A 247,897-nucleotide genomic window follows, 5' to 3' on the forward strand; every position below is an offset into this window, starting at 1 on the left:
TTTACATAAAATATATTCACCATTTAAAAATGGTAAGCTGAATGAGTTCTGACAAACTTGATTCAGTCATGAAACCACCACTACCATTAACATATTAACATTTCCGTCACTCCAAAAGTTCGCTCATGCCCTTGTGTAGCCAATTTCCTCCCTCTGTCCTGAATCCCTGAACCTGCTTTCTATTCCTATAATTTTGTCTTTTCTAGAATATCATATAAACTGAATCATAGAGTAAATAGCCTTTTTTCCTCTTTAATGTAACTTTATTGAGATATATTCACACCGCATATAATCCATCCAAAGTATACAATCAGTGGCTCACAGTGTCAACACATAGTTGTGTGCTCATCACCACCATCATAAATTGTTTTTTTTTTCCTCACATGGGCAGGCATCAGGAATCGAACCCAGGTGTCCGGCATGGCAGGCAACAACTCTACCTGCTAAGCCACCATGGCTCAGCCATAAATTGCTTTTTGTGTCTGATTTCTTTCACTTAATATAATGCTTTTGACATTTGTCACTTTTGTTGCATGCATCAGTGGGTCATTCCTTTATTGCTGGATAATATTCCATTGTATGGGTGTATGGTAGTTTGTTGATCCATTTGCCTGCTGATGTTTGTTTGGATTGTTCCCTCTTGTCGGTGATTATGAATAAGATTATTCCAAACATTTGCATAGATCTTGGGTAGGCACAAGTTTTTATTCTCTTGGGTAAATATCCAAATGTAGAATTGCTGGATTGTATGATAAGTTTGTGCTTAACTTTATAAGAAACTGCCAAATGGTTTTCCAATGTGGCTGTTCTATTTTGCACTACCATCAGAAATATAGGAGAATTTTAATTGTTCTACATCCCCATCAATATTTCATTTTTCAGATTTTTTTCATTTTAACCAGTCAAATGGCTATGCAGTAATATCTCACTGAGGTTTAAAATGTGCATTTCCCTAATAGCTAATGATATAGAGCATCTTTTTATGTGCTTCTTTGTCTGTGTATCTTCTTTGGTGAAAGGTCTATGTAAATTTTTCACCCAGTTTTATGGGATGTTCTAGACACAAGTCCTATATGATCATGTGTTTTGCTGTATTTTCATCCAGTCTGTGGTGTGTTTTTTCATTTTCTAAACAGTGAAATGAGGAGCAGAGTTTTTAATTTTTTTTTTTTTTCACATGGGCAGGCACTGAGAATCAAACCCAGGTCTCCGGCATGGCAGGTGAGAACTCTGCCACTAAGGCACTGTGGCCTGCCGAGAAGTTTTTAATTTTGAAGAAGTCCAATTTGTTAACATTTTTTATTGTTTGTGATTTTTGTGTCATAACTAAGAAATCTTTGCTTTACTGAAAGTCACAAGGCTTTTCTTTTATGTTTCCTTCTAATAGTTTTATCATGGTAGTTCTTATATTTAGATTTATGGTCAATTTTAACATTAATGTATTGTATATGATGCAAAGGTAAAGGTAAGCATTTGTTTTTTGTATGTGGATAACCAATTGTTTCAAAACTATTTGGTGAGAAGAATGTCATTCCTCCATTGAATTGCTTCTGTGCCTTTATTTTAAAAATCAATTGACTACATATGTGTGAGTATTTTTGGTCTCTATTCTATTCCATGTATTTTATTATTTTTTGGAGGGGGTGCATGGGCAAGCAATGGAAATCGAACCTGGATCCCCAATGTGGCAGGCGAGAACTCTGCCTGCTGAACCACCATTGCCTGCCATATAATTATTTTTAAGCAATACTAATTGTGGTTACTGTAATTTTAAAGTAACTCATGGAATTATATAGTATGAATCCTTCACCTTTGTTCTTTTTCAAACTTAGTTTGGCTATGCCAAGTTCTTTTGCATTTCTGTATAAATTTTAGAATCAGTTTATCAATTTTTATGAAAAAAATGTAAGGATTTTGGTTGGAATTGCATTGAATCTATAGACTAATTTTTTTTTGTGAGTAGCTCGTGGGCTTTTTTTTTTCTTTATTAATTAACGGAAAAAAAGAAATTAACACAACATTTAGAAATCATACCATTCTACATATGCAATCAGTAATTCTTAACATCATCACATAGATGCATAATCATCGTTTCTTAGTACATTTGCATCGATTTAGAAGAACTAGCAACACAACAGAAAAAGATATAGAATGTTAATATAGAGAAAAAAATAAAAGTAATAATAATAGTAAAAAAAACAAAAAACAAAAAAAACCTATAGCTCAGATGCAGCTTCATTCAGTGTTTTAACATGATTACTTTACAATTAGGTATTATTGTGCTGTCCATTTTTCAGTTTTTGTATCTAGTCCTGTTGCACAGTCTGTATCCCTTCAACTCCAATTACCCATTATCTTACCCTGTTTCTACCTCCTGCTGGACTTTGTTACCAATGACATATTCCAAGTTTATTCTTGAATGTCGGTTCACATCAGTGGGACCATACAGTATTTGTCCTTTAGTTTTTGGCTAGACTCACTCAGCATAATGTTCTCTAGGTCCATCCATGTTATTACATGCTTCATAAGTTTATCCTGTCTTAAAGCTGCATAATATTCCATCGTATGTATATACCACAGTTTGTTTAGCCACTTGTCTGTTGATGGACATTTTGGCTGTTTCCATCTCTTTGCAATTGTAAATAACGCTGCTATAAACATTGGTGTGCAAATGTCCGTTTGAGTTTTTGCCCTTAATTCCTTTGAGTAGATACCCAGCAATGGTATTGCTGGGTCGTATGGCAATTTTATATTCAGCTTTTTGAGGAACTGCCAAATTGCCTTCCACAGTGGTTGCACCATTTGACATTCCCACCAACAGTGGATAAGTGTGCCTCTTTCTCCGCATCCTCTCCAGCACTTGTTATTTTCTGTTTTGTTGATAATGGCCATTCTGGTGGGTGTGAGATGATATCTCATTGTGGTTTTGATTTGCATTTCTCTAATGGCCAGGGACATTGAGCATCTCTTCATGTGCCTCTTGGCCATCCATATTTCCTCTTCTGGTAGGTGTCTGTTCAAGTCTTTTTCCCATTTTGTAATTGGGTTGGCTGTCTTTTTGTTGTTGAGTTGAACAATCTCTTTATAAATTCTGGATACTAGAACTTTATCTGATATGTCATTTCCAAATATTGTCTCCCATTGTGTAGCCTCTCTTTCTACTTTCTTGATGAAGTTCTTTGATGCACAAAAGTGTTTAATTTTGAGGAGCTCCCGTTTGTTTACGTCCTTCTTCAGTGCTCTTGCTTTAGGTTTAAGGTCCATAAAACCGCCTCCAATTGTAAGTTTCCCTACATTATCCTCTAACTGTTTTATGGTCTTAGACCTAATGTTTAGATCTTTGATCCATTTTGAGTTAACTTTTGTATAGGGTGTGAGATACGGGTCCTCTTTCATTCTTTTGCATATGGATATCCAGTTCTCTAGGCACCATTTATTGAAGAGACTGTTCTGTCCCAGGTGAATTGGCTTGACTGCCTTATCAAAGATCAAATGTCCATAGATGAGAGGGTCTATATCTGAGCACTCTATTCGATTCCATTGGTCGATATATCTATCTTTATGCCAATACCATGCTGTTTTGACCACTGTGGCTTCATAATATGCCTTAAAGTCAGGCAGCGCGAGACCTCCAGCTTCGTTTTTTTTTCCTCAAGATGTTTTTAGCAATTCGGGGCACCCTGCCCTTCCAGATAAATTTGCTTATTGGTTTTTCTATTTCTGAAAAATAAGTTGTTGGGATTTTGATTGGTATTGCATTGAATCTGTAAATCAATTTAGGTAGGATTGACATCTTAACTATATTTAGTCTTCCAATCCATGAACACGGTATGCCCTTCCATCTATTTAGGTCTTCTGTGATTTCTTTTAACAGTTTTTTGTAGTGTTCTTTGTATAGGTCTTTTGTCTCTGTAGTTAAATTTATTCCTAAGTATTTTATTCTTTTAGTTGCAATTGTAAATGGAATTCGTTTCTTGATTTCCCCCTCAGCTTGTTCATTGCTAGTGTATAGAAACGCTACAGATTTTTGAATGTTGATCTTGTAACCTGCTACTTTGCTGTACTTATTTATTAGCTCTAGTAGTTTTGTTGTGGATTTTTGCGGGTTTTCGACGTATAGTATCATATCATCTGCAAACAGTGATAGTTTTACTTCTTCCAATCCAATTTTGATGCCTTGTATTTGTTTTTCTTGTCTAATTGCTCTGGCTAGAACCTCCAACATGATGTTGAATAATAGTGGTGATAATGGACATCCTTGTCTTGTTCCTGATCTTAGGGGGAAAGTTTTCAATTTTTCCCCATTGAGGATGATATTAGCTGTGGGTTTTTCATATATTCCCTTTATCATTTTAAAGAAGTTCCCTTGTATTCCTATCCTTTGAAGTGTTTTCAACAGGAAAGGATGTTGAATCTTGTCAAATGCCTTCTCTGCATCAATTGAGATGATCATGTGATTTTTCTGCTTTGATTTGTTGATATGGTGTATTACATTAATTGATTTTCTTATGTTGAACCATCCTTGCATACCTGGGATGAATCCTACTTGGGCATGATGTATAATTCTTTTAATGTGTTGCTGGATTCGATTTGCTAGAATTTTTTTAAGGATTTTTGCATCTATATTCATTAGAGAGATTGGTCTGTAGTTTTCTTTTTTGTAATATCTTTGCCTGGTTTTGGTATGAGGGTGATGTTGGCTTCATAGAATGAATTAGGTAACTTTCCCTCCACTTCGATTTTTTTGAAGAGTTTGAGCAGAGTTGGTACTAATTCTTTCTGGAATGTTTGGTAGAATTCACATGTGAAGCCGTCTGGTCCTGGACTTTTCTTTTTGGGAAGCTTTTATGACTAATTCAATTTCTTTACTTGTGATTGGTTTGTTGAGGTCATCTATTTCTTCTTGAGTCAAAGTTGGTTGTTCATGCCTTTCCAGGAACCCGTCCATTTCTTCTAAATTGTTGTATTTATTAGTGTAAAGTTGTTCATAGTATCCTGTTATTACCTCCTTTATTTCTGTGAGGTCAGTAGTTATGTCTCCTCTTCCATTTCTGATCTTATTTATTTGCATCCTCTCTCTTCCTCTTTTTGTCAATCTTGCTAAGGGCCATCAATCTTATTGATTTTCTCATAGAACCAACTTCTGGTCTTATTGATTTTCTCTATTGTTTTCATGTTCTCAATTTCATTTATTCTGCTGTAATCTTTGTTATTTCTTTCCTTTTGCTTGCTTTGGGGTTAGTTTGCTGTTCTTTCTCCAGTTCTTCCAAGTGGACAGTTAATTCCAATGTTTGCCTTTTCTTCTTTTCTGATATAGGCATTTAGGGCAATAAATTTCCCTCTTAGCACTGCCTTTGCTGCATCCCATAGGTTTTGATATGTTGTGTTTTCATTTTCATTCACCTCGAGATATTTACTAATTTCTCTTGTAATTTCTTCCTTGACCCACTCATTGTTTAAGAGTGTGTTGTTGAACCTCCACATATTTGTGAATTTTCTGGCACTCCACCTGTTATTGATTTCCAACTTCATTCCTTTATGATCTGAGAAAGTGTTGTGTATGATTTCAGTCTTTTTAAATTTGTTGAGACTTGCTTTGTGACCCAGCATATGGTCTATCTTTGAGAATGATCCATGAGCACTTGAGAAAAAGGTGTATCCTGCTGTTGTGGGGTGTAGTGTCCTATAAATGTCTGTTAAGTCTAGCTCATTTATTGTAATATTCAAATTCTCTGTTTCTTTATTGATCCTCTGTCTAGATGTTCTGTCCATTGATGAGAGTGGCGAATTGAAGTCTCCAACTATTATGGTAGATGTGTCTATTTCCCTTTTCAGTGATTGCAGTGTATTCCTCACGTATTTTGGGGCATTCTGATTCGGTGCATAAATATTTATGATTGTTATGTCTTCTTGTTTAATTGTTCCTTTTATTAGTATATAGTGTCCTTCTTTGTCTCTTTTAACTGTTTTACATTTGAAGTCTAATTTGTTGGATATTAGTATAGCTACTCCTGCTTTTTTCTGGTTGTTATTTGCATGAAATATCTTTTCCCAACCTTTCACTTTCAACCTATGTTTATCTTTGGGTCTAAGATGTGTTTCCTGTAGACAGCATATAGAAGGATCCTGTTTTTTAATCCATTCTGCCAGTCTATGTCTTTTGATTGGGAAATTAAGTCCATTAACATTTAGTGTTATTACTGTTTGGGTAATACTTTCCTCTACCATTTTGCCTTTTGTATTATATATATCATATCTGATTTTCCTTCTTTCTACACTCTTCTCCATACCTCTCTCTTCTGTCTTTTTGTATCTGACTCTAGTGCTCCCTTTAGTATTTCTTGCAGAGCTGGTCTCTTGGTCACAAATTCTCTCAGTGACTTTTTGTCTGAAAATGTTTTAATTTCTTCCTCATTTTTGAAGGACAATTTTGCTGGATATAGAAGTCTTGGTTGATAGTTTTTCTCTTTTAGTAATTTAAATATATCATCTCACTGTCTTCTTGTCTCTGTGGTTTCTGCTGAGAAATCTACACATAGTCTTATTGGGTTTCCCTTGTATGTGATGGATTGTTTTTCTCTTGCTGCTTTCAAGATTCTCTCTTTCTCTTTGACCTCTGACATTTTAACTAGTAAGTGTCTTGGAGAACGCCTATTTGGATCTATTCTCTTTGGGGTGCACTGCACTTCTTGGATCTGTAATTTTAGATCTTTCATAAGAGTTGGGAAATTTTCAGTGATAATTTCTTCCATTAGTTTTTCTCCTCCTTTTCCCTTCTCTTCTCCTTCTGGGACACCCACAACACGTATATTTGTGTGCTTCATATTATCATTCAATTCCCTGAGCCCCTGCTCAAATTTTTCCATTCTTTTCGCTATAGTTTCTGTTTCTTTTTGCATTTCAGATGTTCCATCCTTCAGTTCACTAATTCTATCCTCTGTCTCTTTAAATCTACCATTGTAGGTTTCCATTGTTTTTTTCATCTCTTCTACTGTGTCTTTCAATCCCATAAGTTCTGTGATTTGTTTTTTCAGACTTTCCATTTCTTCTTTTTGTTCATCCCATGTCTTCTCATGTCCTCCCTCAGTTTATTGATTTGGTTTTTGAAGAGGTTTTCCATTTCTGTTCATATATTCAGCATTAGTTGTCTCAGCTCCTGTATCTCATTTGAGCTATTGGTTTGTTCCTTTGACTGGACCATATCTTCAATTTTCCTGGTGTGATTTGCTATTTTTTGCTGGCGTCTGGGCATTTAATCAGATTTCCCTGAGTGTGGGACCCAACAGTTTGAAAGACTTTTCTGTGAAGTCTCTGGGCTCTGTTTTTCTTATCCTGCCCAGTATGTGGTGCTTGTCTGTCTGTGGGTCCCACCAGCAAAAGATGTTGTGGCTCCTTTAACTTTGGAAGACTCTCGCTGCTGGGTGTGTGGTGGAGACAGAGGAAAGGTTGTAGGTTGGTTTTAATGGCTTCAAATTGTGAAGTCCTGGGATCTGAATTCCTTGAGAGAGGGATTCCACCTGAGTTGCGTTTCACCCCTCCTGCGGGGAAGGTTCAGTTTGTAGAGAGCCCTGAAAGCAGCCTGTTTCTGTGTTCGGGGCAGTTGCAACCTGTGTAATCCCAGCGCTGAGCCCAGAGGCAACGAAGCCTCTGTAGGAACAGCCGCAGAAGGCTCTGTTTCTCCCCCTTTCCTCTTTTTCAGTTAGCCCAGTCGGCGACTTCCGCCTTGATCATTTTCGCCTGAGCTGAGGGCCTATTTTTAATAGTCAGAAGTTGTTCATTAATGCCACTATTGTTGTTAGGTTGGGCTCAGTCTCTACTACTGTTGGAGACTCTTTCCTTTCCCTCCAGGAAGTCGCCTGTGGGGGAGGATCGCTGGCCACCGCGGCTTGGGGAACCGCTGTTCTGAGGCTCCCAGCCAGCCCGGGAAGCCGCGTGTGTGGAAGGGGCTCCGGTCGCCGGCCACCGTGTCTTGGGGAACCGCCGATAGAAAGCTCCCATCTGGCCCGGGAAGGAGGGAGGGGCTCCAGCCGCCGCGGCCCGGGGAAGCACGCGCCCCTCGGGGACCTCAGCGCAGCGGAGTCTCTTAGCCGGTCCAGCCGGTCCATAATGGGGTACGCTGTGTGTTTCGTTTCTGTCGTGGCTCTGGGAGCTGTTCTCTACTGTTTCTAGTTCTTTAGTAGTTGTTATGGAGGAGGAACTAAGACCCGCGCGCCTTACTAAGCCGCCATCTTCTCCGGAAGTCTGTGCCTTATTCTTTTTTTTTTTTAATTTTTTTTTATTAATCAAGAAAAAGAAAAGAAATTAACACAACATTTAGAAATCATTCCATTCTACACATGCACTCAGTAATTCTTAGTATCATCACATAGATGTATGATCATCATTTCTTAGTACATTTGCATCGATTTAGGAAAAGAACTAGCAAAACAGCAGAAAAAGATATAGAATGTTAATATAGAGAAGAGAATTAAAATAATAATACTAATTAAAATATATATATATATAAAAAGGAAAAAGAAAAAAACAAAAACAAAAGATACAAACAAACAAACAAACAAAAAACTGTATTTCAGGTGCAGCTTCATTCAGTGTTCCAACATAGTTACATTACACTTAGGTATTATTGTGCTGTCCATTTTTCAGTTTTTGTTCCTAGTCCTGTTGCACAGTCTGTATCCCCTCAGCTCCAATTACCCATTATCTTACCCTGTTTCTAACTCCTGCTGGTCTCTGTTACCAATGATATATTCCAAGCTGATTCTCGAATGTCGGTTCACATCAGTGGGACCATACAGTATTTGTCCTTTAGTTTTTGGCTAGACTCACTCAGCATAATGTTCTCTAGGTCCATCCATGTTATTACATGCTTCATAAGTTTATCCTGTCTTAAAGCTGCATAATATTCCATCGTATGTATATACCACAGTTTGTTTAGCCACTCGTCTGTTGATGGACATTTTGGCTGTTTCCATCTCTTTGCAATTGTAGATAATGCTGCTATAAACACTGGTGTGCAAATGTCCGTCTGTGTCTTTGCCCTTAAGTACTTTGAGTAGATACCTAGCAGTGGTATTGCTGGGTCGTAATCCATTCTGCCATTCTATGTCTTTTGATTGGGAAATTCAGTCCATTAACTTTTAGTGTTATTACTGTTTGGATAATATTTTCCTCTACCATTTTGGCTTTTGTATTATATATATCATATCTGATTTTCCTTCTTTCTACACTCTTCTCCATACCTCTCTCTTCTGTCTTTTCATATCTGACTCTAGTGCTCCGTTTAGTATTTCTTGCAGAGCTGGTCTCTTGGTCACAAATTCTCTCAGTGACTTTTTGTCTATAAATGTTTTAATTTCTCCTTCATTTCTGAAGGATAATTTTGCTGGATATAGAAGTCTTGGTTGGCAGTTTTTCTCTTTTAGTAATTTAAATATATCATCCCACTGTCTTCTAGCTTCCATGGTTTCTGCTGAGAAATCTACACATAGTCTTATTGGGTTTCCCTTGTATGTGACAGATTGTTTTTCTCTTGCTGCTTTCAAGATCCTCTCTTTCTCTTTGACCTCTGACATTCTAACTAGTAAGTGTCTTGGAGAATGCCTATTTGGGTCTAGTCTCTTTGGGGTGCGCTGCACTTCTTGGATCTGTAAATTTAGGTCTTTCATAAGAGTTGGGAAATTTTCAGTGATAATTTCTTCCATTAGTTTTTCTCCTCCTTTTCCCTTCTCTTCTCCTTCTGGGACACCCACAACATGTATATTTGTGCGGTTCATATTGTCCTTGAGTTCCCTGATACCCTGTTCGAATTTTTCCATTCTTTTCCCGATAGATTCTGTTTCTTTTTGGAATTCAGATGTTCCATCCTCCAGTTCACTAATTGTAGCTTCTGTCTCTTTAGATCTATCATTGTAGGTATCCATTGTTTTTCCCATTTTTTCTTCTTTGTCCTTCACTCCCATAAGTTCTGTGATTTGTTTTTTCAGATTTTCTATTTCTTCTTTTTGTTCAGCCCATGTCTTCTTCATGTCCTCCCTCAATTTATTGATTTGGTTTTTGAAGAGTTTTTCCATTTCTGTTCGTATATTCAACATTAGTTTTCTCAGCTCCTGTATCTCATTTGAACTATTGGTTTGTTCCTTTGACTGGGCCATATCTTCAATTTTCCGAGCGTCATCCATTATTTTCTGCTGGTGTCTGGGCATTTGATCAGATTTCCCTGGGTGTGGGACCCAGCTGGTTGAAAGGTTTTTCTGTGAAATCTCTGGGCTCTGTTTTTCTTTTCCTGCCCAGTAGGTGGCGCTCGTGGCGCTTGTCTGTCTGCGGGGCCCACCAGTAAAAGATGCTGTGGCTCCTTTAACTTGCCAATCCGAATCTCGCAGTCGGCTCAGGAAACCGCGCATGGAGGGGGGGGGTCGCCGGCCGCCGCAGCTTGGGGGACTGCCGGTCCAAATTGCCCAGCTGGCCCGAGATGCCAAGCGTGGCGGGAGGGCCCCGCTATCCAACGTTCCCAGTCAGACCGGGGAGCCACGTGCGTGGAGGGGACCCCAGTCGCCAGCCGCCCCGGCCGGGAAAACGCGCACCCCTCGGGTATCTCACCGCATCGGATTCTCCCTGCCCATTCAGCCGTTCCAGAATGGGGTACGCTGTCTTTTTGGTCTCTGTCGTGGCCCCGGGAGCTGTTTCGTATTGTTTCTGTTTCTTTAGTTGCTTTTCTGGAGGAGGAACTAAGACCCGCGCATCTTACTAAGCCGCCATCTTCTCTGGAAGCCTGTGCCTTATTCTTGAGCTTAGGCTTTTAACATTAACTTTGATGTTAAGCCTAATGTACTTAGGCTTTTAACATTAAGTTTGATGTTAGCTATAGGTTTTTCATAGATATATGCTATCAGATTAAGGGTGTTCTCTGCTATTTCCAGTTTGCTGAGACATTTTAATCATGATTGGATCTCGAATTTGTCACATGCTTTTTCTTCATCCATGGAGATGGTCATGTTTTTTTTCTATTGTCTATTGATAAGGTGAACTATATTGATTGATTTTCTAATATTGAAACATACTTGCATTTTTGGGAAAAAAAAACCCCACCTATCATGAAGTGCTATTCTTTTTTGAGTTGCTAAAAATTGTTAAAGATTTTTGCTAATGCATCCATGAGGGATATTGGTCTATGTATTTCTTCTCTTGTAAGGTTTTTGTCTTGGTTTGGCATCAAGATAATGCTAGTCTCAAAAAAGCAATTGAAAAGAATTGCTTCCAATTCTATTTTCTGGAAAACTTTATGTAAAATTATTATTATTTCTTAAATGTCTGGTGAAATTTTTAAAATTTTGGTAGAAATTACCAATGAAACCTTGTAGGCATGGAGTACTCTCTGAGGAAAGGCTTTTAACCATGAGTTCATTTTACTTAATAAATATAGGTCTAATCAGGTTATCTGTTTCTTCTTGAATTAAATTTAGTAATTTATGTCTTTTAAGTAATTTGCACATTTCATCTAAGTTAGGAAATTTATTGGCATAAAATTATTCATAATATTCTCCTTCTTTTAATAACTGAGAATCTGTAGTGATGTCTCCTCTCGCGTTTCTGATACTGGTGATTTATGTCTTCTCTCTTTTGCTGATCAGTCTTGCTAGGAGCTTTATCAATTTTATTGATCTTGAAAAGTCAACTTCTGGATTTATTGATTTCCTCTATTATTTTTGTTTCTTATGTCATTGATTTCTGTTCTGTCTCTCATTATTTCCATTCTTCTGCTTGCTTTGGTTATAATTTACTTTTCTTTTCCTAGTTTTTAAGGTGAAAACTTAATTCATCTATTTAAGATCCCTTTTTTTCCTAATATAGTCATTTGATAATATAAATTTCCCTCTAATCATTGCTATCTAAGTTGCATCCCATAATTTTAATATGTGATACTTTCATTTTCATTGGTTCAAAATACTCAATTTCCTTTTGATTTCTTTTCTGAATCTTAGATTATTTAGAAACGTGTTATTTAAGTTTCAAATATTTGGTAATTTTCCAAATATATTTCTGTTACTGATTTCTAAATTAATTCCATTGTGGTCAGAGAAAATAGTTTGTGTGACCTGAATCCTTTATAGTTTATTGAGATTTGTTTTGTGTCCAGAATATAGTGTATTTTGGTACATGTTTTGCGTGCACTTGAAAAGATTGTGTAGTCTGTCAAACTTGGAAGGAGTGTTTTATAAATGTCAGTTTCAAGATCAATGTTAAAGTGTTATTCAAGCCTTCTATAGTCTCACTGATTTTTTAAAAATCTTTTTATTGTAAACAACAAACATACAATCATTCTTGACATACAAACATTCTATACATGGTGTACAATCAATGGCTCACAATATCATCACATAGTTGTGTATTTATCACCATGATCATTTTTATGAACAGTTGCATCTCTCCAGCAAAGAAATAAAAAAGAAAAAATTCATACATGCCATACCCCTTCCCCCTCCCTCTCATTGACCACTAGTATTTCAATCTACTCAATTTATTTTAACCTTTGTTACTCCTATTATTTGTTTATTTTTTATCCATTTGTTTATTAATTAAAAAAAGAATTAACTAACACAACATTTAGAAATCATTCCATTGTACATATGCAATCAGTAATTCTTAATATCATCACATAGATGTATGATCATCATTTCTTAGTACATTTGCATCGATTTAGAAAAAGAAATAGGAAGACAACAGAAAAAGAAATAAAATGTTTTATCCATATTTTTAACTCATCTGACCATATTGTAGATAGGACAAGCATCATACACAAGGTTTTCACAATCACACAATCACATTACAAAAGTTATATCATTATACAATCATCTTCAAGAAACATGGCAATGAGAAATGAGACAAAATAAAGTGTCAGTGGCTGAGAGATTGCAAACAGAGTTGAGAGGTTATCCTGGAGGTTATTGTCATGCATTCTATAGATATCCCCTTTTTAGTTTATGGTGTATTAGAGTGGCTAGAGGGAAGTACCTGAAACTGTAGAGCTGTGTTCCACTGATTTTTTCGCTCTCTATCCATTAGAGGGGAGTATTGGAGTTTCCAACTGTAATTGTGAATTTGTATATTTCTTCTCTCAATTCTATCAATATTTTTCTTATGTGTTTTGAAGCTGTGTTAATAGTTGTATATATATTTAAGATGATCATGCTTTCTTGAATTTACTCCTTTTTAATTATCTAATATTCTGCTTTATTTATGGTAACATTTCTCTTCTGAATGTACTTCATCCAGTGTGAATATAGACCCTCTCTTTTTCTTTCGATTAGTGTTTGTATGGTGGATATTTTTGCATGCCTTTACTTTTCACCTATTTGTGTATCTTTATATTTAAAGCAGATTTCTTGTTTTTTTGTCCTATCTTTGGAGTGGTAAGGACATTGACTTTTTTTATTGACAAACCAAAACAACATACAAACATGAACATTCTTAACATACAAACATTCCATATATGGTGTGTAATCAGTGGCTCACAATATCATCACATAGCAGCATATTCATCCCCATGGTACATTCGTATCACTCCAGAAAAAGAAATAAAAAAGAAAAAAGAAAAAAACTCATACACACCATACCCTTTTCCCCTTCCTCTCATTGACCACTGGTATTTCAATCTACCCAATATATTTTCACCTTTGTTCCCTATTTTTTTCTTTTTTCCCCCTATTTTTTTCTATACCCCTTACCACTCCCTTTCATTGATCACTAGTATTTCAATCTACTCAATCTATTTTAACATTGTTCCCCCTATTATTTATTTACTTTTAATCCATAGTTTTTACCCATCTGTCCACACCATAGATAAAAGGAGCATCTGACATAAGGTTTTCACTACATTGCGAAGCTGTATCATTATACAATCATCTTCAAGAAACATGGCTGCCAGAACACAGCTTTACACTTTCAGGCTCTTCCTTCTAACTTCTCTAATACACCTTAAATTAAAAAGGGGATGTCTATATAATGCATAAGAATAACCTCCAGGATAACCACTCGACTGTTTGAAATCTCTCAGCCACTGACATTTTATTTTGTCTCATTTCTCTCTCCCTCTTTTTGGTCGAGAAGGTTTTCTCAATCCCTTGATGCCGAGTCCCAGCTCATTCTAGGATTTCTGTCCTACTTTGCCAGGGAAGTCTATATCCCTTGGAGTCATGTCCCATGTAAAGAGGGGGAGGGCAGTGAGTTTGCTTGCCATGTTGACTGAGAGAGAAAGGCCACATCTGAGCAACAGAAGAGGTTCTCTGGGGATGACCCAGAGGCGTAATTTTAAGTAGGCTTAGCCTATCCTTTGCTTTGTTCTTCCTCATGCAAAAACATTTTTTAATGTGTACATTTAGTCACTATCATTGTATACTCTAGGCATTCCTAGATTATACCATCTCAGTCTTTATTATCTATCTTTCCTTCTGGTTTCATAGGGACATTGACATTTAATGTAATAGTTAATAAAATTGGTCTTGCTATCATGATAGATGATTGATCTATTATCTTGCTATTTGTTTTTATGCCCATTGTGGTTCTCCATGAAGGTTGCTGCTTTCCTGGCTATATCTAGAAATTACAGTTCTGATTCCCTCTATGTCCAGATTCCCTGTTCTACATGAGGGTCGGTGATGCTTTATCCCTCCCTCACCAGTCTGGAAGGGGATCTGGGCCAGTCTGGAGGTGGGGATCTGGGGCCTCTTACTGACATAGGAATTACTCAGCTCCATATTTTCCCTTCTGTTTTCTTCCAAGGTGTGTTGTGTTTGCTCATTTTATTTTTATTTTGTTTTGTTTTTGTTTTTTTTTCCTGAGGCAGGAAAATGATTCTAACTGATCATTTAGTCTTATAAAACTATTGTTTATGACAATAAATGATGTGCCTATTTACAGTTCAGAATTTTTATATACTCAAAACCCGATTTTGGGGAAATTTTTTCTCTCTCCTTCCAATGAGTTCAAAAACCTTATTTTGGAGTCATCAGCCAAGACTTGACTCTTCTCTTCCCCTCTGACTCTACCATGTAAACCATCCCTTTGCAATGGGTGCTGAGTTTAAATAGACAAACCTTAGAATCAAGAGTAATTATTGAAAATTTAAAATTGTGGAGAATAGTTTAATACATCAAGATATTATCCAGGTACATGTACATAAAAGTTGTACAAATATGAGTTAGTCATAGTTTAACATTTTATTTAGCATTGCTCCACTAAAGTATTTACAATCAATGCTGTTAAACCTTAATTCATATATTTTCAAAATCCTTAAAACTTATTTTTTTGTTTCCTTTGTTTTTTTGACATATCTCGCTTTCCATTTTTAGCAAGTTCATTCCCTCTATCCTCTTTGTCTCTTAGATATCTGCCTTATACATTAAGCTCCTCCAGAACAGAGATTATATTTTTCTAAATCCTATATCCATTTCCAGATAAATTGGTTCTGATAGCTCTACCATCTTACCTCATCAGTCACGCAAGACTTAGGGATCACTTCCCCACTATCTTCAAATACAGTTTTCAAATCAGTCTAATACTCCAGCCAAAACAGTCTACTTACAGTTCCTTCATTCACAAATATCTGTTGAGAACAACCATACGACAATCACATGTCATATGCTGTTGGGTAGAAATGTAACAATATCCAGTGTTTGTTGAACACTACATACCATGCACTTTTCTAAGTATTTTACATGTGTTAATTTCACCAAATCATCACAACTGAGATATGTACTGTTATCTCCATGTCGCAGCAGAGGAATCCAAGTCTCTGAGAGGTTATGCATCTTACTGAAGTTTCCCCAGATAACAGATGGTAAATTTAACTAAGATTGAAACTCAGGCAGCCCAGCTTCTAAATCCACACTCTTGACCACCATGCCACCTCTAGAATCCAGGATGCTTGTTACATTTCCACTAAAACGTAAGGGATGGTTATTAGGTAGAAATAAGTCAAATATTTTGATGTTAAGAGACTATAGCCCACTTAAATGTGTAGTGACTTGCTGTCATAAAGGAATGCTTTTGGCTACTGAATTGGATAGTGACATGTTTTTGAGTCATCTCTGGCTCTTTGTCATGGAGAGAATACCCTGCCTGGTGGCCTAGGTTCCTTTCCCCTTGGTAGGTATATTGTTCTAGGGGAAATAAGTGAATAAAGTGCCCTCAGAGTCTGAAAATGCTGCCATGTAATATTTTACAACTTTTGCTCTGATCTCTCTTATTCCCACCAAGAAATTTACTGATAGTACTTTGTTATCCCATGCATAGTGCCTTACAGTTTATTAACATTTGAGGTTTGCTCTGTTTTAATAAGGGAGGCTGCTGGACTTATAGGCATTACCAAATATATTCTAACATTCCATTGATTTTCTGCCTAGCAGAATATTGAGTGGAGAGAACTGGGACATCATGGGGCCATGGCGTCTACTGTGGTCAGGCAGAGGAAGTGGAAAGCACAACAAAGTGATGTAAATGGTCCATTAGAGTTGGTGGTTAGGGTGATAGCAAAAGGGAGGTGAAGCTTAACAGGCTGAGCAGGTCAAGCTATAGGCAAAAGACAGTATCCAAGAATGAAAGCACAAAGTCAACAAATAGTTAAGGTCAGAATCCAATTGAGACAGGTTGATAAACAGAAAAAATGTCAACAACCAAACAAATGATTAAAGTACTCAACTAAGCAAGGAGGTCACCTTAATTGTTTTAATAGACAGATGGGTCAACCCAATGTTATCTTTCCATAAAAACCTTAATCTCTAGTTTTAAGAAAGAGAGAGAGAGAGGAAGAAAGGAAGAAAGGAAGGAGGGAGGGAGGGAGGGGGAGAAGAGGGGAGGGGAACAGAGGGGAGGGGAGAGGACCCAAAGGCATGCAAGATGGTGGGACCTTCAGGAGGCCCTCTCTGCTCTCTGTCTTTGTATTTCTGCTTTATTCTTGTCTCTGCTTCTTCTTCTTCTTTTTTTTTTTTTCAAGGACCACAACTGTTCTTTAACTTCTGTCTTATAGGTTCTGAGTTCCAATACCACATTTCAGGAAGAAAAGATTCTGATTGGCTGTGCCTGATCAGATGCCTACCCTGGACTAAATTATTGTGCTAGTTGTATTAGCATGACTGGTGGGAACCGACCTTGAAGACTGAGGTCCATCCTTCAGTTTTACCATCTCCTGGTTGTGTATCCTCAGGCTAGTCTGTGCTGCTATGAAGATCAAATTTGATAATATATGTGAAAGAGTGTCATCAAAATGTAAGGTACTCATACAATTTTCATGGTTGAAATTTGTAACACGGGGAAGTACCTCGAAGTCCAAATTGCTCTGGGGCAATATTATTTTCATGCATTTAAAATATACCCTGCGTAAGGCAGTACAACAGTGGCTCAGTGGCAGAATTCTCTGTGTATATAAAGAATCTTGTAAATTGGAATCAATTTGCTTCATCTGAGATTTGATTCTAAAGACTTTTGTTCACAAAAGATGCAGTAAGAGAAGGGCAGGCTTTCCAAGATGAGCTCTGGATCTGCAGAGAAGGTGGGACTCAGAATTGGACAGAGAGGGCAGTCATTATTTAGTTTCAAAAAAATTAAAACAGAAGGTTATTGAACACCAATCAAGGACATTTGAAGGGAAAAATAGCTAGATTTTAATCTATAGAATCTGTCTTCTAGAAAAGAACCTAATTGTACATCCTGGAGAGGGTGCTTTGTGTTGCTAATGATAATTGTTCCTCATTAACTTTGCCACAAAGAAGCTTTGGTGTACTGCTGAGCACAAGGGTAGATGTGGCTGCTTGCTTTGCATTAAATGCAAACTACTTTAGACCATATGGTTCCTGAGCTGTAGATTTATATTAAATTCATTGAATCTGCATATATTATAAGCAGCAACAACAAACTAAACTAAAAAATAATTAGAAGCCTTTGTTTAAGAATTGTTTTATTTTTAATTTATTTTTATTATTTATTTTATTTTTAGCTGATAAAGCCTTAAATTCCATTCTTCTTGACACTTGAAATTCAAAGCGTTCTGAAGCAAAGCAGATTGATTGTTTTACTGCCAACTTATGTTAGCTGCATTACATTATTTAACGTATTTATGCTTTTGTTGGAGGAAAGGTAATGTTAGCCTGATTCTCGAGGGTTCCTGGATCATTTACTCATAAAACCATCCCAGAGTTCATTACCCAAACTAAGTCATGGCAGAATTGTTTTTCCCTGCCTTGATTACAGAGCATTGTGGAATTTTAATTATTCCAAATAGGAATAATGAAGTTAAACACAGGAACAAAAGGAGATAAAGGGAGGTAAGAGTAAAATGCACACACAAACTCATACACATGCGTGTGTACATGTGCACAAAGCAAAGAGCAAAAACAAAACAGCCTATTTGAACCTGATTATTAGAAGAAGAAAATTTCTGTGGGGCTCCACAAGAAAAAAACAAAATTATTCCCGTCAAAGCTATACATTTCAGGGTAGTTATGGGGATGGATATTTTTGAGCCAGTTGGTTGACAAAGTTGGATAATTCACCATGACCCAGATAAACAGTGGTGGAAACACAACAGGAGAACAAGATGACACTATCCCAATCTTTGAGGAGCTTCTTATCTAGAAAAGAGAAAGATAGATTGTTGTAGTTTGCTAGTTGCCGGAACGCAATAAACCAGAAACGGAATGGCTTTTAAAAGGGGAATTTAATAAGTTGCTAGTTTACAGTTCTAAGGCGGAGAAAATGTCCCAATTAAACAAGTCTATAGAAATGTCCAATCACAGGCATCCAGGGAAAGATACCTTGATTCAAGAAGGTCGATGAAGTTCAGGGTTTCTCTCTCAAGTGAGAAGGCACATGGCGAACACAGTCAGGGCTTCTCTGTCAGCTGGAAGGGCACATGGCGAGCAAGGCATCATCTGCTAGCTTTCTCTCCTGGCTTCCTGCTTCATGAACCTCCCCGGGAGGCGGTTTCCTTCTTCATCTCCAAAGGTTGCTGACTCATGGACTCTCTGCTTCGTGGTGCTGCAGCATTCTCTGCTCTCTCCAAATCTCTTTCATTCTCCATAATGTTTTCTCTTTCATAGGACTCCAGAAGCTTGTCAAGACCCACCCAAATGGGTGGAGACATGTCATCATCTAATCCAGTTTAACAACCACTCTTGATTAAATCACATCTCCAGGGAGATGATCTGATTACAGTTTCAAACATACAGTATTGAATAGGGATTATTCTGCCTTTATGAAATGAGATTTATATTAAAACATGGCTTTTCTAGGGGACATACATCCTTTCAGATAAGCACATAGATTAAACAAATAGGACTGGTATTAATAAAGGCTATAGCAGAGTGATATAGAGTGCTTCCAGGTGCACCTAATCTGGAAGGCGGGCGTGATCTGGGAAAATGAAAGGAATCACATGACCAAATGTCCTGTGGTCCTCATCCCAGCAAATGCGCTTTCCTAAGCTCCTTATACTACTCATCAGTAACTTAAAGCCAGGAGGGAAAGCCCCACTGACAACTGTGACTTAAAGGAAAATTTTTTGAACTTAAAGTCTCACCTATTTTAGGTCTGCCATTACAAGTTGCAAGACCTTGAGTTTCCTTATCTTAATTTCCTTGTCTGTAAAAATGGAAATAATAAAATTTCCATAATTTTATAATAGAAAAACCTAAGGACCAGAGAAATAAAATGACTTCTCTATATCATGTGGCTCATGACACAGTTGGGCATAAAAAGGATTTTTTTTTTGGTATGCTGTATGACGGGGTCACGTTTCATTATTTTTCCATGTGAGTATCCCATTATTGCTACTACTGAACTACCCTTGCACCCGCAGAAAGAGGACTTTTTATAGATGACATTGACCATTGTTAGTACACATATGATTATATACGCTGAAATATTAGTGTTAATTATATAACCTTAGCTTATTCAAAGCGCCTGTTGGATGCCAACCTCCTAAATCAGTGTATTAGCTAGACTTCTCTAGAGAAACAGAATCAGCAGGAGATATCTGTAAATATAAAATTTATAAAAGTGTCTCACATCACTGTGGGGATATAAGAGTCCAAGATCTGTAGGGCAGGCCACAAGCTGGCAGCTCTGATAAAGGTCCTCACCGAATTCTCAGGAGAAGCTGGCTAGCTGAAGCACGAAGCATGATCGTCTCTTCTGAGTCCTCCTTAAAAACCTACTGGTGATTAGATTAAGATTCACTCATTGCAGAAGACACTTAGCATGCAATCAGTTGTGGATGCCACCAACATGGTCATGCTTTAAGTCCATGAAATGTCCTTATAATAACAGACAGGCCAGCACTTGCCCGAACAGACAACCGGCCACCACCACCATGGCCAAGCTGACACATGAACCTGACCATGACAATCAGCAATGTCTTGCCAACACTACCCTCAAAGCTAAACTGATTTAGGTCCTGGGATTGAGGTACTGGGGATAGATGGCATATGTGAAATGCATAAGTGTAGAATTCTCATGTTATCAGAAGAGTTTCCTTCCCATGAGAAATCACCCTGTAACAGAATTGCTAGAATTTTAAGACCTTAAAATGACAGGGAAATGATATGTATGCCCCTCCAGGGGGCCGCCCGCCACAGGCAGTATATAACTGTATAAGCAGACTGGGTCTCAGACATGTCTGCTGGTGAGCAGGAGGTTCACAGTAAAACCATAAGAAGTTGTGACTTTTCTTGTGGTCATCAGGCTGGGATGGGGTGACAATGCCAGAATCACAAGAAACACACCTTTAAGTGCAAACAATTAAAGAATTACCTACACACTTATCATACCATTTCTGCCGTGATACTGAACATTTCAAAGCAACTTTCTTGCAGGCTTATCAAAGCATTGCAGGTAGGCTCCAGTATATTGTGGCTTTATCTATAGAAGGCAGATTAGGACAGGAGTTGTCTCCATCTCCCAGCTGGAGAAACTGCTGCCTGGTAAAATAATTGCTCTAAGCTTCCTGTAGCTGAGAGGAATAGAGTCAGGTCTTTTAACTTTGAGTGAAGCTCTGTCTGGCACTGGATTGACCTGCTCTTCAAACTTTGAGGCTGAGGGTGTTAGAGAAACTGAAAGCAAGCTGTTCAACAATGAGCAAAGCTAAGTTTGATTGACAGGATTGTAAAGCAGGAAGTAGGAAATGTAATCTGTGTTTATAAGTACCTCTAACACATATGGGTTAAGTATTATTGTAACACTCATTTAACCATATGTGGGATTCGAGACTAGGAAAGTGTAAGCAACTTGCTCAAGGTAGAGTTACTAATCAGTAAAGGAGCCAAAATACCCACTCCCAAGGTTCTAGGCCATATGGCCTGCTTCAGAAGTTCATCCTCCGCCTTGACTCTTTGTGTGCATCTGTAGGCCTTCCCTCTACTTTAGGCACCAGAGTCATTGCAGTAGCAGCCACAGCTTCCTCCTGCTGCTGATTGTACCCAGCCGGTGCGGCTCCCTCACACGGTGATTGGCAGACGCTGAGGATCCCCGCCTGGCGTTTCGGCGCCTATCTTTAGTCTTTGTTTGGAGTGCTGGAGAACCTGGGAACGAGGGGGAGGCGTGACTTCAATATCCATATAGTTTTTAAACAAACGATTTCCTAATTTGTGTGTCTCATGCCAGCGTGAAACTTCCGTAGGCAGAGCCGACTGCGCTGTGAGCCCTTCCCTTCTGCCTATCCCCACCCACCTATCCCTCTGCCTCCTCCCACCTATCCTTCCCTCCGCAGCAGCCAGAGGACAGCTGAGCAGACCAAACAGCTAGAGCCGCCAGCTGGGAGGTTGTTTCCGCTGCTCGTGGCTCGCATTTGAGAATGTGAAGATTTTTCCATTGATAAAATTTACATCCTAGATCGCTGATTTCCCGCCCACCCCACACCGCCGCAACACCAACCCCTGGTCGGGTTAGGTCCCAGGTGCTAGGTTCGGAGGGTGGAGGGACCTAAGGTGGCCTGTTCTCGCGTTTCGTTAGGGCGCTCCATTTTATAAACCTCAGCTGGCGACCTCTTTTAGTCTGTGTAAAATACTGACATCGATCGCGGATGAGCACCCTTGCTTGAAATGGAAAGACAAAATGGCTTGTGGTTCAATCCATACATAAAACCTCATCCGATGACTTCAGGCTGTCCGACATTTTGTGACTTGCATTTTTTTCACTCCATCATAGATTTCGGAAGCGGGTGCCAAACCATGCTGCCTGTTCATTTCTATATTTCTGGTCCCATTTTCTACCCTTTCATAGTGAGAGGGGGGTGGAGGACGGGAGCGGGCAAGGGAGATGATGGGAGGGGCGGGGAGGGCAGGGCGTTGTACTTATTCAAAATTCGATCTCCGGCCAAGTAATTATTATTATTAACAATGATCCTCTCTGAAAAACCCTTAAAATTGCCCCTCGACTTCCCCAGCAGCAAAAGGCTAGCCCTTATTTGCTGAGCTGACGTCTCCTCCCACCTCCTCCCTATTACTCTCTGCTCTGGAAATTACAACTCTTCAGCTGGCTACACTGGGAGGCGGCGGCAGCAGGAGCGAAGCGGGGAGAGGATTCCCGAGCCAGCCAGGCGCTCGTCCTCCGCCCGCCGGCCGCATCGTCGCGCGGCCAAGGTCAGAGGCGCTGCAGAAACAGCAGTTGCAAACCAGGGGAACAGGTTAATTTCCGCCGCCGGGAGAAAGCCCCAGCGCGCAGTCGGCCCCCCATCAGCAACAGCCGTGGACAGAAGCCTGCCGCGCTGTCTGCACCCGCAGGTTCCCCGCGGAGGTGCCAGAGGCCTTAGCAGCTGGGCAGGTCGCTGCACCGGCTGGAACTTGGCGCTGTCCACCGCCTCGTGGTGCTGAATAGAGCCCCGCAGTCGAACGGTTTGAGCACCTGTCTGCCCACCTAGTAGAGATCGCCCCGATTGGGGGCGGGCAGGGAGAGGGGGAAAGGAGGTGGAAGGGACTCCTGGGCAGCTGCCCACTGGAGCTGAGGGGTTGAAACAAGAGAGCTGGCAAACGGCAGCCCGACCGCTGGTACTGCTGTGGAGAGGAGGAGCGCGCTGCAGTCGGCGGCGGCGCTAGTGCTGATTCATCACATAGAGCGCTTCGGCAGGCCACCGCGAGGGCAGTGAGGTGGGAACCGCTCCGGACTCCGGCCTCAGGCTGAAGCCTGTGGGTGCAGGAACCTCACGGGCAGGAGGTGAGGAACCCCCTCCATTCTCTTGCCTCCAGTCATCTTAGGGCGGTGGCCACAGGACAGTGAGAGGGGCGTGCCCTCCGGTTGTAAAGCAGTCATGCCTATGTGATGCCCATGGTCTCCAGGCTCACCGGTGCTAACCACGCTCGTCCTCCTCAGAAGGTCTCCAGAGCTTCGGCCATTCCCACCCGCTTCTGAGCAGCTCCGGCTGCCCGCGTCGCGATGGAGGAGGAGTTGAAGTGCCCAGTGTGCGGCTCCCTGTTTCGGGAACCCATCATCCTGCCCTGTTCTCACAACGTCTGCCTGCCTTGCGCTCGCACCATAGCGGTTCAGACCCCAGACAGCGAGCAGCACCTGCCTCAGCCGCTTCTGCACTCCCGGGGCTCCGGGCTGCCGGCTGGCGCCGCCGCCGCCGCCGCCGCCGCGCCCCCTTCGGACTACGACGCGACCGCTGGCTCTGCTTGTAGCGGCGGAGGCGCGAGCGCTGCTGGCGGCCTTAGCGGCAGTGGCACTGGTGGCGGTGCCGGAGGTGGCGGGGATCATGCGGACAAGCTGAGTTTGTACAGCGAGACAGACAGCGGCTATGGCTCTTACACCCCAAGCCTCAAGTCCCCCAACGGGGTTCGCGTGCTGCCCATGGTGCCTGCGCCACCCGGCTCCTCGGCCGCCGCGGCCCGGGGCGCCGCCTGCTCTTCTCTGTCCTCGTCCTCAAGCTCCATCACGTGTCCGCAGTGCCACCGCAGCGCTTCCCTGGACCACCGCGGCCTGCGCGGCTTCCAGCGCAACCGGCTGCTCGAGGCCATCGTGCAGCGGTACCAGCAGGGTCGCGGAGCCGCGGCGGGGGCGTCCGCAACCGCGGCAGTGGCCATCTGCCAGTTGTGCGACCGCACCCCGCCCGAGCCGGCCGCCACGTTGTGCGAGCAATGCGATGTGCTGTACTGCGCTGCCTGCCAGCTCAAATGCCATCCATCCCGGGGACCCTTCGCTAAACATCGTCTGGTGCAGCCGCCGCCGCCGCCGCCGCCGGCGTCCGCGGAGGCTGCCTCTGTGCCCCCCAGCGCGGCCCAGAGCGCCTCCAGCGGCGGCGGCGGCAGCAAAAGCCCTGGAGGCGCCGGGGCGGGAGCCGCAGGGGGCAGTGCCGCACGCAAGTTCCCTACATGCCCGGAACACGAAATGGAGAACTACAGCATGTACTGTGTGAGCTGCCGAACTCCTGTATGCTACCAGTGCCTGGATGAGGGTCGGCACGGAAAGCACGAGGTGAAGCCACTGGGAGCCATGTGGAAACAGCACAAGGTGAGCGCCGGGCTAGCCAGGGTAGGGGAAGTCTGGCATGCAAAGGGAAGAGGGCACGAGGGAGAAGGGTCCTTGGCCACTTATTTGGAGAGTTTGGAGAGGACCAGCCAGAAAATCAAGCAGGAATTCATTCATTCATTCACTCGTTCATGTCAGTCGTCTTACACACACTTAATGAATGCCAGGTACTCTGAGATGGGTACAGGGGATAGTAGGGGGATGGGAAGATAATTTACTATGTCTCCTCCCAATTAAGATTTTATGACAGTACACAATGGGCGCCCAAAATGCAGAAGCAGGACCCATTCAAGTCCTAAACTCTGACTAATAAGTTACCCTGATAGCTCTTCCTGACTCAAAACATCCAGGACCTCCTTCTTCCCTCTAAAAAGATTTTCTTTAAAGGCAAATGTTAACACCTGCCTGTACTTTCTGCTCATGGTTAACCCTCTCTGGAGGAGGGAAGGTCTGTTGAGAACTGGAGTGTGTGCCTTTTAAGAAGGAAGCATCATCTTCCCAAAGACCTCTCACCTGGTGACTCTGCCACTTAGGGCAGTGTAATGGAGTGTGCAGAGTAAGCGCTTAGCCAGACAGTCTCACACACACCTACATCTACAGGCTGCCTACATGCCTTTTTCCTTAGGCACCTGCCTGAGGCAGGATGTGCCACCTCCGGATGTGGAAATGCAACAGTCCCTAAAAGGCAACTTTCACGAACTTGTAGCTGATAGTGTTGTGCTCAGTATCTGAAACTGGGAGAAAAAGAGAAGCCATCAAAATCTGGCTAGGTCCTTGCTTGAGTCCCTTGAAAGAGTAGGGTGAGTTCTAACATTCTGTCTTTAATTTCCCATCCAGAAGCCTAAGCTTCTGAACTCGCTGCCATCAGAGATCAATGAGCCAGGCCTGAAAGAGTTCCTTGTTCAAACTGCATTTTTAAATTTGGACACCTATCATTCAGATTTTACTCTTTCTAGTAAAATCCCACTCTCCAAAGAGACAAGAGTTATCCAAATTGCCCAAACAGGAATGTGTATTATGATTGAAGACAAAAGACACAGAAAAATGAATCAATTTGGCCAAGGCAACCTTATATCATCAACTGGACGACAGATGGTCAAAAAGGGGGACATATATTTACAAATATACAATTTAGCAGCTACCGTGAGCATATGTGATTGTTGCAATTTAACATTTTAAAATAAAACACTGGAAAAGAAAACAAATGAGGTACACTTTAGGAGTCCATCTCGTAGAAGGACATTTGCATAATTGTTCTGATGAAGGTCCAGCTGGAGTCTACTCCCTAGGGCTACCGCTGTGGTTCTCAACTGGGCTGGGTTTTGTTTTCCTCCCTCCCCACCCTTCCCCCCCACGGGGACATTTGGAAATGTCTGGAGACATATTGGTTGTCATCTCGTAGTCTAGGGGTGCTACTGGCATCTGTCAATCTCTAGTTGTGGGGTGCTACTGACTTCTAGTGGGTAGAGGCCAGGGATGCTGCTAAATATCCTGTGATGCACAGGATAGCCCCCCAAACAATTATCCAGTCCCAAGTGCCAATAGTGCCTCATTGAGAACCCCTGCATTGTAGTTACCCAGACCTGAATCGAAACCTCAGGGTTTGCTGAGGTAACTTAGTAACTCTGTGTGTTTAGGCACAGATTTTGAACCCACTGAATAATAGTATTTCTCTCAGATCATTGTTATAAGGACCATGTACAATACTACTATGTGTAGCTTCTAGCTAGTACTTGATCCACAATGAACAATAAATGCTACTTATTATTTTTAGACTCCTAATACTTAAAACTGCTAGACATAGGCGGGCCACGGTGGCTCAGCAGGCAGAGTTCTCGCCTGCCATACCGGAGATCCAGGTTCAATTCCTGATACCTGCCCATGTGGAAAAAAAAAAACAAAAATAAAAAAAGCTGCTAGACATGCAGATGGCTACAGGGCAGCAGTAAAGAGCACTTATTTGATTTCAACGGCTTGATTGTCTGGAGAAACTATAAGCTAGTAACTTTTGATATTGTTTATGCAGATCCTAAAATAGCTTTGAGCTAAATGTGAAAATCTGCCTTGAATTACTTATTCATGTGGTATTTTGTTGCATATTGCTTCATATAAATAGTGGCTGCTTTATATGTTCCATCTTTCAAGTGACGAGGCATCGTTTTACAGATAAGGAAACCATTTGCAAAGAGCCTGTGATCAATTGCTGAAACAAAAAGTACGTGTTCTAAATCTAACATTCAGATTTCATGAGCTGTTAACTTTTCACAGCCTGTAGGACTAGAATTAATTCTGAGTATTGCCATCCAAATCCCCATCATTAGTGAAGACTGGAAACCAAAGTGTTGAGATGACAGTTTGCAATCTTTAGAGAAATGAAGCCTCTTATTCGGAAAGATGAGTTGGCTAATGGGCCGTGTTTCAGTAAATCACTGATCAACTTTGGTATTGACAGCAGCCTGATAAAATTTCTATCCTCAACCAAAATTGCAGAGCCATGAAGAAATACCTGTTCAAAAGAGTGGGGCATTGTAACCAATTATAACTTATGTGAAACATGGCTATGCAGAATGTAGTGTCTCAATTTTATATCTAGTACCACTGTGTCATGAAACTAGGGCATCCCCTAAATCAGGAAGGCATGTTAAGAGACACTTTCATGAAAACCTGTTTTCAGGAATGAACAGAAAGCTCTCTTGTTCTCTTTCGGCAAATGCTGTTATTTTTCTACAGGAAGGGAAATTATTGAGTGCTTATTATGAGTATCTCAACTAGGGCCTGGGGATCAAAAGAAAAGGCAACCGTGGGACCCCTGGTGGAGCACAAGGTCTTGCTTTGTGAACAGAGGGCCAGACCACCATTGTGAGCTCTGAGGAAGGCAACTTTTGAAAGATCAATGAGAAACTGAATTTCAGACTCCCACTGTGGCAATTTAAGTGCTTTGGTAAATCTTAAAAGTCTCTCTCTCTCTCTCTCTCTCTTTTTTTTTTATCATCTAACAATCCCAGAAGCCATGACAAAGCCTCATTGTGCTATCAGAACTAGAACTGGGGCATGAACATATTCTTAACATTTCCCTGATTGGAGAAGCCTTCATCAAAGCCTTGCTTTAATTCTCTCTGGTGTGACTGGGGCCTGCCATCTGATCAGTGATTCTTAGATAAAGAGGCCTATGTATGACACTTAAATCTATTTTAAAACGAGATTGATTATCACCTTTTAAAAACAGTGTAAAAACCTTAAGAACTTGGCTAAAGCATATTCTTATCTGATTCTCCTGGGAGAGACTTAACCATTTCAAAGAACTTCTCATGTGAAGAAACTATATGCTATGAAATGTAAGACAGGGAAGGCACAGGGCAGCTTTCCATGAGAGCTTTTGGCTTTTTGCCTGTTGATTATGAAGCTCTATTTTTCTTGAATTCAAGGGTAAGGGTTACTGTGTGTCCTGTCTCTTCTCTAGTGTGACATGCCACAAATGTCCACAATCTCCTGTAAGTCCTGCTCCAGGGAGGACTCTAACCTGCTCGGTGCAAATGATTGACCCTGAATTAAATGGGGACACGCTGATTGCTGAACTAAGGTTACAAAAGACTGGATAAACCCTTCTCCAGTAGTTCTTTGAAAGTTATTCAGCATAGAAGAATATTGAGGAAAGAAATTTCCTTGGTACCCCAGGCTTACTGTTCTGAGTAAATGAATGATCTCTCTGAAGGAGACTTTAGACATGGCCTGGAAAACTCAGGAAAGACAGAACTTCAGATCACCCCCTCGTCTTGAGGTTCTGTCAAAGGGCTCTTGACCTGGCATTCTTCCTGTTTTCTTGCAAAAGAAATCAGGAAAATGTTCTCGCCCTCAAAGCCTCAGAGGAAAGACGTTGCCCACTAAAAAAGATACCCACATAGGGACAAATGAGAACATGTTATCAAAGCTACACTGTAGCCATAAGTATACCTATTTTAATATTTGTGGCTCTTTATTGCACTCATAATAAATATTAATTGCTGAAAATTATAGATTACAGATGTAGAAATTAAAAATATTATCCCCAAATTCTAATTTACAAAGGAAAACATTTTTAAGATTTTGGAGGGATTTTTGCTACTAGAATTATATTGTACCTTTATTTTGCAACTGCCTTTTTTTTTTTAACAGTACAGTATAACAAACTTTCCTGTCATTTCTGACGGCTGCATGTCATTCCAGCATAAGGGTTTATTATTTTGTTTAATCGACACCCTAATTGTGGAATTTAGGTTGCTGTGAATCTTTTGCTGTTTAAACATTTTTCTAGTTACATCTATGTCTAAACTTAATTATTACTAGACATGGAATTGCTGTATCAAGGAATACTTGGCTTTAAGACATCTGGTTAATATTGCCAAATTTCTTTCCTTAAAATTTACACCTATTTATTCTCCAGCAGTAAAATTACATAAACAATAAAAATTCATGTAGACAGGAACTATAAGAGGAAACAATAGGTAAACTGTTTGCTACTCTCATTTTATTATTGTTAGGGCAAATTTTAAAAAGAAGGTCAAAAGATTTTTATATCTTCAACTACTAGTTAGGACCCTGCCTTCCCTAAAGTATTAGTTTCACATGCTCACCACCCCCCACCCCATTTCCCTGATATCCTTTCTTAGATTTTAAGGCCCTTGAAAAGATAAAACCTTCAAGGTCCACCTAAGGAATTCTGGGGTGGGACTGAATGAGGAAAAAAAAGAGTTAGGGTAGAGAGAAGTACTTGGCAAAAATCTTCCTAGAGTTCTGAAGTCTACAACTCTGTGGCTGATTGCTGTATACTATCTGCCAATTCTAAGTAGAGTGTTACTGAACAAATTTGTCAGGGCCCTCAGAGTTTGTGGCATGGTAATTGCATATGCTGAGTGAAAGCCTGGCTATTTGAGAAGTTGAATCTTTCACCAACACTGAAGTTCTGGGAAGCAGAGTGTCTGACTGGCTTCTGTTCTATCTGCTCCAGATTGGCTAGGAACCAATGGGAAATCTGCACAGACTCCTGGGAAGATGAGCCAAGTCTGATAACTAGAGGCTCTGGAGCATTCCCAAAACACCCTCCATAATGTTGCCACTGTCTACAAAGCCACCTTGCCTGTAGCCCTGCTCCATGCTTGGATCTATAGCCAAGCAAGTTGGTAATTCAGTGTTCTAGTTTGCTAGCTGTTGGAATGCAATATGCCAGGACCAGAATGGCTTTTTAAAAGGGGAATTTGATAAGGTCTGGCTTACAGTTCTAAGGCCAATTAAAACAAGTCTATAGAAATGTCCAATCAAAGGCATTCAGAGAAAGATACCTTGGTTCAAGAAGGCCAATAAAGTTCAGGGTTTCTCTCTCAGCTGGAAGGGCACATGGTGAACACGGTGTCATCTGCTAGCTTTCTCTCCTGGCTTCCTGTTTCATGAAGCTCCCCGGGAGGCGTTTTCCTTCTTCATCTCTAAAGGACGCTGGCTGGTAGACTGTCTGCTTCATGGTGCTGCAGCATTCTCTGCTGTCTCCGAATCTCCTTCATTCTGCAAAATGTTTCCTCTTTTATAGGATTCTAATAAAGTAATCAAGACCCACCCAAATGGGTGGAGATAGGCCTCTACCTAATCCAGTTTAATAACCACTTTTGATTAAATCACATCTCCAGGGAGATGATCTAATTACAGTTTCAAACATGCAGTACTGAATAGGGATTGGAGAAATGGCTGTTTTTACAAAATGGGATTAGGATTAAAACATGGCTTTTCTAGGGTTCATACATCATTTCAAACCAGCACATTCAGTAATGGCTATTAGAACTCTTATGCTCCATCTTCTGAAATATATGCTTTCTTTATCACTCCACAGTTCTGAACAACAGAAAAAGGGGATTTGGGAAGAGAAGTCAAGGATCTGTATGCTTGGATTTCATTTATCTTTCTCTTTAAAGACTGTTTATAGAGATATAGGAGTTTAGCTTTGAAGAGGACAGTAACGATTGTGAAAACACAAAATTCCTCATATTATTTATGAATTTATTTCATAATGTATGCTGTGAGAGTCACTGTATGGCTAAGGTTTTGTTATGTTTTTAGCCTGCAGTGGGAGGGCTTCTATGTGGGTAGACATTCCCGGTGATGGGGTCTTACCTGTGGATGTCAACAGCATAGAGTGTTCTAGAGGGAAGGGTAGACTAGGCCAAGGGTCAGCAAACTGTGGCCCACTATGTGTAATCATAAATAAAAATTTATCGAAACACAATCATCTCCTTCCTTTACATATTGCCTATGGCTGCTTTTAGCCACAACTACTTTTAGGAGAGTTGAGTAGCTGCAACTGAGGATGGATTGCCCACATTGTTCTTTACAGGAAAAAATGTGCTGACCAGGATCTTGCAACTCAAACTGTGGTTTGCTAACCACTTGCATCAGCAGCATTTGGGAGCTTGTTGAAACAGCAGACTCTTGAAACTCATCACAGTCCTATTGAATCAGAAACTGCATTTTGTCAAAAATCCTTAGGTGACTCGTACGCCCACTAAAGTTTGATAAACTCTGATGAGACTGTTTGGGGGACCCATCACTCTCACTGTGAGAATCAGCTGAGAAGTAGGCATGTCCCCTTAGCTCTGAAATGGATATTGAATATGTAGACTCAAGGGGGTCTGAGAAGTCTGAGCCAGAAAGTCTTATTTGATGACTCTGGGCTTAACCTTTAGATTACACGTCTAGGCACTGGAGACATTGATGTGGTGCTCACAGACCATCTGATCCAGAGGTTGGCAGGAATCTCTAAAGACAGGAAGTGTCTGCAAAGCTCTACCAGACCTTGTGAGGCTAGAGCTTAGGAGCTTCACCACAAGGGAAATTTGGAAAAAGCTCTTTGCAGTTTTCCTGGAAGTAAAAATAAATATATTTTTTGTTTGTATCTCTGGACTTTCTTTTACTTTGAGTCTTAGCTGTTCTATTAAGAAACAAAGAGAGTGCTTTATCTACTCTGTAGCCAGTTTTAAAGGGCCTGTTCGAGTATTTGTAGACGTTGGGGACAGTCAAACCTGGAGAAACTAAAGGGGTAGGAAAGAATCCAGGCAGACACTGGGTGAGCTGGCTCTTGTAAATTTACCCCTCCCCATTTGGAATTTCCTTTTGAAGAGCCCCTTACAGAAAATAAATTTTTTTTTTTAATTTCTTAGGATTTTAAATTTTTATTTTCATTTCAATTTTTTTTTCCTTAGAATTTTTATTTCCTAAGGTAGCCTGTTCTGTTAGGCTAATATATTAATTAGTACATTAATATTCAATCTTATTGATAAATGCCAGCCTCCTCATTTTGCAGATGGGAAAATGAGGTGGAAGGGCTAGTTAAAGTTACACAGCAGATTTATACAATGATTTTGTAACACATGACCCTTTATCTTCCCTCAGTGTACATTTTGAGTAATTAAAAGTAATTTAACAAAAAGAGGTAAAAAAATAATGTAACAGACTACTAGATGTGTATCTGAAGAAAAACAGAAGCATAGCGCATCACCAGAAGAGTACTGATGACTTGAAAAAATAAAGGGTTAGCCGACACCTCTTCTAGAAAGTAGGAGAAAGGGGCACAACCACTCTTTCATCAGCTGGAATGGGGCAGCAGGGAAGAAAACAAAAGGAGGGAAAACAAATCACACTGTTTACAACAAATAGGACAGAATACTTTGAGGGCTAAAGGGGACCTAATAGACTAGAGAGCACTGTCTCTTTATTTTACACAGAAGCTATTACAGAGGGGGAGTAGTTTGAAGGGAAGAGGGAGTAAGGAAGGATCTGCAAAGACAGGGCAAGGTGAAGTGGGGCCATGGAGTTCAGGAGTCTGGATGGGACCCAAATGTCAAGCATATCAGACAGGAAAGTTGGCACCTATCAGCACGTGCTCCAGAAGGAGGGATTGGACCCTGGCTATCCGTCTAAAAATCTCTGTCCAGACAGTTGCACAATTGAAAAAAAAGGTCATGGTTGTGTTAGGTATTCTAGGTAAATACTTGTATTTACCCAGTCTCCCAGTACTTGTTTATTGTTTGATTTTGGATGATAACCATTAAACCAGGAAACCATTGAAATATGAAAAAATCAGAAAGGACAAACGTCTAACAGAGAATTGTAGCTTACCATCACAAAATAAAGTATCTGTTGCTTCATGGTTGGCTTTACTTATCAGTTGAGCTGTAAATACACATAACTAAATGTAATTTTTAGCACTTACTATAGACAACCTAAAAACTCTAGATGCCTCTTGACCACTAAGTCCTTTTTCTAAGCTTACATCTCCAGTGAGAACTTGTTCTTTAGTTCACTTAATTATTCCTTCAATCAGCAAGTAAGTCTTTAATGTCTGTACCATTTTAAGCAGTAAGGCAATGGATGGATGTGTTCTCTGCCCTCAAAAAGCATCAATTTAATCACAGTAGAAAAAATAAACAAGTAAACAAAAACTGTATTGGATAATTTCTACTCATGATAGGTACTAAGAAGGAAGTAAAAATAATGTGATAAAAATACTTGAGTGAGCTTTCTTGGATGGGAAAGCTGGAAAAAAGCATCTCTGAGGAAGACATGTTTTGAGTCAAGTCTTAAAGACTGGATGAGAAAGGACCAGCCCTGCACAGTTCAGAAGGCAGCATATTTCAGGGGGAAAGCAAGGAGAGGTGCACCGTAGCTTGAAGTATTTGAAGGACAGAAAAAGGCCATGTTTTGGGAGTGCAACGAAAAAGTGGCATGAGATGAGAGCAGAGCTATAGGCAAGGGCCAGTGGACTTAGGACTTGGCAGACCACAATGAATAGGTTGGATTTTATGGTGAATACATAGGGAAGCCATTGGAGGGCTTGAGGCAGGGGAGTGGAATTTATTTTTAAAAGATCACTCCTCATGATGATGAATATGCAACTATGTGATGATATTGTGAATTACTGATTATATATGTAGAACAGAATGATCAAAATAGGAATGTTGGTGTTTGGTTACGTGTTTTTTTGGTATTTAAAAAAATAAAATTAAAAATTAAAAAAAAAACAAAGAAATGAAAGATAGAGACACATGAGGAAAAGTCTTTTTGGAAGTCAGAGCTTACCTGGGATCTCCTCTAAACTGCAGCTGTATTTCAGTCATTGTCCTGCCCTGTATTTTTGAACCTTCTAAAGCTCCTGCCTTGGATTTTGTGGCTCTTACTGACTCCCAAGGCACCCGACGATGAGGTCCAGCCATGAAAGAAGAGCAGGGGCTGCCATGTGGAGCATGTTGACAGAAGAAAAAAAAGAATAGGATGAGAATGAAGACTTTCTCCATTGCAATGAATACGTACTCTGGGCTCATAACCAGAATGATATCCACAATCTGAACGTTGGTTTACTAAGGCTTAAGTATGGCATGAACATTAATGCCAAAAAAAGACTTTCCTTCAGTATAGCACTCAACCTGCTCTCAAATTCCCTGTCCCTATAAATGTTGGCTAATTCTTCTGGTCAAACTGTCTTATATGCCAACAGAATGAAATGTACTTCATAGTTATTAAGCAATGAGCATTGGATTGCTTAATGTGGGTGGTGATTTATTTTGGCATTGAGCTTAACTCCATAGTTCATCAATCGACAAGCGTTTTGTTTTGTGGAAGGAATGTGGGAAGGTATACAAATATATATAACCAAACTCAACTTTCCTCATAGACTTTACATTTAATTGAGAAGAAAGAGTTATAAACATGTGCTCGTTTGAAGCTGTTATGTACCCCATCAAAGGCCGTGCTCTTTTAATCCATCCTTGTGAGGCAGACCTATTGTTGGGTGGGACCCTTTGATTAGGTTGTTTCCATGGAGATGTGACCCAGCCCATTCAAGGTGAGCCTTAACACCCTGCTGGCATCCTTTATGAGAGGATAAAAGACAGATGACACTCAGAGAGCTCAGAGAAGCTAAGAGATAAAATCCAGAGTTTGCCCTGGAGAAGCTAAGAGAGAATTCACAATAAAAAATAAGCAAATAATGGGGGGACACAGGTTAAAATAAATTGAGTAGATTGAAATACTAGTGGTCAGTGAGAGGGAAGGGTACGGGGCATGGCATGTGTGAGTTTTTTCTTTTTTATTTCATATGTTGTAGTGATGCAGATGTTCAAAAAAATGATCATGGTGATGAATACACAGCTATGTGATGATGTTGTGAGCCACTGATGGCCCACCACATATAGATTGTCTGTATGTGAAGAATGTTCGTAGGTTTGTTTGCTGTATACAATAAAAATATTTAAAAAAGAAAGAGAGAGACAAAGAGGGAGGATCCATGGATGCACAGAGAGAGAGAAACACCCAGAGACATTTAGAGGCAGCCATTGAAACCAAAAACAGGAGAGAAGGACCAGCAGACAGTGCCATGTGCCTTCCCATGGGACAGAGGAGCACTGAATGCCAGCAGCCTCTCCTCAGAGAAGGTGTCTTCCCCTTGATGCCTTAATTTGGACATTTCCATGACTTTATAACTGTAAATTTATAAACTTATAAATCCCCTTTGAAAAAGCCAAACTGTTTCTGGTATATTGCGTTCTGGCATCTTCAGCAAATTGAAACTGCACATAAGCATTACCAATTATATATGATTTTAAAATCCTCATATGCTTCTTTGTGGTAGTTAGATTCAGTTGCCAACTTGGCCAGGTGAAGGCATCTAGTTCTGTTGCTGTGGATATGAGCCAATGGTACAGGAACCTCATCTGTTGCCGATTAATTCTGCAGTCAGCTAGGAGGTGTGCCTACTGCAATGAATGATGTTTGGCTTAATTGGCTGGTGCCTAAATGAGAGAGCGCAATGTAGCATAGCCCAAGCAGCTCAGCATACCTCATCTCAGCACTTGCAGCTCAGCCCAGGCCTTTGGAGATGTGGAAAGGAATCACCCTGGGGAAAGTTGTTGGAACCCAGAGGCCTGGAGAGAAGGCCATGTAAGAAAACCTCAGTTGAGTTAGCTGCCTTTCCTCTGAAGAACCATATGTTAACTAAATAAATCCCCTTTTATTGAAAGCCAGTCCATCTCTGGTGTGTTGCATTCTTGCAGCTAGCAAACTAGAACAGATTTGGTACTGGAGAGTGGGGTGCTGCTGTGGTTTGCAAATACCAGATATGCTGGAATGGTGTTTTGGATGGCTAAGGGGAAGATTTTGGAGGAACTGTGAAGAGAATGATGGAGAAGTCCTGGAGTGCTTGAAGAGACTGTTGATGCAAACAGAACCACTGCCAGTCTGGACAAGGGGGGACACAAAGGGACAAAGTGGAGTTTGCAGAGTGAGAACCATGGACGCTCAGGTCTGAAGCCAAGAAACCTCGGCCAGGAGAGTGGACCCACCCATATACATGGAGAGGGTGAGTTTGCCCTGAGGGTAGAGGATGAGTCTCCCATTTTGTTTCAGTGGAAGAGTTGTGTCGCCTCAGGCCTTGGAAAAGTTATAGCACGCTCCTTGGGGACTGGGGAGAGCTTGGCTGCACCACATGGAAGGGTTGAGCTTGTGCCCCGGAAATGGCAAAGAGCCCAGGGGTGGCCCTCATGCCTGGAGAGAGTGGAGCCAAGAAAAAGGTGGTCTCCTCAATGTTCCCCGAGGTTGATTTGGAAAGAGGCGGGCCACTGCATAGGCGCTTGGAAAGGGTGGGACTGCCACTTTCTAAAGCTGAAGGATAAATGACTTTCAGACTTTGAAATCCAATGGTGTTTGCCCTGCAGGTTTTCCTTCCAATTTCTCCCTATGGAAATGAAACTCTGTATTCTGTGAATGCCCTCCTTTGCATATTGGCACCAGATAACTCGTTTTGAGATTCATAGGTCCACAGCTAGAAGGGAATTTTTTGCACCTTACCACTGTTTAACGTGATGCATGTAGTTGCCAAGTTGCCAAGGGGTGGACATGTGGTAGTTAGATTCAGGTGTCAACTTGGCCAGGTAAAGGCACCTAGTTCTGTTGCTGTGGACATGAGCCAATGGTACATGAACCTCATCTGTTGCTAATTACATCCGCAGTCGGCTAGGAGGCGTGTCTGCTGCAATGAGTGACGTTTGACTTAATTGGTTGGTGCTTAAATGAGAGAGCGCAACGTAGCACAGCCCAAGCAGCTCAGTATACCTCATCTCAGCACTCGCAGCTCAGCCCAGGCCTTTAGAGGTACAGAAAGAAATCAACCCGGGGAAAATTGTTGGAACCTAGAGGCCTGGAGAGAAGGCCGGCAGAGACCACCCTGTGTCTTCCCACATAAGAAAACCTCAGTTGAAAGTTAGCTGCCTTTCCTCTGAAGAACTATACATTAACTTAATAAATCCCCTTTTATTGAAAGCCAAAAAAAAAAAAAAAAGATCATTCCAATGTTTAGAAAACAGATGTAGGGAGATAGGAGTGGTGGCACAAAGATCAAGTAGGGGCTATTTTAGTAGTCTGAGCTAGAAATATGAGAATTGGAAAAGCAGTAGAAATGGAGAGAAATTTATACATTCATATCCTGCTTCAGGTTCTCTGTGTTTTTTTTGACTCGGTGTGATAGCTTTTATCCTTTTTGAAAAATTCTTGTGTATTATCTCTCCAGATTATTATGTCCTGTTCTCTTTCCATCCTCTGGAATTCCAACTATATGTTATGTTAGATTATTTGATATTGTCCCACAGTTCTCAGATGCTCTGTTGTTGCTGCTTTTTTTTTTTTTTTTAAATCAATCTTTCTATCTCTCTGTGTTGTACTTTGGGTAATTTCTATTGACTTTTCTTCAAGTTCACTGATTCTTTCCTCTGCTGTGTGAGATCTACTGAGGAGACTCTCTTCATCTTCTCTCAGAATTTTCTCCGTTATCCTGACCATCTCCCAGCAGTAAGAAACCTCTCATGGAACTGCTTTTGGCATCTTCCCCAGGGAGAAACAGTTTTTGTTTTGTTTTGTTTTTTCCTTCCCCCAGAAATAAGGAGTCTTCATCTTGCTCTGGTGTGATAGGATTTGCTGCTTGTCCCAGAACCTAAGGCTTTTGTTCTGCAAAGAAGAAGTGTCCCAGCAAGACTTTGTGTTTTCCTGCAGTGACTACCACTTCCCTCTTCCAAGCCAATACCTGGGATGCAAATATTTTCCTTTTAAACTTAGTGAACACTTTAGGTTGTATAACTGATCTGGTTTCACTTTTTACTTTGGCTGCTGAAACATTTAGAACCAAATACATGAACTAATCATAATAGGTGTTATGTTATAAATAATGACACCCTTATTTTTCTTTCTTTTAAGTTATGCTATCTTGAATTTTATATATTCTTGAAAGCTACCATAAATCCATTTTGAAATAAATAGATGAGTAAACAAACAAGTGTGCTGCATGTATGAAACAAAAGAGAACTAGAATCCTCTAGAAAACTGCATTGAAATAGTCCCCTCCTCTCAGCAATGCTCCAATGAAAGTTACAAAAAGAGGTAATGAATGGTGCTTAGAAATGTTCAGATCAAGGTACAGGATCTTCCTAGCTATTGGGACATGCTACTGCCACCTGCCAGTCTGCACAATAAAGACACACCAACACAACAAGGCCTTATCTGAACAGCAGGAAATATTTCATATTTTTCATTTGAACATGATTGTGTTAGTTTGTAAGCTGCCAGAATGTGATATGCCAGAAACAGAACGGCTTTTAAAAAGGGAAATTTATTAAGTTGCAAGTTTACAGTTCTAAGGCTGTGAAAATGTCCAGATTAAGGCAAGGCTATGAAAATGTCCAAATTAAGACACCATCAAGATTCTTTCTTTCTTCACTCAAGAAAGACTGATGAAGTTCAGGGTTTCTCTCTCAGCTGGAAGTGCACGTGATGAACTCTGCTAGCTTTCTTTCCCGGCTTCTTGTTTCATGAAACTCCCCCAGGGGTGTTTTCTTTCTTCATCTCCAAAGTTTTTGGCTGCATGGGCTCTGTTGGTTCTGTTGGCTCTGTCGTTTCTGGTTACTCTCTTGGCTCTTGAGCTTTTTCCAAAATGGTTCCCTCTTAAAGGGCTCCAGTAAGTAACCCCACCTTGAATGGATGGAGACACATCTCCATTGAAACCATCTAATCAAAAGTTACCATCCTCAATTGGGAACATTAAAAAATATTCCACCCAGCAATACTGAATGAGGATTAAAAGACATGGCTTTTCTGGGGTATGCAATAGCTTCAAACCAGCACAATCACCATATACCATTAGTTTGTTTGAAGGATATGTTTATTACCTCTCAAATTGGTTTCCTTTACAAATCAGATATCACTGATTTGTCCTCCACACCATCCTTCCTACCCAGCAAGATTTTACACCTATAGATTATTTTCAGTATGGAGCGCACATAGGAGACAGTCAAAACACAGTGAAGGCAAGAATATCCTGATGGGGAGGCTTCAGAAACTGTGAGGACTGTAAGAGTTTACCCTGCTTACAAACTGACAAGTTAGCCTGCCACCATTTCATGGGGGCTGGTAGAAGACATGAAACTCCTGGGTCAGAAATGAAGGACAGTGTATTACTCTCAGCAATTGACAACTTTTTAGCAGAGCTCTGACAATTTTCTGCCAGTTTCTCTCAGCCCCAGTATCTACAGTGTGAATGAAAAGAACTGTATACGCAGTGAGTTTCTTCATTGGAAAGAAACCTTGAGCTTTAGGTAATCCAAATATTTTGTAAAGGGCATGGCTTCCCCTTGCTTTGGTGGGAGACATGGACTTTATTATAGGGATAGTAAGCATGGAGCACTTTGCACAAGAAGGAAACCCCATTTCTATATCCAAGATTGTTGTCTATACAGGCATTCTTGGAAAGATAGTTCAGAACGAAGAGCAATCAGTGCCTCACTTACAAGACATGCAGAAATGGGAGAAAGCCATGGAGAATTAACTTCCAATAGAGGGATTAAAACAAAGTTCAAATAGTTGCTCAAATGACACCTGTCATTTGAGTCTCATGTACGTCACGGGTAATTTCGTGGGGCTAACTCTGGATCTTAAAACTTCTTGTTTTAAGTGGGGTGCCGTAGGCTTCAGGGCTACGCGTAGAATAGAGTGGGTAGGATTGGCATTACTGTCTGAGGTTTCTTCCTCCTTTGGAGTTTTCTGGGTGTCATAAGATGATGGGATGCCTGTGGTTGGTCCCAAGTAAGGTTTATCAATTAAAGTCTGTACAATTAAGGTGGCTTTCACTTTTGAATCATATCTCTCATCATCAGCATATGATGGAGATATATCATCTCATGAATTTTTGTATCATTCAACCAAAATATTCAATTGAATATACATTTTTTGAACACGTACTGCAGTCCAAGGACTATGCTAAGTGCTGTGAATACAAATAAAACAGGCCACAGTAGAGGCCACTGGAGGAGAGGGATAATTTTACAACCAACCTAATATGTGTAACACTAATATAAATAAGTAGAATAAGTGCCATTTGTAGTATGATTAAACTGATGAGAGAACAGACAGAAAAACAGTTTATTCTCCCTGGAGATTTGGAAGAACATGGGGAAAATGGTAATGAGGTGTTTGAAGAGAAGGTACTGCTTGAGCTTCGCTTTACCTGAAGCAAAAAGACATTGAGAAACCTGACAACATTTCCATAACACATTAAGTGAATTGGGTTAAAGCTTTGTCTTTGGTTGGGGTCCTAGTTTGCTAAGGTTGCTATGACAAATACCACACAATGGGCTGGCTTAAACAAATGGAATGTATTGTTTCATGGTTTTGGAGGCTAGAGACCAATGTCAAGATATTGGCATGTCTTACTTTCTCTTGCATGGGTAGCTTCCTGGCAATCCTCCATTATATGGCCACATCCCTCTCCTTGTGCCTGCACCTCTGATTTCCTCTTCTGGCTTCTACTGACTTCTGGCTTCTACTAACTATGTCCAAGTTTTCTTTGCTTATATAGATCTGCTTTTGGATATTTTGTTTTGTTTTACATATATATATACACACACACACAGACACATATCTATCTCTGTCCATACTACACTGCCTTAGTTAATCTAGCTCTACTGTAAATCTTAATTGAGTAGAATGCAATACTAGTAGTCAATAAGAGGAAGGGGTAAGAGGTATGGGATGTTTGGGGTTTTCTTTTAATTTCATTTTCTGGGCTAATGCAAATGTTCTAAAAATGATCATGGTGATGAATACACAACTATGTGATGATGCTGTGAACCACTGATTGTGTACTTTGGATGGATTGTAAGGGGTGTGAAAATTTCTCAATTAAAATGTAAAAAAAAAGAGAGAACACGCAAGTAGGAGACAGAAATGACCGGAACTGACTGAGAGGCCATGTTTAACACATCTTAGAGGCTGGGGCATTTACCCCTAGACTCTCAGCGTCCCACAAGTTGAAGGTATCCCCAGTGTTAACTACTGGGTACTGGCAGGGAGCCTGCCTGAGGCACAGGGAGCCTGCCTGAGGCACAGGGAGCCCCCATTAAGCCATAGAAAGTCCTGAGGCAGAGAAAAGAGGGAGACTTATGAGCTGAGAAACTGTTATGTGTGAAGTGGTGGGAAGAGGGGATATGAGAGGGAAAGGGCATCAACAGTGACAGCGATAACTGTCATGCCTCCTACAACAGACAAGTATGGATCTTTTAATGAGTGCTAGGCCCTGTGGACACAAAGATGAATAGAACAAGGAACCTGCTCGTCAGGAACTTAGTCTACTAGAGTAATCAAGTACATAGGTATTTAACAGCCATATGTTGTAAGTACTATTTAATGGTGACATGAGTCAGGCTGTGTGAGAGTCCCGAGAAGGAAGAGCTTAATTGTTTGGAAAAAAAATGAAAGAAAAATTTCCAGAGGAAATAGATGCTCCTAGAAAGGCAAAGGGAAAGGGGGATTCTAGACAGAAGGAACAGCATATTCAAAAGAAAGGAGAGGCTGGAGAGAGGGACTCCTGGCGAGACTTGCAGGTTCTCAGGCCTGGCTGGAGTGGATGGTGGTGAAGGGAGGTAGATGAAGGTGGAGACGTAGCAGAGGCCTCATCGTGAAGGTTATATGACTCCTTGTGTCATTTGAATCTTAAATAATAAGCAAGACCAATTCGCTGGTGGACTTTTTTTTTTTTTTTACCTTTTTTGTTGTGTAATATAATATATAGTCAAGGCAAAGAAAGAAAGAAAGAAGCAATAGTTTTCAAAGCACTCTTCAACAAGTAGTTACAGGACAGATCCTAGAGTTTGTCATGGGCTACCATATCATCCTCTCAGGTTTTTCCTTCTAGCTACTCCAGAACATTAGAGGCTAGAAGGAATAAATTTTTTTTTCATCATCGCAATTGACTTTGTTTCTTTTTTTTGTGAAAAATAACATATATACAAAAAATCAATAAATTTCAAAGCACATCACAACAATTAGTTGTAGAACAGATTTAAGAGTTTGGTATGGGTTACAATTCCTCAATTTTAAGTTTTTACTTCTAGCTGCTCTAAGATACTGGAGACTAAAACAAATATCAATAGAATGATTCAGCAATTCAGCAATCATACTTATTTGTTAAGCCCGACCGTCTCTGTATAACTCCACAATCAGCTTTGATCTTTCTCCCGCTCTTTAGGGGCATTTGGGCTATGCCCATTCTGACTTTTTCATGTTGGAAGGGAATGTCAATAATATGGGGTAGGAAGATGGAGCTAGCTGATGTTCTAGAGAGGCTGGGCCCTCTATGTTTCAGGACTTACCTTGTAAGTCCTGGAGTTTATAGGTTTCTGGAAAGTTACCCTAGTACATGGAACCATTGTAGAATCTTATATATTGTCTTAGGTGTTCTTTAGGATTGGCTGGAATGGTTTTAGCTGGGGTTTGGCATCGCTGATGGATTTGTTTTTTAAAAATATGAATGGCCATCTATTTTCAACACCCTGCAATATTGACATTCCTTTGTTCTTCCTCATGCAAAAACATTTTTTAATTTATAGATTTAGTAACTATCATTGTACACTCTAGGCATTCATAGATTATACTATCTCAGTCTTTATCAGCTGATGGATTTTTAAACGGAGAAGACACAAGGTCGTTATTGTTTTTAGAAAGATCAAAGCAGTTACTAGGTGGAGCATAGATTGAGAAGTCCAGGCTGGAGGTGGGGAGATTGATGAGAAAACAAATGAAATGGTGCCAGTGAGGGATTGTGAAGCTCAGAACCATGCAGTAATTGAAGGAAGGGAGAAGGAAGAGCAGTTATAAGGGATATTGAAGGAGAAGTGGTCAGATGTAATCATTTATTTAATATGGTAGATGAGAAGAGTTTGAAATAACTCTTAGATCTCTGGAAAACTGGGTAAAATGTTGATGGCATTATTGGAAATGACATTAATAAAAATGAGGGAACTTGAATTACCCATCCTTTAGTGTCTGAACCTACAGAAAATATACTGGATCTGGAAACAACAGTAAGAGGATGGTTATATAAATGGACTCCAGAAGCCACATTTAAGGGGAAATCTAACTTGAGCCGCTAAGAAAGATTAAACCTTAGCCTAATTTAAATTTTAATGAAGAACAGAAACATCTTCGCTATAATCCTTTTGAAGATTCCTAGAAATTTTTATCATTTTCCCATTTTGTTATATTGGCCCTGTCTGCCAGTAAACCCTTTGAACATCTCAGTTTGCTTTGTTAAGTTAAAGGGATAAAGGTGAGGAGAGTAGAGACAAAAAATAAATGAAAAAACTGGATGAGAAAAGAGACCCTAGGAGGAAATTGCAGTGAAAGGGTCTTAAAGAAGTTTAAGAAGCATACTTTTGATTGGTGATTAGCTCTAGAACTTTAGGTGGTTAGGAGAGTTCACCTCTCCACTTATGCACAAGAAATAAAGAACAGTACCAGAGCACAAGTAATTGGTACTAAAAGAAAATGGAACCACCCCGAAGTATAAATGAGTGCAGAGGAGAGTCATGCCAACAATAGCTATTAGGGAAGACTTCATAGAAAAGTGAGAGCTGAGTTGGGTTTCACACAAGTGGAAGGTGAAAAAGAAAGAGGAAGGAGGTATCTGAATAACATCTATTTTTTTTAATAACATCTATTTTAAAACAAGATTGATTATCACCTTTTAAAAACAGTGTAAAAACCTTAAGAACTTGGCTACAGCATATTCTTATATGATTCTCCTGGGAGAAATTTAACCATTTCAAAGAACCTGGCAAATGCTCTCTTCTTTCTTTTTTTCTTTTTGGATAAATTCTCATCAGACATGATTTTCACAAAAATAATTCATGCTTACGAATGTCTGGAATCGGCCTGATCCTGATGAAGAAATAGGCTTGGTTACTGGGTGATGAAGAACCTCATCTGGCTTTGTCCCTTGGATGGCCTTTGTGTATTGGCAACGTCAGCGTCCTGGTCACATACCACACAGCCGATGCCAGGCTTGCTCTTGGTACTACTGGAGTAATCTGAATTATTCTGTGTCTCTAGCTGTTCTTCATGCAAGCATAATCTTGTGATGCCCAGTTTTACTTTTCTGTCAACTGAGTATTCTAATCTCGAGACAAGTTTAAAAATGAATTATCATCATGAGATTTTCCATATTTATACCCACCACTGGTGTGTCTTAGCTAACAGATACCTACAGGATCTCTTTCTTAATTTAACCAATTTTGTACATCCCATGCGTAATACTGTACTTTGAAGGTCTTGAGAGCAAGGACTGTGTCTTTTTCATCTTGCTCACTCAATACCTAGTACAGTAGCCAGCATCCATTAGGCCACAATTAAACATTTATTAATAAATGTATAAAAGTTTGAACACCAAGTTGTATTCTAATATCAGTGCCATAAACTATTATCCTAGTGTAGTCTCTATTAACTTGATGGTGAACTGTGGAACAGTGTTTCATAAAGAAGGGGCATTCTAGGGGTATAGAGGGAAGGAGGTTATTATGCATTTTTTCTGGACCCCATATTGAAAAGAATCATCATATTCATTAGCATGGCCCTCCCCTCACTTACTATATAGGGGTATCAGAAACAATCAGCTTATCTCATAGGATGGTAGAAGCTACCCAGGAAATGCTGATGTGACTTTTCCTGGATATTAGCTCTCCAACGCCTTGTCCAGAGAAAATGTAGAACATGAGTTTATTTGACGCTAGTGCAGTATTTAGTACTATAGGGCAATAGAATGCAGGGAATAGAAAAACAATTGATTTTAGCAATCTGCCTTCAACCCTAAAACTCTACCACTCACTCTCACATGACATTGTATTAGACGACATAGTACAGTTTAAGGACTTAACACAGTGTGTATCGTGTATTAAGTGTGCAGCCTTAATTATTATCATTACCATGATTATTATCAGCGTCCAAGCCGAGAATGGCATCACAGAAGAGGGAATTGTTTCTGGGTCCAAAGTTCACCTCGACCTGGAATCACTGTGTCCTCATAGAGTGGAAAGTGTATTTGAATTGAAATAAGGAGATCTGAGTTCAGTTTTGAGCAATATGTCTTTGGATAATTTCCTAATCTCTCTGAATTTAGTTCCCTCACTTGTAAAAAAGCAAATATGAAAACCCACTTCTCAAAGCTGTTGTTCGGATAAAGTGAGGTGAAGTGAGTAAAAGTATTATGAGGCACTCAATTCATTTTCATCCCTAACTTCTTTCTTGAGGTACTACCAAGAACCTGCCCTGCTCCCCCTCTTCTCTAGAGAGTCCATACCGATTTTTATGATCTGTGGTCCTCTGTGTAGGAGCTGATGCTAAAATGTGATGGAGCTTTTCAACAACCCCCTTTTTTTCTGTCTTGTCCCCCATAAATGTATTTTCTTTCTCAGATATATCATTAATCATTAAGGCAATAATATGTCAGGGTAATAACAGTTATAAAAGTTCTACAGGTTCCAGAAATACTACAATGTTCTCTTTATTGTTGTCTCTTGTCTATAGCAAATGACTTTCTTTCTTGAATGCTCAAGAACTAGAATCTACTCCTGTTTTCATTCTTTGATTCCTGAAGATGTTCATCCATTATCCTAGCTCCTTCTTGTTAAGATTAAGAAGTGCATTACTCTTGTTGGAGAGTTTATCATGCCCCACCCCCCCACACAAAAGACACGTTCAAGTCCTAATCCCTGGTCCTGCAGAATGAACCTATTTGTAAATAGAAACTTTGGAGATGTTGTTCATCAAGGTGTAGCCAAACCGAATAAGGATGGGCCTTAATCCAATAGGGCTGAAGACCTTATAAGCAAAGGAACTTGGACTAGAAGTAGAAGCCATTAGTGAAACCAGAGAAGGAGAACGAAAGAGACAGATCACCAGGTGATGGAGGTAGAGATTGAACCACCAGCAGAATGCAGAGACAATATGACCTGCTGATATCTTGATGTTGAATTTCTGGCCTCCAAAACCACATGACAATACATTCCTGTTGTTTAAGCCACCCCATTGTGTGGTATTTGTCATAGCAGTCTTGGCAAACTAAGACCACTCTTGTCTCTCCTCTCTCGCTGCTTCTCCCTCAACTCTTTTTCTTTCTCCCTGCCACCAGTGTCTACAAATGTTACACTGGGGTGCATAGGGTCAAGTTCTCTGGTGCAAGGATCAAGTGGCATTCCACATCGCAGGGACATTCTAGAAGGGGGGCGGTTCTCATCTGTGTGTTTCTCCAGCTTTCCACAGGAATGATTATGCAAGTCATTCCTTCACAAGGTAGCTCCTCATCCTTTACTCCCACTCTTTGATACGCAAAGAGAGGATGGATTCCCTAACTGCACATGCTTAAAGTTATCCCTGAAGAGCTCAGCTCCCCTGAATCCCAAGACCTTTCTGAGATACTCCATCCTCTTGATGTTTATTCTCATCATGCTGTCAGTGGCAGAACAGATGGAGAGGGAGGGTGTAGGACCCCTTCAGTTCTATAGTGTCAAGGAAGGAAAGTGTTTATCACTTTTGCTTTTCACGTATTGGTGAGATTTTCTGTCTTACATGTTTCTCTTCAACAAGATTTACAATAAGATCTTTGAGGGGAAGCTTGTTTACATGCCCTTCATACAGAACCTGGGATGAAGAAGACATTTGATATCTATCGGGAACAAGGGAGGGATGTGGTCACCACTCCCTAATGCTACCAAGAAGCATTTTGTCACTATTATTCCCAATGTAAAGATTCCACAAGAGATTAATGGACTTTCCCAAGAGCACGTGGCTAGTGGGTAAAGCCAAATTCTAGACCAAAGTTTGCCTGACTCCAGAGACCATTGTGCTAGGTTGTATTATTTGTTCTAAATACTTCCTGTTCTCTCTGTGAGAGAATTATATTTCTTGCCTCATTTATATAAGCCTGAGCATATAACTTGTTTGGGCCAATGAGATGTGAGTGGAGTGAAATGTGCCCTTCAGGGAGATGCTTTAAGAGCCTGGGTGTGATTTGACTGTAGCCCATTTTCCTTCTGCTGTGAGGTCAAGCTATCTCAGTTGGGGCTTATGCCTTCAGACTGGATCCTAAAATGACAAGGACATCAAACAGAGCTGCAAGTGACCTGCAGTGGACATGCAATGTGAGCGAGAAGTTTTAACCTTTGCTGTTGGAAGCTTCTGAGTTTGGGGGTTTATTTGTTACTGCAGCGTAACTAGCTTAAGTTCACTGATACCAGCATACTTTTTCCATTTCACAATCTTACCCATCACTGTTCTAAGCCTTACCCCGATTGTTTGGTCAAAACGTGTCTATCTTTTGCTTTGTTACAGAGGAATGAGGGAATACATTTTAAAAAGCTAGCTGTATCTTTGATCAGGTCCATATTTAGAGTTCTTTTTAGACTTCAAATTTTTTTTTGGCTTTTTATTTCCATGATCCCCCTGAAATATAGAGAGACCGATGTTCCCTGTCACACACAACTCCTGGAATAGGGGCATTCTGTCCAAAAGTGAATAAAGACTCTCTTTTTGATGACCTGGGTTTCCTTTGAACTTCTTTTCACTATCTTGAACATTTTTCTATACAGTTTGATATTTTTATAATTCAAAATCGTAGAAGCATAAAGCTAACACTTCCTGGGCAAGTTTACAAGTGAAAATTTGAGAAACTGAGTAGATTGCATAAGCATGTTTTCCTTATAATTTCTCCAAGTGGTTGGTGACAAATGAAGGCCTAATAATTCCCTTTTTATAGTAAACCACCACTAAGTATAAGAAGTAAAATTGCATGATGGTTCTAATATTATATTGCATGTCAGATGCAAAGCTGAATTAGAGCTCTAGTGCTTGCCTCTGATCCATGTTTTATTTTATAAACTTCCCTTTCCTATTGTCCAATAAATAAAGAGCTAACTCATTTACTTAACAAATATTTATTGGCCATAGCCTAGCAGCTAATACCTAGATGAAGCAAATTGGGTCTCCATTCTCCAAAACCACACAATTTAGTGAAAGAAAAAGTAAATACCCAATGATGGTAGAATGTAATGAGGTGTGGGATATTATAGGAGCCATGAAAAGGAGCATCCCAGCCAGACTTAGGGAGGGACATTTGAGCTGAGTTTTGGACAGTGGCTGGAGGAAGGTGGCAAAGCAATGGGGGGTAGGGGTGGGGAGAACACGTCAGGCAGAACAGCAGGCGTGATGACTTACAGGCATGGGGCGGCCTGGCAGGTTGTGCTAAGTTGGGTTGTATTTTGATGGCAGGTTCCAGCTGCTTCCATCACCTGTTCACTTCAACAGGCACTGACAAGCCTAAGTACCAGGGAGAGCATGGACTGCCCAATTATTCTAGATCTGGTATCTGCACGTGTGAGCTCTCGAGAGTCATTTGGTGCTCCCTGCCCTCCTCCACTGTGTCAGAATGAGAAGCACCTGAGTGCCCTCAGGTGTCTCGAACGACAGGAAGCTGGTTGCTGGTGATGTCGCCCATTAGCCCTGCCTCTTCTTATTTTTGACTTCAGCATTAAGTCTTATCCGAGGACATTGGGTTGGAAGCTCTGGCATATCAATATTGGCAGGCTGAAAATCACTGTTGGCAGCTGGTCTGCTCTCCCCTGAATGCCAGCGGCAGGAGCTCACTGGGAACTCCTAACAAGGGAGCATTTTGGGAGTCAGGGTCAGAAACTGAGGGGTGGTTACAACAGTCAAGACGCCTCTCCCTATCACTATCTCCACAGGGATTTAATTTATTAAGGTTCAGCATGAATCACTAATTATAGCCTAGCTACCTTTGTGTTTATTTAGCCTCCTAACAGCTAAATCAGTTAGAGTTCTTTGTTGCAAACAAAAGGAGCCAACTCAGTCTCGCTTGTCATGCCGGAGACCTGGGTTCAATTCCTGGTGCCTGCTCATGTGAAAAAAAAAAGAAGCCAACTCTGGTTATCATGAACCAAAGAGAATTTATTGGAAAATTAATACTTTTTCTAAGCACTCATCAAATCAGTGGGAGCTCTGAAAGCCAGGTTTGAAATCACACTGCCAGTGGACGCATATAAAGCATTGACATGACAAGCCTGGGGTCATGTCATATTAACTTAATCCTCACAACAGCCCCATAAGATGCATGCTATTATTTGTTCCCTTTTTATGGTTGAGGACCATGAGGTGGGGAGAAATTAGGTGCTTCACCTGAGGTTACAAAGACAATGTGTGAAACAGACCTGACCCCCAACTGGCTGCACCAGCTTTCCCTAAGGGCAAAGAGGCAGGATCTATAAGAATGGATAAAGGTCTTGAAAGCTGGGCTGAGGAGTTCAAAGTTTGTATTGCATGAGCCATAGAGGGGAGATCTTAAGGCCCAAGGGGAAGAGAAGGAGGCAGGAGTACATTTGGGCAAAGACAGAATTTTTTAATGAAGAACACATTTCTGGGTAGAAGAGAATAGATCAGGATTCCCCCTGGTTTTAGATTTAAATGGGACATCTGTGAACCTTCTACCTTAACTCCTCCTCCTAAGGCTGCTCACGGTGCAGGCTTGAGCTGAGAAGCATCTCTGGCTGTAAGACAATTTCGAACACCCTTTCTCAGCTCAGTGCACCAGAAGCGTAAATGAAAGCATGGATGATGGAAAGTAATTGCTGAGGCTCTCTGAATTGCTCCTCTCCTCCAGCAAGAGGCCTATTTTATCAACATATTTCTATCACATCTATGGCTGCTGAAGCAGTAGTGCTGATGAGGATGCTGATATTAACAGGAATAAAAATCTTGAACAGGGCAGGCCACGGTGGCTCAGTGGCAGAGTTCTCGCCTGCCATGTTGGAGACCCAGGTTTGATTCCTGCCTATGCAAAAAAAAGAAAAAAACATTCTTGAACAGAAGGTAAATCTATGACCAAAAGTGCCGAAGCCAACCAGACAAGTGGTGAGTGGCAAGGGGACAAGCTGTGTCCTCACCTCTCACCTGGCAGGAGGGAGCACGGAAGAAGATGCGATGAACTAGCTCCTCCCTTGGCGCCAGCTTGTGGGAGGGTTTTTCCGATGGAAGGATGTGGAGGGCGTCTGCTTTGGTGGAAGGTGTGCGCGCGCCTCAGTCATGCCCAAGCCTCTCTCAGGCAGGTGCTGGGAGCAAATTCTCCACTTACTCTGGAGCCACTGCCTTTTCATTTAAAAAAGCGCATCCTCTGCTTTTCTCTTATTACTCCCAGTCTGCCAGCAGATAGGGCCTTTTAACTCTTTTAGGGATTATCATCAGGCACAAATTTTAAAAACCAGCATCTTATTATTGGGCAGCAGGTGAAAAGGTGAGAGGAACTCCTGGGGGTCCAGATAACCCCATTTGACAGCCTACGCCTCTGTGCTTAAAGAGTGTACAAAATGTTTGAGGAATATTCCACACCCCCTTTAATGTATGCCCGCCTCTGTTGTCTCCCGAGGGGTTTGCAAAGCTGCAGGAGGCAGTGTAGGAAAGTCAGGTCAGGAGGAAGCAAGGTGCTGGAGAAGCCGCAGGAACACGATGGCCGGAGCTGAACGGGGCTGTGAGCAGAGGCAACTGAGACATGGTAGAGGTGGGGTCATGGTTAGGCTGAGAGGCAGGGAGCCTGGTTTTATACTGCAAGTAGAGTGAATTGCTGGCTGTGTCCCTTATAGATTAAAACACATCTTTTTTTTTTTTCCACTAGGTAATAGCCCCCTACTTCTCCCTCTCTCACCTCTCCATTCTGATCGCCATGCCCTCTCCCAGTCTAAGAGAACAGTCTTTCCTGAGAGGCGTATTTTGTTACTGTGTTCCACATAATCACTGCCACCCCTCCATTGCATTTCGACTCGTCTTAAATGGAAGGTCTTACATAGGAAGGTGAGGGATGGCATGTGTCTCTATCATCTCCCTGTCTCAGGCATTCTGGATTCTCCTCCTTCCCTCAATAAGTGCCTGCTGGTGCACACGACTGCAGCAGGAAGCAAGTTTCTGCAGCATTTCCCCCCCCCCCCCCGGATGGGGGCTGGGGCTGCTAGGTTTTCTTGCTGTGCAAGCACATATTCCTTGTGCAAGCTGAAGGAAAAGTTGCTTTGAAAACATTTTGGGGGTTGCTATGGAAGTTCCCTTGGCAGGTGGACATTTGAAGTGTTAATAGAGTGAAGAGAATTCAACTCAGTTCCGAAGAAGTAACCGCTGGCAGATAGTAAGCCCTGGCTGAGAATGAACACAGGGCTCTGCTCCAGAGAAGAAATTCAGCCAAGACCTGGGTGAACTGTCCCATCCCATCAGCCCTGCCTCTGACTCACTTTGATGGAAAAATCTGTTCTTTTCCATCTTCCTCCTTGAGTGAGTATCCAAACGGCAGTCGAATGTAGTGGGAAGCCTGGCCTTTGGAGTCAGGAAAAACCTGGGATCAAGTCCTGGCTGCACCACTTATTAGAGTCATCTTGAGCAAATCACCTCACCTCTCGAAGCCTCGGGTCCCTCCCCTATACCATGGAGATAATAATCGTATCTTCCTGAGAAGCTGTGAGGATTCAATTAAATTTTGCATGTAAAGAGCTAACCACTTACTAGGGGCTGTGCATGGTTATTGCTGTTTCACTTCTTGATTGGGCATCACCATTGTCAGAGAGCGGCCGCACTGCACCAAGGTAGAGAAGCCAACACCATGTGGTGGCTGGGTCAGGCAGCCACCGTTTGACCCTGTGGCACAAGAATTTCACTGTTCTCATCAAGTTCCACCATTCCGGCTTCAGGTGGATATTTGTGGGGCAGATGTTAGTGACACGGCTGGGTCTGGTTTAATCACTGCCATTCACCCTCGAAAAGGAGCTGATGATTCAGATACAAACAGACCTTCCGCCATTGTTTACGGCGACTGCTCGCTGCTCAGAGCTGGGAGTGTAGCTTTGACTAAACCAGACACGCCTCCAGTTCTGTTGGAGCGTGTCATCCACCCGGGTAGCTTAGTCATCGATCCGTTTGAGCAAGTTGCACGTGAAGTAAGGGGTAGCAAGGCCATGTTCAGTGGCCAGCTGTTGTCCGCCGAATAATGACCACCCAAAGGGGTTCACATCTTAACCCCTGGAACCTGGGAGTGTGCTGCCTTTCATGGTGACAGGGATTTTACAGCTGTGATGAAGTGCAGGACCCTGCAATGGGGAGATTCTCCTGGATTGTCTGGGTGGTGGGCCCAATGTAATCCCAAGGCTCCTTATAAGAGGGAGACCGGGGGGTCAGAGTAGAAGCTGGAGACTTGAGGGTGAAGCAAGAGCTTAAGAATATTGGGGGGGGGGGAGGTCACAAGCCAAGGAATGCAGGTGGCCTCAAGAAGCTGGAACAGGTGAGGGAACAGATTCTCCCCTAGAGCCTCCAGAAGACCTCCTAGCACCTGCCAACACCTTGACCTTAGCCCACAAGACTGATTTTAGTCTTCTGACCTCTAGAACTGTCTGATAATCCATTTGTGTTAAGCCATCCAGTGTGTGGTAATTTGTTCCAGGAGGCCAGTAGGAAACAAATATACCATAGGAGCCCCTGCCAGGGGGACCTGGGTGAGTCTGGGGAATCAAGGACTTCCCCCACCCCCAGGGTATTTTTTCATTTTGTATCTTAACCCTCGATGGGGGAGGGGACGGGAAGAGGTCTCAACGATAACTAATTCTCTTGCCTTGACAGGGGTTCTGGGCGTTGGAGGCAGCTTTGAGGCCCAGAGAAGAGCATAGTGAGAGTGTAGAGGGCACTGTTCAGACCCCACCTCTTCTCACTGGCTCCTTGGCCTGGGCATGTGTCTTAACCAGAAACACAGGGAGGCAGTGGGGCCGGAGCTGATGCTCTGAGCAGCTTTGCCTTGGGAGAACCCCCAGCTCTGGGCCACATCCAGTAGAGGGCGAGACTGCCTGAGTCACCCTCCGTTCCTCTTAGTTCTCCTGCCAAAGACACCTCTGCTTCTGGGGGTCCCCTGGGCTGGTGACCCCAGCCTTGCATGGCAGGGTTCTGCAGACTTGCAGGGTGCTTGCTCCCTTTATAGCAAATGTTGGTCAGGTGTTTCCCTTAGGTAGACTTCCATCCCAGCAGCACCCCTCTCCTACTGCCCCTTCGCACCCAATCTTTCCTACCCCATAAAGCAGAGTCTCTACTACCTGGGTCCTTGGGGGTTAGGGACTCGGAGTGGGGAGTCCTGTGGAGTTGGGGAATCAGGGAGGTCTGGCTGCCACTACTTCATGGAATGGGGGATATCCCAAGATCCCCTTCTTTGACTTCTGCTCGGGTTCTACCCTTCCCCCATGAACTCGCCTCATCCTTCTCCCGTTTCTCTCCCGTTATGCTTTGGAGTACTACTTTGTTTTTCAGCCTCCAGGTCTGTTGCTACATCTGCTTCAATAGTAAGGCAACTAAAGGCTCACTGCCATATTCCCAAACCTAAATTTAGGCTGCTCACTAACACAGTTACATTTATTTTGGTTACTGGGTTCTCGGAACCTCTGGCTGGCAGTTCAGAGAAGACTAGAAAACAAAGCCGATCTGTGTTGCCTAGGAAAGGGAGGCTGCTGTGGGGTCAGGGATTTTCCAGCTGTGAGCAGGTTCAAGAAAAAGAAAGACTTCTGTTAGCTGAGAGTGGGGCAGTGCTGGGTGGGGAATCCTCTGGTCTTACAGAAACAGGGAGTGAGAGGGCATCAGAAGTTCCAGCTAGTGTGACTAAATTTAGGCCAGATCAGTGGTGGTGGTTAACCTAGAAATAGCTAATACCCAGCAGTCATGAAAAGCCTCTCAGTGTGCAGGGTAGATCGGATCTCCCAGGGCTCAGTACCAGAAGGAGCTCTGTGCCCTAGAAACGTTGGATTCCAACTGGCCACATGGCCATTTTAATTATGCCCAGCGTGTGAGAGTATTGAGATGTGAATAGCTCAGGGGAGCTAGCCAGACAAAATCTAGAGCAAAACCAATCCACTGACACAGATATATATTGAGCACATTCCATGTGTAAAGTGCTGTTCTGTCTACTGTGTAGCAAACAAAGATGCACGAGACACCAACCTTCCTCCTTAAGCCTGCAGCTAGATGGGGCCACTGTGGGGTGGGAGTGGGGGAACAATGGGGCACGAAAGCTCAGACACCTCCCTGGGCCACTTATCCTGCCGGTCATGTCCTGTTACATCCTCTTAGCCAGGTCCTATTCTAGGAGTTCAAAGGACACACTCCATTTCGTGAGGGTAGCAAAAGCTCCAGGTGAAGGTGGAGTCTGGGAACGGCCTTCCCAGATGGGTGGGATTTTGACATGCAAAACAGACAAAGCAAGAGAGGAAGAGCAAACAGGCAGAGGGGATTGCAAGAGCTAAGAAGGCAGGAGGAAAGCAAAGAATTGAAACTGATGAACCCAGTTTGACTGAAGGGTAGAAACCACATTGGGAAGTGCTGGGAGGTCAGGCTGGAGAGGGTGAATACATGGAGAACTTTGGATACTAAGCTGACATTGGTGAAAGGGGGAAATGGCATCAGAGTAGTGTTAGAGAGAGAAGAGGCTGGAGGCTATTTGGATATGCTGAATTTAAATTTCAGGAGTGACCTTTAAGTGGTGCTCTTTGTCAAGTAGTTGGGCATTGCCTCCACCAATGCACAGGGATAGCACTGAACCCAAAGACTCCACCCTACACTCTAGTTGCTGATGGCTGATCAGTCTTTGGGGGGCTTTCCCTTTATCATTTAGGAGCAGGATTGACAGAGCCAAAAGGAGGATTCATCAGCTCATGTGAAAAATGTTCCTCCAAATACTAGTAGGTGTGGCAACTACATTCAAATAGAAATTGCAATCAATGGGTACCTTCCTTCACCCCCTTCAAGCCTGAGGACAATAGTTAGGATGTCCCCCTTGAGAGGGACATCCAGTTTCTAAATCTTTAAATTCAAGTAAGCACAACCTCTAGTTAGCTATATGATCTTGAGCAAGTGCACAGAAAAGAAGTAAAGGCTACAGAAACATTTAATGAGTGTCTACCACATGTCAGGCACTTTTATATGTTATGCCATTTAATGGTGTATTATTTTTGTATACTTTTTTACAGCTTTTGATCTTTACTGGAAGCTTAGTATATTAGTTTGCTAAAGTTGCTAGAATGCAATGTACCAGAAATGGAACGGCTTTTATAAAAGGGGAATTGATTAAGTTGCAAGTTTACAGTTCTAAAGTCATAAAAATATCCAGACTAAGGCATCCAGAGAAAGATACCTTGGCTCAAGGAAGACTGATCTAAGAAGGCACATGGCTGGCATCTGCTGGTCCTTGTTCCAGGTTCCATTGCTTCCAGCTTCTGATGCCAGTGGTTTCCTCTCTAAGCATCCGTGGGCCTTCACTTAGCTCCTCCAGGACACAACTCTGAGTTCTGGCTAGCTTAGCATCTCATGGGAAGGCAATTGGGATGTCTGCTGGGATCTAGGCATCTGCTCTCTCTGTCAGCATTCCAGACATTTCCAAATATCCGTGTCTCTGTCAGCTCTGAAACAACTGTTCTCCATGTGTCTGCATCTGAGGTTTCTCCACAATATTTCCCCTTTTAAAGGACTCTAGTAAACTAATCAAAATCCACATTGAATGGGTGGAGTCACATCTTCATCTAATCAAAAGATTACACCCACAATTGGGCATGCCACATCGCTGTGGAGATAATCTAATCAAAAGTCTCTGCCCTACAATATTGATTCAGGATTTTAAAAATCGGCTGCTCCCACAAGATTGGATCTGGGAAAAGACATGGCTTTCCTGGAGTACATAATAATTTCAAACCAGCACACTCAGTTTCTTCACATGTAAAATGAAAAGTTAGACTAGGCCATTTCCAAGATCCTTTTATGTTTAACATTACATACTTCTACTGGGTAATCCTAATGTTGGAGAACAGAAACCAAGGTTTAAAAGGAGGTGACTAAAGGGGCTTCTCTGCAGAAAGTATTGCAAACATATGAAAATTATCTACAAGGCTGTATGAACTGAAAATATAATTGGATCCTAGTTGGGTAGTATAGATAAATTCATGTATGATAGTTCCAGATTGAACAATTACAAGAACCCATGAAATTAATAGAACCCATAGAATTACTAGAACCCAGAGTTATATTGCTTGGGTTATATAACTAAGTATACTAATAAGAACCCCTGTGAAGCAGAGATTGTTATCATTCCCATTTTACAGGGGAGGATACTATAGAACAGAGGGATTAAGCTAAGCAGTGCCAGATTCATGCTAATTCCACTATCACACATGTAACACCATCTGAAATATGAGTATAAGGCTTTGGAGGAAAACTGCCACATGTACCTAGAAGCTATTCCTTAGGGCTGCTGATAAAGACATGATAATGGACCTGTCAGGCAATTGGTTTGGTCAAACAGAAATTCTCATATTTTTCAGCTGTCTGTCTAAATGCAGAGATTCTATAGGAATGTAATTCTAACTTTAATGAAGTAGGAATAGATCAAATGCGGCCTTTTGGTTCAGGTCAAAATCCATTTAACCATAAAAAAAGATTTCATCTTCTGCCTGGGTATTTCCTTTCTTTCCAAGAGTTTAGTGTAATCAGCATCCACCAAGACAAAAATGATACATCTCACTTCTCAGATTGTAGACTCGTCTTTCAGACAATTTTAAGTGTCCTCTGCCAGCACTCCAAATAGTCCCTATGAAATAAAAGAATCACAGGTCTCAAAAAACTGAAACAAAATACAATATGCTCTAAATTCCTAAAATATTGCCAAAAAAAGAAATCATCTGTGCCTTGAGAAATGATGTGCAGCTTTACCTCCAAAAACCTTTGCTCCTTTCCCTCTAGGAAAATCAGGTTCAATTTCACGATGCTGTACCTGGGCAAGGAGAAGTGACTTATGGTCATTTCACACATAAAGAAACTGGGGGTCAAGGAAGGTAAAAGTGTGTGCTTGTGGGGAGACCAGGCCCTTACTCTGCCCATTTGGGGCTCTCCCACCTGGGAGACTAGATGACCAAGGCATAGGGGTCATCCCCCAACTGGGCACTCTGCTTCGCTTGGATGGTGTGCTGGTTTGAAAGGATGTATGTCCCCTAGAAAAGCCATGTTTTAATCAAAATCCCATTTCATAAAGGTAGAATAATCCCTATTCAATACTGTATGTTTGAAACTGTAATCAGATCATCTCCCTGGAGATGTGATTTAATCATGAGCGGTTGTTAAACTGGATTAGGTGACATGTCTCCACTCATTTGGGTGGGTCTTGATTGGTTTGTTGGAGTCCCATAAAAGAGGAAACATTTTGGAGGATGGGAGATTCAGAGATAGCAGAGAATGCTGCAGCACCATGAAGTAGAGAGTCCACCAGCCAGAGGTCTTTGGAGATGAAGAAGGAAAACGCCTCCCGGGGTGCTTCATGAAACAGGAAGCCAGGAGACAAGGCTAGCAGATGACGCTGTATTCACCATGTGCCCTTCCAGTCGAGAGAGAAGCCCTGACTGTGTTCACCATGTGCCGTCTCACTTGAGAGAGAGACCCTGAACCTCATCGGTCTTCTTGAACCAAGGTATCTTTCCCTGGATGCCTTAGATTGGACACTTCTATAGACTTGTTTTAATTGGGGCATTTTCTCAGCCTTAGAACTGTAAACTTGCAACTTATTAAATTCCCCTTTTTAAAAACCATTCCGTTTCTGGTATATTGCATTCCGGCAGCCAGCAAACTAGAACAGATGGCCTCTCCAAACTGGCGTTAAGAAGCAGAAGGAGAAATCAAGCCCAGGCGTCAAGTCTGGTGGACCTGGAAGTGGTATCCCCTGAGCTGTGGACTTTCTCCCCTTTCTGTTGGCCAGGCATTTGCTTTTAGTCACCGGTCTTGGGCAAAATGGCCTGTTTCAGGCTTCCTTGCTTTGCTAGGGTTTCTTGCCAAGTTGGAAGCCAGTGAGTGGGATTTGGTGAAGACTCAGCTGTCGATAGGCTTTTGGCTGTCTGGGGAGGAACTGTGTTGCTTCTGGTGCTGGGTCAACATTATATGTATCCTCATGTAACAACCTTCCCCGCAGAAGTAGGATTTCTGGGCTTCTCTCCATAGGAAGTGTGCTTTATGCTTTATCTTGTGCAACGGTGATGGATCCATCACCGTTGTGATTCAACCCACTCTAAACATGAGCCTTCCGTTAGGCAATCTTTTGTTTTGCATTCAACCGGTGAGCCTTTTCTGCGTCTCTACGTTGTGCCAGCACTGACACGTGGAAATACAAACCTAAAAGACCAAATCTTTGCCATCAAAGACTTTCATTGCTAGTGGACAGGGGGCCCATCCTTGGCCAGGGAACCTGGTACAGCCTCATTGGGCTCCATGCTCTGGGTGGGTGTGGCAGGGAAGGGATTGCTCTTCTTTTCTGAATGATAAACTTCAATTTACAAATCTCTGTCATTAGAGATACCCTATAGTGCCCATGAATGATGCTGACATCTGTCTCCTTTCAAGGAGAACCCTTTGGGGTTGGGTTGAATTGTCCTGGGTCTTGTACCTTTCTCAGGATGCCCCTTTGGAGGTAGATATTCACGGATTCAGACCACTAGCTATATATGGCAATTTAGATGCAATCTAAGGAAATTTAAAATTCAGTTTCTCCACCATGCTAGCCACATTTCAAATCCTCAATAACTGCATGTGGGCAGCAGCTGCTGTTCTGGATCGTGCAGATTATAGAACATGTCTGTCATCACCAGAAGTTCTAAGGGATAGTCTTACTGATCAGACAATAGACAATAGAGTGCTAACACCATGGGTGAGCTCTGGAAGGGAGGGCCATAAACCCGCTGATGAAGGGTAGGGATGGAGAAGTGAGAGGGGCAAGGAAAGGGTTCTCAGAGGATGCCACAGCTTAGCTGAGAGGCTCCCACTCTCTGCAAGCAGGACAGAGCCCAAAACTTGAGCTTGTCTTGCAGGTTGGTGTTCCAGAGGCTCCCAGGCATTTTCCTTCCCGTTCCCTATATCTCACAGGGTTTTCCTGTCCACTGGGTGGCTCCATTTCCTTTCTTTGTCAGAGATTTTCAGCGGAAGCTGGTTTGGAACAGTCCAGTGGATCTCAAACTACATCAGAATTCCCTGGAAGGCTGTTAAAACCAATACGTGGGTCCCACCCCCAGAGTTTCTGATTAGTTAGTCTAGGGTGGGGCCAGAATATTTGCATATATAACAAGTTCCCAGGTTATGCCTATGCTGCTGATCTAGGGACCACACTTTGAAAAGTTCTGAGGTGGTCAAAAGAGCCACATTGATTCAGCAAATTTTATTTAGTGGCTACCATGTGCCAGGTATTCTTTTAGCACTGGGATATAGCTAAGAATAAACCAGAAAATGTCCCTGTCCTAAATAGCTTGCATTCTAGGAAGGGGAGACAGACAATAAATAAACCATGGATGTCAGGTGGTGATAAGTGTTGTGAAGAGGAATGAAGCAGGTTGAAGGGAGAGGCTATTTTATACAGGTCATCAGAAAAGGCCTCACTGGCAAGGTGTCCCTGGTGCAGAGACCAGCATGGGAGGGACTTTTGACCCTGTTTTTCTCCATCCTCAGCATCTTAATTTGAAAGATGAGAGTTATATTAAAAATCAAGGTTTAGTCTGGAATGGGGATTATCATTTCTAGATTTTCAGAGGCCACACAACTCTTTGAGACCAAAGGAAGAAAGATTTATTTTGTCTGGAACCTAAATTTTCTGTAGCACATAATCTAACTCAACCTACCTGTATAGCTTATTTAAACAACTGGAACACATGGAGCCCAGAATAAGAAAAAGGCCCTTTAATCCTTTATAGCTTAATGTAATGTCTGGATATATCCTAGAATATATTAAGCAGATAATCAAAAAGTATTGGCAAAGTCCCTTGAGGGATGGGAGAAAAAGTATGGGACTATGAAACCTTACTATCAGGGAATCCCCTGATACAGTGTCAAACTTTAGGGACACTCAAATCAATAGGCCAAGCCCTTGATTTGAAGCTTACTCTCGTGAAGCTGATGTAGGTAGTGGAGAAGCTTAGCTTACCTATAGGCATGCCTAAGAGTTATTTCAGGAGGACCTCTGTTGTTGTTCAGATGTGGCCTCAGTCTCTGTAAGCCCAACTCTGCAAGTGAAAGCATTGCCCTCCCTACTATGTGGGACATGACATCCAAGGGTGAAAGTCTCCTTGGCAGTGTGGGAGATGACTTCCAGGGATGAGTCTGGCCCTAGCACTGTGGGATCAACAATTCCATCCAATTCCCACCAAAAGGGGGAAAAGAAGTGTAATTAATAAAGTATCAGTGGTAGAGAGAATTCAGATAGTGTCGAGAGGCTACTCTGGAGGTTGCTCTTATGCAAGCTTCAGTTAGACTTTGCTACCTATCATAACTTGCCAACCCCAACCAAAACCATTCCAGCCAATCCTAAAGAACACCAGGGACAATATATAAGATTCTACAAAAGTTCCATGCACTAGAGTAACTTTCCAGAAACCTACAACCTCCAGATGGGTCCCTGGACCAGATAAGTGCTGAAACCTAGAGGGTCCAGCCTCTCCAGAACATCAGAAAAAGTGGCTTTTTCATGACAGCCACTTCCAACATGAAAAAAAGCTAGAATGGCCATAGCCCAATATCCCTAAAGAGAGGGATAGAAAGATAAAAAGGTGATGGTGGAGTTGTACAGAGAAGATAGGATTTAACAAATGAATATGATTGCTGAATCATCATATTGATATCTCTTTTAGTCTCCAGTATCTTAGTGCAGCTAGAAGTAAAAACCTAAAATTGTGGAATTGTAACCCATACCAAACTCTGAAATCTGTTCTACAATGAATTGTGGTGGTGTGCTTTGAAATTTATTGCTTTCATATTTATTTTATTTTAAATAAAAATTTAAAAATATATTTTATTTTTCACAAAAAAATAAAAGTTGATTGTGATGATAAAAAAATATTTAAGCTTCCGGGCCAAGATGGTGGCTTAGCAATGTGCGCGTTTTATTTCGTCCTCCAGAACAACTACTAAATAACCAGAAACAGTACAGAACAGCTCCTGGGGCCATGTCAGTGACCAGACACAGAACCGTGAGTTCCCCAAGCTGCGGCAGGTGGTGCTCCCACAGGCTGCTTCCCAGAGGGGAAAGGAAAGAGACTTGACCAGCAACAGGGGCTGAGCCCAACCAAACGCCAATTGTGGAATTAATTAACAAATTCTGACTATTAAAAATAGGCCTCCGGCTCAGGTGAACCTGGTCAAAGAGGAGGTTGCTCATTTTTGCCCTTGCACCAAGGGGGCAGGGCTGACAGAAAAAAAAAAAAGAGGAAACAGAGGTTTTTGTGGCTGTGTTTCTATGAAGCCTTAACTGCCTTTGGATACAGCGGCAGGGATTCTCAGGCTGCAACTGCCCCAGCCATAGGCAGAAACAAGCTACTTTGAGGGCTTGTCTGGAGACTGTACCTTCCCTGGGGGAGAGGTGAAGCCCAACTCAGGTGGAATCCCTCCCTCAAGGAATTCAGACCCCAGGGCTTGGTAATTTGAAGCCATTAAAACCAGCCTACAACCTCTCCTCTGTCTCCACCATGCCCCCAGCAGGGAGAGTCTGACAAAGTTAAAGGTACTGCATCATCTTATGCTGGTGGGACCTGCAGTCAGACAAGTGCCACATACTGGGCAGGATAAGAAAAACAGAGCCCAGAGACTTCACAGGAAAGTCTTTCAACCTGCTGGGTCTCACCCTCAGGGAAAACTGAGGCACGTGACTCTTTCCTCCTGATAGGAGGCCAATTTGGTCTGGGAAAATCTGGCTGGGGTCTATAATACCTAAGTAGACCCTCCTAAGGTTTGGGGGGAAGGGAAAGGTACCATACAAGCAGGGCAAGAAACAAGAAAACAAGAACCAAAAATTTCTCCTCTGTTAAACAAAACCTAAGCTAGAGGTCCAGAGAAAGCTGAACTGAATGTCAAAGAACAAATAGACAACAAATTCCTCTAGCAAGAAAACCCTAGGTAAAAGAAGTGAAAGCAATCTCCAGAATAAACTAATTAAGGTAATTAAATGCCTAGATGCCAGCAAAAAATAACAAAGCACACTAGGAAAATTGAAGATATGACCCAGTCAAAGGAACAAACCAACAATTCAAATGAGATACAGGAGCTGAAACAATTAATTCAGAATATATAAACAGACATGGAAAACCTCATCAAAAACCAAATCAGTGAATTGAGGGAAGATATAAAGAAGGCAAGGAATGAACAAAAAGAAGAAATTGAAAGTCTGAAAAAACAAATCACAGAACTTATGGGAATTAAAGTCACGGTAGAAGAGATGAAAAAAACAATGGAAACCTACAATGGTAGATTTCGAGAGGCAGAACATAGGATTAGTGAACTGGAGGACAGAACATCTGAAATCCGACAAGAAAAAGAAAATATAGGGAAAAAATGGAAAAATATGAGCAGGGACTCAAGGAATTGAATGAGAATATGAAGTGCACGAATATACATGTTGTAGGTGTCCCAGAAGGAGAAGAGAAGGGAAAAGAAGGAGAAAAACTAATGGAGGAAATTATCACTGAAAATTTCCCAACTCTTATGAAAGGTTTAAAATTACAGATCCAAGAAGTGCAGCGTACCCCAAACAGGATAGATCCAAATAGACGTACTCCAAGACATTTACTAATCAGAATGTCAGAGGTCAAAGAGAAAGAGAGAATCTTGAAAGCAGCAAGAGAAAAGCAATCCACCACATACAAGGGAAGCCCAATAAGACTATGCGTAGATTTCTCAGCAGAAACCATGGAGGCAAGAAGACAGAGGGATGATTTATTTGAAAAATATTTAAGCCTTCTAGCCTCCAGTGTTCTGGAGCAGCTAGAAGGAAAAATATGAGAGGATCTTATGATAGCCCATGACAAACTCTGGGATCTATCCTGTAACTACTTGTTGAAGACTGCTTTGAAAACTATTGCTTTTTTCTTTCTTTGCTTTGTACATATATTATACAATAAAAAAAGTTAAAAAAAAAATCAAGGTTATCAGTCTGCTCAATAGTTAGGGTTTGAAGACAAATGAGATTGAGTGTATATGTAGATAGTTAAAAAGAAGCATGATGCTGGTGGGGATATAAAATGATGCGCTGCTGTGGAAGACAGTTCGACAGCTCCTTAAGAAGTTAAACATAGAGTTACATATAACCTGGCATTTCTACTCCTCTTAGGCGCATACTCTCAACAGAATTGTGAGCAGGGACTCCAACTGATATTTGTACACTGATGTTCATAGCAACATTGTTCACAAAGTCAAAAGGTACAACAACCCAGCGTCCATCAGTAGATGCACGGATAAACAAAACGTGGTCTGTGCACTCAGCGGAGTACTATTTAGCTGTAAAGAAAAGAATAAAGTTCTGATACATGTTACAACATAGATGACTCTTGAAAACATTACGTTAAGTGAAATAAGCTGTACCCAAAAGGATAAATATTGTATGATTCCACTTATATGAAATATCTAGAATCGGAAAATTCATAGAGATGGAAAATGGATTTGAGATTTCCAGGGGCCAAGGGTCGGGGAGAATGGGGAGTATTGCTTAATAGATAATGGAGTTTCTTGTTTTAGATGATGATAAAATTTTGGAAATAGATAATGGTGATGGTTGAAGAACATTGCGAACCTAATTAATGACCCATTAAAATGACAAATTTTATATTATATATATTTTATCACAATAGATTAAAAAAAGCAAACATAAACCTATTTATAAGATGCCAAATGTTAGAAAGGTCAATTAGAGCTGATTTTAAAAATGGCAATACTGTGATAAAACATAGTTGCGATAAAAGCATATAATTAGGGTGCACGGGTAGTTCAGTGGTTAGAATGCCCACCTTTCATGTGGGAGACCCAGGTTCACTTCCTGGACCATGTACCCCCAAAAAACATATAATTAAAATTGTTAAAAAGTTGAAAATAAAGAAGCCTGATGCTAAGTGCCTTAAGATTTTATTTTAACTTGCAGTTCAACCCTTGAATCTCAATGACTGATCCTTGTGTTTTAGAGGGCCCCCTGGGGCTCCTCTGGCCAGACGTCTGCCTGAAGTGTCCCTAGGTCTAAGGGCACTGCCCACCAGTACCCTGTGCGCCCCTTCTAGTTGGTACTTAGAGATTCCCCAGGCATAGACGCCAGGCCCCACAGGCCATCTTTCCATCCATCCCTCCTAGGGCAGACTGTGCCATGGGATGTATTCTCCTTAGGGGCGGAGTGGATGGAGCATGGCCTGCAGTCTGGGATGTCACCCCTACTGCCTCCAATAGAAAGAGAGGGGGAACCCCACTTGTAATTCTTGTCCTGGGTTCTGCAAACATCAGGGCCAGGCCTGTTGGCTTGACCCAATTAGCTAAGAGCTCCCCTTACTCTGTCCAGCTTTGGGGTCCACCAGATAGAAGAGTATGTACTAATTAACACTTATTAACAAATGCTGAGAAAATACGCATAGGTTGTTATTGTGCCTCAGTGGTGCTGTCTTCATAAATGAGGACGCATATATGTGGAAACAGTCTATCCTCTCTTAAAAATGTAAGTCTTTATGATTAAGTGCAAATTGTGTGCCATTAACACCTCATTTTTCTTTTCAACATGTGAACTTTTTAATTTTTTTTTTTTTTTAGGCACAACTATCTCAGGCCTTAAATGGAGTTTCCGACAAGGCAAAGGAGGCTAAGGAGTTTCTGGTTCAGCTCAAGAATATACTGCAGCAGATCCAGGTGAGCCTATCTCTGGCACTGGCAGGGGCACTCAGTATATAAAGTTTGCGAAATGCAAAAAGTATGAAGAGAAGAGGAAAAGTCTTATGGTAAGTATGCATTTCAGTGGTGAACATTAGAAAAGTTTAACTGTCCTGCTGTATAGCCTTGGATGCTGACTCCATCACCCAGTCAATTCACTGACGCTCATGACATCTCATAAGGAAAAGGAAGTCCCTCGGTCTGAAAACAACCCCAGGAATTTTGTATGAAGTCAGTTAGAGCAAATCACAGACTAAAGAGTGAGGAAGATGCAATCCAACGCTCTACATGGCCATGTAGGTCCCGTGTGGTATCTGTACTTGGTGTTTCTGTACCAAATATGTCCATTAGTCAATAAATAAAAATATAAATGTACCATTTACTAAACAAAGGTCTTTAGTGAGCACACAAGCTCTGTCCCTTAGTGAGCCTGACCCAGAGGCTGCAAAGATCAAAGATCAATAAGGCCTCAGGGCTCTCTGCCTGTGGGAACACATGCACAGTCCTGTATAAATGTACACACACCATAGAGGAACTGTTCATACCGATGATGAATCCCAAAAAGCATTTGCATATCTGGATGGAGAAAAGGGACTGAGAGCTGCTGAATCTTTGATCAGCCATTAAAAGCTGTCATTCTTAACAAGTTAAAGTGTGGAATCCAGCCATGAGGTCACAGTGTTAAGGTTTACATCCACGTGAGTTTTGGAGACTCAGAAGGCTTCTTTTTAGAACTGAGGAAGAGCCTACAGCTAAAACACTCATTTTGTTTTACTTTTTTCTGGTTACAAAATCAAAAGGGTGTTGTAAAGATTTTGGACAGTAGAGAAAAATGGAAAATGGAAAGAAAGAAAAAATTTCCCAATATCCCACCACCTGAGTTGGCCACTCTTACCATTTTGACATATGTTGTTGCATTACTTTAGACACACACACACGTGCACATACACATACACAATATGCATGTGATTATGGGATTATGCTTTACACAACTCTGTATCCTGTATTTTCCTTTAAAAGTCTCTCATGAACATCTCCCATGGCATTAAAAACTCTCTATGAACACGGTTTGAATGGCTATGGAGTATTCTATCATATCAATGTACCATGATTTATGTACCGCTCTCCAGTTCATCTTGTTATAAAGCTATAACAATACAAATAAGTTTTATAAAATTATAAGTAGCTCTGGGAGGCACTTCTCTGAAATACATCTCTGTCTAGAGCCTTTGCCAAATGTTAGCTTCTCTTCCCTAAATCTCTTCTGCTTTCCCCTAGGAAAATGGATTGGACTATGAAGCCTGCCTGGTGGCTCAGTGTGATGCCCTGGTTGATGCTTTAACTCGGCAGAAAGCCAAACTGCTCACCAAGGTTACTAAAGAGAGGGAGCACAAATTGAAGGTAGGTGCCTAGGTGACGGGGGCACTTGATCTTTGTTGCATTGTCTGCACCCAGCATGGGGTAAAGCGTGTAGTAGGCACTGGATAAATACTTGAACTAATGAAGCAAGGGAGGGGTGACAAAACTGGTTCCTGGGCTGAGATACACTAATGTGACTGATACAGGCCCCGTCTTTCCCTGAAGTCAGTCAACACTCACGCTTTCTCTCCAAAGCTGGAATCAGATTCCCCGTACCCTGCTGTTTTAAAGTCAGAAGATCCCCTCGCCCACCATCTTCTACTAAGGTCCTGTTTTCTGTCTAAGGGACACCTCCCATTCTCATCGTGCAGAACAGAGGTGACCAATGATAAAATGACCTTGCTCTGCTCAGGTCTCAAGCTCTGTCCCTTCTTCAGGTTCTTTCTGATGTCTCATGCACTCAATGATCAGTAATAACAACATAGCCAATTTCTACCAAGGGCTGGTGAGGGGCTTCCCCTCATATGACACTCAATTCTGGTGTAGAATTGAGTGAATGCTCTACATGGGGCACCTGTAGAGCATTCACAGGTGCCCCATGAATGCTCTACATTGATGAAGAGCTAGTTCCTTATCTAGGGAGCTTAATATATTTTATAGACATTTCCTATAGAATCAGAACTATTGCTTTCAAGGAAATATGGAGCAGGTATAGGGGATGGTCCGTTGTTTATAGACTGAAGCAACTGAAGTCCACTGAATTGTCTGTGATGACTCAACGAGTCAGAAGCAAGACAAGAAGTTGGTCACAGTCCTATGGAGAGCTTCAGATTATGCACTTTCTCTCTCTTACCATCCAGAGTTCAGAAACTTTGTCCTTTCTGATATGGTAGCCTTGCACTGTGAGAAGTGGGTCCATTTCTTTCCCTGTAATGAATGCATATAACGCTCTGGGGCAGAAAGAGAAGGTGCAGTGCAGTGCAGATCAGCAGTCCCTCTTCCATACGCTTTTCTGTGCTATTTCTAGAATGCTCACTGCAGCCTGGCTGCAGAGATAGTTTCTAAGAGGACTTCTCCTTGCAGATGGTGTGGGACCAGATCAATCACTGCACTTTGAAGCTGCGCCAGTCAACAGGGCTGATGGAGTACTGCCTAGAGGTGATCAAGGAGAACGACCCCTCTGGGTTTCTCCAGGTGAGCCTCCTCTGGAGGATCCTAGGCAGGCCTGGCTTCCTTCCTCCCACTGCACCAACATTCCCCAAACTAGCCTTAGTTTCAGGCAAGATCCCTTCCGATGGGTGGTCATTAAGCAGACTCTCTTTGCTTAGTGATTCCAGTCCTCGGTTCTCGTCTTGGCTCTGTCTCTTACTAGCTGTGACCTTGGGTCTGCTTTGTTCATTAAACAAGGAGGTCAAATATCATCCTGTCTAAGGTTGAAATACTTTCATGCTTTGATTTCCAGAGACCCCAGTTCAACGTTTTCCCCAACTCCTTTTCCCCAAATGGTAAAGGACAATGTTTGGTCCTTTTCAAACCAACTGGACAGATTGCAATGGAGAAATGAGTTAGCAGAATCCGTCTGGCCCGTTCTGTGTCTTTCTTTCCTATTGGGTGGGTGAGGGGCCCTCAATGTACTGAGTCCTGCAGGCCTGGACAGATGACCTGTTGCTTACAGAAAGCAGTGCAGCCTCATTGGGGTCACCTCTCCAGCACTCCAGATTGACTCAGGGTCTTAAGTTTCTTTCTGAAACATGGCAGTGATTCAGACGAGAGTTCACTCATTCGTCTGCAAGGAAAACAACAAATCCCCTTAGTTATTCCCCAAGAAGGTACATCAGGATCATAGCTCCACAGGGACAAGTGAAAATTTCTGAGTAAACAAGAATTTCCAGCAGAGGAGAGCAGAGTAATGCGTGTTGTGCTACTGGGAATTTAGAAGCAGAGATTCCAGAACAACTTGGAAGAAACATACCAGGGAGAGTGGGTTTCAAAATTCTGTGGATATGGGATATGATTTCTTCAGACCCTAGGAAAACATATTTATTAGGTTTCATTATGCAAAATAGTAGCTCTAACTAACAGATATAATGAAGACTGCTTTTGTATATTTTAAAAAGCACTATTTGCTTTACAAAAGAAATTTGTTTAAATAGCAAGTGCTTCCTTCCAGTTGATCTCATTAAGTTTTTAACATGTGATTTAAGGAATCCTGTGCATTGTAATAAGCCTGGTGTCATACGGGGAGGGAGAGCATTTAATTTCTGACGTGGGCTTGAAAGTGTAGCCCCTTCTTGGCTCTGAGCCCATACAGATGAAAACCTTACCACCTGCTGCACAATCTTTTCTTTGCCATCTAAACCCTAACCTCTGTGCTCCCCTTTAAGATCTCAGACGCTCTGATCAAGCGTGTCCAGGTGTCTCAGGAACAGTGGGTCAAAGGTGCCCTGGAGCCGAAGGTGTCAGCGGAGTTTGAACTGACTTTGGACAGTGAGCCCCTGCTGCAGGCCATTCACCAGCTGGACTTCATTCAGATGAAATGTAGGGGTGAGCCGTGGTTAGCCCCAGTTCAGTGCTTCTTTTGGAAGAGGCATCCAGTCTGAGGGGGCAGTTGAGTGCTGTGGAAGACTTGTGACACATGTAGTGTGGTAGAGTGTAAGCATGGAGACGTGGAGATCTCAGGCCCAGGCTCCAATCCCAGCTCAGCCGCCCACTAGCTGGGTGCTCTAGGACAGGTAACACTCCAGTCTGTGCCCGAGTTTCCCCATTTGCTGAATGAGGGTCATTCTTTCATTCAGAAGCTTTTAATGAGTGACTCCCTTGTGCCAAGCACTCTTCTAGGGGCTTGGGATATCACGGTGCCCAAGTCCACAGATTCTCTCACAAAGTTGCACTTAGAGTCTAGTGAAGGCCAAATGAGTGTATAATATAATGTGTAATAGTAATAAGTGCTATGAAAAAAGGGCAGGAGGGCGGGCCACGGTGGTTCAGCAGGCAAGAACGCTTGCCTGCCATGACAGAGGACCCGGGTTCGATTCCCGGTGCCTGCCCATGTAAAAAAAATAATAATAAAGGGCAGGAGAAGGGGCAGTAGTAGCAGCATGGAAGAGTATTTTGAGGAGCGGAAGGGAAAGAGAAACAGAGGAAAAGAGGAGGCAACCTAGGGAGGAACATTCCAGGTGGCAGAGGGCTGGTAAAAGCAAAAGTCTCGAAGCAGGAAGAAGTTTACTATGTTCTAAGAATAGCAAGGTCAGAGGCCAGAGAAGAATGTACAAGGTGCAGAGTTGTAAGAGCTGAGTTCCAACATCTAAGGGTAAGGATTAAGTAATGTTTGCATAATTTGTCCAGGTCACAAAGTTAGCAAATGCTAGCAAGTGCCAGAAACAGAGTCCTGTTCTATATAGCACCTCTTCAGAGACACATTTTTGAGAGAAAATAAAGTGGTTTGTGTTTTTTTTTTTTCAAACCAAGATTTCAAAGGATGGAGAGTCACATCTGCAGAATGTGTAACTCAGGAGTCCTTTCCTGCAAAATACTTGGCCATTTTTTTTTGTGTGTGTGTGTTCTGATAAAACTTTATTTACAACAAGCAGCAAAATTGGATTTGGTCTAGGTATAAATTCCTGAGATTCTTGTTTAGAAACAAAACAGCCTTGTCAAAATATGCATGTGGAGAATTGTGTTTTGGAATCTAGAAACATCTATACATGCTTGGAAATGTATTTTTAAAACAGAAAACCTTTACCTTTTTCACCAGATGCCAAGAGCACCTTGATTCAGTTTCTTGATGAGATGAATGAACTACCTGTGGTGAAGTGCCTTTATTTTGAGAGAGGTGTCCAGGATTATTTCTTTCTAACAAATGAAGCAGTTCCATCTGCCGTCTTACTTTTTTTTTCTTCTCTCTGCTTCTGAAGTTGTTTAGGATACTTTTCTGATGCTGGAACATACCTTTTGAGTGGCTTATTTATATTCCAATCTGGCCTCTTAAGACATTTCTTCATATATTTTGTTGGTTTCTCTATTCTTATGAAATGATTGCAGTGGTCATTATACCAACTGTCTTTTTCTACATTGGCTCCTTTATCCTGACTTAGCTGTTCATTTTTCTTAAGAGGTTCATTAAATTCTGCAGAAATCTCAGGGGATGGATCATCTATCACTTCCTTCTCCATTACTGATCCACAGCATGATTCTGCATTGGTGAATATTCCTGTTTTAAGTCATCTGTTTGCACACTAGCGTCCTTCTTGGGAGAGGTCGTAGAATTAATACATGTATTCATTTTACTACTGACTTCATCATCAGTTCTTGAATTTGAAATGGTATTAGTGGATGCATTATCTTCAGTTTGTATTGTATCAATGCCAAGATTTTTAATCAATCTAGAGGTATCATGTCCCTTTTGAGTCAATTCTCGGATTCTCTGTTCTTGTTTCAGTCTCTGTGCCAGCTCCTGTGCTCTCTGCATCACCTGGAACAGCTCATTTGTCTTCAAAGTCATGATTTCTTCCTTTTGCTTTTGCCTAAGCATGTCTTGTTCATACTGTTTCTGCATCTCTTCTCGTTCCCGTGCTAAGCGCCGCTCTTCTTCCTGTTCTTCCTTTTTCCTTTGTTCTTCTTTTAGTTGCTTCTTCCTGCGCTTCTCTTCTACCTGTGCGGTGATGGCTTTCTGATGTTCTAACTGTTTTTGTCGCCGTCTGTCTCGTTCCTCAATCTGAGCTGGGTCCAAGAGAGCAGTCATAGAACGGAGAAAGTTTGTTTTTTCACTGTTTGCCACAGCCACATCCCTAACAGGTTTTGCCATATGCTCCTTCTTTGAAGGTTCAATTTGGCTTCCAGTTGTACGTATATATACATTGCTGATGTCAGCTAGCTCCTGAGTGTCAGGAGAGACACAGAAGTACTCTGGTTGTTTGTGTGTTGACCGAGAGGACAGGTGAGACTGAGAGCCAGGATAGAAGGAATCAAAATGCATAGCCCATCTGTCATCTTCCTCACCCATACCCCTTACCCCTCACTATCTGCTGGCTTTCTTCTCCTGGCCTCCTGTTTCATGAAGCTCCCCGGGAGGCATTTTCCTTCTTCATCTCCAAAGGTCGCTGGCTGGTGGACTCTGTTTCTTGTGGCTATGTTGTTTTGCTCTGCTCTCTCTCTGAATCCTACTTGGCCATTTTTAACCTAAAGGAAAAACAAGTCTCATGTACAATTCCATGCTCACTCCCACACACAGTTTGCACCTTGGGCGGTGTCTGGAAATGCCACCTCCTCTAGGTGTGACTAAGACATGGCACAGGGAGCAGGAGGAGCTTGGCCGAGTGGGGGGTGAAGGTGTAGTTGAAAGGAAGGGCCTTTCTGACTTTCCAACGTGGGGTGCAGAAGGAAGACGTTTGGAGCTGCTTCAGATGCTGCTTCTGCCTGGATGGATAGTGGAATTGAGAGATAAAGCAGGAGAGCAGAAAAAAGGAAATAAAGGAATAGCATAGCCATGGAGACAGAGAATTCTTACACACTTGTTAAATAAGGGCGTCAGGGAATCAGGCTATGCTCAGCTGTCCCTGAGACCAAGTCTGTATTCAAGAAAGGGATTTCACAGAACCAACTGGCAAGTTAAAACCTGGAAGATATTGCTGTATATTTTGGAGCCAATTTTAAACTGGTGTTGCTATTTTTCCAAATAAAAGAGTGGGATACACACATACACATGTTATATATATAATACGTAATATATAATCTAAAATCTCTTGACTCTGAACACAGACAATACAAATATTTTCCCAATCTCACCATATTAGGAGTTGTAACATTTTAGTCAAATCCCTAATTCCATGGGTTGAGTGTCCAGTAGTCTTAAATTGCTTCCCTTTCCTGGATCTAGTTCCCTTGACCTTTCAAATGCTTTCTGCCAAAGGTTTAAACGCACCTGCACTGTCGCCCCATCCCTCCCTGTCCCAGGTGTGAGCAATACGTTCACCTGCACCCAAGGCCCTGCAGAGAGGAGGCAGTGTAGGCTTGTGCCGCATCTGGGAAGTACAGGGAATGTGGTCTTTGCTGGAAGTTCTGATAAGCAACTCACGGTTCTAAGAGTCAGAACCAGTGAGAGGGTGGGAGGTCGTCTCCTTTCCTCCAGGGCATCTGCCAGTGCCCCATCCCTGAGATTCCAAACACCCGCCACACACCCTCCACGCACCCTCCGAGGTGGAAGTCCGCAGTCTACTATGCTTGTCCGCAACGCCAGCCCCACCTTGAGCCTGTGCCTCTGCATATGAGTGGCCGGGAGGTGAAAGAGGGACTGGGAGTGACCACAGGGTGACCAGACAGAGAACTGGGCCACGTTTCCCCACTGGGAGCCAGAAGCCCCTGGAAGGGAGGAGGGTAGGAGCAGCGGGCAGGGCGCGGTCTACGTCGGGTGGAGGGGTGGCGCGCTGACCGGTGCGGTCCCCGTCACAGTGCCACCCGGCCCCCTGCTGCAGCTGGAGAAGTGCTGCACCCGCAACAACAGCGTCACGCTGGCCTGGAGGATGCCGCCCTTCACCCACAGCCCCGTGGAGGGCTACATCCTGGAGCTGGACGACGGCGACGGGGGGCAGTTCCGGGTGAGACCTTGCGCACGCGCGTCTTTGGGGGTCCAAATAGCGGAGGCTTCTTCATGAATTTGGGGGGCTAGCCTTCGATGCCATTCAGAAAGTGATCCTTGCATCAGGTGCAAGAACAGAGAGGGTTGGTTGGGCTGGGGTCCTGGTTTCTGGTCTGGCTGGACGGGCAGGTAGGGGTGCTTTTCATGGAGAGTGTTCAGGGTGTTTGTCCTGCTAGGATTGCCACAGGTACGGTGCTGAGGATGGTTCTGCCTGGGGCTGGAGCAGTACTCAGAAAAGGTGTCACCTGCATGGACCTGCTTCCCAATTGACTCCATGGGCTCAAATCATTTCTATGGGTCAACACTCCTGGCAAATTAAACCACCCACCTCATGCAGCTTCCCCAGCCCACTGCTTGCCTTGGGTTGGTCTTGTTTCTCTGAGGATGTCAGTTTCTGTAGAGTAGAAAGCACTATCTGGCCACTCCTTCTGTTGCCTTCGATACTTAGCAGGGCGCTGGCTATGGAGAAGATACTTAAATAGATGGTCATTGAATTGGGGTGGCCTTCTACATTCAAAGACCCATTGATGAAATACTGTGGGGTCAAGAAAGTTTCCTTGTGAGCTGCAAATGCATGCTCCACTAGTACAAATCCCAGGGAAAACCCTGCACCTCGCCAGGTCCCCAGTAGACCTCTGCATACCAAGGAGTACCAATTCTGTCTTCTCAGATCTCCTTCATTATAGTCGGGAGAAAACTAAATAAAGACTCATTCTAGCAAAGCATGCCAATCATAACAATTCTCACTTTTCTTCTCCAAGGGCCAATACATTTGTTTCTCTCAACTGGATTCATAAATACGTCATTTTATTTTATGCTTAAAAGAATGTGGGAGCTGGGGATACAATTGCAGCACTTCCTTTGGAATTACTGAGTCCCATATGAAATGGCAATTTAGGGAAGTGAGATGATGAGGTAATTTAAACCAAAAACAGTGTGATCATTCACAAGGTCCAGAACCTCTGTCACTGCAAATGAGCTGAGAACTGAAAGAGCTCCTCACCCAAACCAGGAAGAGAGCCTGTGCTTTTGAAATGAGAAGAAAGAAAAGACTTCCTGAGTTACTTAAAGGAGCAGGAATAGAGTTCAAGTAAAGATGGCTTCTCCCCTTGGAGATGTGACCAAAAATGAAAGCTACATCCAAGGGCTAAAACGTATGAGAAACAGGATGTTATGGTGGGAAAAGAGTGAGCTTTGAAATGCAGGCAGACATGAGTTTGAATTCTGGCTCCGAAACAAATCTCCCATGATCTTGGGCAAGATTCTTACCTGCTCAGGTTTCATTGTTCTTGAGTATAAAATATGAATAATAATAACAATGTCATCGGGTTGTTGTGAGGATTAAAATACCTTATACAATGCCTGGTATATAGCTACTGTTATTAAATAACTTAGACTAATAAATGAAGAATAAATATCCTAAAGAACCAGGCAGGAAAGATGTTTTAGACAAATTAAATAGAATTCAAGAATATGAATTTGGGGGACTTAATAAGACAGGGACTTTCAAATTAAATGAGAAACAAAATAAATCCCTAGAAATCCCTAGTAAATCCCCTTGATGATTTCTGAAGCAGAAATGTCTCGTGTCTGAAGTTGAAATGTCTCGTCCTCTTGGGGGAGCAAAGGAAAAGCAATTCCAGGAGGGCCAAGGAGTGGGAGGTGCCAGTCTCAGGGCTGGAAGAAGATTTAGGGTGAGGGAAGAACCCTCTAACTCCAGAAGATGCTACAACCCACATCAACCTCAAACCAACCTGTGCTTGATCACAACCTTCCTTCTAGTGTCTACTGTCTCCTACCAGGTGTGATGATGCTTTAATATATATATATATGTTTCTTTTGTTTATTGGATTGCGAAGTTCTTGTTTTCTAGCTTAACCTCTTCTGTTTGTTCTACTAGAGAAGGAAGGGAGGAGGGTTTCCATACTTCAGTCCACGCGGAGGTGGATTGAGACTCCCAGTGTTCCAGAGTCTGGTCTGGCAGGAGCTGACATTGCCAGAGGCAGAAACTTTCTTGTGCAAAATCCTATCTAGCTGCAGACCTGTGCCCCTGCTTCCTAGGACTTCTGTCACACCTCACAGCCTCACAGACAGGAGCCAGGTCACCACCAATCCACAGGGGTTGGTGTCCACTTGGGACATGGTCTGTGTGCGGGGCCATAGCTGCGTGAAATTTTGCTTATTCAGTAACTTTGAGGTGATGGCACTTTAATGTCAAACTCTTGCCTAGCAATTTCCTAAGAGAAATTTTCCCAGAGAATAGACAAGCTTAATGGTCTTGGCTTTCTTTTAGGAAGTATATGTTGGCAAGGAGACCCTGTGCACCATTGATGGGCTTCATTTCAACAGTACCTACAATGCCAGAGTCAAGGCCTTCAACTCCTCTGGCGTCGGGACTTATAGCAAAACTGTGGTTCTGCAGACATCTGATGGTGGGTACTGTGGCCCTCTTCATTGGAGAAACAGATTTTGGGACTGTGGGTGACCTTGTTTTCCAAAAAGGGGAAAAAGGAGACTCCCAGACCCAATCTGCATGCCACCCCCATGGACTGTGAAGAAATAACTGCTTAAGTTGGTAGAGGTAGGAAGTGGAGGAAATGAATTGCCAGCTAAGATACAAGTCCCCCCAGCACTGTCCCTGCTCTGTGCGCGTGCACACACACACACACACACACACACACACACAGCTCCATGCAATGAGGAAACATTCCTTTGCCCATTTTGCTGGATATGCAGAAATGAGACCAAGTTGAGTGGCCCTGGGAGGCTAAACTTCAACCACTTCTGCAGGGGTAGGACTGTCCTGGGGAAAAGGAGGCCACGCTACTGGGATATCCCTCCTGTGGACACACACACACCAGGCCCTAGATGCAAGCCTTTCTCACGACGGTAACACTCCTCAGATACTCAGTGCAAGAGCTCTGACATGATGGTTCAGATATTTTGCTGTGTTTTTTGAGGATTTTAGGCATCAAGAGTACTAGTCATACTCAGCTGGATTTTGATCATCCGAGTCCTTTGTGAGGAGCAGTACTGAAATAAAGAACCACATGCCAAAGATTGCCCTGTTTAAAGGGGGCAAGGCCCAGCCCAGATCCTTGCAATAGAGCTTGCCACTCTCCACTAGTTCCAAGGACACTGCCAGCCCTGTATTTATTGTCCTTATTTATTCCAGCATATCCTCCGATTGCCCTGAGAAAAATAGGAGACACCTGGATGTGGAGGAGTAACAGCAGACATGTGGTCAAGGACACAGCTGGGGAATGCTTTGCTGAAAATCGAGTCATCCTACAAAGTCATTTTATAAACCATAAAGTGATCACTAGTTTTCTGCACCAAGGGGACCCCCTGGGCTGTAGATGGACAGTTCCTGCCTTGGGGGTTGGAGTCATCATTTTAAGATAAGAGCCTCACTTGCCCACAGCCTGAGGGCTTTGAAGAACAGAAGCCCCCATAACCTACTTGGCTGTGAAACAAGAGCATTGAGCTTTGTGACCTTGGCCAAATCACATCATATATCTGTATCTCAAATCTCCCACCCAGTGGGGCCTCAATACAATATCTACTTCCTCCTTACCTCATAATAGTGTATGAAGGATTTGGAGGGGTGGTAGAAACCAAGACTCCATGGAAAGCGTTTTGATTTAGGACTTTGAGGACTAAATGTTAATGTTCCTTGGGCAAGGTTTGGGTTCATGGGTTTGGGAGTCTGAATGAACACAGAGCAGGAAAGAAAGGAAGTATGTGTGTGTATGTGTTTGCATGTGTGTGTGCATGTGTTGTGGTCTCATGCGGGGAAGGATGTTGGATGCGGAGAGCTGACTTTCTGTTGATAGTAGCTAAGAGCCCAGCTTAGAGGACTGCTAGTGAATTCCATCACATGACCCTCTTGTTCCTTCCTCTCCAGTGGCCTGGTTTACATTTGACCCCAACTCTGGCCACCGGGACATCATTTTATCCAATGATAACCAGACCGCCACCTGTAGTAGCTATGATGACCGTGTCGTATTGGGCACAGCTGCGTTCTCCAAGGGCGTGCACTACTGGGAGCTACATGTAGACCGGTATGACAACCACCCAGACCCAGCCTTTGGGGTCGCCAGGGTCAACGTGGCCAAGGACATGATGCTGGGCAAGGATGACAAGGCCTGGGCCATGTACGTGGATAACAACCGCAGCTGGTTCATGCACTGCAACTCCCATACCAACAGGTGCGCCACCTCTGCCCCTTGCCTCACTCTACCCCTTCTGGGACATGGAGGTCTTTGGAAATGGGAGCTCTTATGGGACCAATGTCCGTTCTGCTGTTTCTCAGGGAGTGTGTGATGGCAGGGTTTTCAGACCCTTTGATTTCCAGTTTCTAGGTGGCTTTGGCAAGGAAAAAGTGACCATTTGCCACCAGCCAAATGAGAGTATGAAATGGAGACTAGAGTAGCATCAGCCCACATAGCCAGTGAGATGCATGATGAGAGCCTTGCTGTGATGCTTTACTAGGCCTCTTTCAAATAAAACCTTGCTTTTCTTCTTGGTTCTGCTACCCTTTCCTTTACATAATCAACCAAAGCTTTGGGCATTGCCATGCATTAGCAGGTGCTGTTTTTCAGGTGTGACCAGCTTTCCAATGGAGGGAGCAGCTATTATTGCTCTTGTGGGGTTGTTTATCAGGAGTGACCCCAGAACCCTGCATCCCTCCCAATTCTGGGGTCTCAGAGGGCTGTGTGTCTAGGAAGGGCCCTCCGATGGCCAGGACTGGGAGGGAGGGTGGATCGTTCAGGGGGTTCACTGTGTATGGCTCTGTCAGGGACCCCACAGCTGCTGCTTCACTCTGAGGCCAGGCCCTGGGAGTGATGTTATCAGAGTGGACATAGAAGACACAGGTCCTGGGAGAGACTGGCCCCTGTCATTGATAGAGCCTCCTGAGGGCAGGAAGGTCAGATTCCTGCAGAGGGGGATGGACCCTCCATGGTTGCACTGGAAAGATGCACCCAGATGCTTGGCCTCCCCTGGTACTTGGAGATTCTTTAGTCTCTCTCCTCAGACACAAACAAGGCAGTGCTGCCCGCCCCCTGCCCCCCTGCCCCCCACCAGTGTTCTCTTTCTCCACCCCCCACCCCCCATAAGGGATTCTCCCAGAAAGGGAGAGTTGTTGATTGGGGAGCCACCTCCTTGCCGGAGGGCCTCCTTCCTAGGCTGCTAAGGTGTGGGCTCCTCAGCTAGGAGGAGAGAGGTGCTTTGAGGAAGCCAACCTCATTGGGCCCCAAGTCAGGGCAAAGTCAGCTCTGGAGGCTCTTGGTTTTGATTCAGTCTCCAGCTTTTGCTTTGAAGTTCCTAAAAAATGGACACCAGGGTGCCCTCCCCAGTCAGCAGGAAGTCCCCACTTCTCCCACAGGGTCTGGGGCAGGGACTTAACTACAGGAGCCTGAGGATCCCTGGGGGAGGTGGAAGAAGGCCATCCCCCACCTACTCTGCCTTTCCACTGGACAGTGCTCCCTTTCTGCAGAGGCCTGGGGGAGAAGGTGGTCTGTTCTGTCCCTCTGCACTGGCCTTGCAGGCTGACCAGACACTGGATCTGCCTGGAGCCACACTCCCATAGCCCCCTAAAGGGTCCCTCTCTGCCCAGCTAAGTCCAGTCCCATCTAGCTCCATCTCTGCTTTCATAAGCCAAATCAGCCACCCAAACTGATGATAGAAATAATAACAGCAGGCATTGATCGAGTGCTTGCTTTGTGCCCTACAAGTAACGAATATTATATCACATTTAACCTTCATCCAGTACTATTATTATGCTGCTTTGTAGATTATGAAACTGGTGCATAGAAAAAATAAATACTTAGTCACACAGCTAATGAGTGACTCTGGAAGGATTTGATTCAGGATCTCTGACTCCACCGCCCACTCTGCTAACCTTTAGGTTCTTCTGTGCAGAAAAGACACCTGAAAGCTCATGGGTGTTGGTCACAACACCCCTCCTACATGGCTGGCAAGCATTGCTTCACCTCCCTCTGCCCTTTCCAACCCCTTGTGCTTCAGTGAAAAGCAAGGCAAGCAAAAGGAAATTGGGGACAAGGAGGAAGTGGGCAGGAAGAATCTGTGTCACTATTTGCATGCACTTGCCCATGCCTTAGGTGTAGAGCAGATGCAGGCGAGTGCTGGGCTGGAGGATGCCTGAGCACGGAGTGGATGCTTGGTGCTGTGGGAAGCAGAAAAGCTGGAGGTGTGGGCCACCCAGGGCTGACCTTGGGCAAGAGCCTGTAGTTGGTGGAGAATCACATTTCTACACTCAAGTTGTCCACCTGTCAATAACAGGACAGCACCGATGGGGTCTTTTGTAGTTCTCTTTTCCTTCCCACCTGCAGTAACTTATGTAGGAAAACCTTCCCACCCAAGAAATACCCACCATTACCTCCTTCCAGAGTCAGCCCTTAGGAGAACTCGAAATCTCTGTCTTCCTTTCAATATTTTTCCTGCTGTGAATTCCAGAGCTCACTTTCTCCCTCCTGTACCATCAGCCTTCAGCTGATCAACTCATCCCTACTCAGGAAAGGACAGAAAAAAGTTCAGCTGAATAGGGGTGGGGCCCTTCCAAAATTAAATCCTCATTGTTTATATCTTCACTGATCCCAATATCTTCCTAGCACCACTGGCCTAGCTTGGTTCAAATGGAACAGGGCATGGTTAATCCTTTCCCTTGACAAATAAGGGGGTCTTCCCCACCCACAGTCCATGTTCTGTGTTTTACAATGGAAGCCTGTTCCAACAACTTAATTCCCTGGGGATCCAGGTCTCAGAAAGCTGCCAGGAAAAGGGGGATTGAGTAACCTTATTTCTACAGAGTGCGAATGATGAATAAGGTCTTCACATATCACCTTTTAAAGAGGTGAGTGCACTTCTAGAAAGGGCTCATAAACCCAAAAGTGTAGCTCTTTGTCACCACCTTGGGGCCTTCTTTTTTAGTAAATGATGCTACTGAATTATCATTGTCTTAGTTTGCTAGCACTGCTGTAACAAAATACCACAATCTAGTTGGCTTAAAGAACAGAAATTTATTATCCCACAGTTCTTGAGGCTAGAGGTGCAAAATCAAGGTGCTGGCAAAACTGTACTTGCTCTGAAATCTGTATAGTGTTCTGGCAATGGTTTGCTGGCAATTAATAACTCCATCTCTGTTTCTGCCATATGGCCAACTCTGTCTCAGCACCAGTCATGCTTGTCCATGTTTGCTTTCCTTGTATATACTCTAGCCGTACTGGATTAGGGCCCACCTCAATCTAGTTTAACCTCATCTTAACCAATAACATCTTCAGAGACCCTATTTACACATCTACAGAACTGGGTTTAGGACTTAAACTTGTCTTTTTGGAGGGAAATGATGCAACCTTCACCCACATCATCTACATCCAGAGCTAGGTGTGATGATGGGTCTTCCCTGGCTTCTCTTTCCAGGACGGAAGGCGGTGTGTGCAAAGGAGCCACTGTTGGCGTGCTGCTGGACCTGAATAAGCATACTCTGACCTTCTTCATCAATGGGCAGCAGCAGGGACCCACGGCCTTCAGCCATGTGGATGGGGTCTTCATGCCAGCCCTCAGCCTCAACCGCAATGTGCAGGTATTGTGAACCCCTCCAGGCCACAGCCGGTCCGGATGCTCAGCCCCTGCTAGCCCTGGGCCTCCTCGGTGCACTCGGACAAAGTGGACTGCAAGTCAGCCTACCAAAATACCAGCCCAGGGAGGGATCTTACCAAGCAGCACAGCCTGGGGATTCCCTGGAGTCTGTGCTTTCTACCGTGATAAATTCTCATTTGTCCACTTGATACAAGCAAGGATTCTAAGGCTAGCAGCCTGTGAAAAAGCAGTGAAAAGGAGAGGGGGAGAGAAAATAGAGTAAGGAAGCAAATAGTGATTCATCTTAAGACGACTTTGTTTTCTGGAATAGCTGCAATAGCGAAATTGCAGCAAGAAGGAAGGAGAACAAGTGCTTCTCTGCCCACCTTGGGTGCTGGCGGTCAGGTATGTGCTGGGACCACCAGATGACTCAGGCGGCTGTCCCCTGAGAGGAAAAAAATCACAAAGGAGACATGGAAGAAGCTAATTCTATTAAGCCTTCTATTGTTCCCGCTCACTCTTCCCCGCCCCATCTTTTCTATGGCACTCACATGCAGCAGGCAGGAAACGTGGCCTCTTAGATCTCGCGGCTGGATCCTAATCCTAGGTGAATGCTGATGGTTGAGGGGTCAGAAACTGACAGAGACAGAATGAGAGCCTAGGGAGGGGAGGAGAGAGGTAGAGATGCATAGAGGAGCCACCTTTTGTTTCTGGTCTTCTTCCTCTTAGGGGCAGGCAGGGACCCTGACTGGTGGTGCCCACTAATCTAGTATATGGATGGGTCAACATTAATACACTCATCTTATTTGTGTATTCCTCTATTCATTTGCCAAAGGAGTGTGAGATGCCTGAATATGGATTCTGAGTCTCTGAGGTTAATAAAATAGGCACATGAATGCAAAAAGAGCATAGAAAGAAAGTGGAAACCAATACAAACTGTAGGAGCTAGTACAACTAACGGGATAGAGCATCAAATGTGCCTGAGCTTCTGGCAGCTAGGACAAAATGGGAAGTGCAGTCAGCTGTGTAATTATTATTACTAGGAAGTAGGGGCAAACCAGTGTCCTCAAGAGGAAACACCTGGATTTAATATAAGTGATATTAAGCAATGTGATGAACAGCACACTCAACCACATGAAGAAGCCTGCTGGCTGTCACGTGTGGTGACCCTCAAAGAGGACGTTACCTCTGGCTGCTGTGCTGTGGGAGAGCTCAGGGTGTGGGCGCAGCTCTTCCCACCCACAGTTCTCCACTCTTCTTTTCCAGGTCACCCTGCACACAGGATTGGAAGTGCCAACAAACCTGGGGCGACCGAAGCTGTTGGGCAACTAACCTCCCAGTGCCAGCTCTCTGCAAGTGTCAGAGACCATGCCATTCACAGGACACATGCTTCACCAACCTGACTCAATTCAAAGGTCCCTCAAGGGCAGGAGGACCAAGTGATGGGTGCAACCTAATGGCCATTGAGTAACTTAGACACACATTTTCTTTGGGGGACAGAAAATGGGTCTGCAGGCCTTATTTGTTTATTCCATCGTCAATTGTAAACATGGGCTATATTTCATATTCATTCCACCTAGATATTACAGCAGAGGTTACCAAGATTGATGAAGAAGGACCTTTTTCAAGGGAGTAGAGAACATTCCGCATTTTACGTTTATGATTCCTGTTATTGTTTTCAGAGCTTGTCTTTGTTGGGGCAGGGGGTTAGGGGGATGAGTGGAACAGACTTTGAGGCTGGCATTATTAGAACAGGGTGCTGGGAGGCACCACTTAATTTCTTGCCCCAAGTGTTAATCCTTTGCTGGAAAACCATTCCTTCTTTAGAGTCCAAAGATGGCAAGTTCTCATCTTTGCTAGGAAACGTTATCTTATAACTTTTGGTCTTGGAGTCTTCAGGATGAAATTTCAGTTGCAGACCTAATCTAGGACTGATAGAAAGGGACATTAGTTCTTGATTTCTGCCCCCTTCATTGAACTGTTGGGAATCTTTTAAGATGGCTTTTTTAGGTCCTTTATCAATCAACCAATTTCTCTCTTTACTCTTCAGACACAGACCTCTGACAGTCTGCTTAAATTCATTCACTCAGCTCTTAGTTCTTTAACACAAATGAAAACATTGGAAAATTTGCTTGATGGGGACTCCTCTCTGGAACTAGCCTCCCAAGAAATTAGCTGAACATGTATTTGAGCTGTTCTTCTGAGCAGTGCCACACACAGACTCATACAAATATGAGATGGGAGACCCTGGGGAAGCCTCCTTCAGTTGTCTGAGACCAGCCCTACCACTGTCATGACAGCACGTGCCCAGTGACGGGTGGCTCCATCATGATGGAGGTGGGCAGGGTCTCTGAGGAAGGCAGGAATTGGTGAGCAATAACGTGCTTTTGTCAATAAGGTGGAATGTGACAAACCTGGTGTGCTGTCAGTTTGGCCAGGGTTAGACTCTGAGGCTGACTCCTCCCCTCCTGGCTTGGGAGGACTCACCTTTTCCCTTGAGATAAATCTTGATTTGGTCTCACCTCAATGAGAGCTCTCCAGGAACCTCGAAGTTAGAGCCTGTCCCGTCCCTCTTCCCAGAGTATTTTTTCTTTTCCAACCTCCTTTTTTCTTACCTCTCATTACATTGTCACTTGCCACCTCCATCTCCATCTGGTAGTAAAACTTCTCACTCTCCTTTTTAAAATAATGTATTTTATCAAGCATTTTATTTTTGAGGTTGAGAAGTAGCTTGTCTATTTACTGGATTTTGTGAGTTTTTTTGTTTTGTTTTTCTTTTTATAAAATTTGACCCGTAAACCGAAACCAACTGTGTTCACTAGGTTCTATATTCTTGTTTAGATACTGTACATGCTTTCTGAGTAAACACCGGCCAATGCTGTGCAGATTTTTACCCCTTTAAATCAGCGGATCCAACAATCCTACCTCAAAGTTCATGCTCTTGGATTGCAAAGCTGCCCTGTCCAGCTTTCTCCACTGATGTGACAAGTGTCTCCAGGAGCTGCTTGGTACTACTGTGTTTTAAGCCACCGCTGACAAGGTCCAGGGGATCATCTGCTTAATGGAAATCAAGGTCTCGCCTCTTTTTTTGTTGCACCAAGTGGCTCCAGGGAACACAGAGAGACTTGGCCCTCTGTCCCAGAGCTCCTTCCTGAACCTACAAGGTCCTGCAGAGGCTCTGGGCTGTTGGATGTCCTGTTTGTGCAGTTCTCTCTCTCTGTTTCCATTTTCCTTTGGCCTTGCTCCTTAGCCATAGCTCTGGATGGACTAAGCTTACAGAGAAGATTCCTAAAGACTGGAGGAGACAGAGGGGCACACCTTTCTGGGGCCCAGGAGGCTTTGGCCAACAGGTCCAGGTGCCACCCACTTTGAGAAATGTTTCCTTCTTTGGAAATGATGAGACCAGCTCACTTCAAGGTGAACATCTGACTGGAAAGGCTGGGCTAGACAGGGCCTTGATGGGGGAAGCTTTTTACAGTGAAGCCCAGAAGGAAAGACTACAGAGCACCCAGAATCATCAAAAAACGATCACCTGGCAGTCTTGGTGATCTGCAGGAGAATCATCTACGTTTGGAGAGCACGCTGGCTCAGGGCCAGCCTGGACTTAATTAACTCACTGGGTAGAGCCACCATCTATGTCAGGGGAAGAAGTAGGATGCCCAGAAGATGGGGACAATTCAGTGAGAAGCGAAATACCTATAATTCCAGGTGATCTCTTTAAGAAGAACCAGAAGCTCAGAGAAAAGCTGCCTGGACTCCCTCCTCTCAACCTTGCAGGAGTCATTGGAGGCCCTGTGAGTGCTGGGACCAGGGAGAGAATTCTACCTTTTTCAATTCCTCCAAGATACCAGAAGCAATACTGCTGATACCAGGACACTCTCAGGCCATCTTTCTACAGCTCTCTTGTCTTCAGCACAACACACCTTTCAGGGACAAGAAGGGACCTAAGAGAGAAGGGCAGGCCTGTACCACCCACTTTCGATTTTGAAAGATCAGAAAACAAGGAACTCATCAACTCCTTGCAGCCTTATATAGCCGTCCCGGGAAGACCCTGGGTCCAGAGTAGAACCAACAGGTCATTCTCATCTGCCATCGAATTTTGTTACTGTACAACATGGTGACATTTTTGTACATAAACATTGTATCAAGATGCTTTTGTTGGGTTGGCTGAGGAATAACTTTATGTAAATCTATCAAGCAGTTTCAGTGAGAAAGAGATTCAAAGTAGTTTAAAATGTGAAGTTCCAGTGTTGTAAATAATGCCCTTGTAAAGTAGTTCTGCAGTTTGTTCTTTGCTAGTGAGCAGATTTGATCAAAATGTATGCCTTTCTGTTAAAAATTAATCTCTTTTTAAAATATCCAATAGCATCTCATTGCATAGCACCCCAGCTGCTAATTCAAAGCAAGGTAATGCATTACATACAGCACAGAGTTTCCTTCCTCTCTCTTCTGTTTGGGAAAATGGTAATTATAATTAAAGAGGACATCTGTAGTAAGCAACCCACAAGGTAACTGACCTAAAAACTATAAAACTGTATATAATTGTAGACTGAATCTGCCGGCCCTGTGTGCACTTAGTAGTTGTGAAAGTACCCCCAGGCACCCTTCCCTAGAGCTCACTAAGGTTGGAAAGATCAGAACAAGCCCGGGCAAAAGTGTGGCATTCACAAAGGGAGAGGGGGTAGACCTGTCCTCCCTTTTGGAGCCCTTTCTCTCACTCCTGGTGCCCCACCCCCTGCTAGTGCCCTGCCCCCTGGTGCCCTGTCCTCTGCCCTAACAGAGCACTCAGGAAAAGATCAGGATGCAGGATCTAGAAATACTTCTTCCAGGGATATTTGCTTTTAAGCCTTAATTCTAATTGGAAGTGAAAGGCTTTGCATTTTTCAGCATCTGTGAGCCAGTGGCTTCCATAGATGAGGCTCTGTTGGTCTCATGGCCCCATCTGCTGGCTGTAAGATAGTGAGGGTAGAGAAAATCCTTTTGGGGACTCAATATATGAAGGCTCAAAAACACGATTCCAAGGCCTGTGGTTTCTCAACCTCAGGACTGTTGACATTTTTGGGCCAGGTAATTCTTTGCAGTGGTGAGCTGAACTGTACGTTGTAGGATATTTATCAGCAGCCCTGGCCTCTATCCACTAGATGACAGTGGCAACCCCAAGTTCTGACAACCAAAAACATCTACTAGCATTGCCAAATAGCCCCTGGGGGACAGAATTGCCCCCAGTTGAGAACCACTGGGCTATGCTGAGGGGTCATCATGCTTTGACACATGCAAAGTGCTTGTGTAGGCATCTGCTTCAGTGTCAACACAGAAAGCCTGTATTTCAGGGCCGTGTGGCTTATCTTAATACTCCAAGAGCAGTACTCTCAGAGGTGTCCTACATATCCGTGCTCTGCCCGCCGGAGTAGGGAGGAAATTGGGATGGGCCACAAACAGAAGCCGGTCTATCAGGTCTCACGTTTTTACCATTGAAGAGGTCCCCAACCTGCCACCACATAATGCCATCCCTAGAAAGCAATACTCCTTACTTTCATTTTCCTTGGTCACTGTTTACTGGAAACCATAGGAACTTCTTAATAGGTTTGTGGCCTTCAACTGTTTAAAAATAAATAGAAAATATAATCAGATATAGTTGAAGATATTCAAGGTCTATGGTGATCCTGGGAAATCTAGGAACTTTTCTCTTTCAAGTTAATCCATAGCAATTTTCATTGATTCCATCATCTGGTAGGGCCTCCTTGAAGATAAAGGGATCATAGCAGTGCTAGCAGTAAATGGACTATAAAGTAGGTAAGAGTGGGTTTGGGGCAAGATGAAGTGATCAGACCCCAAGTTCAGGCATCAGGAACTCATCTCTTTTCACCTGGCCTTGATAGTGGTTCACAATGTGGTAGGAGAAAATCTCTTAATGTTTCTGTACCTCTGTATCCCTGCCTGAAAATGGAGCTAGTCGTACTAACCTACCTCCTCTGGTGTATTATGAGGATTACAGAATGACACTTTTTAAAGGAAAAAGTGCAGTCTTTTATTGAATAAGACTAGGCCAGTGGTTCATGTTCCGTGAACCAAACCTTTGTGGTCAATTTCCAAAGAGTTCTCTGACCACGGTGTCTTTCATTCAACTTCCTGTGACCAGGAGCATGTTTTTATTATGCAGCTACCTGGCCTTGAGGTGAGAGAGACAAAAAAGCAGGCTTCATGTGATCATAGACAGTAACATCCCAAATGTTCCCCTTTCCAGCAAGGCCTGCTTTAGTAGTACCCTTTTACAAAGTGCTTCTGAACATGCCAGATCTCAGCATTCTCACTGTTACTCGTAAAGGCATCTGTGTGCAGGAGCCCCCTTAAATCACAGAAAAGAGATTACCCGGCTTTCTGCCTCCTTGACTATGTAAGTTCTGGTTTCTAAGAAATCAATGAGTGGCATGTCTCCTTCATTTCCAAAGGGCCTCTGCTGAGGGAGCGGCTTTAGAAATCGGTGGCTAAGAGTATGATGAGATGCAACCAAGCTGGAGTCTAGAAGGCGGGTTGGGCATCGTGGCACTTTCAGATAACTGATAAATTCTGGGACTTCCTACTTGCACAATCTATTAAGGGGGTTTTCTGGCTTTTTAAATGAATAAAGTTTATTCATTTAAGGAATGAATATAGAAGGCATTGCCAGTTGAGGCGTTCTGGGAATTCTTCTGAGGTGACGTTATTCTCTCAAAGGGTACAGCTCACTAAGGGTGCAGGCTGTCCAACCTTGTCCTGGAGAAGGGCCCAGGGGGCTCATCGGTAAGCAAGGTGGACAGTGCTTGCCAGGTCAAGTCCGCATTTAGGACTCAGATTCCAAAAACGGGTTTGAAAAAGTGCAGCTGTGGAAGCAGGAAAATGGGCAGGCGCTCCCTCGGTGAGCACTTAGCCTGGAGAACACCAATCTAACTCCTCTCATCTCGTGACTGAATGTTCCAAGCCCCAGGCTTTCACAGCCCCAAAAGGGAGTGGAGAGTGAGCAGTGCAGAAAATGTTAGATGCATGGTATAGAATTGCTGCCTTTGCACTAAGCTGTTGTATTAAGCATGAAACATATCTGTTTAAACATTGGGCAAAGGATTTAAAAAGTCACAAAAAGCTTTGTGTCCTTGTTTTAGCTGTAGACAAAACCTCCATTTTCCTGCCTTCCTTTCCCCTTGTTTTTCTTCTCCCTTCCTCTCCCCCATCTTGTCCACTTTCTGTCACTGGTTGTTGGTATTTGGCAGCAGCTCATGATCTTGCTGATGTTCATGTTTCACTGGAAACACACCAGGGGGCGGGGGGGGGGGGGAAGGAAAGCAACTTTTTTCTAATTTTTGTATTGGTATCCACAAGCGTTTGTATGTTTTGAATTGGAAACACTGTGTCTTTTGGGGTTGATTGAACTTTGTGTATGATCTTTTGGAAAACCTGAGTTTTACCACAGTCTTAAACAGATTTGAAATAAATTCTTTTGACACTGCCAGCAGCTAAAAGACAAGGTATGGTCTGAAATATCTGCTCACCTTCAAGGTCTGCCTTTCCCCACACTGGCTGTGACTGCAGGGGCTGCAGGAGAGGGAGGCCATACCTTTCTCTGGCCCAGAGAGGCCGGGGGTGGGTGTGGGTTTAGGTGTCAAGGTCATTGTCGTCCCTCTTCATGTGCCCAGGACATTCTGATGTGCTCACATACTATGCTAATTCATAAGGCACCGCTGCAAACAGCGGAGAGTTCATGGAACTGTTTTTGCAAGAGGTAACACAGGCTGGAAATGCATACCGTTTTTTAAATGGCTAAGATAAATTCATGAATGAAAAACTGATAATAAGTTACTAGTGGAAACTAGAATTTGGGTAAAACACCCTAACTGAGCATCAAGACTAACCAGCCCCTTCCATGGTACAGACTGTAGGGTGCATCTGACCTGAAAACCCTTTCCCTTGTTGGCTTCCTCAAAAGCAGTTGTCTCACGTGGCCTCTGACAACACCTAAGACCTTGGCATTGCCCTTTGTTTACCAGATTATTGAATGGGCTTGGCTGAGAAGGTTGAGAAGCTTCAAAACCTCAGCTGAGGTTTTGCAGGTTGGGTATCTGGGAAACAGACTCTGAAATTAACGTGCAGGAATTTTGTTAAGGGTATCCTTGGGATCAACATCTGCGAAAGCAAAGGAAAGGAAGTAGGATTGGCAGAAGAAGAAATCAGGCTGCAGTGCAGATCCAATAAAGGCCTCAGCCAACTCAGCTCTGGAGCTGGGATGACTGTTCAGTCCTGAGTTGGTGTGAGAGGCCTGGGCTTATAAACCCTCAAATAATCCTTCATGGGCTGTAGGCCACCACAGGAAGGAGGCATGGCTTTGGGTGAAATGGTTTTCTTCAGCCCAGGCAATCCCTGAAGAGGGCTAATAGATGAGGGTTGTCTGCTGGTGGGTCTCTCAATAAGCTGAGGGAATAAGTCCTTTATTCCTGAGAGGGAATCTGAGTGGTACCTCTTAGCATCCACTAGCATCCACCCCTTACACCACTCAGAGCTATTGCACCACATAAGTTTGGGGAGAAGTCTTCCAGAATCCCAGTGACCTTCTCTTCCTGAGGGACCTTCACTTTCGTTTTGCTGTAAAATGGGTCCCCTGCTTTAAAGCAATGTTGTTCTGTGGGATCCCATTCCAGTGGATCTAATACACAGTAAGCCCTTGAAATAGTGGTGCTGGATGAGGCCCTGCAGGCAGTAAAGGAAAAACTTTCCTGATAACTATTCCTGTCTGAATGATTACTGTCTCTTCCAGGGTAGAAAGGGTCCAAGGTAGCAGACTTACCACCAGGTGGCTGGTCGGTCTCCAGGACTCAGCTTTGGCCTCTTTGCTGACAGGCTGAACATTCCAGCAGCAGCAATAGTAAGAGCAGCCCTGAATGGGACTATAGTGGAGCTGCCAGCCATTTTCAGCTTGATCCTGGGTACCAAGGGGAGCCATCCATGAATGAAGCTGGACTCAGGAGGAGGGGTTGGTGTGCTAGCATTAAATGTCATGGAGGTCGAAGTCTTTGGTCATGCCACCTGCCTGGGCTTCATCCTGGATGCACCACTACCAACTTACAATGAATTGCCACTGAGCCTGCTCTCTGAATCAGTGCATCTGACAATACCCAGCTCATCTTGGACTGTTTTGGCTGCAGGTCACTTGGTGTCCCCAGTTAGGTGCTCCATCTCTACCAGAGCCCAGCAGCATGCCAGGAGCTGCTTTATGAAAGGTAGATGATTATCTGCTGCAGATGATATGACCCCCCCCCACCCCGAGATTTCAGGTTAAGCATTCCAGCTCTGATCATTCCTCCTTCCTCCGTGACAGTGTTAGTGACCTTTTAAAAATTTTAATCTGATCATGTCACTCTGACTTATCTCCCCCCTAGTGGCTCCTCACTGCCCATAATATTCAGTGAAATTCCCTAGAGTGACTTCAAAAACCATATTCTGACCTTTGCTTACCTCTCCCTTTCTCAAGATATTCTCCTTTCATATAAACAGTGTATTTCCAGTTTCCTAAATTTGCCCAGTTCTCCCTGTTCTCTGCATCTGCTTCTCTCCCAGGCTGACACACTCTTTGCCTCTTCCTTCTGGCTTGTATCCATGCATCCTTTTCTGACATCCCAGGTCAGGACTAGGTGCCCCTCCAGTGTGCTCCCTCGGCACATTTTACCAAACGTCTTAGCAGGCATCCCACTGGATTACAACTGCCTATTGTTTGTCTGTATCCTCACCACTCTCTCAGGAGCAGTCTGTCTTGCTGACTTCTGAATTACGGTGCCCAGTGCTGAGCCTGAGCACACAGCATTACAGTTGGATTAATAAATGAATAAATCAGTAAATTGGTCAAACATTCAAGACCCAGCTCAGAGTTCCCTCTTTCAGAAAACCTGTCCTGACCCTCTTAGATAAAATCAAACTGTTTCAGGGTTACTGAATTCCTTTATGGATATTTCCATGTTATCACACGTAATTCAATTTTCACGGCTGATTCCCCCATTCCTGGAGTGGAGGGACTCTGTGCTTTAACCATCTCTTTACCTCCTCACATGAGCACAATTTCTGATTTATAATTGGTGCTCGATATTTGTTTGGGTACAAATATATTCATCAAGTACTTGGTGTACTGAGTTCAAAGAATAGGTAGATCTGGCCATATAGTGAAAAGAAGAAGTTATCCCAGATAAGAAAATCCATAAAATTATGCTGGTGCAATTGCAGTGCTGAAAGCAGCCAGGCCACAATTAGCCTGAATAGAGTTGGTAGAAGGTTGGGGAGCACTAGGTGTGTGATATAAGCATTATGGGGTGGTGTCATGGTCAGGTTCATGTGTCAACTTGGCCAAGTGGTGGTACCTGTTTGTCTGGTTGGGCAAGTTCCAGGCTGTCTTTTGCTATGAGGACATTTCATAGAATTAAATCATGATCACATCAGCTACATCCACAGCTGATTCTGTTTGTAATCAGGGGAGTGTCTTCTGCAATAAGTGATGCTCAATCTAATCACTGGAAGCCTTTTTAAGGAGGATTCAGAAGAGACCAGCTCTTCTTGCTTTGGCCGGCAAGTCTCTCCAGTGGAGTTCGTCCAAACCCTCCATCGGAATGATCAGCTTCACAGCCTGCCCTACAGATTTTGGACTCTATGTTCCCACGGTTACGTGAGACACTTTTATAAATTTTATATTTACGGATATTTCCTGTTGATTCTGTTTCTCTAGAGAACCCTAACTAATAGAGGTGAGATGTTTGTTTCTTTCTCCCTTAGACCGAGAACATGGTAACAAGCAAATGCTTACTTTCAAAGTTAGACCAAATGAGGCAATAAATTATTAAGGTCAGAGTTTTTACACTTAAAGTATTATAACAATGCTTATAATTGCACACTTGTATTAGTCAAGGTTCTCTAGAGAAACAGAATCAACAGGAAACATTCACAAATATAAAATTTATAAAAGCATCTCACGTAACCGTGGGAATGGAGTCCAAAATCTGCAGGGCAGGCTGTGAAGTCGATGATTCCGATGGAGGGTCTGGACAAACCCCACAAGAGAGGCTCACCAGCCAAAGCAGGAAGAAGCCTGTCTCTTCTGAATCCTCCTTAAAAGGCTTCCAGTGATCAGATTGAGCATCACTCATTGCAGAAGACACTTCCCTTGGCTGATTACAAATGGAATCAGCTGTGGATGTAGCTGATGTGATCATGATTTAATCTATGAAAGGTCCTCATCACAACAGACAAGTCAGCACTTGCCCAACCAGACAAACAGACACCACCACTTGGCCAAGTTGATACATGAACCTGAGCATGACACTCATTTTCTATTTTCTGGTTACTCCACAACTAGAATCATCAGGCTCTGGAGGCCTTCTCAGGCAAGTTCTGCTTTCTGGTGTCATCCCTGTTAGAGCCACTGAGCTCAGCCATAGCCAACCACACTGCTAACGTGTACTTGTAGTTGTGGTGTGGAGAAAGACTGATCCATGCAAATCTGTGCACCAGACTGTAAAGAAATCCCTGAGAAGGGAAAATGGTGAAGTAAAAACTGAGGAAATACTTACCTATTGCATTTTAAGCCCAGACTCTTTATGTATTGGCAAATGCCAGAATCTTTGGTCATTGTCCTATCTTCCTTTGGATTACTGTTTTTCATTGTCATGTCTCTCTGCTGCTAGACTTGCTAGGAGAAACCTTATCAATGAGGAAATAAATAAAGAGCACAATCTTAGACTTGGTCTTCAGTCCTTAAAGTACAGGTTGCTTTGTTTTAGCCCTAAAAATCAGTGTTCCAGAGGACCCAGTGGTCACAAAACTGCTCATTAAATATTTATGCAGTGAATTAAAAAGTGAAAACAAAAGCATGTTTAGTCAGAGTCGAGAGATTATCTTGGAAGTTATTCTTACGCATAATACAGATATCACCTTCTTAGTTAAGGTGTAACGGAGAGGCTGGAGGGAACTGCCTGAAAATGTAGAGCTGTGTTCCAGTAGCCATATTTCTGGAAGATGATTGTATAATGATATAGCTTTCACAATGTGACTGAAAACCTTTTATCTGATGCTCTTTTACCTACCTTACCTACGACAGATGAGTAAAACATATGGATTAAAAATACATGAATAATAGGGGGAACAAATGTTAAAATAAATTTAGTAGATTGAAATGCTAGTGAGCAATGAAAGGGTGAGTAAGGAGTATGGAATATATATTTTTTTCTGTTTTCTTTTTCTGAATTGATGCAAATGTTCTAAGAAATGATCATGATGATGAATATACAACTATGTGATGATATTGTGAGTTATTGATTATATATCAAGAATGGAACAATCATATGGTAAGAACATTTGTGATTGCATGTTGGTATGTTTAATAATAATAATAATAATAATAAACAAGTCACCTGGGGCGGGGGGGAAACATGTTTAGTAATTTATTCTTGGAATTTGCATGCTTTCTCAAAGTTGACTAGCCAGTGGGTCTGGTCCAGAGTTCTGGCAAAGCCCTCCATTGTCTGAGCCATAATGACCCATGGAGATGGAGCTAAGATGGGGGGTTCCCAGGCTCTGTTGAAGAAAGGGGTTTAACCTATTCCAGCACCTGCTAAAATAGGTCATTTTTAGCTATTGAGATGTTTCTAGTGTTTTCTGTCATGTTTAGGATCTTCTACACTTTTAAAAGAAATTACTATTAAAACTTGCCAAATACAGATAGATATCCTAATGAACACTGACTTTCAAAATAAACTGGGAAAACAAAACACTCATTCCAATTTTTGCTCACACTATTCAAAACATGTTTGAGTTTTTCAATTGGCTATGCCTTCAGAATCAATTTATTGTCACATATGAAAGTCATTTATAACCCTCTGATTTTTTGGCACAAGACCTTATTATTTACTCTGCTTGGATTTGAATTTCTTGGCAATAAAAAAAAAAAAGAAAGACAAAATTAATTATCATTATTGAAGACTTTTTGTTAATATGCCACAGCTTTGAGAAGTAACAGATACTTTGAGCAAGGACAGTATCTTTAAAAAATACATGTATACCTTCTAAAGATGACTACTTTAAAGAAGACGACATTTGCTTGAATGTAGGTCCTGTTGATGACTTAAAATCATCTGTTGTGGTATTTAATAGTCATATATACTAGAAAAGTTGTATTTTATTTAAATAACTTCTTACAAAGTAGATTTTATACACTTGATAGACTAAAAATTAAAACTGCTTTTTCCACAAAACTGACAAAATGCCATATTTTAGTTCTTTAAAGTAACATTAAATCATTAAAAAAATTAAAAGGAAATTTTATATTAGCATTTATAAAACAGCAAAATTACAAAAAAGTATAAGAAACACAAAATACTAGTGAAAATGAAACTTGCTAAAGAATATTAAAAATTATTTTCAGAATGTTTGCCCATACCCAACACTATAAAACAAATACTTGAGTAACCAGAATTTTATTGTTTGTTTTTATGTTTTCCTAAAATAAAAACATAGTCTATGAAGGATGAAATAATTAGAAATATCTAGAAGTCTTGTAGCATAATGGCACTTTTCCATTCCTCCTTTTATTTTATAAAGTAATTCATTTAGCCACTCTGGAAGAATTTATTTTCTTGATATCAAATGGACTCAGAATCAATGTCCCATTTTTAAATTTTCCAACTTGTCCAATCTGTCCACTTGACAAAATACTGGGAGCTGATTTCTTCTTTTTGGATTTCCTATATTAAAAGTGAGAGAAATGAAATGCAGGTAAAGCTTATAAAACAGGGTCACAGTACCACCGACAAGCCACCAGGACCTGCCCCTGTCCAACTCCCAGGCTCCTCCCACACACCCTGCCTTGTTCTCCATGCTGTAGCCCCACTGGCCTGTCTGCAGCCCCCTCCACAACAGCAAAAGCCTTCCTGTCTTAGGACCTTTGCACTTGTTCTTCTGCATGGAACGTTCTTGTACAAGATCTTTCCAGGTTGCCTCCTCCGCTTTGCCCACGTCTCAACTTAGATATCACTCCCATAGAATGACTTCCTAGCATGCTGTTTCTCTCACAGTGCTCCATTTCAGCCTCTTCACAGTTCTTGCTGCTCCCTGACATCTTATTTATTTGTTTATGTTTTGGTCTGTTCCTCTTCAATAACTGTAAGCTCCTCGAGGGTAGGATACCATCAGTTTGATCACAGCTTTATCTCAACCCCTAAAATACTGAAGTGCCTGGCACCTAGTAAGCCCTCAGTGAATAGATATATGGGTCAGAATACATGACCACCTTTTAGCATGTACAAGCTCATTAGGAGATCAAGAAAAAAGGTGAAGACAAAGCAGTCAATTTTGAACATGAATTTGAGGAGAGAATGGCCCTTGAATAATGCTAAGAAACAGCATAAACTCAGAAAATCAATGTTCCATTATTCAAAATTATGTTATGTCACATTATATGGTAAATCAAAGAACAGACAACCAATACAGACTCAGACCGGAGTATCGTAACAGGCTTCTATCTGAAAATTTCTACCTTCATTTTTCCACTAGTCACATAAGATGTCTGATTTTTGAACTGGTAGAATGGAGTAGGTTCCTAATTTAGTTCTAACATAGTGGTTTGATTTGGTCAGTGAGAGAAAGTGAAGCATTCTGAGAGGCTAAAAACACTGTATAAATTCAAGGTACTATTTTCAGAACTAATTAATAGATTTCTCTACATCATTCAATCCTAGTATCTGATGGTTATCACTCACTTGTCTTCTTGCCCTTTCCTCTTCTTTTTCTTGAAAACATCTGTGTCCTGGGCCTGATCCAGAATTTAAGATAATGTATGTGTCAGTAATGGATAAAAGAGATTCAAAAAATAAAATCAAGATGTTTTGTGACTAAGGGCAACCAAAATACCATTACTTAATTAATAAAATGGGTATATTAAACCTAACAGACCCAAAGTTTCACCCTGAAACCTTTTCAAGAATATGAAGGGTCATTTCACATAATACTGACAAAAGAAATGGCAAATCCTCCATTTTAGGTCAAAGCAAGGGAGCATAATATCTATTTCCTTTGGGGTTTTTCAAAGACCCTTATGTTCTGTACAACATAAAATGCAAACAGTGACTATGTAAAGGGAAAAAATCAAAGTAGCTTACTTTATTTGAATAAGAATTTGCTATTTCAAAGCAACCCTTTAATATAAATATGCCAAATTACTTGGCTAGTATTACAGATAATAATAAGAGTATAGCAGATTCAAAGAAATGGAGAGAATTTGATCGTTTTACTCTGTTATCTAGGTTGCTTTTCAAGCAGCAGGATCCAGCCTTTCTGGGTTTTCTTACAGAGTTAGGCGAGCAAATTATGGTGAATAGCCTTCTTTCTGTCCTAGATGTTACAAAGTAAGGACATTATCCCTACCATTTTCTTTTCTTCTTCCTTTGCTGCCTTTTTTTCTTTGATTTGCTCCTGCAAAACCTTGTAATTCACATAACTCTTTTTGGGGGGCTGAAAGGGAAATAAATGGACACACATCACCAATTTTTGTTTTGCAAAAGCCTCCCAGTGTTAGATTTCCAGTGCCTGCCCATGCAAAAAAAAAAAGCCTCCTAGTGTCCCTCCCCTGCCCTGCCCTTGCTCTCCCCTTTTCTGCATTAGTGTCTGATATTGGAAGGCAGAGGCAGCAGCCCCTCACCTTAGCACCCAGCATAATGGCACGTTCCTGTTCCAGGACCCTTTCCTTTCCTTTTCCATAACCTGTGATCCCAAACCGGTGTACTTCCAAACGAGCCTGTAACACAAAACAGAATTAGACCCAAGTACATTCCAACAATCCTACAGATAAAACACATCCCCAGAAAAAATGCATCTCAGATGTGCTGTTCCTCAAATACTTGTTATGTAATGACCTGCAATAACTATAGTTAACAATGTAAGGGTGTGGTTTAATCAGTGCTATAGAGGTTGAATAACTTTCTGCTGCAACATTACTATTTTTCACAACATCTTTTTTCCCGTTTAATTTGGAAAGTTGAAATAAAGAATTATCTCCACATAAATTAATGATAGAACTAGAAACAAAATGCAGAGCTCTGCAGTACTTTAGGATGCTCTCTAAAACAAAGTTATTAACCGTAGAGGCAATAACTGCAACTTAAAAGTGCGTCTTCAGGCCATGGTGGCTCAGCAGACAGAGTTCTCGCCTGCTATGCTGGAGACTCGGGTTCATTTCCTGGTGCCTGCCCATGTGGAAAAAAAACCAAAAAAAAAGGACCTCTCCAAACATACACCACACACTTAGAAACCAATTATCGTAGCAGCTTCAAACACAGATTCAGTTTTTCCTTAAAAAGATACTGTAGAAAAAGCCACCAATATACACTTTTACCAACTGAGTTACTACCTCCTGATCTTTTTCTTCTTATGCATTTGTTAAAACCTAGTTACAATCTCAGAATACGCATATCCTGCTTTTTTGACTTACCACCGTACCACTGGCATTGTGGTCACATCATCTTCAAAACCACTGTTTTAAAATGATTGCATAATAGCCAATGAAGTGAATGTGTATAACTTTAGCATTTCTCCAGCTGGTGAACATTTTAACAGATTAGATTTTTTTTTTGTATTATAAATAATGCTACGTACTCGATTTCAAAATGCATACCTTTTCGAAGTTAAATTCTTGTATATTCACATCTTTCTCAAGGACACTAGTTTTGGTCTGAAAAGCAAAAAAAAAAAAGAAAGCTTTCTAAGACCACTTGTTACTATATTCCTAAAGTATTTATCACCAACAGACTAGAAATTTTTCAAAACCTTGAAACTTGCCTTGATGCCTAAATACCTCATAAAATAATATAAGCATACTGTGCAAAAACCTAATTAACACCCAACAAATGACAAATGGAGAATATGTATATTTTTTAAGGTTTCAAAGCTTAAGAAAGGACAGATGAGAAAATAAGACAAAAGAAGAGCAGACAGACGTCAATGTCTCTGTCTCATGGGCCACAAAGAAAATTCTCTGTTGGGTTTAGAAAAGGATGACTGTTTGAGCAGGGATTTTAGAGGATAAATAATGTTGTATTTTCTGTCTTTTTTTCCCCTTCATTATTCTTTTGGAATACTGGTTAACAAAACTCTAGTGAGTTGCAAGTTTCTTCCAGGAACACCAGATTTCTAGAATAATGGAGATTTGGTTTATAATTTCTAATGGAAAATAATAATGCTGCAACTGCCTTCAAAATAATGTGACTTTATCTATCAACATACTCTCTGGCTGTGGTTACCAAGCCAGACTTGACAAGAAGCCTGAGATCTTAAGAGAATGCTATTGTCAAAGATACGTCATGCCTGGCCAACATTAAGGTGTAATGATTTAACCACAGTCCCCAAATTTGCACCAACAGGAAGTAGTCTGCAAAGACTGTGCCATCTGCAGAAAAGGCATCCTCTCCCTTGGAGGACAATGAGGAAGGGAGATGACCAGCCCCTGGAAGCTTCATTCCTATACAGCAGGGGTGATCTGTGCTGTGAATCAGAGATCCTGCAGCACTACTGCACTATACAATGCCCAAGGGCGATCTGTTTTTTTGTACTCCAGGTGTCTTCTAGTTTCTCCTCCAAGCAGGTGTACTTATGCTTATCTACCATTGTATTTTTGGTATGTGGGTTAGTTAAGCAGTGGATGTCTTCATGTATGATGACTTCTGTCTCCCTATGAAATGACTAGTTCTATAAAAATGATCCCTGTACTTACCTCATAGGGGAGTTATGATTAAATACCATAAAGTATGTCAAGCACAGGGTCCAGTGAACAGGAAGATTTAGATGATGCTATTATTAGATAATGTATGGACTATGCAATCAGCAGCATATCAGTAATACTTGGCACCATTTCACTCTTGCTGTCACACTCAGAATGAGTAACTCTTTCCATGAACTGAGGCACTGAAGATTTCAGAGGACAATACTAGTAAAGGATGATTTGCTACGGTCTAAGCATATGGCCCAGCACAAAACTGGGCCATCTTACTTTATTGAGACTCTCTGCTTTTATTATACTTACAATTTCATGGACACACATGGAGGATGCTGTTTGGGGGCTCTTTCCTTTTAAACCATCTTAGAATCTTATTTCCTAATCCATTATTGGAAAAAAATCCTACATTTATTTTGAAGTTAGGACCTTTTCCATGGGCATGCACATCTAGACTATGTTGTAAGCTAAACAGCAATAATACTACTTTCCAAAAATGGATTAAATCCTGATGATTTCAGGAACTTACTCAAACCCTCCAACAGAAACTGTGCATACAAAATAAACCATAATACAGTTCATAGATCTCCCAAATGCCATGGATATTTACCTCCTTTTCTGGCTCCTAAATAATTCCTCTTTCTTTTCTTCCCTCCTATCCATCTAATAAAGTAAGGGCTAAACACTTTCTTTTTGTAACTGAGATATAATATATATTCACATACCATATAATTTTCCAAAGTATACAGTCAGTGGCTCACAGTATCATGATATAGCTATGCATTAGTCATCATAATCAATTTCTGAACATTCTCATTACTCCAAAAACAAAAAAAGTTAAAAAATACTCAAAACATCCCATCCTCCCATTGTTTACTTATTTTTTGTTTTCTTTTTATTACTTTTCTGTCCATACACTGGACTAAGAGTGTCAGTCATAAGGTTTTCGCAATCACCTGGACACACCTGTGCTGGTTTGAAAGGACGTATGTCCCCTAAAAAGCCATGTTCTAATCAAAATCCCATTTCCTAAAGGTAGAATAATCCCTATTCAATACTGTATGTTTGAAACTGTGATCAGATCATCTCCCTGGAGATGTGATTTAATCAAGAGTGATTGTTAAACTGGATTAGGTGAAGGTGTATCTCTACCCATTTGGGTGGTTCTTGATTAGTTTCTGAAATCCTATGAAAGAGGAAACATTTTGGAGAATGAGAGAGATTCTGAGAGAGCAGAACAATGCAGCCATGAGAGGTAGAGTCCACCAGCCAGCAACCTTTGGAGATGAAGAAGGAAAATGCCTCCCAGGGAGCTTCATGAAACAGGAAGCCAGGAGAGGAAGCTAGCAGATGACGCCATGTTCACCATATGCCCTTCCAGATGAGAGAGAAACTTTTACTGTGTTTGCCATGTGCCCTTCCACTTGAGAGAGAAACTCTGAACTTCAATGGCCTTCTTTTTTATTAATTATTTTTTGATTTTTAAAAAAATAATACAACAAACTCAAACATTCTTAACAGATGATCATTCCACTCTACATATACAATCACTAATTCACAATATCATCACATAGTTGTATATTCATCATCATGATCATTTTTAAGAACATTTGCCTCAATTCAGAAAAATAAATAAAAAGACAACAGAAAAAAATTCATACATACCATACCCCTTACCCCTCCCTTTCACTGATCACTAGCATTTCAGTCTACTAAATTTATTTAAAAATTTGTTCTCCCTATTATTTATTTTTATGCTGTATGTTTTACTCATCTGTTGATAAGGTAAATAAAAGGAGCATCAGACACAAGGTTTTCACAATCACAAAGTCACACTGTGAAGGCTGTATCATTACACAATCATCTTCAACAAACATGGCTACAGGAACACAGCTCTACATTTTCAGGCAGTTCCCTCCAGCCTTTCCATTACATCTTTTTTTTTAAATAATTAAAAAAATTTTTTTTAAATACCAAAAACAACCACCAAATAAATGCAAACATTCCTATTGTGATCATTCTGTTCTACATATATAATCAGTAATTCACAGTATCATCACATAGTTGCATATTCATCACCATGATAATTTCTTGGAACATTTGCATCTATTCAGAAAAAGAAATAAAATGAAAACAGAAAAAAAAAATTATACATACCATACCCCTTACCCCTCCTCATTACACCTCAACTAATAAGGTGATATCTATTTAATGTGTAAGAATAACCTTCAGGATAACCTCTGGAATCTGTTTGGAATCTCTCAGCCATTGACACGTTCTCTCATTTCGCTCTTCCCCCATTTGTTAGAGGAAGGTTTTCTCAATCCCTTGATGCTCAGCCCCAGCTCATTCTAGGATTTCTGTCCCACGTTGCCAGAAAGGTCCACACCCCTGGGAAACATGTCCCACATAGACAGGGGGAGGGCGGTGAGTTTGCTTATTGTGTTGGCTGGAGAGAGAGGTCGCATCTGAACAACAAAAGAGGTTCTCTTGTGGGTGACTCTTAGGCCTAATTTTAAGTAGGCTTGACCTATCTGTTGTGGGGTCAAGCTTCACATGAGGAAACCCCAAGACTGGGGACTCAGCCTATTGCTTTGGTTGTCCCCACTACTTGTAAGAAAATCAAGAATTCTTCACTTGGGGAACCTGAATTCTTCCCCTTTTTCACCATTCCCTGAAGGGGACTTTGTAAATACTTTTTTTTTTTATTAATTGAAAAAAAATTAACAAAACATTTAGAAATCATTCCATTCTACATGTAGAATCAGTAATTCTTAATATCATCACATAGCTGCATATTCATCATTTCTTAGTACTTTGCATCGATTTAGAAAAAGAAATAAAAAGACAACAGAATAAGAATTAAAACGATAATAGAGAGAGAGAAAAAAACCTATACCTCACATGCAGCTTCATTCAATGTTTTAACATAATTGCATTACAATTAGGTAGTATTGTGCTGTCCATTTCTGAGTTTTTATATCCAGTCCTGTTGCACAGTCTGTATCCCTTCAGCTCCAATTACCCCTTCTCTCTCTCTCTCTTTTTTTTTTTAATTAACGGAAAAAAGAAATTAACCCAACATTTAGAATTCATACCATTCTACCTATGCAATCAGTAATTCTTAACATCATCACATAGATGCATGATCATCGTTTCTTAATACATTTGCATCGGTTTAGAAGAACTAGCAACACAACCGAAAAAGATATAGAATGTTAATATAGAGAAAAAAATAAAAGTAATAATAGTCTAAACAAAACAAAAAAAAAACAAAACAAAAACCTATAGCTCAGATGCAGTTTCATTCAGTGTTTTAACATGATTACTTTACAATTAGGTATTATTGTGCTGTCCATTTTTGAGTTTTTGTATCTAGTTCTGTTGCACAGTCTGTATCCCTTCAGCTCCAATTGCCCATTATCTTACCCTGTTTCTACCTCCTGCTGGACTCTGTTACCAATGACATATTCCAAATTTATTCACAAATGTCCGTTCACATCAGTGGAACCATACAGTATTTGTCCTTTAGTTTTTGGCTAGACTCACTCAGCATAATGTTCTCTAGGTCCATCCATGTTATTACATGCTTCATAAGTTTATCCTGTCTTAAAGCTGCATAGTATTCCATCGTATGTATATACCACAGTTTGTTTAGCCACTCTTCTGTTGATGGAGATTTTGGCTGTTTCCATCTCTTTGCAATTGTAAATAACGCTGCTATAAACACTGGTGTGCAAATGTCCGTTTGTGTCTTTGCCCTTAAGTCCTTTGAGTAGATTCCCAGCAATACCATTGCTGGGTCGTATGGCAATTCTATATTCAGCTTTTTGAGGAACCGCCAAACTGCCTTCCACAGTGGTTGCACCATTTGACATTCCCACCAACAGTGGATAAGTGTGCCTCTTTCTCCGCATCCTCTCCAGCACTTGTCATTTTCTGTTTTGTTGATAATGGCCATTCTGGTGGGTGTGAGATGATATCTCATTGTGGTTTTGATTTGCATTTCTCTAATGGCCAGGGACATTGAGCATCTCTTCATGTGCCTTTTGGCCATCCGTATTTCCTCTTCTGAGAGGTGTCTGTTCAAGTCTTTTTCCCATTTTGTAATTGGGTTGGCTGTCTTTTTGTTGTTGAGTTGAGCAATCTCTTTATAAATTCTGGATACTGGACCTTTATCTGATATGTCATTTCCAAATATTGTCTCCCATTGTGTAGGCTGTCTTTCTACTTTCTTGATGAAGTTCTTTGATGCACAAAAGTGTTTAATTTTGAGGAGCTCCCATTTATTTATTTCCTTCTTCAGTGTTCTTGCTTTAGGTTTAAGGTCCATAAAATCGCCTCCAGTTGTAAGATTCATAAGATATCTCCCAACATTTTCCTCTGTTTTATGGTCTTAGATCTAATGTTTAGATCTTTGATCCATTTTGAGTTAAATTTTGTATAGGGTGTGAGACATGGGTCTTCTTTCATTCTTTTGCATATGGATATTCAGTTCTCTAGGCACCATTTATTGAAGAGACTGTTCTGTCCCAGGTGAGTTGGCTTGACTGCCTTATCAAAGATCAAATGTCCATAGATGAGAGGGTCTATATCTGAGCACTCTATTCGATTCCATTGGTCGATATATCTATCTTTATGCCAATACCATGCTGTTTTGACCACTGTGGCTTCATAATATGCCTTAAAGTCAGGCAGCATGAGACCTCCAGCTTCGTTTTTTTTCCTCAAGATGTTTTTAGCAATTCGGGGCACCCTGCTCTTCCAGATAAATTTGCTTATTGGTTTTTCTATTTCTGAAAAATAAGTTGTTGGGATTTTGATTGGTATTGCATTGAATCTGTAAATCAATTTAGGTAGGATTGACATCTTAACTATATTTAGTCTTCCAATCCATGAACACAGTATGCCCTTCCATCTATTTAGGTCTTCTGTGATTTCTTTTAACAGTTTCTTGTAGTTTTCTTTGTATAGATCTTTTGTCTCTTTAGTTAAATTTATTCCTAGGTATTTTATTCTTTTAGTTGCAATTGTAAATGGGATTCGTTTCTTGATTTCCGCCTCAGCTTGTTCATTACTAGTGTATAGAAATGCTACAGATTTTTGAATGTTGATCTTGTAACCTGCTACTTTGCTGTACTCATTTATTAGCTCTAGTAGTTTGTTGTGGATTTTTCCAGGTTTTCGACGTCTAGTATCATATCGTCTGCAAACAGTGATAGTTTTACTTCTTCCTTTCCAATTTTGATGCCTTGTATTTCTTTTTCTTGTCTAATTGCTCTGGCTAGAACCTCCAACATAATGTTGAATAATAGTGGTGATAGTGGACGTCCTTGTCTTGTTCCTGATCTTAGGGGGAAAGTTTTCAATTTTTCCCCATTGAGGATGATATTAGCTGTGGGTTTTTCATATATTCCCTCTATCATTTTAAGGAAGTTCCCTTGTATTCCTATCTTTTGAAGTGTTTTCAACAGGAAAGGATGTTGAATCTTGTCAAATGCCTTCTCTGCATCAACTGAGATGATCATGTGATTTTTCTGGTTTGATTTGTTGATATGGTGTATTACATTAACTGATTTTCTTATGTTGAACCATCCTTGCATACCTGGGATGAATCCTACTTGGTCATGAGGTATAATTCTTTTAATGTGTTGTTGGATACGATTTGCTAGAATTTTATTGAGGATTTTTGCATCTATATTCATTAGAGAGATTGGTCTGTAGTTTTCTTTTTTTGTAATATCTTTGCCTGGTTTTGGTATGAGGGTGATGTTGGCTTCATAGAATGAATTAGGTAGTTTTCCCTCCCCTTCGATTTTTTTGAAGAGTTTGAGGAGAGTTGGTACTAATTCTTTCTGGAATGTTTGGTAGAATTCACATGTGAAGCCATCTGGTCCTGGACTTTTCTTTTTAGGAAGCTTTTGAATGACTAATTCAATTTCTTTACTTGTGATTGGTTTGTTGAGGTCATCTATTTCTTCTTGAGTCAAAGTTGGTTGTTCATGCCTTTCCAGGAACCCGTCCATTTCATCTAAATTGTTGCATTTATTAGCGTAAAGTTGTTCATAGTATCCTGTTATTACCTCCTTTATTTCTGTGAGGTCAGTAGTTATGTCTCCTCTTTCATTTCTGATCTTATTTATTTGCATCCTCTCTCTTCTTCTTTTTGTCAATCTTGATAAGGGCCCATCAATCTTATTGATTTTCTCATAGAACCAACTTCTGGTCTTATTGATTTTCTCTATTGTTTTCATGTTTTCAATTTCATTTATTTCTGCTCTGATCTTTGTTATTTCTTTCCTTTTGCTTGCTTTGGGATTAGTTTGCTGTTCTTTCTCCAGTTTTTCCAAGTGAACAGTTAATTCCTGCATTTTTGCCTTTTCTTCTTTTCTGATATAGGCATTTAGGGCAATAAATTTCCCTCTTAGCACTGCCTTTGCTGCATCCCATAAGTTTTGATATGTTGTGTTTTCATTTTCATTCGCCTCGAGGTATTTACTAATTTCTCTTGCAATCTCTTCTTTGACCCACTCGTTGTTTAAGAGTGTGTTGTTGAGCCTCCACGTATTTGTGAATTTTCTGGCACTCCGCCTATTGTTGATTTCCAACTTCATTCCTTTATGATCCGAGAAAGTGTTGTGTAAGATTTCAATCTTTTTAAATTTGTTAAGACTTGCTTTGTGACCCAGCATATGGTCTCTCTTTGAGAATGATCCATGAGCACTTGAGAAAAAGGTGTATCCTGCTGTTGTGGGATGTAATGTCCTATAAATGTCTGTTAAGTCTAGCTCATTTATAGTAATATTCAGATTCTCTATTTCTTTATTGATCCTCTGTCTAGATGTTCTGTCCATTGATGAGAGTGGGGTATTGAAGTCTCCAACTATTATGGTATTTGTGTCTATTTCCCTTTTCAGTGTTTGCAGTGTATTCCTCATGTATTTTGGGGCATTCTGGTTCGGTGCATAAATATTTATGATTGTTATGTCTTCTTGTTTAATTGTTCCTTTTATTAGTAGATAGTGTCCTTCTTTGTCTCTTTTAACTGTTTTACATTTGAAGTCTAACTTGTTGGATATTACTATAGCCACTCCTGCTATTTTCTGGTTGTTATTTGCATGAAATATCTTTTCCCAACCTTTCACTTTCAACCTATGTTTATCTTTGGGTCTAAGATGTGTTTCCTGTAGACAGCATATAGAAGGATCCTGTTTTTAAATCCATTCTGCCAGTCTATGTCTTTTGATTGGGGAATTCAGTCCATTAACATTTAGTGTTATTACTGTTTGGATAATATTTTCCTCTACCATTTTGCCTTTTGTATTATATATATCATATCTGACTTTCCTTCTTTCTACACTCTTCTCCATACCTCTCTCTTCTGTCTTTTTGTTTCTGACTCTAGTGCTCCCTTTAGTATTTCTTGCAGAGTTGGTCTCTTGGTCACAAATTCTCTCAGTGACGTTTTGTCTGAGAATGTTTTAATTTCTCCCTCATTTTTGAAGGATAATTTTGCTGGATATAGGAGTCTTGGTTGGCAGTTTTTCTCTTTTAGTAATTTAAATATATCTTCCCACTGTCTTCTAGCCTCCATGGTTTCTGCTGAGAAATCTACACATAGTCTTATTGGGTTTCCCTTGTATGTGATGGATTGTTTTTCTCTTGCTGCTTTCAAGATCCTCTCTTTCTCTTTGACCTCTGACATTCTAACTAGTAAGTGTCTTGGAGAACGCCTATTTGGGTCTAATCTCTTTGGGGTGCGCTGCACTTCTTGGATCTGTAATTTTAGGTCTTTCATAAGAGTTGGGAAATTTTCAGTGATAATTTCTTCCATTAGTTTTTCTCCTCCTTTTCCCTTCTCTTCTCCTTCTGGGACACCCACAACACGTATATTTGTGTGGTTCATATTGTCCTTGAGTTCCCTGATACCCTGTTCAAATTTTTCCATTCTTTTCCCGATAGTTTCTGTTTCTTTTTGGAATTCAGATGTTCCATCCTCCAAATCACTGATTCTATCTTCTGTCTCTTTGAATCTATGATTGTAGGTATGCATTGTTTTTTCCATCTTTTCTACTTTGTCCTTCAGTTCCATAAGTTCTGTGATTTGTTTTTTCAGTTTTTCTATTTCTTCTTTATGTTCAGCCCATGTCTTCTTCATGTCCTCCCTCAATTTATCGATTTCATTTTTGAAGAGGTTTTCCATTTCTGTTCGTATATTCAGCATTAGTTATCTCAGTTCCTGTGTCTCATTTGAACTATTGGTTTGTTCCTTTGACTGGGCCATATTTTCAATTTTTTGAGCGTGATCCGTTATCTTCTGCTGGCGTCTGCGCATTTAGACAGATTTCCCTGGGTGTTGGATCCAAAAGTTTGGAAGATTTTTCTGTGAAATCTCTGGGTTCTGTTTTTCTTATCCTGCCCAGTAGGTGGCGCTCGTGGCACACGTTTGTCTGCGGGTCCCACCAGTAAAAGGTGCTGTGGGTCCTTTAACTTTGGAAAACTCTCGCCGTCCGGGAGGTTCGCTAGCCGATGCGGCTTGTAAGAGTGCCAGCCGGCCTGGGGTCCAAACGCGGGGAGGGTCGCTGGCCGCCGCAGCCCCGGAAAGCGCCCGTCTGAATTTCCTAGTCGGCCCGGGGCGCCAAGCGTGGCGGGAGGGCGCCAGCCACAGCGGCCCGCCTGGGAGAGTGCACCGTTCCCGGGGAGTCACGGGTTTGGAAGGGGACCCCCGTCACCGTTCTCCGCGGCCTGGAGATTTCCGATCCAATTCTCTCAGTTGGTCCGGGGGGCTGTGCGTGGTGTGGGTGCCAGCCGCTGCGGTTTGAGGGGACCGCCTGTCCAATTCTCCTAGTCGGCCCGGGAAGGGGGAAGGGAGTGACTCCCGCCGCTTGCCGCCCCGCCCGGTGAAGCCCGCGCCCCTCGGCGATCTCACCAGAGTGTGTTCTCTCAGCCAGCCAGCCGTTCCAGGATGGGGTACGCTGTCTTTTTTATCTCTGTTGTGGCTTTGGGAGCTGTTCTGTATCGTTTCTACTCCCCTAGTAGCTGTTCTGGAGGAGAAACTAAGATCCGTGCGTCTTACTAAGCCGCCATCTTCTCCGGAAGTATGTAAATACTTTTTTACTCACTGTTCAAATCACTCTGGGATTTATCGGGGCATTACTCTGGACAAACCTACAAAATCTTATGCCCTACTCAAGGTTCCATGCACTTATGGTGTTCAATTAAGCTGTCCATATAAGTTATACTCAAAACTGCACTAGTCAAAATATAAATTTTTTACCAAATAAACATTTTTTGCTTTAGTCTCACACATAAGTTAAAATTTTAAAATATTAATTACCATCTATTTGCAACATCCTGCAGTAATGACATTCCTTTGTTCTTCTTCATGCAAAAACATTTTTAAATTTGTACATTTAGTCACTATCATTATACACTCTAGGCATTCCTAGATTATATCATCTCAGTCTTTATTGTCTATCTTTCTTTCTGTTCATCGGCCTTTGTAGGTATCTTTATCTGGATGCCTTAGATTGGACATTTCTATAGACTTGTTTTAATTGGGACATTTTCTCGGCCTTAGAATTGTAAACTAGCAACTTATTAAATTCCACTTTTTAAAAGCCATTCTATTTCTGGTATATTGCATTCCAGCAGCTAGCAAACTAGAACACACACCTTAAAAGCTCTATAGTTTAATCAAGACTACATGATTACATTGCGACAGTTTCAGGTATTTCCTTCTACCTACTTCAATATAACAAAAACTGAAAAGGGGTATCTATATACTGCATAAGAATAATGTTCTAGTTTGCTAGCTGCCAGAATGCAATATACCAGAAATGGAATGGCTTTTAAAAAGTGGAATTTATAAGTTGCTAGTTTATAGTTCTAAGGCCAAGAAAATGTCCCAATTAGAACAAATCTAAATACATGGACAATCTAAGGCATCTAAGGGAAGATACCTTGGTTCAAGAAGGCCAATGAAGTTCAGGGTTTCTCTCTCAAGTGGAAGGGCACATGGTGAGCACAGTCAAGAGTTTTTCTCTCATCTATAACGGCACATGGTGAACACGGTCAGGGTTCCTCTCTCATCTGGAAGGGCATATGGCGAACAGGGCATCATCTGCTACTTCTTCTCCTGGTTTCCTGTTTCATGAAGCGCCCCAGGAGGTATTTTCCTTCTTCATCTCCAAAGGTCGCTGGCTGGTGGACTCTGCTTCTTGCAGCTATGTCATTCTCTGCTATCTCAGAAATCTCTCTCATTCTCCAAAATGTTTCCCCTTTTACAGGACTTCAGAAACTAATCAAGACCCACCCAAATGGGTGGAGACACGCCTCCAGCTAATCCAGTTTAACAACTATCTTGATTAAATCACATCTCCAGGGAGATGATTTAATTAAAGTTCCAAACATTCAATATTGAATAGAGATTAGAAGAAATGGCTGCCTTTACAAAATAGGATTAGGATTAAAATATGGCTTTTCTAGGGTACATACATCATTTCAAATCAGCACATTCCACCCTCTGGACACTAAAAAAGACATGTTTTTCCCATATACAAAATATATTCATTCTATAACAATATCAGAGAAATTAAACCATTTCAGTAACATTATAAATAGAAGGTTAAAACAAGTACAAAATCTCAAAGTTAGTTACAAGCATGGTCTGTTCTAAGGCAAATTCTCCTTGTCTCTGGACCTTTGAAAACTCATAACAAGTTATCTGCTGCCAACATACAAAGGAGCAACAGTCATGGACACATATATGCATTTCCATAGGGAGGAAGGAACACAGTGGTCACTGGACCTATACAGTTTTGAAAACCTGCAAGTTTTGAAATCACTAGATTTCAAAGTCTGAAAGTCATTCATCTTTGGGGCTTTAGAAAGCAGCAGTCCCACCCTTTCCAAAGCATTAAGCAGTGGCTTGCCTGTCTCTGAATACAACCTTGGGGGACACTGGGGAGACCACCTTTTTCTCAGCTCCACCTTCTCCAAGCATGGGGGCTGCACCCAGGCTCTCTGCCATCTCCAGGGCACATGCTCAACCCCTCCATGTGGTGGCAGCCAGGCTTTCTCCAAACCCCAAGGAATGTGCTTCACCTTCTCCAAGGCCTGAGGGGCATGACTCTTTCACTGCAACCAGGTGGAAGGCCCATCCTCTGCCTTTGGGCAAACTCACCCTCTCCATGGGTTTTGCCTCTGACGTTATTTTTCCTCCAATGTGTCCGTTCTCTGAACCCCCGAGTCCAGACTGGCAGCGGATCTGTTTATACAGGTCCCACAGCACTCTCATTGGCTTTCTATGCAGTAGCCTTGGATTGTGCCCATCAGACATAAGGAGTTTCCACAAATCCTTTCTGGATAACTCCATGTCTGATCCTGGCTTTCTCTGAAATGGTTGACTGGTTTCACATTTGGCCAAGACCTCATGTGGGATACTATTCTCTGGGGTCGCTCTTCCTGGAAGTCCAGAATTTTCCAGAATATCAATTTCTAGTTTCTTTGTACCCAAGAGTTCAGTTCTCAGCTTATCTTTTTCTTGTTGCATTTCACCATAAGCTGCGAGGAGAAACGAGGCTTCACTTTCGACATTTAATTTGGAGATCCCTTCTGATAAATATCCAAGCTCATGGCTTTTAAACTCTGCCTTCCAGCCAAAGCCACTAGTCAACTTTGCCAGATTAACTGCAATTTTAAAACAAGGTTTGCTTTCGTTCCAGTCTACAATAACACGTGCCTCATCTCTGTCTAAAGCCTGGTCAGAGGTATTTTTAGAGTCCACATTTCTATCAACAGTCTCTTCAAAGCATTCTAGGTCTTCTCTATCAAGCTCCTCACAACTCCTCCAAAATCTTCCCCTTATCCTTTTAAAAAGCCATTCCAGCATGTTTGATATGCAGCAGCACCCCACTCCTGGTACCAAAATCTGTTCTACTTTGCTAGCTGCCAGAATTCAATACACCAGAAACAGAATGGCTTTTAAAAGGGAAATTTAATAAGTCGCTAGCTTACAGTTCTAAGGCCAAGAAAATGTCCCGAGTCTATAGAAATAGCCAATCTAAGGCATCCAAGGAAAGATACGTTGGTTCAAGAAGGCCAATGAAGTTCAGAGTTTCTCTCTCAAGTGGAATGCACATGGCGAGCACAGTCCTTTCAAACTAGCACAAATAACCTCCAAAATGAACTCTCAACTCCATTTGAAATCTCTCAGCCACTGAAACTTTATTTTCATTACTCTTCCCCCTTTTGGTCAGGAAGGGTTTCTCATTCCCATAATGCCAGGGCCAGGATCATCCCCGGGAAATAATGTCCCATTTTGACAGGGAGACTTATACACCTGGGAGTCATTTCCCATGTAGGGGAAGGGCAGTGAGCTCACCTGCCTAGTTGGTTTAGAGAGAGATGTCAAATCTGGGCAACAAAAGAGGTTCTCTAGGGATGACTCTTAGCCATAATCATAGGTTTAGCTTCTCCTCTGCAGGAATAAGTTTCATTAGGACAAACCCCAAGATTGAGGGCCTGACTCATCAAATTGGCAGTCCCCAGTGCTTGCAAACATATCAGGTCTTTCCCAGGTGGGGAAGTTTAATATTTCCACCTTTTTCCCCAGTCCCTCAGGGGACTTTGCAAATACTTTTTAAACTTCTGCTCAGATTACTCTGGGATATTTTGGGGTATCACACCAATCTGTACAAACCAACAAGATTTCACTCCCTATTAAAGGTTCCATGTAATTATGATGCTTGAATAAGGTGACCATACAAGTTAAATTATATAGTGTGATGCCAAAAATATAAATTTTGTATCAAATAAACATCTCTTCCTTTGGTTTCATATAGAAGTTGAAGTTTCAAAATACAGTCATTGTCACCTTTTATTCTTTAGTCTGATTTACCTTAGTCCTAACCAGATCAGTTTCATTCATATCTCTAACTAAAATCTGACCACTTTTTCAGTGTTTATAACAGTTGCTGTATGGGGTAATGCTGACCTTCATAGCTGCAGAACTCTAACTCTGGGTCTCAGGTATCACACAAATAACCAAAGACCACATTATACACATTATACACAAAGAGCTCAGCATTTCAGAATTTAGAAATAGAGTAGATGTGGCTGCTGTAAGAACTTACAATCTAGGAACCTTTACTATAGGCCTTCACCTGATAACTTAAGCTCTTGAATTTAATTCTTAGAGTTTTCACATTATAGTTAATCCATACGAATGAAGTACGATAATATTTGTCTTTTTGTTTCTGACATTTTATTCAACATACTGTCCTTAAGGTTCATTCACCTAGGTGCATGCCTCACAACTTCATTCCTTCTTGTAGCCGCTCAATAGTCTAATCTTCTTCCATTCCTCAACTGACATACTTTTAGGCCACCTCCATCCATTGCAAATCACGAACAGTGCCGCAATAAGCATCAGTGTGCAAATATCCATTCCTGTTTCCGCTCTCAGTTCCTCCAGTTATACACCTAACTACGGGCTTGCAGGATCATATGGCAACCCCACCCTCAGCTTCCTGTGGAGCCACCACACTGCCCTCAAGAGGGACAGCAGGACTTCCTGGAAGATGGTGGCTTAGTAAGACGCGCGGATCTTAGTTTCTTCTCCAGGACACCTACTAGGGGAGTAGAAACGATACAGAAAGCGCCCAAAGCCACAACAGAGATAAAAAAAGACAGCGTACCCCATCCTGGAACGGCTGGCTGGCTGAGAGAAGCAGCTCGGGTGAGATCGCCGAGGCGCGCGGGCCTTACCGGGCAGGGTGGCAAGCGGCCGGAGTTACTCCCATCCCCCTTCCCGGGCCGGCTGGGAGAATTGGAGAGGCGGTCCCCTGAAACCAAGGCGGCTGGCGCCCACACCACGCGCAGCCCCCCGGACCAACTGAGAGAATTGGATCGGAAACCCCCAGGCGGCGGAGAACGGTGACGGGTGGGGGAGGCCTCTTCCAAACCCGTGACTCCCGGGGAACGTGCACTTTCTCAGGCGGGCCGCTGCCGCTGGCGCCCTCCCGCCACGCTTGTTGCCCAGGGCCAACTAGGAAATTCGGACGGGCTCTTTCCCTGGCTGCAGCGACCAGCAACCCTCCCTGCGTTCGGACCGCGGGCCGGCTCAAGCCGCTTTGGCTAGCGAACCCCCAGGACGGAGAGAGTTTTCCAAAGTTTAAGGTCCCACAGCACCTTTTACTGGTGGGACCCGCAGACAAACGTGTGCCACGAGTGCCACCTACTGGGCAGGATAAGAAAAACAGAACCCAGAGATTTCACAGAAAAATCTTCCAAACTTTTGGATCCAATACCCAGGGAAATCTGTCTAAATGCGCAGACGCCAACAGAAGATAACGGATCACGCTCAAATAATTGAAAATATGGCCCAGTCAAAGGAACAAATCAATAGTTCAAATGAGATACAGGAGCTGAGACAACTAATGCTGAATATACGAACAGAAATGGAAAACCTCTTCAAAAACGAAATCGATAAATTGAGGGAGGACATGAAGAAGACATGGGCTGAACATAAAGAAGAAATAGAAAAACTGAAAAAGCAAATCACAGAACTTATGGAAGTGAAGGACAAAGTAGAAAAGATAGAAAAAACAATGGATACCTACAATGATAGATTCAAAGAGACAGAAGATAGAATTAGTGATTTGGAGGATGGAACATCTGAATTCCAAAAAGAAACAGAAACTATCGGGAAAAGAATGGAAAAATTTGAACAGGGTATCAGGGAACTCAAGGACAATATGAACCGCACAAATATACGTGTTGTGGGTGTCCCAGAAGGAGAAGAGAAGGGAAAAGGAGGAGAAAAACTAATGGAAGAAATTATCACTGAAAATTTCCCAACTCTTATGAAAGACCTAAAATTACAGATCCAAGAAGTGCAGCGCACCCCAAAGAGATTAGACCCAAATAGGCGTTCTCCAAGACACTTACTAGTTAGAATGTCAGAGGTCAAAGAGAAAGAGAGGATCTTGAAAGCAGCAAGAGAAAAACAATCCATCACATACAAGGGAAACCCAATAAGACTATGTGTAGATTTCTCAGCAGAAACCATGGAGGCTAGAAGACAGTGGGATGATATATTTAAATTACTAAAAGAGAAAAACTGCCAACCAAGACTCCTATATCCAGCAAAATTATCCTTCAAAAATGAGGGAGAAATTAAAACATTCTCAGACAAAACGTCACTGAGAGAATTTGTGACCAAGAGACCAGCTCTGCAAGAAATACTAAAGGGAGCACTAGAGTCAGAAACAAAAAGACAGAAGAGAGAGGTATGGAGAAGAGTGTAGAAGGAAGGAAAGTCAGATATGATATATATAATACAAAAGGCAAAATGGCAGAGGAAAATATTATCCAAACAGTAATAACACTAAATGTTAATGGACTGAATTCCCCAATCAAAAGACATAGACTGGCAGAATGGATTAAAAAACAGGATCCTTCTATATGCTGTCTACAGGAAACACATCTTAGACCCAAAGATAAACATAGGTTGAAAGTGAAAGGTTGGGAAAAGATATTTCATGCAAATAACAACCAGAAAATAGCAGGAGTGGCTATACTAATATCCAACAAGTTAGACTTCAAATGTAAAACAGTTAAAAGAGACAAAGAAGGACACTATCTACTAATAAAAGGAACAATTAAACAAGAAGACATAACAATCATAAATATTTACGCACCGAACCAGAATGCCCCAAAATACGTGAGGAATACACTGCAAACACTGAAAAGGGAAATAGACACAAATACCATAATAGTTGGAGACTTCAATTCCCCACTCTCATCAATGGACAGAACATCTAGACAGAGGATCAATAAAGAAATAGAGAATCTGAATATTACTATAAATGAGCTAGACTTAACAGACATTTATAGGACATTACATCCCACAACAGCAGGATACACCTTTTTCTCAAGTGCTCATGGATCATTCTCAAAGATAGACCATATGCTGGGTCACAAAGCAAGTCTTAACAAATTTAAAAAGATTGAAATCATACACAACACTTTCTCGGATCATAAAGGAATGAAGTTGGAAATTAATAATAGGCAGAATGCCAGAAATTTCACAAAAACCTGGAGGCTCAACAACACACTCTTAAACAACAAGTGGGTCAAGGAAGAGATTGCAAGAGAAATTAGTAAATACCTCGAGGAGAATGAAAATGAAAACACAACATATCAAAACTTATGGGATGCAGCAAAGGCAGTGCTAAGAGGGAAATTTATTGCCCTAAATGCCTATATCAGAAAAGAAGAAAAGGCAAAAATTCAGGAATTAACTGTTCAATTGGAAAAACTGGAGAAAGAATAGCAAACTAATCCCAAAGCAAGCAAAAGGAAAGAAATAACAAAGATCAGAGCAGAAATAAATGAAATTGAATATATGAAAACAGTAGAGAAAATCAATAAGACCAGAAGTTGGTTCTATGAGAAAATCAATAAGATTGATGGGCCCTTATCAAGATTGACAAAAAGAAGAAGAGAGAGGATGCAAATAAATAAGATCAGAAATGGAAGAGGAGACATAACTACTGACCTCACAGAAATAAAGGAGGTAATAACAGGATACTATGAACAACTTTATGCTAATAAATACAACAATTTAGACAAAATGGACGGGTTCCTGGAAAGACATGAACAACCAACTTTGACTCAAGAAGACATAGATGACCTCAACAAACCAATCACAAGTAAAGAAATTGAATTAGTCATTCAAAAGCTTCCTAAAAAGAAAAGTCCAGGACCAGATGGCTTCACATGTGAATTCTACCAAACGTTCCAGAAAGAATTAGTACCAATTCTCTTCAAACTCTTCAAAAAAATCGAAGTGGAGGGAAAACTACCTAATTCATTCTATGAAGCCAACATCACCCTCATACCAAACCAGGCAAAGATATTACAAAAAAAGAAAACTACAGACCAATCTCTCTAATGAATACAGATGCAAAAATCCTCAATAAAATTCTAGCAAATCGTATCCAACAACACATTAAAAGAATTATACATCATGACCAAGTAGGATTCATCCCAGGTATGCAAGGATGGTTCAACATAAGAAAATCAATTAATGTAATACACCATATCAACAAATCAAACCAGAAAAATCACATGATCATCTCAATTGATGCAGAGAAGGCATTCGACAAGATTCAACATCCTTTCCTGTTGAAAACACTTCAAAAGATAGGAATACAAGGGAACTTCCTTAAAATGATAGAGGGAATATATGAAAAACCCACAGCTAATATCATCCTCAATGGGGAAAAATTGAAAACTTTCCCCCTAAGATCAGGAACAAGACAAGGATGTCCACTATCACCACTATTATTCAACATTGTGTTGGAGGTTCTAGCCAGAGCAATTAGGCAAGAAAAAGAAATACAAGGCATCAAAATTGGAAAGGAAGAAGTAAAACTATCACTGTTTGCAGACGATATGATACTAGACGTCGAAAACCCGGAAAAATCCACAACAAAACTACTAGAGCTAATAAATGAGTACAGCAAAGTAGCAGGTTACAAGATCAACATTCAAAAATCTGTAGCATTTCTATACACTAGTAATGAACAAGCTGAGGGGGAAATCAAGAAACGAATCCCATTTACAATTGCAACTAAAAGAATAAAATACCTAGGAATAAATTTAACTAAAGAGACAAAAAACCTATATAAAGAAAACTACAAAAAACTGTTAAAAGAAATCACAGAAGACCTAAATAGATGGAAGGGCATACCGTGTTCATGGATTGGAAGACTAAATATAGTTAAGATGTCAATCCTACCTAAATTGATTTACAGATTCAATGCAATACCAATCAAAATCCCAACAACTTATTTTTCAGAAATAGAAAAACCAATAAGCAAATTTATCTGGAAGAGCAGGGTGCCCCGAATTGCTAAAAACATCTTGAGGAAAAAAAACGAAGCTGGAGGTCTCGCGCTGCCTGACTTTAAGGCATATTATGAAGCCACAGTGGTCAAAACAGCATGGTATTGGCATAAAGATAGATATATCGACCAATGGAATCGAATAGAGTGCTCAGATATAGACCCTCTCATCTATGCACATTTGATCTTTGATAAGGCAGTCAAGCCAACTCACCTGGAACAGAGCAGTCTCTTCAATAAATGGTGCCTAGAGAACTGGATATCCATATGCAAAAGAATGAAAGAAGACCCATCTCTCACACCCTATACAAAAGTTAACTCAAAATGGATCAAAGATCTAAACATTAGGTCTAAGACCATAAAACAGTTAGAGGAAAATGTTGGGAGATATCTTATGGATCTTACAACTGGAGGCGGTTTTATGGACCTCAAACCTAAAGCAAGAGCCCTGAAGAAGGAAATAAATAAATGGGAACTCCTCAAAATTAAACACTTTTGTGCATCAAAGAACTTCATCAAGAAAGTAGAAAGACAGCCTTCACAATGGGAGACAATATTTGGAAATGATATATCAGATAAAGGTCTAGTATCCAGAATTTATAAAGAGATTGTTCATCTCAACAACAAAAAGACAGCCAACCCAATTACAAAATGGGAAAAAGACTTGAACAGACACCTCTCAGAAGAGGAAATACGGATGGCCAAGAGGCACATGAAGAGATGCTCAATGTCCCTGGCCATTAGAGAAATGCAAATCAAAACCACAATGAGATATCATCTCACACCCACCAGAATGGCCATTATCAACAAAACAGATAATGACAAGTGCTGGAGAGGATGCGGAGAAAGAGGCACACTTATCCACTGTTGGTGGGAATGTTAAAGGGTGCAACCACTGTGGAAGGCAGTTTGGCGGTTCCTCAAAAAGCTGAATATAGAATTGCCATACGACCCAGCAATACCATTGCTAGGTATCTACTCAAAGGACTTAAGGGCAAAGATACAAACAGACATTTGCACACCAATGTTTATAGCAGCATTATTTACAATTGCAAAGAGATGGAAACAGCCAAAATCTCCATCAACAGAAGAGTGGCTAAACAAACTGTGGTATATACATACGATGGAATATTATGCAGCTTTAAGACAAGATAAACTTATGAACCATGTAATAACATGGATGGACCTAGAGAATATTATGCTGAGTGAATCCAGCCAAAAACTAAAGGACAAATACTGTATGGTCCCACTGATGTGAACGGACATTCGAGAATAAACTTGAAATATATCATTGGTAACAGAGTTCAGCAGGAGTTAGAAACAGGGTAAGACAATGGGTAATTGAAGCTGAAGGGATACAGACTGTGCAACAGGACTAGATACAAAAACTCAAAAATGGACAGCACAATAATACCTAATTGTAAAGTAATCATGTTAAAACACTGAATGAAGCTGCATCTGAGCTATAGGTTTTTGTTTTGTTTTGTTTTGTTTTGTTTTGACTATTATTACTTTTATTTTTTTCTCTATATTAACATTCTATATCTTTTTCGGTTATGTTGCTAGTTCTTCTAAACCAATGCAAATGTACTAAGAAATGATGACCATGCATCTATGTGATGATGTTAAGAATTAATGATTGCATATGTAGAATGGTATGATCTCTAAATGTTGGATTAATTTCTTTTTTTCCGTTAATTAAAAAAAAAAAAAAGAGAAGGGATAATTGGAGCTGAAGGGATATAGACTGTACAACGGGACTGGATATAAAAACTCAGAAATGGACAGCACAATACTACCCAATTGTAATGCAATTATGTTAAAACACTGAATGAAGCTGCATGTGAGGTATAGGTTTTTTGTTTTTTTTGTTTTTTTTTCTTTCTATTATTGTTTTAATTCTTATTCTGTTGTCTTTTTATTTCTTTTTCTAAATCGATGCAAATGTACTAAGAAATGATGAATATGCAACTATGTGATGTTATTAAGAATTACTGATTGTACATGTAGATTGGAATGATTTCTAATTGTTTTGTTAATTCTGTTTTTAATAAAAAAAAAAAAAAAAAAAAAAAGAGGGACTGCACCACACTACTTCCCTACCAAAAGTGACTAGGTACATCTCTCTTTCTCTCTCCACATTTTCTCCAACACTTGTATCTCTCTGTTCTTTTTTTTTGTAGAAACAATTACCTTAATTCACATTTTCTAGACTCTTGTGGCTGTACAACAGCAAATTATTTGGAATTCTGTTCAAAGTCAAAGCTGCACCTAAAGATATTACTTAAAATGAAGTGCATATGAATTTGTGTTTTGTTTTGACAGACAATTTCCATTATATCATAAACCTAATCCGTGTATTTTGGTGAATAGCTAAGGTTTCTGCAGGTACTTCAGTTTGCAAACTGCTGAGAGGTTTACTGTGAACTGTTTCCAAATTTCCAGCTGAAGACAATGCTGATGAAGGTAAAAATAGTTGTCCTTCCTTAGATACAATGGCACCTAGCCAAAGTTGTAAAAAATGTCACAGTGTTTCACATACATATAAAATTCAGTAAATGATAATGTTAGAATTGGCAAAATAAAACATTCTGACTTGTCAAACTTCAAAATTGAAATCTATTATTCTTCTAAGAATCAAAACAGGTGAAACATTAAAAATTTATCAATTTTAATATATAGTTTTTCTAATGTACTTGCTACTTACAAAAAAATAAACTCATGCCATTGAAGGAAAAAATGTTTTTCTTTTCTTCATTTTCCTTACTTCATCAGCTGGTACAATCATTTCTGTCAGTTATAATATTAAGTGCTGGATTTTTAAATTAGGTGATGAGATAAAGACAAAATGCCAAGAGATATTTACCAGTCAAACATTACACAATACAATTAGTACACGATTTTTACTTCACAACAAAAAGTATGTGAATTTGAAAAACAGTTTCAATCACAAGGACCATAAAATATCACCAGGCTCACAAAACAAAGATTCCTACAGTGTACAGAATCATTTAAGAAATACACACACACACACACACACACACACACACACACAGTTTTTCCTAAGCTTGAAACAAATCATAATTAAAAAAAAAGCAATAAATGGAAATGTCCAAGAATTGTCGCAGATAAAAAAGTTTAAATAATAGTCTTTAACTTTAACAGAGGGAATGATGAAGTAACACTACCAAAAAGGTATTAAAACTTACATAATAATAGTAGACAAAGTGCAAAACTTTCACATTTTCTTAACCTCTGAACACTAGATTAAGAATAACTCATTAAATTTACCAACAAGATTATACAAACATCCACTTTTCAGAGAAGTTTGCCTTAAGGGCCTCCTCCACACTATACAATATTTGCAAACCTTAAAAAGAAAGGGGGAGGGGTTGCAATCAAGTCAGCGTTTTTTATTCAACAGTTAAAAAACACCACCCACTCTATGTTCATTTTTTTTTTTTTTTTAAAGACAGAGAGAAGGAAGGAAGGATAGAAGGAAGGAAGGAAGGAAGAAAGGGAAACATCTTTAAACATTTTCTTGTTTTATTGTATTCTGTTTCTCCGTTTTTGTTACATGGGCTGGGGCCGGGAATCGAACCGAGGTCCTCCGGCATAGCAGGCAAGCACTTTGCCCGCTGAGCCACCGCGGCCCGCCCCTCTATGTTCATTTTTAAACAGTTTTATTCACACATCATGCAATCCAACCTAAGTAAAAAACCAATGGTTCCAGGTATAATTACATAGCCATGACTTTACCACCACAATCTATATGAGGACATTTCCATTTCTCCCGCAAAGAATTCCATACCCTCTTGCATATACCCTGCTTACTGACATTTAGCTTTGACAATAGACATTGTTACATTTGATGGGAGCATATTACAATGTCACTTTTAACTGTAGATCCTAGTCTACATTGATTGTATTCCCTCACCCACATAGTATCCTATTTTCAACATCTTGGAATGCTGACATCATTTGTTCCCCGTCATGCAAAACCATTCCTATATTTGTACATTTAATCACCATCATTGTTCACTCTAGGCATAGCTAAGTTATACCATCTCAGTCTTTATCCTTTATCTCTTCTTTTTGTTGTCATACATGCCTGCAGTGCTCCTCCCTCAACCATACTCACACTCAGCTTGCTTCAGTGTACTTATAATAGTGCTACCATCAGATTGTATTGTGTTTTCCATTTCTGGCTCTTTACAATCAGTCCTGTTGAACACTCTGTATGCCTTCAGCATCAAATACCCAATGTCTATCCTCTTTCATCTCCTGTTAACCTGTTCTCAACCTTAACTCTCAAAGTTTGCTTATTAATTTTAGTTCATATTAGACTACACAGTGTTTGTCCATTCATTTCTGGCTCATTTTACTCAGCATAATGTCCTCAAGGTTAATCCATGTTGTTACGTGCGTCATGGCTTTATTCTGTCTTACAGTTAACGTAATATTCCATAGTATGTACATACCAGTTTGTTTAGCCACTCATCCACTGATGGACATTTGGGCTGTTTCCATCTCTTGGAAATTTCATTGCCTTTGAACAGTAAACTTGTAACTTAATAAATTCCCTTTATAAAAGCCAACCCATTTATGGTATATTGCATTTCTGGCAGCATAAACAAACTAGAACACCTAGTAATGGGATTGCTAGATCATATGGCAATTCTATACTTAGCTTCCTAAGGAACTGCCAAACTGCCTTCCAGGTCAGTTGCACTATTCTACATTCCCACCAACAGTGAATAAGCATGTCTCTTTCTACACATCCTCTCCAATACCTGTAGTTTTCCGTATTTTTGATAATGGCCATTCTAGTAGGTGTAAGATATCTCACTGTGATTTTTTTGTTTGTTCGTTTGTTTTTTTTTTAACTTTTTTACTGTATAGTATAACACACTGTTCTAGTTTGCTAGCTGCCAGAACGCAATATACCAGAAATAGAATGGCTTTTAAAAAGGGGAATTTAATAAGTTGCTAGTTTATAGCTCTAAGGTCGAGAAAATGTCCTAATTAGAACAAGTCAATAGAAATGTCCAATCAAAGATATCCAGGGAAAAGTTACCTTGGTTCATGAAGGCCGATGAGGTTCAGGGTTTCTCTCTCAAGTGCGAAGGCACATGGTGAACAAAGTCACAGTTTCTCTCTCAGCTGGAAGGGCACATGGCGAGTACTCTGTCATCTGCTAGCTTTCTCTCCTGGCTCCCTGCTTCATGAAGCTCCCTGGGAGGCATCTTCCTTCTTCATCATGAAAGGTTGCCGGCTGTGGACTCTGCTTCGTGGTGCTGCAGCATTCTCTGCTCTCTCTGAATCTCCTTCATTCTCCAAAATGTCTCCTATTTTATAGGACTCCAGAAACTTCTCAAGATCCACCCAAATGGGTGGAGACATGTCATCACCTAATCCAGCTTAACAATCACTTTTGATTAAATCATATCTCCAAGGAGATGATCTGGTCACAGTTTCACACACACAATATTGAATAGGGATTATTCTACCTTTATAAATGGGATTTTGATTAAAACACGGCTTTTCTACAGTACATACATCCTTTCAAACTAGCACACATATATACAAGGCAAAGAAATAAAAAAGCAATAGTTTTCAAAGGACTCTTCAAGAGGTGGTTACGGGACAGATCCAAGAGTTTCTCATGGGCTACCATACGATCCTCTCATATTTTTCCTTCCAGCTGCTCCAGAATATAGGAAGCTTAAATATTTTTTGATCATCACAATTGATTTTTTTCTTCTTTTTTTGTGAAAAATAACATATATACAAAAAAGCTGTAAATTTCATAGCACAGCACCACAATTAGTTGTAGAACCTATTTCAGAGTTTGATATGGGTTACATTTCACAATTTTAGGTTTCTACTCTTAGCTGCTCTAAAATACGGGAGAGTAAAAGATATCAATTTAATGATTCAGTAATCATATCCATTATTAAATCCTATCTTCTCTGTATGATTCCACCATCACCTTTTATCTTTCCATCCCTCTCTTTAGGGGTGTTTGGGTTATGGCAACTCTAAATTTTTTTATATTGGAAGGGTCTGTCACTAATATGGGGTAGGAAGATGGAACTATCTGATTCTGGAGAGGCTGGGATAGGTTTCAGGACATATCTGGTTCAGGGACCCATCTGGAGGTTGTAGGTTTCTGGAAAGTTACCCTAGTGCATGGAACCCTTGTGGAATCTTATAAATTGCCCTAGGATTGGCTGGAATGGTTCTGGTTGGGGGTTGGCAGGTTATGATAGGTAGCAAGGTCTACCTGAAGCTTGCTTAAGAGCAACCTCCAGAGTAGCCTCTCGACTCTATTTGAGCTCTCTCTGCCACTGATACTTAATAAATTACACTTCTTTTCCCCCATTTGGTCAGGATGGAATTGTTGATCCCATGGTGTCAGGTTTGGATTCATCACTAGGAGTCATTTCCCATGTCACCAGGGAGACTTTCACCCCTGGATGTCTTGTCCCACGTCGGGGGGAGGGCAATGATTTCACTTGCAGAGTTGGGCTTAGAGAGATTGAGGCCACATCTGAACAACAGAGGTCCTCCAGAAGTAACTCTTAAGAATGCCTAAAAGTAGTCTAAGCTTCTGTCATTGTAACTTTTTAAAAATATTTTTATTGACAAATCTTCACACACATACGGACCACACAATCAGTGGCTCACCATATCATCACATAGTTGTGTATTCATCACTATGATCATTTTTAGAACATTTGCATCACTCTAGGAAAAGAAATAAAAGGAAAAAAGAAAAAACACATACATCTCACACCCCTTACTCCTCCCTCTCATTGACCACTAGTATTTGGGTAGATTGACATACTAGTGGTCTCATTGTGATTTTCATTTGCATTTCCCTAATAGGCAGTGAGATTGAGTATCTTTTCATATGTTTTTGAGCCAATCATATTTCCTCTTCTGGAAAGTGTCTGTGCATGACTTTTGCCCATTTTCAGTTGGGCTGTCTTTTTGCTGTTGCTTTAGAATTTCTTTATATATTCTGAATATTAAACCCTTATGCGATATGTGATTTCCAAGTATTATCTCCCATTGCACTGGCTGCCTCTTTACTTTCCTGAAAAAGTCTTTTGATACACAAACGTGTTCAATTTTGAGGAGATTCCATCTACCTATTTTTTTCTCATTGCTTGTGCTTTGGGTGTAAGGTCTAGGAAACCACCTTGTATCACAAGATTTATAAGATATCCCCCTAAATTATCTTTTAAAAGTTTTATAAAGCTCTAATGTTTAGGTTTTTGATCCATTTTGAGTTAATTTTTGTATAAGGTGTGAGATATAGCTCCTTATTCTTTTAGGTATGGATGTCCAGTTGTCCAAACATCATTTGTTGAAGAAGCTGCTCTGCCACAGCTGAGTTGGCTTGACTGTCTTATCAAACATCAATTGTCCATAAATGAGAAGGTCTATTTCTGAACACTCAGTGTGATTCCATTTGTCCGTATATCCATCTTTATGCCAGTACCATGTTGTTTTGACATGCTTTGTAATATGCCTTAAAGACCTGCTAGTTCATTTCTCTTTCTCAAGGTACTCTTAGCTATTAGGGGCACCCTGCCTTTCCAAATAATTTGCCTATTGGTTTTTCTATTCCTTCAAAGTATAAGTTGTTAGATTTTAATTCATATTGCATTGAATCCATAAATCAACTTCGGCAGAATCAACATCTTAACTATACTGAGTCTTCTAATTCAGGAGCACGGTATGTTTTTCCATTTATTTAGGTCTTATTTTATTTCTTTTAGCATATTCTTACAGTTTTCTGTGTATAGGTCCTTTGTGGCCTTGGTTAAATTTATTTCTAAATATGTGATTCTTTTGGTTGCTATTACAAACAGAATTTTTTTCTTGATTTCTTCCTCAGAATGCTTACGACTGCTCTATAAAGACACTAGTGATTTTTGGGTATTGTTCTTGAACTGTCATTTTGCTGTACTCATTTATTAGCTCTAGTAGCTTTGCTGAAGATTTTTCTGGATTTTCTACATATAGTATCAGGTCATCTGCAAACAGTGAAAGTTTTACTTCTTCCTTGCCAAACTGGATGCTTGTTATTTCTTTGTCTTGTCCTACTGCTCTAGCTAGAACTTGTAGCTAGAACTTGAATAAAAATGGTGACAGTGGGCATCCTTGTCTTGCTCCTGATCTCAGTGGTAAAGCTTTCAGTCATTCCCCACTGAGGATGATGTTAGCTGTGAGTCTTTCATATATTCCTTTCATCATGTTGAGGAAATTTACTTTTATTTCTATCCTTTGAAGAGTTTCCATCAAGAAATGATGTTGAACAGAAACAGGGTAAGATATTGGGTAACTGGGGCTGAAGGGATAGATTGTGCAACAGGACTGACTGCAAAAACTCAGAAATGGACAGCACAATACTACCTAACTGTAATACAATTATGTTAAAACATTGAATGAAGCCGAATGTGAGAATGATAGAGGGAGGGCTGGGGGCACAAATGAAATCAGAAAAAAAGATAGACAATAAAGACTGAGATGGTATAATCTAGGAATGCCTTGAGTATATAATGATAGTGACTAAATGTACAAATTAAAAAAACACTTTTGCACGAGGAAGAACAAAGAAATGTCGTTACTGCAGGGTATTGAAAATATATGGTAATTAATATTTTAAAATTTTAACTTATGTGTGAGACTAAAGCAAAAAATGTTTATTTGGTACAAAATTTGTATTTTGACTAGTGCATTTCCTAATATAAGTTATGTAGACCCCTTAATTGAATACCATAAGTACATGGAACCTTGAGTAGGGCATGAGATTTGAACAGTCAATAAAAAAGTATTTGCAAAGTCCCCTTGGGGGAATGGTAAGAAAGGGGGGAAATTCAACTTCCCCAAGTTGAATTCTTGATATTCTCACAAGCAGTGGGGACAACCAAAGCTACAGGCTGAGCCCCCAATCTTGGGGTCTGTTCATATGAAACTTAACCCCAGAAAGGGATAAGTCAGGTCTACTTAAAATTAGGCCTAAGAGTCATCCCCAAGAGAACCTCTTTTGTTGCTCAGATGTGGACTCTCTCTCAAGCCAACACAACAAGCAAACTTACCACCTTCCTCCTGTCTATGTGGGACATGCCTCCCAGGGGTGTGGACCTTCCTGGCAACATGGGACAGAAATCCTGGAATGAGCGGAGACTCAGCATCAAGGGACTGAGAAAAACCCTAGAATGAGCTGAGACTCAGCAACAAGGGATTGAGAAAACCTTCTCAACCAAAAGGAGGAAGAGTGAAATTAGATAAAATAAAGTGTCAATGGCTGAGAGATTCCAAACAGAGTCGAGAGGTTATCCTGGAGGTTCTTCTTACTCATTAAAGAGATAGCACGTTGTTAGTCAAGATGTTATGGACAGGCTGGAGGGAACTGCCTGAAAATGTAGAGCTGTGTTCCAGTAGCCATGTTTCTTGAAGATGATTATATAATGATATAGCTTTCACAATGTGACTGTGTGATTGTGAAAACCTTGTGTCTGATGCTCCTTTTATCTACCTTGTCAAAAGACAAGTAAAACATATGGAATAAAAATAAGTAATGGGGGAACAAATGTTAAAATAAATTTAGATTGAAATGCTAGTGATCAATGAAAGGGAGGGGTAAGGGGTATGGTATGTATGAATTTTTTTCTGTTGTCCTTTTATTTCTTTTTCTGAATTAATACAAATGTTCTAAGAAATGATCATGATGATGAATATGCAACTATGTAATGATATTGTAAATTACTGATTATATATGTAGAATGGAATGATCATAAGTTAAGAATGTTTGCGTTTGTTGTTATATTTTTAAAAATTTAAAAATTAAAAAAAAAGAAATGATGTTGAATTTTGTCAGGTGCCTTTTCTGCATCAATTGAGAATGATCCTGTGGTTTTTCCACTTTGCTTTACTGATATTATTATTACATTAATTGACTTTTTTGTGTTGATCCAGATTTGCATATTTAGAATAAATCCCATTTGATCCTGCTGCATAATTCTTTTAATACGATGCTGGATTCGATCTGTGAGTATTTTGTTGAGGATTTCTATATCTATATTCATTAAAGATACTGGGTCTGTAGTTTTCTTTTCCTGTAATACCTTTGCCTGGATTTGGTATTAGAGTGATGTTGGCTTCATAGAATAAATTAGGTAGCTTTCTCACCTCTTCAATTTTTTGAAGAGTTTGAACAGGACTGGTACTAATTCTTTCTTGAATGCTTGGTAGAATTCACATATGAAGCCATCTGGTCCGGTGTAGGAGCCAAAGGGTTAAAACAAGACCTGCAGAATTTGTTGGGAGCAGCTGGCATCCCTGGACTGAGGAAATTGTTACTTGCTTTGTCTGGAACAGTCTGGGAGGAACAGAATAGAATGTTTGTTTACCCCCAAATGGCTACCTTAAGTATGAAGAAAGTTAAGTACTTTATTTCCTCAGGAAAAGCAGGCACGCCTTTTGTTACCCTGCAGTATATAATCAGGATCTGGTTCAGAATAAAGTTGTCTGTGGCTTGCTAAAGTTAAGTTTCAGACCCTCTGATCCCGTCTGTTTGTCTCTTTCTTTCTTTCAGTCTCTCTCTCTCTTTCTTATCATTCCTTAATATTCTTCGAGCTCTGTTTCATAGGAAGCAACATCTGGTGCCCAACGTAGGGCTCGAAGAAGAAGACTCCAAAACAGTATTAAGGAACCAAGGAAAAGTCTCCATTAGAGGGACATGTGTCCAGATGATAGAAGAGGACTCGAGTCATATTGGTAAGTAAGCATTTTCCTAGGAGCATCAGGGTAATGGGTAATCACAATAAGCGGCTGGAGGAGTATGTACGTATGTATGTTTGTATGTTGAAAACATTGTTAGGGTGCCATTACAAAAATAAGGTTCTGATAAAGTTTAAGAGCTATTTGTATTTTAAAGAAAAAGACTTTGTGGATGAAACAGAGAAGAGCCTAAAGCAGACTCCCCATAGTGAAATGGGAGACATTGAGGGAAAAGGAATGAAGAAAGTTCTGAGTTGAAAACATTTTTCCATAACAATACAGTGAGGCCACATGGGGCAATAACAGAAGGGAGTTTAGGAAAAATAAAAAAACTAGGTTCTTGTTGTTAGGAAGAAAATAGTAAAGGGAAATGGTTAATAGCCTAAGGATGACACAGCCAGGAAATATAGCCAGAGACAAGGTAACTCTAGTTGGGAAAAAGAGGCTAAAAAAGCTTCTTCAAAAAAGGAGCTATTTCTAAAAAAATAAGATAGAAAAATTGAGAGAATATATGGAGTAATTAAAGGAGAGAAAGGACAAATAAAATGAGGATATGGAGACTAAGATGGAAGATCCAAAGAAATCTTCAAAATAGAAATACAGAAGTGCAAACCTGAGGCAAGGGAAGAGGATAGTAAATAAATAACTTAAGATGGGATACATAATTATAAAAATTTTACATCAACATCAGCTGCCTTTATATAAAATCACATTTTCTTGGACTCTTAGCCTGTTGTAATGAAAAGATATAAAATTTTTTTCTAGATAATCAGTGTAAAAAAGCAAAGAATCTGTTTTATCAAAAGAACCTATGTTAACTTTTACCATGTCATTATCTGTATAAAAAATACTTATTTTCTCCTGGGTATCACTACACTGGCAAAAAACTGTTTCTTTTCTTGCCCCAAACCAGGTGGCTTAATCTATTAATCTAAGGAATATTGCTGTAAATGAATCTATTATTGGCTAAATTATATTCAAATCATATAAATACCTAAATTCCTTTAAGCCAAAATATCTTACTGCTTTGTCTAGTGATTATATAAACTACATATGTATAAACTAAATTTATCCCAAAATAACGATGGCTTATGTTGGGAGATCAGATTTGATGGCTTGACGGCTGAATGCAAGGAAAAAATATACTTGTGGAGTCTGTTTTGTTCACCTGATGTTGCCATTACATGCAACTGATGTTGCTGTCACATGACCTTGGTAAGAAACAGTTAAAATGTGCACTCTAGCTGGGAGGACTGGTATCCTCCCAGAAGGAGGTGTGCTTTAATAAAGATATCTAGGTCCCAGGAAGCTCCTCTTGGTCCCTAGCCAGTTCCCAGAGGACCCAACTGGGCCCGGTCATGTAAGCAAATCGGAATTTGGCCACTTTTGTGGGAAAATACCATAAAAACTGCATGCAATAAATTTAAAATCACCAAAAATGCACAACCAATTATAAAGAATCCACATTCCTGCATTCCTTTTCAATCATTTAAAAAAATCTGGTCATTTACTGTCACTATTGACACTCTGCTTTCATTTTTGCTACTTGTCACTTTAGGGATTTCTAATTATATGTTACAGAACTTGTTTGATATTTTACAAGGAGATTCTGATTTATTAAGCAAAAGGCAGTTAACAGCTGTGGCTGAACAAGAGTTACAATTAATTGGACAATGTATTCAAGAAGGATAGTTTGTTCAAATAGATCTAGAAAAGCCTGTTGATTATATTATTTTCTTTACCTTACAATCTCCCACAGGCCTATTTTGGCAAGATAGTTTTTAGAACACATCTTTTTACCAAATGATCGACAAAAATGCTTAAATACATATCTGCAAGGACACTAAAGTCTATGTTCCTGAAACAAAAAGGGGGAGATGATGATCAGGAAGATGATGTTGTGAAAATAAGTACACCTAAAGATCAATTAGCAAAAGCACTGTTTACTTTAAATTTTTTAAACGTTCATGATAATTTATCACAGATTCCTGCAGAAGAACATTTTAGTAATTTGGAAAAGAAAAATGATACAACCCAAACAGAACTGCAGGTGCAGCCGATCTATTGGAAAGATGTTAAAGATGAGTTGTGGAAACCAGGAATGGTAAAGGTGTGGGGTAGGGGATTTGCTCTTGTCATTGCAGATCATGGAACCTCGGTTTGGATTCCCTCGAAGAGACTAAAACCCAGACATGTTGACCAGGACGAAATAACTAAATGGCATTTATGTTGTAGGAAAATGAGATGATTATAGCAGCAAGAAAAAGAAGAGGTATTTGGCTGCCAGTACAGATGTCAAGATCCTAGCAATCCTCTCCAGAAACACAAGTCCTGATCTGCTTGGCAAAAGAATATCTGAAAAGGACTAAGAGACTAATTGGACTCATTATTACAGCTGTCATTGGAATCATTGGAATTATCACAGTGGCTGCGGTCGCTGGAACTGCATTGTTAAGTTTGGGGCTGTTTATACTTTTCCTCTTCCTCCTCAGCTGTGTTAAACAACAAATAATCAAAGTCAGAGAGCTTGACTGGTAGCCAATGATGGGTAAGACCCTTCCTTCAGAGCTTAAGGGCAACCTAAGACAGGCACAGTCACCTCGGCTAATAAAATAAAAAGGGGGAAATGTAGGAGCCAAAGGGTTAAAACAAGACCTGCAGAATTTGTTGGGAGCAGCTGGTGTCCCTGGGTGGGCAAGAAACAGAGGAGATTGTTACTTGCTTTGTTTGAAACAGTCTGGGAGGAACAGAATGTTTGTTTATACCCAAATGGTTACATTAAGTACTAAGAAAGTTAAGTACTTTGTTTCCTCAGGAAAAGCAGGCATGCTTTTTGTTACCCTGCAGTATATAATCGGGATCTGGTTCAGAATAAAGTTGTCTGTTGTTTGCTAAAGTTAAGTTTCAGACCCCCTGATCCTGTCTCTCTCTCTCTTTCTTTCAATCTCTCTCTCTCTTTCTCATCATTCCTTAATATCCTTCGAGCTCTATTTCATAGGAAGCAATAGTCCTGGACTTTTCTTTTTTGGGAGCTTCTTGATGACTTATACATTGTCTTTACTTATGACTGGTTTGTTGAGGTCATCTATTTCTTCTTGAGTTAATGTTAATTGTTCATGCTTTTCTAGGAAGTTGTCCATTTCACCCACTTTGTCTAGTTTATTAGCATATAGTTAGTCATTGTATCCTCTCATTATCTCCTTTATTTCTGTGACATCAGTAGCTATGTCCCCTCTCCTGTTTCTGGCTTTATTTATTTGTATCCTCTCTCTCTCTCTTTTTTTTTGTCAGCCTAGCTAAGGGTCCATCAATTTTATTGATTTTCTCAAATACCACTGCCTTCTCACCTCCATGATTTCAGCTGTGACATTCACACATATTCTTATTGAGCTTCCCTGGTATGTGATGGATCTTTTTCTCTTACTGCTTTTGGAATTCTCTCTTTGTTTTTGATATTTGACAATCTGATTAGTGTCTTGGAGTAGGTCTATTCGGATCTATTCTCTTTGGTGTATGTTGCACTTCTTAGATGTGTAATTTTATATCTTTCACAAGAGATGGGAAATTTTCAGTGATTTCCTCCATTATTCTTTCTGTCCCTTACCCTTCTCTTCTTCTTTTCCTGAGACACCCATAACACATATATTCATGCACTTCATGTTGCCATCCAACTCCCTGAGACCCTTCTTGTATTTTTCTGTTCTTGCCCCTATCTGTTCTCTTATGTATAGGACTTCAGATGCCTTGTCCTCTAGTCCACCAATGAATGCTTTCTTCTGCCTCTTCAAATCTTCTGTTGTAAGTCTCCATTGTGTTTTTCATCTCTTCATTTGTGCCTTTCATTCACGAAAGTTCTGTCATTTGTATTTTCAAGCTTTCAGGTTCTCCTTTATGGTCACCTAATATCTTCTTTATATCCTTCATCTCTTGGGCCATACCTTCCCTCAACTTATTGATGTGACTTTTCGACTTGATTTAGCATGTTTGAAGGAACATTAATGAACTGCTTCAACTCCTATATCTCATTTGAAATGTTAGTTTGTTGCTATGGGCCATATCTATCTTCTTCTTAGTATGATTAATAATATTGGGGGGTGTCTTGGCATCTGATTTCCTTGATTAGTTTATTCTGGAGATTTTTTTTTCACTCTTTTACCTAGGTTTTCTTGTTGGTTCCTTCGTTCTCTGTTTTTTTTTTTTGGCATTCAGTTCAACTTATTCTACACCTCTAACATAACTTCTATTTAACTGTTTGGAATTTCTCGGCTCCTGTTTTTCTGGTTCTTGCCCTGCTTTTCTTGAGGAGTGTGTCCTCAGATGTGACTGACCACCAATCAGGTCTTTCCAGACAAGGGAGGCCCAGATCTCAGGAGAGTGTGATTAGTTTCAATTTCCCTTAAGATGAGACCCAGCGGGTTTTCTTTTCCATTTTTCTCTCCACAATATCATCCATAGCTGTGTATTCATCACCATGATCATTTTTTAGAATATGTGCAGCGCTCCAGGAAAAAAAAAACAACAACAAATTCACACATCCCTTACCCACTACCCTTCCCTCTCACTGACTACCAGTATTTCAATCTACCCAATTATTTACCCTTTATCTCCCCCCATTATTCATTTAATTTTTATTCTTATTTTTTTCTACTCATCTGTCCATACCGTGGATAAAAGGAGCCCCATACACAAGGTTTTCACAATCACACAGTCACTTTGTAACAGCTATATAGCAATACAGTTGTCTTCAAGAATCAAGGCTATAGGAACACAGTTCAAAAGTCTCAGGTACATCCCTCTAGGTAGTCCAATACACAATAAACTAAAAAGGGATATCTATATAATGCGTAAGAATAACCTCTGGGATAACCTCTTGACTCTGTTTCAAATCTCTCAGCCACTGAGACTCTGTCTCATTTTTCTCTTTCTCCTTTTGGTCAATAAGACCTTCTCAATCCCATGATGCCAGGTATCGGCTTATCCCCAGGATTCAGGTACCACATTACCAGGGAGATTTACACCCCTGGAAGTCATGTTCCATGTACTCAGCAGGTTTTCTTTCTGTGGAACCTCCAGACACTGTGAGTTTCCTCTCCTGCCCAGGTTGCATTTATCCTTCTGGAGCTCCACACCAGTGTAAAGTGCTGTGGAGCCTTTAATTCTCAGCCTTCCAGGGGAGTGGCTGAGACAGAGACTGAGGTTAAAGGCTGTTTCTGATTCCCAGCCCCTGGGATCCGAATTCTCTAAGGATTGTTTCTCAAATTCTCTGAATGACCCATTTGAGCTGGGTCCCACACAACCCCCTTTTCTTGAGGAAGATATGCCCTTTAGGGAATTATCTCCTTCTCTTGACTTGTTATTCTGTCTCTCGGACCTATCTTAACTCCACCCTTGCCTGGGTCAGCACTAACAATTGAAAATGCTTGAGGTTTTCTCTAATGAGCAACTCACAGTACTTTCAAAAAAGGAAAAAAAAAAAAAAGACAGAGAAATAAAATAAAATAAAATCACTTTTTAGAGCCAGTCTCCAGCCCCCAAGGCTCACCAATCAAGAGGTGGAGTTGGTACCTGGCTCTATAAAGGAGCACAGCCCGTTTCCAGTATTCTGAGTTTGGCTGACTCCAGAAGCCTCCATTTTTTTCGTTTGTTTTTTACCCCCTCATCAGCCCTCTCCTTTCTGCCAGGAGAGAGAGAGAGATGTCAGAGTTACTTTACAGCTTTCTCTAGGTTTATCTGTGCTTGGAACTTGTATCCAGCAGTCAAAATTTGTTAATTAAAACTGCAATTGTACAGGATATATGAAGTTTTTCTTCTTTTTCTGGAGTGCTGCAAATGTTCTAAAAATGATCATGGTGATGAATACAGACCTAGGTGAGGACACTGTGGACCACTGATTGCATAACATGTATGGACTGTGTGTGAGTGAAGATTTCTCAGAAAAAACACACAAAAACAAAAACAAAAAAGCTGTCATTGGAACTTGGTTGATCTGTCTTCTCTTGCTCCTAGTAGAGTCTGCTACTTTTTTCCCACTGGGAAGTGTCTCCTGCAGCCCTGTCTTGCCAAGGAGGTGAGGCACCAGCTTCTACAGTTTGAGGCCTGACTCATAGTTCTGTGATGTGATCTTTGTTTGGCATTCCACCCATTGCAGACTGCTGTAGAGTGTACGTTTAGTCACAGATGTCCCCCAAACAGTTGTTCCAGACAGTTCCTAGATATTTACTAACTGTTCTACAGGACTAACTAAATTCCACATCTCCCTACATTGTCATCTTCGACTAAACTCTTCTTAACTAAAAATTTCTTTTAGGCATGTCAACATCAATAATTTCTAGCAATGTTGGAGATGTCACATGTTCTAGATTGACCTATTACTGGTGGATCAGCATGAGAATGGAGCAATTGAAAGAGGACACAAGCACTGTAATAAAAGTCTTGGTTAGTTGTATAATAGTTACTATATTAGTTTGCTAATGCTGTCAGAAAGCAATATATCAGAAATGGAATGGCTTTTAGAAAGGGAATGTAATAAGTTACAAGTTTACAGTTCTAAAGCCATACATATGTCCTAACTAAAGCATGCAAAGAAAGATACCTTGGTTTAAGGAAGGCTGATCTGGGAAGCACATGGCTGATGTCTGTTGGTCCTTGTTTCCAATTCCATTGCTTTCAGCTTCTGATGCCACTGGTTTCCTCTCTAAGCATCTGTGGGCCTTCACTTAGAGACTCCAGGACATAACTCTGGGTTCTAGCTTGCTTAGCATTTCATAGGAAGGCACATGGCAGCATCTGCTGGGCTCTGCCCGAGTCTAAGCATCTGTTCTGTTGGCATTCCAAACATCTCCAAACGTCAGTGTCGCTGTCAGCTCTGAAGCAACTATACTTCAAGTGTCTGTATCTGAGGTTTCTCCAAAATGTTCCCCCTTTTAAAGGACTCTGCTAAATTAATCAAGACCCATCTTGAATGGGTTGAGTCACATCTCCATCTAATCAAAAGGTCACACCCACAAATGGGTGTGTTCCATCTTCATGGACATAATCTAATCAAAAGTTTCCACCCTACTCTGTTGATTCAGGATGAAAAGAAACGGCTGCCCCATAAGACTGGGTCAGGGAAAAGACGTGGCTTTTCCAGCATAGTTACCAAGAGGCTGAAACCCTCTGCTTTCCCCAATACCAGCCCCCCAAATATCCAGCTCTTTGCCCTCAGGACACATTTGGATCCTGGTTGTGGGTATACCTGGGCCAAGTGACTGTCTAGACCAAGGTAGGGTGTGACCATTTGGTGGCAGCTCTGGGCCAAACATTTACCTTGGTGCTTCCCATCTCTCTGTTAACATTTCACCAGAAATGTCTCAGCCTGGAATCTGCTGATGTATTTTTGAGAAAAGGTTTGTTTATAACAAACACAAACAGTTCGGGGAAAAAATATTGGCTACTTATTTCATGGATGCTCAGTCTATTAGCATGACCCCATCACTACCTAACTTCGATTTTAATAAAATTAAATTTTTTACTTTATTTTGTTTAAAGCTTTAACAGCATCCCAATTTAGAAACAACTTGCGGTTTCCTCTGATTTCTTTCCCCTCAAATTCAATGAGGGTTGTGATAGTTGGCATTACTATATTCAGGCAGCACTGAGTCCTCCTCTACTTCCAGACGCACAGGAGGACTATACTTCCCTGCTACTTGAGGTGAGGCCTGGCTACATGACTTTCTTTGGCTAAAGAACTGTGAGCAGAGGAGATGAATGCTCCTTCGCATGGAATCTTCAAGAGCCACCCATTAACTCCCCTTCTTTTACCAAAGCAACTAGCCATCTTCCAGATGGTAGATCCTCCATGACCTGGGGTCCCCCGATAAAGATGGTATGGAGATTACCTGCCCCTGCCTATCCTTCCTGAACAAAAAGAAAAAAAATTTGCTTTTTTAAGCCACTGAGATGTAGGGATTGTTTGTTATTATACTATAAACTAACCTAACCTATCCTGACAAACACAGCCTCACCCTCCCCACTATATGAAACAGAAAAATATTTGGAACTTTTGAAAACTTGTATGCTAGATAAGGAGGAAGGAAGAAAGCCATAAAAAGAAAGAACAGTTTGGGAGAAGCACGTGGGAGTGAGGCAAGAAGATAGGCAGTTCACCAGACTCAGTGAACTTATCTATGGGCCTATCAACAATAATTCCTCCTGTGCTGCTCAGAGTTTTTTTTTTTAACCCACTAGTTACACAGCCCAATCTTCCTCTAATCAAAGATTAGTTGGATTAACAAGCACTCTTTTTTAAAATGCAAACATTTTTAGAATACTAAGAAATTTAGTTATACCTTAGTGAGTGAAAACTACTTCAGTTAGATTACTTTTTTATTTATGCAGTAAAAACATCATTGTAAAATATTCATAAAGGCAGAACTAAATAACATATTCCTTAGGGACACATACATAGGAGTTGAACTATAAGGAAAGGAAAGGCATGTTAAACATAAAATTCAGAATACTGGTTACCTTGACTAGGGAAGGGCGGGGATCCTGTGTTGGAGGGATGTATTGGTGGCTTAAACTATATTAGTGTTGTTCTCTTTTTTAAAAAATTTTACTGATTAATTCATGAATGCTCTTCTCAGTGTTATCCTTTTTTAAAAAGGTTATTTATTTATTTATATTTTAAAAAGTCATTGTGAGGGGATCCAAGATGGCGTCTTAGTAAGGTACATGCGTCTTAGTTCCTCCGACCCCAAATCAACTAATAGGTGAACAGAAACAGTACAGAACAGTTCCCGGGGCTACAGCAGGGAATGGACACACAGCGTAACCCAGTCTGGGCTGGTTAGTCTGACTGCGAAACTCGGCTGCGGTGAGTGAGATCCCTGAGCGGCGGGCGATTTCCCGAACAGCCGCAGCTGCGGCGGTCCGAGCTAATCCCTCCCTCCTTCCCGGGCTGGCTGAGAGACGCGGAGAGACAAGCTTCCCAGCCAAGGCGGCCGGCGCCACACTTTTGCGGGCGGCTTCGAGTCTCGGCTTCAAGTCCGCGACTACGAGTCTCGGATCAGAGGGCTATCCAAAGTCTGGGCTGGCAAGTCTGACCGCGAGACTTGGCTGCGGCGAGACCCCCGAGCGGCCGCAGCTGCGGCGGTCCGAGCTAATCCCTCCCTCCTTCCCGGGCTGGCTGAGAGACTCGGAGAGACAAGCTTCCCAGCCAAGGCGGCCGGCGCCACACTTTTGCGGGCGCTTCGAGTCTCGGCTTCGAGTCCGCAGCTACGAGTCTCGGATCAGAGGGCTATCCAAAGTCTGGGCTGGCAAGTCTGACTGCGACTCTTGGCTGCGGTGAGACCCCCGAGTAGTGCGCGATTTGCCGAGCAGCCGCAGCTGCAGCGGTCCGAGCTAATCCCTCCCTCCTTCCCGGGCCGGCTGAGAGTATCGGAGAAGCAAGTTTCCCAAGCCGAGGCAGGCGGCGCCCTTCTTTTGCGGCCGGCTTCGAGTCTCGGCTTTGAGTCCGCGGCTATGAATCTCAGATCAGAGGGCTATCAAAAGTCTGGGCTGGCTAGACTGACTGCGAGACTCGGCTGCGGTGAGACCCCCAAGCGGCATGCGATTTCCCAATCAGTGGCAGCTGCGGTGGTCCGAGCTACTCCCTCCCTCCTTTCCGGGCCGGCTGAGAGTATTGGAGAAGCAAGTTTCCCAAGCCGAGGCAGGCGGCACCCCTCTTTTGCGGGCGGCTTCGAGTCTCTGCTTCGAGTCCGCGGATACGAGTCTCGGATAGGAGGGCTATCCAAGCCGCGGTAGCCCCCCCCCACGGGAGGCTTCCTGGTCCGGTGGGGAATCCCCCAGGCCCGCTGCAGCCCGCAACCAGCCACAGGGTCCCCTCAAGCCGCGGCAGCTGACGCCCCCACCACGCGTGGCCCCTGAACCAACGGAGAGAACTGGATCCGAAATCCCCAGGCCACGGAGATCGGTGACTGGGGGAGACCCATTCCAAACACTTGAGAGAAACGTGTGCCACGTGCGCCACGTACTGGGCAAGATAAGAAAAACAGATCCCAGAGATTTCACAGAAAAATCTTACAATATTGCTGGGTCCAACACCCAGAGAAATCTGAATAAATGCCCAGACGCCAGCAGCAGAAGATAACTGTCCACGCTCAAAAGATTGAGAATATGGCTCAGTCAAAGGAACAAACCAATAGCTCAAATGAGACACAAGAGCTGAGACAACTAATGCTGAATATACGAACAGAAATGGAAAACCTCTTCAAAAATGAAATCGATAAATTGAGGGAGGACATGAAGAGGACATGGGCTGAACATAAAGAAGAAATAGAAAAACTGAAAAAACAAATCGCAGAACTTATGGAAGTGAAGGATAAAGTAGCAAACATAGAAAAAATAATGGATAGCTACAATGATAGATTTAAAGAGACAGAAGATAGAATTAGTGATTTGGAGGATGGAACATCTGAACTCCAAAAAGAAACAGAAACTATAGGGAAAAGAATGGAAAAATTTGAACAGGGTATCAGGGAACTCAAGGACAATATGAACCGCACAAATATACGTGTTGTGGGTGTCCCAGAAGGAGAAGAGAAGGGAAAAGGAGGAGAAAAACTAATGGAAGAAATTATCACTGAAAATTTCCCAACTCTTATGAAAGACCTAAAATTACAGATCCAAGAAGTGCAGCGCACCCCAAAGAGATTAGACCCAAATAGGCGTTCTCCAAGACACTTACTAGTTAGAATGTCAGAGGTCAAAGAGAAAGAGAGGATCTTGAAAGCAGCAAGAGAAAAACAATCCATTACATACAAGGGAAACCCAATAAGACTATGTGTAGATTTCTCAGCAGAAACCATGGAGGCTAGAAGACAGTGGGATGATATATTTAAAATACTAAAAGAGAAAAACTGCCAACCAAGACTCCTATATCCAGCAAAATTATCCTTCAAAAATGAGGGAGAAATTAAAACATTCTCAGACAAAAAGTCACTGAAAGAATTTGTGACCAAGAGACCAGCTCTGCAAGAAATACTAAAGGGAGCACTAGAGTCAGATACAAAAAGACAGAAGAGAGAGATATGGAAAAGAGTGTAGAAAGAAGGAAAATTATATATGATATATATAATACAAAAGGCAAAATGTTAGAGGAAAATATTATCCAAACATTAATAACACTAAATGTCAATGGACTGAATTCCTCAATCAAAAGACATAGATTGGCAGAATGGATTAAAAAACAGGATCCTTCTATATGCTGTCTACAGGAAACACATCTTAGACCCAAAGATAAACATAGGTTGAAAGTGAAAGGTTGGGAAAAGATATTTCATGCAAATAACAACCAGAAAATAGCAGGAGTGGCTATAGTAATATCCAACAAGTTAGACTTCAAATGTAAAACAGTTAAAAGAGACAAAGAAGGACACTACCTACTAATAAAAGGAACAATTAAACAAGAAGACATAACAATCATAAATATTTACGCACCGAACCAGAATGCCCCAAAATACGTGAGGAATACACTGCAAACACTGAAAAGGGAAATAGACTCATATACCATAATAGTTGGAGACTTCAACTCACCACTCTCATCAATGGACAGAATATCTAGACAGAGGATCAACAAAGAAATAGAGAATCTGAATATTACTATAAATGAACTAGACTTAATAGACATTTATAGGACATTACATCCCACAACAGCAGGATACACCTTTTTCTCAAGTGCTCATGGATCATTCTCAAAGATAGACCACATGCTGGGTCACAAAGCAAGTCTTAACAAATTTAAAAAGATTGAAATCTTACACAACACTTTCTCGGACCATAAAGGAATGATGTTGGAAATCAATAACAGGCAGAGTGCCAGAAAATTCACAAATACGTGGAGGCTCAACAACACACTCCTAAACAACGAGTGGGTCAAAGAAGAAATTGCTAGAGAAATTAGCAAATACCTCGAGGTGAATGAAAATGAAAACACAACATATCAAAACTTATGGGACGCAGCAAAGGCAGTGCTAAGAGGGAAATTTATTGCTCTAAATGCCTATATCAGAAAAGAAGAAAAGGCAAAAATTCAGGAATTAACTATCCATTTGGAAGAACTGGAGAAAGAACAGCAAGCTAACCCCAAAGCAAGCAAAAGGAAAGAAATAACAAAGATTAGAGCACAAATAAATGAAACTGAAAACATGAAAACAATAGAGAAAATCAATAAGACCAGAAGTTGGTTCTATGAGAAAATCAATAAGATTGATGGGCCCTTAACAAGATTGACAAAAAGAAGAAGAGAGAGGATGCAAATAAATAAGATCAGAAATGGAAGAGGAGACATAACTACTGACCTCACAGAAATAAAGGAGGTAATAACAGGATACTATGAACAACTTTACGCTAATAAATACAACAATTTAGATGAAATGGACAGGTTCCTGGAAAGACATGAACAACCAACTTTGACTCAAGAAGAGATAGATGACCTCAACAAACCAATCACAAGTAAAGAAATTGAAGCAGTCATTCAAAAGCTTCCTAAAAAGAAAAGTCCAGGACCAGACGGCTTCACATGTGAATTCTATCAAACATTCCAGAAAGAATTAGTACCAACTCTCCTCAAACTCTTCAAAAAAATCGAAGTGGAGGGAAAACTACCTAATTCATTCTATGACGCCAACATTACCCTCATACCAAAACCAGGCAAAGATATTACAAGAAAAGAAAACTACAGGCCGATCTCTCTAATGAATACAGATGCAAAATTCCTCAATAAAATTCTAGCAAATCGTATCCAACAACACATTAAAAGAATTATTCATCATGACCAAGTAGGATTCATCCCAGGTATGCAAGGATGGTTCAACATAAGAAAATCAATTAATGTAATACACCATATCAACAAATCAAAGCAGAAAAATCACATGATCATCTCAATTGATGCAGAGAAGGCATTTGACAAGATTCAACATCCTTTCCTGTTGAAAACACTTCAAAGGATAGGAATACAAGGGAACTTCCTTAAAATGATAGAGGGAATATATGAAAAACCCACAGCTAATATCATCCTTAATGGGGAAAAATTGAAAACGTTCCCCCTAAGATCAGGAACAAGACAAGGATGTCCACTATCACCACTATTATTCAACATTGTGTTGGAGGTTCTAGCCAGAGCAATTAGACAAGAAAAAGAAATACAAGGCATCAAAATTGGAAAGGAAGAAGTAAAACTATCACTGTTTGCAGACGATATGATACTATACGTCAAAAACCCGGAAAAATCCACAACAAAACTACTAGAGCTAATAAATGAGTACAGCAAGGTAGCAGGTTACAAGATCAACATTCAAAAATCTGTAGCATTTCTATACACTAGCAATGAACAAGCGGAGGGGGAAATCAAGAAACGAATCCCATTTACAATTGCAACTAAAAGAATAAAATACCTAGGAATAAATTTAACTAAAGAGACAAAAAAACCTATATAAAGAAAACTACAAAAAACTGCTAAAAGAAATCACAGAAGACCTAAATAGATGGAAGGGCATACCGTGTTCATGGATTGGAAGACTAAATATAGTTAAGATGTCAATCCTACCTAAATTGATTTACAGATTCAATGCAATACCAATCAAAATCCCAACAACTTATTTTTCAGAAATAGAAAAACCAATAAGCAAATTTATCTGGAAGGGCAGGTTGCCCCGAATTGCTAAAAACATCTTGAGGAAAAAAAACGAAGCTGGAGGTCTTGCACTGCCTGACTTTAAGGCATATTATGAAGCCACAGTGGTCAAAACAGCATGGTATTGGCATAAAGATAGATATATCGACCAATGGAATCGAATAGAGTGCTCAGATATAGACCCTCTCATCTATGGACATTTGATCTTTGATAAGGCAGTCAAGCCAACTCACCTGGGACAGAACAGTCTCTTCAATAAATGGTGCCTAGAGAACTGGATATCCATATGCAAAAGAATGAAAGAAGACCCATATCTCACACCCTACACAAAAGTTAACTCAAAATGGATCAAAGATCTAAACATTAGGTCTAAGACCATAGAACAGTTAGAGGAAAATGTAGGGAGATATCTTATGAATCTTACAATTGGAGGCGGTTTTATGGACCTTACACCTAAAGCAAGAGCACTGAAGAAGGAAATAAATAAATGGGAACTCCTCAAAATTAAACACTTTTGTGCATCAAAGAACTTCATCAAGAAAGTAGAAAGACAGCCTACACAATGGGAATCAATATTTGGAAACGACATATCAGATAAAGGTCTAGTATCCAGAATTTATAATGAGATTGTTCAACTCAACAACAAAAAGATAGCCAACCCAATTACAAAATGGGAAAAAGACTTGAACAGACACCTCTCAGAGGAGGAAATACAAATGGCCAAAAGACACATGAAGAGATGCTCAATGTCCCTGGCCATTAGAGAAATCCAAATCAAAACCACAATGAGATATCATCTCACACCCACCAGAATGGCCATTATCAACAAAACAGAAAATGACAAGTGCTGGAGAGGATGCGGTGAAAGAGGCACACTTATCCACTGTTGGTGGGAATGTCAAATGGTGCAACCACTGCGGAAAGCAGTTTGGCGGTTCCTCAAAAAGCTGAATATAGAATTGCCATACGACCCAGCAATACCATTGCTGGGAATCTACTCAAAGGAATTAAGGGCAAAAACTCAAACAGACATTTGCACACCAATGTTTATAGCAGCGTTATTTACAATTGCAAAGAGATGGAAACAGCCAAAATGTCCATCAACAGACGAGTGGCTAAACAAACTGTGGTATATACATACGATGGAATATTATGCAGCTTTAAGGCAGGATAAACTTATGAAGCATGTAATAACATGGATGGACCTAGAGAACATTATGCTGAGTGAGTCTAGCCAAAAACTAAAGGACAAATACTGTATGGTCCCACTGATGTGAACAGACATTCGAGAATAAATTTGGAATATGTCCTTGATAACAGAGTCCAGCAGGAGTTAGAAACAGGGTAAGATAATGGCCAATTGGAGTTGAAGGGATACAGACGGTGTAACAGGACTAGATACAAAAACTCAAAAATGGACAGCACAATAATACCTAATTGTAAAGTAATCATGTTAAAACACTGAATGAAGCTGCATCTGAGCTATAGGTTTTTGTTTTGTTTTGTTTTGTTTTGTTTTGATTTTACTATTATTACTTTTATTTTTTTCTCTATATTAACATTCTATATCTTTTTCGGTTATGTTGCTAGCTCTTCTAAACCAATGCATATGTACTAAGAAATGATGATCATGCATCTATGTGATGATGTTAAGAATTAATGATTGCATATGTAGAATGGTATGATCTCTAAACGTTGGGTTAATTTCCTTTTTTCCGTTAATTAAAAAAAAAAAAAGAAAAAAAAAGAGAAGGGATAATTGGAGCTGAAGGGATACAGACTGTACAACGGTACTGGATATAAAAACTCAGAAATGGACAGCACAATACTACCCAATTGTAATGCAATTATGTTAAAACACTGAATGAAGCTGCATGTGAGGTATAGGTTTTTGTTTGTTTTTTTGTTTGTTTTTTTGGGTTTTTTTTTTTTTGTTTGTTTGTTTTTCTTTCTATTATTGTTTTAATTCTTATTCGGTTGTCTTTTTATTTCTTTTTCTAAATCGATGCAAATGTACTAAGAAATGATGAATATGCAACTATGTGATGTTATTAAGAATTACTGATTGTACATGTAGATTGGAATGATTTCTAATTGTTTTGTTAATTCTTTTTTTAATTAATAAAAAAAAAAGTCATTGTGAGTCTAACTGTGTCAGAAACTGCTAAGAGCGCATTCCGTCTAGTTAATACCTCTCTCTGTCTATATATATATGTATATGTGTACCTCATCTTTATATTAATACTTCTAGGAGAGAGAAGAGCTCAGTTTTGATACTGTAAGTTTACCTGCCACCCACCCGTCTTTTTTTTTTAATTTTATTTTTAACAGTTTTATTCACACACCATACAATCTATCCTAAGTATACAATCAATGGCTTCTGGTATAATCAGATACGCATTTACCACTACAGTCAATATGAGAACATTTTCATTTCTTCTGAAGGAAAGAATCCCATAGCCTTATATCCCCTATTACTGACATTAAGCTTTGATATAGTGGCTTTGTGACAATTAATGAAAGAATATTACAATGTTACTGTTAACTACAAACCTTAGTTTACATTAATTGTATTTTTCCCCATAGATTTCTTTCTTCTTAGCATCTGTCTAACATGGGACCCACTGAAGAAAACAGGGTATAAGGTACAAAACTACTAAGTACTGCTGCAGCACAGAGAATTTCAGGATAGAGTACTGTGGAGTTATCTAAATATTGCAGTGCAATGGAGGCCACTGACAACCTGGGGAATGGTGTGACATGTGAAACAATTTGGCAATAATTTGGGAGAATATCTAATTGTCCAGTCATGGTGAAGATCCAGATGAGCATACTTGTGATACTACAAAGACAAACAGTAGTAGAATACAGTACACAGTCTTTTAAGCCAGATAATACGAGGTTTAAACCTGAGCCCTGGCTTACTTCAGATTCACAATCCTTTATTTGTAATCCTTAGGACCAACTTCTAGTTTCAAAACAAAGATTTTTTTTACATTTTAGAAAGGTAATATTGTAAATATACTGAGCATTACATATCACTTCTAACTGGCTCCAAGTAGGCAACTCATATAATTAACCACATATTTCTGCAGCAACATCTGTGCATATTCATGTCAAATGGGATAGATAAAAATTTTTAAAAAGCCTCACATCAGCTTACGTTTGATTTTGCCACCAAAACTAAAAACAAACCAAAAAAAAACAACAAAGCAACAAATCGTTTCTGGCCCTAGGGAAACTTTGGAATCACAGGTATGTGTTGCATGTAACTGCACGCAAATTAACTAACTTATCTAGGTATCAATCTCCTCTGTAAAATGAAGAGAGGTAACTAGAAGAAGAGATAGTGAATGAATTAATAAATATAAATAATCAGCACTCTTAGTACATAATGTCCAATAAATATTATCTATTGTTATTAACAATTGGTGACATGGCTCTAAAGCAGCCTACATGTACCTCAGTCTAGGTCACTAGGCCACAGATTTCAAGTTCCCCCTCTGATCCCTTGCTTATCTAGGCCTTGTAGGAGGTTTAAAGATCATCAAACAAGGACAGTGAGTGATGTCTTAAGCTAGGGATGGGGAAATAGCACTAGTAAACATGGAGATCCAAGAACAAGTAATGCCTGGATCATTTTAAGCCTCATAAGACACTTTGATTTCGTAAAAACATAGGAACTTTTCCCCTCACAGATAGTAGCCAGTAGAGAGTACCAGGCATTCCTCAAATCACAAGTTCAAGCCACCCATTTCAAACCTGGACCAATGCAACAAACCCCTAACTCAGCCCCTCAAACATCCACCGTTGTTCACCTCTAATCTATTCACCACGGGAGCCAGAGATCTTTGAAAAATATAAATCAGATCACATCATGTCCTTAAAACTCTTTGATGGTAGGTGGTGCGACGGTGGCTCAGTGGCAGAATTCTTGCCTGCCATGCAGAAACCCAGGTTCGATTCCTGGTGCCTGCCCATGCAAAAACAAAAACAAAAACAAAAAAACTCTTTGATGGCTTCCATGCACTTAAAACTAAAATCCAATGCCTCATCACTATGGATGAGATGGTAAAAGACAGTTAAGACCACAGCCTTTCACACCAGCTCACAAAACTGTCCCTATGTTCTACTTCTATCTACATCAGTCTTCTTCCAGCTCCTTGAACATATGTCAAGCTTTTCCACACCTCAGGACATATCCAATGCTGTTTTCCCTCCACCTGGATCACTCTATCTGCCTTACTAGTACGTCTTGAAAGTGTCAGCCAGCATGTCACCTTCTCATGGAACCTTCCCTGACCACTCAATCTAAAGAAGGTTCTGCCTGTTACTCTTAGGACCATATTTGTTTACTTCAGAGCATTTATAACTTTTTAAATTTTATTATTCCTTCATGTGGATTTTTGCTTGATTCCATTATTGGACAGCATACTCTAGAGGGCAATGGACAACGTACTGTTCACAGCTGTACCTCAGGAGTCTAGCAAATTGTAGACACCCAAGAATTATTTGAGGATTAAATGTACGAAAGTTCATTTGCCTACTATTTTCCTGTCAAACTACTTCTTTCGTTATTGCAACACAAATGGGATATGATCAGAAAGTTCATTTGGAATGGGAAAAATATTATATAAATGGTCGCCAAAACCTAGATAAGCCTATGGAAAACTATTTTAATGCACAATCATCTAACCGTACTATTTATAGCATAAGCCTAAATTTTGGTAATAGAAGGTCATTTCCTGGGGGTCAGGCAGGGCCAGCTATATTGTTCTCCAACTCATCAGCACCTCTTCCTTTCTCAAGTATTGTTCAGGTGACCAGCTAATTCCATGATTGAAAAGTAAAAACTATCAATATTTTATTAAATCTGATTACAGATGTGTTTAAACTGCCTTACAATGGCTTACAAACTTTTAGAGAGCTGGGACCACAAGTAACCTTCTAACAGGTTATACAAACTCTTAACATTGCATTATGTATCCTAATTAACCCCAACTGACTGACTATCCTGTTAGCTGGCATCCCGCACACTCAGGATATGTCATAACAATTAGTATTATATTAATTTGCATTCATTTACATGCTGCAGTGTCAACATTTTAAGGTCTTTTATGGGTGTAGGCAGTTTTACTGTGTGTAAATTTTGACTCCTTAACCAGACACACGAGCATTTTCAAGGGACATATTTTAAAAATGGAATAAAGGGCACATCACCAAGAACACACTAGGGCTAGCTATAAGAATGGTGTGTAGTGAAAAATTAACCTTACCCAAAGAAATTTCTGTCCTTTGCCTTCAGCTACTGGAAGGTGATCCTGAGGCCTCTGGAATGTCCTGTCTTATAGGAGTATTTTTGTCTGCTGGGAATTTTGGACCACACCATAACAGTTCCAACCTCTGGATGAACTCTAGCAGGTACTGGAGACTAAAGGTCAGCCACATGGGTAGCATATGATCAGGCCCCAATAAAAATAGTGAACACCGAAGGCTTGAGTGAGCGTGTGTGGTTGGCAATACTCTGTGTATATTTCACACATCATGAGTGGGAGGAGGTAACGTCATCCATGACCCAAGGACAACTGGAAATTTCATGTTGGACTCCTCTTGGATTCCATCCTATATGTCTCTTTCTTTGGCTGGTTCTTATTTGTATCACTTCCCTGTAATAAACAGTAGCTGTATTACTGTTTTTACTAAATTCTGTGAGTCTTTCTAATGAATTTTTGGTCCTGTGGTTGGTTTTGGGAAAGCCACAAACTTGCAATGGATGTCAGCTGGCTAAACTTTGTATATGGTCAGGAAGTCCAAACATTAGAATGAGTTGAGAATCCTGTAAAAAAGTCAACTACAATGAAAAAAGGACTCCTGTCAATTTTTTTGGAAAGAAAACTTTCCATTACAGAAGGAGGACCAGGAATGAATGTAAAAGGAAACTGAAGTCCAAGACATTTGAGGAAACCAAGGGAGGATGCCTAGAGGGTTTATGTTTGTTCATTTCTCCAAAAGCAGAATTAAACTACACGGCAGTATTTTCCAATCTTTTTCACATCATGGCACATACAAAAAATATTAGTATTTGTATGGTACACTGGGGTAATGGATATGACCAGCTTGAGCATGCCAGCCACCCCAGAGGCTGAGCAAATCCATTTCTTGGCCCACCTGTAATAGTTCCCAGGGCCTCACTGTATTGAGTCCTAAAAGTTGAGAAGGTGACTTAGAATCCTAAAGTAATTGGTAAATATGATTACAGAACGCACTGATAACCTTTGAGGAAGAGATGTTGATAAGCCTGACATCAAGTTTTATCTGAGCTCTAGAAAAGATTACAAACAGTTTTAAAACCATAAAAAGGATTTTTAAAAAAATTTTGTTCACTGCTATATTCCCGTGCCCAGAATAATGGCTGGCACCTAGTAGGAACACCAGAAATATTTGTTGAATGACTGAATTTTTTCTGAGCACTGTTCAAGCAGAAGGCCAATCAATAAGAAAGAGTTAAGTCAGTGGGTCAGGGTTTATCAACCCCACACATTCCCAAGAATGTCCTGTTTTCCTGACTAGCTTTTGGCTGATTTGTATGAACTGAGCACTTAGAATATTCCGCCCGAGAGTGTTTTTGCATACCTGGGACCTTGAGATGTGTTATACCAGTTTGTCCAAATACTGTATGCTAATGACGTGATTTCTGGTGAATATCTGCTTTCCCTCTGGGGGTCTGATGCTTCAGTAACTAAGGTCAACCATGCAGCCAGTATACCATCACATAACCGACACCCAATAAAAATCATGGACACCTAGGCCTGGACATGCTTCTCTGGATGGCAACACTTTGCACATTTTGTCACATGGTTACTGGGGAAATTAAGTGTGTTCTGTGCAACTCCACTAGAAGGGATATATGGAAGGTTGTGACTAGGTTCCTCCAAACTTCAAGTTTTGCTCCAGGGACCTTTTTCCTTTGCTGATTTTACCCTGGATCTTTTTACTGCAATAAGTGTGTTCAACAGTTTCTAAACCTGGGGGTAGTCTTAGGGACTCCTGATACAATTTATAAAGATATTCAGCTAATTTCACCACACCAGGGATTTCACTAGATTATGGTATAAGCAGACCAATTCATTACCTTTGTGGTCTCATCTTGATCCAGCCTTGGTTTTCTTTCATTTCTGCTGTGAAATTTTACCACTTCAACTTGCTCCCTGTTGTTCTTCAGGGGAGAGGGCGATATTGCAGCAATGACGTTTGCTTCTACAGGTAAATGTGTGGAGTTCAGTGTGGGTGTGCAGTGAAGCTCTTCTCTGAGTTCCCTGAAGAAAATGGAAGCACTTTTCCTTTGCCCTCTTATGAGGGAACCAGGTGGAGGAGCTGATTCCTCTGCCAAAACTGCTGTAGTCCCCAAATCTCTCTTCTTGCTTTCCCTTTTCTTTTTGATCTTTTTCTGTTCTGTTTTGTCTCCTGTCTCTCCTGTTGCTCAAATACAAGAAACGAAAAATAAATATCTTTGGTTCTAGCTATAACCAATACCAAATCACATGAATGCACTTGTGCATATGCCATAGCTATAAGCACCCAACTGTAAATACAAAAAAATGAACTATTTATTTAAATTCAAATACAGTTGTATTTGCAGAAAATTTAGACTCCACAATGTAATCTAAACCTTGGTAACTAAATTTGAACGTTTGACCCTTATTTTAGCACAATTACTTTAGTCCTCACTGTGGTGTTACAGACAATAATCCCACAGACTAGAAATTCCAGTTGCCTTGTACTGCAGCCAATGTTTCTCTTTAACATTTTAGGATTACAGCTACGTATAATAGTCTTTCAACTTCCTTTCTAACAGATAAGCCTTACAATTAACTTCAGACTTACCCTGAAAGCCTTTATTTTCTACTAAATCCCCATACTAACTCTATTCAAACTCTGACCAGTCACCTAAAGATCCTGACTAGGGGTGCAAGGGTAGTTCAGTAGTAGAATTCTTGCCTGCCATACAGGAGACCAGGGTTTGATTCCCAGCCCATACATTTCCCCCACCCCCCCCAATTCAACAATGGTGCTCCAATAATGGGATAGCCACATGGGAAAAGAATGAAATGTGACCCCAACCATGCAGCATACAAAAAAAAAAAAAGATTCTGACCAGAATTCTAGGCCTCAAAATTCATCTGAAGCACAAATACTGTAGAGCTGTTGTAATATCAGATGCTCATGGATGTGTTTGTTTCTACTTATTTATTCTTTTACCCAAGAAGCACTATTGGCCCACTAAACTTCAGCATTAGGGATATAAAAATGAGTAGATTAAATTCATGTCTTCAGAACTCCTAGCCTAAAACTTTTCAGTCTGACTTGACATAAACTACATTTAGGACTTTCATCTAGATTTTAGATTTCTGAAGGTCAGAGATTAAGTCTTTTCTGCTCTCCAATAATCCCAAGAACAGTGATGTCTACCCCACAGCACAATTCAGCAACAGGGCCTGGAGCTAGGAGATTGGATTCCAGGCTCTGCAAAATGACTAGCTAGTTGAATTTAAGAAAGTTTTTAATCTTGAGGTTAATGACAGTATCTATTTCACAGGGGTGTTGCGAAAATTAAATGACTCAATACTTGAAAAGCAGGTAGTATAGGTAAATTTCCAACACTTTTTACCTATTATTCTTATTGTTTAGATAGGCTTAGAATTTTTGAGCTCTTGTTCTAAAATAAAAACTAAATAGCTTTTGCAACATTAAGTTATAAATTTAAGAATGAAATATGTTTGGTTTTTAAGGGCACCAACGTCTCATCATTGCCTGTGGCGTATGCGCAAACGTTTTCAACTTCCCCAGATCAAGTTCTTCAGAGTCCTTAGGGTTGTCTTCCTACTGAAGTGCCAGGTGGGTTATCCATCCTTAAAATAAGCTTTTTAGGTTTTCCTTGTTTCTCCATCAAGATAAAGAAAGGAGTGCAAAGGTCACCCAAATTACGTTTCAAAAAGGTTGTGAAGCTTCTAGTGAAAACGCTCTCCAAGGTTTTTGGACAGGCACCCAGGAGGCTAGTGAATTATCTAATGGCTAACAAGGTAGTCCAATACATCGGGCCAAGGCAGGTCTTGTTAGCACTGGGCTGGTGGGACTTGGGAGTGGAGTGGAGTATTAGAATAGAGGGTTGGGGATTTCCGACTGGTCTAGAAGTGAAAAAGTGGACTATTTCAAGAGTCCAAGTCCTGGATACATCATCCCATATAAAACCTTGGTAGCAGGTCACCAGGTTGGTCCCCCACACTCAGGCAAGAGTTGGCTAATTCGAGTCACGAGGAATCAACAGATTCTACTCTAGAAAGATTTGGCACTTCTAGAAATTGTCATTGCCTGTTTTTATTTCTCATCCCTTCACGATGGAGTGGGTGGCAGAAGGGTAACCTAAGACGCCGAGGGTGCGTGCTTCTATCAGAATCAGGTCGGACGAGCTGAAGTCAGCCTGCCGTGCAAACGAATCTTTGGTGTGAAAGCGGAAGCCAGCCCAGCGAACCCCTCTTTCCACCACGTTCCGGACGCGCCGGAGACCCCAGGTTTTCAAGTTCATTCTGCACATGGGCTCCACGTGGGCTCCGGCGGTCAAGAACTCACCCAAGTCGTAGAGGTTCTGAAGCAAAGTGTCCAGAAGCATCTGAGAACCGGCAGGCGCGTCGGGCCCCGACGCCTTCTCTTCAGTCATTGTTAGGGGGTGGCCTGCCACCGCGGGACGCCCCCCGATCCCACCCAGGAACGCCTGCCCGCCCGCCTCCGCGTTTCCGGGGGATCTCTGCGCACGCGCGCCAAGGGCTTCCGTCCTCGATAAGATGGCGGCGCCCGGGGTCCTCTGGAGCGGTTGCAGAGGGTGCCACCGCCCTAGACGAGGTCGGGCCGCCCTGCACGGAAGATCCGCCCCCGGCAGCAGCAGCACCACCGCTTAGCAAGGAATCCCCGGCTTCACCCGGGGCGGCAGCCGCACCATGGATTCTTCCAGTTCTTCTAACTCTTGTTTGTCTGTCGGCTCCACGGGTCCCAGCGCCGTCGTACTCCTTTATTCGGTAGGCATCTAGAGTAACGAGACCCGGGCGGGGACGCGAGAGAAGACCCCTTCTCCCGGCCCCCGCTTCCTCCGGTCCAAGAACTCTGGTCCAAAAGAGTGCAACCGTAGCTCCTGAGAGGGGGTTAGATGGTTGGCTTGGTTTCCAAGGCAACGGTATATCGCAGTGTGTGTAAATGTGTGCATGCATTTAAAAGTTTCGATTCGGTGTTGGGTCCTCTGGTTCCTTCTCTTTCCTTCCATCAGGCCCTGGGTCTTAAGAAAGCCCCCGGACCTAGGAACGAATCTTCCCCATCTCTAGCGAGGGTGTGTCGGACTACGTTCTCCGGCGAACCAGAGAAACTTGTGGGTCTGACCCAGCCTGAGATAGCTTGTGGCTCGCTACTCCGCCCTGCTGCTGCTGTAGCATTCCTGGGAGTAAAGCATGTGGTTTGTATGTGGGGATAGAGGTTTCGAGATTCTACTCTAGAAAGATTTGGAACGTCTATAAATTTCCATTGCCTGTTTTTTTTTTTTTCCATTCCATATTGAACTTTTACCGAAAGTCGTTTTGGAGGACAACTAATGCCACCCATCTTCTCTCCAACTTGTCTTTTCACTTCCAACCCTCCTCCTCCTCCGTTGTTAACTGCTCTTTGCCAACAAGATGTTTGTGAAGAAATTATGAGTGAAAACCGTCTAGCCCTCAAGGTTGCATAATCCTGGGGCATCTGATCTGTTTTCTTTACCACTAAGTTAATGATAACTACTTTGGGAGGAAAGAAAAGAATTCATATTAAAGGCATATTACCATGTCCTGGCAGTTTATGTCAATTTGTGACTTAAATATAGTGTTAATTTGTACAATAAGTTCAAAACAGGGACAGCACAAAAGAGCAAGGTAAAAAGCAAATCCAGTTCCAAAGAGAACAATGTGTGACTACCTTCAAATTGAGACACCAACGTTCTCTGCCTTCGGTGTATTCTTAAGTGGTAGTTTGGAAACATGGGGAAACTTCTTTCCCTCACTGTAAAGAACTTTGGGTGTGTAGTTGCTGTTAACTGCCCACTTCTCTAAGGCTTTACACTTGAACTCTTTTCCTTCCTCATTGACAGTTCTGTGGTGGAAATATTTCAACTTCGTTTTCTTACTCAGCTACTCCAGAGCAGGCCTGTAGGGAAGTGGGTGGTTTGCAGGTCTGACTTGCCGTATGTAGCTTTTTCAGCCCTAAATGGCTTGTGAATTGACCAGAATTTTCCTTCTGAGTATTAAAGGAAGGAGTTATGGGGTTTTTTGTTTTTGTTTTTACTTTGTTTTACATTTCCCTTTATCAGTAGTTCTTTAATGGTAAGGCTTTTGCCAACTTTTTCATATGAAAAGTTGAGGCAATTGTATACGAGCCTTTTCTACTTCTGATAGCTGGACAGCAACTTTTTTATTAGGAGATCTCACTCCTACTTTGTGACTGCACAGCTTTTACTTTAATGATAATCTGAGCTTTTTTTTTTTTTTTTTACTGTTTCAGACTGTCCTTTATATTCTCAGCTACACTCTTACTGTGCAATGCTCTCTCTCTAATCTGAAAGTAGCATTTTACAGATACTTAAGATACTGCTTAATTGCAGCAAACGTTGGTGTTACCTACAGTGTCCTAATCAATATTCTCATTTTCCAAGATATAGGACTTAAAGACCTAGTTTTGCCTTCCAAAACTTCCAAGGAAGCCATAAAAGCAAACACATAATTACAGTTAAGTGGGATAAGGCCAATGGTTGAAGTATATTGTGGGAGTAATGAAGAAGGTCATGCTGACCGTGTTTGGGGAACTCACAGAAGGTTTCCAAAAGGAATTGCCACCTGCTCTGATACTTTGAGGGCTGAATGGGAGATTGGGAACGAGAAGAGTATCCTAGGCCTCCACTTCTCTACATGTTTGGGGGAACTAAATAGTTAGTTGAGGGTACAGTAAAAGGGGAGCATGGCAAAATAGTGCCTGGAACCAACTGGTTGTGGTGGCTGAGGAAAAGGAGGCTGTCTGAAACTAACTCCTGAGTTTCTGTGATTTGGCAACTGGGTGGATGATGATGCCTCTCACTGATAAGAAACATGTAGAGAGGAGCAGGTTTAGTCAAGGTTAAATAGTTACAATTTGGGGTGTGTTTAATTTAGATATTAAAGAAGAGTTAGAAATGTGATACCAGAGCAAAAGAGAAAGGTCTGGCCTAAATGTATAGATTTGGCAGTCATCAGCAGGTAGGTTATAGCGTAACCTTAAGCTTAACCTTTCAGTGAGACCATGGAATGAAATGAAAACTGGGGGTGTGTAACCACTGGTATACCCATAATCTAAAGTGAAATACGAAATATAAATTGAGAAAAAACAAAGGTCACATTAAAGGTGGTTTGATACCTTTAGGAGATCCATATGTCTTTACACCTTTAAGTCATCACATAGTAAAATTATGTTTTGGTAATTTAAAAATATATAACTATAGTACTCTCAAACTTAAAAAAAAATTTTATTGTAAATAACAAACAAACGTACATTCTTGACATACAAACATTCCATACATGGTGTACAATCACTGGCTCACAATATCATCACATAGTTGTGTATTCATCACCATGATCAATTTTTTTTAACATTTGCATCTCTCCAGCAAAAGAAATAAAAAGAAAAAACTCATACATGCCATGCCCTTTCCCCTTCCTCTCATTGACCACTAGATTTCAATCTACTCAATTTATTTTAACCTTTGTTCCCCCTGTTGTTTATCTCTCACCCGTATTTTTTCCCCATCTGTCCATACCATAGATAAAAGGAACATCAGACGCAAGGTTTTCACAATCACACAGTCACATTGTGAAAGCTATATCATTATACAATCATTTTTAAGAACACAGCTGTACAGTTTCAGGTACTTCCCTCTAGCCACTCCAATACACCATAAACTAAAATGGGGATATCTGTATAACGTGTAAGAATAACCTCTAGGATATCCTTTTGACTCTGTTTGAAATCTCTCAGCCACTGAAACTTTGTCTCATTTCTCTCTTCCCCCTTTTGGTCGAGAAGGTTTTCTTAATCCCTTGATGCTGAGTCGCAGCTCATTCTAGGATTTCTGTCCCATGTTGCCAGGAAAGTTTATACCCCTGAGAGTTATGTCCCACATAGAGGGCAGGAGGACAGTGAATTCGCTTGCCATGACAGCTGAGAGAAAGAGAGGTCACATCTGAGCAACAAAAGAGGTTCTCTGGTAGGGTGACTCTTAGGCCTAATTTTAGGTAGGCTTAGGCTAACCTTTGTGGGGATAAGTTTCATAGGGACAAACCACAAGATGGAGGGCTTGACCTATTGATTTGGTTGTCCCCACTGCTTGTGAGAATATCAGAAATTCTCCAAATGGGGAAGTTGAATTTTTCCCCCTTTCTCCTCATTCCCCCAAGGGGACTTTGCAAATACTTCTTTATTCATTGTCAAACTGTTTTTGAATCTTTCAAATGTATACTTCTTATTGTTTTTGGAAAATCTGGAGGTTTATGAACAAATAAACCCTTCTTAAATGTGAGTGATAAAAGGACAACTGTTTTAATTTGGCATGACTGCTGTAAGAAAGTATTATAGACTGATTGGCTTAAACAATAGGAATTTATTGCTTCACACTTTTGGAGGCTAGAAATCCAAAAGCAAGGTATCAGCAGGATCATGCCTTCTCTGAAATCTGTCACTTTCTGGAGGTTGCTCAGTCTGTCTCCATCACATGCCTCTTGTCTCCTTCTGTCTCCTACTGCTGTTGTCTACAAATTCCCTCTGCTTATAAGGACTCCAGTCCTTATATTTTATTAAAGCCCACCCTGATCCAGACTGGCCTTACCTTAATTAATAACTTCCTCATAGATCCCACTTATAAATGGATTCATATCCACAGGACTGGTAGTTTAAGACTTGAATATGTGGAGTACATGATTCAATTTAAAAAGCTAAACAAAACAAGAATGTGGAACATCATGGTATGTGTGCTGATTTGGATTTGTGGACCTCAGAAAAGCCATGTCCTTTAATCCTCATTCAGCATTGCAGGGTAGGAGTTTATTAATTATCCATGGAGATATGACGAACCCAATTGTGGGTGGTAACTTTTGATTAGATTATTTCCATGGAGATATGTCTCTACCCATTCAAGGAGGGGTTGCTCACTGGAGCCCTTTAAGAGGGAACTGTTTTGGAAAGAGCTACAGAACCTGCACAGCCAGAGACCTTTGGAGATGAAAAAGGAAAACGCCCTTGGGGGAGCTTCATACAACAAGAAGCCGGAAGAGAAGACTACCAGATGCCACCCCATGTTTGTCATGTGCCTTTACAGTTGAGAGAGAAATCCTGGCGGCCTTCTTGAACCAAGGTATCTTTCCCTGAATTGGACATTTCTGTAGCCTTGCTTTATTTGGGACGTTTTCATGGCCTTAGAACTGTGAACTTGCAACTTAATAAATTCCCCCTTTTAAAAGCTGTTCTGTTTCTGGTACATTGTATTCTGGCAGTTAGCAAATTAGAACAGTATGTTTCTACTAATAGTAATTAAAAATGAAATACCTCAACAGAATTTTTAAACAGTTGTGGAGGAGAATTTAAAGCCCTATTGTCTGAAGACTTAACAGTAGTGTTTGAAAGAGACATTTTAGCCAAATCTGGACCAGTAGTGTTAAAGCAATGACTGCAGTTTTAACAATTTATTGGAGTAAGGAAATTTAATTCTTTGAGTTAGACCTGTATACCCTCAATTAAAAAATTATGAAGCGCATAATATGTATGTGCTTACTAGATGCACTAAGTGCTAGGAAGGTACAAAAAAAGTAAAAATTAGCTTTTATGGAAGTTAAGAACTAGGAATTTGGAGACCTAATATAGAAGATGGAAAGCTAGGATACATAAACTAACTAAAATCAAACAAAACTAGAAAACTGCATCTTTCTGAGGAGAGAAAATAGAAATGGAAACCATCATTTCTATATCTTATATATAAGCCTTCTTATATAAAGTGGATTTTGAGTTGTACAGTGGTGAGGGCAAAGACTGGGAGGCAAGAGAGTACAAAATCTTGTCTGGAACAGGGGGAACCCTTTAGGAAGTAGCTTATTTACAAGTTTCTGTTTCTTTTTACTACATATAAAGGCTGGGCAATTTTCACCAGAATTGGAAATTATACTTAGGATGGTTTGACTTAAAATGTAGGCTATATGAGAGGGAAATAAGACGAAATAAAGTTTCAGTGGCTGAGAGATTTCAGATGAGTCGAGAGGTTATCCTGGAGGTTATTCTTACACATTTTATAGATGTCCCTTTTTAGTTTAGCGTATTGGAGTGGCTGGAGGGAGCACCTGAAACTGTTGAGCTGTGTTCCAGTGGCCTTGATTCTTGAAGATGATTGTATAGCAATATAGCTGTTACAGTGTAACTGTGATTGTGAAAACCATGTGTCTGATGTTCCTTTTATCTACGTTATGGACAGATGAGTTTAAAAAATAAATAAATAAATAGGGAGATAAGGGGTAAAATAAATTGGATAGATGGAAATTCTAGTGGTCAATGAGATAAGGGGTATGATATGTATGAGTTTTTAAATTTCTTTTTCTAGAGTAATGCGAATGTTCTAAAAATTATCGTGGTGATGAATACCCAACTATGTGATGGTATTGTCAGCCATTGATTGTACACCATGTATGGAATGTGTGTGAAGATTTGTCAATAAAAATTCAAAAAAATAAATGTAGGCTATGTGGCATACAGGAAATTCTCTTAGCTGGGTCCTGAGACAGTATAAGAGTGTTTTAGTCTATGAGCTGCTGGAGTGCAGTATTCCAGAACTGGAATGGCTTTTACAAAGGGGAATTTATTAAGTTGCAATTTACAGTTCCTACATCTGTGAAGATATCCAAATTAAGGCATCCAGGGAAAGATGCCTTGACTAAAGAAGGCCAACAGGTCCAGAACACCTCTGTCAGCTGGGAGGGTACTTGAGGACCTCTGCTTGCTTTCTCTCCTCGCTTCTTATTTCATGAAGTTTCCCCAGGGGTGTTTTCCTTCTTTATCTCCAAAGATTTCTGGCTCTGTTGGCTCTGGTTGCTCTAAAGTTTTTTCTTACAAAATGGTTTCCTCGTAAAGGGCTCCAGTAAGCAACCCCACCTTGAATGGGTGGAGACATATCTCCATGGAACCATCTAATCAAAAGTTACCGCCCACAATTGGGTAGATCATATCTCCATAGAAACAATAAAAAAGATATCACCCAGCAATACTGAATGAGTATTAAAGGACATGGCTTTTCAGGGGTACATAATAGCTTCAACTGGCACAAAGAGTAAGGCAATTATCCCCCCATTTCCCCCATCAGTTCACTCTGGTCTACCTTTGATTACCACCTCTCTATTGAAACTGCTTTTGTCAAGGTTGCCAGTAACTTCTGTGTTCTCAGATACTGTGGTCTCAAATACTGTGGTCTCTTCTCTTTCTTTATCTGGGCAGGGTTTGGCACAGTTGACCATCTCTCTTTTTAAAACACTTTGTTTTGGCTTCCCTGATTGATACCTTGCTTCCTTCCTTCCTTACTTGCTGCTCGTTTGCTAGCTCTTCCTCAACTCAGTCTCTGAAACTTGGAGCATCTAAGGTTTTGTCTTGGGTCCTCTTTTATATTTCATATGTGCTATTTCTAGTTGATCTCATCTTTCCCAATAAATACCATCTATAAGGCATTGAGTCCCAAATATGCCTATAGCCCTATCCCCTTCCCAAACTGGTAGACTTATCAAAGCTCTGCTTGGCTAATAGTCATCAACATCTTAACATGTCCAAAACAAAGTTCTTGCTTTCTGTCACTATCCCTAACCTGTTTGGTTTCTAACTTTTTCATCTTAGTAAATGGCACCACCATCTACCTAAGTGCCCTACACAAAAGCATGAGAGTCATCTTTGATACTTTTTTTTTTGCTTCAAACCCCGTACACACACACACACACACCCCACACACACATATACACACATTCTTTTGGTAAGTCCTGACTATTCTGTCTCCAGAATATAGCCCAAATTTATCCTCTCCATCTTCAGCACTGCCACCTATCCCAAATCATCATCTCTTACCTGGATTACCACAGCACCCCATTCTACCAGTCTTGCCACTCTAAGAATCCATTATCTACCCAACAGCCAGATAAATAGCTTCTTGTTACAGTCTGAATGAAAAAATCAAGACTCCTTGCCAAAGGTGTTACATAATCTGTTAACTGCTACCTCTCTAACTCTGTTGTTCACTGACCTGTTTTTTAAACAGCAAGCATGCTCTCTCCTCAGAATGCTTGCGTTCTCCTCTGTTTGGAATGCTGTGTTTTCCCTGAATCTTGTGTTGCAACCTCTTTTTATTAATGAGTTCCTGGCTCAAATAAGACCTTCTCAAATGAATGTCTAATACATGCTATAACATGGATGAACCTTGAAAACATCGTATTGAGTGGAATAAGCCAATCACAAAAGGAAGACACTGAATGTGAAATATATGGAATAAGCAAATTCATAGAGACAGAAAGTAGCTCACAGGTTAGCAGGAACTGGGGTAGGGTGGGTATGGGGGGTAATTGTTTAATGAGTACAGAGTTTCTGTTTGAGGTGATAAAAAAGTTTTGATAATGGGTGATGGTGATTGTAGCACAATATTGTGACTGTAATCAGTATCACTGAATGTATAACATGGGTGTATTTAAAATGGGAAATTTCACATTTTTATATAAATCCCCACAATAAAAATTAAAAAAAAAACACCTTAGAGAGACCATACCCAACCATTCATTATAAAGTTGTTTCCAATCACTTGTCCTCACTCACAACCCAATTTTATTTTCTTTATATTTTTTCCAGTAGTGTGCTACAACTGGCTTGTACTGGCTTACAAAAGCTGATTAAATGTTCATGAAGTTTGTAAGCCCATTGTTTAAAAAGCCATTATTAAAAATTGAAGTATATAAACTTACAGTGAAATAAATGCTGTTAAAAACAAATATAACAAATACTCAAAACTCAGCACTTCCTAATTATTTTAGTACATTTTGCTATTGTCTGTTCTCAAAGTTATTTATGTCTATTTTACTGTATAATGGAAATACTGTACAACAGTGCCCTACTGCACATCTCTTCTCAACTGTTTTCAGTGAGGTCAATGACATAGGTAGCTGGAAATCTGCTACATTTGGTGGGAGAATATACCAAAGAAATTGGCAAATGCTACAAATCAGCTCTCCTAAGCCAGTAGTTAAATATTTACCAGCCCACTGCTGGTGGTATCACTAAGCGAACTTACCTTTTTTGTTGTTCTTTTTTTTTTCTAAAGGGAATACAAGCTCCATCAGTCCAGATTTCTTTTCTGCCTTGTTAGTCCTGTATTCTCAGCCTGTAGAATGGTGCCTGGTACATGATGGGCTGTCAGTAAATATCTGTTGAATAAATGGATCCTTCAGAGCAGTTGAAAGGAAAGTATTATATAGCTGACAGTAGAAGAGACCTACTATATAAGTTAACATAGGGAAAACAGTCAGTGAGGGAGAGATACTTCCCTAAATCTTCTTACATGGGCTCCTCTTTGTCCTGTGCTCCTGGGTAAGTAGTCAAGTAAATATATTTATTTAATGACGATTAAAAATACTTCTCAGGTACGATATAGGGAAGGCCAGTTAAGGAACAGTAACACTCAACCCTGGCTGCACATCAGAATCCCATGAAGAACTGTTCAAAATAGTTCTGATGCTGGAACACCATTTGCAGACCAAATTGATCAGAAATTCTAGAAGTGGGTGAGGGGGTTTTAATGTGAAGCCTAGGTTAAAAACCAGATTAGACATTGATGGAGCCAGATTGGGGATGGCTTTGAATAATAAACTTTGAAGTTTGAGCTTTATCTTTTGAATGCTCAGGAGCCATTATCAACAGAGTTCAAGAAGTAGTTTCACTCAGTAATTCATTTTTCATTGTACAAATAATTAATTCCTGTATAAGACCTATGTCCCCACAAGAAGTTCACAATCTGTTAGGAGGCAGCAAATATAAATTTAATAGAATGTTTTAGGTAACATCATGAAAATATATTGAAGGTCCAGTGAAGACCCAAAGAAAAGAATGATTAGCTCAGTCTAGGTTAAGAAGAGAATCGAGAAATGGACAGAGGAAATGAACACAAGCTGTGATTGATGGCTAAGCATTTTCCAGGTGCAAAGTGGACAAGTAAACGTCCTTATCTCTAGCTGATATTACCATGTATGTACCTAGTTATTCATAAAAGAGACTGTGTCTGCTTTCATCATCACTGTATCCCCAACACATACTACGGTATCAAGCATGCTTTGATAATGAGTGATATTCTGTAGAGATAACAACATGAACAAAGGGGTGGGGAACCATGAAATGGCATAACTTATTTGAGGAGCTACAGGTCTTTTGCATGGCTGGACTGTTTTGAAGAAGGGGGAATGGTAGTGAAGTAGATGGTGTGGGATCATGAAAAGGCTTGAGTTACATGCTGTGAAGTATGGGCTTGATCCTGTAAGTAATTGAGAATTACAGAAAGATTTTAGATGGTCTTTTTTTTGACTGGCTTTATTAAAATATACATGCCTGCGACTTCCCCCAGCAGGTTCTTATTGTTTTCAGTACTAATAGACATGCAGTCAATCTCTCTTTCTCTCCCTCCCTCTCTCTCCCCCTCCCTCCCTTTCCCCCTCCCTCCCCATTTTCCTGTCCCCCTTCCCCTATCTCCCCCCTTGAGGACACACATCCTCAAGTGGTTCTGATCCTTTTCTCTTCCTAGGACCATTACATGGGAACTTTCTATGATCCTTTTTAGCTCTAAAATTATATGATAGTTTGTCTTAGTCTAGCAAGTCTGAGGCTATATAACTATATTACTATATTACTTTGTTAATGAGGAATGTGAAATTTGAGCAGGTTCTTAATGGCCCCAACAAGGGTGTGTCGATAGTTATAACCACTGCAATTTTATACCAGAATTCCAACAATTAGAAGTTTTTTTCTCTTCATATATTCTCAATTTTTATACACAGGCATAAAAATTTGCACATTTGCTTATTTCACATTCTGCCCTTTTGTATTTAAACACCTCAGAAATACTTCACTATATATTCTCAACATGTCTAATCTTGATTTCAGTTTAGTGTTCTGTACTTTTTTCTGTTTTGTCAACATTTAGTCATTCACTTATTGACCAATTATTGAACACCTACTATATTCCAAACATGACCTGATTTCGGGAATACAAAGAGGAAACGAACTGCTGTATTCTCAAGATAATTGCATTTTAGTAGGAGAGACAAATATGCAAATGATTACATGTGCCCCTGTTGTGGAACACATCATCATAGATGTATGTGGTTGTGAAAGAAGTCCTCTTGAGGAAGGCATTCATAATTTTATCTGGGGAAATTGGGGAGAACTTTACGGAAGACTGATGCCTCAGTAAGGATGTCAGAGGAACAGAAGGGTGCTCCAAGCAGAGAGTTGAACATGTATAAAGGCACAGAGGAATGCCAAGCAATGAAGTGTGTTGGAGAAATGCAGATCACCCACTGTTCTCTGGACTGTGAAATTTGAGGAGGGGTAGGATGGTCAGCATGGTGGAAGATGAGTCTAGAGAGTCTTACATGATGCTAGGGTGGCTTTTTTATTCTGGGGATGGAGAATCATTGAGGTATTTTAAGCAGGGGATAATTTGGTCAGGATTGTGATTTGAAACCATCATTATGGTTCCGTGCAGGATTGATTCAAAGGGTCCAAACCATGTAGACAAGGAGCGCGTTTAGGAAACTACTGCAGTAATGAGCCAGATACGCTAGAAAGGCCTGTGCAATGGCCTGTCCTCATGTATGAGGCGTAGACATGGTGTGGTCTTTAAAAGATCAAGTTAGGGCAGGCAGTGGTGGCTCAGTGGCAGGGTTCTTGCCTGCCATACCAGAGTCCTGAGTTTGATTCCCAGAGCCTGCCTGTAAATAGCGAAATTAAGCAGGAAAAATTAGCTACTGTTAAGCTTTATAAAATCCCTTTTTACATTCCCCACTCCTTTTCGTATATATCTCTAATCTTAGAGATTTTCTGGATTATTTAACACTGAGTACTGTTGTCTGATGAGCATTAATTTGACATTTCCAATCTGTCCCTGTAAAAACTGTATAATTTTATTTAGAATACATGGTCCTATAGTTATTATTAAAAGTAACAGAATTAAAGGTCCAACGAGAGCAGATAATAGCGTCGTTAACCAGGGGGACTTAGTAAACCAAGATTCAAACCATCCCTGTTGCGCCTCTCGTTCTTTTTGTCTTTCACGAAGGCGCTCTCTGAGTTTTGTCATGGACTCTTTAACAACACCAGAGTGATCCGCATAGAAACAGCACTGTTCTTTTAAAGCTGCACATAGTCCCCCCTCTTTAAGGAAAAGTAAGTCAAGTCCCCGCCTATTCTGCAGAACTACTTCTGAAAGGGAGGTTAGAGAGTTCTGAAGGGCTGAGACAGATTTTTCTATTTCTTTTAAGTCTTGATCTATCGTGGCCTGTAATTGACTGGTTTGTTGATTGCTATGTACAATGGCAGCAGTCCCTGTGCCTATACCGGCAGCGACAGTTACCCCCATAAGGACTGCTAGAGTTATTGAGATTGGTTCTCTTTTGTATCTGATTTGGCTTATTAGTGTAGTTTCTAATTCTGTCCCTGAATGATAGAGAATTCGGGGGTATATAGAAACTAATACACAATAGTTGACAGAGTTGTTAAAAACCTTAAGGGGTAATTCTGGTGTCACATGCCCACTTTAAACCTGGGGGAGGTTGGAGGAATTTATTATTATCTTGGGTTTGGTTAATGGTGGCACATAAGATTTTAACGTGGGGAGGAGGGTTACCTATACAAGTTCCTTGTCCCGTAACTTCAGACAAGGTGAGTTTATGGTCACTGTCCCAGTCGCAAGACGTGCCATTAGGGAGGATGGTATATGACTTATTTATAGCTATTCCTTCATAATAGGGCGGCGAAGCCGACAGGCAAAGCCAGCATGACTGAGTGAGATTAGCTCGGGAGTGATTGAGGGCAGAAAAGGCTCCTAGAATTAGGTTGTATAATCGGTTACCGGGAGTTCCTGGATTGTGGAGAGTCGAAAGGGGTGGAGAAGTGGGAATTAGGGAACTTGTGGGGTTCCGGGGAGTATGGCTAGGCTTTCGTGAGGGCGCAGGTTCTGTACGAGGCCCTGAGTTTTTCATAGTCAGAACAGGGTTGGGGCCTATCCGGATAGCTTTTTGGGGAATCTCTTCCTTCTTAATGAACATCAGTCCCCCCCGTCTGTGCTGGTTTTGTAGAATCTGGTTCCCCAGGTCTTTCCAGTTATCCAACTATCGTCTGAAGGGTTAGTGATATTAAGCCAAATTTTATCACAAGGGTTGTATGAGTAATCTGTTTTAAGACTAGCACCTGTGGCGTGGGCCCTGAGACGCTCCCTGAGCCACCTTTCAGACCCACAGCCTCCGTGGTTAGTACAGTTCCATTGGAATCCTGTTTTGAGGAAGGGGTCGCCTGAGGTTGTCCATTTTGTTGCTAAGGTTTCACAGCCCCAGTAGGCACAATAATAATGTCCTGGGTTGTTACAATAACTTCTACCCGGATTGGATGCAGGGCATAGATAAATGGGGGTCAGGTCACAACAGGGTTCATCCCCCAGAGTGGTAAGATTACAAGGGGGTACCAGGAATGAAGGCCCCCCTGCTCCCTCCCAAGTTTTTATAGTCTTCCCATTTTCCCATCTGGATATTGTCCATTTCCAAGGCTTATACGGGTTGGAATTGGGTTCCCCTGGGGGAAGGAGGAGAAGAAGTAGTAACTCTACGAACCCGCAGCTTGAGAGGATTGTCAGTCCTTTCCAGTTTCCATTGGGACTCAGAGGGCGAAGGCGCAGGTTTGAGATGAGACGCATGGATCCAGGATGCGATGCCATCGACCTTGACTGTGGTGGGGGTGGTCAAGAGTACTTGATACGGACCTTCCAGCGAGGTTCAAGAGTCTGTACCTGGTGGCGGCGGACGTAGACGAAGTCTCCCACCTGATATTGATGCGGAGTTCTGTTGTCTCCTGGCTGGTAGGAGGTGGAGAGCTGCCGCCACAGGAACCGCTGGGCTTTTTCCAAGGCTCGCAGCCTGTCAAGCAAGGGGGTATGAAGGGAACTATTAATCTCTAGAATGGAGGACATGTCCTTGACTGGAGGTGGCGCCCCATAAGGGGTTAGATTACACAAGAGAGCAGAGGGGGTATTCCTGGCTCTGAACAGGGCATAAGGCAGGAGCATGGTCCAATCCTTCAAGCCAGTCTCTATAGCTAATTTGGTTAGGGTCTCTTTAATTGTCCTGTTCATTCTTTCTACCTGTCCTGAGCTTTGGGGTCTGTATGCGCAATGCAATTTCCAATCAATCCCCAATATCCTGGCCCCCCCCCGACTTACCTGGGCTACAAATGCGGGCCCGTTATCTGACCCTATTACCTTTGGTAGACCGAACCGGGGAAAAATTTCTTCCATAATCTTCTTGACTACGACCTGGGCCGTCTCTCTCTTAGTTGGGTAGGCTTCAACCCATCCTGAAAAGGTGTCTATAAAAACTAGTAAGTATTTAAGTCCATACTTTGCAGGTTTAATTTCAGTAAAGTCGACTTCCCAGAACTGCCCAGGTCGAGTTCCCCTTAGTCTTTTTCCGTTAGGAGCTTTGGTGGGGTAGGCGTTCATAATTTGACATGCCTGACACTCTCTGGCTACGCGATCTGCCGGTTCTTTCCTTTTTGAGGCTGCCAGAGGGTACAATTCCCTCTGGTCTTGCAGGAGCTGCTGTAGTTTCCCTGTCCCCAGGTGAGTGAGCTGGTGGACCTGCTGTATGTAAGCTAGGGCTTCCGATTCTCCTTGGGGTGTAACCTCAGATAGTGTTTCAGGAGGTTGCTGGTTTTCTTTGGTTACTAGGACCAAGTTTACAGGGTCCCTTACTGCTGCCGCTTTTGCTTTTTCATCTGCTCGCTTATTACCCATGGTTATTGGGTCCGAGCCTCTTTGGTGGCTAGCACAGTGGACAATGGCTAGTTCTTTGGGAAGCATGACTGCTGCCAGGAGTTTAAGAATTTTCTCTTTGTGTTTGATTTCTTTACCAGCTGAGGTTAATAGCCCTCTTTGTTGGTAAATTGCCCCATGTATGTGGGTAGTAGCAAAGGCATAACGGCTATCTGTATAGATAGTCGCTCGCTTTTCTTTTGCTAATTCTAGAGCTTTTGTGAGGGCAATTAGTTCAGCCTTTTGGGCAGATGTTCCCTTCGGGAGGCTAGAAGACCAAATAACTTTTGTCCTACTGACTACCACCGCTCCTGCTCGCCTCTTACCATGTTGGAGAAAGCTGCTTCCGTCCGAAAACCAGGTTACCTCCGAGTTAGGTAATGGTTGGTCTTTTAAGTCTCTGCGGATTCCGGTCTCTTCAGCTAATATCTCTTGGCAAGTGTGCAGCACAGGTCCCGCGGTCTCGTCCAGGAGCAGGGTAGCCGGGTTTAAAGCTGACGGGGCCCCGAAAGTCACCCTGTCTTTGTCTAGGAGGATGCTCTGATAGTGGGTAATTCTGGCATTTGACATCCATTTATCTGGAGGCTGGCGGATTATGCTCTCCAGGGCGTGAGGGGCTATTATGGTCAGCTTCTGTCCTAGAGTGAGTTTGTCTGCATCTTTTGCCAGGAGGGCAGCTGCCGTGATGGCCTTGAGACAGCGTGGCCGTCCGCTGGCAACTGAATCTAATCGCTTGGACAGATAGGCCACCGGTCTCCTCCAGGGGCCTAAAGCCTGTGTTAGGACCCCTCTAGCCACGCCTCTTTTTTCTTCTATGTAGAGCGTGAAAGGTTTATTCACGTCTGGGAGGGTTAAAGCTGGAGCTGACAGGAGCGCTTTCTTAATGCTGTCGAAGGCTTCCTGCTGTGCTATTCCCCACTGGAAATCAGCGCTCCCTTTGAGCAAGGGGTATAATGGGGCAGCAAGTGCTGCAAACCCTGGGACCCACAACCGGCAGAATCCCGCTGTCCCTAAGAACTCTCGTAGCTGCTTTCGGGTCGTGGGCAGGGGTATCTGTGTTACAGTTTTCTTTCTAGCCTCGGTGAGCCATCGCTTTCCATTCTTAAGAGTATATCCCAGGAAGATTACTTCCCTTTTACAGATTTGGGCCTTTTTGGCCGAGGCTCAGTACCCCAGTGCGGCTAGCTCACTTAACAATTTTCGGGTTCCATACTCACAGTCCTCCTTGGGGTCTGCTGCCAACAGTAAGTCGTCCACATATTGTAGCAAGGTGACTCTGGGATGCTGAATTCTGAAGGAGCTTATGTCTTTATGAAGAGCTTCGTCAAAAATGGTGGGGGAGTTTTTGAACCCCTGGGGCAAGCGTGTCCAAGTCAGTTGGTTTGAGGATCCTGTCTCTGGATCGATCCAGTCGAAAGCAAACAAGGGTTGACTGTCCTTATGTAAGGGCAGGCAGAAGAAAGCATCTTTTAGATCAAGCACAGTATACCAAGTCTTTTCAGGATGGAGAGTGCTGAGCAGGTTATAGGGATTTGGCACAGTAGGATGTATGTCCTGCACTCTGCTATTTACTTCCCATAAGTCTTGCACCGGTCTATAGTCTCTGGTCCCTGGCTTTTTGACTGGCAATAAGGGAGTGTTCCAGGCTGATTGACAGGGCTTAAGTACTCCCAAGCCAAGGAATTTCTCTATATGGGGCTTGATTCCTTCCCGGGCTTCCTTGCCTAAGTAGTATTGTATTACCCGAATTGGAGAGGCGGTAGACTTTAGGGTCACTACTACTGGGGGCTGATTGACTGCCAACCCTAACCTGGCAACTTCTGCCCAGGAATTAGGGAATTCTTCAAGCCAGGCCTGAGGAATAGAACTGTGGAGCTGTTCTGGTTTTACATACAGCTGATATTCTTCTTCGACTGGCAAGGTGAGGGCAGTTATTACAGGTTGGCTTACTAGCGGGTTTAAAAATTCCACCTTTGCCCCTTAGGATTGAAGGTGATTCTCGCCCTTAGTTTAGTTAACAGGTCTCTTCCCATAAGCGGGGCAGGGCACTCAGGGATGACTAGGAAGGACTGTTGAACCTTCCCCTTCCCCAGGTCCATGGTTCTTTTGGTAGTCCAGGCGCGGTAGCGACTGCCATTTGCTCCCCGCACTAAGGACCTTTTTGTAGAGAGCGGGCCTATAGGTTCTTGGAGGGCCGACACTACTGCTCCTGTGTCGACTTCAAAATTAATTGGTACCCCCTCCACATTAAATTTTACCCTGAGCTCGGGGAGGGGTGCCGAGCCCTGACTCCCCTAGTCTTCACTTTCTAGAGCCAACGTGGCCGGTTGTTGCCAATTTGGGGGCCTAGTACCCCTCCGTTTTTTCGGACAGTTTTTGGCCCAGTGCTCAGTTTCTTTGCAGTAGGCGCACTGGTCTGGACTAAGAGGGGTACGATAACGCCGACCCGAGGGATTTTCTCCAGCTCGTCCTCTACCTTCAGTGTTTCTTTCAACTACTGTGGCCAGGATCTTTGTTAATTCTTTCGTTCTCCTTTTCTCTCTTACCAACTCTTTTTCCTCTCTCTCTCTCTCTTTCGTTTGTTCTTTTTCCTCTTCTGTTTCTCTCTTATAAAACACTTTTTCAGCTTCTTTGACTAAATCTCGCAAGGCTAGGTCCTGCAACCCGTCTAAGCGCTGCAGCTTGCGTCTAATGTTTGGAGCTGATTGGCCGATAAAGGCCATGGCCACTGAGGCTCTTTGATCCTCTGATTGAGGGTCAAAGGGAGTATACCTACGGTATGCTTCCATTAGTTTTTCTAAAAAGACTGAGGGTGATTCGTCCGCTCCCTGAATAACCTCTCTTACCTTGGCCAAATTGGTGGGCCGGCGTGCGGCTGCTCGGAGACCCGCTACTAGAGTCTGGCGATAGATGGACAGATGCTCCCTACCTTCAGGGGTGTTCGGGTCCCAATTAGGGCGGCGCAGCAGGAACCCATCATCGATGATATGCTGGAGTTGGGTGGGTCTCCCGTCTTGTCCAGGAACTTGCTTCCTGGCTTCCAGTAGGATCCGATCTCGCTCCTCCGTGGTGAAGAGAGTCCCCAGGAGTTGTTGACAGTCATCCCAAGTGGGCTGGTGAGAGAACATAAGGGACTCCACCAATCCAGTCAGCCTAGTGGGAGCCTCGGAAAAAGGAAGGTTATTATTTTTCCAGTTATATAAGTCAGAGGAGGAAAAGGGCCAGTATTGTAGAGCGGGCATTTCTCCCCCGTGTCCATCATCCACTGGAGGCCCGTACGGTCTGAGGGGGAGAGTGACCGCCACATCAGATGGGCTTAGTGCTCATCTGCTTCGTGTACTATGTGCTGGTCCTGGTTCATTTGGGATCGTCTGTTGGTGAACCTGCGGGGAGGGAATGGAAGAGGGCGGAGAGAGAGAACTAGAGGAGGGAGAAGGTGAGCTAAGAGAAGGGGGGTCCTGTACCGGAGCTGAAGGGTAGGGAGGAGGGGAAGAAGGACCTGCGTCGAAGAGGAATAGATCCGATTGGGATTCCGGTAGGACTGCAGGAGGTAAGGAAGGATAGAGTTTCGGAGCTTGAGAAGGACCCGGCACCTTGATTGGGAGTACAGAGGGAGAGTCATGTTGACCAAGAGGAGTGAGAAACGGCTTTACCCACGGAGGTGGGTTTTCACACAGGTCCTGCCAAACCGTGATGTAGGGCTGCTGGTCTGGGTGGCCATACGGGTCAGGGCGGAAGATGACTGACTTGACGGCCCGAATCAAGGGTAGATGAAAAGCTCCTTCACGAGGCCATTCCACGTTAAAGGAGGGCCACTCGGCCGAGCAGAAGGTCTGCCATTTGCCTTTCTTTACAATAAGAGATAGATTCTGACCTCTTTCCCTGACCTCCGACCAGTGTCTTAAGGTCAGAGAAAGTGGAGTCAACATTCCCTGACCCATCTTTGTTAAAACAAAAACAATTCCCAACACACAAATACAGACGGACACACACAGAGCCGGCATACCACATTTACACAGTTTCAGAGACACAGCTCAGACTGGCCTGATGACTGTGATTGAGTTTCCCCCATCAGAAGGGAAACAGAATCAGAGCCGGCCCTGTAGGAAGCCTCCAGGCGTCCCCGGAGGTCCCCCAATCCCGAGGCGTCCCTCGGGAGAGTGACCTGCAACCCCTGGACACGTCTGTCGGTTGCGGTCGGGGAGTGCTCACGCGACTCTCCGACAGTCACTGCCAGTTTGACAGACTAAGCGATTGCACCTCAGACAAAAAGGCCTCACTTACCCCGAGAGAGAAGGCTGTTGGAGCCTCCCCTACGAAGAGCCGATCTCGGTGGAACCTCCAAATGTAAATAGTGAAATTAAGCAGGAAAAATTAGCTACTGTTAAGCTTTATAAAATCCCTTTTTACATGCCCATGCCAATAAATAAATAAATAAATAGATCAGGTTAACAAGATTTGATGGATTGGTTGTAAAGAGTGAGATTGGAATTATGTAAAGGGATTTAGATAACATGGTGGTTGATAACTGAGATTTCAGAAAAATAATCAGGTTTGTAGGATTGTGCTGAGGAAAAATTAGTTACAGTTTGGAAAAGCTTATTGTGAAATGTTTGCAGGACAGTGAGATAAAGAAAAATTTGGTAGTCAACTAAATATGTATATTGGGAGCTAAGATGGGCTAAGAGAACAGGGAAAAGAAATTTGGAAGCATTTATAATTAGTATTTCAAACCAGTAGAGTAGCTGAAAGTCCCCAGCATAGTGAATAGAGTGACAAGAAGAGGGTTGAAGATGTTTATATATTAAGGGCAGTGGGAAGAAAGAATATATATTTGTAAGTTTTTGGGGGGGAAGAGGTAGGAGCACTTCTGCTTGAGGATCATTGGAAAAGAGATATGAAAGGGTTTTCTGCTGTGACAAGAAAGAATCATAAATTAAAAACCAAAATTTGAAAATTTCATGAGTATGTTCTTGAGGATATGCTTGAAAATGATGTCACGCTTTAGAAAGGTCTAGGAGAATGAAGACTAGAAAGAAACCAGGATTTAATGATGAAATTCAAAAGAAAAAATGAGTATTAAGTACAAAGATTATGTTTAAGAATGTTGCTTCCAGACTGAGTCAAGACCTGGCATCATAGGATTAAGAAAGCCTTCGTGACCAAAGAGGCGAAGAGAGAAATGAAACAAAATAAAGTTTCATTAGCTGAGAGATTTCAAACAGAGTTGAGAGGTTACTGTGGAGGTTATTCTTATGTATTATATTGGTGTCCCTTTTTACTTAATGGTATATTGGAGTGGCTGCAGGGAAGTACCTGAAACTGTTGAACCGTGTTCCAGTAGCCTTGATTCTTGAAGACGATTGTATAACAATACAGCTTTTATAGTGTGCCTGTATGATTGTGAATAGATTGTGTCTAATGCTCCTTTTTTTAAAAAAAAGTCTTTTCTTATTGTATAGTGTAACATATATACAAAGCAAAGAAATACAAAAGCAATAGTTTTCAAAGCGCTCTTCAAAAGGTGGTTATAGGATAGATCCCAGAATTTGTCATGGGCTACCAGATGATCCTCTCATATTTTCCGTTCTAGCTGTACCAGAATATAGGAGGCTAGAGGGCTTGAATACTTTTTTATCATCACAATCAGCTTTTTTTGTGAACAATAACGTATGTACAAAAAAGCTATAAATTTCCAAGCACAGCACCACAATTAGTTGTAGAACATATTTCAGACTTGGACGTGGGTTACAATTTCACAATTTTAGGTTTTTACTTCTAGCTGCTCTAAAATACTAGAGACTAAAAGAGATATTGATTTAATGACTCAGCATTCATATTCGTTTGTTAAATCCTGTCTTCTACGTATAATTCCACCATCATCTTTGATCTTTCTATACCTCTCATTGGGGTTGTTTGGGCTATGGCAGTTCTAAATGTTTGATATTAGAAGGGTCGGTCACTAATATGGGATAAGGAAATTGAACTGTCTGATGTTCTGGAGAGGCTGGGCTAAGTTTCAGGACACCAGGGACCCATCTGGAGGTTGTAGGCTTCTGGCAAGTTTCTCTAGTGCCTGGTGCCCTTGTGGAATCTTATAAATTGCCCTAGGTGTTCTTTAGGATTGGCTGGAATGGTCCTGGTTGGGGGTTGGCAGGTTATGATAGGTAGCAGGGTCTACCTGAAGCTTGCGTAAGAGCAACCTCCAGAGTAGCCTCTCGACTCTATTTGAACTCTCTCTGCCACTGATACTTTATTAATTACACTTCTTTTCCGCCATTTGATCAGGATGTAATTGTTGATCCCATGGTGCCAGGTCTGGATTCATCCCTGGGAGTCATCTCCCACGTTGCCAGGGAGACTTTCACCCTTGGATGTCATGTCCCATGTCAGGGGAAGGGAAATGATTTCACTTGCAGAGTTGGGCTTAGAGAGACTGAGGCCACATCTGAGCAACAACAGGTCCTCCAGAAGTAACTCTTAGGCATGCCTATAGGTAGTCTAAGCTTCTCTGCTACCTACGTATGCTTCGCAAGAGTAAACTTTAATTCATGATCGAGGGCATGGCCTATTGATTTGGGTGTCCCTAAAGTTTGACACAGTATCAGGGAATTCCCTGATGGTAAGGTTTAATTGTTCCATAGTCTTTCTCCTCTCCCTCAGGGGACTTTGTCAGTACTTTTTGATTATCTGGTTAATATCTCTAGGATGTTTCCAGGCATTACAATACAGGATTAAAGGACCTTTTTCTCATTCTGTGCTCTCTGTGTTTCAGTTGTTCAAATGAGCTATGCAGATAGGTTAAATTAGATTATGCACTATAGAAAATTTCAGTTCCAGATCAAATAAACCTTTCTTCCATTAGTCTCAAAGAGTATGTGTGGTTCTAACATATAGACACTGTCTTCCTTAATCCTATGTTCTGAATTACTTTAACCCCAACTTGTTCAGCTTCATTCTTATCTCTAAATATCAGGTTGTATATATAAAAGAGCCTCTCAAAATCCAGAAATAATAATCACCACTCCAGACTTAATGTGTCTGCTTTAAAAGCTTACAATTTAGGCCCATGTTTTCTTATAAGCATTTTCTACAGGTGACCGTACCATTATTGGTTTTTTGATCCTGGCTTATTTGGTCTCACCAAGTGTCCCACATGTTCATTCACATCATTGCATGCCTCATGACATAAGTATACACCATTGTTCACCATTCTGCTTTTCCTTCAGTACATCCTTCAGCCACCTGCATTCATCGAGTGATGCTCCTTTTATCCAGGGTATAGACAGATGAGTAAAAAAAATATATGGATTAAAAAAATAAACAGATAATGGGGGGACAAAGGGTAAAATAAATTGGTAGATGGAAATGCTGCTGGTCAATGAGAGGGAGGGGCAAGGGGTATGGGATGTATGAATTTTTTCTTTTTTCTTTTTCTGGAATGATGCAAATATTCTAAAAATGATCATGGTAATGAACACACAACTATGTGATGATGTTGTGAGCCATTTAGTGTACACCATGTATGGGCTGTATGTGTGTGACGATTTCTCAATAAAATATATATTTTTAAAAAGCCAATTAATCATGGAAAAAAAAGAATGTTAGTTGCATTTTTTTTTTTTATGAGAGCAAGGAATATATGGAAATGGAAGAGTCCAAGATCCGTAGGGCAGGATGTGAAGCTGGCGACTCTGATGAAGGATCTGGACGAACTCCACTGGAGAGGCTTGCCAGCTAAAGCAAGCCTTCCAGTGATCAGATTATGTGTCACTCATTGCAGAAGACACTCCCCTTAGCTGATTATAAATGCAATCAGCTGTGGATGCAGTCAACATAATCATTTACCATGAAATGTAAACTGGCAACCATGGAAATGGAAGAGTCCAAGATCTGTAGGGCAGGATGTGAAGCTGGCGACTCTGATGAAACTAAGGTGTATTCAAGGTTCATTCACCTAGTTGCAAGCCTCATAACTTTATTCCTTCTTACAGTCACTCAATATTTCATTGTATGTGCATACCACATTATGTTGAATGAAATAAGGCAGAAATACAAAGACAAATATTGTAAGTCCTCACTAATATGGACTAACTGTAATGTGTGAACTCTGAGAATAGAATTCTAGAGCATAGGGTATCAGGTGATAGAAAATAGGCAGATATTGGGCAATCTGATCAAGGAGTACAGAACCTTCAGTAAGGCTTATTGTAAAGCAGTCATGTTATTCCTGAGTTTTAACTGTTATTTCTAAATTCCAAGGTGCTGAGCTCTTTGTGTATATAGTTGCTGGAACTTTGGGTATCTATGTGACACCTAGAACTCAGAGTTAGAGTTCTACAGCTCTAAAAGTCAGTATTACCCTATAGAGCAACTGATAGAAAAGCTGAAAAAGATAGCACACTTCAATTAGAGATATGAATGAAGCTGATCTAGTTAGAACTAACGTAGATCAGTGTCATGGTCAGGTTCCAGGTAGTGGTGCCTGGTCATCTGGTTGGGCAAATGCTGGCCTGTCTGTTGCTATGAGGACATTTCATGGTAAATGATTATGTTGACTGCATCCACAGCTGATTGCATTTATAATCAGCTAAGGGGAGTGTCTTCTGCAATGAGTGACACATAATCTGATCACTGGAAGGCTTGCTTTAGCTGGCAAGCCTCTCCAGTGGAGTTCGTCCAGATCCTTCATCAGAGTCGCCAGCTTCACATCCTGCCCTACGGATCTTGGACTCTTCCATTTCCATGGTTGCCAGCCGGCCCTCCTGAGAGTTTGTTGAGGACTTTCCTCAGAGTCACCAGCTTGCGGCCTGCCCTACAGACTTTAGAGTCTACATTCCCATGGTTACGTGAGACACTTTTATAAATTTTATTTCTGTGGATATCTCTTGCTATTCTGTTTCTCTAGAGAACCCTAGCTAATACACTCAGAATACAGAGTAAAGGATGATATTGAGTGTATCATCTTTTGACTCTATCACTTCATCTTCTGTGTGAGATCAAAGGAAGAGATGTTTATTTGGAACAAAATTTATATTTTCTATAGCACACTGTCTGATTTAACCTACGTGCTCAGTTTACTCAAACAGCACAGTTACATGGAACCTTGAATAGGGAATGAAATCTTGTTATTTTTTACTGGTTAATCCCAGTTTTGGGCAGAAAATAAAAAAGGATTTGCAAAGTCTCCTGGAGGGACTGGGGAAAAATGTGGAAATATTAAACTTCCCACCTGGGGGATTCCTGATAGCCTCATTAGCATTAGGGACTACCATTTAACAAACCACGCCCTTGATCGTGGGGCTTGCTCCTGGAAAACTTATTCCTGAGAAGGAGAAGCTAAGCTTTCTTATAATTATGCTTAAGAATCACCTCCAGAGACCTTCTTTTGTGGATCAGATTTGGCCTCTCCTTCTAAGCCAGCTCTTCAGATTAAGCTCACTACCCTCTGTCCTATGTGCGAGATGACTTCCAGCAGTGTACTTCTCCCTGGCAACTTGGGGCAGGACTTCCAGGGATGAGACTGGCCCTGGAGTATCGTGCGGTTGAGAAAGCCTTCTTGACCAAAGGGAGAAAAGAAATTAAAGTTTCAGTTGCGAAGAAATTTCAGATAGAGTTGAGAGGCCATTCTGGAGGTTATTCTTATACTTTATATGGATATTACATTTTAGTTTCTAGTGTATTACAAAGAAATATCTGAAAACTGTTGAACTGTAATCCAGTAGCCATGATTCTTTTTTGGGGGGGGTGCATGGTCCAGGAAATGAAAGTAGCCTTGATTCTTGATAATGAATCATAACTCTATGGCTTTTATGTGATTTATGGATTTTATGTGAAATATGGATTTCATGTGATTGTGAAAACCTTGTAACTGACACTATATCCAGTGTATGAGCAGATGAGTAAGAAAATAAAGACTAAATAAATAAATAAATAAATAATAGGGGAGGATAAAGGTTATGGGATGTTTTGGGTGTTCTTTTTTTCTTTTTCTTTTTCTTTTTCTTTCTTCCTTCCTTCCTCCCTCCCTCCCTCCCTCTCTCCCTCCCCTCTTCCTTCCTTTCTTTCTTTCTTTCTTCTACATGGGCAGGCACTGGGAATCAAACCCAGTTCTCTGGCATGGCAGGCGAGAACTCTGCCTGCTGAGCCACCATGACCCTCCCTATTTTTATTTTTATTTTTCTTGGACTAATGAAAATGCTCTAAAATTGATTGTGGTGATGAATGCACAACTATATGATGTGAGCCACTGATTGTGTACTTTGAATGATTATTGGCTGTGTGAACGTATCTCAATAAAATTAATTAGAAAAACTAAGGTGTGAAAGAAACTTAAATGGCACATAGGAGTGTTTATAATATTAGGAGAAAAATCAGGTTGCAAATCAAAATGTACATGTGGCAAGGAGAAGAAAGTGTCTACATGCACAGAAAAAAGCATTCACAAAAATATTCTCTGGATCATGGGATTACAGGTGATTTTAATTTTCTCATTTGTGCTTTAGTGTATTTTTCAAATTTATAATGAACATGTGTGTATCACTTAAGTAATTAGAAAAAAAATATTTTAAGATGTTAAAGAACATGTGCTGGTTTGAAAGGAAGTATGCCCCCCCTAAGAAAAGCCATGTTTTAATATGTCTCATTTCGTAAAGGTAGAATAATCCCTATTCAATACTGTATATTTGAAACTGTAATGAGATCATCTCCCTGGTTGATGTGATTTAGTCAAGAGTGGTTGTTAAGCTGGATTAGGTGATGACATGTCTTCACCCATTTGAGTGGGTCTTGATTAGTTTCTGAAGTCCTATAAAAGAGGAAACATTTTGGAGAGAGAGATTCAGAGAGAGCGGAGAATGCTGCAGCACCATGAAGCAGAGAGTCCACTAGCCAGTGACCTTTGGAGATGAAGAAGGAAAATGCCTCCCGGGGAGCTTCATGAAACAGGAAGCCAGGAGAAGATGCTAGCAGATGACGCCGTGTTTGCCATGTGCCCTTCCAGCTGAGAGAGAAGCCCTGACTGTGTTTGCTATGTGCCTTCTCACTTGAGAGAGAGACTCTGAACTTCATCGGTCTTCTTGAACCAAGGTATCTTTCCTCGGATGCCTTTGATTGGACATTTCTATAGACTTGTTTTTAATTGAACATTTTCTCAGCCTTAGAACTATAAACTAGCAGCTCATTAAATTCCCCTTTTTAAAAGCCATTCCATTTTTGGTATATTGCATTCCGGCAGCCAGCAAACTAGAACAGAACATAAAGTTGATTATGTTTTAAAACAATGCCTAATGTGGGGAAATAAGATATAATTGGAAAGATAAGGTAAACTATATTTAGGATGGTCTGTATTTTGAATTAAAAACATGTATTTCTGTAGCTATGAATAAAAAAGCAAAGAAATCTGCTAAATATAAAAGTTGTTATTCCTGCATATAAAATTGTTGGCTAATTATATTTGCTCAATATATTTCTGTTTCTAAATTTCCCATAATTAAACATGGTAAGTAGTAGAGTATATTTGTAAGGAACAAGATCTCTGAAGCCAGAATGCTCAAGCTTGAATCATGTCTCTGCCCTTTACTAACTATAGGACCTTGGATGAATTATTTAGCTTCCTTGTACCTTGGTTTCCCAATTAGACAGAATAATGATAACTACTTTATAGGTTTGTGGTGAATATTGTTCCTTAATATATGTAAAGCTCTTAAAATAGTGCCTGACATGTTTTAAATTTTTTTTAACTTTTTTTATTGTATAATATAACATATATACAAAGCAAAGAAATAAAAAAGTAATAGTTTTCAAAGCACTCTTCAACAAGTAGTTATAAGACAGATCCCAGCATTTGTTGTGGGCTACCATACCATCCTCTCAGATTTTTCCTTCTAGCTGCTCCAGAATATAGGAGAGTGCCTGAAACTATAAGCATCTATTTATGGTAGCTAGAATATTAATATAACTACTATTCCTTTTTTTTTTTTTTTAAACATGGGCACACACTGGGAAATGAACCTAGGTTTTCCAGCATGGCAGGTGAGAACTCTTGCCACTGAGCCACTATTGCCCGCCCAACAATTACTTTTTATAATCAGAAGACAGTCTTTTCCTTTTTAAAATTAACAACGCAGAGATAGCCTGGTAAACATCAGTTTTGCGGGTTGGTTGGATAGAAGCTGAATTGCAGTGGTTTGAAAAGAAGATGAGAAAATGATTATAGCAAATCCAGTCTATTTGATAATAGCTTATAGAGGAGCACTTTTTTTCTTTCACAACCACGTGCATTTATTTTATTTGGCATAATATTGAGTTTCTAAGGTATGTTTTAACTTAGTTGCTAAAGCTAAATAGAAGAGGTAGACAAAACAAGTTTGTGTGTTGAAACTGTAAATATGACACTGATTTGGAATGGTGTAACATTTAATATCTTACCCTTGCTATCTTTGTTAACTTTCTCAGAAGAATACTGGCTTCTCAAAGATAGCAAATAGCAACATGATAATGAAATACTATGATTAATTCAATATCAGTTTTACTGTTCCTAATTGTCTTTACATTTCTTTTTCTTAGTATATGAAAATCTAATATCATAACTCTCTGCTCTTAATCATATATCACAGAATAAAATTTTGGGCAAAGATGAAACTTTACCAATACAGTCCCTAATCTGTCTTAATTTATTTTACAGTGTGTGTTCTTTATTCTTTCATTTGCCTTATTCAACAGAAGGAGCTCAAAAAGTGGGATGATTTTGAGGATATGTTAGAGGAGAGGAGGCATGTCAGTGACTTGAAATTTGCAATGAAATGCTACACACCTCTAATATATAAGGGAATTACTCCTTGCAAGCCAAGTGATATTAAATGTAGTGTTCTCAATTCTGAAGAGATTCGTTATATCATTAAACAGGTAAGTGATTTCCTCTTCAACCATGGTCAAATTTGTTCATTCTCTTCTTGATTCTATGAATTTGTTTACTGTCTTTCATGTATCTTTTTACATTTAGCTATATTCATATTCATTATATAGTTATTATCCCCATAATATGTGCCTCTTTACTAGACACTGAGGATGTTATTGTGAGCAAGTTCAACACAGTTCCTGACCTCTTATGTTGATAGCTAGTAGGGAATGATGACAGTTGTACAGTCAATTATAATAAAATATGATACAAGACATTGTTAGTGGGAGTCCAAAGTCTTCTGTTAATTAGGGGCACTGATTAGTTATAAAGGCAACTAAGTTGGGATAGGGAGCATTTTAGTTAGTAAAAGCTGTGGAATGCGATATATCTGAAACAGAACAGCCTTTAAAAAGAGGAAAGTTACAAGTTTATAATTCTAAGGCTGTGAAAATATCCAAATTAAGGCAAAGTTATGAAAATGTCCAATCTAAGGCATCCAGGGAAAGATACTTTGGTTCCAGAAGGCCGATGACATTCAGGGTTTCTCTCTCAGCTGGAAAGACACATGGCGAGCGCTACTTTTTTCTTCAGTGGCTTCCCTGGAGCTCTGTCCATTCTTTTGGCTCTGTCAGTTCTGGTGGCTCTCATGGCTCTGGTGGCTCTAAAGCTTTTTCCGAAATGGTTCCCTCGTAAAGGGCTTCAGGAAGCAATCCCACCTTAGTGAGTGAAGACACATTTCCATGGAAACCATCTAATTAGAAGTTACCACCCATAATTGGGTGGGTTATATCTCCATGGAAACAGTCAAAAATATTCCACCCAGCAATATTGAATGAGGATTAAACGACATGACTTTTCTGGGGTACATAGCAGGTTCAAACCAGCACAGGGAGTTAGGAACATGAATTTTTTTTTTTTTTTAATGAGGGCTGAAAGATGACTTTTTAAAAGACCTAAAAGATAATTAGGTGTTTTCCAGATGAAGTGGGTGAAGAAGAGTGTTTCTCATAGAGGAAATAACTTGTTCCCATGGATTTTGTAATTTGTTGCACTTTAGAATCACTTGGGGAGTTTTTAAAAATCCCTATGCCTGTGTCTTATCTGTATACAAATTAAATCAGAAGTGCCAGTTAGTGGGAATGAGGTATCAATATTTTTTTAAAGAAGCTCGGATGATTTCAAAGCATAGCAAAGTTTGGGAACCGCTAGCTTATTTTTAAGTTATAGAGCTAAGGAGACCATTCATGGGACTTGAAAGTAGTTCAAAATGACAGACCAAAGAGAACAAAGAAGGGGTAGTGATAAGAAATGAGATTAGAAAAGTAAGCAGGGGTCAAGTCGTGAAGGGCTTTGTAGACCACATAAAGGAATTGGATTTTAACCTAAGTACAGGGTAAAGCCATTGGAAGTTTTCAAGTTAGAGTTGTGATATGACATGAAACTTTGTTTTAGGAAGACCATTTTGCTAAAAATGGAGACAGGAAGTCTGTTTCTGATACTTTTTTTCCTGATACTTTTGAGATAATCCTTTGTAGCATCTCTGGATTGGGGATTGGTTGTAGAACAAGGAAATGGACAGATTTAAGATATTTAACAGTGGAGTCAGCCTTATTTAATGACTAGTTTGGTGTAGGAAGCAAAAGAAGAAAGAATCAAGGATGATAGAGCCATTCCCTTAGGTACAGAACTTAGAGAAGGAAGGTGAAGTTCTCTTTTGGGCAAGTGAATTTCAAGTGCCTGCAGAATATTGAAATGGGAGGTATTCAGTAGGCACAATTAGAATTTCCTGATGCCAGGTTCTCCACGTCATATTATCTGATTTCCTTTAGTCTGTAAACAGTTCCATCTTGGGAAAACATCTTTGCTTTAACCTGATATCCTCCCTCTTCTTCAGACTATTCAGTATTCTCTGACCATTCTTTGCTTCCCTACCTGCTGTTCATCTAGTCTTCTGTCCATTTGTATTCAGTCTGGGTTCAGTTTTAGCCAGATTATTGAACATTTTCTTGCCAAGATCCTCTTTCAGTTAACTTCTGAATAAAATAAAGGAAATATAGGTAAAAGGAAACAGTTTATCCCAGTCCCACCCTCTTGGGCCTATTGAAATGAGGTCTCAAAGTCAGTCACTTTAAAAGATAAATGAAACTATTTAGAAATTATTACAAAGAAATTTTTACACTGAGGGTGTAAGTTTGAGCAAAGGTGGAGGTTGAACAACATTGCGAATGTAATAATGCCACTGAATTATTCACTTAAAAATTAATTTTAAGTTATGTAATATCACTTCAGTTTAACAAAAAAGAAAGTACGTCTTTACTGCATGTAACTGGGGAAATTGGGGCTTCAGTGTCCCATCCTCTTGTTTTTCTGTGTCTTACTCTAAAACAGGTCATTTTCTTTTGGGAGAAATAAGTATAGTTATCATTTATAAACTTTACTCCTTTTCAGAATGCTTGTTCAGGAGAAAGCTAAAAAGGTCCAACTAGGCCTCCTTGGGGACAGAAATGGTGACATGTTCATCTCTGGGCCCTTGATAGTCCTATCACGCAGTCAGCATTTTCTTTTCTTTACGAGAACATGTAGTGGGTCATGTGAATAAAGAAAGTCTCATTAATGAGACCAGTGATTCCACTAACAACCCTTCGATAGTCTGGGGATACTTGTACTAGTGACTTGTATATCTGAATTGGTTATTTCAAAATAATTTTGTAAGCCTGCCTTGTGGGAGACCCAGAGTCAGCCCAGGTGCCCCAATAATGATAATAATGGTAGTAATAATAAATTTGTATTTTTACTTTGTGTATTACCTTGTAATAGCATTGAGCAAACGGATGACGTGATGAAACAGTCTACTAAGAGAGACTGATTAAATGTATGTTCTAGAATACTTGATCATGGGGAGCAACTAACAACTTATTTTATAGAGTTTGGATGTTAGATCATTAACAAATCAAATAGAAAAGTGAGATGTTTTCTTTGTCTAAAATGGTATCTTAGAAAACCAATTCTCTTTGAATTTCTAGTCTTTAAACTTGCCTAAATAGGACTGTTTATTTACTTTTACTATGTTGGAAAATAAATTTTTTCTTTTTAAATTAAGAAGAAAACATACCATCTTTCAATGATCCGTTTCAAACTAGTCATGCTGGTTTGAGTAGAAAAGTTTCCGGCTTCTTTTTTTTCAGAAATTGACTCCTGCTTTCCCTTTCCTTTTAGCTTTCGAAGGAATCCCTTCAGTCTGTTGATGTCTTCCAAGAAGAAGCTTGTGAAATCTTGGATGAAATGAGTCACAAACTACGTCTGGGAGCTGTCCGTTTTTTTGCCTTCACTCTGAGCAAAATATTTAAACAAATTTTCTCGAAAGTGTGTGTAAATGAAGAAGGTCTTCAGAAAGTGAGTATCATTTGCTAACATACTCAGGGAAATCTCACTTTGGCACTAGCCAGCTAGGGCCTGGTCATCAGGCAGCCAGTCTTGGCAGAAGAGGAGCTGCCTCTCTGAAGGTTTTTTTTTTTTTTTTTAATGTCATACCTGTAGATATCAGACTAAATTAATCAAGTATGACAGGCTAATTTAATGTCAGATATACATAACAGTTAGAAAAATAATGGAAAGAATTCCTGAGTGTGCTTCATCTAAATTCCCTTACGACATATGCTAGATCCTTTTCTCAATAGTCTTGTGTGTATTTCTATAAGCAAGGGTATTCTCTTATGGTGCAATCATCAAAATAAGGAAATTAATATTGATATAATACTAGTAATAAATACCCTATTCATATGTCACCAGTTGTCCTAATTAAATCCTATATTGCAAAAGAAAATCCTAATAAATCATATATTGTTTTTATAGCTCTTTAGACCCCTCTAATACAGAACAATTCCTTAACCTTTCTTTGTGTTTAATGTTATTATTTTTAAAAAGAACAGGTCACTTATTTTTTAGTGTCCTTTGATTTGGGTTTGATTGAGGTTTTCTCAAAGTTAGGTTTAGATTACGGACTTCTGGCAGGAATGCCTCAGAAGTGGTGATGTGTTCTTCTCAGAGCATATCAGGAGCAGATGGCGTCTGCCCCATTCCTGGTGATGGTCACTTTCATCACGTGGTGCTAGTGGTTTCTCCACTGTAAGTCACTGTTTTCCCATTTGCCATTAGTAAGTGTCTTGTGGAGAGACCTTCTAAGTATCCTCTTTCTCCTCGCACTTTCCTCCTCTAGTTTTATTATCCACTGATGAGTTTGCCTGAATCAGTTTTTACTCTAATGGTTGCCAAATGTGATTCTTGCACTTCTATGACTCCTATTATTTATTAGTTTGCTTTCCTTACAAAGTTTCTTTTTTAAAAAAAAAAAAAAAGGAGGAAGGAGGGAAGAAAAAGAGAAAGAAAGAGAGGCAGAGGCAGAGAGAGAAAGAAAACGAGGGGAAAAGAGGGAGAGAGAAAGGGTAAAGGAAAGGGGGTAATTGTGGTCAAGAGCAGCACATTCCCCATCTGTCCCCCGAGTCTTGATCTAGATCATACTAGAGCAAAATATCAGAGGAAGTTGCATTCACGTTCTCATTTGGGAGCTGATCATTTCTTGGCCTGTTCTCTAGAGCAAATCATTCAGCTCACCTGAGCCTTCACAGTGTCATCTTTACCAGAGTCATAATATCAAGATTATACAGTATCTCTTCTTTTGTGACTGGCTTATTTCACTGAGGATTATGTCCTCAAGATTCATCCACACTGTCATATGCTTTGGGACCTCATTTTGTCTTATTGCTGCATAATATTCCATTGTATGTCTATACCACATTTTGTTTATCCACTCATCTGTTGATGGGCAGTTGAATTGCTTCCATCTTTCAGCAATTGTGAATAGTGCCGCTATTCTTTTTTTAAAATTCCTTTGTGTATTTTAATACTATTTTTCCTCTTAATGGGAAGTTCTTACCTTCATTTGTCTTCCTTCTCATTCCTTTTAACATTCTCTTATTCTGTCATTTATTTTCCTTTCAAGTATTCCTTTTTCTTACTGTTAATCTTTTCTAGATTGTTGACTTAACTCTGGATCACCGTCAAAGAATTTAGTACAGTACTTGGGCCTTGGTAATGTTGGCTAGCCATTTTTCACTGTGTGCAAATTACCTTGCCTAGGTTGGTTATATTTTGATCTCAGAAAAATCGATAACACATTGAAAACAGTTAATATTTTAGAGGTTGTTAGTGGGATCTGAAGAATATATCTGAACCTGTCAAATGCATGCCTTCCAACTACAAGGTCCCAATTCTCCCTTGTAATGAGTCCAGCCTACAAATGGAGAAATACCATTCCTCTCACTTTGTTCTAATAATTCATGTATCATATTTTTAAAAAAAACAACCTTCCCAAGAGAAGCTTTGTTTTCTCCCACTGTAAATAGCCAGTCTGGTGCAGTGGTTAATAGTTGACTTTTTAGTTAGACTGACTTGAGTTCCATTCTCAGCTCCACCAGTTATTCAGTGCATGAACATTTTTGTAAATCAGGAAGCTATCAGACTTATTTATAAATATGTGGTGTTAAATAATGCATGTAAAAGACTTAATATCATGCCCAACTAATAATTGTTAGTGATCATCATCATTATTATTCTGATCCTTTCAAGTTTACATTTTTAATATTCTTACATTATATAAAATTGTTTAACTAGAACTCTGAAATTTATCTTACCTTGTCAGACTAAATTAAGTTTTGTATGTGTGGTAGGGGAGGCAGAAAAGATTTAGCATACACATCCTCCTCCATTTTGTAATTTAAGATCAGATTTTAATACTGTGACAACTGAAATTATTCAAAACTTTAAACTTTGTTTTAAAGCTACAACGAGCCATCCAGGAGCATCCAGTTGTTCTGCTTCCTAGTCATCGAAGTTACATTGACTTTCTGATGTTGTCTTTTGTTTTTTTCAACTATGATTTACCTATGCCAGTCATAGCAGCAGGAATGGGTAAGTATTTTTGCCTATTATTTTTTAATTATGAAAATTAAAATGATTACTGTAATGATTTTAACAATAATGAGGTATTTAAAGAATATGATAAAAATAGTCTCTCCTTTCTTCCTCCAATCCCAGTCTTTAATAGTTTGGATTATGCCCTTCCATACTATGTTTTAGACAGACATATACAAGTGTATATGCACATAAGGTCTGGTTTAGGTTTACAAAATCTAAACCATACTACCTATATGTATTACCTGCCTTTTGCCCTTTTTATTTAATAATACATCAATGACTATCTCTCTAACATTTTTTAATATCTATATAATATTCAGCAGTATGGATGTATCATAATTTAGTAGTTTTGCTATTACAAACAACTCTGTAATATATATATGTATCTTTTCATAGCATGAAGACTATAGGGTGCCATCTGGGTCACTGAAAAGCAAATAATGGATGCATATTTAAACTTCCGTTTCTAATATGAAAATAGTTGCAATATTCATAGCTGGTTTGGTTAATCCATGATTCTGACATGTAATCCTTTTGTTGTGTTAAACTTTCATCATAATAACATATGCAACTCAAAATTTCCCATTTTAACCGTTTTCAAGTATATAGTTATGTGATATCAGTTACATTCATGACACTGTGCTACCATCACCAGCATCCATTATGCCTCCTTTTTCCTCACTTAAAACAGAAATCCTGGAGCTGTCAAATAATAACTCCCTTTTCTCCTAATCCCTCGGCCCCTAGTAACCTGTAATCTACTTTCTGTCTCTATGTGATTGACTTCTAGTTATTTCATAACAGTACAATCATACAATATTTGTTTTTCTGTGTCTGGCTAATTCTGCTTAGTGTAATGTCTTTAGAGTTCATCAAGGTTGCCATGTGTATCAACTTCATTCCCTTTTATGGCTGAATAACATTACATTGTATCTATATACCACATTGTTTCTCCATTAATCTGTTGATGGACATCTAAGTTGCTTCCACCTTTCAGCTATTGTAAATAAATGCTGCTTTAAATTTTGATGTACAGATCATCTTTTTAAGTCCCTGCTTTCACTTCTTTGGGGCCTATACCAAGAAACGGGATTGCCAGGTCATATGGTAATTCTGTGTTCAGTTTTCTGGGAACTGCCAAAGTGACTTCCACAGTAGCTGCACCTTTTTACAATTCTATAAACGATGTATAAGGATTCTAATTTCTCTACATCCTTTCCAACATTTGTTATTTCTGTTTTTATGATAATAGCCATCCCAATGGATGTGAAATGGAATTTTATTGTAGTTTTGATTTGCATTTGCCGGACCATCAGTAAAGTTGAGCATCTTTTCGTTATTTATTGACCATTTGTATATCTTCTTTGGAGAAATGTCTTTTCAGGTCCTATGCCTATTTTTCAGTTGTGTTATTTGTCTTTTCGTTTTGAGGTGTAGGAGTTCTTTATATATTCTGTATATTAAACCTTTATCAGATATATGGTTAGCAGTTATTCTCTCCCATTCTGTAGGTTATCTTTTCACTTTCTCAACTGCAGGATATTTGTATTTTGGTGCTTTTGTTTCTGTAGGATTGATTTCTAAAAGTAGGCTTACTGAGGCAAAAACATTTATTAACACTTTCAGGGTAACTTGGAAAGCTATGATTCAAACATATGCTTTTGTCAATAAATACAGTGAACAGTAAGGTAAAAATTGTGAAGGACTTAAAGACTTTGAAAACATTTTTATCCATGTGGACATTGTGAGGAAATTATTTGAAAATTAAGGATAATGAAGAGAATGACTGTTTTAAAATTGATGGAAGAACTCTTCCATCAATTCTAGCCTTCTTTATTTAATTTGTTCCACAAAAAGTAGGTTGATATTTCTACCTGATGGGAGAAAGAAGAGAGCTGGTTGGGTCTGGATGAACAGAGTATGAGGGACAATTTGGCATGTCATCAAGTTCAGCAGCAGTGCCAACTGGTCTGGTTGCAAATGAAATGATGCAAGGGGTGGCACAAAGTGACCTCCCAGTGAACACCTGGCCCACAGAGTCCTTTCTCTTCCATAATTCTATAATAGATGTCACTCCTTGTGGAATTTAATCACAGAAAGTATAATTATTAATATCTTAGATGTATCGTCACCAACACGAAATATTTCTTTAGAAGTGTTTGGGTTTAGATCTTTATAGAAAGATTCAAGATTTTTAAATATTAATTCCTCCTTCATTTTTCAGATTTCCTGGGAATGAAAATGGTTGGTGAACTGCTACGCATGTCAGGTGCCTTTTTCATGCGACGCACTTTTGGTGGCAATAAACTCTACTGGGCTGTGTTCTCTGAATATGTAAAAACTATGTTACGGGTAAGTACATATAATTACCAAGTGCTTTCAAACTATATTTTATTTTCACTGGTGTTTGCTATAAGATCTCATTTAAATTTTTAATTTCTGAATGAGGTGCTTAGCTTTTTTTTTTCCTCAAGGAATGTTCATAACTTCTGCAATATGTTGGGTCTATGTGACTCTCTTGTTTAAGTTCCACTGTAAGTAGCGTTTTGTTCAGAGGGCTGGGGAGGGAGCTTGGGAAAAGGAATCAAAAGAAGCATTTATCATTTTGAGAGTAGGCAATGGGTTTCTTTGTTTTGTTTTGTTTGTTTTCTCTTTAAAGAATGGTTATGCTCCTGTTGAATTTTTCCTCGAAGGGACAAGAAGCCGTACTGCCAAGACGTTGACTCCTAAATTAGGTACGTCACTTACAAATTAGAAGACCATTGCAATAAGAATATTCATATGCAAAGGGAAGGGAAAAAAGCACACATACAAAAAGTATTAGGCTTGACTGCATCATAGCTGCTAAATATAACTTGACACTTTTTTGTAAGATATTTGTTATTTGAAAGTATAGCTGTTTCTTAAAGTGTTTATATTTATGGATTTGGTGGACATTTTTAGCTTATTCCTGCTTATGTGCCCCTTGTTTTCTCTACTTTTCAATATGTATACTGAAACATTTCCCTCTTTGTTTACAGGTCTTCTGAATATTGTGATGGAACCATTTTTTAAAAGAGAAGTTTTTGATACCTATCTTATTCCAATTAGCATCAGTTATGATAAGATATTGGAAGAAACTCTCTATGCGTATGAACTTCTAGGTGTTCCTAAGCCAAAAGAATCAACAACTGTACGTGAAGGATAACCAAGCTTCATTTTATTTACATTTAGAGAATATGCTAATTTACATATCTGTTCATTTCTAAATTTGCTCATTTTTGTTAGGGCTTATTGAAAGCCAGGAAGATTCTCTCTGAAAATTTTGGAAACATCCATGTTTACTTTGGAGACCCTGTATCACTTCGATCTCTGGCAGCTGGGAGGATGGATCGGAGTCCATACAACTTGGTTCCAAGGTACAAGGGTCTGTGCTTTAATGAATTTATCTTGAAATAAGGATTAAAGTTTAAAAGTTTGAATCGTGATTTTTGAGTTGGCCACTTCTAGGATTGTAACTTCGTTTTGGTTTTCATGATGTCATACACAGTTTATTGGGGAAGCTACGTTATTCCATTTCTCCAGTGGAAAGTTTCAACTAAAGGAGAATTATATGTTTGCAAAAAAAAAAATGATTAGCTGCAGAATATATATGTCAAATGTGCAAAGTCAGAAAATGATCATTCTTCCTAGGGAGCCTGTTCTAGTTTGCTAGCTGCTGGAATGCAATATACCAGAAACGGAATGACTTTTAAAAAGGGGAATTTAATGAGTTGCTAGTTTACAGTTCTAAGGCCGAGAAAATGTCCCAATTAAAACAAGTCTAAAGAAATGTCCAATCAAAGGCATCTAGGGAAAGATACCTTGGTTCAAGAAGGCCGATGAAGTTCAGGGTTTCTCTCTCAAGTGAGAAGGCACATGGCGAACACAGTAAGGGCTTCTCTCTCAGCTGGAAGGGCACATGGCGGACACGGCGTCATCTGCTAGCTTTGTCTCCTGGCTTCCTGTTTCATGAAGCTCCCCGGGAGGCATCTTCCTTCATCATCTCCAAAGGTTGCTGGCTGATGGACTCTCTGCTTTGTAGTGTTGCTCTCTCTGAATCTCTCTGAATCTCTCATTCTCCAAAATGTTTCCTCTTTTATAGGACTTCAGAAACTAATCAAGACCCACTCAAATGGGTGGAGACATGTCATCCCCTAATCCAGTTTAACAACCACTCTTAACTAAATCACATCAACCAGGGAGATGATCTCATTACAGTTTCAAATATACAGTATTGAATAGGGATTATTCTACCTTTAAGAAATGGGATTTATATTAGAACATGGCTTTTCTTAGGGGACATGCTTCCTTTCAAACCAGCACAGAGCCAGTATTCTACTAAACTTAAAAGTGGAAAGACAGGTATTTGCATAGGGATTGTTGAGCAGTATTGGTAACCAACAAAATGATGCACTAAGAATTTTTTTGATCCCAGAGAGGATTGAATAAGACTAATGAATATTAACAAATGAGAGTGATTTCCTGTTCTCAAGAAGGTTACTGTTATATGGGCAAGTAAATGTATTAGGTTCTTTCAGAATGCAGGATACAAATATATATATTTGGGTTTTCTTAATTTAGAGAAATACACGTAGAAAAGTAAGAGAGACGGAAACCATCTGTCCAGCCAGGCCGCACCTGACTGCAACATCATTCGTAATTTATCTGTAGCTCTAACAGACCCTCAACAACCAGGTGCCTCAATAGATGCTTTTTTGTTATGTTTAAAAGCAAACATTGGCTTTTGTTGCTGCAGGCTTCCTCTCTATAGATCTCAAATTGAGTTGGCTACTTATTATTTAGTACAGGCACCCTATTGGCTACATTGTTCTCATGAAGCCAACTTGTTATTCGGCTGTTTTTTATGTCGCATGCATCTCCCTGCTCCAACCAGCTCTCTAGGTTCCTGGTATGTGATTCAAAGTTTGGTGATCCATGTATAAATAAGCCCTCAAACAAGGACTATAGTAGCACTTGGCAGGTGCTCTGAAGCTTTTTAGAAGAGGGTAGTGTAACGGTCAGGAAAACTACACAGTTTATCCTGTATAGCCAGAAACAGTTATGTAATCTGATAAGTACATCCTATACTAGACAGATATTATAGTACTCCTTAGAGTACTGTGGACCCAGAGAAGACAGTAATTAATTCTACTAGAGGAGGCATGAATTTTCACAGAAGTGGTATAGTCTAATTTACAAAGCAACAGAAATCTGTTTGCCTGAAACTGGGAATATAGGACATAAGACCGTCTTCCCTTAAGTATTTTTTTAATCATCTCTCAAATGCATACCCTGGAGAAGAATGGACAGATTACACTATAGTAGAGCAAAGGAATAGTTTTTATATATAACCTAAGATAATTCAGTTGATAGACAGTATGAGAAGCCTTTGAATGGATCTGTCTCCCCACTCCCCTCCACATTCATATTTTTTCTAGATAGCAGCACTGTAATTTGCTGTTCTGTAATCTTTCTTTCAGGTACATTCCTCAGAAGCAGTCAGAGGACATGCATGCCTTTGTCACTGAAGTTGCCTACAGAATGCAGCTACTGCAAATTGAAAACATGGTTCTCAGCCCATGGACCCTAATAGTTGCTGTTTTGCTTCAGAATCTGCCATCCATGGACTTTGATGCTCTGGTTGAAAAGACGTTATGGCTGAAAGGTTTAACCCATGCATTTGGAGGATTTCTCATTTGGCCTGGTATTATCCACGTGATGTGAACAAATGCTTGCTTTTTTTATTTCTTAATTTGGGAAAGTTGCATCCTAAACATGAAGAAATCTATGGAGAACTTTGAGCAAAGTATTGCTGAGAAAGAGAAAGAAAATCTAGTTTGTGTTTATAACTATAGGATATCAAACATAGCATGTTGACTGTTTGAGAATAATTGTTTATAGGTCATTTCCCCCTACTAGACTCTGTCTTGAGCACTAGATGCTATTTCCCTGCCCCTTAGTAGAGTGGAGAATACATACTCAAATCCTTTGTAGTTCACATGTGCTGCTTTCCATAAGTACCTCTTTTTAATATTTGCAACCCATCGTTGTAGGGAAAAAGGGCCGACTTGTAGAACTTTATACAGTTCTCTGAGAAAATCTACTTTGTAATAGCCTCTTTGGAGTTACGAATACTATGCCTGAAGTTTGGGATACTTAAGGCAATAATTAAATTGTTTTCAATCTAGTTGATTTAAGATTATAGAGGGTACAGTTGGAAATGCAATATTTTTAAGACCAGATAATTATTTATATTTGAATACTACTGTTCATTCATCAAACCTATATTGAGTTCATAGTGGTGCTAAGTACTATAAGGGACATAAGATGAATAAAATGCCATCCTGTTCTTGAAATTATCTGGTTTATAGGGATCAGAGGTGGGTGGGTAATGGGTAAACTAGAAATGAGGGCCCAGTGAAATAAAGATAAAAAGCTATAGACAAACTGCAGAGGGTACTGCAAACAGTGTCTAGGAGAGGGACCACAGTCAGGAAAGATTTCATAGACAGAGTGACATATGAACTGCATCTCGACAAAAAAGCAGTTCTTCAGAGGGGCATGAGGGAGAGAAGCATTGGTAATGGAGGTTTTAGGAAATGGAAAACGGCATGAAATAGCATTGGGTATTCATTGCTCTACATCCAGTTTGTCAGTGTTTGAGTGTCGGTAAGAGGGCGCTAGAGGAGAAAGATGCGGACAGCCGCTCAATAGTAGAGGCCTAGGTGTCTTGGGGAGCTGAAATCTATAGGTTACTGGAAGCAGTAAAGGATTTTAAGCAGGAAAGTGTGGCAGATTGGCATTTAGAAAGCAAACTGGTATCAGTTTTAAAGATAGACCACAGCTGGAAGAGATTGGAGGAAGGGAGACAAGTTAGAAGGCTGCCCGGCCTAGGTGCAAAATGAGGAAGGCCTGGGCCCCCGTAGTAGCAGAACTAGGGGCACCACTAAGATATGTTCAGGAAGAATTACTAACAAAGTTGACAGTCAGTTGAATGTCGGTTACCAATAGGAAAATAAAGTTAGATCAGATGTGTGTTCTCTGTATTTTCATGGTCTAATTAGGCAAAGGACATGTAATATAGAACAAGATAGAAAATGTTGAATATCATGTGAGAGAAATAGATAAAGTACTAAACTCATTAGTCTTTGGCCCTGGAACATGGAAACATAGGTGCCTGTCTTTCTAAGGTGTTTTGCTTTTTCAAGATTGGATAAATAGGTGGCTGATCCATAGCTAAGAATATCTGTTCAGCCAGTACAGTAACTCCAGTTACTATTAAAATGAGGGTTGGTTGGTATCTAAGTTACAGTGATTTAGTAGGGTGATTAAATATAATTCCTAATTTAGAATGTGTTACAATATTCAGCTTCTTTTTCTTTTCTACTCAGATTTTCCCTTATTCCTAAGCATTCTCATATCTAGAGCTTTTTATGATAATTTCATATAAAAATATCATTAGCTTGAGCAAGGTAAAACAAGGCAAATTGGTCAAGAATTAGTGTTATCAAGTATGGAAGGAAAAGCACATTTCTCATTTGTCCCTTCCATAAAGCAACAACAGAGCTTGTTATCCAGTTTCAGTAGTTTGCCTATTCTTATACTTCTGTCATCTGTGTCCTTAGCTCAGGTTAACAGTAACAATATCTCTCTTGCAGAGAATATTTGTTAAATATTACCATCTACTCTATTCATTTAGCTTCTATAACTCTTAACTCTTTGGCTGTCTTCAGGCTGACAGTGTGTCAGCCAAGTTATCAGGCACTTTTATAGGTCCTCTTCTTTAGTTATCTTTGATGTGGGGAAAACGGGAAAATCTCCTCAACACCTCTCTGTGTCCAGTGCTAGGAGAGTGCCTCTTTGGATTGCCCTTTGACCCACCTGCACGGCTGTATTCCTGTCTTCTTGGTACTGATCTTAAGCAAGTTGTGTATGTGTGTGTTTTAAGTATGGTTTCAGTACACTCATACAGCAACCGTGGGCCCTCTGTCTCAACTGTCTTTAAATTCACACATATGTCATCTTCTAGTCATGTAGTTCACTATTTAAACACTTTGGATCCTGTTAGTTCTTGAGGTAGGCATGAAAAGTCAGTTTCCACAGTGGGAACCGCGCCTTTTGGAGTGCCTGACAAATCTGAAGGTGAATAAGAAAGTGTCTTATATGTCCTTAGAGAAATAGTTGATTTATGAAATTGTACTTTTTAAATGTCCTTCACATATGATGTCATTACTTCAGTTGGTAGAGCTTAAAGCCATACCCAGCACTAGAAAATGAAATAGCTGTTAGGTTACTAGGGTTAGTACATAGCAAGGCCTAAGATTCCCAGCAGTGACACCTCTCTTTTCTTTGCTGTTTGCCCGAATGAATTGTCTTTGTATAGATAATGAACCTGCTGATGAAGTTGTCCAGTCCAGCATTCTTCTGCATTCCAATATCGCCAGTCTTGTCAGAGATCAGGTGATTGTGAAAATGGACTCTGGAAAGTCAGAAGATGCCAATGGACTGATTTCCCAGCACATTACACTCCTCATGTGCTCGGCTTACAGGAACCAGTTGCTGAACATTTTTGTTCGTCCTTCCTTAGTAGCTGTAGCACTGAAGATGACACCTGGGTGCAGGAAAGGTAACTGTCAGGAATGTGATCTTCAATTTTGGAAGAGATCTGGCCATTCAGTTTAAAGAAGGTAGCAATGTTTGAAACATTTTCAGTGTCTAGACACATCCATGCAACTCACACACCAATATGGAATGGAGCCTTTAGTACTCAGATGATTTTAAATTCATTTCCCCTAACATGGCCATCTGCTTAGAATTTTGAAATTGAAAGGGACCAAAGAAATCATCTAATCTAAACCCCTCCTTTTATAAATAAGGAAAATTAAGCATATAAAGTTGCTTAATCACTTGAGGATGGATTTGGGGTTAGAACAGAGTTCTCCATATTGGGTCTGATGCTTTTTTTTCCCACTATAACAGTTCCCTCGTCTGACAAAGGCAGATAGGGTAGGTAAACAATCAAAAAGTATATGAGGTGATGATGAATATGCAACTATATGATGGTATTGTGAATTACTGATTATATGTGAGGAATGGAATGATTATAAGTTAAGAATGTTTGTGTTTGTTGTTATTTTTTTTAAAAAAATTGATTAAAAAAGTATATGAGGGCAGTGTGACTGGCTTAGCAAGTAGAATTCTCGCCTGCCATGCCAGAGACCTAGGTTCGATTCTTGGTGCCTGTCCATGCAAAAAAAAGTATATGAATGTTTAGTGTCTGCTGTATGCACAGTAGCATTCTGGTTGCTACTATAAGGAGAATAAAAATGAGTAAAACACAGTTTGTTTTTTTGTATCATAAGTTGTTAAGGCTAGTGGTTCTCTACCCAGACTATACATTAAAATTGCTGGGGGAGTGAGCCCCACCCCCAAAGATTCTGACTTAATCCGTCGAGATGTGGGCTGTACATTGGTGTTTTTCACTGCCTTTTTCTTTTTCTTTTTCTTTTTTTTCCCTATAAAGTTCCACAGGCAATTCTAAGGAAAAGTTTTAGCCTGGAGGGAATCTTAGAAGTCTGTGGTCATCTCCCAGCCCCCTCATTTTTAAGATGAGGAAACAACCAGAGAGGGCAGGTGATTTGGTTCAGGACATAGAAAACTCAAATCTTTATTCTTAGTTCATCCAAAGTTTTCTCAAACTGGAATTCCTGAATAGCTAAGGGACTCATAAATGTATTTCTAGGTTGTTGCAAACCCCCTGAAATTGGAGGTAATGTTTTGTATCCATATGTATGTACATTTTTCTGATGAGAAAGTTCATAGCATATATCAGAAAGATGAACAATCTCTACAACACTGCCTCCATAGTTAAATAGGCAAGGTAGTCGGTCATACATGTCTGGATAATAAGGCAGTATTTTCTGCAATTGTGTGGTGGTTTATCTAGCGTAACAATACCATAAAAATGTCAGGAAATATGAACATGAAGAGAAATTAATAAATGAGTTCCTTTCCTTCTCTAGGAGGGAGTAGCAGAGAATGAAGTATCTGGCTGCTAAGAAATAAATTGGGTGATTCATTATCAGACTGACTGATTAGAGGACTGGTTATATTTTAGATTCAACCATTAAAACTATGCTAGACTCGTCTCCTCTATAGATAAAGTTTGTATTGGTTATAGTTTTCTTTAGGAGGCTTAATTCTTGTCACTAGGTTATAGATAAAAATATACCTCTGAAATGCTACGTTCTGAGAGACCATGAACTTCTTGTTACTCCCTGAAAGTTTAAACAGCAATGTTGTAATTTTATGTAATGCATTTGTTTACAGAGGATGTCTACAATTGCTTTTGCTTCCTACGTGATGTTTTTTCAGATGAGTTCATCTTCCTTCCAGGAAACTCACTAAAGGTAAAGTCTTTATAATTACATAGCAGCTGTGTTTGCAGTGTGAGTTCTGGAAATGTTGGCTGTAGATGTACAGATCTGTCACAGGCAATATGTCTTCTCTTTCTTTCAAGGCCAAGTGGTCAGTTTAAGGAGAAATTTAGGCACCCACAGGTCCACAACTACCTACTTTGATGCTTGGTCAAGTTTATATTAATAATTTAGGGATTATTTGTAAGAGGAGGGTCATCCTGCTAGAGAGGCGGGGCCAAGATGGTGGCTTAGTAAGGTACGTGCGTCTTAGTTCCTCCTCCAAAGCAACTACTAGGTGAACTGAAACAGTGCAGAACAGCTCCCGGGACCACGGCAGGGAATGGACACACATCGTACCCCACTCTGGACTGGCTAGTCTGACTGCGAGAATCAGCTGCGGTGAGATCCCCGAGCGGCGCGCGATTTCCCGAGCAGCGGCAGCTGTGGCGGCCGGAGCTCCTCCCTCCCTCCTTCCCGGGCCGGCTGAGAGTCTCGGAGAGGCAAGTTTCCCAAGCCGAGGTGGCCAGCGCCCCTCTTTTGCGGGCGGCTTCCTGGTCTGGCTACGAGTCTCGGATCAGAGGACTACCCAAGCCGCGGTGGCCCTCCCCCACGGGCGGCTTCCTGGTCCGGTGGGGAATTCCCCAGGCCTTGGCGGCCGGAGACCGATGCCCCTCCCCCCACAGGCGACATCCTGGTCCGGTGGCAAATTCCCCGGGCCCGCTGCAGCCGGTGACCAGCCACAGGGTCCCCTCAAGCCGCGGTGGCTGACGCCCCCACCACGCACGGTCCCAAACCAACGGAGTGAATTGGATTGGAAATCCCCAGGCCGCGGAGATCAGTGACCGGGGGGATCCCTTCCAAACACGTGAGACAAACGTGTGCCACGAGCGCCACCTACTGGACAGGATAAGAAAAACAGAACCCAGAGATTGCACAGAAAAATCTTACAACCTTGCTGGGTCCGACACCCAGGGAAATCTGACTAAATGCCCAGACGCCAGCAGTAGAAGATAACGGTCCACGCTCAGATGATTGAGAATATGGCCCAGTCAAAGGAACAAACCAATAGTTCAAATGAGATACAAGAGCTGAGACAACTAATGCTGAATATACGAACAGAAATGGAAAACTTCTTCAAAAAGGAAATCGATAAATTGAGGGAGGACATGAAGAAGACATGGGCTGAACATAAAGAAGAAATAGAAAAACTGAAAAAAACAAATCACAGAACTTATGGAACTGAAGGACAAAGTAGAAAAGATGGAAAAAACAATGCATACCTACAATCATAGATTCAAAGAGACAGAAGATAGAATTAGTGATTTCGAGGATGGAACATCTGAATTCCAAAAAGAAACAGAATCTATCGGGAAAAGAATGGAAAAATTTGAACAGGGTATCAGGGAACTCAAGGACAATATGAAGCGCACAAATATACGTGTTGTGGGTGTCCCAGAAGGAGAAGAGAAGGGAAAAGGAGGAGAAAAACTAATGGAAGAAATTATCACTGAAAATTTCCCAACTCTTATGAAAGACCTAAAATTACAGATCCAAGAAGTGCAGCGCACCCCAAAGAGATTAGACCCAAATAGGCGTTCTCCAAGACACTTACTAGTTAGAATGTCAGAGGTCAAAGAGAAAGAGAGGATCTTGAAAGCAGCAAGAGTAAAACAATCCATCACATACAAGGGAAACCCAATAAGACTATGTGTAGATTTCTCAGCAGAAACCATGGAGGCTAGAAGACAGTGGGATGATATATTTAAATTACTAAAAGAGAAAAACTGCCAACCAAGACTCCTATATCCAGCAAAATTATCCTTCAAAAATGAGGGAGAAATTAAAACATTCTCAAACAAAAAGTCACTGAGAGAATTTGTGACCAAGAGACCAGCTCTGCAAGAAATACTAAAGGGAGCACTAGAGTCAGATATGAAAAGACAGAAGAGAGAGGTATGGAGAAGAGTGTAGAAAGAAGGAAAATCAGATATGATATATATAATACAAAAAGCAAAATGTTAGAGGAAAATATTATCCAAACAGTAATAACACTAAATGTCAATGGACGATGCATGATCATCGTTTCTTAGTACATTTGCATCGGTTTAGAAGAACTAGCAACACAACCGAAAAAGATATAGAATGTTAATATAGAGAAAAAAAATAAAAGTAATAATAGTAAGAACAAAACAAAGCAAAACAAAAACCTATAGCTCAGATGCAGCTTCATTCAGTGTTTTAACATAATTACTTTACAATTAGGTATTATTGTGCTGTCCATTTTTGAGTTTTTGTATCTAGTCCTATTGCACAGTCTGTATCCCCTCAGCTCCAATTACCCATTATCTTACCCTGTTTCTAACTCCTGCTGAACTCTGTTACCAATGACATATTCCAAGTTTATTCTCGAGTGTCGATTCACATCATTGGGACCATACAGTATTTGTCTTTTAGTTTTTGGCTAGACTCACTCAGCATAATGTTCTCTAGGTCCATCCATGTTATTACATGCTTCATAAGTTTATCCTGTCTTAAAGCTGCATAATATTCCATCGTATGTATATACCACAGTTTGTTTAGCCACTCGTCTGTTGATGGACATTTTGGCTGTTTCCATCTCTTTGCAATTGTAAATAATGCTGCTATAAACATTGGTGTGCAAATGTCCGTTTGGGTTTTTGCCCTTAATTCCTTTGAGTAGATACTTAGCAATGGTATTGCTGGGTCGTATGGCAATTCTATATTCAGCTTTTTGAGGAACCGCCAAACTGCCTTCCACAGTGGTTGCACCATTTGACATTCCCACCAACAGTGGATAAGTGTGCCTCTTTCACCGCATCCTCTCCAGCACTTGTCATTTTCTGTTTTGTTGATAATGGCCATTCTGGTGGGTGTGAGATGATATCTCATTGTGGTTTTGATTTGCATTTCTCTAATGGCCAGGGACATTGAGCATCTCTTCATGTGCCTTTTGGCCATTTGTATTTCCTCCTCTGAGAGGTGTCTATTCAAGTCTTTTTCCCATTTTGTAATTGGGTTGGCTGTCTTTTTGTTGTTGAGTTGAACAATCTCATTATAAATTCTGGATACTAGACCTTTATCTGATATGTCGTTTCCAAATATTGATTCCCATTGTGAAGGCTGTCTTTCTACTTTCTTGATGAAGTTCTTTGATGCACAAAAGTGTTTAATTTTGAGGAGTTCCCATTTATTTATTTCCTTCTTCAGTGCTATTGCTTTAGGTTTAAGGTCCATAAAACTGCCTCCAATTGTAAGATTCATAAGATATCTCCCTACATTTTCCTCTAACTGTTTTATGGTCTTAGACCTAATGTTTAGATCTTTGATCCATTTTGAGTTAACTTGTGTGTACAGTGTGAGATATGGGTCTTCTTTCATTCTTTTGCATATGGATATCCAGTTCTCTAGGCACCATTTATTGAAGAGACTGTTCTGTCCCAGGTGAGTTGGCTTGACTGCCTTATCAAAGATCAAATGTCCATAGATGAGAGGGTCTATATCTGAGCACTCTATTCGATTCCATTGGTCGATATATCTATCTTTATGCCAATACCATGCTGTTTTGACCACTGTGGCTTCATAATATGCCTTAAAGTCAGGCAGTGCAAGACCTCCAGCTTCGTTTTTTTTCCTCAAGATGTTTTTAGCAATTCGGGGCACCCTGCCCTTCCAGATAAATTTGCTTATTGATTTTTCTATTTCTGAAAAATAAGTTGTTGGGATTTTGATTGGTATTGCATTCAATCTGTAAATCAATTTAGGTAGGATTGACATCTTAACTATATTTAGTCTTCCAATCCATGAACACAGTATGCCCTTCCATCTATTTAGGTCTTCTGTGATTTCTTTTAGCAGTTTTTTGTAGTTTTCTTTATATAGGTTTTTTGTCTCTTTAGTTAAATTTATTCCTAGGTATTTTATTCTTTTAGTTGCAATTGTAAATGGGATTCGTTTCTTGATTTCCCCCTCTGCTTGTTCATTGCTAGTGTATAGAAATGCTACAGATTTTCGAATGTTGATCTTGTAACCTGCTACTTTGCTGTACTCATTTATTAGCTCTAGTAGTTTTGTTGTGGATTTTTCCGGGTTTTCGACGTATGGTATCATATCGTCTGCAAACAGTGATAGTTTTACTTCTTCCTTTCCAATTTTGAGGCCTTGTATTTCTTTTTCTTGTCTAATTGCTCTGGCTAGAACCTCCAACACAATGTTGAATAATAGTGGTGATAGTGGACATCCTTGTCTTGTTCCTGATCTTAGGGGGAAAGTTTTCCATTTTTCCCCATTGAGGATGATATTAGCTGTGGGTTTTTCATATATTCCCTCTATCATTTTAAGGAAGTTCCCTTGTATTCCTATCCTTTGAAGTGTTTTCAACAGGAAAGGATGTTGAATCTTGTCAAATGCCTTCTCTGCATCAATTGAGATGATCATGTGATTTTTCTGCTTTGATTTGTTGATATGGTGTATTACATTAATTGATTTTCTTATGTTGAACCATCCTTGCATACCTGGGATGAATCCTACTTGGTCATGATGTATAATTCTTTTAATGTGTTGTTGGATACGATTTGCTAGAATTTTATTGAGGATTTTTGCATCTATATTCATTAGAGAGATTGGCCTGTAGTTTTCTTTTTTTGTAATATCTTTGCCTGGTTTTGGTATGAGGGTGATGTTGGCTTCATAGAATGAATTAGGTAGTTTTCCCTCCGCTTCGATTTTTTTGAAGAGTTTGAGGAGAGTTTGTACTAATTCTTTCTGGAATGTTTGATAGAATTCAGATGTGAAGCCGTCTGGTCCTGGACTTTTCTTTTTAGGGAGCTTTTGAATGACTAATTCAATTTCTTTACTTGTGATTGGTTTGTTGAGGTCATCTATGTCTTCTTGAGTCAAAGTTGGTTGTTCATGTCTTTCCAGGAACCCGTCCATTTCCTCTAAATTGTTGTATTTATTAGCGTAAAGTTGTTCATAGTATCCTGTTATTACCTCCTTTATTTCTGTGAGGTCAGTAGTTATGTCTCCTCTTCCATTTCTGATCTTATTTATTTGCATCCTCTCTCTTCTTCTTTTTGTCAATCTTGATAAGGGCCCATCAATCTTATTGATTTTCTCATAGAACCAACTTCTGGCCTTATTGATTTTCTCTATTGTTTTCATGTTTTCAATTTCATTTATTTCTGCTCTAATCTTTGCTATTTCTTTCCTTTTGCTTGCTTTGGGATTAGTTTGCTGTTCTTTTCTCCAGTTCTTCCGAGTGAACAGTTAATTCTTGCATTTTTACCTTTTCTTCTTTTCTGATGTAGGCATTTAGGGCAATAAATTTCCCTCTTAGCACTGCCTTTGCTGCGTCCCATAAGTTTTGATATGTTGTGTTTTCATTTTCATTCGCCTCGAGGTATTTGCTAATTTCTCTTGCAATTTCTTCTTTGACCCACTCGTTGTTTAGGAGTGTGTTGTTGAGCCTCCACGTATTTGTGAATTTTCTGGCACTCCGCCTATTATTGATTTCCAACTTCATTCCTTTATGATCCGAGAAAGTGTTGTGTATGATTTCAATCTTTTTAAATTTGTTAAGACTTGCTTTGTGACCCAGCATATGGTCTATCTTTGAGAATGATCCATGAGCACTTGTGAAAAAGGTGTATCCTGCTGTTGTGGGATGTAATGTCCTATAAATGTCTGTTAAGTCTAGCTCATTTATAGTAATATTCAGATTCTCTATTTCTTTATTGATCCTCTGTCTAGATGTTCTGTCCATTGATGAGAGTGGTGAATTGAAGTCTCCAACTATTATGGTATATGAGTCTATTTCCCTTTTCAGTGTTTGCAGTGTATTCCTCATGTATTTTGGGGCATTCTGGTTCGGTGCGTAAATATTTATGATTGTTATGTCTTCTTGTTTAATTGTTCCTTTTATTAGTATATAGTGTCCTTCTTTGTCTCTTTTAACTGTTTTACATTTGAAGTCTAATTTGTTGGATATTACTATAGCCACTCCTGCTATTTTCTGGTTGTTATTTGCATGAAATATCTTTTCCCAACCTTTCACTTTCAACCTATGTTTATCTTTGGGTCTAAGATGTGTTTCCTGTAGACAGCATATAGAAGGATCCTGTTTTTTAATCCGTTCTGCCAATCTATGTCTTTTGATTGGGGAATTCAGTCCATTGACATTTAGTGTTATTACTGTTTGGATAATATTTTCCTCTAACATTTTGCCTTTTGTATTATATATATCATATCTGATTTTCCTTCTTTCTACACTCTTCTCCATACCTCTCTCTTCTGTCTTTTCATATCTGACTCTAGTGCTCCCTTTAGTATTTCTTGCAGAGCTGGTCTCTTGGTCACAAATTCTCTCAGTGACTTTTTGTCTGAGAATGTTTTAATTTCTCCCTCATTTTTGAAGGATAATTTTGCTGGATATAGGAGTCTTGGTTGGCAGTTTTTCTCTTTTAGTAATTTAAATATATCATCCCACTGTCTTCTAGCTTCCATGGTTTCTGCTGAGAAATCTACACATAGTCTTATTGGGTTTCCCTTGTATGTGATGGATTGTTTTTCTCTTGCTGCTTTCAAGATCCTCTCTTTCTCTTTGACCTCTGACATTCTAACTAGTAAGTGTCTTGGAGAACGCCTATTTGGGTCTAATCTCTTTGGGGTGCGCTGCACTTCTTGGATCTGTAATTTTAGGTCTTTCATAAGAGTTGGGAAATTTTCAGTGATAATTTCTTCCATTAGTTTTTCTCCTCCTTTTCCCTTCTCTTCTCCTTCTGGGACACCCACAACACGTATATTTGTGCGGTTCATATTGTCCTTGAGTTCCCTGATACCCTGTTCAAATTTTTCCATTCTTTTCCCGATAGTTTCTGTTTCTTTTTGGAATTCAGATGTTCCATCCTCCAAATCACTAATTCTATCTTCTGTCTCTTTAAATCTATCATTGTAGGTATCCATTGTTTTTTCCATCTTTTCTACTTTATCCTTCACTTCCATAAGTTCTGTGATTTGTTTTTTCAGTTTTTCTATTTCTTCTTTATGTTCAGCCCATGTCCTCTTCATGTCCTCCCTCAATTTATCGATTTCATTTTTGAAGAGGTTTTCCATTTCTGTTCGTATATTCAGGATTAGTTGTCTCAGCTCCTGTATCTCATTTGAACTATTGGTTTTTTCCTTTGACTGGGCCATATTCTCAATCTTCTGAGCGTGGACCGTTATCTTCTTCTGCTGGCATATGGGCATTTAGTCACATTTCCCTGGGTGTCGGACCCAATAAGGTTGTAAGATTTTTCTGTGAAATCTCTGGCTTCTGTTTTTCTTTTCCTGCCCAGTAGGTGGCGCTCGTGGCACACGTTTGTCTCACGTGTTTGGAATGGATCCCCCCGGTCACCGATCTCCGCGGCCTGGGGATTTCCAATCCAATTCTCTCTGTTGGTTCAGGGGCCGCACGTGGTGGGGGCGTCAGCTGCCGCGGCTTGAGGGGACCCTGTGGCTGGTCGCGGGCCACAGCGGGCCCGGGGAATTTGCCACCGGACCAGGATGTCGCCTGTGGGGGGAGGCACGTCGGTCACCGGCCGCCGCGGCCTTGGGAATTCCCCACCGGACCAGGAATCCGCCCGCGGGTGGGGGCCACTGCGGCTTGGATAGCCCTCTGATCCGAGACTCATAGCTGCGGACTCGAAGCCGAGACTCGAAGCCGCCCACAAAAGAGGGGCGCCGGCTGCCTCGGCTTGGGAAACTTGCCTCTCTGAGACTCTCAGCCGGCCTGGGAAGGAGGGAGGGAGTAGCTCCGACCGCCGCAGCGGCCGCTGCTCGGGAAATCGCGTGCCGCTCGGGGATCTCACCGCAGCCAAGTCTTGCAGTCAGACTAGCCAGTCCAGACTGGGGTACGCTGTGTGTCCATTCCCTGCCGTAGCCCCGGGAGCTGTTCTGCACTGTTTCAGTTCACCTAATAGTTGCTTTGGAGGAGGAAGAATTAAGACGCACGTACCTTACTAAGCCGCCATCTTGGAACCCTCTGCCTGAGGTTTTTGAGCGTAAGTGTTACATTATTAGGTCTATGTTTTTGAGAGAACTTAGCCCTATAGAGGAAAGATTGGTGGGGCTGGGGTCAGGGTGAGTGACTGGAGGCAAATCAATAAGGTGACTCATGTGATTGCATAGGTATAAAATAACAAGGTTGGGACCTAACCTGTGGGTCCCAGAGGAGAGAATCCGAGAGGCTGTTAAGGTAGAATTCCTAAGATTTGGCAAACAATACAGTGTAGAGAGTGTGAGCGAGGGGAAAGAATTGACAATAATTCCTTGAGAACAGATAGACTTTACCAGGGATACAGGGCCAATGATGGAACCATAGGGTCTAATGGGAAAAGAATCACCACCAAAAGAAGTAGAAATAATATAAACTATAGACTACAGTGACTAGTGTAATTATAATAATATTGTTTCATAATTTGTCACAAAGGTACCACACTAATGCAAAATGTTAATTAAAAAAAAGCTACTCTAAGATACCTGTTCTAGTTTGCTAGCTGCTGGAATGCAACACACCAGAGATGGATTGGCTTTTAATAAAAAGGGATTTATTTCACTAGTTCTTCAGAGGAAAGGCAGCTGACTTTCCACTGAGGTTCTTTCTTATGTGGGAAGGCACAGTACAATCTCTGCTGGCCTTCTCTCCAGGCCTCTGTATTCCAATGACTTTCCCCGGGGTGATTTCTTTCTGCAACTCCAAAGGCCTGGGCTGAGCTGCGAGTGCTGAGATGAGGTATACTGAGCTGCTTGGGCTGTGCTGTGTTGAGCTCTCTCATTTAAGCACCAGCCAATTAAGTCAAACATCATTCATTGCAGCAGATATGCCTCCTAGCCGACTCCAGATGTAATGAGCAACAGATGAGTTTCACGTACCTTTGGCTCATGTCCATAGCAACAGAACTAGGCACCTTCACCTGGCCAAGTTGACACCTGAACCTAACTACCACATGTCCACCCCTTGTCAATTTGGCAACTATATGCATCACCTTAAACGATATTAAAATGGCACAAATTCTCTTCTGGCTCTGGACCTATGAATTTCAAAACAAGTTATCTGGTGCCATTATGCAAAGGAGGGGCAGTCTCAGGATCCATAGGGAGAAATTGGAAGGAAAACCTGCAGGGCAGACACCATTAGATTTCAAATTCTGAAAGTCATTTATCCTTCGGCTTTAGAGAGTGGCAGTCCCAGTCTTTCCAAGGGCCTATGCAGTGGCCCACCTGTTTCCAATTCAACCTCAGGGAACATTGAGGAGACCACCTTTTTCTCGACTCCATTCTCTCCAGGCCTCAGGACCACACCTGGACTTTCTGCCATTTCTAGGGCACACACTCAACCCCTCCATGTGGTGGCAGCCAGGCTCTCCCCAGTCCCCAAGGAGCGTGCCGCACTTTCTCAGAGGCCTGAGGCGGCACAACTCTTCCACTGCAACGAGATGGGAGACTCATTTTCTTCCCTCAGGGCAAATTTACCCTCTCCACATATACGGGTGGGTCCACTCTCCTGGCCGAGGTTTCTTGGCGTCAGACCCGAACTTCCATGGTTCTCACTCTGCAAACTCCAGTTTGTCCCTTTTGTGTCCTCTTTTGTTGAGATTGGCAGTGGTTCCATTTACACCAACAGTGCTTCAAGCACTCCAGGACTTCTCCATCATTCTCTTCATAGTTCCTCCAAAATCTTCCCCTTACCCATCCAAAAAAAACATTCAAACATATCTGGTATTTGCAAACTGCACCCCACTCCTAGTACTAAGTTGTATTAGTTAGGGTTCTCTAGAGAAACAGAATCAGCAGGAAACACTCGAAAATATAAAATTCATAAAAGTGTCTCACATGACTGTGGGAACACAGAGTCCAAAATCCACAGGGCAGGCTGTGAAGTGGACGATTCCGATGGAGGGTCTGGACAAACAAAAGCAGAAAGAGTCTTTCTCTTCTCAGTCCTCCTTAAAAGGCTTCCAGTGATTAGATTAAGCATCACTCATTTCAGAAAACACACCCCTTGGCTGATTACAAATGGAAATAGCTGTGGATATAGCTGATGTGATCATGATTTAATTCTATGAAATGTCCTCATTGCAACAGACAGGCCAGCACTTGCCCAACCAGATAAACAGTTACCACCACTTGGCCAAGTTCAACCATGAACCTGACCATGACAATATCTATATATATAGCTCATGTTTTATAACTTTCAATGTATATATTTATACTTAACTAAACAGTATATAACAGACAAAAGAACTTAAAAAGAGCTACAGAGAGGTTAGAAAAGACTAGTCTAGCTAAGGGAAGAGTTTCAACAAGAAAGGTGCCTAACAATATCAGGTGTAGAAAGGTTGGTGAGGATGAGAATTAAGAAGAGAATGTATCTCGTAATTAATAGTTTACAGATCTTTTTTAAAAAAATATTGTTTTGGGACATTAGTGGTAGTGGAAGCCATGAATAGAAATAAAATGAAATGTAACTAACTGAAAGATTAAAAAATTAGTGTACACTATATTAACTTGTTTTTAAAAAGTCAGTGAAGGAAAAAGTAGATGTAAGGTTAGCACTATGAGAGGAAATCATTGAGAGTAGATATGTCTTTTTTTGTTGTGTTTAAAGGAAAAAGAGTCTTGAACATGCTTTTAGGCTGTTGGATTGAGTAATAGATAGGATGAGACCAAAGAGAAAGGGAATAATTACTTAATGAAGCAGATTCTTGAAGGAAATGGGAAAGTATTGAATAAAAAACACAGGGAAAGTATTTAGGCTTTGAAAGGAATAGGGAAATTTTCTCTTGAACAGTAGAAAAGGAAGAAGTGTGAATTCTGAACTGAGCAGAGGGGAATTGGAGAAATTAATTTCTTCTGCCCGGTTTCTCTTGATGGAGTAGAAAAGAAGGAAATCTGCTGTTGTGGTGAAGGAAGAAACAGGAAATAGAGAAAGAGGGTTTAGAGCTTGAGAGTAGCATAGGAAAGGGAGAAAACTAGAGATTAGGCAAATAATGTTGAGTATATAGCTGAAGCTAGAAATCCTAAATTTATAATGGAAATGGTGTTCTCCAATAGCATTTGGCAATTCCCAAACAAATGGAAAATTAGTGGTGGGGTATATATTATGACTGAGGCAAAGATCAAGACTTGTACAAGGTCCTAGCTAGTTATTTACACCACTGGAATTAGATCACATATGTTCTGGCATTTAGTTTCTTTACTAATAAATGACTTCACAAGCCTGTGGAATCACCCAGGACTTGAGAGCTTGTTTTGTTGTCAGCTCTTACGAGTGTCTGGTATGTGACCAGTGGCATGGCTTTGAAATGCTGCTCTTTGGAATTCCCCACCTGACTTAGTGATGTCCACTAGTAATAACTTTATTGTTCCGAGCCTCAGTTGCTTCGTAATTGCCCTATCTAAATTCAATTCATTATGGAACTCAAGTGGGATAATAGAGATGAAAGTACTTTTAAAAATTATGAAATTCCTCTTGCAGTTTGAGTTGAGGGTTATTGTTGTTGTGACAAGGTGATAGTTACCTTGGTGATCACACTCATGCCTGGTCAGCCAAGGTAAGGTGCTCACCCAGTCTTAGATGCTCAGAATCTGGGTTTTGTCCGCCCATTTGCGTTTCAGTCTTGAGGGCAGACCATCTTTAAGTTAAGCTTACAGAATGCCAAGTCATTAGTTTACAACAGGACATAACTTGTCAGGTGCGCCAAAAGGACCGTGTTGACAGATAACTGAATTCTCTCTTTAAGCAAGCTACTTTGGAAACCTTAACTTCAGTGAACATGTGAGAAAAGATGAGTTGGAGGGAATTTGTTGGATGAGCCACAGTGTGAATAACATGCACGAGCCTGGGCAAGCTGTCTTGAGCACCTAGTTTAGATGGTCCTTGCCCCCTTCTAGTGTTCTGGACTAATGCAGTCTTTTTCCAAACAAGGTACAGTTGATCTAGTTTTTGGCTTACTGAATTCTGGTTACATTCCAGTTCTGCCTTCTTAAGATTAAATCTATCAACTGGATTTTAGGTTGATCCATAACTTGTCATGTATGCCTTTCCAGTCTCTTCCTTTAGGCCACAGATGGCTAATCACAGAGTTCATTTGACTCCAACAGGTCCGTGTACTTCAAAGGCTATACCAGCATGATTATAAATCAGAATATGCAATCAGCAAGAAATCTTAATTCCTTTAACATAAGAAAATGGAGAACCCTTTTTATCTGTCTTACTAATATAATGAAAGCTCTTGTGGAATAGCAAGGAAAGAACTTCTTTATACAAAAGAGACAGTCTTTTGAAAGAGAATTGTTGGATGCTTGCAGAATAAGTTACCATTGTGCCACAGCCATACTGTTGCTGTATTTGAGAGGTGTGTGTACGTGTTAATTTGTGTATGTAGTATGTGTGCATTTGGGTCGCTAAGTAAAATTAAGAAAATGTTTACTTGTATTGACACACTATAAGAGGCTTTTTGTTTGGAAGAACAAAAATAAATCTCTTTGTATTTATTTCTGTGTAGCCAAAAAAGTAAATAAAGCCTTATTTAGTTTCCCTTTTCCCAAATATCTTTCCCTTCCCATTCCTCAATCAGTGACAAATGATGCAAAGTTAAAAAGTCATTTTAAGAACTTCTGAATTAAATATTTAAATTGTTTTCCCTATCATTTCTCAAAACCACATATTTGGCCAAAACTATGTTTTGAAAACTCCTGGTTTAAAAACTCCTGAGGAATTCATTCCTAAAATCTCATCCCACAGTTCTTATCCTTGTAGCAGAGCTGCCTTGTATTTGCCCACAACAGTAGAGAAATAATTTGAAAATCTATAGAATTAATTTATGATTGTTTCTAATTCTAAATATTTTTAGGAGTTGCACTCCCTATTTTAATTTAAGGAATGTGGTAGGGTAAAGTAAAAGATAATCCACCATATATATTGTGATTTTTCAGTGTCATAAATTTTGGGGGTGGGGTGTTATGTTTGAGATTCAACATTTTGAGTGTTGGAACAGATGTTTCTCTGGTATTATCTAACACCTGGAAGAATTCTGGAAAGGGTTGTGTAATTAGCTGGTGTTCTGTTGTTTTGCAGGCAAGTAGCTACATATACTGTGATTGGCTGTAGACCCATTAACCTAAATTAGTGGGTATATTATGGTTTTTTTATCCCTACTTCCAGGATTTTGAAGAAGGCTGTTACCTGCTTTGTAAAAATGAGGCCATACAAGTAACTCCAAGGGACATCCTAGTTGCAGAGAAAGGAAATATTGTGTTAGAATTTTTAACAGGACTCTTTAAACCTTTTGTGGAATGTTATCAGGTATGTAAATATTTGATAAGCTCTCCTTTACCTCCCCATAGCAAATATAGCTATTCCTTCTCATACTGTTCTTATTTTTGGTCTAAAGGACAAGTGTTTTCCTGGGTTGAATCAATGAGTGATTTCACCTTTTACATGAGACCTTGCCCCCGGGGTAAAGGAGGATACTTGGTTTCTTAAGACCAAGAATCTAACTGCTTAATGATACCTTGTGTCCACTCTTCATATGACCAGTATTGCACCTATGTACTCTTTGTCATATTATAGCTTATGTCTTTCATTCATACTATATAAAAGGTTCTGGATGTATAATATGTACACTAGGGCTAAATTTAAATGATCTATATGTCAGTTATTGTTATTACTAAATGCTATTACTAAATGTTATTACTACACTAGGGCTAGATTTAAATGATCCATATGTTAGTTATTGTTATTACTAAATGCTCATGTTGGAAGGAAAAGAAAAAGTTGAAGTATAAACATGTGAAAGGGTTTGTCATAGCTCTCAGAAGTGGTTACAGAGAGGGGATGGCATATCTGTCCAACGGGAATTGTGCCAGGATTCAGACAGCCGGTACACATTTGGGAGAGAGAGAGGCGCCTGTGGTGGGCAGCTCCGTTTAGGTGCACAGGTTACAGGCAGCCAACACGGATTAGGGCTCTTTGGCCAGTGAACTAACCTATGTCGGCCTCCTTGCATGGAGTCTTGCACTTAATAGCTACTTTATTAATATTAGTTCTTACCCTTTAACACCTTTTTAAGGTAGAAACTGTTGAGTGTTTTAGGGCCTAGCACTTGGTTAGTGTTTTTAAAGAAAAAAAAAACAAAGTTAAAAAAGCTGGCCTTTCTCCTCCTAAACAAAATAAAATATGTTACGCTGACAGTAATTTGCTTAACTTGCAACCCATTAAAGTGAGAAATTATATTTTAATAAATGTCAATACTACTTCAAACTTTTTTTTAATTGTAAAAGTAATATAAACTAAAGAGGGAAGTCTAAAAATTTCTTTAGCTTTTTAGTGCCCATGGGGGATCTTTATTCTGCTCTAATGTGATAAATCATTCTCTTAAGAGGACAATGTAAAGTTATTTACTGTTCACTTATCTTTGGCTTCCCTTTTTTTTCTTTCTACTCCTCCAATCCTCTCTCTTAAAATCAGATAATTTGCAAATACCTCTTGAATGAAGACAAAGACTCTTTCACTGAGAAAAAGTATTTGGCTGGAGTTAGAAATTTTACGAGCGATCTTCTCCATCAAGGTCAGACAGAGGCTCTACTGATGTGATTTCTTGTAGTTGAGAAATAAAAGTAGCCTGTTAACTTTTCCTCCCTCTTTGTTTTAGGTGCCTCTCAGTTTTATGATGTATTGTCTTCTGATGTACAGAAAAATGCCTTAACAGCTTTTGTGAGATTAGGTGTAGTACAGAAGAAAAAAGTGTAAGTACTGTACAAGATTTCTATGGATATTAAAGGGACAGTAACATTTAGGAAACATTATTACATTGTGCTTTACTTACTCATCCTTTAATTAAAGTCAGTGTATGAATTACCCGCAATTTTTATGTGGTTATGTATAAAAATTAAACTGAAGCAAAGATTGGGCTTAATACTTTGGATTTGACCTAATATTGAAAATCTATAGATAATTACAACAAAGATTTCTGGGGGCGTAATATGTGTGTGTGAGTGTGTGTATATACACTCATACATTTATATGTGTATACATGTATATATATATATACACACACACACACACACATAAAATTAAGTTTGGCTTATAATACTATTTTGAAAGGTTAAATGTAATATTAGCAAAATATAGCATATGTACGCTATTGGCACTTAATATCTTGAAGCATCCCTTCTTCACTCATAGAGAAAAGCATCCTCCTACAGTAGGAGATTCTGCTCTCAAAGTAAGTGATAATTTACTCTTTTGAGTGAATGGATTTAAGATGGATAATGCTTAATGGGTGAGCTCTCCCAGTAATATTTCTTATTTAGTCAGAAGAATGAAGCATTCAGCCAGGAAGTAGGACAGGAGCAAGGGGTTTTCAACTACTTAAGGCTGGCATGAGGAAGACTATTTAAAATGGGTCTTACTGTATGTACAATCAGGAGCAAAATAGAATTATAAAACTGTTTCTCCCTAGTTTATTCATTAACAAAGTTTGTTCATTTTTTTCTCCTAGAAATAATGATTGTATATTTAACATGAATGAACCTGCCACAACTAAATTAGAAGAAATGCTTTGTAAGTAGATTGTAACAAAATACAATGGTATTCACATTGTATTTATCAATATGTATTGATAACTTAAAATATGAAGTATATATTTGGTGCCAATACTTTATCAAGTTGCATGACATTAGGGAGTTTCAATATAAACAGAAAGAACTGTTTTTATAGTCTAGAATTTTCTCAAGGACATTAAGAAAAAGTACAAAGGCAATTTACAAAGAAAACATAAAGAGCAAAAAATAGCCAGTCTTATACAAGCTAAAGATTTAGTTCCTAATCTAATTGATGGGGGTCAGAGGCCCAGACCTTTGACATCTAGTTATAGTAGATCACCTGGAGAGTACCTCTCATTTTAGTCTTTTGTTCATTCTCTCCCATTCCATTCTGGATCCCTTCTTTCCAAGGTGAGTATTAGGATTAGTATCCATAGTCCATAGACTGTTGGAATTCAAAAGTTAAGGCTGATAGCACATCCTTGGGAGAATAATCCAACTCTTACTCTTCTCCAGATTCTATCAACTTATAAATAAATTGTCTAGGCCAAAAAAGGCAGGGTCATTTCTTTATGGTATACAGTAACGGTTCAGAGAGTCAAGAGTGATGATACAAACAGAGAGACAGAAAAATCAGTAGGTAGAGAACGCTTCTCTTAGGAACAGTAACGTAATTTCCAAGTAATATGTTGGAAAAGGTATTAGCATTAGAAAAATAATGATATGTTGCTTATATTAAATAAGCACTATGTGCTGGTTTGAAATGGTATGTGTACACTAGAAAAGCCATGTTTTAATCATAATCCCATTTTGTAAAGGCAGCCTTTTCCTCTAAGCCATATTCAGTATTAATCGTCTGAAACTGTAATTAGATCATCTCCCTGAAGATGATTTGATCAAGAGTGGTTGTTAAGATGGATTAGCTGGAGGCGTGTCTCAACCCATTTGGGTGGGTCTTGATTAGTTTCTGGAGTCCTATAAAAGAGGAAATATTTTGGAGAAAGAAAGATTCAAAGAGAACGGAGCAGAACAATGTAGCCACAAGAAGCAGAGTCCATCAGCCAGCAACCTTTGGAGATGAAGAAGGAAAATGCCTCTCGGGGAGCTTCATGAAACAGGAAGCCAGGAGAAGAAGCTGGCAGATGACACCGTGTTCGCCATGTGCCCTTCCAGATGAGAGAGGAACCCTGCCCGAGTTCACCATGTGCCTTTCCAGATGAGAGAGAAACTCTGACTATGTTTGCCATGTGCCCTTCCACTTGAGAGAGAAACCGTGAACTTCATTGGCCTTCTTGAATCAAGGTATCTTTTCCTGGATGCCTTTGATTGGACATTTTTATAGACTTCTATGGACGTTTTCTCGGCCTTAGAACCGTAAACTAACAATTTATTATGTTCCCCTTTTTAAAAGCCATTCTGTTTCTGGTATATTGCATTCTGGCAGCTAGTAAACTAGAACAGATTTTGGTACCAGGAGAGTGGGGTGCTGCTATGGTTTGCAAATACCAAAAATGTTGAAATGGCTTTTTAAATGGATATGGGGAAGTTTCTGGAGGAGCTGTGAGAAGCCTGATAGAGAAGGCCTAAAATGCTTTGAGGAGACTGTTGGTAGATACATCGACTCTAAAGATACTTCTCACCAGGCTGTAGACAGAAATGAGGCATGTGCTATTGCAGACTGGAAGGAAGGTGATCCTTGTTTTAGAATGGCAGATAATCTGGCAGATTAGACTAACGGAGGGCAAATTTTAAAAGCCATGAACTTGGATATTTAGCAGAAGAGCCAAATTAAATGTGGAAAGTGCAGCCTGGTTTCTCTTTGCAGGTTATAGTGAAATGCGAAAGGAAAGAGATAAGCTGAGAACTGAACTCTTGGGTACAAAGAAACCAGAAGTTGATGTTCTGGAGAATTATGGGCTTCCTGGAAGGGAGATCCCAGAGAACAGTGCCTCCCACATGAGGACTTGGCCAAATGAGGAACCAGTCAGCCATTTCAGAGAAAGCCAGGATTGGACATGGAGTTATCCAGGAAGGATTTGTGGAAGCTCCTTATGTCTGATGGGCACGATCCAAGGGTACTGCAAAGAAAGCCAATGAGAGCGTTGTGGGACTTGTATAAAGAGAACCACTCCCAGTCGAGACTGGGGCAAATTGGAGCTCAGAGAAGGGACACATTGGAGTAAAAATAACTTCAGAGGCAAAACTGTGGAGGCTGAGGTCTGAAGTCGAGAAGCTTCGGACCAGAGGGGCCAAGATGGTGGCTTAGCAATGTGCGTGTTTTAGTTCGTCCTCCAGAACAACTACTAAATAACCAGAAACAGTACAGAACAGCTCCTGGGGCCACGTCAGTGATCAGACACACAGCGTAGCCCAGTCTGGACCAGCAGGACCAGCTGCGAGCCTCCCCAGAACCATGAGTTCCCCAAGCCGTGGCAGCTGGTACCCCTCCCCCCCCCCCAGGCTGCTTCCCAGAGGGGAAAGGAAAGAGACTTCAGCAGCAGAGGCTGAGCCTAACCAAATACCAATTGTGGAATTAATTTAACAAATTCTGATTACTAAAAATAGGCCCCCAGCTCAGGTGAACCTGGTCAAAGTGGAGGTTGCTCATTTTTGCCCCGGGGCCTGACAGAAAAAGTTAAAAAAAAAAAAAGGAAACAGGGTTTTGTGGCTGTGTTTCTACAAAGGCTTGACTGCCTCTGGATTCAGAAGCAGGGCTTCTCAGGCTGCAACTGCCCTGGGCATAGGTAGAAACAAGCTCCTTTTAGGGCTTGTCTCGAGCCTGTGCCTTCCCCAGAGGAGAGTTGAAACCCAACTCAGGAGGAATCCCTCCCTCAAGGAATTCAGACACCAGGGCTTGGTAATTTGAAGCCATTAAAACCAGCCTACAACCTCTCCTCTGACTCCACCACACCCCCAGCAGGGAGAGTCTGCCAAAGTTAAAGGTACCACATCATCTTATGCTGGTGGGACCTGCAGGCAGACAAGTGCCACATATGGGCAGGATAAGAAAACCAGAGCTCAGAGACTTCACAGGAAAGTCTTTCAACCTGCTCGGTCTCACCCTGAGGGAAAACTGACGCAGGTGACTCCTTCCCCCTGATGGGAGGCCAGTTTGGTCCGGGAAAACCCAGCTGGTGTCTATAATACCTAAGTAGACCCTCCTAAGGGTGGGGGAAAAAAGGCACCATACAAGCAGGGCAAGAAACAAGAAAACAAAAACTGGAAAATTCTCCTCTGTTAAATAAAACTAAGCTAGAGGTCCAGAAAAAGCTGAACTGAATGTCAAAGAACAAATTAGACAACAAATTCATCCAGCGAGAAAACCCTAGGTGAAAGAAGTGAAAGCAATCTCCAGAATAAACTAATTAAGGTAATTAAATGTCTGGATGCCAGCAAAAAATAACAAATCACACCAGGAAAATTGAAGATATGGCCCAGTCAGAGGAACAAACCAACAATTCAAATGAGATACAGGAGCTGAAACAATTAATTCAGAATATACAAACAGACGTAGAAAACCTCATCAAAAACCAAATCAGTGAATTGAGGGAGGATATGAAGAAGGCAAGGAATGAACAAAAGGAAGAAATGGAAAGTCTGAAAAAACAAATCACAGAACTTATGGGAATGAAAGGTACAGTAGAAGAGATGAAAAAAACAGTGGAAACCTACAATGGTAGATTTCAAGAGGCAGAGGATAGGATTAGTGAACTGGAGGATGGAACATCTGAAATCCGACAAGATACAGAAACTATAGGGAAAAAAATGGAAAAATATGAGCAGGGACTCAGGAAATTGAATGACAATATGAAGTGCACAAATATACGTGTTGTGGGTGTCCCAGAAGGAGGAGAGAAGGGAAAGGAGGAGAAAAACTAATGGAGGAAATTATCACTGAAAATTTCCCAACTCTTATGGAAAACTTAAAATTACAGTCCAAGAAGTGCAGCATACCCCAAAGGGAATAGATCCAAATAGACATACTCCAAGACATTTACTAATCAGAATGTCAGAGGTCAAAGAGAAAGAGAGGATCTTGAAAGCAGCAAGAGAAAAGCAATCCATCACATACAAGGGAAGCCCAATAAGACTATATGTAGATTTCTCAGCAGAAACCATGGAGGCGAGAAGACAGTAGGATGATATATTTAAATTACTAAAAGAGAAAAACAGCCAAGCAAGAATTCTGTATCCAGCAAAATTGTTCTTCAAAAATGAGGGAGAAATTAAAACATTTTTCAGACAAAAAAATCACTGATAGAATTTGGGACCAAGAGACCAGCTCTGCAAGAAATACTAAAGGGAGCACTAGATACGAAAAGACAAAAGAGAGAGGTGTGGAGAAGAGTTTAGAAAGGAAGACTATGAGTAAAGGTAAAAAGAAGGAAAATTAGATATGACATATAAAATCCAAAAGGCAAAATGGTAGAAGAAAGTACTACCTGTACAGTAATAACACTAAATGTTAATGGATTGAACTCCCCAATCAAAAGGCATAGATTGGCAGAATGGATTAAAAAACAGGACCCATCTATATGCTGTCTACAGGAAACACATCTTAGACCCAAAGATAAACATAGGTTGAAAGTGAAAGGTTGGGAAAAGAGATTTCATGCAAATAACAACCAGAAAAGAGCAGGAGTAGCTATACTAGTATCCAACAAATTGGACTTCAAATGTAAAATAGTTAAAAGAGACCAAGAAGGATACTATGTACTAATAAAAGGAACAATTCAGCATGAAGACATAACAATCATAAATATTTATGCACCGAACCAGAATGCTCCAAAATACACGAGGCAAACACTACAAACACTGAAAAGAGAAATAGACACATCTACCATAATAGTTGAAGACTTCAATTTCCCAGTCTCATCAATGAACAGAACATCTAGACAGAAGATCAATAAAGAAACAGAGAATTTGAATGTTACGATAAATGAGCTAGACTTAATAGACATTTATAGAACATTACATCCCACAACAGCAGGATACACCTTTTTCTCAAGTGCTCATGGGTCATTCTCAAAGATAGACCATATGATGGGTCACAAAGCAAGTCTCAACAAATTTAAAAAGATTGGAATCATACAAAACACTTTCTCAGATCATAAAGGAATGAAGTTGGAAATCAATAATAGGCAGAGTGCCAGAAGAAGTTTCGAGCCAGGAGAGTGGACCCACCCAAGCCCATGAAGAGGCTGAGCTTGCCTCAAAGGCAGAGAATGGGCCTTCCACCTTGTTGCAGTGGAAGAGTCGTGCCGCCTCAAGCCTTGGAGAGGGTGAAGCACATTCCTTGAGGTTTGGGGAGAGCCTGGTTGCCACCACATGACAGGGTTGAGCGTGTGCCCCAGAGATGGCAGTGAGCCCGGGTGCAGCCCCAATGCTTGGAGAGGGTGGAGCCGAGAAAAAGGTGGTCTCCCCAATATCCCCCAAGGTTGCATTCAAAGAGAGGCAAGCTACTGCATAGGCCCTTGGAAAGGGTGGGACTGCCGCTTTCTAAAGCCCCGAAGATGAATAACTCAGACTTTGAAATCTAAAGAACTTTGCCCTGCAGGTTTTTGAAACTGTATGGGTCCGGTGACCCCTGTATTCTTTCTTTCCTCCCTATGAAAATGTGTATATATATCCCATGACTATTCCTCCTTTGTATGTTGGCAGCAAATAACTTACGAGTTTTCAAAGATCCAGACAGAGGAGAATTTGCCTGAGCACAGACCACACTTGTACCTAACTCTGATGAGACTTTGTACTAGTTTTAACCTTTTATTGCATTTGATTATTACTGAAATGCTGCAAAGTTTTCTGATATTGTGATGGAATTAATATTTTATGTATATGGGGAAAACATGTATTTTTTAGGGTCCAGAGGGTGGAATGTGCTGGTTTGAAATGATGTATGTACCCTAGAAAAACCATGCTTTAATCCTAATCCCATTTTGTAAAGTCAGCCTTTTCCTCTAAGCCCTATTCAGTATTAAACGCCTGAAACTGTAATTAGATCATCTCCCTGGAGATGTGATTTAATCAAGAGTGGTCGTTAAGCTGGATTAGCTGGAGGTGTGTCTCAACCCATTTGGGTGGGTCTTGATTAGTTTCTGGAATCCTATAAAAGAGGAAACATTTTGGAGAAAGAAAGATTCAAAGAGAACAGAGCAGAACAACGTAGCCACAAGAAGCAGAGTCCATCAGCCAGCAACCTTTGGAGATGAAGAAGGAAAATGCCTCCCGGGGAGCTTCATGAAACAGGAAGCCAGGAGAAGAAGCTAACAGATGATGCTGTGTTCGCCATGTGCCCTTCCAGATGAGAGAGGAACCCTGACTGTGTTCACCATGTGCCTTTCCAGATGAGAGAGAAACTCTATGTTTGCCATGTGCCCTTCCACTTGAGAGAGAAACCCCTGAACTTTATCGGCCTTCTTGAATCAAGGTATCTTTCCCTGGATGCCTTTGATTGGACATTTTTATAGACTTCTATGGACATTTTCTCGGCCTTAGAATTAACTTTAAACTAGCAACTTATTAAATCCCCCTTTTTAAAAGCCATTCTGTTTCTTATATATATTGCATTCTGACAGCTAGCAAACTAGAACACGTTATATCACTGAGTGCAATGTTTTTGTTCCTAAGTTTAATTCAGTGTGTTTGTCAAGTCTACATATTGGGCAGGGAAGAAAAGCTTTAGATTGATGTCTCTTGTGGTTTGGGAAAAATGATGGGGCCTATGATTAAAGGAGAATGGATGAAGCAGAAGGTTAAAAGGGCAACAGAATAGTTGAAATAAGATAGGGAAAGTAAAAATACTATACCTTGTTGAAAAAAATATGTAACTAGAAACCACAGCCTCATGTCTGAAATCTCAGAATATGTAACCTTGAAACTATAGATTTCTTATTTGGTGAGAAGTGCATAACTAAAACCTAAAAAACTCATTATGTGGGAGGCATAGAATTGATTTCTTAACCATGGGGAAGCAAATATATGGGCATAAATATATGACACATGAAATTCAGAAAATATGGCTGGGTTCAACTGGCTCTGTTATTGGCTGTGGAATGTTGGGCAAATCCATTACCTCTTTGAAACTGTGTTTCTTGTTCTGCAAAGGGAGAATTATGTCTGCATTGATATCTTGTCAACTTGTAAAGCAGTTGAGAATTGTTGGGTGTTATCTTTTGCCAATGGCTTCAGAAACAATTGTATGAGGAAAGACAAGATCAATCTTGCTTCATCATTTCATGAAGTCTGTCTCTCTCTTTTTTTTAACCTTAGGTTGCAAGAGACCAGTAGGAAAACCAGTGGCTGCAAAACTTTAATAATCCCCAAGCAGTTATGAAAACTTTGGTCATATAATTATCATCATCAAAGGACTCTAATGTAGCATACAGGGAAGTAAAGGAAAAGTGCACATCTCCTCCTGCTTCAGAAGACTTTGAGGAACGGTGGACTCAGTAGAGAGGAAAGGATGATCGGTTTAAGCAATCAGTGTAATCTTCCCCACCACAATGGTTAAAAGGCCTTTGTGTCCAACTCGGTGTGTTTTAAAATAAAGCAGTCTTTTGGAAACATGTTTGGAAAGGCAAATCCACACTCCTATTTCACTAACATTTTTCAGCTTATAATATGTATTAAACTTTTATGTTGACTTCTGAATTAAAGTATGACATCAACACTAAAGGCCATGGCTATTAAAAGATAACTGCTGAAAAGGACATATCTTACATTTCTCATGGCTTTCTATAGTTGCCTCAAACAACTGTAAGTTTGACAAAAGGGGTATATAACAAATTAGCTAGCTTACGTTAAATTTTGTCACTCAGATAAGTTCTTAATAAAGCTGAATTGGAGAAAGCATGTGCAACAAAGAGATGTTAGGTATGGCATCATGAATAGACTTAAAAATTCATAGGAAGAGAATTTTAAAGAAAGAGGGGTACGCATTGAAAACATTGACAGTTAGCCATGTCTGGAGTTGATATGTAAGCTGAAAATGAGGTTGAGCAGGAGGCAACCACTCAAAGTTGGGGTTGGGTTGACAGAGGAGGGAAAAATTGGATGGGCTGTGCAGAGAAAGGCAAATACTTGGAATGTCCTGTGGTTCAGAAGGACATGGTTCTGAAAGAAGAGCAATGGAGCTGAAACACTAGTAATAGAGTGAGATTGAAGAGAAAGGCAGGGGTCAGGATATACAAGCAAAAGCTTGGAATTGAAATTTTGGTGCCGAGGAAACTCGAAGTTTCTCAGCATAGGATTGTAGGATTCCTTGTATCCAGATACCCTGGAATATGCATTTGTTCCCCAAGAGACCAAGCTGTTTTTACTGCCCATTCAGATGGGGTGTCAGCAGTCTGGCCCATGCACTGGGGACAGGGGGAGCCTCTGTGTGACTCTGCTCATTGCTGAAACTCTGCTTGTGTGGGAAGCCAGAAAAGATTCCTGTGTGTGGAGCTTGTCCACTAGTTGAGAAATCAATTGAACAATGTCCCTCGATGAGGATTTCATGGTTTACTAGCTAGCCTGGGGAACTGAGCTGCTTCCCTCTGGGGATAGAGCAAGTGTGAGGTGAAGGCAGTCAGGAGATGGGGACCCTGGCAAGATCTTGCTGAGTGTACAAAGAATTCCCATACATTCAGTTTGGTTATTTTTCTTCTCCATGGCACGTATGCCATGTTAATAAATGCTGAAGACTAAGATGACTTTTATTTGCTTTTAGACTTGTTTGTAACAAGTTTCTGGTTTAGGGACAAAGACTTTGGAGTTTGGGATGTAAGTGGCTACAGACTTGTCTCCTGCCCAACTCTGGTGTCTGAACAGGCAAGCAAGCAGATAGTGGAGGGGCAGGAGAATGGGGTGCAGCCAAAACCAAATGAGGCATTGCACAGAGACAGCTCCGAGAGGGGCATAGGGGCACTTTATCACTTCTCGATATCTTCATCAACCCCCCACCCAAGTAACCCCTAGTGAAAGCTTAGTCAAAGCAGCAGTAGGTTCACACAATGGCATTTTCTTGGGGTCTTTCTAGGGTTGTGTGGCACAAATTGTTTGGCTAAGTCAGTTACTACTTGACTTTCAGCCTACAAGTCTTCAACCTGCAGTGTTTCAGGAGATTTCTCAATTGCCTTCTTGGAAAAAAAGTCCCATGTTTGGAAATTTAAAACATCCATGTTATCTCTTCTTGAAAGAATGGCTCTTTGGGATTTTGTATTAATTTTCAACTTTCATTGTCATGAAGTTTAATAGGTAGTCTTCTGTAAAACCATTTTGCCCTTTGTGGGAAAAATTTCATATGCGCGTACCTTCAAAGACTCATGAGAAATGGTTGAATCGTGCTGGCAGACCCCTGGGTCCCCAAATGCCTGTCTATATTTTTGACAAAGAAGCTTTTGAACAGGCTATTGAGACCAAATTTCACTTGCCCAGGAAATGTAGCAAGTTTGAACTAGCATCCTTTGCATGGTCTGGAACAAAACAAGATGGAGAACAACTTCTGGAGATCAGGAAATGAGGGACCCATTAGAAGCTATCAAGCATGAAATAGAGAAAAGAGGAAAGATAATTACCTTAGGAAAAAGTAGATTTGAGATCAAATAGTGTACTGCTTTTTTTTTTCTATTTTGATTCTTAGGGTTTGAAATCTAGGCTTTTTTGGGGGTGGGGGAAACTGGGCCATTAAATACTGAGAACAAAAAGTAAGCAATTCCACAAATAGCTAATACATAAACTATTCTTACAAAGTGTGTGATTCTGCCTCAACTGTATTAAGTGAAAACAGAGTTTTCTGACTATGCTTTGGTTAGACTTGGGAAACAGATAAAGCAATTAGCTCAGCTTTCTGTTCCCCTAGGGAACTCTCTCAGATAGAATGATTTATCAGTTTCTTAAGGAGATATTGATGATCTCCTTAAGAGAACCAGACCACACCTATATGTAGTTGTAATTAGCTATTGTTTATGTTTGCTTTAGTGACAGCCTAAGACAGGACACAAGCATAATTACACAAATGTCATGGTTGTTCATTATCTGTGCTCACACACCTCAGCACCTATAGAGACTTGCTTTGAGTGTTAGAAGGGAGCTCCCTACCTCTATCAGTCACAAGTCTCCAAAGAAACAGAACCAACGTACAGAATATACGTACAAACGTGTGTGTGTGTTATAAGAGATGTATATAAGGAATTGGCCGATGCGATTGTGGGGGCTGGCAAGTTCAAATTCTGTAGTGCAGGCTGTGGGCTGGAAATCCTGGTAAAAGTGATGAAGTCTTGAGCCTGAATTCCATGGGTGGCGCTGACAGGCTGGAAACAGTAGAAGTTGAGGTAGAATTTCTTCTGATCTCTGCAACCCTCAGTTTTTGCTGCTAAAACCTCCAACTGATTGCATGGAGGGTCATCTCCTTTACTTAAGGTCAACTGATTGTAGACGTTAGCCCCATCTACAAAATCCTCCACAGCCTTGCAATGCTTGCTAAACAGCCTAGCCAAGTTGACACCTAAAGTCAACCATTATTACACTGCCTCTACAGCCCCGTGGCCTGTGTAAACTGTGCCCTTCTTGAGTAGCAACACATTTCACAATGAAGTGGTTAAAACATGTTTTTATTTTTCGGAAATTCCTAAAAACAGAAATGGAATCCCACTGACTCAAGCTTTCCTTATTAGTTCCAGAGAAATTAAATATATTTCTGAGATGGGAAATACACTCTTTAAGGATACAATTTGTGAATTAACATTGAAGGCAGTGGCTTGCTCAAAAAATTGAAACATTGAGATCCAGTGCATTATTTGTCATGAGCAATGGCCCCTGAACTGGAGAACTTGTGCTTGATGGGAGAGGGGTGTCGGTGGGGATCTCCTAACCTCCTCTCCGTCTCTGGAGGCGACATTCTCCCTTCTGGTTGTGCTTACTCCCCCAGCCAACACTGCTGGTTTTACTTAACTAACATGTGCCAGGCACTTTTCTGAGGGCTTTACAAATATTAAATTAACATTTATCCCTCTTAACAACTGTGACATAAATATTATCCTTTTATCAAGAAGGCAGTTGTGATGCACAGAAGTTAAGTGATAATTTGAAATTAAAATTTAACTGGGCGTTGTTCAAGGAGGCGGAGGGAGAGGAACGTGTGTTGGGGAAGGTGGTGGTGGCTTTAGGACATGCCCCGGAGGGAAAGCTGGGAGTCAAGGTGAGTCATACCAGAGGTAAGCAGCATGGGTGCTGGGCGAGGCCAAATGCTGCAGGCAGGTAGCAGGGTGGGGTGATCTGTCATAGGAAAAAACAGGCCCTGTAGTTGAGCCCAAGGGGCATTTTCACAGTAACAAGGCAAACCAGTAAGGGGCCAGCTCAGAGGTCTACAGCCAGGTCCTCAGATGTGAGTCAGAAATCAGAAGGAATGATCGAAGGTGCAGATGGACTCGGGGAAAGAGTGGCTCCCACTTGGTTCTCCCTGCCCTGGATCTCAATACATCCAGCACTACTTTGCCTCTGTGCTTTACAGAGAAGGCCCTGCTCTCCTCCTCTTTGAGGGGGTAAACTCCATTCACCCCTCAAAAAACTGCCCTTTTGGTTTTTTTCTCAGAAATCCTCCTGCTGTTCCAGACAAGTATCAATTCCTCCTTCTGGGCATCCATATTATTTTAAGCATCTGTGAGAGAGCATTACGATAACTTCCTTACACCTCTGTTCCCTTTCCTCATTCAACTGAGCACTTTTTGAGATTTGGGTAGAAGCTGTCTCCAAAGAACGTAGCTCCCCATCTTCCACTCCTCAAAGCCAAGATTGCCTTTCCCCCACCTCTGAGCAACTAGAGATTTCTTTCCTCTGATGAGGGTAAAACACAGCTTTTCTGGGCTAGGAGGTGCCAGGAACCTGAGAACAAGGATTAAGTATTCATCTCAGACCTCCTTCCTCAGCTACCAGAACTCTGGGCCACACCTTAGCCCACCAGGAGAAAGACTGGAAAAGTGTTATCTAGGGAATCTGACCAGCTGAAGAGGTGCCAGTAAAGTTACTGACATCAGGGTTTCCAAGATCACCCTATGCTGATGCCCAGAGTTAACCAAACCCACCCACGATTCAGAACTTGTCAGCTTTTGATTTCCGCACTTTTAAATAGGAGGAGACAACCACATATTACCTCAGTTTCAGAAGGCAGAGATGAAAACATGCTGAAAATGCAACTAGGGAAAACAAAGGCTGGAGAGAAGGAAAGTTCAACATGACAAAAACAACAACAAAAACTATTCTTAATATCCTCAGAGAAATAAAATATGCTACAAGATTGACCATAGCCTAAAAACCTCCTAAACACAGGAACAGAAAGATCAAAGGTGATGGCGGAGTTATACAGAGAAGGTAGGAGTTAACGATGAGTATGATTGCTGAATCATTAAATTGTTATCTATTTTAGTCTCCAGTATCTTAGAGCAGCTAGAAGTAAAAACCTAAAATTGTGGAACTGTAACCCATACCAAACACTGAAATATGTTCTACAACTAAGTGTGATGCTGTGCTTGGAAATTTATTGCTTTTTTTGTATATATGCTATTTTTCACAAAAAGAAAGAAAAAAAAGTCGATTGTGGTGATAAAAAAGTATTTAAGCCCTCTAGCTTCCGATATTCTGGAGCAGCTAGAAGGAAAAATCTGAGTGAATCGTACAGTAGCCCACGACAAACTCTGGGATCTGTCCTGTAACCACTTGTTGAAGAGTGCTTTGAAAACTATTGCTTTTTTGTTTCTTTGCTTTGTATGTGTTATACAATTCAATAAAAAAAAGGTTTTAAAAAATGTGCTACAAAAATGAGGACATTTGGAGAACAAAAGAGAGCTCTTGGGAGTAAAAATATGAAAGCAGATATGGAAAATTCAATAAAGGGTTGGAAGATAAATTGAGGAAATTTCTCAAAAATTAAAGCAAAGGGAAAATTCTAGAGACCATCCAGGAAACCAAATAACAGGAGGTCCAGAAAAAGCAAATAGAGAGAGCTCAGACAAATATCTTTAATTAAACTCAAGAACATTTCCCAGTACTAAAGAACATGAGTTGTCAGTTTGCCAAGGTACATCATCACAAAATCCCAGGATGCTGAGGACAAAGAGAAGAAAGGCCCCCCTTCTACCAGTCCAAAAATCCAGGACCAATGATTTCTGGCCAGTGCAAGATCTCTGAGAGGTAAACAAAAGAATTGAAACCATTCACCCCACTGTGCCTAACTCATATACGCTCTTGAGCCTGTTACCTCCCAGCCAGCAGGTCCACACTGTTCTGGACATAAAGGATGCCTTCTTTTCACTTCCCCTGGTTGTGGTAAGTCAACCCATCTTTGCTTTTGAATGGACTGACCCAGGGTGGGGGGTTCTCTGGACAACTAACTTGGACTCAGTTGCTGCAGGGTTTCAAAAATTCTCCCACCCTGTTCGATGAGGCCTTAAGCCAGGATCTGGCTCATTTTAGACAAGGGCATCCAGAGATAACCCTCCTACAATATGTGGATGACCTCCTACTGGCAGCTAAAACCTGTCAGACTGCAAAAAGGCAACCAAAAACTTGCTACAGGAACTAGCCCAGTTCGGCTATCGGGTCTCAGCCAAAAAGGCCCAACTCTGCACCAGCTCAGCAACATACTTAGGGTATGAATTAGAAGGGGGAAGAGAGCTCAGTCTTCTAACAGGATTGAAGCTATCCTAAAAACACCCCAACCAAAAGCGAAAAGGCAAGTATGGGAGTTCTTAGGAAATGTTCTTTAGTTGGATATTGCCGGCTCTGGATTCCCGGGTTTGCGGAGATAGCAAAACCCCTGTACACTAGCACAGGGGGAAAGAAGGAAGCTCTAACCTGGACTGAGGCTGAGCAAAAGGCTTTCAAAATGCTGAAACAGGTGCTTGTAAGCGCCCCTGCCTTAACCTTGCCTGACCTGTCCAAACCTTTTCAACTATACGTCACTGAAACCCAGGGAATAGCAAAAGGAATCCTCACCCAAATACTAGAACCATGGAAGAGGCCAGTTGCCTACCTGTCTAAAAGGCTAGACTATGTAGCAGCCTGGTGGCCAAGCTGCCTCCGAGCCATTGCCCTCACTGCCATTTTAGTCAAAGAAGCATCCAAATTGACTCTGGAACAGGACTTACACATAGTGGCCCCACATTCAGTAGAAACGTTACTAAGGAGCCTGCCCCAGAGATGGCTCTCAAATGCCCGGATAACCCAGTATCAGGTATTGCTACTGGATCCCCCAAGAATCCGCTTCCTAAAAACGGCGGCTCTTAACCCCGCCACCTTGCTTCCGGATGATGACCCGTCCGAGCCCATCCATGACTGCCATGAGATCTTGAAATCTCTCACGAACCTGAGGGCTGATCTCACTGACAACCCCTGGCCAAATCCTGATGAAGAATTATATACAGACAGGAGTAGTTACATCTCAGAGGGAATCAGGTATGCGGGGGCAGCAGTAGTAACTGTGGACTGGGTCATCTGGGCTCAGGCCCTAGGACATGGGACTTTGGCCCAGAAGGCTGCACTAATAGCTCTGACCCAGGCCCTAAGGTGGGGAAAGGGGAAGGTTGTCAACATCTACACGGACAGCAGATACGCCTTCGCAACTGTGCATATCCATGCGGCACTGTATCAGGAACAGGGACTTTTGACATCAGGAGGAAAGGAAATAAAAAACATACCAGAAATACTCGCCTTGCTAGAAACTATCTGGTTGCTGAAAAGGGCAGCCGTTGTACAGTGCAAAGGACATCAGACTGCCAAAACTCAAATTTCCAGAGGAAATGCCCTGGCTGGTAAAACGGCAAAAGAGGCTGCCCAGAATCAGTGGGGACGCTACAGATACTTCCTGTTTTACTGGGGTGAGTGCTGCCGAGCCCTCCAAAAAATACACTGGGGAAGAGATTAAACAGGGCAAAACTATGGGCACTAAAACAGATCTGGGCAGTTGGAAAGTTCTCCTGGATAGGAGAATCCTAGTGCCAGAGCACCTGGGGAAAATTTGGGTTACTCAGGTTCACCAAAGTACACACCCGGGCAGTATGAAACGAACTGAACTCTTACAGCAAGATTACTACATTCCCCAACTGCGACAACAAGCCCAGCAGGTATCGTCCAGATGCCACATCTGTGCCCAGGTAAATTCCGGGCGAGGGAGAGAAATGCCCCAAGGAACCAGGCTGAGGGGACAAGCCCTGGGGGAACAGTGGGAAATAGACGTCACAGAAATATTACCTGGTCCATATGGACACGAACACCTGTTAGTCTTCACCGACACCTTCTCCGGATGGACTGAGGCATTCCCTACCAGAACCCCCGACAGCACAAATAGTAGTTAAAAAACTAGTTTCTGAAATTGTCCCCCGATTTGGCCTCCCGACTGCAATAGGGTCCGACAATGGGCCAGCATTCATCGCCCAAGCTACCCAATCATTAGCAAAAATATTAAATATCAAATGGAAATTACGTTGTATTTATAGGCCACAGAGTTCAGGGCAAGTTGAAAGAATGAATGGAGCAATAAAGGAAACTTTAAATAAACTAAAGTTCGAGACTGGTGAAAACTGGGTGAGTCTCCTTCCATTTGTCCTCCTAAAAACTAGATGTTCTCCCTTATGTTAAGGGAATTACCCCATATGAAATCAGGTTTGGATGACCACCTCCACTAATCCCTAAATTGGGGGAAGAGAAAATAGCTGAATTAAATAACCATTCTCTTCTAAATATCATTACAGGCCCTGCAATTAGCCACCCAGCAAACTCGGGAACTGGTGAAGGCAGCCCATCCGGGACCAACAAATCCTGCCCCTAACAAAGATCTATTTCAGGTGCAGCCCAGAGACCTGGTCTGGATAAAGAAGCTTCAGCCAGCCACCTTGGTGGCCGGGTGGACGGGACCTCTGCCAGTGATCCTCTCAACTCCAACGGCAGTGAAAGTTGTGGGAAAACGGTACTGGATTCATCACACCCAAATAAAAAAGGCTGCCCCAGACCAGCTCCCTGAAAAATGGATCATCCAGTGAACTGAGGATCCCCTAAAGATAAGACTCTCAAAAAATCCCTGTGGGTCCTCCTGATAACCCTGGCGGGGGTGGCAGGTAAGAGCCCTCACCAGGTTATGAACTATACCTGGGAATTCACTAGAACGGTGGATGGGATCATGGTCACAAAAACCACCACGCTGTCCCAACCGACTTTCCAATTTGACCTCTGCCAATTGTTTGGGAATTAATGGAACACTAACCAGGGATATGGATGGGAAGGGCCAACTATAACCCAGGGGAATAGTTGGGGAGGGCCAGTTATAATGCAAAAATATGGATGTGGCACCCTTCCCCAAGAACGGAGCTTACAGCATACTGACCATTATGTCTGTCCCGAGGAGGGAAGTCCGGAGTATCCAGGGGAAGACGAGGACCATTCGCCAAATGGGGTTGCGAAACACTCGCAAAATGGACTGACCGAGACCCGTTCATAACCTTAACAAGGGCACTGACCCCCAATCCCGACAGTTGCACCCAAGGAGCCTGTAATCCAGTTATTATTACAGTCCATTCCTGGCATACCCAAGTCTGGGACAGCGGAAAAACTTGGGGATTTAGATTGTATGTCATGGGTTATGACCCTGGTGTCAGTTTCACAATTCAGAGGTTCCTTCCCCACATACCAGAAAACCCCATAGGACCTAATCGGGCTCTCAACCTTGGCATAAAACTGGTACAGCCCCCCAGACCCAGCGCCCCACCCCTGGCAGGCTCAAGCACAAAGGCCTATGCTACCCCAAACCCCCAAATGAACTCCTCTCCCTCCCCTAGAAAACCTCTGCTCCACATGTTAAACTCAGTTTTCCAATTCATAAATCAAACCAACCCACTTATTACTGAAGATTGTTGGCTTTGCTAAAATTCTGAACCCCCTTATTACATAGGAATAGGAGCTAATATTTCTCTAGGCCGCGCAGAAACTCATATCAGAAACCTCTCAGTACAAGAGACACAAAGACAACATCTATGCAAATGGGGACAGGAACTGAAACTCATTCTGGGAGATCTCCAAGGACAGGGAAACTGCATCTACTCTGAGAATTTTGATCTAGCTAAATTCCCCTATAATAACTCTTGCGGACTCCTCATCACTAGAGGACATTTTAACTTCAACCCCAAGTGGATGGGACCGCCTCCTGGTAGCCCCTGACAGTGCTTGGTTTGCTTGCACATCTGGTATCACCCCAATACAACTCCCCCAATTATGGCCGTTGAGAGGGAGTTTGGTGTTTTTGTTCATATTATCCCACAAGTGTATTATTATTCTGGGGAAGGAGGTAGGAAACATTTAGAAATCACTCACTGAACCAAGCGAGCCCCAATCTTGGTGCCCCTCCTTATTGGACTGGGTCACAGGATCAACTGCAGTGGGAACTTCAGCCCTCATCACTGGGGACCAAAATGTTAAGACCCTGAGCCAGCAAGTTGATCTGGATCTCAGTGAATTAGAAAGCTCCGTCAGTCGCTTAGAAAATTCCCTGGATTCACTAGCCAAGGTCATCCTCCAAAATCGCAGGGGCTTAGACCTCCTATTTCTAAAACAAGGAGGATGATGGACGGCTCTCAGGGAAGCCTGCTGCTTCTATGCCAGCCACTCAGGAATAGTTCAAAATAATCTATCCCTAGTCCGTAGCGGGCTATGAGAGTGGGAGGAACGCCGAAAAACTGAAACCGACTGGTATGAAAACTTACTTTCCTGGTCCCCATGGCTGACCTCGCTCCTGTCCGCCACAGCGGGCCCCTCATTCTCATGTTATCAGGCTTCATGTTTGGACCTGTACAGTCAACGGTCTAACCTCATACGTGCAAAAAAAAATGCAGACTGTTGAATTATTAGTCCTTCGAACCCAATATCAACAGATTTATAATCAAAATGAAGAAACAATGATTTGATTCTCTCATAAAACCAGTGGGGAATGTGGACGGCCAGGAACAAGAAATCAGGCCCGAGCAGGGAAAGTTCCCAAAGATCTGGGGCAAAAAGTCCCCGAGAGTTAAACAACGACCATTGTCAGGAAACTGAGGGAACAGGATGTGTTTTGGCAACTGCTAAAGGCATTTTTCTGCTTCTGTGATTGAGCTTGCTTGCTTGCAACTGCAAACCAGTATGTGATTTTAGCCTTTATAAGCTCACCTTGAAAACCTCTGGGGGCTGCTCTCTGAATCTTCCGTCTTGGAGGTTTCTGAGGTAGCTGCCAGCCGGCTAATAAAGACTCCAGATTGGCTTGGAGTTTTGAATTGTGTGGTCTCTCTTTCGGTGCACCCCACAACAGTGTTTTCCCTAATTTTGGTGGAGGACATCTTAAGGTTATGTGGCAAATTGATTTTTCAGTAGCTTTGAATAATAGTTTAAAATTCTATTGTGGGTGTGGCATTGCACCACTGCCTTCCAGAATTACTGTTGAGACATCTGGATTTTTTTTTTTACATGGGCAGGCACCGGGAATCGAACCCAGGTCCTCGGGCATGGCAGGCAAGCACTCTTACCTGCTGAGCCACCGTGGCCTGCCCCCCTCAGTTTCTTGACAATGGTCATTGTTTAACTCTCGGGGACTTTTTGCCCCAGATCTTTGGGGACTTTCCCTGCTCAGACCTGATTTATTGCTCCTAGCCCTCCAAAACACCAAGAAAGAAGAAAATGTGTGGTTAAGAAACAGAGGAGGTGTTCTAGTTTGCTAGCTGCCGGAATGCAACACACCAGAGATGGATTGGCTTTTAATAAAAGGGGATTTATTTTGTTGGTTCTTCAGAGGAAAGGCAGCTAACTTTCCACTGAGGTTCTTTCTTACGTGGAAGGCACACGATGGTCTCGGCTGGTCTTCTCTCCAGGCCTCTGGGTTCCAACAACTTTCCCCGGGGTGACTTCTTTCTCCATCTCCAAAGGCCTGGGCTGAGCTGCGAGTGCTGAGATGAGGAATGCTGAGCTGCTTAGCTTTGCTGCATTGCGATCTCTCATTTAAGCACCAGCCAATTAGGTCAAACGTCACTCATTGCAGCAGACACGCCTCCTAGCTGACTGCAGATGTAATCAGCAACAGATGAGGTTCACGTACCATTGGCTCATGTCCGCAGCAACAAGACTAGGTATGCTCACCTGGCCAAGTTGACAACTGAATCTAACTAACACAGGAGGTGAGAGAGGTCGAAGATGGGGGCTCAGTGAGGTGTGGAATTTAGTTCGTCCTGCAGAGCAGCTAGTCAATAACCAGGAACAGTACAGAACAACTCCTGAGGCCACATCAGTGACCAGACACACAGTGTACATCAGTCTGGACCAGCTGGACCAGATGTGAGCACCCCCAGAACCATGAGTTCCCCAAGCCACGGAGCCGACACCCCTCCCCAACAGGCTGGTTCCGGGAGGGGAAGGGAAAGAGACTTGACTAACAGCAAGGGGCTGGGCTCAACCAAGCTCTAATTGTGGAATTAATTAACAGATTCTGACTACTAAAAATAGGCCTGCAGCTCAGCTAAACCTCAAGTAAATGCTGAGGTTGTTGTTTTTTGCCCTGCTCCCTCTGGGCCAGGAAAAAGAAAAAAAAAAAAAGGTTTTTTTTTGGATCAGTCAGCACACAATACTTGAAAGGGCCTGGGCCCTGAAGGAAAGGAGGGGGCACATAGGACCTAGAGATATGCAGAGCAACATACCAACTTAAGCTTTTGATTGGCAAACCCAAGGTATGGGGGTCCAGCTCTGAAAAGGATTTTTTGGGTGTTTGTTTCTACAGCTTGACTGCTCTTTGGATACAAATACAAGGCTTCTCAGGCTCCAACTGCCCCATTGGATTGTCTGAGAGACAAAGAGGCTGGTCAGGTGAAACGAGGTAATTCCCTGGAGACTGTGCCTTCCCCAGGAGAGGGGTGGGGTCCAGCTCAGGTGGAATCCCTCCCTCAAGGAATTCAGACCCCAGGGTCTTGAAAACTGAAGCGATTAAAGCCAGACTACAAGCTCTCTGTTTCAACCATGCCCCCAGCAGGGAGAGTCTGCTGAAGTTAAAGGTACCACATCACTTTATGCTGGTGGGACCTGCAGGCAGACAAGTGCCACATACTGGGCAGGATAGGGAAAGCACAGAGTGTAGAGGCTCCCTAGGAAAGTCTGTCAGCCTGCTGGGTCTCACCCTCAGGGAAAACTGATGCAGGTGACTCTTTCCTCCTGACAGGAGGCCAGTTTGGTCTGAGAAAATCTGACTGGAGGTCTATTATACATAAGTAGACCCTCATAAGGAAAAAAAAAGGCATCATACAGGCAGGACAAGAAACAAAAAAAACAAGAACTGAAAAATTCTAATCTGTTAAAACCTAAGCTAGAGGTCTAGAAGAAGCTGAACTGAATGTCAAAGAACAGATAGACAACAAAGTCATCCAGCAAGAAAATCCTAGGGAAAAAAATGAAAATAATCTCCAGAATAAACTAATTAAGGAAATTAAATGTCTAGGTGCCAGAAAAAATAATGAATCATACTAGGAATATTGAAGATACGGCCCAGTCAAAGTAACAATTCAAATGAGGTACAGGAGTTGAAACAAATAATTTGGGATATTTGAACACACATGGAAAATCTCATAAAAAATCAAATAAATGAATTGAGGGAGGATATAAAGAAGGCAAGGGATGAACAAAAAGAAGAAATTGAAAAGACAAATCACAGAACTTATGGGAATGAAAATCACAATAGAAGAGATAAAAAAAACAATGGAAATCTACAATGTTAGATTTCAAGAGGCAGAAGATAGGGTTAGTGAACTGGAGGACAGGACATCTAAAATCTGACAAGCAAAAGAAAATATAGGGAAAAGAATGGAAAAATATAAGCAGGCACTCAGGGAATTGAGTGACAATATGAAACACATGAATATACGTGTTGTGGGTGCCCCAGAAGGAGAAGAGAAGGGAAAAAAGGAGAAAAACTAATGGAGGAAATTATCACTGAAAATTTCCCAGCTCTTATGAAAGACTTAAAATCACAGATCCAAGAAGTGCAGTGTACCCCAAAGAGAATAGATCCAAATAGATGTACTCCAAGTAACTTACTAATCAGAATGTCAGATGTCAAAGAGAAAGAGAATTTTGAAAGCAGCAAGAGAAAAGCAATCCATCACATATAAGGGAAGCCCAATAAGACTATGCATAGATTTCTCAGCAGAAACCATGGAGGTGAGAAGACAGTGGTGTGATATATTTAAGATACTAAAAGAGGAAAACTGCCAACCAAGAATTGTATATTCTTGGTCACAAAACATTGATTGAAATCTTTTTAAATACAAAACACTTTCTCAGATCATAAAGGAATAAAGTTGGAAATCAATAATAGGCAGTGTGCCAGAAAACTCACAAATATATGGAGGCTCAACAACAGACCCTTAAACAACCAGTGAGTCAAGGAAGAAATTATAAGAGAAATCAGTAAATATCTCGAGGCAAATGAAAATGAAAACACAACATATCAAAATTTATGGGATGCCACATAGGCAGTGCTAAGATGGAAATTTATTGCCTTAAATGCCTATATCAAAAAAGACGAAAGAGCAAAAATCAAGGGATTAACTGTTCCCTTGGAAGAACTAGCAAACTAAACCCAAAGCAAGCAAAAGGAAAGAAATAACAAAGATTAGAACAGTAATAAATGAAATTGAGAGCATGAGAAGAATGAAAAAAATGAACAAAACCAGAAGTTGGTTCTATGAGAAAATTAATAAGATTGATGGACCCTTGGCAAGATTGACAAAAAGAAGAAGAGAGAGGATAAAATAAATAAATAAAATAAATTTATTTATTTTATAAATAAATCAGATTTATTTATAAATAAATAAATAAAATCAGAAAGGGAAAAGAAGACATAATCACTGACCCTGCAGAAATAAAGGAGGTAATGAGAGGATACTTGAACAACTTTAATGCTAGTAGATTAGACGAAACAGAAGACTTCCTAGAAAGGCATGAACAACCAATATTGAACTTGAGAAGAAGTAAATGACCTCAACAAACCAATCACAAGTAAAGAAATTGAATCAGTCATTAAGACGCTCCCTAAAAAGAAAAGTCCAGGACCAGATGGCTTCACATGTGAATTCTACCAAACATTCCAGAAAGAATTAATACCAACTGTGCTCAAACTCTTCAAAAAAATTGAAGAGGAGGGAAAGCTACCGAACTCATTCTATGAAGCCAACGTCACCCTCTTAATAAAGCCAAAGATACTACAAGAAAAGAAAATTACAGCCCATTCTCTCTAATGAATATAGATGCAAAAATCCTCAACAAAATTCTTACAAATTGAATCCAGGAACACATTAAAAGAATTATAAACCACGACCATGTAGGACTCATCCCAGGTATGCAAGGATGGTTCAACATAAGAAAATCAATTAATGTAATACATCATATCAACAAATCAAAGCAGAAAAATCACATGATCATCTCGATTGATGCAGAAAAGGCATTTGACAAAATTCAACATCCTTTCTTGTTGAAAACACTTCAAAGGACAGGAATAGAAAGGAGCTTCCTCAAATGATAAAGGGAATATATAAAAACCCACAGCTGACATCATCCTCAATGGATGGAAAGCTTTCAGTCTTTCCCCCTAAGGCCAGGAAAAAGGCAAGGTTGTCCACTGTTACCACTGTTATTCAACATTGTGTTGGAAATTCTAGCTAGAGCAATTAAACAAGAAAAAGAAATACAAGGCATCAAAATTGGAAAGGAAGAAGTAAAACTCTCACTGCAGATGATATGATACTATATGTACCCCCAAAATATCCACAGCAAAAAACTAGAAGTCATAGATGAGTACAACAAAGTGGCAGGTTACAAGATCAACACTCAATAATCTGTAGTGTTTCTATATACTAGTAATGAGCAATCTGAGGGGGAAATCAAGAAAAAAATTCCATTTAGAATCGCAACCAAAGAATAGAATATTTAGGAATAAATTTAATTAAAGATACAAAAGACCTATACAAAGAAAACAACAAGAAATTGCTAAAAGAAATCACAGAAGAACTAAATAAATGGAAGGGCATACCGTGTTCATGGATTGGAAGACTAAGTATAGTTAAGATATCAATTCTAACTAAACTGATTTATAGATTCAATGCAATACCAATTAAAATCCCAAAAACTTACTTTTCAGAAATAGAAAAATCAATAAATTTGTCTGGAGGGGGATGGTACCCAAATAGCTAAAAATATCCTGGGAAAGAAAAATGAAGTTGGAGGTCTCAGACTACCTGACTTTAAGGCGTATTATGAAGCTACAGTGGTCAAAACAGCATGGTACTGACATAAAGATAGATATACTGATCAATGGAATTGAACAGAGTGTTCAGATATAAATCCTCTCATCTATGGACAATTGATCTTTGATAAATTGATCTATGATAAGGCATTCAAGCCAACTCACCTGAGACAGAACAATCTCTTCAATAAATGGTGCTTGGAGAACTGGATATCCACATGCAAAAGAATGAAAGAGGACCCATACATTTTGTATAGGGTGTATGAGGTAACACCCTATACAAAAGTTACCTCAAAATGGATCAAAGACCTAAACATTAGATCTAAGACCATAAAACTGTTAGAAGAAAATATAGGGAAATATCTTATAAATCTTGTAATAGGTGGTGATTTCCTAGATCTTACACCCAAAGCACAAGCATTGAAGAAAGAAATAGATAAATGGGAACTCCTCAAAATTAAACACTTTTGTGCATCTTTGAAAGAACTTCGTCAAGAAAGTAAAAAGACAGCCTACACAATGGGAGACAATATTTGGAAACAATATATCAGATAAGGGTCTAGTATGCAGAATATATAAAGGGATTGTTCAACTCAACAACAAAAAGACAAACAACCCAATTATAAAATGGACAAAAGACACGAACAGACACTTCTCAGAAGAGGAAATACAAATGGCTAAAAGGCACAAGAAAGATGCTCAGCTTCCCTGGCTATTAGGGAAATGCAAAAATCAAAACCACAATGAAATATCATCTCATGCCCACCAGAATGGCCATTATCAATAAAGTAGAAAATGACAAGTGCTGGAGAGGATGTGGAGAAAGAGGCACACTTATCCATGTTGGTGGGAATGTGAAATGGTACAACTGCTGTGGAAGGCAGTTTGGCAGTTCCTCAGGAAGCTAAGTATAGAATTGCCATATGATCTGGCAATGCCATTGCTAGGTATCTATTCAGAGGACATGAGGATAAGGATACAAACGGACATTTGCATACCAATGTTTATAGCAGCCTTATTTACAATTGCCAAGAGATGGCAAAATGTCCATCAACAGACGAGTGGCTAAACAAGCTGTGGTAATTACATATGATGGAATATTATACAGCTGCAAGACAGAATAAAGTCATGAAGCATGTAACAACACGGATGGACCTTGAGGACATTTTGCTGAGTGAGATTAGCCAGAAACAAAAGGACAAATACTATATGGCCTCACTAATATGATCTAACATTAATGCATGAACTTGGAGAATTTCAGTTAAGAACAGAGGCCATCAGGAGATAGAAATATGGTGGATATTGGGTAATTGGAGCTGAAGGGATACAGATTGTGCAGCAGGACTGAATGTAAAAACTCAGAAATGGAAAGCACAATACTACCTAACTGTAATATAATTATGTTAAAACACTGAATGAAGCTGAATGTGAGAATGATAGAGGGAGGAGGGCTGAAGGCACAAATGAAATCAGAAAGAAAGATAGACGATAAAGACTGAGATGATATAATCTAAGAATGCCTAGAATGTACAATGATAGTGACTAATATACGAATTTAAAAACGTTTTTGCATGAGGAAGAACAAAGGAATGTCAAAATTGCTGGGTGTTGAAAATGGATGGTAATTCATATTTTAAAACTTTAACTTATGTGTGAGACTAAACCCAAAAAATGTTTATTTGGTGCAAAATTTATATTTTGACTAGTGCATTTCCTAATATAACTCATATGGACAGTTTAATTGAACACCATAAGCACATGGAGTCTTGAATAGGGCATGAGATTTTGTAGGTTTGTCCAAAAGGACAGAGTGATTTGAACAGTGAATAAAAAAAGTATTTGCAGAGTCCCCTTGGGGGGGGGTGGCAAGTGTTCTGGTTTGCTAGCTGCCAGAATGCAATATACCAGGAACGGAATGGCCTTTTAAAAAGGAAATTTAATAAGTTGCTAGTTTACAGTTCTAAGGCTGAGAAAATGTCCCAATTAAAACAAGTCTATAGAAATGTTCAGTCAAAGGCATCCAGAGAAAGATACCTTGGTTCAAGGAGACCGATGAAGTGCAGGGTCTCTCTCTCTCAAGTGGAAGGGCACATAGCAAACACAGTCAGAGTTTCTCTCTCATCTGGCAGGCACATGGTGAACACGGTCAGGGTTCCTCTCTCATCTGGAAGGGCACATGGTGAACATGGCATCATCTCCTAGCTTCTTCTCCTGGCTTCCTGCTTCATGAAGCTCCCCGGGAGGCATTTTCCTTCTTCATCTCCAAAGGTCACTGGCTGGTGGACTCTCTGCTTTGTGGTGCTGCAGCATTCTCTGCTCTCTCTGAATCTCCTTCATTCTCCAAAATGTTTCCTCTTTTACAGGACTCCAGAAACTTATCAAGATCTACCCAAATGGGTGGAGACATGTCGTCACCTAATCCAGTTTAAAAACCACTCTTGATTAAATCACATCTCCAGGGAGATGATCTGATTACAGTTTCAAGCATACAGTATTGAATAGGGATTATTCTGCCTTTATGAAATGGGATTTAGATTAAAACATGGCTTTTCTAGGGAACATGCATCCTTTCAAACCAGCACAGCAAGAAAGGGGGAAAGTTCAACTTCCTCACTTAGAGAACTCTTGATATTCTCACAAGTAGTGGGGACAACCAAGTCAATAGGCCAAGCCCTCAATTGTGGGGTTTGTTCATATGAAATTTATCCCCGGAAGGGATAGACTAAGCATGCTTAAAATTAGATCTAAGAGTCATCCCCAGAGAACCTCTTTTGTTGCTCCGATGTGGCCTATCTCTCTCTCAGCCAACACGACAAGCAAATTCACTTCCCTCCCCCTCTCTACGTGGGACATGACTCCCAGGGCTGGGGACCTCCCTGGCAACGTGGGACAGAAATCCTAGAATGAGCTGGGACTTGGCATCAAGGGATTGAGAAAACCTTCTCGACTGAAAGGGGAAAGAGAGAAATGAGACAAAATAAAGTGTCAGTGGCTAAGAGACTTCAAACAGAGTCAGAGGTTGTCCTGGAGGTTATTCTTATGCATTGTATAGATATCCCCTTTTTAGATTAAGGTGTATTAGACTAGAGGGAAGTGCCTGAAACTATAGAGCTGTGTTCCAGTAGCCATGTTTCTTGAAGATGATTGTATAATGATACAGCTTTTGCAATGTGACTGTGTAATTGTGGAAACCTTGTGTCTGATGCTCCTTTTATCTTGGTATGGGCAGATGAGTAAAGCATATGGATTAAAAATAAATAATACGGGGAACAAGCGTAAAAATTAAAAATATATATATTGGATAGATGGAAACACTAGTGGTCAGTGAGAAGGAGGGGTAAAGGGGCAAGGTATGTATGAGTTTTTTCTTTTTTTTTTCTGGAGTGTTGAAAATGTTCTAAAAATGATCATGGTGATGAATATACAACTAGGTGATGATATTGTGAGCCATTGATTGTACACCATGTATGGAATGTTTATACGTTACGAATGTATGTACTTGTGCGTGTTGTATCAATAAAAATTAAAAAAAAAAAAAAAAAACAGAGGAAACCAACACAGGAGAGAGGTGAAGACCAGGGATGAAGGTGAATGACGGCTGTGACCTAGGTTTTAAGGTCAGTAGTCCAGGTTAGAGTGGTGACTCAAGACAGTTGTCATCACCAAGATGCCATTGTGCTAACACCTTTTCACTTGTCATATGGACATTCATATTTAGTGGATAAGAAATTAATTTGGATTATAAAGACCCAGTCCTCAAGTCACATACTAAAATCAGGCCTATTTGATATTTACATTTGCTGAAATGTTTGCTTCAGTAACTTCAGCAATTCTTGTCATGGAGAAAGCTGCTACATCAGTTTCAAAATCCAGTGATCTTGGATAAATGTTTGTTAATGTCTACAAACAGATGTAGTGGAATTGGGTCCATTGTGAATCTGTCTGTCAACTGGGGGAAGTGACAGATTTACAATATTGAATCCTCTAATCCATGACCATGATATATCACCATTCAATTAGATTTCATTTAGTTTCTTTCATAGTATCTCATAGTTTCCAGTGAACACCCTTGACTTCCCCTAGGTATCTGATATTTTTGATGGAATTGTAAATGATATCTTCTTAAAATGTCATTTTCTACTAGTTTGTTGCTGGTATGTAGAAATACAATAGAATTTTGCTTATTGACCCAATGTCTGGCAGACTTGCTCAACTCTTGCTTTAACTCTAGTAGTTATCCTTAGTTTCTTTTCTAGCACACAGGTGGCTAGTGGCTATCTGGTTGGACAGCACAGTTCTCTATCTGTACTGGTTTTCTGTACCTGAGAAAAGCCATGTTCTTTAATCTTCATTCAATATTGTTGAATGGGATCTTTTTTGAATAAGCTGTTTCCGTGGAGATTTGACCCACTCAATTGTGGGTGTTAACTTTTGATTGGATGGTTTCCATGGAGATATGTCTCCACCCACTCAATGTGGGTCACTTACTGGAGCCCTTTAAGAGGGAACCATATTTGAAAAAGCTTTAGAGCCCACGCAGCCAGAGACCTTTGGAAATGCCGAAGGAGAATGCCCCCGGGGAAGCCTTATGAAACAAGAAGCCAGAAGAGAAAGCTAGCAGATATTGCCATGTGCCTTCCCAGCTGACATAGGTGTTCTGGATGGCATCAGCCTTTCTTGAGTGAAGGTAACCTCTTGTTGGTGCTTTAATTTGGACATTTTCACAGCCTTAGAATTGTAAACTTGTAATGCAATAAATTCCCTTTTAAAAAGCCATTCCATTTTGGGAGGGCCACGGTGGCTCAGCAGGTAAGAATGCTTGCCTGCCATGCCCGAGGACCCGGGTTCGATTCCTGGTGCCTGCCCACGTTAAAAAAAAAAAAGCCATTCCATTTCTGGTATATTGCATCCCAGCAGCTTTAGCAAACTAATACAATATCCTTACTGTTTGTTCTAACAATTACTGAAAAAAAGAATATTATGAATTCCCACTATGACTCAAGGATTTTAGAAATGTAACTGGCATTTCCTTTGACACAGTTAGGTCAGGTTAAGTACTGAGGCTTTCAAACTCCAAGCAATAGAAGCTGTGGTAAGGGGCAGAGTTCTGTAACTAAATAAGTACTATAGAGAAGAGAGATAATAACATCACCATTTGGAGAGATGGAAACCTCCTATGTCTTCATTGGGGTGTTGTTACATGAGTATATTCAAGTTTTAAAATTGGAGAGCTAAGATTTGTGCATTTCAGTTTGTGCAAAGTATACTTCAACAAATATACATATATATATATAAACAACCCAGTAGTGGTAGGGTGGAGTGGGGAGTTGTTGAATATAGTTGCAGCAAGATTGACAGAACATTGATCACTTTGGAAGTAAGGTAATGAATATATAGGGATTCATTATATTATTACTTTGTGTCTGTTTGAAAATTTTCAAAATAAAACATTAAAAAAAGTATCCTTGGACTTTACACGTATGCATAGGAAACAGTACTGGAAAAATAAACCACAAAATGGAAATGAGGGATCTTATTTTTAAGATCACATTCAAGAGACTTCTGGCAAGATGGCAAAATTAGAGAGGTTGAGTTCACCTCAGCTCTGTGCAGCGAGAGAAGGACTGAAAATCAACCAGGACAGCAGTTCCAGGGTGTGAGTGATGAGAAAGGGTCTTTATCTCTACCTAGGGAGACCCTGAACAAAAAAGCAGAGATATTGGGATGGAGAAAACGGCGTGACTGAGCTCTGCCACAATTACAGCCTCCCCTGGCAGCTGGCTTAGGAGATTTCCCCTTACAGTTCAGCACGGGAGAATTGGGAGGATGGTGAGGAGATGACTTGGAAGCTAACAGACTTGCTTTCCTTGCATACAAAGACCAGTCAGCCAGAGTACAGTGTCTGCTCCCCACCCCTGAGACAGGCTTGCCACAACTGGCCAGCAAAAAAGAATTAGTTGAGCCAGGCAGCACCTGTCGGGGACAAGTGGGCCTAAGGGGAAGAGGTGGCTCACGTTCGCCATCTGCTGGGAAGAAGCAGAAAGTGCAGCCTGGTAAATTGCCTATTGGCCTCTCTCTCAATAGCGCTTTAATGAGAATTGCAACATCCACATGAGATTTAGGACTTGGCTTGGGGCAGAAGGACTGACAAACCAAGTTCAAAAGGTGGCTCTCAATGTAAATCTAAATACAAAATCATAGATGCATGAAGGAAATTAACTTATTAAGGTATTTAGATGTCCAAGCGCAACAGAAAATCATAAAGCACATTAAGACTCACAGATATGGCCCAGTCAAGAGAGCTACTTAAATTACTGGAGGGGACGCAGAGTTTGGAACAACTAATCAAGGATGTTCATAGCAACATAAAAGATATTAGGACACTGGAAGAGCATAAAAAAGAGTTTGAAAGAATAAATAGAAAAATAGCAGAGCTCACAGAGATGAAAGATACTGCAGACCAAATTAAGAGTAGACTAGAGACACACAAGAACAGATTTGAAGAGGCAGAAGAAAGAATAAGCAAATTGGAATATAGGACAATTGAACTTGAACACATAAAAGAAAAAAAGACATGAAAGATGGAAAAAATGGAGCTAGATCTCAGGGAAACAATAGAAAACATGAAGCACGCAAATATAAGAATCATCACTGTCCCAGAAGGGGAAGAGAAGTGTAAAGGGATAGGAAGGCTAGTTGAAGAGATAATGTGAGAAAATTCCCAACTCTTACAAAAGATGCAACTATGCAAATTTCTAAGCCCAATGAACTCCAAATAGAATAAATCCAAATAGGCCTACTCAAGACACAGACTTATCAGGATGTCAAATGCTGAAGAGAAGCAAAAAGTCATGAAAGCAGCAAGGGAAAAGTGATTCATTACACATAAGGGAAACCACCTAAGACTGAGCTCAGACTACTCAAGAGCCCCCATGGAGGCAAGAAGGCAGTGGTATGTTTGTTTAAGGTTCCGAATGAGAATGATTTCCAGCCAAGAATTCTTCATCCTGCCAAGGTGTCCTTCAAAACTGAGGGAGAAATTAAAATCTTCACTGACAAAGCTAAGAGAATTTGCCAAGAAGAGACCTGCCCTACAAGAAACACTAAAGGAAGTTCTGTCAGCTGAAAAAAAAAAAAAAGACAGGAGAGGGAGGTTTGGAGGAGAGTACAGTAAGGGTAATTTAAAGAATTATAAGGGAGAGAGGGAAAAGAATATACAGATCTGATAAATAAAAACTAAAGGATAAGATGGTAGATTCATGAACTGCCTTTACTGAATGTTAGTGGACTAAACTCACCAATTAAAAGATATAGATTGGCAGAATGGATTAAAAATATAATCCATCTATATGCTTCTTACAAGAGACTCATCTTAGATCTAAGTATATAAATAGATTGAGAGTGAAAGGATGGAAAAAGACATTCTATCCACAAGAAAGAGGGGTAGCTATATTTATATCAGATAAAATAGACTTTAAATGTAAAGATGTCAAGGAAGGACACTATACATTAATAAAAGGGACAATTCACCAAGAACAAATAATGACTGTAAATGTTTATGCCCCCAATCAAGGAGCTCCAAAGTACATGAGGTAAATACTGGCTAAATTCAAGGGAGCAATTGACATTTGAACAATAATAGTGAGAAATTTCAATACACCACTCTCCGCTATGGATAGAACAACCAGACAGAGGATCAATATAAGGAAATAGAGAATTTAAACAATGTGATAAATGAATTAGACCTAATTGATATATATATATATATTTATTTATTTATTTTATATATATAAAATACCAGGATATAATTCTTCTCTAGTGCTCACAGAACATTCTCCAGGATAGATCATACGCTGGGACACAAAACAGGTTTTTATAAATTTAATAAGATTGAAATTATTCAAAAGGCTTTCTCTGACCACAAAGGAATTAAGTTGGAAATTAACAATCACCCAAGAAGCAGAACTTTTACAAATATAGAGGTTGAACAACATATTCTTAAACAACCAGTGAGTCAAAGAAGAAATTGTTAAGAGAAATTGGTAAATATCTGCAGATAAATGAAAATAAAAACATAACACAATAGGTGGCATGTGGCAAAGGCAGTACTGAGAGGGAAATTTATTGTCCTAAATGCCTACATTATAAAAGAAGAATGGGGCGGGCCACAGGGGCTCAGTTGGCAGAGTTCTCACCTGCCACGAATGAGCAAAAATTAGAGGACCTAATTGCTCACCTGGGGGAACAGCAAATTAACCCCAGAGTAAATAGAAGAAGAGAAATAACAAAGATTAAAGCAGAAATAAATGAACTGGAGAACATAAAAGATAATAGAAAGAATAAAAAAAACTAAAAGTTGGTTCTTTGAGAAAATCAATAAAATTTATGAACCCCTAGCTAGACTGACAAGGGAAAAAAAGAGAGGGTGTAAATAAACAAAATTAGAAATGAGAAGGGGGTCATTATTATGGCACTTGAAGAAATTTTAAAAATCATAAAAGGATATTGCAAACAACTATCTGCCAACAAACTCGACAACTTGATGAAATGGACAAATTTCTAGAAACATTTGAATTAACAACACTGTCTCGAGAAGAAATACATCTTTACAAACCAATTATAAGTAAAGAGATTCAATTAGTTATAAAAAAAATTTCCTACAAAGAAAAGACCAGGACCAGATGGCTTCACAGGGGAATATTTTTTTTTAACTTTTCTTATTGTATAATATAACATATATACAAAGCAATGAAAGAAAAAAGCAATAGTTTTCAAAGCACTCTTCAACAAGCGGTTACAGGACAGATTCCAGAGTTTGTCATGGGCTACTATATCATTATCTCAGATTTTTCCTTCTAGCTGCTCCAGAACATTGGAGACTAGAAAGAACAAATAGTTTTTTTTTTATCATCACAGTAAACTTTTTTCTTTTTTGTGCAGAACAACATATATACAAAAAAGCAATAAATTTCAAAGCACAGTGCAACAATTTGTTGTAGAACAGATTTCAGGGTTTGGTATGGGTTACAGTTCCACTATTTTAGATTTTACTTGTAGCTGCTCTAAAATACTGGAGACTAAAAGAGATATCAATATAGTGATTCAACAGTCATACTCATTTTTTAAACCCCACCTTCTCTGTGTAACTCCACCATCACCTTTGATCTTTCTATCCCTCTCTTTAGGTGTATTTGGGCTGTGCCCATTCTGTTTTTCATGCTGGAAGGGGCTGTCAAAATATGGGGAAGGGAGATGGAACTAGCTGATGTTCTAGAGAGACTGGTCTCTTTATTCACAAGGGAATTTTATCAAACATTCCAAAAATAACTCTCCCAAAAAAAAGAAAGAGGAATAAGGATCATCACCGAACTCATTTTATGAAGCTACTATCACTTTAATGCCAAAATCGGATACAGATGTTACAAGAAAGGGAAACTACAGACCAAATTCCTTAATGAACATAGATGCAAAAAAACTCAACAAAATTTTTGTTGAGCAAATCAAATCCAGCAATACATTAAAAGAATTATACATCATGACCAAGTGGGATTTATACCAGGAATGCAGAGGTGGTTCAACATAAGAAAATCAATTAATGTAATACCACATATTAATAAATTCAATGGGAAAAAATCATATGATCATATTGATTGATGCTAAAAATGTATTTGACAAAATTCAGCATCCTTTTTCTGGTAAAAACACTACAAATGACAGGAATCATAGGAAACTTCCTCAACATCATAAAGCGCATATATGAAAAACCCATAGCAGCATCATACCTAACAGTGAGAGATTGAAAGCATCACCTTAAGATCGGAAATGAGATGAGGATGCCCATTGTTACTGCTTTTATTCAGTCTTGTACTAGAAGTCTTAGTTAAAGTGATTAGGCAGGAGGAAGAAATAAAAGGCATCCAAATAAGTAAGGGAGAATTAAAACTTTCACTATTCACAGATGACATAATCCTATACTTGGAAAATCCTGAGGAATCCATGGCAGAGCTACTTGAGTTAATAAACAAATTTAGTATAGTCGCAGGATACAAGATGAATGTACAAAAAAACAGAAATGTGTCTACATACAAATAATGACCTAAATATGGAGACAATTAAGGAAAAAAATCCCATTCAAAATAGATCCTAAAAAAATCTAGGAATAAGTTTAACCAGGGAAGTAAAGAATCTGTTCACAGAAAACTACAAAATATTGTTAAAACAATACAATACATTAAAGAAGATCTGAACAGGTGGGAAGATATTCCATGCTCACGATAGGAAGGTTGAATGTTGTTAAGATGTCAATTCTTTCTAAATTGATTGATAGATCCAATGCAATACCAATCAAAGTTCCAACAACCTATTTTGAAAACTTGGAAAAGCTAGTTATCAAATTCAGTTGGAAGAGAAAGAGACCTCGAATAGCTAAAGATATTCTAAAAAAAAAAAAAAAAAAAAAAGAGCAAAGTGGGAAGATTTAACACTTCCTGACTTTAAAGCTTACTACAAAGCCACAACGGTCAAAACAGCATGATGCTGGCACAAAGATAGAAGTATTGATCAATGGAACCGAATTGAGAGTGCAGAGATTGACCACCAAATTTATGGTCAGCTGACCTTCAACAAGGCTTCCAAATCTACTGAATTGGGACAGAATAGTGTTTTCAGTAAATGAGATTGGGAAAACTGGATATCCATATTCAAAAGAATGAAAAAGTACATCTTCCACCTTACACAAAAATTAACTCAAAATGGATCAAAGCCTAAATATGAGCCATTACTGTAAAACTCCTGGAAGAAAACATAGGGAAACTTTTTCAAGACCTAGTAACAGGAGGTAGTTTCCTGAACTTTACAACCAAAGCACAAGCAACAAAAGAAAAAATAGATAAATAGGAGCTCCTCAGAATCAAAAGCTTCTGCATCTCAAAGGATTTTGTCAAAAACCTGAAGAGGCAGCCAACTCAATGGGGAAAAAAATATTTGGAAATCATACAGCAGATAAAGGTTTGATATTCCATGTACTAAAGAAATTTTACAACTCAACAACAAAAGAATAAATAACTCAATTATAAAATGGGCAAAAATATGAATAAACATTTTTCTGATGAGCAAATGCAAATGGCTAAAAGGCACATGAAGAGTTGCTCATATTATTTACCCATATGGGAAATGCAAATTAAAACTACAAATGAGATATCGTCTCACATCTGTAAGAACGGCTGCCATTAAACAAACAGGAAGCTACAAATGTGGAGAGGACACAGAGAAACTGGAACACTCCTTTACTGCTGGTGGAAATGTATAATGGTACAGCTGCTGGGGAAGACAGTCTGGCAGTGCCTCAGCAAATGAAACATCTGAGGCAGGCAACTAGGTGAATGAACCTTAAGTACTGTGTATGTTGAATGAAATGTCAGAAACAAAAAGACAAATATTATCATGCCTTACTCATATGGGCTAAATATAATATAAAAACTTGGTGAACTGAAGCCAAGAGCATGGGTTCTCAGGTTGCGGCCTACTATAAAGAAAGGGTCCTAGATTGCAAGCTCTCACAGCAGTCACATCTATTCAGGAGGTGTAGCTGTTAATTCTAAATTCTGAGATACTGAGCTGTTTGTGTATAACTTGGTTGGTCCCAGAAACTTCAGGTATTTATGTGACCCCTGAGATTCAGAGTTAGAGCTCTGAAGCTATGAAAGTCAGCAGTACCCTATACAGCAACTGTTCAAAAAGTTGATAAAGGGATCTGACTTTGAGTACAGATATGGATGAAGCTGATCTGATAGGACTAAGGTAAATTTGAATACTGAATAAAGGATGATATCGTCCGTCTTTTAAAACTTCAACTTCTGTGTGAGAGCAAAGGGAGAGATGCTTATGTGGTGAAAAAATTTTATTTTTGGTAGTGTATCTCCTAATTTAACTTGTATGGTCAGTTTAGTTGGACACAATAAGCACATGGAATCTTGAATAGGGCTTGAGACTTTGTTAGTTTATCCAGGTTAGTGTGATGCCCTGATATACTCCAAAGTAATTTGGGCAATGAGAAAAAAGAAGTATTTGCAAGGTTCCCTTAGTGGACTGGGGAGAAAGGAGGAAATATTCAACTTCCCCACTTGGAGAATTTCTGATATTCTTGCTATCAGTGAGGACAACCAAATCAGTAGGCCTAGCCCTAGATCTTGGGGTCCACCCCTATGAAACTTATTCCTGCAACAGACAGGCTAACTCTACTTAAAATTAGGCCTCGGGCAGGCCACCGTGTCTCAGCAGGCAGAAGAATTCTTGCCTGTCATGCTGGAGACCAGGGTTCAATTCCCGGTGCCTGCCCATGGAAAAAAACAAAAAACAAAAACACGCACACACATAAATGAGGCTTAAGAGTTACCCCACAGAGAACCTTTTTCGTTGCTCAAATGTGGCCTCTCTAAGCCAACTCGGCAGGTAAACTTACTGCCCTTCCATTTACATGGGACATGATATAAATCTCCCTGGCAACATGGGACAGAAATCCTGGGATGAACTGGGACCAGGCTTCAAGGGATTGAGAAAACCTTCTTGACCAAAAAGGGGGAAGAGAGAAATGAGAAAAAATAGTCTCAGTGGCTGAGAGATTTCAAACGGAGTCAAGAAGTTGTCCTGGAGGTTATTCTTACACATTATATGGATATCCCTTTTTAGTTTATGGTGTATTGGAGTGGCTAGAGGGAAGTACCTGAAACTGTTGAACTATATTCCAGCAATCTTGATTCTTGAAGATGATTGTATAATGATGTAACTTTTACAATGTGACTGTGTGATTGTGAAAATCTAGTGTCTGATGCTCCTTTTACCTGGGGTATGGATGGATGAGTAAAAAATAGGGATAAAAAATAATTAATAGGGGGACAAAGGTTAAAATAAATTGGGTAGATTGAAATACTAGTGGTCAATGAGAGGGAGGGACAAGTTATGTATGAGTTTGGTAGGGTTTTTTTGTAAATATGAGATTTTATGAAAGTGTCTCATACAACTGTGGGGATGCACAATTCCAGATTCCATAGGGCAGTCTGAAAACTGGCAAGTCTGATGAAGGTTTCTGATGAATTCCCCATGAGAGGCTGGTTGGCTAAAGTAGAAATGAAAATTATCTCTTCTGACTGCTGAAGTCATCACTTCTTCTTTTAAAGCCTTCAATGGATTGCATTAGAAGTCTCTCATTGGTAAAGACACTCTCCTTAGCTGATGAGTTTGGTTTTTTAAAATGTCTTTTTCTGGAGTGAAGCAAATGTTCTAAAAAATTATCATGGCAATAAATACACAATTATGTGATGATATTGTGAGCCACTGATTGTACACCATGTATGGAATGTTCGTATGTGGAGAATGTTTGTATTTTTGCATATTAAGATTTATCAATTAAAAAAATAAAAAATAAGAAAGCTAAACATCAAGTTGCCCTATGACCCAGCAATACCACTACTTGGTATATACCTAGAAGAGCTGACAGCAGTGACATGAACAGGCATTTCACACCGATGTTCATCACCGCCTTATTCACAATCTCCAAAAGACAGAAACAATCTAAGTGCTCATCAAAAGAGGAGTGGAGAAACAAAATTTGGTATGTAAATACACTGGAATATTATGCAGCAATAAGAGAAAATGTGGATGAAACTTGAGGACATAATCCACAGTGAAATAAGCCAGACACGAAAGGATAGATACTGTACAATCTCGATATTGTGACTCCAGTGAAGATGATGATGTTAAGGCTCAGGTGAGCTGAATGAGTAGCTCTGAATAGTGGGTCAAGAAGTGATGCGATCCCGGACGGACAGTGACTGCAACTCCCTCCGAGACTCTGCCCTAGTAGGGTCAGGATGAAGATGTTGGGGCCAGATGGGAACGTGCTGCTCTCCGGCCCTCCCTCCTTTCCCCTCCACTCCTTCCTCTCTCCCTTCTTCTTTCCTCTCTTTTTCTTTCTTTTTCTATCTCCATTTCTCTATTTCTCTTTTTCTTCCCTCCCCCTTCCCTAAAAAAAGAAAATAAAATTTACCAATGAATTGACAATAATTTAAAATAAAAGAAAAAAAAGACATTCAAATTTTTTCCTTATGTAATGTTTTGACATTCAAATTTTTTCCTTATGTAATGTTTTGAAAAGGGAATATGTTCAAATATTAAACAAAAAAATAAAAATCTATACTGTTTCCATCCCTGTCCCCATTTTTCAGTTCCACTTGCTGGCACCCTTTAAGAATTTCTATGCATATACAAGCAAATATGAACTTACAACCTTATTTCCCCCTTTTTACTCCTAAATAGCACACTACACCATTGTTATGCACCTTGCTTATATTTAATAACACATTTTAGAGATCTTTCCAATTAGTACTTAAAGAGGGCATTTGATTTTTTTTAACTTTTTAAATTGTATAATATAATATACATACAAAGCAATGAAAGAAAAAAAGCAATAGCTTTCAAGGCACTTTTCAACAAGTAGTTACAGGATAGATTCCAGAGTTTGTCATGGGCTACCCTACCGTCATCTCAGATTTTTCCTTCAAGCTGCTCCAGAACAGAAGCAATAAATATTTTTTGCTAGAAGGAATAAATATTTTTTATCATCACAACGAACTTTTTCTTTCTTTTGTGTGAAAAATAACACATATACAAAAAAGCAATAAATTTCAAGGCACAAGTGCAACATAGGTCATAGAACAGATTTAAGAGTTTGACATGGGTTATAATTCCCACTTTAGATATTTACTTCCAGCTGCTCTAAGATACTGGAGACTAAAAGAAATATCAATATAATGATTCAGCAATCATATTTATTTGTTAAACCCTACCTTCTCTGTATAACTCTACCATCACCTTTGATCTTTCTCCCATTTTTTAGGGGTATTTGGGCTATGCCCATTCAGTTTTTCATGTTGTAAGGGGCTGTTAATAATATAGGGTTGGGAGATGGAATTAGCTGATGTTCTGGAGAGGCTGGCATTAGAGAATTCTTATTTCAGGACTTCCAGGTTTCAGGATTTATTTGGTCCAGGGACCCAACTGGAGGTTGTAGGTTTCTGGGAAGTTATCCTAGTACATGGAACCTTTGCAGAATGTTATATATTGCCGTAGGTATTC

General features: G+C 40.6%; 4 protein-coding genes and 1 pseudogene across 17 annotated transcripts; 2 read left to right on the forward strand and 3 right to left on the reverse strand.

Annotated features, from left to right (window-relative positions):
• The first annotated feature begins 23,415 nt into the window (after window positions 1-23,415).
• Window positions 23,416-84,360, forward strand: TRIM67 (tripartite motif containing 67). Of its 10 annotated transcripts, none has more exons than XM_077168320.1 (13): window positions 23,416-23,555; window positions 23,700-24,242; window positions 24,330-24,489; window positions 64,534-64,629; window positions 65,929-66,051; window positions 67,093-67,203; window positions 68,394-68,547; window positions 68,695-68,706; window positions 72,457-72,602; window positions 74,937-75,075; window positions 76,551-76,854; window positions 80,087-80,249; window positions 81,512-84,360. In XM_077168320.1, exons 1-13 carry the CDS (start codon window positions 23,416-23,418, stop codon window positions 81,575-81,577), a joined length of 2,157 nt encoding a protein of 718 aa, XP_077024435.1. In that variant the 3' UTR covers window positions 81,578-84,360. The 10 variants fall into 10 exon arrangements, with proteins under 10 accessions (XP_077024435.1, XP_077024437.1, XP_077024434.1 ...); XM_077168322.1 differs by having other exon boundaries at window positions 76,551-76,800; XM_077168319.1 differs by lacking the exon at window positions 68,695-68,706.
• LOC143689433 (coiled-coil domain-containing protein 66 pseudogene) lies at window positions 69,637-71,020 on the reverse strand (annotated as a pseudogene).
• An 8,350-nt stretch (window positions 84,361-92,710) lies between the features above and the next one.
• FSAF1 (40S small subunit processome assembly factor 1) lies at window positions 92,711-150,713 on the reverse strand. Its single transcript, XM_077168334.1, has 7 exons — window positions 150,024-150,713; window positions 147,529-147,869; window positions 96,915-96,971; window positions 95,943-96,038; window positions 95,669-95,755; window positions 95,005-95,057; window positions 92,711-93,990 (listed from the first exon to the last, which is right to left on the reverse strand). Exons 1-7 carry the CDS (start codon window positions 150,109-150,111, stop codon window positions 93,852-93,854), a joined length of 861 nt encoding a protein of 286 aa, XP_077024449.1. The 5' UTR covers window positions 150,112-150,713; the 3' UTR covers window positions 92,711-93,851.
• Window positions 150,201-217,057, forward strand: GNPAT (glyceronephosphate O-acyltransferase). Of its 4 annotated transcripts, none has more exons than XM_077168329.1 (16): window positions 150,201-150,466; window positions 177,292-177,474; window positions 180,686-180,862; window positions 183,307-183,436; window positions 185,667-185,794; window positions 186,102-186,177; window positions 186,463-186,614; window positions 186,710-186,840; window positions 188,944-189,167; window positions 191,847-192,089; window positions 193,793-193,872; window positions 207,107-207,247; window positions 208,412-208,511; window positions 208,596-208,689; window positions 209,445-209,506; window positions 216,760-217,057. In XM_077168329.1, the coding sequence occupies exons 1-16, from the start codon at window positions 150,389-150,391 to the stop codon at window positions 216,801-216,803; spliced, it is 2,043 nt and encodes a 680-aa protein (XP_077024444.1). In that variant the 5' UTR covers window positions 150,201-150,388; the 3' UTR covers window positions 216,804-217,057. The 4 variants fall into 4 exon arrangements, with proteins under 4 accessions (XP_077024444.1, XP_077024448.1, XP_077024446.1 ...); XM_077168330.1 differs by lacking the exon at window positions 150,201-150,466 and adding an exon at window positions 174,692-175,656; XM_077168333.1 differs by lacking the exon at window positions 191,847-192,089.
• On the reverse strand, window positions 163,203-168,919 carry LOC143690749 (uncharacterized). Of its 2 annotated transcripts, none has more exons than XR_013179167.1 (2): window positions 168,853-168,919; window positions 163,203-163,675 (listed from the first exon to the last, which is right to left on the reverse strand). XR_013179167.1 is itself a non-coding variant. In XM_077168328.1 (2 exons), exons 1-2 carry the CDS (start codon window positions 167,808-167,810, stop codon window positions 163,535-163,537), a joined length of 537 nt encoding a protein of 178 aa, XP_077024443.1. In that variant the 5' UTR covers window positions 167,811-167,922; the 3' UTR covers window positions 163,203-163,534. The 2 variants fall into 2 exon arrangements, 1 of the variants encoding a protein (XP_077024443.1); XM_077168328.1 differs by lacking the exon at window positions 168,853-168,919 and adding an exon at window positions 167,415-167,922.
• Window positions 217,058-247,897: the final 30,840 nt, after the last annotated feature.

The sequence above is a fragment of the Tamandua tetradactyla genome, chromosome 7 (genome assembly GCF_023851605.1).
Source record: "Tamandua tetradactyla isolate mTamTet1 chromosome 7, mTamTet1.pri, whole genome shotgun sequence".
Taxonomy (NCBI): Eukaryota; Metazoa; Chordata; class Mammalia; order Pilosa; family Myrmecophagidae; genus Tamandua; species Tamandua tetradactyla.

Coding starts and splice junctions, on each gene's coding strand:
- TRIM67 (XM_077168316.1), top strand. CDS start 23,416: ATGGAGGAGGAGTTGAAGTGCCCAGTGTGCGGCTCCCTGTTTCGGGAA. Junction 64,630..65,928: donor ATATACTGCAGCAGATCCAG/GTGAGCCTATCT, acceptor GCTTTCCCCTAG/GAAAATGGATTGGACTATGA. Junction 68,554..72,456: donor CATTCAGATGAAATGTAGGG/GTGAGCCGTGGT, acceptor TCCCCGTCACAG/TGCCACCCGGCCCCCTGCTG.
- FSAF1 (XM_077168334.1), bottom strand. CDS start 150,111: ATGACTGAAGAGAAGGCGTCGGGGCCCGACGCGCCTGCCGGTTCTCAG. Junction 147,870..150,023: donor TCAGAACCTCTACGACTTGG/GTGAGTTCTTGA, acceptor TTTGAGCAACAG/GAGAGACAGGAGACAAAACA. Junction 96,039..96,914: donor AAGAATTTAACTTCGAAAAG/GTATGCATTTTG, acceptor TTTGTGTTACAG/GCTCGTTTGGAAGTACACCG.
- GNPAT (XM_077168329.1), top strand. CDS start 150,389: ATGGATTCTTCCAGTTCTTCTAACTCTTGTTTGTCTGTCGGCTCCACG. Junction 183,437..185,666: donor AGTCATAGCAGCAGGAATGG/GTAAGTATTTTT, acceptor TTCATTTTTCAG/ATTTCCTGGGAATGAAAATG. Junction 209,507..216,759: donor TAAATTAGAAGAAATGCTTT/GTAAGTAGATTG, acceptor TTTTAACCTTAG/GTTGCAAGAGACCAGTAGGA.
- LOC143690749 (XM_077168328.1), bottom strand. CDS start 167,810: ATGCCCGCTCTACAATACTGGCCCTTTTCCTCCTCTGACTTATATAAC. Junction 163,676..167,414: donor GGCCCACCAATTTGGCCAAG/GTAAGAGAGGTT, acceptor CTTGCTTGACAG/GCTGCGAGCCTTGGAAAAAG.